The 279,828-nt window shown below is 47.3% G+C and overlaps 2 protein-coding genes and 2 pseudogenes across 9 annotated transcripts; 2 read left to right on the forward strand and 2 right to left on the reverse strand.

Moving 5' to 3' along the window:
- Window positions 1-50,288: 50,288 nt before the first annotated feature.
- On the reverse strand, window positions 50,289-98,473 carry MDH2 (malate dehydrogenase 2). Its single transcript, XM_063953965.1, has 9 exons — window positions 98,308-98,473; window positions 81,068-81,236; window positions 66,103-66,186; window positions 64,168-64,277; window positions 63,766-63,891; window positions 57,360-57,437; window positions 54,166-54,265; window positions 51,578-51,729; window positions 50,289-50,686 (listed from the first exon to the last, which is right to left on the reverse strand). The coding sequence occupies exons 1-9, from the start codon at window positions 98,371-98,373 to the stop codon at window positions 50,555-50,557; spliced, it is 1,017 nt and encodes a 338-aa protein (XP_063810035.1). The 5' UTR covers window positions 98,374-98,473; the 3' UTR covers window positions 50,289-50,554.
- Window positions 98,474-98,546: 73 nt separating this feature from the next.
- On the forward strand, window positions 98,547-235,306 carry STYXL1 (serine/threonine/tyrosine interacting like 1). 8 transcript variants are annotated; one of them, XM_063953970.1, is made up of 9 exons: window positions 98,547-98,730; window positions 112,577-112,683; window positions 174,764-174,825; window positions 198,550-198,649; window positions 199,032-199,165; window positions 209,798-209,943; window positions 213,511-213,605; window positions 223,626-223,738; window positions 234,692-235,306. In XM_063953970.1, the coding sequence occupies exons 2-9, from the start codon at window positions 112,581-112,583 to the stop codon at window positions 234,821-234,823; spliced, it is 885 nt and encodes a 294-aa protein (XP_063810040.1). In that variant the 5' UTR covers window positions 98,547-98,730; window positions 112,577-112,580; the 3' UTR covers window positions 234,824-235,306. The 8 variants fall into 8 exon arrangements, with proteins under 8 accessions (XP_063810040.1, XP_063810041.1, XP_063810037.1 ...); XM_063953971.1 differs by having other exon boundaries at window positions 98,547-98,693; XM_063953967.1 differs by lacking the exon at window positions 98,547-98,730 and adding an exon at window positions 98,743-98,888.
- A 15,869-nt stretch (window positions 235,307-251,175) lies between these two features.
- On the forward strand, window positions 251,176-251,294 carry LOC135052966 (5S ribosomal RNA; annotated as a pseudogene).
- A 15,225-nt stretch (window positions 251,295-266,519) lies between these two features.
- Window positions 266,520-266,637, reverse strand: LOC135051447 (5S ribosomal RNA; annotated as a pseudogene).
- Window positions 266,638-279,828: the final 13,191 nt, after the last annotated feature.

Here is a 279,828-nt window from a genome sequence, read left to right on the forward strand (position 1 = left end):
GCAGTAGCTTTCCCGGAGACTCGCACAGCAGTCACTATTGTTAGCCCCGGTGTCCCAATATGCCGCATTACAATGAAGTAGACACACTAAATAAACTACAGCTCCCAGCAGCCCTTAGCGCCGGAGCATTCCGGCGCTGAAGGCTGCTGGGAGCTGTAGTTTATTGAGTGCATCTTCTTGCCTGTAATGCGGCGCGTTGGGCTCCGACATCAATTGAATATACCCCCTAGCCTTTCTTCAGTCTTTTGCTGCAGTTACAGCTGTGACTTTATGATAATGCTGCTACACAGCATTTCCCTGGGGTACATCCATACATCTGAATGTGCAATGTCTGAGACGCGAACTTTCAGTGACTACAGACACTGCAATCATGCTTTGTGCGTCTTAAGATGCCACCATCAGCCATACCATTGAAACTTGCACCAGAACTATGCTAGATACAGACTATCAAGTATGCCAGCAATTCAGCATCTCTGTATACAACCACTTTCAACAGCACACCCCTATCACTCCAATACTACGTTACATCTGTCCCTGACTAGCCAATCCGCTGTAAACGCTGAGGAACACCCAATATATTTGGAATACACTTCTTCATGCATGCGACTCTGTATGAACACTGAACACTGTCGGGACGCATGCATGGTAGAACTCAGACACGTGCAGACATAAATCATTCTACAAGATGGAAAAAAAAAAAAAAAAACAGACATTGGGCCCCACAGAAAAAAAATTATTTTAATACCTACCGGTAAATCCTTTTCTCTTAGTCCATAGAGGATGCTGGGGTCACTTCAAGAACCATGCGGTATAGACGGGATCCGCAGGAGACATGGGCACTTTAAGACTTTCAAAGGGGTGTGAACTGGCTCCTCCCTCTATGCCCCTCCTCCAGACTCCAGTTATAGGAACTGTGCCCAGGGAGACAGACATTTCGAGGAAAAGGATTTATTGTTAAACTAAGGTGAGATACATACCAGCTCAAACCTCAAGCACGCCGTACAACATGGCATTTAACACAACGCAAGTCAACGGCATGAACAACATCAGCAACAGGCTGACTATAAACGTAACACAACATGTGTGTAACCACAACTAATTACTGCAGATACAGTACGCACTAGAACGGGCGCCCAGAATCCTCTACGGACTAAGAGAAAAGGATTTACCGGTAGGTATTAAAATCCTATTTTCTCATACGCCCTAGAGGATGCTGGGGTCACTTCAAGAACCATGGGGTTATACCAAAGCTCTAGAACGAGCGGAAGAGTGCGGATGACTCTGCAGCACCGATTGACCAAACATGAGGTCCTCATCAGCCAGGGTATCAAACTTGTAGAACTTCGCAAAGGTGTTTGAACCCGACCAAGTAGCCGCTCGGCAAAGCTGTAATACCGAGACCCCTCGGCCAGCCGCCCAGGACGAGCCCACCTTTCTGGTAGAATGGGCCTACACCGATTTCGGTAACGGCAATCCAGGCGAAGAATGAGCCTGCTGAATCGTATGACAGATCCAGCGCGCAATAGTTTGCTTGGAAGCAGGAGCCCCAATTTTGTTGTGAGCATACAGGACAAACAGAGCCACTGTTTTCCTAAACTGAGCCGTTCTGGCCACATACATTTTCAAAGCTCTGACAACGTCGAGAAACTTAGATTCCAGCAAGGCATCAGTAGCCACTGGAACCACAATAGGTTGGTTAAAGTGGAACGACGAAACCACTTTCGGCAGAAATTGCTGACGAGTCCTCAACTCTGCTCTATCTTCATGGAAGATCAAATAAGGGCTCTTGTGAGACAAGGCCGCCAATTCAGACACCCGTCTGGCGGATGCCAAGGCCAACAGCATGACCACTTTCCAAGTGAGGAATTTCAACTCCACCTTTTGTAAAGGTTCAAACCAATAAGATTGAAGGAATTGCAACACCACGTTAAGATCCCACGGTGCCACAAAGGGCATAAAGGGAGGTTGGATGTGCAACACGCCTTTCACAAAAGTCTGAACTTCTGGAAGGGAGGCCAATTGTTTCTGGAATAAAACCGATAAGGCTGAAATTTGTACTTTAATAGAGCCCAACTTTAGGCCTGCATCCACACCGGCTTGAATACCCTTTCAGGCTAAGATCCTGCGTTCAACCTCCAATCCGTCAAACGAAGTCGCGGTAAGTCTTGGAACATGCACGGCCCCTGCTGTAACAAATCCTCTCGTAGAGGAAGAGGCCAGGGATCTCCTATGGAGTAATTCCTGAAGATCTGGATACCAAGCCCTCCTTGGCCAGTCTGGAACAATGAGGATTGCTTGAACCTTTGTTCTTCTTATGATCTTTATCACTTTTGGAACGGGTGGAAGCGGAGGAAACACGTACACCGACTGAAACACCCACGGTGTCACTAGGGCGTCCACTGCTATTGCTTGAGGGTCTCTCGACCTGGAACAATATCTCTGAAGTTTCTTGTTGAGGCGAGACGCCATCATGTCTATTTGAGGAATTCCCCAAAGACTTGTCACTTCTGCAAAGACCTCTTGATGAAGACCCCACTCTCCTGGATGGAGATCGTGTCTGCTGAGGAAGTCTGCTTCCCAGTTGTCCACTCCTGGAATGAAGCGCGCTTGTATGCCTTTCCGCCCAGCGGAGAACCTTTGTGGCCTCTGCCATTGCCGCTCTGCTCTTTGTTCCGCCCTGGCGGTTTATGTACGCTACCGCTGTTATGTTGTCAGACTGAATCAAGACAGGCCGATTGCGAAGATATTCCGCTTGCAGAAGGCCGTTGTAAATGGCCCTTAGCTCCAGAACGTTTATGTGTAGACAAATTTCCTGGCTTGACCATCTTCCCTGGAAGCTTTCCCCCTGTGTGACTGCTCCCCAGCCTCGGAGACTCGCATCCGTGGTCACTAAGATCCAGTCCTGGATCCCGAACCTGCCTCCCTCTAGGAGGTGAGAGCTGTGCAGGCACCACAGGAGTGAGATTCTGGTCTCGGAAGACAGGATTATCCTTCGGTGCATGTGCAGATGGGACCTGGACCGCTTGTCCAACAGTTCCCACTGAAACACTCTGGCATGGAATCTGCCAAACTGAATGGCCTCGTAGGCCGCCACCATCTTTCCCAGCAACAGAGTGCATTGATGGGTCGATACTTTTGCTGATTTCAGAATTTGTTTGACCAGGTTCTGAATTTCCAGAGCCTTTTCCACTGGAAGAAAAACTCTCTGTAATTCTGTGTCCAGAATAATTCCCAAAAACGACAGCCGTCTCGTCGGAACCAACTGTGATTTTGGCAAGTTTAGGAGCCAACCATTTTGCTGCAGAATTGTCAGGGAGAGCGTAATGTTCTGCAGTAATTGGTCCCTGGATCTCGCCTTAATCAGGAGATTGTCCAAGTACGGGATAATTGTGACTCCTTGCTTGCGCAGGAGAACCATCATTTCGGCCATTACTTTGGTGAAAATCTTCGGAGCCGTGGACAGACCGAACGGCAATGTCTGAAATTGGTAATGACAATCCTGAACTGCAAACCTCAGGTAAGCCTGATGTGGAGGATAAATGGGAACATGTAAGTAGCCATCCTTTATGTCTACCGACACCATAATATCCCCCTCCTCCAGACTGGAGATCACTGCCCGGAGAGATTCCATCTTGAATTTTAATTTTCTTAGGTAGAAATTTAGGGATTTGAGGTTCAGGATTGGTCTGACTGAGCCGCCTGGCTTCGGGACCATGAACAGGCTCAAATAAGAGCCTTCTCCCTGTTGCGACGGGGGAACCCTGACAATGACTTGATTGTGACACAATTTTTGTACTGCGGCGCATACCACCTCCCTGTCCGGAAGAGAAGCTGGTAAGGCCGATTTGAAAAATCGGTGAGGGGGAACGTCTTGAAACTCCAGTTTGTACCCCTGGGACACTATTTCTAAAACCCATGGGTCCAGGGCCAAACGAGCCCAGAACTGACTGAAAAGCTTGAGACATGCCCCCACCGGTGCGGACTCCCGCAGAGGAGCCCCAGCGTCATGCGGTGGATTTGGCAGAAGCCGGGGAGGACTTCTGCTCCTGGGAACCGGCCACGGCCGGTGATCGTTTACCTTCTCCCTTTCCTCTAGTAGAAGGAAGACCCTCGGCCTTTTCTGTATGTATGTTTTATTTCTCATAGTGGTGTGCTTTCTTTTGTGGTGCAGGCACATAAGGTAAAAATGAAGACTTACCCGCGGTAGCCGTAAATACCAAATCAGCAAGGCTGTCACCAAACAATACACCACCTTTATACGGAAGAGACTCTATAGCTTTCTTAGAGTCAGCATCAGCATCCCATTGATGAATCCACAATGCTCTCCTAGCTGAGACTGCCATGGCATTGGCCCTTGATCCCAAGAGGCCAATATCCCTCGCAGCTTCCTTTAGGTAGACTGCAGCGTCCCTGATATAACCTAGTGTCAAAAGAATGCTATCCCTATCCAGGGTATCTATTTCAGATGACAAGTTATCTGCCCATTTTTCGATAGCGCTACTCACCCACGCAGATGCAATGGCTGGTCTGAGTAGCGTACCCGTGGTGACATAAATGGATTTCAATGTATTTTCCTGCCTACAATCCGCAGGATCCTTTAGGACTGCCGTGTCAGGGGACAGAAGAGCCACCTTTTCGGGCAGCCGTGATAGAGCTTTGTCCACAATGGGGGGTGACTCCCATTTTTCCCTATCCCAAGACGGAAACGGATATGCCACTGGAATCCTTTTGGAAATCTGAAACTTTTTGTCAGGATTTTCCCAAACGTTTTCACAAAGCGTGTTCAGTTCATGAGAGGAAGGAAACGTTACCTCAGGTTTCTTTCCTTTATACATACAGACCCTAGAATCAGGAACAGTAGGGTCCTCAGTGATATGTAATACGTCTTTTATTGCCACAATCATGTACTGAATGCTCTTAGCCAGTTTGGGATCTAATCTGGCATCACAACACTTGAGTCAGTGTCCGTGTCGGTATCCGTGTCTGGCAGCTCGGTAAATGAACGTTTTTGTGACCCCGAGGGGGTCTGGACTTGTAACAACACATCCTCTACGGATTTCTTCCAAGGTTGGTTCTGAGACTCAGATTTATCCAATCTCTTATTTATCAGAGCCACATTAGCATTCAGAGCATTCAAAACATTCACCCAGTCAGGTGTCGGCGGTGCCGACAGGGTCACTCCCACAGCCGTTTGTGTCCCTGACATAGTCTCCTCCTGGGAAGAGCCCTCCACCTCAGACATGTCGACACACGTGCACCCAACACACGCAGACATACTGGCCTAAATGGGTACAGACCCACAGTAAAGCCTGTCAGAGGGACACAGAGGGATTTATTGACAGCCCACACCCCAGCGCCTAACCCGGTCTGAAACACCACAAAAATGCCCCAGACCTGCAGCGCTTTTATAATTGATCAACAATGCACCAAAATAGCTGTACCCCCCCCTCCCCCCCCTTTCACCCTGATACTCATGCAGCAGTGTGAGGAAGGACCAGCGTCTCTGCAGCCTTGTGAAGAGAAATGGCGCCGGGCTGTGTGCTGTGAGGGCTAAGCTCCGCCCCCGTAATGGCGCACTTCAGACTCACTCTTTTTTAAATAATTTTTATACTGGCGGGGGTCCGGACAGTGTCGTGGCCCTATGTCCACTCTTGCCAGTCATTATGGAGGTCAGATATGCTGCCCAGGGCGCCCGCGCCCTGCAGTGCCGCTGTGTGTGGGAGCATGGCGCGCAGTGCGATACCTCAAAGCCGTCACTGAAGTCTTCTTTTTCTTCTTCTACTCACCTGTCTTCTGAATTCTGGCTCTGCAAGGGGGGTGACGGCCGGCTCTGGGAATGAGGCCCTAGGCGTACCTTGTGATCAAACCCTCAGGAGCTAATGGCGTCCTGTAGCCAAAGAAGCAGAGCCTTGAAACTCACAGAAGCAGGTCGGACTTCTCTAACCTAAGTCCCATGAAGCAGGGAGACTGTTGCCAGCAGTACTCCCTGAAAATAAAAAACCTAACATGGTTCTTGAAGTGACCCCAGCATCCTCTAGGACGTATGAGAAATAAAACATACATTAATTGGCCCAGCACCCCACAAAAGACTGACCTGTCTACAGTTCTTGCTGATAGGCTTGGCTCTGCCCTCTGAGAGCAATGTGTAGTTGGCGGTTTAGCTAATGGCACAAGAGGTGTAATTTATCAAAATCACTGCAGTGCCCAGGCCAGCAACAGTTCCAGCCAGTGGTGGCTCCAACTCCCATTTAGTAGGGGGGCTGCCTCTACACCCATGCCCAGAGGAGAGAGGAGACAGCCGGCCCCCAAACCTGGCACTGTGCAATGGATCCGGCTGGTGCCGGGGCAAGCACTTTCGCAAACCCCCGGCTTCTATAAACCACATCAGCTGCAACCCATAGAAGCCGGATTGGGCTGCGCAAAAGGCAGAGTGGCTTCCAACAGGAAGGCAGCTATCTGCTAATCGCAGCCCAGTCCGCCAGTCCCGGAGGGAGAAAACACCTCCCAATGGAACTGCCTTGTGTGTCTGTGACTGACAATCAGAACTTCCAATAGGAAGTCACCGTCAGTTACAGTGAAGCCAGTGCAGTCTGGCAGCTTACTTGGACCAGGATCAGACCCTCTGACCCTGAATGTTACCTCATCCCCTCACTAGTCATCCGCAATGTCAAAGTCAGAAAAATATCTCTATGCACACTACCATATTTGCACCTCACACAGGTCCGTGCTGCGCATGCGTACGCTCTCCCGTACGTGCGCATACTCACAGTCGCGGGCACCCGCAGGCGCACGGTATGCGTATTTACGGTAGAGTTTATGTGATCGTAGCGTGCGACTCAATCATTACATATTTTCACTATATAATGTATTTTGTAGATCATGGTCCCTTTGATAGATTCTGAAAGTTTGGTTAATATAGAATGTTCATGAACAGAGAAATCCCTCTTTGTTTGATACGAAGGGTCAGAAAGGAGTAATACAGTGGTGTTTAGTATCCATCGGAAGAATATTTAATTAGAAATATTCCGGTGTTGGTTTGAAGCAGATCAATCGCTCGTGCGAATAGTTATGGACATAAGAAGTTTATGAACATTTACTTTATTTGCACTTTATTACCCATGCGGCGGGAAACCCAGTTTCCCTCCCACCTGAGCTGTTGGAAATAGTCACAGCCCACCTGTATGAATCAACCTATGACCTTTTGTTATAATGCGAGGAGGAATTCCTGTGTCCAATGAACAATGAGATTGTAGGGACCATTGAATTGCATTGTGTGTGGGGCATAAATAGAAAGGCCGATCACATCCAGCTCTCACTCTTCAACGGTTATCATTGCTGAAAATCGGGAGCTGGATGTCCAGAGGCGCATGCGATCGTTTCCTTTGTGCGTAAGTTTTTCTCCGTAATCATACTGTTTCTCTCTTGTTATTATGGGCCATATCTTTCTCTCTCTTCTCTTTCTCTCATTTTTCTCTTAAACTTAATTGTATTGTATTTACTGTGTAGTTACCTGGTTAGTTAGTCTATGTTATATTGTAGTGTATGATTTGTATTTGTATTAATTCTTTTGCAAGTATATCATTCAAAATATATATATATTAGGCGTTGGACCCTAAGCCCAGGTATCTGTGTATTTCTTATAGAGTTAAGTATTCTCAGAGCGTCGGTGACGCTCAAACTGCTTTTAAGCTAGTAAGGTTATACTGTGTTGCATCTACACCATATCACTACACAAAGGGTTTACTGCATAATACACTGTTTATGGTTTAGATATAAAGGTTTTACATTGTGAGCGTATGCGCCGCTGGTGATCTCTTCGTGGTCTCGAGCGGTCGCATCGCTATAGCGAATCATTACGGTAGTCGGCAGCCAATAGCGTGCCTGCCAGTGATATCTCTTGGCCGTGAGCGAACGTAACGCTTGAGCGTCTCGACCACGGCTAAGCCATTGTTACGCAACGTGCGTACCCTTACGGTACTTCATACTTAGTTAGCGTACAGTGTTCTTAGACCTCATAAAGGGTATTATATAAGATAAATAATCTGCTTTAACAATTGCGGGCTCGTCCTGTCCTTCACATATCTGCACTAGGTAATTACAGCAGACATTATCCAGCAGCAAAGGGCGGGAGATCATATTCCTCGTAGTGCTGTTTGGATAAGCGTCTGCTTCTCTTAGTAAAGGGTGCTGAAGGAATCCAGGAACCGGAGGTAAGAACAACACGCTAGTCTCTTTTAAAACTGTTTATTTTTCTGTCTTGCGTACACACGCACGCATATCTGCATTTCTTTTCATTCGTGTATTTTCGTATGTCACTCTCCTGTTTGCTATTATATAGTTGATAAACGTGCTAAGAGAGATTTGCCGCTATTTCAAAGTGTAAAAGTAAAGGTAATATAGTTAAAGTATAGACAAACACACAGCTCTGCCTGAGAGACAAGGCGAAGTCAGTGTGGTGCGCGGTAGATGATCAAGGATCATCTACATTGATAAACATAAAAAATTGTGTTACGGTGGATCTTTATTTTGCGTACACGTGTCTCTAACAAGGACTGAGATTTGTGCACGCAAACCAAAGGCCGACGCACGCAGCGTATATTACGCAACGGAGCGTACGGGTACGCCCATGTAACTCAAATCACAAGTTTTTTTTTCTCTCCTCTCAACGCGATAAGTAGCGCCACGCGGTAAATAACGCCAGGCGATAAATCGCACAAATTTATTTTAAATTCGAAATTTAAATTAATAGATCCTTCTCCTAATTTGTAACACATCTGATCTAAAGAGAAATTTCTGCGCAGAAATAGAAATAGAAACAAAAGTGTACATGTGGTGAGTGAGTGTGTTGTATACAATTTTACAGGTTGAACCACAAGAAAAGTCGAGTTCTCGTGAGGTACATGCGTGTAATTGACGTACATGGTGGCTAGGGAGGCATCCCTGGTTAAACATAAAATTTGAGCATTAGAGTGTAGCAGACCAGGAGGTCATACTGTAACAGACCAGGAGGTCATAGCAGACCAGCAGGTTCAGGTACAGCAGACAAGGAAGTCCGCTATACAGTCCACAGGCACAACACCAAGAAAGGGTTGGTGCAACACCCATATAGGCCATACAAGCTCTTGCTGAAGGAATTCGCAGCCGCAATTTTCGATTCCACTGGTCGCTCCGTACATAAGATTAGTTGCTTATGTGCTGAACGATTGTACCGCACGTAATTGTGTACATTAGTAAACCTGACCGGTACTATTTGTGTACGAAGGTCATAAACGCTATTTGTACATTCTAACGTGATTTGTGTAATTTTTTTTATTTTAAGGGAAGTTCGCTGCTCACTCAGGAACTATCCAACAACCAATAGTTACTGGAAAGAGTAAGTGTTCTTCGGATCACCCTCACAGGTTCCAGTAAATAGAGGTTCAGGTCGCAGGGGCCCTGGGTCGAGTACGCCAGCACCATATCGGTGTGATCAGGTCGTATTGGTCGGCGTGGGCGAGTGAGTGGGGTACTCGGTAAACCGCCACCGTCAGCCTATTTTGGACATTTGGTTTGCGTAAGGGTTGGCTGAATAAAGCAACACCTTCGAACTATGGGGGCCACTTGTTCAGGTAGGGGGCGATCAACCTCGGTTCGGGTTGATTCAGTGAACCGACCAATTGGGTTGGCAAGGTACGTGATGTGTGAAAAATACGGTTCACACACAGAGGTTTTATGTGATGAATGGGAGAGAATGACGGTACATGACGGGGAGAAATTCCCAAGAGTAGGTAGCTTCAGCACAGAAGTGTTAACGAATTTAAGGAGAAGGATATGTCTCATTAAATCAGCAAAGAGACGAATCAAGCATTATGATTATTTGCAGTTGTGGCAACAGGAGGGTGACATACAGAGAGGATTGGCTCAGGCGGCGGGATCTGGCTCAATCAGAAAACTGATAGCCACGGCCCCACCGCCACCATATATATCGGGAGAGAAATTGGTTGCGGAGAATGACGCACTAAGGTGTAACACACAAACACTTAGCAACTGTGTAAATGTTAAAGATAATGTTAACCAATTAACCAATGCAAGTATTAACCCGTGCAAGTTGTACCCTGTTTTGAACTTTCCTCAGGAGTGTGATCAAGAAGACGAATCGGCAACAATTTCAGCGCTCTCTCTAGCAGCCACCATAGCAGAGACCACAGTAGGCACAGCTCCACCCACGAGATTAGTAACAAGGGCCCCTAGCGGAGGGATAGGTGAGGTCGTATCTACAGGTAAGTACGGCACCATACACTATGCTGAAGCCATTTCACCACAGGCTGTAGAACCCACACAGAGTGATGTTGTTAGAGTTAATCCTGTTAGGGTAATAGCTGTTCCAAATGGGAAAACTGACACATCAGGAGTCACCCCTGTGAGGAACATTGCCATGTATAGCCCATTTTCCAGAATGGAATTAAGGACCATAGTGTCTGAATTCCCTGACCCTAGAAAAGACTTAGTTGCCAGCCAAAAATACATCAGAGACCTAGGTAACACTGTAGAGCCCAACAACAAAGACTGGCAGATATTGCTGAGAGCATGTTTACCCTCCAATGTCGACGCAGCTCAATTTTTAGCTGACTGTGGATTAGATCAGGATGTACCTCTTACAGATGTGTACAACAAAGACAATGTAAAAAGAATAAGCTTACAGTTAAAGGAGTATTTCCCAGCCGTAGTTAAATGGAACAAAATATTCTCCATTAAACAGAAGGAGTCAGAAACAGCTGCAGAGTATTTTCACAGAGCATTATCAGAAATGGCAAAATACACAGGCATAGAGGACATTAAAACAAACATAAACCATCGAGAAGTAGCAGTATCGGTACTGATGGATGGTTTAAAAGAATCATTAAAGACTAGGGTACAGACCACACAACCATGTTGGCGAGGTCTGTCTGTGGCTACCTTGAGAGAGGCTGCTATTGATCACGATAGGAACATCACCAGACACAGGGAACAACAAAGTGATAAGTTAATGGCAGTAAGTATACAGGCCCTGACCACAAAACAGCCTGTGTTAACATCACCAAACCCTGTGGGTAAGTCAAATGTGGTAACATGTTATTTTTGTCACAGACAGGGACACTTTGCACGAGACTGTAGATCGATAAATGTACAAAAACCTTATCAACCCCCTAGACAACGACACGACACACGACATTGGGAGCAGGGTCCGCAGAAACGGAGTTATGAGCCACATGCAGGGGAAACAAAAAGATACCCCCCAAACAGAGATTGGCAAACCTCTGGTAGTTCCCAGCTAACTCCCTCACAAGTAGTTGCTGCCAGCGGGATTCAGGGAGGTCACCATACCCAATAGGGGTGTGGCCATACCTGTAATCTGCAGCCAGTAAAATTGATTGCAAGCCTTGGAAGTGAACCAGAAATTGCAATCAATGTAGCTGGTAAATCATTAAACTTTCATGTAGACACAGGGGCGGCCAAATCAGTGATAAATTCGACAGTGGGCATGAGAACCACTGGTAAGACAATTCCAGCCATAGGGGTAACGGGAGTAGTCCAGCACTACCCTGTTAGCAAACCAGCCGAGATTACAGTAGGGCCGTTACATACCAAGTATTCCTTTTTGCTGGCTGCATCGGCACCGACCAATCTCCTGGGAAGAGACTTACTGTGTAAAATGGGGTGCGTCATTTATTGTACTCCTGAAGGTGTATTCTTGGACATACCTGAGAATCACGCTCAGGAAGTACGAGACATGTTAGACTCCCCGTCAAAATTAATGTCACATACCATTATGACAAATAGGACTCCCTCCCAAGTAGAAGAAATGACATCTCAGATACCAGAGTCACTTTGGACAAAAGATGGACAGGACACTGGATTAATGTCAAACGTAGCTCCAGTAGTTGTACAAGTAAAAGATGGTAGGATAGCTCCAAAAATCCCACAGTACCCTCTGAAGCCAGAGGTGGAGTTAGGAGTTTATCCCGTAATAGAGCGCTTGCTACAACAGGGCATTCTGGTAAGAACGTCCAGCACTGCCAATAGTCCCATCTTCCCTGTTAAAAAGAGTGGGGGGAGGGGTTACCGGCTAGTGCAGGATCTAAGGGGGATTAACAAAATAGTTGAGAGTCAGTTCCCCGTAGTGCCAAATCCAGCTGTCATCCTAATGCAAATCCCTCCCACTGCGAAATTTTTCACTGTTATTGACCTCTGCTCCGCTTTCTTTTCGGTACCTCTGCACCATGACAGTCAATATTTGTTTGCATTCACATACAGAGGAGTTCAATACACATGGACTCGATTACCACAAGGATTCATAGATAGTCCAAGTATATTTTCTCAGGCTTTGCATGATTGTTTACAGTCTTTCCAACCAGTGAGTGGATCAGTATTAATACAGTACGTGGATGATCTACTACTGTGTTCTGATTCATTGGAAGCATCCCTGAAGGATACGAAACAGCTTCTGTTTCATCTTTCAGACACAGGACACAAGGTTTCCAAAGACAAGTTGCAATTATGCCAAACTAAGGTAAAATATTTGGGACACTGTTTAACACAAGGACTGAGACACCTGACCGCTGATAGAATTCAAGCAATTAGAGACATGACTGCCACAAACCCAGCAACAGATCAGAACATTTTTAGGAATGTGTGGGTATTGCCGTAACTGGATCCCAGGGTTTTCCATCCTAGCGTTACCCTTGCAGGAAATGGTCTCCTCAAACAAACCTGATCGGATTTCGCATACAGACGAGTCTGAGACAGCATTTGAGAGACTTAAACAGTGCCTAACGCAGGCACCAGCATTAGGTATGCCGGACTATGGGAAACCCTTTGAACTATACGGAACAGAAAGTGCTGGTTGCGCGGCAGGCGTACTAACCCAAAAGCACGGTGATGCCAGCAGGCCGGTAGCATACTACAGCGCTCAGCTAGATACGGTAGCGCGATCCCTCCCCACATGCTTGCGAAGCGTTGCTGCGATAGCATTGCTAGTAACGAAAAGCGAAGACGTCGTGCTAGGTCACAACCTCACAATTCATACACCACATGCAGTGTCAGCTTTGTTAAATTCTGCCCAAACCAGACATGTCTCATCAGCGCGGTTTACAAGATGGGAATTGGCACTAATGGCCCCCGTAAACATCACCATAAGGAGATGCAGTGCATTAAATCCTGCAACATATCTCCCAGGTGTGCCTGGACAGGCACAAAGGGTGGAGGATGAGAGTGGTGGGGAAGGAGGATTTAATACAAAGGAAGACACTCATGATTGTATGGAATATTTGACCCAAAATTTTACCGCAAGGCCTGACATCAGTGACAACCCACTGGAAGATGCAGAACTTACGTTCTACACGGACGGTACTTGTCATAGACAGTCAGACTCGGGAGACTTGTGTACTGGGTACGCAGTCGTAGATGACCAAGGCACCATAGAAGCGGAACCGCTAGGCCCACCTCACTCAGCCCAGGTTGCTGAACTGGTCGCCCTAACCAGAGCATGTGAATTGGCTAAGGGCAAATCAGCCAATATCTACACCGATTCTAGATACGCATTCGGGGTAGTCCATGATTTCTGAGCCCTATGGCGCCTCAGAAATTTCATGACGGCAGCTGGTACACCGGTAGCGCATGCAACTCATATAAAAAGGCTTCTAACAGCGATACAGGAACCCGACAGAGTGGCTGTTATCAAATGTAAAGCACACACATATAGCCAAGACCCAGTATCGCTTGGTAACAGCCGAGCAGACGAAGCTGCTAAATTAGCAGCTGCTACCCCCAGACAGACAGACACCACACAATTGATGGTATTTAATACCATCAACACACAGAAGTTGTGTGAAATGCAAAATTTGTGTTCCACACAGGAAAAGGCAGTCTGGAAGGCAAAGGGATATGGCCAGGAGTCCTCAGGACTCTGGACGGATGGACATGGTAAACCAGTGGCCCCCAGAGCATATCTTCCATGTTTGGCTGAAGCAGCTCACGGGCTGACTCATCTAGGCAAGGAGGGGATGTGCAAGTTGGTAAGAGCATATTGGTGCGCCCCAGGATTCTCCTCTCATGCGAGTAAAAGAGCCATGTCATGCCTTACCTGTTTGAGAAAGAATATTGGAAAGGCAATACCTACAGAACCATCCCATATCCCACCTGCCGGCGGCCCTTTCCAGGTAATACAGATTGACTTCATTCAATTACCCCCTTGTCGAAATTTGAAATATGTACTTGTTTGTATAGATGTTTTCTCAAATTGGGTCGAAGCATTTCCGGCGGCCACAAATACCGCTATGTTTACTGCTAAGAAAATTGTGCAGGAATTTGTATGTAGATATGGTATCCCTAGAATTATCGAAAGTGATAGGGGTACCCATTTTACAGGAGATGTCTTTCAAGGAATGTGTAAATTGATGGGAATTGATAGCAAGCTGCACACTCCATACCGTCCACAGGCGAGTGCGAAAGTGGAAAGAGTGAACAGCACTATTAAAAATAAACTGAGTAAAGTGATGGCAGAGACAGGATTGACATGGCCAGAAGCTTTACCCATTGTACTGTACAGCATCAGAACCACTCCCAGGTCCCCTCTTAATCTGTCTCCCTTTGAAATCTTGTTTGGTCGACAACCGCATGTTATGATTAACCCTCAGGATGATTTGAAGTGTAACAATGAAGTGACTGTAAAATACTTGATTAACATGAGTAAACAGTTAAGGAATCAAAATGATAATCTGAAGTTAGTGATTCCTGATTTACCAGATAGTAATTGTCATGACATTGAACCTGGGGATTATGTAATGATACGGAATTTTCTACGCTCAGGTTGCCTTATTGACAGATGGGAAGGACCATACCAGGTCTTATTGACTAGCACTACAGCATTGAAGGTTGCTGAGAGAGAGACTTGGGTTCATTCGTCCCACTGTAAGAAGGTCGTTGATCCAGAGAAATCCTGTGATAAGGAACAGACGGTAGAGGTTGTATCACTAGAGTGTCTGTTCCAGGAGGACTAAGGCGGCACCTGAGCATCGAGAACCACAAGATCAAAAGCAGTTGTCGATCCCCTGTTCCCTTTTATTGTTTTTCTCCACTTCCCATCCCCTCTCCCTCAAATTATTTTTCCCCCCTTCTCATTCTTCTTCGTCTCCTCCTAAGATGGACTTGCCTCAAGAGACTGTGATCTGGATTTTCCTGTTGACCATGATGTTGACCAGAGCAGTCTGTTCCGGCGAGAGTACCATGGAGGTCGAGAGAGGTTCTGGAATGGGTTCTGATGACAGAAATGGAGGCGTAGTTTTCCGAGAACAACATAATCAACAAGCAAAGGCGAGTATCAGAAAACGATCCGATAGCATTGACCATAGAAGGAATTGTGAAGGATTGTTAGCTGAAGAAAACTGTATCTGTCGGCTTTGTAACAATGTCATTGAGGATGGGTGCATAAAGAAATGCCAATCCAGTTTTAATATCCATATGGACCGGCATCCATTGAGTGACTATCACTCCTTAGTGGGTAGTGTGTTAAATAAAACAGATTGTTGGGTATGCTCTCAAGTACCTCAAGGTCATAGCAAATCAGGGCTAGTACCATTTCCTTTAACGATAGGGGAGGTACTTGAGTTAAGTGGTGGGAGACCGGTGGACAGAAGGTTTAATATCTCCAGTCCTCCTAGTTTGAAGCTCCACCAATACCATGTGGATAGGTCCCTATTATGTTTCAACATCTCCAATCCCCGAAAGCCGGGAAATTGGGAAGTGTCATGGAGTAACCAAACCATGACCTTTTCGCATAGAGCAGATAGAATGCCTACAGATACAGAGCTTGTACGCCACATAGCCAGTAGAGGAAAATCTTTCCGGTATAGGTATACCTTAGGAAATAGGATTACTAGAGTTGGAGAGGTATCACCAGGATACTGTGCACATATCGTACAACCTGATACGTGTACTAAGCAGATGGAAGAATTAGGGTTAGGAGATTTCACATGGAAGGTGTGTAATATGGTTATGTCCTACTCCGTCCCATATGTTCTCCCCGATGATGCATATTTCATATGCGGGAGAAAGGCGTACAAGTGGCTTGCCCCAAACTCTGAAGGATTGTGTTATATTGGAAAAGTACTGCCTGAAGTAATGACTGTATCACATGACAAAATGAAAGACATACACCGTGGTGCCCAAGCTCCTTATACTCACACCCATTACGAGCACGTTGTTAAAAGGCACCTGATAGAGAAGACAGAGCATCCGGCCTCTGATCTGATAAGTGAATCCACCGGGATTCAATTCTTAATCGCGTTAGATTTCACCCGCACCGCTAGAGGAGTGCTGAATTATAAATACATATCGGCGCTCGCAAATTTGTTAGATAATATCACTGAAATGTATGATGACACATTTAGGTATACTGGAAGGGAACTTCAAGCTTACAAAACAGAACTGGTACAGCATAGAATGGTTCTCAATTACCTCACAGCAGTGACAGGCGGATATTGTGTCACACTGGCAACACAATACGGCGTGAAATGTTGCACATATATTACGAATAGCACCGAGGACCCGGTCGAGGTCATAGACCAAAAGATGGACGATATTCTCCAATTGAAGTGGGAATTTCGCAGGAGACACAATCTCACTCTTGCTGCTGTAGGTAATGAGCTGACTGGTTGGGTGTCATGGTTGAACCCGCGAAATTGGTTCTCTGGTTTAGGAGACTGGGCTCAAGGAGTCATAATGGATGTTGGGAAGTTTCTCCTATGTATCTTAGGTGTTATCATAACGATTGGTTTGATATTTAGATGCGGTCAGGCTTTAATGAAGTGCAAACATCGTACAAGGGTAATGAGTTTGAGGAGTGAGGAAACTGTAATTCCAATGGACTTGATTTATGACCCAAATGTAGAAACAATGATGTGATGAAAATGCGATTTCTACGGTCCGTTTCTTTCACCTGTTTTTCCGTTTCCTCCAAGGTAAAAAGACCCACTTGGACGAGGAATTTGATGAGCCGATATACAGACAACAGAGAGATTAAAGAAGAAGTTTTGACAACCTGATACACAGATTTTTGATGAACTATGCCATGGATCCCCAGTTTCCCTAGAAATTTTAAAATTACGCTAGCCCAACACTTTTGTAAATCTATGGACATTGACAGCTTTGCTCGCACCTTATGAGCAAAAGCACAAAGAAGACTGCATTCAACAGACACCAAACAAGACCTCAATCGACGAATGTACATTTACCTGACATAGAATACCACCGCATTTACCGTAATTATGTCTTTTCTTCATTTCTACAACCCTCAGGTAATGACACACATAGTCGATAGGGAATACAGGCACAGATATCAGCAATCACATATCTTCCCCATTCATGTATCATCAACTACAATGTGCTCCCCCATTTTGTTACAACCAAAGCCGAAAAGAGCTCGGTAAAGTTTGACAGCCCATCCACAGACCCGTACCACGGGATAAGAAGGAATTCAAATGTATACTTCGCAATACCTCGAAGCTTGATTTAAAACACGTACGGCACGATGATACATGACCCCCAAGCACGGATTCATACACACATGCTTCTGCTATCTCACTAGGTCATACCCTTTCCTACCTTCTCCTCTCCTCCCTTACCCAACCATGTAAATGTATTAACCCCTAACATATATTTTTCTCTTTTTGAAATGTTTTCAGGAAGTGGCAGTTATTGTTGACTGCCAAAGGGTGGACTGTCAAAGTCAGAAAAATATCTCTATGCACACTACCATATTTGCACCTCACACAGGTCCGTGCTGCGCATGCGTACGCTCTCCCGTACGTGCGCATACTCACAGTCGCGGGCACCCGCAGGCACACGGTATGCGTATTTACGGTAGAGTTTATGTGATCGTAGCGTGCGACTCAATCATTACATATTTTCACTATATAATGTATTTTGTAGATCATGGTCCCTTTGATAGATTCTGAAAGTTTGGTTAATATAGAATGTTCATGAACAGAGAAATCCCTCTTTGTTTGATACGAAGGGTCAGAAAGGAGTAATACAGTGGTGTTTAGTATCCATCGGAAGAATATTTAATTAGAAATATTACGGTGTTGGTTTGAAGCAGATCAATCGCTCGTGCGAATAGTTATGGACATAAGAAGTTTATGAACATTTACTTTATTTGCACTTTATTACCCATGCGGCGGGAAACCCAGTTTCCCTCCCACCTGAGCTGTTGGAAATAGTCACAGCCCACCTGTATGAATCAACCTATGACCTTTTGTTATAATGCGAGGAGGAATTCCTGTGTCCAATGAACAATGAGATTGTAGGGACCATTGAATTGCATTGTGTGTGGGGCATAAATAGAAAGGCCGATCACATCCTGCTCTCACTCTTCAACGGTTATCATTGCTGAAAATCGGGAGCTGGATGTCCAGAGGCGCATGCGATCGTTTCCTTTGTGCGTAAGTTTTTCTCCGTAATCATACTGTTTCTCTCTTGTTATTATGGGCCATATCTTTCTCTCTCTTCTCTTTCTCTCATTTTTCTCTTAAACTTATTTGTATTGTATTTACTGTGTAGTTACCTGGTTAGTTAGTCTATGTTATATTGTAGTGTATGATTTGTATTTGTATTAATTCTTTTGCAAGTATATCATTCAAAATATATATATATTAGGCGTTGGACCCTAAGCCCAGGTATCTGTGTATTTCTTATAGAGTTAAGTATTCTCAGAGCGTCGGTGACGCTCAAACTGCTTTTAAGCTAGTAAGGTTATACTGTGTTGCATTTACACCATATCACTACACAAAGGGTTTACTGCATAATACACTGTTTATGGTTTAGATATAAAGGTTTTACATTGTGAGCGTATGCGCCGCTGGTGATCTCTTCGTGGTCTCGAGCGGTCGCATCGCTATAGCGAATCATTACGGTAGTCGGCAGCCAATAGCGTGCCTGCCAGTGATATCTCTTGGCCGTGAGCGAACGTAACGCTTGAGCGTCTCGACCACGGCTAAGCGATTGTTACGCAACGTGCGTACCCTTACGGTACTTCATACTTAGTTAGCGTACAGTGTTCTTAGACCTCATAAAGGGTATTATATAAGATAAATAATCTGCTTTAACAGCAAATTGGACTACTGTAATCTCCCATCTGGCCTTCCTGACATTCGCCTCTCTCCACTCCAATCTATCCTCAATGCTGCTACCTTGTCAACCTCTTACAAGCCCTTCCCTGGCTCCTCTTCAAAGTCCAATTTTTTTTTATTTTTTTTTAAATATGTTTATTAGTTTTTCCACATAGAGACATAAAGAGAGAAAAAGGCAGAGAAACAATGCAGTACAAAGTGCATGTAAAATGCTTATACTTATGGATTACATATTAGGCAACAAAGGTATGGCATAGTATCAAACATCACCACTACCACTGGCGCTGTGTGTAGGAGCGAGCAGTGCAGAGGACCATATCAAAGCATCAGCAGTGATGAATATGAACAGCAATTTAGGCCTATAATATATTATGAAAGAAAAACTGCACACTATCACATATGTAACAAAACCAAAATCAACTAGACAATCATAGAGAAAAAGAAAGAAGAAAGAAAGACAACAAAGACATGGATAAGAAGTGTGAGGGGGGAGGGGGGTTGCAGATGCCTAAAGAATATTCATCATACATGATAAGGCACATTCCTAGGGACTGTGGGGATCAAATCGCTCAGTATCAAGGTATGGAAGCGAGCATCACCCCGGTGCCGAAGGTGGATCATCACCAATAGGGATACCTAGTCTGCGGTAAGAATCCCAACTAAGGGAATCAAACAATTTCAGTATATGAGTTCGTTGTGGGGGTAGAAGAGAGTCAATGTATAGTCCCCATTTCTTATAAAAGCGCAAAGCGTTACGGTCAAGGTCTGGGAGAGTGGATTGGCGTTCAAAGTATAGTGTATTAGTAAGTAAAGACTTGAGGTTACCTAGGGAGGGAGAGGTTCGATATATCCAATGATTCAGAATTAACTTTTTCCCCAGGGTCAATAGTACATATAGAAACGGAATGCAGTATGTCTGGGATGGATGTAAATGCCAGGTTTGTAGTATTAAGGCCGAGGAGTGCCGCTGGATCCATAGGGAGAGAGATCCGGAAAGTGGATTTTATATACCACACTACTTTATTCCAGAATCGTTTAATTTTCGGACAATGCCAAAAGTTATGCATAAAGAGAGCATTTGGTGCTTTACATTTGGGGCAACGACCAGAGTCTGTAGAGACCATATATTTGCGTTGTCCCGGGGCAATATATGCCCGATGTAAAAATTTAAAGTGGATTTCCTGAAGCTGGGCAGAATGCAGTGCTTTCAGTATAGCGGGAAGGGGGGAGAGGAAGCACTCCACCGATGGGTCCCAGGACCACTCACTCGACCATTTTGACAACATGGGGGGCCAGAAAACCTCCGGCCTGCCGGGCAACAAGTCCCGGTATAACCAGCATATCTTGTATGAAAAGGTAGGTAACGTGACCAGCAGGGCGGACAGAGGATCCTTTCTCCGCTCGTGCACAGGAGGGATGGGGAGAGTTTGTACAAAATGGCGTACTTGTAGGAACATGAAGAAATCAGATGAGGGCACACCGTGTCTCTCGGCTAAATCCGTGAATGACAGTACATGGCCACCCGGGTCAAACACATCACGAATGAGGGCTATGCCCCTAGATTTCCATGTGAGGAATTTGGTATTATCAAGGGGAGGAGTGAAGCAGGGGTTTCCGCACAATGGGATAAAAGGAGAGTATTCTGGGTTGCGATGTAGGGCCTTGTTAATGGCCCACCAGGAGCGATAGGCGTCCCAGAAAATATTAGGGCGTACCATTGGTGGGAGCAAAGCTTTCGGGGTATGTAGCAAAGCCCTTAGGTCGTAAGGGTGTACAAGGCCCTGTTCCATGTCATAATTAACATATGAGGAGGTGCCCCTTAACCAATCCGAGATATACCTAAAGTTTGCAGCCTGGAAGAAAGCCAAGAGGTCTGGGACAGCCAAGCCACCCTGGGCGCGGGGGAGTTTAAGTTTAGGTAAAGAAATCCGAGACCTCTTGCGGTTCCACAGGAATTTGGAGAACATTCTATTACATTCTTTTAAGTCTTTAGTAGGGGGCTGGATAGGAATCATCTGGAGTAGATAAGAGATCTTGGGGAATACAATACTCTTCAAAATAGCTACTCTTCCTAGTAGGGACACAGGAAGAGATGACCAAGTGGATAGCAATTGGGAAACTTTGTTAAAAACAGCGGTATAGTTGACTGAGTATAGGTCTAAGATATTCACAGGGATATATATACCCAAATATTTAAGGCCTAAGGTGTTTCTCTTAAATTGAGTGAGAACTGGCACCGGGGGGCGCTGACAGGCAATCGAGTTGAGTGGGAAGAGTTCAGACTTAGAGGCATTAACACGATATCCCGCAAAGGCACCAAACTCAGAAATAGCCAGCATGATCGGCGGGACAGAGGTCTCAGGTCGTGAAATAAAGAGGAGCATGTCATCTGCAAACAAACTCACACGGAGCTCATGGTCATGAACCAATACTCCGGAGTATTCTGGGAGATGACGCAGTTTAATAGCCAGGGGCTCTATGGCGATAGCAAATAAAAGTGGGGAAAGGGGGCAGCCCTGCCTTGTGCCTCGGTGAAGAGGAATAGGAGCCGACAAGTAGCCATTACACATGATGCGAGATGAGGAGGGGGAATACAAATTACGTATCATGTTGATCAGGTCCAGCGGAAACCCAAACTTATCCAGCGTCGTGTATAAGTGATCCCAACTGACAAGATCAAACGCTTTCTCCGCGTCCAGGGAGAGGATGTATTGGGGGTCAGGGTCTCCGCTGGAGTGTAACCAGGTGGCCGCGGCAAGAACTTTACGGATATTGTTAGTGGAGTGTCGGCCTGAGATGAAACCAGTTTGGTCAGGGTGGATAATGGAGGGGAGTAATCCCTTTAACCTATCTGCAATAATTTTCGTAAATAGTTTATAGTCAACGTTGAGCAAGGAGATGGGGCGGTATGAACCGGGGAGATGGGGATCCCTTCCAGGTTTGGGAAGGAGACGTATCAGGGCTTCGTTAAAGTACAGAGGGAGGGAATGGGAAGATAAAATGTTATTAAATACCATGGTCAGAGGATCCAGCAATTTAAGTTTGAGCATTTTGTAGAATTCCCCAGAGAAACCATCGGGTCCAGGTGCTTTCATGGGCTTAAGATGTTTAATTGCCGCTTCCACCTCCTGGGTAGTAATCGGCAAGCAAAGATCCCCCTTCACCGATGCTGATATTTGAGGCAAGGAAACAGAGTCCCAGAAAGAAGTTTTAGCTGCTAGATCGAGGGGAGGGGGGGAGTAAATGTCAGTATAAAATTCTGAGAGGATCTGCGCCATGTCCACAGATCTGGTAGCCAACGAGCCATCGTCTCGTTTCAATGTCTGGATCACCGAGGACGGCACTGAACCCCGCAGAAGATTTGAAAGGAGACGGCCCGTTTTATTGCCGTACCTATGAAAGCGGTGATTTCTGCTAAATGTATGGCGGTCGCCCATTAATGCCAGTACAGCACCAAACTGAGACTTGCAATCTAAATATACCTTCTTTGAGGCAGGAGACGGGCACTGTTTGAAGTGTTGGTAGGCATCAGTTAGGCAGCGTTGGGAGGTTTTAAACTCAGAAAGAAATTGTTTCTTTCTTGTGGAAGTATATTCCACAAGCCTACCGCGTATAACCGCCTTTGAGGTCTGCCAGAACAATAAGGGATCAGTTTCAGCAATACTTGCATTATCCAGTCTGAACTCCTCCCAAAATGCCTCCAACCTGTTCCGAAATTGTAGGGAAGAGGTAAAGGAAGTGGGGAAACGCCAGCATTTAAAGGAGCCATAGTCTAATGAGGTGGTAAGGGAAACCAAACTAGGGCGTGATCAGAAAGAGAAATTGTTTCCATCTGTGCTTCAGTATTTTGGGGAATCAGGGAATCTGAGAGCAATAAAAAGTCTATTCTGGACAGTGTGCCGTGAGCAGCCGAGAGACACGAGTACTCCCTGTCAGTGGGATGAAGAAATCTCCAAGCATCAGTCAGATGCAGTTGTTGTGCAAAAAAGGTGACACCTAAGGTAGGAGGGGAGCGTGCACGAGCGGAGGAGTTCGAATCCATATAAGCGGAGGCCACAATATTGAAGTCTCCGCCCACAATCATTGGACAGGGCATAAACGGGCACAGTGTTGTTATGAGACTCTTAAAAAAATCTTTTGAATATGAGTTTGGAGCATACACAGAACATAAAACATATTTGGTATTATGAAGTAAAATTTCAAGTATTAGGAATCTACCAGCAGGATCGCACAGGGAAGTAATGACTTCAATATGCAAGCTACGTTTAGCGAGGATCAACACACCCCTAGCCTTAGAAGAATAGGGAGCGTCTGAGAGTACCTGCCAGCCCAAAACACCCAATTTTTGGGCCTCTGGGGTGAGAAGGTGCGTCTCCTGTATAAACACCAAATCCATATGTAATCTATTCAAATAGAGCAGGATCTTCTTCCTCTTGATAGGGGAATGGATACCCCCAACATTCCATGTGCCCACCTTAATAGAAGACATGGGGCTTTAAGTAATAAGTAATCATACAGGAAGACATCTTACAAACCCATAAGCAGTGTAGGGTGGGAAAAGACACAAGAGGAAGGAGGGGAGGGGGAAGACACAAGGATAGTAAAGACATAGAGATGAGAAGAAAATATTAGACCCACCGGGGGGTCCCACAGCAATATTCGTGTAACAACTTCACGGTATTATAATTAAAGTAATAACCAAGGGCAGCAAGGAGGGCAGTGCTCCTAGCCAGCAACCACTATAATGAGCAGCATAGGGGATGGGGGGGGGGGGGGGGGGGGGGAGGGAGGATGGTAAGGGGAGGGGGGTGTAAGGGAGGGGGAGATAGGGAGTGGAAGGGGGGAGGGGGGGAGAGGGGTAAGGGATATGAGTGAGCGGTCAGAATGACATCAGCCTACCCCTAAATGGATGGGCAAAACAGGCATCCAAGCATATAAAACTATTTAAAACTGGAAACAGGCATATAGGTATACATTGCTTAGAGGAAACTTATGTCACTTTAAGATTATATATACATCACCCAGAAGACCACTGAGGGATTAGCGAGAAGGTCCAAATAAGACTAACAGGGGAACTTATAGTCCACGGGGTGGGGATGAGAAATAAATGTATGTCGAGGGTGACTAAGTCCAGGCAACAATGATGCAGGATAGTTACAGGGCAGTGTCTGTAGAAGACGGCTATTTCGGCACTTGGTCGGAGGCTTCGGTCTCCGAAAGATAAGCGGCAGTGTGAGAGGTGCGGCTGCGGGGTGCGTGGGGTGCCTGCTGCCGTGCAGGTGTAGACTCTGTACTCACCAGGCGCCGCTCTCTCTCACCTTCAGGTACCGGAACCTCCAACGGACCTGGAAATCTTCAGTCGGATCCGGACACGGCGATTCCCTCTCGGAGCTGACCGACGAGCGAGCTGAGGAGAGAAAGGTTTACCTTAAGGGGGGTATCGACCCTTCTTCCACTGGAACAGGGGATACCCCAGGGGTGACCGCGACCTTCACCGGTTGGGTGAAAGGTCATCACTGGCACAAAGCCTCAGCCACCCAGCTTTCACACACTCGCGCTCTCGCACGTAGTGTGATGAAAGGGATTCTCACGTCCGTGAGCAATCCTGACTCCGGCGCTCGGGGACAGACAAGGGACAAACGTACACGGATGCTACTCACCGTCACAAGTCTTGCACTCCGATCTTCTCCACTTACAGGTCCCTGTAAGGAGGCAAAGAGAAACAGCCGTGCAGGGCCTAACTCTAACCTAGTGTGCGTCCGCTACACTAGCTACATAAACAGAGCCCTCAAACTAGCTCGTGTGGGTGGTGCGACACAACTATGCACAACTTAAACAACACATACACTTTGCCCTGCACGGTAACAACATACATCACACTATCGGAATACAAGATCAAACGGTGCTGTCCCTTTTTAATCCCTACCTGCCGCTGGAAGGGGGTGGGCACCGCACGGCCTACCCACCTCCTGTGCCTTCCCTCATGTGGGCCTCAGCTCTGCCTTCCTAAATACCTCGGGGTGGCCTGGGCCTAGTGCCCAGGGCCACCTGTACTCACCTCGGGGCTCTGATTCACTGGGCCTAGCGCCCCCTAGCTGCACACAGGCCGGAGGCCTGATTTCACCCACGGGCCTAATGCCCGCCTAACTTGTTGCCCGTTGGGTGACCTGGGCCTTGTGCCCAGGGTCACCTTATATGTACCTACTTGGCCAAAATACACTAGGGCCTAATGCCCTCTATCTGTCCCACAGGCCTATTGCCTGATTTGCCCCCGGGCCTAGTGCCCGCCTAACTGCGCACAGGGATAGGGTGGCTTGGGCCTAATGCCCAAACCACCTAATCAAATATTGGCCCCCAAACCTCCTATCTGCGCAACAGGCCTAGTGCCTGAATTGTGCCCTCGGGCCTAATGCCCGTCCCTGGTGGTCGAGGGAGGAAGAGGGGAGGGGGTGAAGTTGCCTCATGAGGCCTCACCTGCTCCAGGGATCTTCGATGCCCTCTTCGGCCGCTGGCCCGTCCTGGCCAGCGGCGCCGCCGTCGCCTCGCCGCGTCCAGCCGCCGCTGGACATCCTCCTGCCGCCGGACGTCTTCAGGCCTCTTCCGCGGCCACCCGAACTCCGACCGCGACGACTTCTTCTGGCTCCTCTGCGGGGCGTCTTCTTTCTTCTTCTCCCGCCCGTCTTCTTTCTTCGCGCTCTTCTGCGCGCGCGGTCTCTTCGGCTCCCGCCCGGCGTCTGACGTCAGACGCCGGGGGCGGGGCCTATGACGCGGCGAGCGCCGATTGGCTCGCCGCGTCCCTCTCTGATTGGCTGCCGCTCCGGGAGCCGCGATTGGCTCCCGGAGGGCGCCAAGATTCAAAAGCCTCTGGTCCGGTGCAGGGAAAAGGGTAATCCCTGCACCGGACACCCGCCGCCACGCACCCAGCGCTGGGGACAGACAAGCTGCCCCAGCTAGGGACACCACCACAGATGTGCCCACAGGGCACATCTCTACAGCAGCATCCTCCGGGGTGTGGAAGTCCTTAAAAGACGTGCCATCGAAAATCCTCAGGCGTGCAGGGTAGAGTAGAGCAAACTTTCGGCCCTCTTGGGCTAATTTTGAGCATGTGGGAGAGAACGCCTTTCGTAGCCTGGTAAGCTCCGGGGAGAAGTCCTGGAAGATTAATAATTTGGCATCTTCCCAAACAAGGTCTCTTATACGGCGGGAAGCAGACCACAGGGCCTCTTTATGGAGGTAGTTAAGGCACCGAAATAGCACAGCACGTGGTCGGTTGGATGCAGCGGAGCGACCGAGGCCTGTTCTGTGTGCACGTTCTACCACGAGATCCGAGCAAATATCTTGAATTCCAAGGAGATCGGGAAGTGTGTGTCGAAGGAAGTGATAAAGAGCTTGGCCCTTAATCGTCTCTGGGAGCCCAATGAGCCTGAGATTGTTTCTGCGCGATCTATTTTCTAGATCGTCGATCTTAGACCATACCATGTTTTCTGATTTCTGCAGTTTAGCGGAGATGTCGGAGAGTTCAGCGATTTGCTGAAAGTTTTCACCAGCAGTATGTTCCACTTGTAAAACACGCTTGGATAGTTGTTTATACTGGCTTTTAATATCCAGGACAGCTTGCTGTAGTGCAGCAGCATGCAGCTGTGCTTGTTCTTGAAATAATGGCTGGACGGTCTCTTTCACCGCTCTAACAATGTCCTCATAGGACAAGGAATGCCCCGGGGTAGAGGAGGGCAGTAACGAGCCTAGGGCAGCGGATCCAGCAAGGGATGGAGAGACGCTGGGCACAGGGGCCAAGGGAGGAGCTGAGGTAACCGCCGTTCGAGCTCCGGCCTCCAGAGAAGCCGCGGCGGCCATCTAGGAAGCCGAGCCACGGCTTTCAGATTTGGCCCGTGGAGGCTTTCCCTGCATCGTGGGAGCTAAGAATCGGTCCATAGAGGGGGGCCGGATGTATGGGGAGCGGGCCGGTGTGAGTGACCGCACAATGGACGCCCAAAGCGGGCGATATGTTAGAGGTCAGTGGCTGCAGGCACCGGAGCTTCTAAGCAGCGTGTCACTCCATGCGGTGCCGGAACCGGAAGAGCTCCAGAGTCCAATTTAAGCTTCTCACACTCACTTACAAAGCACTCAATCTTTCATCTCCCATTTACAACTCTCACCTTTTCTCCTTTACACTCCCTCCCGCTTCACAAATGCATGTTGCCTCTCCTGCCTGATTACCTCATCCCACTCGCTCCAAGATTTGCACTTGTTGCTCCCTATCTCCGGAATTCTCTACAAAACTTCAAACGGGCTCTCAATATCCATCACTTCAACAAACCCAACCGTCTCTCATCCTAACCCTCTGTTCCATACTCACAGTCTACCTCATCTGTCACTCCTCATTAGAAGGTAAGCTCTCACAGGCAGGGTTCTTTCACCTTATGTGCTTTTCCTTTTCGTCAACACACCCAACCCTCAGTTTCCACCACCCTAATGCTTATTTCAATGTCAGGTCACAGATGCAGCAGTGGTTATAATCCATGTACATGTCCTGCATTGTCTTGGACGGTGGGCGCTGTTTTGTTTTAATCATTTGTTCATGTACTTTGGTAGGAGCTGCAGTACCTTTGTGGCACCATAAAAATAAATAACCCATTTTGAGTCGTCATGGGAGACACTGCATAAACAATGCTGGCCAGTGTCAGAGATTTTACACAGGTATGGTACACATTGGTGGACAGTGAAAAATACATTGCTGCACACTTTATAATAGGATTTTAATTACCTACCGGTAAATTCTTTTCTCATAGTCCATAAGCGACATTGGGGGAGACTTAGTACTATGGGGTATAGACGGGGTCCAAAGGAGCCAGTACACTTTACATTTCTTCACTAGGTGTTCTGGCTCCTCCCCTCTTTGCCCTCAGGAGAGGATGCATATTTCTACGGCTCCAGAGAATTTTCTTCAGTGCCCGAAGGAGAAAGGACATACTTGAGAGAAGGAACATAACAATAAGTGGTGAGATTTACACACCACAAACACAAAACAACCAACAACGGCTGGAAACAACAAACAGCAACAACTGAAAAGGTAACCACACAAGAGAACCTGCAGAAAAGTCAACGTACTGAGGGGGGCACCCAATATCCCTTATGGACTAAGAGAAAAGGATTTACCAGTAAATAATTAAAATACTATTTTCTCTAACATCCATAAGGGATATTGGAGAGACTTCGTATGATGGAGGAGTCCCAAAGCTTCCAGAATGGGCGGGAATATGCAGAGACGGGCCAGGGTTTCAAACTTGTAGAATTTCACAAAAAAGTGTTCTTCCCTGACCAGGTAGCAGTTCGGCATAGTTGCAAGGCCGAGACTCCATGGGTAGCCACGCAGGAAGAGCCCACCGATCTTGTAGAGTGGGCCTTCAGAGACTTAGGAACAAGACTGCCAACACGTAGGCCTGTTGGATAGTAAGTCTAAGCCAACGAGCAATGGACTGCGTCGAAGCAGGACAACCCTTTTTCTGCGCATCATAGAGCACGAACAAGGAATCAGTCTTTCTGATCCGAGCCGTTCGCTTGCCATAGATCCTCAAGGCTCGCACAGCATCCAATACCTCCGGAGGAGCAGAGAGGCCAGAACTTGCCGGAACCACAATAGGTTGATTCAAGTGGAAAGCATAGACTGTAGAAATTCCAATACTACATTCAAATCCCAGGGGGCAGTGGGCGGCACAAAAGGAGGTTGAATGTGAAGTACTCCTTGCAAGGTGGTCTGCACATCTGGCAATACTGCCAATTTCTTCTGGAAGAAAACTGAGAGGGACGAAATCTGGACCTTAATGGAACCCAAGCATAAGCCCTTATCCACTCCAGTGTGCAGGAAACGGAGGAAACGTCCCAAGTGGAACACCGCAGGCGGACACAAATGTTCCTCGAAAGAGACATATCTCCTCCAGATATGATGATAGTGTTTTGACGTCACAGGTTTCCTGGCCTGAACCATGGTAGCAATTACTCTTTTGGAAAGGCCCTTGTGAGCTAGAATGTTCCACTCAACCTCCATGCCGTCAAAGTCGACGTAAGTCCAGGTAGATGGACAGTCCTTGTTGAAGACGATCTCTTCTTAGTGGTAGAGGCCAAGGGTCTTCGGCGGACATGTCCAGATCCGTGTACCACGCCCTCCGAGGCCAATCCGGGGCAATCAGAATTGCCTGGGCTCCCTGATTTGCTCGAGCACCCTTGAGAGCAACAGAATCGGAGGAGACAGGTAGGCCAGCCCGTAACGCCAAAGCGATGTCAGTGCATCCACTGCCCTCGCTTGAGGGTCCCTGGTTCGTGAGCAATACCAGTGAAGCTTCTTGTTGAGTCGAGAAGCCATCATGTCTTTTTGTGGGCAGCCCCACCGGTCGATGATCTGCTGAAACACCTGATGGTGGAGCCCCCACTCCCCCAGGTGGAGATCGTGACAACTCAGGAAGTCTGCTTCCCAGTTGTCCACTCCCAGAATGAAGATTGCTGACATTGCTCTTGCATTTCTTTCTGCCCAGGAGTATCTTTGACACCTCTCGCATGCAGGCTGTGCTTTTTGTCCCTCCTTGCCGACTGATGTACGCCACTACTGTGGCGTTAGCCGACTGTACTTAGATTGCGTGATCCTTGTGTAGAGGAGAGGCCTGAAGCAGAGTATTGTAGATCGCCCGGAATGTTGATCGGAAGGAGGGTTTCGTGGGCTGACCACCTGCCCTGGAACTGAGCCCCTTGAATGACAGCTTCCCATCCTCTCAGACTCGCATCCGTCGTGGAGGATCCAATCCTGAATTCCAAAACTCCGTCAGTCCAGGAGATTAGAGGACTGCAGCACCACAGGAGGGAAATCCTGGCCTGAGGTGACGGCCATATTATCCGGTGCATCTGTAGATGTGATCCGGCCTACTTGCTCAGGAGATCCAATTGAAATGTTCTGGCATGGAACCTCCCATATTGGATCACCTCCTATGAGGCAACCATCTTCCCCAACAATCTTATGCAAAGATGGCTAGATACTGGAGCAGGTCGGAGTACCATGCGGTCCATCTCCTGAAGTGTTCTCGCCTTGTCCTCCAGGAGGAACACCTTCTGGGCCACAGTATCCAGTAACATCCCCAGGAACAGGAGCCGCAGAGTTGGCTCCAGGTGGGACTTCGGTAAATTGAGAATCCACCCATGGTGTGACAGAAGTTGGATAGTGCTGTTGATATGGACCAATAAAAGCTCCCTGGATCTTGCTTTTATCAGGATATCGTCTAGGTAAAGGACAACATTGACCCCCTGGACCCAGACCTGGAACATCACCTCCGCCATTACCTTTGTGAATACTATCAGAGCTGTGGACAGGCTGAAGGGTAGTGCCTGAAACTGGTAGTGATCGTCCAGTAGGGCAAACCGCAGATAAGCCTGAAGAGGTGGCCAAATTGGAATATGAAGGTAGGCATCCTTGATATCCAGGGAAACCATGAATTCCTGTTCTTCCAGGTCAGCAATCACTGCTCTTAAGGATTCCATCTTGAACTTGAAAGCCCTGAGACAAGGGTTCAAGGACTTCAGATTCAAAATGGGCCTTACCAAACCGTCCGGCTTCGGTACCACAAACAGGTTGGAGTAATAACCCTTTCCCCGTTGTTGTATTGGTACTGGAATAATGACGTGGGACTGGACCAACTTTTGGATGGCCTGTTGCAACGTAACTTACATATCCTCCAAAGGTGGCAAGCTTAATATGAAAAATCGATGGGGAGGAGCACAGTCAAACTCCAGCTTGTAGCCCTGAGAAATTAAGTCCCTAACCCAGGTATCCTGGCAGGAGCTTTCCCAGATGCAGCCGAACTCCCAAATCGAGATCCGTTCAGGGTGAGTGGGCACAGTCATGCTGAGAACTTAGTGGAAGCAGAACTGGTGCTCTGTTCCTGAAAACCGGTGTTCGCAGGTCTTCTTGTCTTACCTCTAGTGCCTCTAGCTACATTGGAGGCACCTCTGGTCCTAGATCAAAATCTGTTAGACCGAAAGGACTGAGCAGACTGCCCCAGGTCGGAACGCCTGTGAGAATCGTGGATTTCCCTGCAGTAACATTAGAAATCCACATATCCAACTCAAACCCAAAGAGCCATTCCCCAGAAAAGGGGAGAGCTTCCACACTGTTTGATCTCTGCATCCGCTATCCATTGATGCAGCAAGGCCCTGCGCACCGACCCTGCCATGGCAGAGGTCCTAGCATTAATATTGCCCATCTCCTTGAGAGAGTCACACAGGACACGTGCAGTGTCCTGAATGTGCTTCAGGAGAGTCACCATAGTGACCAGAGGCATATCCCTGTAGAGGCACTCCTGAATTTGAGAAGCCTACGTGTGAATGGCATGGGTCATCCAGCAACCCGCTAGGACCGGCCTTTGCTAAACACCTGCTGCTGTGTAGATAGACTTTAGTGTAGTCTATTTTTCTGTCCCTAGGGTCCTTTATGGTAAAGGATCCCGGGACAGGCAGCACCGCCAGTTGAGAGACTGTTACGTCAACCCCCAGGGGTTCTTCCCAGGATTTCCTACCTTCAGGAGCAATATTTGACAATTTTTTTTTTGTCTGGATTTTTCCAGGCTAACTTAAACAGGTCATCTAACTCTGTAGAATCAGGGAAAGCGACATTAGGCTTGTTCTGTGGAAATAAAACATGCTGTGACGCATCCTCTAGAGCAGGGCTGGCCAAACCGGTCCTCGAGATCTACCAACAGTTCATGTTTTCCAGGCCTCCTGGAGATCTGTAGAATTGTCAGTTAGGAATGAATGCAGCACATCTTAATTAGTAATGACTACACCTGTGCACCAGCTAGGTGGTCTGGAAAATGTGTACTGTTGGTAGATCTCGAGGACTGGTTTGGCCAGCCCTGCTCTAGAGGGAGTTTTAACACGTCCCGTATAGCCAGAATGAGGGGTTCAATAGTCTGAGCAGAAGTGGAATCCCCACTAATGGGATCCAAATCTTCCCCATCCTCCTGTACATACTCATCTGAATCAGAGAGTACAGCAGGTAAACCACGCTTTTGTGGTCCCGAGTGAGAGAGGGGGGCTGTGTAACATCTGCCCTGGCAGCTAAGTCTGCAACAGCCTGTTGTAGTAGCAGAGTTTTTTTGAACATTTGCAGTGAGTTGTGAGGACATATCAGACATCATATTTTTTAATAAGGGCCTAGCCAGGAAGGCTCTTGCCGCCCCCCCCCCCCCCCCCCCCCCATCCCCCTCACTGTGTTGTGCAGATTGCCTGCCTTGTTCACATGAAACAGAATCAGATAAGGGAGAGAATCTGGTGTGTCAAACACTGCATAGTTTGTTTACACCCATGTTCACAGTAAATCACAATGACATACACAGACAGTAATACTTATCAAGCCTGCCCTTACTGTATGTGAGAGGGAGATAGAGAGAGACCAGCACACATCCCCAGTGAGACTGTCTGTCAGCTTAGTATATCACAGTGAAAACCTATGATTACTGTATAGGACATAGATTGTGTACAATAGCAGCTCTCCCCCTTTGCTACACCCTGTACCAGTTTTCCAGCGTGTCTTGAGTGTCAGAAGGAGCTGTGTGAGCCTGCTGCTGCAGTAAGCAGAGGAAGGTGCCAAAAGGAATTGGAAATGTTGTCACACTAAGCGATAGGCTTGGTAAGCAATATCACCTAGTGCTTTACCTCATGGTCCGATATCACACAGGGAAGTCATGCCGCAGCTGGGCAGAGCATGCAGCTTTGGACGATGAGTCCAAATTGAACTGCATGCACGGCCGAGACAGAGGGTCGTTAATACTAGTCTTCAGCTGCATACACTGGGCAATATAGTGAACTATTCCTAAGTATGTACGCACCTTTAGCCTTTGAGGTATTCTTTGCTAGAGTTGTTTATAGGTTAAAAAAAAAAAAACACACAAACAAAACAAACATGCCTACAGCTCATAGCTTTGCATTTTGACATTTGTTTAAACGTTATTAGAAGTTTCTAAAAGTTTAAGGGGTATATTCAATTAAAGTCGGATCCATTCCGACATGTATTTGTCGGAATGGATCCGACAACCCCTATTGAATCCCCATCTTAATTCGACTTTTTCAAATCGAATTAAGATGGGACGCAGAGGAGGAGAAGGGGGGCGAGCCGAGGGAGGACAGCCGGAGGGCATACAGGAGACATCAGCGCTACCGTAGCGCTGCAGCAGGATGGCACTCAACCGCCCGACCTCACTGCAGCTTCCACCCAGCTCCAACAGCGTGCTGGAGCCGGGTGGAAGCTGCCGTGAGGTCGGGGGGTGAGTGACATCCAGCTGCAGCGCTGATCGTAGTGCTGATCTCCTGTATGGCCGCCGGCTGTCCCCCACCCCACCACCACCTCGCCTCTTCCGGGGCCATCTCATTCCAACATCATTTTGATGTTGGATTGAGATAGTCGAAAAGGGGGCCAAAACCTGTCGGATTTGGCCCCGTTTTCGACATCAACACGTGGATCGTCAGCTATTCCGCCGATCCACGTGCTTTTCGACAAGTCGAATGCCTCGACTTGTCGAAAAGCTCTGAATAGGTCGAATCAGGATTCGACCTTAAAAAGTCGAAAACTGCCGTCTTTGACAGACGGCAGTTTTTTCGACTGCAATTGAATATACCCCTAAAAGGCAACATTTGTTTTATGTTGAGAGGCTTTTTAAAACTTACAAAAAATATTTTTATTTCGATATAAACTTTTTGATATTTAGGTTCCATCCAACTAAAAGTTGCAAGTAAAAATAAACCAGTTCCCAATGATGGGGTCCATCCCACAGTGCTAGCTCCTCTTACCAGAAGTAGCTCAATAGACAAATACTATGTAAAGCAGACCTAGGCAAAGTACGGCCCGCAGGCAACATGCGGCCCTTTGGCAATCCCTGTCCGGCCCCTCTCCACCCACAGGCTCCCTGCACCATGAATGCTCGGATCCAGCAGGACGCGCTGTGAATCACAGTCCTGTGTGTGCCTCAGCCAATACTGAAATGCTATTGGCTGAGGCGCACACAGGATGAGTGACTCACAGCGCATCCTGCAGGACACATTCATTCCCCATTGCCCACCTCCCCTGTCAGTCACCACCAGCATGTTCCCAAGGCGACTCCTGATACGTCCGCCGTCCTTCCTTGCCTGACAGCACACCACTCAGTCAGCACCACAAGTACTGCTTGTGGAACTTGAAGTCCCAGGTTCGATTGTCTCTTAATTTTCTTGTATAAATACCCAGCGCTGGATCTGGTGCACTTAAGACCTTCTTAATTAGGTTGGCGTCTTCCCCTTATTCCCGTATCCGTCAGGTAATGTATGCAACTCAATTAAAAAGAAGGGGTGTGCACCACAGTGCATAAAACCCCTAATTTATTAGGACAACCCCATACAATTAAGTATAGAATCACGTACGAACAGTAGCGGTATAAACCACCGCAAGTAACATCAGCATCATTGGTTCGGCCCTCCAACACAGTTGCGATTTTTCATGTGGCACTCTATAGAAATTAATTGCCCACCCATGATCTAAAGAGACAACTTTAAAAAGGAACCCACCATCGCTACTATAGTTTTTCAGTACAGTACTTACTAAGCAGTTGTGTACTCTTATTAGCAGGAGTTTCTACCAATTTTTTGACCATATTGGTAAAGTGATTCTCCAGAATGTGTATAACACTTCTTGTACTTTCACAATGTGTAATAACAAAAAAACAGCCAAAAGACTACAGTATAAATTGGATTTATAGAAAATGATAAAATAGGATTTTAATACCTACCGGTAAATCCTTTTCTCGTAATCCGTAGAGGATGCTGGGGTCACCATAGAACCATGGGGTATAGACTGGATCCACAGGAGACATGGGCACTTTAAGACTTTCAAAGGGTGTGAACTGGCTGCTCCCTCTATACCCCTCCTCCAGACTCCAGTTACAGGAACAGTGCCCAGGGAGACGGACATTTCGAGGAAAGGACTTGTTAAACTAAGGTGAGATTCATACCAGCTCACACCACAAGCATGCCGCACCACGTGGCATTCAACAGAACACAAGGCAACGGCATGAACAATATCAGCAACAGGCTGATCATAACGTAATACAACGTGTGTGTAACTACAACAACTGCAGATACAGTACGCACTGGGACGGGCACCCAGCATCCTCTACGGACTAAGAGAAAAGGATTTACCGGTAGGTATTAAAATCCTATTTTCTCATACGTCCTAGAGGATGCTGGGGTCACCATAGAACCATGGGGTTATACCAAAGCTCTAGAACGGGCGGGAGAGTGCGGATGACTCTGCAGCACCGATTGACCAAACTTGAGGTCATCATCAGCCAGGGTACCAAATTTGTAAAAAAAAAAAACTTTGCAAAAGTGTTTGAACCTGACCAAGTAGCAGCTCGGCATAGTTGCAATGCAGAGACCCCCCGGGCAGCCTCCCAGGACGAGCCCACCTTTCTAGTAGAATGGGCCTTCACCGATTCCAGCAACGGCAATCCAACTGTGGAATGAGCATGCTGAATCGTATTACAGATCCAGCGTGCAATGGTCTGCTTGCAAGCAGGACACCCAATCTTGTTGGGAGCATACAGGACAAACAGAGCGTCTGTTTTCCTAACCTTAGCCGTTCTGGCGACATAAATTTTCAAATCTCTGACCACGTCCAGAGACTTCAACTCGAGCAAGGCGTCAGTCGCCACTGGCACCACAATAGGTTGGTTCATGTGGAAAGATGAAACCACCTTCGGCAGAAATTGCTGACGAGTCCACAATTTCACTCTATCTTCATGGAAGATCAAATAAGGGCTCTTGTGAGACAAAGCCGCTAACTTGACACCAGCTTTGCGGATGCCAAAGCCAACAGCATGACCACTTTCCAAGTGAGGAACTTCAACTCCACCTTCTGTAAAGGTTCAAACCAATATGATTGAAGGAACTGCAACACCACGTTAAGATCCCATGGTGCCACAGGGGGCACAAATGGGGGTTGGATGTGCATCACACCTTTCACGAAAGTCTGAACTTCTGGAAAGGAGGCCAATTGTTTTTGAAAGAAAACTGATAAGGCTGAAATCTGTACTTTAATTGAGCCCAACTTTAGGCCCGCATCCACACCAGCCTGTAGAAAATGGAGAAAACACCCTAGCTAAAATTCTTCCGTAGGAGCCTTCTTGGATTCGCAGAAGACACACATGTTCTCCAAATACGGTGGTAATATTTCGATGTTACTCCTTTCCTGGCCTGAAGAAGTGTGGGAATGACTTCACTGGGAATACCCTTTCGAGCTAGGATTTGGCGTTCAACCGCCATGCCGTCAAACGTAGCCGCTGTAAGTCTTAATACACACACAACCCCTGTTGTAACAGGTCCTCGCGTAGAGGAAGAGGCCAGGGATCTCCTATGAGTAATTCCTGAAGATCTGGATACCAAGCCCTCCTTGGCCAGTCTGGGACAATGAGGATCGCTTGAATCTTTGTTCTTCTTATGATCTTTAGAACTTTTGGAATGAGAGGGAGTGGAGGAAATACATACACCGACTGAAACACCCATGGTGTCACCATAGCATCCACTGCTATTGCTTGAGAATCCCTCGACCTGGAATAATATCTCGGAAGCTTCTTGTTTAGCAGAGAGGCCATCATGTCTATTTAAGGAATTCCCCAATGACTTGTCACTTCTGTGAAGACTTCTTAATGGAGGCCCCACTCTCCTGGATGGAGATCGTGTCTGCTGAGGAAGTCTGCTTCCCAGTTGTCCACTCCTGGAATGAAGATCGCTGACAGAGCGCTTGTATGCTTTTCCGCCCAGTGGAGAACCTTTGTGGCTTCTGCCATTGCCGCTCTTTTTGTTCCGCCCTGGCGGTTTATGTGCGCTACTGCAGTAATATTGTCCAACTGGATCAGTACGGGCTGACTGCGAAGAAGATGTTCCGCTTGTACAAGGCCGTTGTAAATCACCCTTAACTCCAGAACGTTTATGTGGAGACAAGTTTCCTGGCTTGACCATCTTCCTTGGAAGTTTTCCCCCTGTGTGACTGCTCCCCAGCCTCGGAAACTTGCATCCGTGGTCACTAGGATCCAGTCCTGGATCCCGAACCTGCGTCCCTCTAGGAGGTGAGAATTGTGTAGCCACCACAGGAGTGATATTCTGGTCTTGGAGGACAGGATTATCCTTCGGTGCATCTGCAGGTGGGAACCGGACCACTTGTCCAGCAAGTCCCACTAAAACACTCTGGCATGAAATCTGCCAAACTGAATGGCCTCGTAGGTCGCAACCATCTTCCCCAGCAACCGAGTGCATTGATGGATTGACACTCTTGCTGGTTTCAGAATTTGTTTGACCAGACTCTGAAGTTCCAGAGCCTTTTCCACTGGAAGAAAAACTCTGTAGTTCTGTGTCCAGCATCATTCCCAAAAACGACAACCGCATCGTCGGAATCAACTGTGATTTTGTCAAGTTTAGGAGCCAACCATGTTGCTGAAGAACTGTCAGGGAGAGTGCAACGTTTTGCACCAACTGGTCCCTGGATCTCCCCTTTATCAGGAGATCGTCCAAGTACGGGATAATCGCAACTCCTTGCTTGCGAAGGAGAACCATCATCTCCGCCATCACTTTGGTGAAAATCCTTGGAGCAGTGGACAGACCAAAACGGCAACGTCTGAAATTGGTAATGACAATCCTGAATTGCGAATCTCAGGTAAGCCTGATGTGGAGGGTAAATGGCAACATGCAAGTAGGCATCGTTTATGTCCACCAACACCATAAAATCCCCTTCCTCCAGACTGGAGATCACTGCTCAGAGAGACTCCATCTTGAATTTGAATTTCTTTAGGTAGAAGTTCAGGGATTTCAGGTTTAGAATTGGTCTGACCGTGCCGTCCGGCTTCGGGACCACAAACAGGCTCGAATAAAAGCCTTCTCCCTGTTGTGACTGGGGAACCCCGATGATGACCTGATATTGACACAACTTTTGTATTGCGTCGCAAACTACCGCCCTGTCCGGAAGAGAAGTTGGTAAGGCCGATTTGAAAAAATGGCGAGGGGGAACGTCTTGAAACTCCAGTTTGTACCCATGGGATACTATTTGTAAAACCCATGGGTCCAGGTCCGAACGAACCCAGAACTGACTGAAGAGTTTGAGACGTGCCCCCACCGGTGCGGACTCCCGCAGAGGAGCCCCAGCATCATGCGCTAGATTTGGCAGAAGTCAGGGAGGACTTCTGCTCCTGGGAACCCGCCACGGCTGGTGATCTTTTACCCTTTCCCTTTCCTCTAGTGGCAAGGAAGGAAGAACCTCGCTCTTTTCTGTATTTATTGGGCCGAAAGGACTGCATTTGATAGTGGTGTGTTTTCTTTTGTTGTGAAGGAACGTAAGGCAAAAAATAAGATTTTACTCACCGGTAAATATATTTCTCGTAGTCCGTAGTGGATGCTGGGGACTCCATAAGGACCATGGGGAATAGACGGGCTCCGCAGGAGACTGGGCACTCTAAGAAAGATTTAGTACTACTGGTGTGCACTGGCTCCTCCCTCTATGCCCCTCCTCCAGACCTCAGTTAAGGAAACTGTGCCCGGAAGAGCTGACATTACAAGGAAAAGATTTTGGAATCCAGGGTAAGACTCATACCAGCCACACCAATCACACCGTATAACTTGTGATAACATACCCAGTCAACAGTATGAACAACAGAGCATCAGACAAACCTGATGCAACCATAACATAACCCTTATTTAAGCATTAACTATATACAAGTATTGCAGAAGAAGTCCGCACTTGGGACGGGCGCCCAGCATCCACTACGGACTACGAGAAACAGATTTACCGGTGAGTAAAATCTTATTTTCTCTAACGTCCTAGTGGATGCTGGGGACTCCGTAAGGACCATGGGGATTATACCAAAGCTCCCAAACGGGCGGGAGAGTACGGATGACTCTGCAGCACCGAATGAGCAAACACAAGGTCCTCCTCAGCCAGGGTATCAAACTTGTAGAACTTTGCAAAAGTGTTTGAACCCGACCAAGTAGCTGCTCGGCAAAGCTGTAATGCCGAGACCCCTCGGGCAGCTGCCCAAGAAGAGCCCACCTTCCTTGTGGAATGGGCTTTTACAGATTTTGGAGGCGGCAAGCCAGCCGCAGAATGAGCCTGCTGAATCGTGTTACAGATCCAGCGAGCAATAGTTTGCTTTGAAGCAGGAGCAAGACAAAACAAAATTTATCCTGCACCAGACTAAATATAATTAATTAATTCAATAACAGAAACCAACTAAACAAAAAAAACCATTAAACCCGCATCAGCGGCTATTTTAACGTTGGAGGTGCTCCTAGGAATATGTACCAGATACATGTTAATTCAGTGGGAGTGGAAGAACCCACATCTCACCAAAAGAAAAGAAATTCCTTTGTTTGGAGCACTCTTTTAAACATTCAATGTGAATTGAAATGAGAAATTGAATAAATTAATACTTAACTTTTATTATTCCTTACTTAACTAAAATTTAAGAGGGATTGGTATATGTATCTCAAATTATTGTATCCCTATATAAACAGTGGTAGAATATAAAATAGGAGCAAAAACAATGGTAGAATATATATTGATGTGATTGCTCAAATAGTAAAATAACAGTGATAGTAATCTATCCGACCATTCAGACAGACAGCAGTGGTGATATTTGTATACTCTTGTAAAGTCAGAGGATTCATGACCATTGAGATATCACCAATAAGTTCAGACTAATAATGTGCGTCTGAGTTTCATCAAGCGGTGTAGCTATTTCTATATGAATTCATTAGATCAGCTAATCCCCCGACCTCAATCAAAATTGTACACAAGGACTGATCCTTTATCATGTAGCAAAAAAATATATATTATCCATATCTAGTGTTTTAACATATGTTGTATCACAATTGTATGGAGCAGATATAAATGCATAAATAGCCACCTTGTATTGGGGCTAACTTCCAATCACTAAGTCACACAATCATATGAGTCAATAGACATACAGTAACATTCAAAATCGACAGAGTATGCATTGCAAATCCTGTAATTTGTTCAAAAATTAATCCAAGATCTGGAAGTACATTGCTACATAAACAGTAGATGTGTTGTGTACCAAATGTGGAGGGGAGGGGGGAGAGAGAGAGACAAAAGGATAGACACTCTAGTCAAATAATCCCATCTGCTGTCCAACCTCATCCAAGAGCGGAGGAAAGATGAGAGTAGGACCGTCAACTGTGCCGTAGAAATAAGAAAACAGGCACTCTGGCTAAAAGCCCCGTCGTGGTGTTAGGTAGGCCCTGATGCTAATAAGCCTTGCAGGGTCTAAATGCGCCACTTGAGCCCGAGCCAGGGGCCGAAATATACTCTCAACAAAGATTTATGACTAATAAAATCAATACATCTGTTTTATATCAAAGTTTAGGATATAGAAATCCTATTTGGTATCTCTAATATAAATATAGGCACCTTGGTTGCACCTTGCCAATTGCCATATTTTTCAGAAACGATGTGTACCTATGAAGAAGAATTATTCTGGTAGAGATATACCTATATATAGACCAAAAAAGGATAGTAGGCACTCCTAGTTCACTATTCCCATCTGCTGTCTGGCCTCATCAATTAGAGCGGAGGACAGATGAGAGTGGGATCGTGGGCTGTGCCAAGAATTGAGAGAGAAGCGGAGGGTACCTTGAAAACCCGTAGGTGGTGTTAGGCGGGCCCTGATGCTAATGAGCCTTGCAGGGTCCGGATGCGCCACCAGGTATCAACTGTCCGTCCGTGAAAAAAAGGCAGGGAGAGAGGACAGGGGTTGTAAAGAGTGCCAGATCGTTGTCTCAAGTGTGACTCACTATACCTCACCGCCGGCAGGAGCACCCAGCTTGTTGGATGCATACAGGATAAACAGTGAATCAGGCTTTCTGACTCCAGCCGATCTGGCTACATAAATCTTCAAAGCCCTGACTACATCTAGTAACTTGGAATCCTCCAAGTCACGAGTAGCCGCAGGCACCACCATAGGTTGGTTCACAGGAAAAGGTGACACCACCTTTGGCAGAAATTGCGGACGAGTCCGTAATTCTGCCCTGTCCATATGGAAAACCAGATAGGGGCTTTTGCATGACAAAGCCGCCAATTTTTGACCACTTTCCACGTGAGATATTTTAACTCCACGGTCTTAAGCGGCTCAAACCAGTGAGATTTCAGGAAACTCAACACCACGTTAAGATCCCAAGGTGCCACTGGTGGCACAAAAAAGGGGGCTGAATATGCAGCACTCCCTTTACGAACGTCTGAACTTCAGGTAGAGAAGCTAGTTTTTGTATGAAAGAAATGGATCGGGCCGAAATCTGGACCTTAATGGACCCCAATTCTAGGCCCAAAGTCACTCCCGACTGTAGGAAGTGAAGGAAACGGCCCAGCTGGACTTCCTCTGTAGAGGCATTCCTAGCCTCACACCCAGCAACATATTTTCGCCATATACGGTGATAATGTTTAGCCGTCACGTCCTTCCTAGCCCTTATCAGCATAGGAATAACCTCATCCGGCATCCCTCTTTTCTACTAGGATCCGGCGTCCAACCGCCATGCCGTCAAACGCAGCTGCGGTAAGTCTTGGAACATACAAGGTCCCTGCTGCAACAGATCCTTCCCTAGAGGCAGAGGCTATGGGTCCTCTGTGAGCATTACTTGCAGCTCTGTATACCAAGTCCTTCTTGGCCAATCCGGAACAATGAGTATTGTTCTCACTCCTCTTTTCCTTATGATTCTCAGCACCTTGGGTAAGAGAGGAAAAGGAGGAAACCCATAAACCGACTGGAACATCCACGGTGTCACCAGTGCGTCTACAGCTATCGCCCGAGAGTCTCTTGACCTGGCGCAATACCTCTGTAGCTTTTTGTTGAGGCGGGATGCCATCATGTCCACCTGTGGCAGTTCCCACCGACCTACAATCTGCACGAAGACTTCTTGATGAAGTCCCCACTCTCCCGGGTGGAGGTCGTGCCTGCTGAGGAAGTCTGCTTCCCAGTTGTCCACTCCCGGAATGAACACTGCTGACAGTGCGCTTACGTGATTCTCCGCCCAGTGAAGAATTCTGGTGGCTTCTACCATCGCCACCCTGCTCCTTGTGCCGCCTTGGCGGTTTACATGAGCCACTGCGGTGATATTGTCTGACTGAATCATAACCGGTTGGTCGCGGAGCAGGGTCTCCGCTTGACGTAGGGCGTTGTATATGGCCCTTAGTTCCAGGACATTGATGTGAAGGCAAGTCTCCTGCCTTGACCACAGCCCTTGGAAATTTCTTCCCTGTGTGACTGCCCCCCACCCTCGGAGGCTTGCATCCGTGGTCACCAGGACCCAGTCCTGAATGCCGAATCTGCGACCTTCGAGAAGGTGAGCACTCTGCAGCCACCACAGGAGAGACACCCTGGCTCTGGGGGATAGGGTCATTAACCGATGCATCTGAAGATATGTGATCCGGACCACTTGTCCAGTAAGTCCCATTGGAAAATCCTTGTATGGAACCTGCCGAAGGGAATGGCCTCGTATGATGCCACCCTCCTTCCCAGGACTCGAGTGCAGTGATGCACTGACACCTGTTTTGGTTCTAATAGATTCCTGACCAGTGTCACGAGCTCCTGAGCTCTCTCTATCGGGAGATAAACCCTTTTCTGGTCTGTGTCTAGGATCATGCCTAGGAGAGGCAGATGAGCTGTAAGAACCAACTGCGACTTTGGAATATATAGAATCCAGCTGTGTTGCCGTTACACTTCCAGAGAAAGTGATACGCTGTTCAGCAACTGCTCTCTTGATCTCGCTTTTATGAGGAGATCGTCCAAGTACGTGATAATAGTGACACCTTGCTTCCGCAGGAGCACCATCATTTCCGCCATTACCTTGGTGAATATTCTCAAGGCCGTGGAGAGACCAAACGGCAACGTCTGAAATTGGTAATGACAATCCCGTACCGCAATTCTGAGGTACGCCTGATGAGGTGGATAAATGGGGATATGAAGGTATGCATCCTTTATGTCCCGAGTCACCATAAAATCTCCCCCTTTCAGGCTTGCAATAACCGCTCTTAGCGATTCCATCTTGAACTTGAACCTTCTCAGGTATATGTTCAGGGATTTTAAATTCAATATGGGTCCGACCGAACCGTCTGGTTTCGGGACTACAACATGGTCGAATAATAACCCCCTCCTTGTTGAAGGAGGGGAACCTTGACCACCACCTGTTGAAGATACAATTTGTGAATTGCAGTTAACACTGTTTCCCTCTCGTGGGGGGAAGCCGGCAGGGCCGTCGGTGAGGGGGCATCTTCTCAAAGTCCAGCTTGTATCCCTGAGACACAATATCTATTGCCCAGGGATCTAACAGGGAGTGAACCCACTTGTAGCTGAACTTACGAAGGCGTGCCCCCACCGGGCCTAGCTACGCCTGTGGAGCCCCAGCGACACGCGGTGGATTTTTGTAGAGGCCGGGGAGGACTTCTGTTCCTGGGAACTAGCTGTGTTGTGCAGCTTCTTTCCTCTGCCCCCGCCTCTGGCAAGACTGTGTTATGTAGGGCTTACAACCCGGTGTTTTAGGGAACGGATGGCAAATCATCGACTATCCATTAGAACAGCCATCCAAACGGGCATCACCGATAAGCCGGTTGCTCGACATTACCTCCAGAGAGGTCATCAGGTGGCAAACCTGAAATGCAGGTTGATTGATTGGGTCCCACCACTACCGAATGGGGGTGACCGCACTTTAGCCCTACGTAAAAGAGAAAGTTTTTGGATTTCACACCTCAATACTGTCTCACCGAAAGGCCTCAACGAGCACTCTGCTATGAATGTTTTCCTATAAATTGCTCCCCTATGAGCTATTTACTCAATGAATCTTAGGCTTGGTATTCTGTGATTACATTGAATTAGATTTACCATGATAGTAGTTGTGTGCGACACAGCATGGACTTCCATTGGATAACACATGCGATTGTAGATCGCATGTGATACCAATGATATTACGTTATGGTTTATTTAGTTATTTGACTTTACGTAAATTTTGTATTAATTTTTATTAGTTATTTTTCAATTATGTTTTGTGGAGGTTTAGGTTCTCCGTCCTGTGTCGCAACAACTTATATATATATATATATATATCTTTTTTTATGATGAGTATTCAGTGAGTTTTTGCCTGTATACTATGACCACCACGTTCCATTTACAGCATTTATTTAGAACTGTGTCTCTGAACATACTGACTGGGTGTGACTATACCGGCACAATTTGGCAAATGGATTGGCTTTTATGAATTCAATGGTTTTCTATCACCGTGAGCAGATACGGATATGCATGGTTATATATCTTTTAGACAACTCCCTGGAATACAATAATCCCTTGACAACTAAGGTACTATCTGGTGATTTATTCCCCCGGGTACTGGACTATAGTGGATATTCCTTTTATTATCTAGTTTGCTGTGGTGTACCAGAGGATGTATTTTTTGGTATATAAGCGGCAGCGCACAGCTCCTGAGCAGCGGAGCGGAGTTTGTCTGTGTATAGAGTATGAGTCCTTTTTGTCCCAGAGCGGCCTCCGTAGAATACGAGACTGTTGAACATGGCACTTCCGGGCTCCGGGCCGTGGAACGCATTGCGTTCCAAGCGCGGCGCGATCAGCGGTTTGACCTGTCCGAGCTGTGTTAAACAGCACGGAAAGTCCCTGTAGTTGCCCAGTAAGTATCCCTAGCTGTGGAGAAATTTGTACATTTAGGACGTTTACCCTGAAGTGGGAAAACGTGAAGGGGTACCTGCAGTGGTCTGCTCCGCTACTTCCTGTGTAGGGGTATATAAGGCCAGTCCATTTGCTGGTAAGAGGTGTGGCTGTATAGGGTGTCAGGATTTCTTTCACCATAGGTGAGTGCTGAACTATGTATGAAGTAGCGGTCAGTAGGTCTATGTATATTGGTAGCCATTAGAGGAAGTATGAATTGTTGGTATTATCTTTACAGTGATTTCCAAGGTTGTCTGAGTTGCTCCATGATTGTGAGTTTAAGTAATCATACCTGTAAGTATGACAGTCTATGTTGTTTCACTCTTGGCTCCTGGTATATGTGGATCTTTCATTTTAGCAGTGTATGTGGCTATGCACACACAGTTAAAAAAAAAATAAAATTTTTTTTTATATATATATATAAAAAACTCATCTTTGCAGAATCCCATTTGAATTAAGCCTGACTAACCGTACAGCATATTTACTGTCTGAACATGGCATATTGATTTTCTGAGTAAGTGTATGATGTTACTGACATCCCCATACATAACAGCTGCTGCACATTTTTGAGATATCTATACCTCACATTGGCGTTAATTGACTAGTATTTGGTGCTGGTATTCACACCTGGTAAATATGGACAGAGGCATGGTGTTGTCTTTTGAACCACACTTGGTGCTAAGAGTCTTTTGCATTTAAATGCTTCCTGGCCGTGGTAGTCCATTCACGTTTTTTGTGTTTGTTCCTTTTATGTATGTAGTTATTTTATTTCATCTTTTGTTCTTTTGTAGTAATCAATATATGATGCTTTCAAAATATTGTGTATAAATGGAAGCCTGTCTTGATAAAGATCCTAGAATGAGGATCGAAACGTCGACCTAAAGAGCCAAATATCGACTGAAATAAAGCTGTTGTGAACAAAATTAAGTTGCAGACTGCTTGAACTCGACGAGTGCACCTCCACACTGTTGGACTCTTGTTTAAATATTGTGGGTCCATCCTTATAGGGAGATCCCCACTAGGGAGCACCTCATTGCTGTCTATTTTTCTGATGTGAGTGCAGGAACATACATGCTATATGTATGTATGTATGTATGTATGTATGTATATATATATCTATATGCATACTAGGGTCTCAATCTCTGCTGATAAGGTACCTGTCCACGCTGTCAGAGCGCTATAAACCCATGCCGACACAATCGCCAGTCTGAGTAGTGTACTAGAATGTGCACGCTATCTGCAGGATCCCGGAGAATAGCTAGTGCTACCTTCTGTACAAACGTGACACCCTTGGGGAAGATTCCCATCACATCCTGGCCCTAGTGGGGAAAGGATACTGCCTGAGAATTTTTTTTGTGGGAAGCTGCAGTCTCTTCTCTGGAGATTCCCGCTCTTTTTCCTCATGAGAGGAGGGAAATTTACCTCAGCTTTCTTCCCCTTAACATGTGTACCCTTGTGTCAGGGACAAATGAGTCATCAGTGATATGCAAATCATCTTTTATTACAATAATCATATATTGAATACCTTTCAGCCGTTTTGGCTGTAACTTTGCATTATCGTAGTCGACACTGGAGTCAGACTCTGTGTCGATATCAGTGTTTATTATTTTGGATAGTGAGCATTGTGAGACTCTGAAGGTCTCTGTGACATAGGGACAGACATGGGTAGATTTCCTGTCTGTTCTCTAATCTTTTGTGCAATAAATTCACCTCAGCACTTACACATATCCAAACAGGTGTCGGCGTTGTCGACAGAGACACCCCCTCACACACATTTGCTCCATCTCCTCCTTAGGTGAGCCTTTTACCTCAGACATGTCAACACACACGTACCGACACACCACACACACAGGGGATGCTCTATTTGAAGACAGTTCCCCCACAAGGCCCTTTGGAGAGACAGAGAGAGTATGCCAGCACACCCCCCCAGCGCTATATGACCCAGGAATCACACAGTAACTTAGTGTTAACCCAGTAGCTGCTGTATATATTGTTTTTACGCCAAATTTATGTGCCCCCCCCCTCTCTATCGTGCTTTTGCAGGGGAGAGCCTGGGGAGCTTCCTCTCAGCGGAGCTGTGGAGAGAAAATGGCACTGTGAGTGCTGAGGAAGAAGGCCCCGCCCCCTCAGCGGCAGGCTTCTGTCCCGCGATTTTGTGTAAAAATAATGGCGGGGGCTCATGCATATAACAGTGTCCAACTGTATATATGCTGCTTTTGCCAGAAGGTACTTAATTGCTGCCCAGGACGCCTCCCCCTGCGCCCTGCACCCTACAGTGACCGGAGTGTGTGGGTTAGTGTGGGCGCAATGGCGCACAGCTGCAGTGCTGTGCGCTACCTCATATGAAGACAGGAGTCTTCTGCCGCCGATTTTGACGTCTTCTTGCTTCAACCCGCCGGCTTCAGACTTCTGGCTCTGCGAGTGGGACAGCGGCGCGGCTCCGGGAACGGACGACAAGGTCAGGTCCTGTGTTCGATGGTGTAATGGTGTCCAGCAGCCTAAGAAGCGCAACCTAGCCGCAGTTAGTAGGTTTGCTTCTCTCCCCTCAGTCCCACGTAGCAGAGAGTCTGTTGCCAGCAGAAGCTCTCCGAAAATAAAAAACCTAACTAAAATACAGCTCTGGCCGGGCACAGATTCTAACTGAGGTCTGGAGGAGGGGCATAGAGGGAGGAGCCAGTGCACACCAGTAGTACTAAATCTTTCTTAGAGTGCCCAGTCTCCTGCGGAGGCCGGCTATTCCCCATGGTCCTTACGGAGTCCCCAGCATCCACTAGGACGTTAGAGAAAGGATAACTTACCCGCGGTAGCCGTAGATACCAAATCTGCGAGGCGTCACCAAACAAGACACCACCTTTATATGGTAGAGACTCCATATTCTTCTTGGAGTCAGCATCCGCATTCCATTGATGAATCCACAATGCTCGCCTAGCTGAGACCGCCATGGCATTGGCCTTTGATCCCAAAAGACCAATCTCTCACAGCTTCATTTAGGTAAGCTGCAGCGTCCTTGATGTAACCCAGAGTCAAGAGGATGCTATCCCTATCTAGGGCATCTATATCAGATGACAAGTTATCCGCCCACCTTTCGATGGCACTACTCACCCATGCAGATGCAACGACCAGTCTGAGTAGCGTACCTGTGGTCGCATAATTGGATTTTAACGTATTTTCCTGTTTACGATCCGCAGGGTCCTGACGGACTGCCGTGTCAGGTGACGGGAGAGCCACCTTTGACAAACCTTTTTTGTCTACAATGGGGGGCGATTCCCACTTTTCCCTATCCCCAGAGGGAAACGGATAAGCCACTGGAATCCTTTTGGGAATTTGAAACTTTCTATCAGGGCTTTCCCAGTCTTTTTCAACTAGGCTGTTCATTTCATGAGAGGGAGGAAATGTTATCTCAGGTTTCTTTCCCCTATACATACAGACCCTTTTATCAGGGACAGCCAGGTCCTCAGTGATATGTAATACCTCTTTAACCACCACAATCATGTACTGAATGCTCTTTGCCAATTTTGGATCTAATCTGGAATCGCTATAGTCGACACTGGAATCAGAGTCCGTGTCGGTATCAGTGTCTGCCAACTGGGCCAGCGTACGTTTTTGTGACCCGGAGGGAACCTGAACTTGTAATAACATATCCTCCACAGATTTCTTCCATGCCTGGGTCTGAGACTCAGACTTATCCAACCTCTTACTAATAAGAGCCACATTAACATTTAAGGCATTCAACACATTTACCCAATCAGGCGTCGGTGGTGCAGACATGGTCACCTCTGCAGCAGTTTGTGTCCCTAATACAGCCTCCCCCTGGGAAGAGCCTTCAGCCTCAGACATGTCGACACACGTGCCCCAATCACCCACAGACACACCGGGTATATAGGGGACAGACCCACAGTAAAGTCTGTTAGAGAGACACAGAGGGGATTTGCCAGCTCACAACCCAGCGCCAAATCAACAGGTCTGAAACCACTAAGAAATTGCCTCAGACCTGTAGCGCTTTAACTATCAAGTATATTGCACCAATTTATACTGTGCCCCCCCCTCCCCCTGCACCTTGATACTTGTCAGCAGTGTGAGGAGGACCAGCGTCTCTGCAGCCTGCGGAGCGGAAATGGCATTGTAAGGAGGAAGCTCCGCCCCCTTAATGGCACGCTTCTGTCCCGCTTTTTTAATAATTATACTGGCGGGGGTTAGGACAGTGCCTTGGCACTAGTGTCCCCTCTTGCCAGTGGTAGATTGAGGATTTTTATAGCTACCCAGGGCGCCAGATTCCCTTCACCCCGCGCCCTGAACCCTGTAGTGCTGTGTGTGGGAGCCTGGCGCGCAGCGTCCGTTCGCTGCGTGGTACCTCAGAAAATGCCGTCACTGAAGAAATAGTCTTTTCTTTGGTTACTCACCTGTCTTCTGGCTCTGAAAGGGGGTGACGGAGCATCTAGGCGTACCCAGCGATCAGCACCCTCAGGAGCTAATGGTGTCCTGTAGCCAGAAGTAGAGCCATTGAACTCACTAGAAGTTGGTCATACTTCTCTCCCCTAAGTCCCACGAAGCAGGGAGACTTGCCAGCAGCCTCCCTGAACATAAAAAACCTAACAAGTCTTTTTCAGAGCAACTCAGTAGAGCTCCCCTGTAGTGCGTCCAGTCTCACTGGGCACAATTCTAAAACTGGAGTCTGGAGGAGGGGCATAGAGGGAAGAGCCAGTTCACACCCTTTGAAAGTCTTAAAGTGACCATGTCTCCTGCGGATCCCGGCTATACCCCATGGTTCTATAGTGACCCCAGCATCCTCTAGGACGTATGAGAAATAGGCATTTTAAGATGGGATGCTTTCTGAGGAAGCCGCTGCACTGATATATAGGTTTTAATGAGTTTTGACACCTGTATAGCAAACCATTGGTACCGGAGATTTGTGTTATCCGTTCGGAATCTGAAAGCACTATACCCACCGTGTGCTCCAAAAAAAGCTGCATCAGACAGCACCAGCCGTCAAGAGATCGGCCATCCCTGGGTACTAATATATGTGTTGCAAGAAGCTAATTTATTCACTAGAAACAACATAATACTACCTGGCCAGGAAGGGACTCTTATAGCAGGTAAAAAATACTGCTTATGTTTTACTAACAGAATAGCTACAGATGAAATACTTTATTCGCTTTAGCCTCTGCTTAGGAGTATGCAACGAGCAAGATCCTGCAGTCCGCCCCATGCAGGCCAAGTCGCAGCGTATTACTAAGCAAATATATCCAAGCTCCCTGCAGCTGCTGGTAGACCATACATAATCACAGCCTACATCCACACTATACATGCTCACTCAGGATACATATACAATGAGATAGAATCACTGGAAAGAAACTATTAGGAGACATTACAAAGAAAAATATGATTTTTAATCTTTTAATTAAATTTCAACAGTATTTGATCTTTCCACTGTTAAAAGCATTTAATACAAGGGCAGTCTCAAGTTCCCATAATATATGCTGTGAGGAAGTCCATACTGCATTGACAGGGTGAGCCCATGAGGCTGCCGGCTTCATTATACTAAAGACCTCTTAACAGCATATTATGTAGGGTCCATCTCTAAGGTGTCATCTTGCTTTAATAAATTAAGGAAGCCAACTGCCCATACAATATTTACTTAAAGTTCTTTGCAAAGTCCTCTCCCTTTTTAATAGAGGCCTTCAGCTCACCCATAGCCTCAGCTACTAATTTCTCTTCAAAGGGAGACAGCTTCCCCAATCCCAGGTTCTTCTCAATGCCATTTTTCTGTTAAAGAAGAGAGACAACGGATTAAATTGCACAACAAATAGCATCTTCTACTTTAGCCAGCACATGAAAACAGGGTTTACAAAGCTAAGCGCCCATTACTCTATAGCATTACAGTAAAAAAAAATAAAAAAAAAAAATCTATAATAAATGAATGGCTTAGATAGAATGGCTATTAAATATGTAGAAATATGTTGCTCTTTAAGCAATGCAGTTAAGGGAAGACTTGTCTTCATATCAAACTAGTACACAGTGGAAGTGTTTTGGGTTTTTTTGAGAATCAAAATGGTGTACTGCAGGGGTGGCTAAACAGTCGATCGCACATGCGACCAGCCGATCGCGATCCGCCGCCCATCCACACGAGGCGAGGAGAGTGCAGCGTGCATCTCTCCTGCCTGCCGCTCAGTCTGGTCTCAGGCAGTGACGGCGGAGTGTATAGCTCAAATCAGGTGCCGGTTCGTTAGCCAATCAGAGATCGCGGAACGGCGCCTGATTTGAGATATACATGCTGCCGTCACCGCCGGAGACCAGACACAGGCAGGCAGGAGAGGCGCGCACTGCGCTCTCCACACAGCAACAAAACTGTGAGCAGCACTATGGAGGCATATCGGTATCTGACACTGTGGGGGCATACCTGGCACTGTGGGGGCATATGTGTTTGAGGTTTTTACCTGTGGGGGCCAATGTGCGAGTCAGTCATTACACTGTGCAGCAAGGCTATGTCCCTTTTTTGTTATACCACGCCCACTTTTGTTATGCCATGCCCCTTTTTTTGGACGCGCGTGCTATTATCCCACCTAGGTAGATCACAAAAGCTTTTCAGCTTTCAAAGTAGATCACAGACTCCAAAAGTCTGGCCACCCCTGATGTACTGGTTTATGTTTTACATACCCCAAGCAGCAGAGGAGTAGAGAAGTATGGGCTCTCCGTTTCTTCAGACCTGACAAATGCACATTCAATAACACCCTCCTTCCCATTCATAGCATCCAGCAGAGAGAAGACAAAGCGTGCTCCTGCATAGGCCATGGACAGTGTTGCAGACCCTAGAATGAGACAATTGATATGGAAACATTACACCTGCCACCTTCATCGGAAGAGAAAAACTACATGTTTATCAGTAAAGTATCCGATGGAGAAGTCTCGCAAGGTCAAATAATGACATATTTGTAACTTAAAAATGTATCCTATGATCTCATTTAACCAAACTTAGTATGGACCAAATGTAAAATCAGTCCCAATTTCACAGAAGTAACCAGCTGGTTAACCTTTGAAATCATTAAAGCTTTAAATCCTGCTGCAAGACTACACAAAAAGTGCACTTTAGCCAAATTCAAACTGATCACATTAGGTTGTAATAGTGATTTGCAATGATGCCATATGTAGTGTATTTAAAGAAACATATTCAGGAATGTAGGAAAATAAATAATCCCAGCACAATTTATACAACTTGCTGTGAAAGGAGGCATTTAGGACTGTCAAGTATAGACCAGTGACGTGCGGTGGGGTGAAGCAGGTGAGGCTAAGCCTTTCCTGTCATACTAATGTTTGTGCTAGAGTTTTGACTGTATAAAGTATATAAAAAATACAAAGAATTTGTTTGAAATATCTTCTTTGCATTATTCTAGCCATTTTTATAGCCAAAACTCTGGAGTAAAAAGTCTTTGGCAGGTGAGGTAGTGCCTCACCTGTCTATCTTTTCCGCACATCACCAAATTTCCAGGAGTTTAAACTACTGCACATGTGTATAATGCCCAGATGTACTCTTTGGCTCATATATTATGTGTAAATATGGCTCTGGTGCTAGACAGTGCCTCCTGAGCCATTAAGCTCACCGCACGTCCCTGGTATAGACCAAAGATAGCTTATGTAGCTAGGAGTATGCAGGAGCGTATGGCAATATATGGCACAGCAAGTGCCAGATTAAGGTCCTCATGGGCATGGAGCTGAGACTTCTGCAGGGCCTATGATGTGCCACTACAGGGGGTGTACCAGCATGGCAGGTGTGTGGATACTGATGTGGGGGTGTTATCAGTGCCGTAAAAATATTTTGTGAATGATTCTGGCAGATAGAAGGAGGAGGTTGGGGAACAGATGGGATGGGGAGAAAGATGAGATAATGTGACACAGAGGAAAACAGAAAGTGACAAGGGGCAGAGGCATACATGCGGGGTGAAGAAGGGGCAGAGACATGTGGGAAGTGGAGGAAGGGCAGAGATATGGGGTGCAACGTGGGAGGCAGAGGCACATATACTAAATTACGTAGTGTATAGACAGACGAGGAGACAGGGTAGCGTCTAGTCTCCCTTCTTAGAGAGGACCTTTCCCATAATGCACTGGATCCACATCAACTAAAGGGAGCAGAGCGACGCAGGGCAAAGGCGAGGTGCAAGGTGGTAGGGAGGGAATAGAGAGACGCAGGGTGGTAGGGAGGGGAGAATCGCTGGGCGGTAGGATAGGAACAGAGATACAATCTTTTTCTTGGGCTGTGTGTCTGACAAAAGTCCCCAGTGAGGAAGCTGAGGGAGAAAAGGAGGAAAAGTAGTGGAGGGGGTGGACTGCCCTGCCTAGATATAGCAGTGTGCTGGGCTTGCTCCTGTGGGAACCCTTAAACTATGGGGAGCCTAGTGGTTGTGACCAGAGGTGTAAGTGACACCCTGACCCCTAAATATCACTGGAGGGGGGAAGGGGGTGTTACTATGTGTACCGATAGCTGCGCTCTCTCCTGGATCCCAGCACAGCGGCGCACACTCACCTGTGAAATCGGTTCAGATAGGGAACACACTGCATTACATTCCCAACCTCAGGGCCGGCAGCCCAGACGGTGGTGGGGAGGCACGTATACAGCGTCATGAGCGCCGAGTCGGTGCTGGGTTTCAGTATGTGGCGCGGGAAGGGCTATGAAAGCCTTCTGCTGCACTGCCCTCATGAACATCTGGCGCCGCGGCTGAGGTGTGAAGGTTGCCGATGCAGACAGACTAACAGGACCTAGGGCGCTGCAGTAAAAAGCTTTTTTTCTATCTACAACAGGGGTGGGGAACCTTCGGCACTCCAGCCGTTGAACTACACATACCAGCATTACTTGCTATTTTGCAATGCTAAAACTATTGCAGGGCAAGCTGGGATGTATAGTTCAACAGCTGGAGGGCCGAAGGTTCCCCATCCCTGATCTACAGCACAGAGACTTGTTGCAGAAGCTGTGGGACTATTTTTCAGTGTGGGCCTGGAGCTGCAGCTCCATTGTGGCGCTTGGGCACCCTAACCACGGACTTTGCACACATTTCTGTCCCCATAGTAGCAGCCACGGGTGGGGGCATTGAACTGCCCCATAGAAGTACTATAATAATCTCATGTACCCATATATCTAAAGTGTTTAGCTATCAATTTAGGACCTCCTGGAGCCAAGAAATACCATTGAGAGGCCACAGCTCCATCACTGATGCACCCCATACAGACGTTTGACACATTGAGAATTTACAAACCTGATCCTGCTTTGGCTTTGACAACTTCTGTTCCTGCTTCCTGGATGCGGCCGGTGAGGGCTTCCAACTGGTCTTGGGGAAACTCTACCTTGGGGGTACTCTGGAAAAATAGATTTTTATTTATTTATTTTAAATCAATCATCTATATGGGAAGCCCATAAGTGTGTTATTAGGGGGAAATGCATTCATTTGTGGACCAAACTCAAATGACTTCAGGAGTCAGGGAAGTGGGTGCTTCTTGATAAGATTTAAACATTCTAAACATGCCATATAAGGTCTGACCTCCACCACTCTCTCGGAACTAAAAGATGAAAGGAAATAACTGAAATTGTTCCTAGACAAAAGCAAACTGGTATTCCAAAAATGTAGGCCCTCCAGCTGTTGAACTACACATACCAGCAAGCCCTGCGACAGTTTTGCTATTTGGCCATGCTGAAACTGTTGCAGGGCATGCTGGGATCTGTAGTTCAACAGCTGGAGGGCTGCAGGTTCCCCGCCCTTGGTATAGATTATATAATTCTGGTGATACGTACACCCCCCCACTGATCAACACCTCAGGGAACGCCGCATAGAGGAATACTTAGCAATAGCAACAGAGTCCAAGTTGGAGGAGAAGTGGAGGACATTCTTGGACTGCCTGTTTACCCTGGCCAAGTTGGAAAAAGCAATTACCCAAAAGGTCAAGGCCTGGTCCAGATAGTTTTACCATTGTCATAATACAAAATATTCAATTTATCCCAATTACTCTTGCGCTCCCTTAACCAGAGCCGACACATACAAATTAAGGCCCATATTACAGTAAACCCTAAAGAAGGTAAAGATACAACCCATTGTGCCAGTTACCGCCCTATATCCTTGTTGACTATAGACGCTAAACTTCTTGCAAAAATGATCACTAAATAGTCTTCAAACATCCCTCCCGGAAAGATTTCTTCAGACCAGGTTGGTTTTAACCGCATTCGAGTCTTCGGACAACACTACTAAGATTATCCATCTCATTCATAGTGCCACACCAGCTCCCACAGGCAGACTATACATTTGCCTATGGATGCTGAAATAGCGTTAGACTTTATAAAGTAGACATTTGGAACTCCTAGGTTTATGCACATGCTCTTTCCTGGAATGCTGTCCTTTACCACAATCTGTTCAAATTAAAATATATAGAACTCTTTCAAATTTAATGATCTCAACTGGCACTAAGCAGGGATGCCCTCTGTCTATCCGAGAGAGTGGCCTCTAAAGGCCCATACACACTGGCCCATATATCGGTCGTTCTATTGAACAGCCGATATATTGCGGGTCCGTCAGCCAATGTGTACGGGCGATATGTCTGTACTCCATCGTTCAGACATATTGCGTCGGCCCTGCAGCACAGTCGACAGACAATATATCTACGGATATATTGGCGCATCGCTGTGTGTATGGTTGATCAGCCGACCGCCCGTACACATGCAGCAGCAGCTAGCGGTGATTGACAGCTGAACTGGGCATGCGTGTGTGTGTGTACACGCCAGCTCAGATCATGAAGTCAGTCCCCAACGGATCGGGCATTGTGTATGCACAGCACACTGCCCGATCCGTCCATAGATATATCTGCCGATCAATTGATCGGCAGATATATCTATCAGTGTGTACCCACCATTAGAGTACTTCCCATTTGTCTGGCAACCTTCCAGGATTATATATCTTTCTTACATGTTACAACTCAAACTGGTTTTAACTGAACTTTCATTTAACGATGAGCAAGATCAAACCCAACTTTTAGAATTGGAATAACTTGAAGGTCTCTTGGTTGGATGCATTATTATAAAAATGAATACCCTCTCCAAGATGCTTTATTTACTTCAGACGCTACCTATTCACATTCTGACCAATTTTTTTTTGTGACTTACATGATACAGTAAGACTGAGGCACGGCTGCCGGTGCAGATTCCAATAATGAAAAGATTCCCAAACTCTGCCCTTACAGCTCAGGCTTTAAGGATATCCATGTATAAATGGTCTTAGAATAAATATCCTTAAAACCTGGATTGTAACAGCGGAGGAGGCTTTCAACTCCCTAACTTCATCCTACATCATGCATCCCTCCTTACGAGATAGGTTATCTGGATTCTAAGGAACACTGGTGCTACAAGCAGACACTTAGCGGAATGTTTTTTCTAGCCGGTTTATTGCCACCATCCCTAACTTGGTTTGAAACACTCTTCAAGTCCTTTTCATTACCCAAACATATCCTCTCTTGACTCTATAAGTTGATTGTGGAGCACCTGTATGCTTTGCTTCCTATATCCATAGATTTGGTATAGGAACAAAGATATCACAATCTTGGCCAAACTATGGAAATGCATATCACTTCTCTTACATGCCTCCACAGAGTGTGGATCATATAGGCCCATTATAAATATCTGCCATGATACTTATTGGAGATGTGGCCAATTACCAGACTCCCCTGTGCATGCATAATATATTATATTTTATATATATATATATATATATATATATATATATATATATATATATATATATATATATATATATATATATAGACAACTGTACTGTAAAAAGACGGTTTAGTTAGAGAAGTGGCTGGGGAGGAGGTGCCTTCTAGCCCTTTTGAATGTTTGACTGTGTACTTGGCATGTATTCAATTTTGTAATCTCAATTTTACATGGCTGCCAATCCTCTACAAAACCGTTGAGTGGGCCATATGCAGAAACACTAAATAAAAAGCTAACATTCTCACTCAATTAATTGAATTCTCATATTTTTTTAAAAAAAAATACCCAACTAAAAGTGCAAATCAGAATCAATCCTGAGACTGCCGTCTATAAATGCACTACACGATTAGAACTGAAGTGCCCCATGATCAAATAGCAGTTCCTACTGAACAGTTTCAACTTATTTAAGAAGCATAATTTGAGCGTAATCTGACTTTATAGCTTGGTGGTTTCATTTATCCTTACCCTAGCATAGGGAGACCACAAAATACACACCCAGCTTGTCTATCTTCGCTATGTAACAACCACCAACAATTGATCTGTAAGTACATCACTATAGCCAACTGGAGAATTGCTAATTATAAGCATTTAAAGCAGCACCTCATGAGCCAGGGCATTAACTGTGCAAATGGTCTAAGAAGTTAGACAGTAGCAAATATTACAGTTATATTAGCAAAATGGAACAAAAAGCAGTACCTGAGAAATCAGTGGTATGATTGTTTTTCCAGCATGTCCACCAACCACAGGTATATTCACACGAGCTGGATCAAGATGCTGAAAAAAAATAAGATATTACTCACCGGTAAATCTATTTCTCGTAGTCCGTAGTGGATGCTGAGAACTCCGAAAGGACCATGGGGAATAGCGGCTCCGCAGGAGACTGGGCACAACTAAAGAAAGCTTTTAGGTCACCTGGTGTGCACTGGCTCCTCCCACTATGACCCTCCTCCAAGCCTCAGTTAGGACACTGTGCCCGGACGAGCTGACATAATAAGGAAGGATTTTGAATCCCGGGTAAGACTCTTACCAGCCACACAAATCACACCGTATAACTCGTGATACTATACCCAGTTTAACAGTATGAAAACAACTGAGCCTCTCAGATGGCTCAATAACCCTTTAGTTAACAATAACTATGTACAAGTATTGCAGACAATCCGCACTTGGGATGGGCGCCCAGCATCCACTACGGACTACGAGAAATAGATTTACCGGTGAGTAAAATCTTATTTTCTCTGACGTCCTAGTGGATGCTGGGAACTCCGAAAGGACCATGGGGATTATACCAAAGCTCCCAAATGGGCGGGAGAGTGCGGATGACTCTGCAGCACCGAATGAGAGAACTCAAGGTCCTCCTCAGCCAGGGTATCAAATTTGTAGAATTTTGCAAACGTGTTTGCCCCTGACCAAGTAGCAGCTCGGCAAAGTTGTAAAGCAGAGACCCCTCGGGCAGCCGCCCAAGATGAGCCCACCTTCCTTGTGGAATGGGCTTTTACTGATTTAGGATGCGGCAGTCCAGCCGCAGAATGCGCCAGCTGAATTGTGCTACAAATCCAGCGAGCAATAGTCTGCTTAGAAGCAGGAGCACCCAGTTTGTTGGGTGCATACAGGATAAATAGCGAGTCAGTTTTCCTGACTCTAGCCGTCCTGGAAACATACATTTTCAAGGCCCTGACTACGTCCAGTAACTTGGAATCCTCCAAGTCCCTAGTAGCCGCAGGCACCACAATAGGTTGGTTCAAGTGAAAAGCTGATACCACCTTAGGGAGAAACTGGGGACGAGTCCTCAATTCCGCCCTATCCATATGGAAAATCAGATAAGGGCTTTTACATGACAAAGCTGCCAATTCTGACACACGCCTGGCTGAAGCCAAGGCCAATAACATGACCACTTTCCACGTGAGATATTTTAGATCCACGGTTTTAAGTGGCTCAAACCAATGTGATTTTAAGAAACTCAACACCACGTTGAGATCCCAAGGTGCCACTGGAGGCACAAACGGGGGCTGAATATGCAGCACTCCTTTCACAAACGTCTGAACTTCAGGTAGTGAAGCTAGTTCTTTCTGGAAGAAAATAGACAGAGCCGAGATCTGTACCTTAATGGAGCCTAATTTCAGGCCCATAGTCACTCCTGCTTGTAGGAAATGCAGAAATCAACCTAGTTGAAATTCCTCTGTTGGGGCCTTTTTGGCCTCACACCAAGCAACATATTTCCGCCATATGCGGTGATAATGCTTTGCAGTTACATCTTTCCTGGCTTTAATCAGCGTAGGAATGACTTCCTCCGGAATGCCCTTTTCCTTCAGGATCCGGCGTTCAACCGCCATGCCGTCAAACGCAGCCGCGTTAAGTCTTGGAACAGACAGGGCCCCTGCTGCAGCAGGTCCTATCTGAGCGGCAGAGGCCATGGGTCCTCTGAGATCATCTCTTGAAGTTCCGGGTACCACGCTAGTCTTGGCCAATCCGGAACCACGAGTATTGTTCTTACTCCTCGTTTTCTTATTATTCTCAGTACCCTTGGTATGAGAGGCAGAGGAGGGAACACAAACTGACTGGTACACCTACGGTGTCACTAGAGCGTCCACAGCTATCGCCTGAGGGTCCCTTGACCTGGCGCAATATCTCTCTAGTTTTTTGTTTAGGCGGGACGCCATCATGTCCACCTGTGGCCGTTCCCATCGATTTACAATCAGCGTGAAGACTTCTGGATGAAGTCCCCACTCTCCCGGGTGGAGGTCGTGCCTGCTGAGAAAGTCTGCTTCCCAGTTGTCCACTCCCGGAATGAACACTGCTGACAGTGCTAGTACGTGATTTTCCGCCCATCGGAGAATCCTTGTGGCTTCTGCCATTGCCATCCTGCTTCTTGTGCCGCCCTGTCTATTTACATGGGCGACTGCCGTGATGTTGTCTGACTGGATCAGTACCGGCTGGTGTAGAAACAGGGATTTTGCCTGACTTAGGGCATTGTAAATGGCCCTTAGTTCCAGAATATTTATGTGTAGGGAAGTCTCCTGACTCGACCATAGTCCTTGGAAGTTTATTCCCTGTGTGACTGCCCCCCAGCCTCGAAGGCTGGCATCCGTGGTCACCAGGACCCAGTCCTGTATGCCAAATCTGCGGCCCTCTAGAAGATGAGCACTCTGCAGCCACCACAGCAGAGACACCCTGGTTCTTGGAGACAGGGTTATTAGGCGATGCATCTGAAGATGCGATCCGGACCATTGGTCCAACAGGTCCCACTGAAAGATTCTGGCATGGAACCTGCCGAAAGGAATTGCTTCGTAAGAAGCCACCATCTTTCCCAGGACCCGCGTGCAGTGATGCACCGATACCTGTTTTGGTTTCAGGAGGTCTCTGACTAGAGATGACAGCTCCTTGGCTTTCTCCTCCGGGAGAAACACTTTTTTCTGGACAGTATCCAGAATCATACCCAGGAACAGTAGACGTGTCGTCGGAACCAGCTGTGATTTTGGAATATTCAGAATCCAACCGTGCTGGTGTAGCACCTCCTGAGATAGTGCTACTCCCACCAACAACTGCTCCTTGGCCCTCGCCTTTATTAGGAGATCGTCCAAGTACGGGATAATTAAAACTCCCTTTCTTCGAAGGAGTATCATCATTTCCGCCATTACCTTGGTAAACACCCTCGGTGCCGTGGAGAGTCCAAACGGCAGCGTCTGGAATTGGTAATGGAAATCCTGTACCACAAATCTGAGGTACTCCTGGTGAGGATAGTAAATGGGGACATGCAGGTAAGCATCCTTGATGTCCAGGGATACCATGTAATCCCCCTCGTCCAGGCTTGCAATAACCGCCCTGAGCGATTCCATCTTGAACTTGAATCTTTTTATGTATGTGTTCAAGGATTTCAAATTTAAAATGGGTCTCACCGAACCGTCCGGTTTCGGTACCAAACAGTGTGGAATAGTAACCCCGTCCTTGATGAAGTAGGGGCACCTTGATTATCACCTGCTGGGAATACAGCTTGTGAATTTCCGCTAGCACAGCCTCCCTGTCTGAAGGAGTAATCGGCAAGGCAGATTTTAGGAACCGGTGGGGTGGAGACGCCTCGAATTCCAGTTTGTACCCTTGAGATACTATTTGCAGGATCCAGGGATCCACCTGTGAGCGAGCCCACTGATCGCTGAAATTTTTGAGGCGGCCCCCCACCGTACCTGGCTCCGCCTGTGGAGCCCCACCGTCATGCGGCGGACTTGGAAGAAGCGGGGGGAGGACTTTTGCTCCTGGGAACCTGCTGTTTGTTGCAGCCTTTTTCCCCTACCTCTGCCTCTGGAGAGAAAGGACCCGCCTTTTCCACGCCTGTTTTTCTGAGTCCAAAAGGACTGTACCTGATAAAACGGCGCCTTTTTAGGCTGTGAGGGAACATGGGGTAAAAATGCTGACTTCCCAGCAGTTGCTGTGGAAACTAGGTCCGAGAGACCATCCCCAAATAACTCCTCACCCTTATAAGGCAAAACTTCCATGTGCCTTTTTGAATCTGCATCCCCTGTCCACTGGCGAGTCCATAAGCCTCTCCTAGCAGAAATGGACAATGCACTTATTTTAGATGCCAGCCGGCAGATCTCCCTCTGTGCATCTCTCATGTATAAGACAGAGTCTTTTATATGCTCTATGGTTAGCAGAATAGTGTCCCTGTCTAGGGTGTCAATATTTTCTGACAGGGAATCTGACCACGCAGCGGCAGCACTGCACATCCATGCTGACGCAATAGCTGGTCTAAGTATAATGCCTGAGTGTGTATATACAGACTTCAGGATCGCCCCCTGCTTTCTATCAGCAGGTTCCTTGAGGGCGGCCGTATCCGGAGACGGTAGTGCCACCTTTTTAGACAAACGTGTGAGCGCTTTATCCACCCTAGGGGGTGTCTCCCAACGTGACCTATCCTCTGGCGGGAAAGGGAACGCCATTAGTAACTTCTTAGAGATTACCAATCTTTTATCAGGGAAAGCCCACGCTTCTTCACACACTTCATTTAATTCTTCTGATGGGGGAAAAACTACGGGTAGTTTTTTCTCCCCAAACATAATACCCTTTTTAGTGGTACCTGGGTTTATATCAGAAATTTGTAACACCTCTTTCATTGCTTCAATCATGCAACGAATGGCCTTAGTGGACATTAGACTAGACTCATCGTCTTCGCCACTGGTGTCAGTATCCGTGTCGACATCCGCGTCTGCCATCTGAGGTAGCGGGCGTTTTAGAGCCCCCGATGGCCTTTGAGACGCCTGGACAGGCACGAGCTGAGAAGCCGGCTGTCCCGCATTTGGCATGTCGTCAAATTTTTTGTGTAAGGAGTCGACACGTGCACGCAATTCCTTCCATAAGTCCATCCACTCAGGTGTCTGCCCCGCAGGGGGTGACATCCCTTCTATAGGCATCTGCTCCACCTCCACATTATCCTCATCAAACATGTCGACACAGCCGTACCGACACACCGCGCACACACACAGGGAATGCTCTAACAGAGGACAGGACCCACAAAAGCCCTTTGGGGAGACAGAGTGAGAGTATGCCAGCACACACCAGAGCGCTATATAATGCAGGGACTAACTGAGTTATGTCCCCTATAGCTGCTGTTATATATACTGCGCCTAAATTTAGTGCCCCCCCTCTTTTTTACCCTTTTCTGTAGTGTAGACTGCAGGGGAGAGCCAGGGAGCTTCCTTCCAGCGGATCTGTGAAGGAGAAATGGCGCCAGTGTGCTGAAGGAGATAGCTCCGCCCCTTTTTCGCGGACTTTTCTCCCGCTTTTTTATGGATTCTGGCAGGGGTAATTATCACATATATAGCCTCTGGGGCTATATATTGTGGTATTTTTGCCAGCCAAGGTGTTTTTATTGCTGCTCAGGGCGCCCCCCCCCTAGCGCCCTGCACCCTCAGTGACCGGAGTGTGAAGTGTGTATGAGGAGCAATGGCGCACAGCTGCAGTGCTGTGCGCTACCTTGGTGAAGACTGATGTCTTCTGCCGCCGATTTTCCGGACCTCTTCTTGCTTCTGGCTCTGTAAGGGGGACGGCGGCGCGGCTCCGGGACCGAACACCAAGGCCAGTTCCATGCGGTCGATCCCTCTGGAGCTAATGGTGTCCAGTAGCCTAAGAAGCCCAAGCTAGCTGCAAGCAGGTAGGTTCGCTTCTTCTCCCCCTTAGTCCCTCGCTGCAGTGAGCCTGTTGCCAGCAGGTCTCACTGTAAAATAAAAAACCTAATTATATACTTTCTTTTTAGAAGCTCAGGAGAGCCCCTAGTGTGCATCCAACCTCGGCCGGGCACAAAATCTAACTGAGGCTTGGAGGAGGGTCATAGTGGGAGGAGCCAGTGCACACCAGGTGACCTAAAAGCTTTCTTTAGTTGTGCCCAGTCTCCTGCGGAGCCGCTATTCCCCATGGTCCTTTCGGAGTTCCCAGCATCCACTAGGACGTCAGCGAAAAACACAATCTTACGTTCGTGTATGTAAAGCAAGGTATTTGTATACCCCAACCTACTGCTGTTACAAGATTTACACAAAAATATACAGCAGTGGTGACTCGTACAGGATCAGTATGAAATGCCGGCGGACAAGATCCCAGCTATCATGATCCCGACAGTGGGATCCCATCCGCTGTAATTGCTGGCAGTGGGGCGGGCACTACAAAGCCCCATGCGGGCTCGCTGCGCTCACCACGCTGGCTTGCTGCACTCGTCACGCTGGCTTGCTGCACTCGTCACAGGTTCTATTCTCCCTCTATGGGTGTTGTGGACACCCAGAGGGCAAATAGACTGTGGCGCCGGAATTTCACCGCTAGTCGGGATCCCGACTATTGGTATTTTAACCGCTTCCCATAAATACACGAGAGTTCATACACCAGGCAACTTTACACAGCACAGACTTCTACAACAGGTCATAAAACTACTATATTGCAAATGTATTAGGCCACAGTAGAGGACTGTTACATCCTTAAAACTATTTAAACATTTTATTACACAAACATAAAGGACTTATGCAAGCACACCTGTTGATATGCACAAAGAAAAAAATAGCAGTGACTTTGTTTAATGCACCGTGTGCCTCTGTTTTTAATACAGCGAGTAAATCCCTTTACGTACCTTCAGTTCTGCTACAAAAGTGTTGGCTCTTACAATGTCAAGTGTAGTTACACCAAATATGCGGTTGGGATTGTAAACACCATGTTTCTTAAAAACTTCAGATGTGATCGGGATAGTAGAGTTCACCTGTTTAAAGATGCAACATACAATTTATAAATGTGACCGGAGCGTGCATCTAGGCAAAGGTTTACTACTATACCTACAATAAAGGACAAATGGATGTGCTGATCATAGCAAGCAGATTCTACCTATCATTCTATAGAATGTACCACATACACAATATGTAGAATCTTAGTGGTTGCTCTGGCCAACCACCCCCTTATCCTCTTTAATAGACTTTATAAATCTCCCCCATAATCATACACCAACACACTCTTCTACAAACAGCAACTTTGAACTCACTGGATTTGCAATGATGCAGATCATGGCTTCTGGACAAGTTTTTGCACAAGCATCAGTCAGGGTAGCAACGATGGACGCATTTGTGTTAAACAGATCATCACGGGTCATTCCTGAAATAGATAGGGAGGCAGAAATAACCAACTCTGCATTTCATTTTTTTTTTTTTATAAATGACTTAAGACATGCCGTACGAAAGATATAAAAAAGGGGGGGGGGGGGGGGGGAAGGGGGCTGAATTTAAATTTTTTTTTTGGTTGAGGTTAAGTAACGGACAATTTTCAATTGTTCTGCAGATGGGCGTAAGTGCCGCAGGTACCCATAGAAACATAAAATTTGACAGCAGTTAAGAACCACTTGGCCCATCTAGTCTGCCCCTTTTTATTTTTACCATATTTTTATCTCAAACCTTATTTGATCCTTATTTCTTTGTAAGGATATCCTTATGTCTATCCCATGCATGTTTAAATTTCTCTACCGTCTTAGCCTCTACCGCCTCTGATGGGAGGCTATTCCACTACCCTTTCTGTGAAGTCATTTTTCCTCATATTTCTCCTGAACCTCCCCCCCCCCACCCCCTCCAGTCTCAGTGCATGTCTTCATGTCCTATTGCTTCTCCTCATTTGGAGAATGTTTCCCTCCTGGACTTTGTTAAAACCCTGAAAGTTTCTATCATGTCCCCCCTTTCCCTTCTCTGCTCCAAACTATACATAGAGATTTTTTTAGTCTTTCTGGGTATGTTTTGTGATGTAGGCCATGCACCATTTTAGTTGCCCTTCTTTGTACAGTCTCTAATGTATTAATATCCTTTTGAAGACGTGGTCTCCAGAATTGAACGCAGTATTCTAGATGAGGCCGTACCAATGACCTATACAGTGGCATTATTACTTCTTTCTTTCTGCTGCCGATTCCTCTCCCAATGCAGCCAAGCATCTGACTAGCCTTCCTCATTGCTTTATTACATTGCTTCCCTGCCTTTAAGTCACCTGAAATAGTGACTCCTAGATCCCGTTCCTCCTCAGTAGTTTCCAGTATAGTGCCATTAATACTATATTTAGCCTTTGGATTTTTGAGACCCAAGTGCATGAGTTTGCATTTTTGGGCATTAAACTGTAATTGCCACACTCTTGACTCTAGTCTACCTTCTTCCGCAGTCATTTGTTTTACCCCACCTGGTGTGTCTACCTTGTTGCATACCTTTGTGTCATCTGCAAAAAGGCATACTTTCCCTTTAATGCCATTTGCAATGTCACCAATAAAGATATTAAAAATGCACTGGTCCAAGTACAGATCCCTGGGGTACTCCACTGGTAACATTTCCCTCCTGTGAATGCACTCCATTTACAACAACTGTTTTCTATCCTGCAACCAAGATCTTATCCATTCAATAATCCTAGTATCCAATCCCAAGCTTCCAAGTTTATTTATCAGTCTGCGATGTGGAATAGCGTCAAAAGCCTTACTAAAGTCTAGATAAGCTATATCCACGGCTCCACTTTTATCCATCACTTATCACACAGTCAAAAAAAGTCAAAAAGATTTGTTTGACATGATCTCCCCCCCAGTGTATCCATGCTGTTTGGGATCCTGTAAATTGCTGGATTTCAGATAATCTACAACTCTTTCTTTTAAGAGCATTTCCATCAATTTCCCTACTACTGATGTAAGACTCACTGGTCTGTAGTTGTTTGCCCTTATTTATTGCACTTGCCATGCCATTATGCACTGAATTTAGACATGTAAAGCCATGCAAGGTACTGAGCATGCTGCCAAAATGGCAGTCTGGTCTAGTTTCTTCTCGCCACCTCAGGAAGGCGTTAGCAGAAGTAATGGGCACCTGCGGCATTCACACCCATCGGCAAACAATTAAATTGTTCCTGTCACTTTAGGCGGAACCCAAGAACAACTGAATTCACCCTAGAGTTAAATATCACATACCAGGTTTTCTAGGAACACCAGCTGGGATGACTACTACATCAGCATCTTTCAAGCATTCTGGTAGTTGCTCTGCTCCAATGTATCCTATTAGAGGAAAAAAATTTTTTTTAAAGAAAGCAAATATGAGTAGTAAAAATACAGACATCCAAGAATTATTTTGCAGATGGAATCCTTCTACACAGCTAGGAATAATTTGTTTGTAACCCCAAGAGTTACTGGTCCTGCGTAACTATCTTTTCCAATACCTGCAGTTGAGGCATGCCTGCAAAGCTCAATTCCCTAATAATACTCCTATTAAACAATCGTTAAAATCACTGGGTGACTCGCGTCTCTCAAGATTTATTCTAACCTGCTTACTGCCCACTATAGTGATGATCTGCCACGCCTTCGGCCTCAATGGGAAACGGACTTGGGTACTTTGTCTCAGGAAACCTGGGACGCTGCCTTAACTAGTCCCCATATATCGTCCACCAGGTTTCAGCAACTCCAACTATTTATCCGTCAGAGTGTACCCGACGCCTGAACGCTTGCTCTCGACGCCTGACTCAATGTCCTAAATGCAACTCATTGGAAGGTATGTTTTTGGCATTTATTATGGGCATGCACAGTAGTTAGTTCATTCTGATCTGAAACCCTGCGGATTATTGCCTCCACTGGAATTCCCCGAGATGCGTGTACCCAGTCAGTGGGCTTGCTAGCTGCATTTGATGATGACATTGTGGATAAATACACTCAGAAATATTGTTAACCTGTGTATGTTGGTAAAAGTTTGCCTGGTCAGATCATAGTTGGCTACGAATGGCCCTAGGATTGCAGAATGGATTTAGTTAACGAAGTAGTTAAACATGAAAAAAGGATTTTTTTTATTACCTACCGTAAATCATTTTCTCGCAGTCCGTAAAGGATGCTGGGGTCCACATTAGTACCATGGGGTATAGATGGGTCCACTAGGAGCCATTGGCACTTTAAGAGTTTAATAGTGTGGGCTGGCTCCTCCCTCTATGCCGCTCCTACCAGACTCCGTTCAGAAACTGTGCACAAGGAGACCAACATCTTCGAGAGAAGGATTATACACAGAGTGGCCAGATTCACACCAGCTCACACACACACAAGGCAAACCAAGCTAACTAGCTTGAACCATCAGCAATGGCTGAACAATATTACATACCAAGTAACGAAACAGTACTTACCAAAGAACTAAGCAGTACTGAACTAAGTAACCACTGCAGGCTCACGAAGCGCTGGGCTGCGCCCAGCATCCTCTACGTTCTACGAGAAAATAAGATTTTAAACCTACCGGCAAATCTATTTCTCCTAGTCCGTAGAGGATGCTGGGGACTCCGTAAGGACCATGGGGTATAGACGGGCTCCGCAGGAGATAGGGCACCTAAAAGAACTTTGACTATGGGTGTGCACTGGCTCCTCCCTCTATGCCCCTCCTCCAGACCTCAGTTAGAGAACTGTGCCCAGAGGAGATGGACACTACAAGGCAGGATTTGGAAATCCAAGGGCAAGATTCATACCAGCCCACACCAATCATACCATGTAACCTGGATCATACATAACCAGTTAACCGTATGAACAAAATACAGCAACGGTCCAAGACCGATTCCAACTGTAACATAACCCTTATGTAATCAACAACTATATACAAGTCTTACAGAGTTTCCGCACTGGGACGGGCGCCCAGCATCCTCTTCGGACTAGGAGAAATAGATTTACCGGTAGGTTTAAAATCTTATTTTCTCTTACGTCCTAGAGGATGCTGGAGACTCCGTAAGGACCATGGGGTTTATACCAAAGCATCCAATCGGGCGGGAGAGTGCGTATGACTCATCAGCCAGGGTATCAAACTTGTAGAATTTAGCAAAAGTGTTTGACCCCGACCAAGTCGCCGCTCGGCAAAGTTGTAATGCCGAGACGCCTCGGGCAGCCGCCCAAGAAGAGCCCACCTTCCTAGTGGAATGGGCCTTAACAGAATTTGGTACCGGCAATCCAGCCGTAGAGTGAGCCTGCTGATTCGTATTACAGATCCAGCGATCAATAGTCTGCTTCGAAGCAGGTGCGCCAATCTTATTGGCCGCATACAGGACAAACAGGGCCTCTGTTTTCCTAATTCTAGCCGTCCTGGCTACATAAATCTTTAAGGCCCTGACTACGTCCAGGGATCTGGAATCCTCCAGGTCACTTGTAGCCACAGGCACCACAATAGGTTGATTCACATGGAATGAAGAAACCACCTTAGGCAAAAATTGCGGACATGTCCTCAATTCAGCTCGATCCACATGAAAAATCAAGTAGGGGCTTTTGTGTGACAAAGCCGCCAATTCTGATACTCGCCTTGCCAATGCCAAGGCCAACAACATGACCACCTTCCAAGTAAGAAATTTCAACTCAACCTTGTTAAGCGGTTCAAACCAGTGTGATTTTAGGAACCGCAACACCACGTTGAGGTCCCATGGTGCCACTGGAGGCACAAAAGGGGGCTGGATGTGCAGCACTCCCTTTACAAACGTCTGGACTTCTGGAAGAGAAGCCAATTCCTTCTGAAAGAAAATCGAGAGGGCCGAAATCTGCACCTTAACAGAGCCTAATTTCAGGCCCATATCTACTCCTGTTTGTAGGAAGTGGAGAAAACGACCCAGATGAAAATCTTCCGTAGGTGCATTCTTGGTCTCACACCAAGACACATACTTTCGTCAGATACGGTGATAATGCTTAACAGTCACCTCCTTCCTAGCCTTTATTAAAGTAGGGATGACCTCTTCCGGAATTCCCTTTTTTGCTAGGATTCGGCGTTCAACCACCATGCCGTCAAACGTAACCGCGGTAAGTCTTGAAATACACAGGGCCCCTGTTGCAACAGGTCTTCCCTCAGAGGAAGAGGCCAGGGATCTCATGTGAGCATCTCTTGTAGATCTGAGTACCAGGCCCTTCGAGGCCAGTCTGGTACAACGTGTATAGTCTGTACTCTTCTTCGTCTTATGATCCTCAACACTTTTGTGATGAGAGGAAGAGGAGGAAACACGTAGACCAATTTGAACACCCACGGTGTTATCAGAGCGTCTACTGCTACTGCCTGAGTGTCCCGAGACCTGGCACAATACCTCCGAAGTTTTTTGTTGAGGCGTGACGCCATCATGTCTATTTGAGGAGTTCCCCAAAGACGTATTAAGTCTGCAAAGACTTCTTGATGAAGTCCCGACTCTCCTGGATGGAGATCGTGTCTGCTGAGGAAGTCTGCTTCCCAGTTGTCCACTCCCGGAATGAAGATAGCCGACAGAGCGCTCACGTGATTTTCCGCCAAGCGAAGAATCCTGGTGGCTTCCGCCATCGCGACTCTGCTTCTTGTCCCGCCTTGGCAGTTCACATGAGCCACTGCTGTGACATTGTCTGACAGAATCAGAACCGGTAGGTTTCGAAGAAGACTCTCCGCTTGTCGAAGGCCGTTGTATATGGCCCCGAGTTCCAACACATTGATGTGTAGACATGACTCCTGGTCTGACCAAAGTCCCTGAAAATGTCTTCCTTGTGCGACTGCTCCCCATCCTCGGAGGCTCGCGTCCGTGGTAACCAGGATCCAATCCTGAATTCCGAATCTGCGACCCTCCAGTAGGTGAGCACTTTGCAACCACCACAGGAGAGACACCCTGGCCCCTGGGGACAGAGCAATTTTTCGATGTAAGTGTAGATGGGACCCGGACCACTTGTCCAGAAGGTCCCACTGAAAAGTACTTGCATGGAACCTTCCGAATGGAATGGCCTCGTAGGCCGCCACCATCTTTCCCAGAACTCGAGTGCACTGGTGAACAGACACCCTTTTCGGTTTCAGCAGGTCTCTGACCATGTTCTGGATGTCCTGGGCTTTCTCCATTGGAAGGAAGACCTTCATTTGTTCCGTATCCAGTATCATACCTAGGAACGGTAGTCGAGTTGTCGGAATCAACTGCAACTTCGGTAGATTTAGAATCCAACCGTGTTGCTGGAGCACTTTCAGAGAGAGCGCCACACTGCTCAGCAATTTCTCCCATGATCTCGCTTTTAATCAGGAGATCGTCCAAGTATGGGATAATTGTGACTCCATGCTTGCGCAGGACCACCATCATTTCCGCCATTAAATTGGTGAAAATCCTCGGGGGCCTTGGAAAGTCCAAACGGCAACGTCTGAAATTGGTAATGACAATCCTGTACAGCGAATCTCAGGAATTCTTGATGTAGGGGGGGGGGGGGGTAGATATATGGGGACATGAAGGTACGCATCCTTTATGTCCAGAGACACCATAAACTCCCCCTCCTCCATATTGGCTATTATCGCTCTGAGCGATTCCATTTTGAATTTGAATCTTTTTATGTACAGGTTTAGGGATTTCAGATTCAAGATAGGTCTGACCGAACCGTCCGGTTTCGGGACCACAAAGAGGGTTGAGTAGTAACCTCTTCCCTGCTGGTTCATGGGAACCCTGATTATCACTTGCTGTATACACAGCATTTGAATTGCAGCTAACACTACATCCCGTTCCGACGTGGAAACTGGTAGGGCCGACTTGAAAAATCGGCGCGGGGGCACCTCTTCGAATTCCAGTTTGTAACCCTAGGAAACTATTTCTAACACCCAGGGATTCAGGTCTGAGATGACCCAGACCTGGCTGAAAAGTCGAAGACGTGCGCCCACCGGTGCGGACTCCCTCAGGGGAGTCCCGGCGTCATGCTGTGGGTTTTGGAGTAGCCGGGAAGGACTTTTGTTCCTGGGCGCCTGCCGAAGCAGGTGCTTTTTTGCCTCTGCCCTTACCTCTGGCAAGGAAGGAGGATCCCCGACCTCTTCTGGACTTGTGCGACCGAAAGGACTGCATCTGATAGGGTGGCATTTTCTTTTGCTGTTGGAGAATATATGGTAAAAAATTTGATTTACCTGCTGTAGCTGTGGAAACCAGGTCCGTCAGCCCATCCCCAAACAATACATCACCCTTATAGGGTAGTACTACCATATGCTTTTTTGAATCCGCATCACCCGTCCATTGGCGAGTCCATAAGGATCGTCTCGCTGAGATCGACATGGCATTGGCCCTAGAAGCCAGCAATCTAATGTCTCTTTGAGCATCCCTCATAAATAAGACTGCGTCTTTTATATGGGCTAGAGTTAAGAATATAGTATCCTTATCCATATTTTCAAAATTATCTGTCAGCTCATCTGCCCAAGCTGCAACTGCGCTACACACCCATGCCAACGCAATAGTCGGTCGTAGTACAGCACCCGTATGAGAATAAATACACTTTAAGGTAGTTTCTTGCCTGCGATCTGCAGGGTCCTTAAGGGCAGCTGTGTCAGGAGACGGTAGCGCCACCTTCTTGGACAAGCGCGTCAGTGCCTTGTCCACAGTGGGAGGTGATTCCCAAATCTCCCTGTCCTGTTTAGGGAAGGGGTATGCCATATAAATTCTTTTGGGGATCTGCGGCCTCTTCTCCGGAGCCTCCCAAGCTTTTATAAAGAATTCATTTAATTCATGAGATGTGGGAAAATTAATAATCTGTTTCTTTTCCTTTAACATGTGTACCCTTGTGTCGGGGACCGAGGGTTCATCCTCAATATGCAAGACATCCCTAATAGCCACAATCATACACTGAATGGTTTTAGTCACCCTAGGGTGCAATTTACTTCGTCATAGTCGACACTGGAATCAGAATCCGTGTCGGTAGTGGTGTCTTGTGTTAAGGGACGTTTTTGAGACCCCGAAGGGCCCTGTGAATCGGTCCAATCCGAGGACTGACCCCCTGATGTTCCCCTTAATTCAGCCTTATCAAGCCTTTCATGTAAAGATGTCACACTTGCATTTAACCTATGCCACATGCTCATCCAATCCCGAGTCGGCACCAGCGACGGGGACACACCACTCATTTGCTCCACCTCCTCCTTGGAGAAGCCTTCCGCTTCAGACATGTCAACACACACTTACCGACACCCACATACACAGGGGGTTACCTATAATGGGACAAAACCCCAACCAGGCCCTTAGGGGAGACAGAGAGAGAGAGAATGCCAGCACACACCCAGCGCCCAAACACTGGAATATATGACCAGATAGCGCTTTTATATATTTATAATGTTAATCTCCACTCACTGCGTCGCCAATGTGCCCCCCTCCTCTTTTTTTTTTTTTTCCCCCCAGCCTGTGAAGCTCAGCAGGGGAGAGAACAGGGAGCCAGCGTTTTCTCATGCAGCCTCTGGAGAAAATGGCGCTGGTTAGTGCCGAGGATTAAGCCCCGCCCACCCGACGGCGGGCTTCGGTCCCCTCATGATATTGTAAGAAAATGGCAGGGGTCCGTGGATTTACTGTCCCACAGCCTAATCCAACATATTTATGCCCAAATTGAGGTTTATTGCTGCCCAGGGCGCCCCCCCTGCGCCCTGCACCCTACAGTGCCTCTTGTGTGTGTGTGCCTGGGAGCAATGGCGCGCAGCTTACCTCATGAAGATCTGAGGTCTTCTGACGCCTGAAGTCTTTTCCTCAATACTCACCCGGCTTCTATCTTCGGCATCTGTGAGGAGGACGGGGCGCGGCTCCGGGACGAACCCCAGGTGAGACCTGTGTTCCGACTCCCTCTGGAGCTAATGGTGTCCAGTAGCCTAGAAGCAGTGCCCAACCTTACAAGCCAGCTCTGCTTCTCTCTCCTCAGTCCCACGATGCAGGGAGCCTGTTGCCAACAGGACTCCCTGAAAATAAAAAACCTAACAAAATTCTTTAAAACCGCAAACTCTTGAGAGCTCACTGCTTTGTACCTTTTCTCCTCTGGGCACAGAATCTGAGGGCTGGAGGAGTGGCATAGAGGGAGGAGCCAGTGCACACATAGTCAAAGTTCTTTTAGGTGCCCTATCTCCTGCGGAGCCCGTCTATACCCCATGGTCCTTACGGAGTCCCCAGCATCCTCTAGGACGCAAGAGAAAAGGATTTACCGGTAGGTAATTAAAGTACTATTTTCTCTTACGTCCTAGAGGATGCTGGGGTCTACATTAGTACCATGGGGATGTACCAAAGCTCCCTGAACGGGAGAGAGAGCGCTGAGGCTCCTGCAGTAGTGATTGACCAAACTTCAGGTCCTCAGAGGCCAAAATATATCGAACTTGTAGAACTTTGTGAACGTGTTCGACCCAGACCAAGTAGCCGCTCGGCATAGTTGTAAAGCAGAGACACCCTGGGCAGCCGCCCAGGAAGAACCCACCTTACGAGTAGAGTGGGCCTTAACAGACGTAGGACACGACAGGCCTGCCATAGAATACGCATGCTGGATAGTGAACCTGATCCAGCGAGAGATCGTCTGCTTAGAAGCAGGACACCCAATTTTCTTGGAATCATACAGGACAAACAGAGTACGATTTTCAGAGCCCTTACAACATCCAAGGACTTTGATGAAATTGAGGAGTCAGTAGCAACTGGCACCACAATAGGCTGGTTGATATGAAATACCGACACAACCTTCGGAAGGAACTGCGGACGTGTCCTGAGCTCAGCTCTATCTTTATGGACGATCAAGTATGGGCTTTTACATGACAAAGCCCCCAACTCCGACACACGACTAGCAGAAGCCAAGGCCAACAAAGTGACAGCCTTCCACGTGAGAAACTTGACCTCCACCTCCTGTAAAGGCTCAAACCAGTCAGACTGGTGGAACTGCAACACCACGTTAAGATCCCAGGGCACCGTAGGCGGCACAAAGGGAGGCTGGATGTGCAGAACTCCCTTCAAAAAGGTCTGAACCTCAGGGAGGGCAGCCAACTGTTTCTGGAAGAAAATGGATAGGGCAGAAATCTGGACCTTTACGGAACCTAATCTCAGGCCCATATCCACACCTGCTTGGAGGAAGAGGAGAAACCGTCCAAGTTTAAACTTCACCGTAGGATTCTTGGATTCACACCAAGACACATTTTTACCAAATGCGATGGTAATGTTTAGACGTTACTCCTTTCCTAGCCTGTATCAGGGTAGGAATGACTTTGTTCGGAATGCCCTTCCGAGCTAGTATCTGGCGTTCAACTTCCATGCCGTCAAACGTAGCCACGGTAAGTCTTGATAAGCGAACGGCCCCCGCTGTAGCAAGTCCTCCCGAAGAGGCCTCGGCTCTTCTAGCAGTAGATCCAGAAGCTCCGCGTACCAAGCCCTTCTTGGCCAGTCCGCAGCAATGAGGATTGCCTGAACTTTTGTTCTCCTTATTACTTTTAGAACTCTTGAAATGAGTGGAAGTGGAGGAAACACGTACACCGACTGGTACACCCACGGAGTCACTAGGACGTCCACCGCCACAGCTTGTGGGTCCCTCGACCAGGAACAATACAGCCGAAGCTTCTTGTTGAGGCGAGAGGCCATCATGTCTATTTGAAGTACACCCCAAAGATCTGTTACCTCCATGAACACCTCCGGATGGAGTCTCCACTCACCTGGATAGAGATCGTGTCTGCTGAGGAAGTCCGCTTCCCAGTTGTCTACTCCCAGAATGAAGATTGCCGACAGCGCCAACGCGTGTTTTTCTGCGCAGAGTATGTTTCTTGTTACCTCTGACATTGCAGCTCTGCTCTTCGTTCCGCCCTGTCGGTTTATGCAAGCCACTGTCGTTACATTGTCAGACTACACTTGAATGGCCCGATTTCTCAGAAGATGGGCCGCTTGGAGAAGACCGTTGTAGACAGCTCTTAGTTCCAGAATGTTTATCGGCAGGCCAGTTTCCAGACTTGACCACCTTCCTTGGAAGGTTTCCCCTTGATTGACTGCGCCCCCCGCCCCGGAGACTTGCATCCGTGGTTAGAAGGTTCCAGTCCTGAATCCCGACCTGCGGCCCTCCAGAAGGTGAGGCAATTGCAGCCAGAGGAGTGAGATCCTTGCCTTTGGCGACAGACGTAGTCTTTGGTGCATGTGTAGAGGAGATCCCGACCATTTGTCCAGGAGATCCAGTTGGAAGGACAGAGCATGAAATCTCCCGTACTGCAGAGCCACGTAAGAGGCCACCATCTTTCCCAGAAGGCGAATGCACTGATGAACTGACACCTGGACTGGCTTCAGGACATCACGGACCATTGTTTGTATCACCAACGCTTTTTCCTCTGGAAGAAACACCTTCTGCACTTCTGTGTCGAGGATCATTCCCAGAAACGACAACCTCCTGGTAGGTTCCAAATGTGATTTTGGATAATTCAGTATCCAACCATATTCCCTGAGAAGCTGGGTTGTGAGAGCTATGGACTAACAGCTCCTCCGTGGACGATGTCTTTATCAGCAGATCATCCAGATATGGAATTATGTTCACCCCGTCTGCGGAGTACAACCATCATTTCCGCCATCACCTTGGTGAATACCCTCGGTGCTGTGGAGACACCAAATGGCAGGGCCTGGAATTGAAAATGACAGTTTACCAGTGCAATTCGGAGGTAATCTTGATGCGGCGGCCAAATCAGAATGTGGAGGCACGCATCCTTGATATCCAGGGATACCAGGAATTTCTCCTCCTCCAGACCTGAGATCACCGCTCTTAGAGACTCCATTTTGAACTTGAACTCCCTCAGAAAGGAGTTTAGTGATCTTAAGTTCAGAATGGGCCTGACCGAACCATCCGGTTTCGGTACCACGAAAATGTTCGAATAGTAACCCTTGTTTTGCATCTGGGGAGGAACTGGTACAATAACCTGTGCCTCCAACAATTTCTGGATGGCTCCCTGTAGGGCAGCCCTGTCTGCCGGCAAGCCTGATTTGAAGAACCAGTGAGGAGGGAAATCTTGAAACTCCAGCCGGTACCCCAGGGACACAATATCTTGAACCCAGGCCGAACGACACCCAGACATGACTGAAATGTCTGAGTCTAGCCCCCACCGGCCCTACCTCCAGGCCGCGCGGTCCACAGTCATGCTGAGGACTTTGGCATACCTGAAGCAGGCTTCTGTTCCTGGGAGCCTGCAGCAATAGGTTTCTTGGATTTTGGTCGACCTCCTCTAAAGAAGGTGTTGGGACTGTTTGGCCTTTCTTGTTTTGGCAACCCGAAAGGACTGTGATGTAGCCGAAGAAAAAGGTTTCTTTGTAGCAGGCGCAGCCGAGGGGAGAAAAGGTGACTTACCCGCTGTAGCCATGGAGATCCACCCATCCAACGCTTCTCCAAAGAGCCTGACCTGGGTAGGGTAGGGTCTTCACACCTCTCCAGGATTCCGCGTCGGCAGACCACTGGCGCAGCCACAGGCCTCGGCAAGCTGAGAGACATGGAAGATATTCCTGCAGCCATTGAACCAAGGTCTTTCATGGATTCCACCATAAATCCTGCAGAATCCTGAATGTTACGTAAAAACAATTCAACGTCACTTTTATCCATTGTATCCAAATCCTCAAGTAATGTGCCCGACCACTTCACTATAGCTTTGGAAATACATGCACAGTAGGACGCAATGCAATAGTAGGACGTAGTATAGCCCCTGAAGCCGTGTATATGGATTTGAGCGTAGTCTCAATTTTGCGATCAGCCGGCTCCTTTAAGGCGGTAGATCCTGGGACAGGTAAAACCACCTTTTTCGAGAGGCTGGATACAGACGCGTCCACTATGGGTGGGTTCTCCCATTTCTTTCTATCCTCCTCAGGGAAAGCAACCAGAATCCTTCTAGGGATCTGGAATTTTCTCTCTGGGTTTTCCCATGTATTTTCAAAAATAGTATTAAATTCTTTGGACGCAGGGAAGGTCAGTGAGGCTTTCTTATTATCAGTGAAGTAAGCCTCCTCAACCTGCTCAGGTGTTTTATCAGCAACATTCAACACATCCCTTATAGCCTATATCATCGATTGCACCCCTTTAGCAAGAGATGCGGCCCCCCTGAGCACATCCGCATCACCATCTGCCGTGTCAGAATCGGTATCCATGTCATCTTGCATAATCTGGGCAAGAGCACGTTTGTGGGAACCTACAGAGGGGAGCCCTGAGGTAACAGAACCAGACAAAACTGCCATAGAGGTGTGTAAAACCTGAGTTGCAGATTCATTTTGTGCAACCATAGTAGAAATCTGAGAAATCATAGATTTGACAGAGGATAACCATTCAGGCTCCCTTGCTGGTATCTGTGCTAAAACAGTGCAATCCTGATTACATGGAATTAAATCATCCTGAGAGGACATATCCTCTGCAGCATATGACACAGAATCCCTGGACATAGCTAAAAGGAGAGCCCAAACACACACAGGGGAGGACAGAGTTTCACCCCCAAGAATGGCAAGAGAGACACAGAGATTGAAGCCAACCCACACACAGCGCTTTCAAGGTATAGGGAGACCCCAACCAGCGCTGACTGTGCACCGTAATAGGTTACACAGTCTTTACACAGCCCCCCATCCCCCTTCTACAACCCCCTGGTACAGTGAGAGATAGCTGGAGTTGTTTCAGAGGGACTGCACTTCACCGACAGCGTTTCAGCAGGCAGGAAAATGGGTCCGCTCTGAGAAGCTCCGCCCCCATAATGGAGCTGTCTTCCCACTCTTCAGAAGATTATACTGGCCTGAGGATTCATGCTGGCAGCGATCCTGGGACCTCGACAGGCTTTAGAGGTCAGTGTAGGATGTAGGCGCTGGCTCAGGGCATCCCTCACAGCGCTGCACTATGTACAGCTGAGCCCCAGAGTGCAGTTAGTACTGCGCTCCATACACTGTTGCCGCCATCTTCATACCAGCTCCACGCTTGCTAGGAGGGCCGGTGATTCACTCGCCACTGATCTTCTGCTTCTGTTAGGAGGTGGCGGCATGCTGCTGGGTTGAGCGATCCCCTGTGGCGGCGGGGAACTTTCTATCCCCTCAGGAGCTCAGTGTCCTGTCGGGGGAGATAGTGGCTCAGAGCGCCACCCCCCCCCCCCCCCCCCCCTTAGTCCCACGATGCAGGGAGGCTGTTGCCAGCAGCCTCCTTGTAAAAATAATAAACTCTAAAACAAACTTTTACTAAAGAAGCTCTGTAGAGCTCCCCTAGCTGTGACTGGCTCCTCCGGGCACATTTTCTAAACTGAGTCTGGTAGGAGGGGCAGAGCTGGAGGAGCCAGCCCACACTCTGAAACTCTTAAGTGCCATTGGCGCCTTGTGGACCCATCTATACCCCATGGTACTAATGTGGACCCCAGCATCCTCTAGGACGTAACAGAAATTTGTGTATATTTCTAGGCAGACTGAGACTAATTACAAAATTTGTGATAGATGGTTGGATTCGCCGTTTACGCAGAACTAGAAATTCCTGATTTAGTTTACTACGGATATAGATGTGATAGAGTATTAGGGGCCCTACACACTGGCTGACCCGCCGCCGAGCTGCCCGACGGCGGATATGGCCGACCCGGCGGCGGGGGGGCAGTGAAGTTTCTTCACTCCCGTCACGCGGCTCCATTGAAGTGCAGGCAAATATGGACGAGATAGTCCATATTGGCCTGCATGCACAGCCGACGGGGGACCAGCGATGAACGAGCGCGGGGCCGCGCATCGTTCATCGCTGGAGCCTCCACACTGAAAGATATGAACGAGTTCTCGTTCATTTATGAACGAGATCGTTCATATCTTTCAAAAAAATCGGCATGTGTGTAGGGCCTATAACAGTGCTTTAGGTCTGTTGTGAAGGCCCTATCAGATGCTTAAGTACGGATTCTTAACGGTCGTGCCCACAAGATGACAATTACACTATATACGGTTTACTTTTAAGATCTTTATTGTAATAACATGTACATTCCAATTAACACTTGTGGTGTTCTTTTATTGTAAAATGGGTGTTACAGTAAATATATTTCTAATGCACAAAATCAATTAAAAAAAAAAAAACCTGAATTTAAAAAAAAAACAAAACAAAAAAAAAAAAACACACACACACCCAACAGTTACATTTACATTACTGGTTGGAATCACCAGGATTTGTTTTTATTTTTTTTAGGACCAACACTGGTCAATACCCAGCGCAAGTGTAGTCACATGAAAAACATACTATTTTCACAGCTCAGGGCATAAGCTACCATTATTGATTCCTTTGGAGTAAAGATAATTTGAGCCAGTGGCTGCTAGTCAAACGCACTTCATTAACAAAGAATCAAAAAAAACACTACCTTCTCTAGAAAAGTGGAACATTTGGCTTTCCAATTGGTGGCAAGTTTTACCACACTTAGAACGCTCCAAGTTTAACATCCGGAGCTATTAAATTATTTAGCCTTTTTCCAGTGCAGTAAGACCTCTAGTAATTTATGGTAACACACTGACACAGCAGAAAATGTGTAAAGAGGTGATTTTACTCACAGCTCGAGGTCAAGAGGAAAGTGTACCCTCTGGCAATTAACTTGCAGGGTTTTGGACGCTAACTGAACTGGTTAATGCCAGCAATTAGCCGCTAATAGGATATGCCCCTCAAACCAGAAGCGTAATAAGACCATTACCAAATAGAAGGCCATCATATTACCAAAAAAGATTTATAATTAAATGTATAATTAAATCTTTTAAGTAATTTACTGATCTTCACAGAAAGTGTGTGTAGCCCTGATCTCAAAATACAAGGAGTAAATAATTTGGTTTGCAAATGGTCAACGGAACAGAGTACAAGCCTTCTAAATAAAGTCCAGACATGAACACTTTGACCTTACCAAACATGGTATTGTGCATTTAAAAAAAAAAAATGAAAGGAAACAAGACCATGTAAAACATTAGGCAATATGAAACCAACTTAGATTTTGCTTACAACATACAGCATAACCACAAGCATCATACATTCCGGCAAAGTCGTGGTGGGGGTGGTGTGTGTGGGGTTTTCAGCCACAAGACCTGTACTCCTCAAAATCAGTCTATAAACTCCTCACAATAACAAAGTATTTAAGAGGAACACTCCAGGCAATCAACAACATATGCTTGTCAGAAAACTGATCAAGCAATATGATACATAGCTCAGAACACCAGCAAATCTTAAAGGGCCCTACACACTGCGCGATGCGCCACCGAGCTGCCCGACGGCCAACCCAGCAAGGGGGGGGGGGGGGGGGCAGTGACGTTTCTTCACTCCCTCAGTCACCCGGCTCCACAGCAGTGCAGGCACAAGCGACGGGGCACCAGCGATGACCAAGTGCGGGGCCGCCCATCGTTCATCACTGGTGCCTCCACACTGAAAGATATGAACGGTATCTCGTTCATTAATGAACGAGATCGTTCATGTCTTTCACTGATGTCGCCAGTGTGTAGGGCCTTTAAGACAGAACCCCTGAAAAAGAAATTCATGGATTTGGAATATACACGCTAAAGTTCAACCTTATTACGATGCTATGGGAGGACCTTAAGAGAACTACGGATAAACAAAGGTCCTTAAACGTTAATGAACAGAAGAAATGTTTTAAGAAGTAGATTAAAATCTGAGATGTTTTAAAAGTTACATAAGTACTTATTAGATATGGCACCTTCAAAGTAAAAACAAATGGGTTTGAACACAAGGCCTGGTTGGTCACATTCTATGAATGAGGGTTTGATAACCGTTGAAAATGCCTCATTATTAAAAAAAATAAAAAGAGGGAGCATATGACAAATACCCAAAGCAAAATGCCGGGTCTTTTCACAGTAAATCCCATTATTAATCTGTATATGAACTTAAAGACCACATATCTCCTGCGCAGCGGAGATAAATATTTTATGGACTGATACTATATTCATGAGATTATAGCCTTACAATTCACTAGACACCAACACCTTTTGGCTATTAGCCATGCCTTATGAATGTGGCTACAGAAGTACTTCACCGACTTCTAATTAGCAAATATGCAGCTTTATCAAACAAAATCTGTAAACGGACAGGTGCCATTTTTGTGTGTACTTTTCCCATAGTCATGAGAAATCAACCAGTTAATTCACTGGGAATAAGAATATCGTGACAAGATGCTGGTCATGCCTTATGTATGTTGGTAATCTCAACTGTGCAGATGTTTTTGTTAGTGCCATTCAATTCTGAAGTATTTTACCTGTCACGTGGGCTCTGGTTTCAATGTGGCTCAAATCTGCAGCTACACCCGGTGTGTGGGCAATATCATAAAGAGTAAGCTTTCTGATTAAAGGACTGTTCTTCAGTAAGAGGGAGAGAGGCTGTCCGATCCCCCCAGAAGCTCCAAGCACTGCCACCCTGGCATTGTTCTGAGGAAACAAGAACACTTCATGAAAAAGGATTGGACATTTGAAACAGACATATGGGGCCCATTCATCAGCAGTTATCAGGGCAATTCCCTTTCTACCAATGCCTGGGTCAGGGGGATCGTGAAAATCAAACATGTCGAAAATCCTCGATTCACGGATTACAACCCAAAAATGACTGCAATCAGCGAGTCTGGGAATTTTTTTACATGCAGTATTTTGCAAATTCCCCCAAAGATCGGCAATTACACATTGCGACAAGACACTGCTGTTGTAAATGAGTATTTGCAGAGACTACAAAATCATTCATCCCTAAACTACATTGGACTAAATATGCCAAAAATAATAGATTAACAAGTCTATTAGCAAATATACGTTGTATATTGTGGAACAGAACAAAAGGTCCCAAGTCTAAAATGATGGTAGTGCAGATGGTGTTAATGGTTAGAATTACTGCCTCACAGAACTGATGTCTAAAGCTGTGTACACAGTAGAAGATATGTCGCCCAATCGGATCGGCTAGTGTACCCACGGTATGTAAGCTCCCGCGGGTCGAAAGGGGATGTTGCTAGCAATTACATACAGGATGCAGCATCTCGCATGTCGCCGCCCCCCCCCCCCCCCTTCCCTCTCGGACACTGCATCGGCATTTGCTGCATGCCAGGTCCCAACAGCAGCAATGTCTGGTACACAATGCTAAGCGTGCACTCAGCATTAGATTCAGATCCAACCATGGTCCCAACTGAGCCGCTTTGGAAATTATCCCCATGGGTTTCTTCACACTCCAAAAATATGCTATGAGGTCAATTAGCTCCCAGCAAAAATTAGAATGTGTAACTCCACTGGGGCATATACGCATGTGAATGGGGAAATATTCTCTGTAAAGACCTGAATAAAACACGGATGAATTATAACTCAGATTGAGAATGATAAACATTCCTTATTAGCACTCATAAAACAGTTACAATATATATCATCTAGTTCTGTATTTAGTAACAAGGTTCATAAAGAAAAAAAGTAATTTTATGGTCACGTACCATAGAAGTTCGTGACAAAGAATTTTTTTTTACATTAATTGATCATATGGTGTAGATATCAATTGTATAACAGCACACCTTGCTAATCAAACAGCAAATAAGCGGTGTATAGCTATATTAGATACCATTAATGCAGCATATTATCTCAAACAAACACTATCAAAACGTGGGAACAGTCACAGCTGAGCTGTCAGATTCCTACTTTTTGTTAATTGTCATAAAGGCATTGATTAACAAATCAGAGAGAGTGTCCAGACACTGAATTATGAATAAAATACAGTAACAAACAAATAAGTAAGCACTAACAAAGGGGAACCCGCTAATGAGAAACCTTTTACTACTCTATTCAATAGATCACAGGTTCTCAAACTCGGTCCTCAGGACCCCACACAGTGCATGTTTTGCAGGTCTCCTCACAGAATTGCAAGTGAAATAATTAACTCCACCTGCGGACCTTTTAAAATGTGTCAGTGAGTAATTAATACACCTGTGTGAGGTTCTGAGTTCTGAGTTTGAGAACCACTACAATAGATAGTACTTCCCTGTTTTGAACTGCTACTCCCAAAGGGGTCGATTCAATTCGGCAACTTATGAATAGCGCCGGGAATGAGCTCCCGACGCTATTCAAATCAGCTAAAGTGAAGTCGGCGAAAGCCCGTTCTCGCCGACTTAACAGGTAGTTTTGTCAGGAGAATGGGCATTCTCCGACTTAACTACCCGCGGCGATGCTGATTCCCGACAGAATCAGCTACGCGCCGGCCTCGCGGCAGTACTTTTGTCAGTTTTCTTCTCTCACCCCCCGGGGATGAGAGAAGAATTCCCGACAATTGCAGGTAACTAGCAGCTGAATTGAATAACGTCGGGAGCTAATTCCCGGCGCTATTCATAAGTTGCCGAATTGAATCGACCCCAAATATTGAGATGTTGGACCTCAAATTAAAGCCTCAAGAGAAAATACATATAGGTAGTGCTGTACATACACAGGTGAAAAATATCAAAATTTGCAATATAAAATACAACATACATTAAATCCCTTTAAATTCCACATCTGTGTAATATCGTGCAATTATTTAAAATGTACAGGCAGGTCCTATTTTTCAAAATACTAGTTTTAGATAAAAAGAAAGCCACTAATTCTGTCCAAAATAAGCAGCTGGTTTGTTAGTCTGGTCCAGTGGTTCTCAACCGCAGTCCTTAAATACCCCCCAACAGTTCATATTTTCCAGGTCTCCTCACAGGATTGCAAGTGAAATAATTTGCACCACCTGTCTTTTAAAGTGTGTCAGTGAGTAATGAATACACCTGTTCAGCTGCTAGGTGACCTGGAAAACATGAACTGTTGGGGGTACTTGAGGACAGAGGTTGGAAACCACTGGTCTAGTCTCTCAAATGATCCTCTACTGAAGACAACTACAGTATGTTGAAAAGTCCAAGCACTTCAATAAAGTTATATCAAATGGCAAGCAGTGTGTTACTAAGGGGTCTATTCATGAAGCAAAGAAAAGCCCTATTTTGCGAAAAACGGGGCTTTTCTCCGTTTCCCGCAATTCACAGAGGGGGTTACCATGGAGAAAGTTATTACTTCTCCTGCGGTAGCCCTGCTCTGTGCTTAAATCGCAGTACCATACACTTGTATGGTAACTGCAATTCATGTAGAATCGGAAAGCACTGCTTTCCGCTTCTCTCTCCTGTGCAGCTTCGTCATGTAAGGATGGCATAGTCCACTCCACCCTGACGAATATTGGCCGGAGCATTCACGTTACCCCTGCTCCTGTCCACCTCCGTTCCATAAACCCCGCCCCTTTTACCCAGGTTGCAATGCTTGTGGCTTGTTAATCTTCTACTCACCTGACGGCCAGCTCGGACTGCGGGTTCAAAGATGTGCACTGCGCATGCGCAGACTAAACACCTTCCAGCAAGCCGCGATAGGAGCAATGAAAAAGACATCGTGAGAGGATGAGTTACCGCATCGCATCGGGAACCCAGCAAAAGGATGGTGAATTGCGGTAAGTATATGAAAAAAAGCCGCCCATAAGAATGCGATGTTTGGTGATAACTAAAACCAAAGGATCGCATTCTTACATGAATAGACCCCTTATGGGCCCTACACATTTAAAGATCTGCCGCCGAGCTGCCCGACAGCGGATACGGCGGCGGGGGGCAGTGAAGTTTCTTCACTCCCCCCGTCACACGGCTCCATGGAACTGCAGGCAAATATGGACGAGATCGCCCATATTGGCCTGCATGCACAGCCGACGGGGCACCAGCGATAAACAAGCGTGGGGCCGCGCATCGTTCATCGCTGGTGCCGCTACACTCAAAGATATGAACGGTATCTCGTTCATTAATGAACGAGATCGTTCATATCTGACGATTATCGGCCAGTGTGTAGGGACTATAAGTCTTGTAATTAGTGGAGAACATCGGCTAGTGAGCACATAACCAGCTTGTAATGATCGATTCCAAGCGGCAAAAGTTAGTGCTCCTTAAACACTCACATCTGGGTATCTCCCGCCTGCAGCAATTTAGTGCTGAAACACTACCCGGCTTTTGCCGGCCGGGAAAAAGCCGGCCGGCTTTTTCCCGTGCCGGCATTGTAGTTAACAGTGTGAGGGCTAGGGTCCCTTCACACTGCCCGGCCCGGCTGCCGGGTCTCACCACTGGAAGGTCCGGCGGCCGGGCGGCTGCCGGGCCGTCTTTGGAGCCAGTAAACCATGTGTGTGAAGGGGAGCTTTCACACACACAACGGTTTCTATCTGAAGCCGTGTCTGATGCTGCGCATGCGCGCAGCATCACACACGGCTCAAAGCCGTCCTGTGTGAGCGACTCTGCCGGTTTCTCCCGGATGGCAAAAAGCCGGACAGAGATTGTCCGGCTTTTTGCCATCCGGGAAAAACTGGAGTGTGTGTTACAGCCCTAACAGTTCACTTTTATATGAAAATTTGAAGTGCTGCGTTACACAAGTGCTCCCAATATATTACCGAGTTTCTGTGATCGGCAAGGGGTGGTTTCCAGCAATATGTACATGTCAACGCCACTCAGTATGGGTCCCTGTCTTGCAGCAACTAGTACAGCAAGACTGGGACCCACACTGAGTGGCGTTGACATTTGCATATTGCGGGCAGCCACCCCTTGCCGAACACAGAAACAGTAATATACTATGAGCTCCTGTGTAACACAGCACTTCAACTTTCCATATGAGAAAGTGCATTAAAATACTGTACCAGAGGCTTATGTTGGACTGAATTAGTGGCTTTTTAATCTGAAATACAGAATGTGCCCATAAAGTTCCTAAGTTTATATAATATATACAGCAAATGTGCATTTTAAAAAGGAGATATATATACATATATTACACACACATTTTGATATAGTTCACTTGTGTATGTACAGCGCTCCCTATATGTATTACTTTTCTTGAGGCATTCATTTGAGGTCCAACCACTCAACATTTGGGAGTAGCAGTCCAGAAATAGGGAAATATTATTTACTCCTTTATTCAATAGACAATAGTAAGATTTTACTCACCGGTAAATCTATTTCTCGTAGTCCGTAGTGGATGCTGGGGACTCCGTAAGGACCATGGGGAATAGACGGGCTCCGCAGGAGACTGGGCACTCTATAAGAAAGATTTGGTACGATCTGGTGTGCACTGGCTCCTCCCTCTATGCCCCTCCTCCAGACCTCAGTTAGGATACTGTGCCCGGAAGAGCTGACACAATAAGGAAAGATTTTTTGAATCCCGGGTAAGACTCATACCAGCCACACCAATCACACCGTATAACTCGTGATACTATACCCAGTTAACAGTATGAAATATAACTGAGCCTCTCAACAGATGGCTCAATAATAACCCTTTAGTTAGGCAATAACTATATACAAGTATTGCAGACAATCCGCACTTGGGATGGGCGCCCAGCATCCACTACGGACTACGAGAAATAGATTTACCGGTGAGTAAAATCTTATTTTCTCTAACGTCCTAGTGGATGCTGGGGACTCCGTAAGGACCATGGGGATTATACCAAAGCTCCCAAACGGGCGGGAGAGTGCGGATGACTCTGCAGCACCGAATGAGAGAACTCAAGGTCCTCCTCAGCCAGGGTATCAAATTTGTAGAATTTTGCAAATGTGTTTGCCCCTGACCAAGTAGCAGCTCGGCAAAGTTGTAAAGCCGAGACCCCTCGGGCAGCCGCCCAAGATGAGCCCACCTTCCGCGTGGAATGGGCTTTTACAGATTTAGGCTGCGGTAAGCCTACCGCAGAATGCGCCAGCTGAATAGTGCTACAAATCCAGCGCGCAATATACTGCTTAGAAGCAGGAGCACCTATCTTGTTGGGTGCGTACAGGATAAAAAGCGAGTCAGTCTTTCTAACTCCAGCCGTCCTGGAAACAAAGTTTCAGGGCCCTGACTACATCCAGTAACTTGGAATCCTCCAAGTCCCCAGTAGCCGCAGGCACAACAATAGGTTGGTTCAAGTGAAAAGCAGACACCACCTTAGGGAGAAACTGGGGACGAGTCCTCAATTCTGCCCTATCCATATGAAAAATCAGATAAGGGCTTTTACAAGACAAAGCCGCCAATTCTGACACACTTTGGGGAGACAGAGGGAGAGTATGCCAGCACACAACAGAGCGCTATATATATATATATATATATATATATATATATATATATATATACACACACATACACAGGGATAACCTTATATAAGTGTTTTTCCCCTTATAGCTGCTGTATTGTTATACTGTGCCTAATTAGTGACCCCCTCTCTTTTTTAACCCCTTTCTGTAGTGTAGTAACTGCAGGGGAGAGCCAGGGAGCTTCCCTCCAACGGAGCTGTGAGAGAAAATGGCGCCAGTGTGCTGAGGAGATAGGCTCCGCCCCCTTCTCGGCGGCCTTTTCTCCCGTTTTTCTGTGGAATCTGGCAGGGGTTAAAATTCATCCATATAGCCCTGGGGGCTATATGTGATGCATTTTCGCCAGCCAAGGTGTTTTTATTGCTGCTCAGGGCGCCCCCCCCTAGCGCCCTGCACCCTCAGTGACCGAAGTGCGAAGTGTGCTGAGGAGCAATGGCGCACAGCTGCAGTGCTGTGCGCTACCTTGGTGAAGACAGGATGTCTTCTGCCGCCGATTTTCCGGACCTCTTCTTGCTTCTGGCTCTGTAAGGGGGCCGGCGGCGCGGCTCTGGGACCGAGCTCCGAGGCTGGGCCTGTGTTCGGTCCCTCTGGAGCTAATGGTGTCCAGTAGCCTAAGAAGCCCAATCCACTCTGCACGCAGGTGAGTTCGCTTCTTCTCCCCTTAGTCCCTCGATGCAGTGAGCCTGTTGCCAGCAGGTCTCACTGAAAATAAAAAACCTAAAACTAAACTTTTCACTAAGCAGCTCAGGAGAGCCACCTAGTGTGCACCCTTCTCGGCCGGGCACAAAAATCTAACTGAGGCTTGGAGGAGGGTCATAGGGGGAGGGGCCAGTGCACACCAGGTAGTCCTAAAGCTTTACTTTTGTGCCCAGTCTCCTGCGGAGCCGCTATTCCCCATGGTCCTTACGGAGTTCCCAGCATCCACTAGGACGTCAGAGAAATGGACAGTGCACTTATTTTAGATGCCAGCCGGCAGATCTCCCTCTGTGCATCTCTCATGTATAAGACAGAGTCTTTAATATGCTCTATGGTTAGCAGAATAGTGTCCCTGTCTAGGATGTCAATATTTTCTGACAGGGAATCTGACCACGCAGCGGCAGCACTGCACATCCATGCTGACGCAATAGCAGGTCTAAGTATAATGCCTGAGTGTATATACAGACTTCAGGATAGCCTCCTGCTTTCTATCAGCAGGCTCCTTGAGGGCGGCCGTATCCGGAGACGGTAGTGCCACCTTTTTAGACAAACGTGTGAGCGCTTTATCCACCCTAGGTGGTGTTTCCCAACGTGACCTATCCTCTGGCGGGAAAGGGAACGCCATAAGTAACTTCTTAGAGATTACCAATCTTATCAGGGAAAGCCCACGCTTCTTCACACACTTCATTTAATTCTTCTGATGGGGGAAAGACTACGGGTAGTTTTTTCTCCCCAAACAGAATACCCTTTTTAGTGGTACCTGGGTTTATATCAGAAATGTGTAACACCTCTTTCATTGCTTCAATCATGCAACAAATGGCCTTAGTGGACATTAGACTAGACTCATCGTCATCGACACTGGTGTCAGTATCCGTGTCGACATCCGCGTCTGCCATCTGAGGTAGCGGGCGTTTTAGAGCCCCCAATGGCCTTTGAGACGCCTGGACAGGCACGAGCTGAGAAGCCGGCTGTCCCGCATTTGGCATGTCGTCAAATTTTTTGTGTAAGGAGTCGACGCGTGCACGCAATTCCTTCCATAAGTCCATCCACTCAGGTGTCTGACCCGCAGGGGGTGACATCCCTTCTATATGCAACTGCTCCGCCTCCACCTCATTATCCTCATCAAACACGTCGACACAGCCGTACCGACACACCGCACACACACAGGGAATGCTCTAACAGAGGACAGGACCCACAAAAGCCCTTTGGGGAGACAGAGTGAGAGTATGCCAGCACACACCAGAGCGCTATATAATGCAGGGACTAACTGAATTATGTCCCCTATAGCTGCTGTTATATATACTGCGCCTAAATTTAGTGCCCCCCCCCTCTCTTTTTTACCCTTTTCTGCAGTGTAGACTGCAGGGGAGAGCCAGGGAGCTTCCTTCCAGCGGAGCTGTGAGGGAGAAATGGCGCCAGTGTGCTAAAGGAGATAGCTCCGCCCCTTTTTCGCGGACTATTCTCCCGCTTTTTTCTGGATTCTGGCAGGGGTAATTATCACATATATAGCCTCTGGGGTTATATATTGTGGTATTTTTGCCAGCCAAGGTCTTTTTATTGCTGCTCAGGGCGCCCCCCCCTAGCGCCCTGCACCCTCAGTGACCGGAGTGTGAAGTGTGTATGAGGAGCAATGGCGCTACCTTGGTGAAAACTGATGTCTTCTGCCGCCGATTTTCCGGACCTCTTCTTGCTTCTGGCTCTGTAAGGGGGACGGCGGCGCGACCGAACACCAAGGCCAGTTCCATGCGGTCGGTCCCTCTGGAGCCAATGGTATCCAGTAGCCTAAGAAGCCCAAGCTAGCTGCAAGCAGGTAGGTTCGCTTCTTCTCCCCTTAGTCCCTCGCTGCAGTGAGCCTGTTGCCAGCAGGTCTCACTGTAAAATAAAAAACCTAAATATATACTTTCTTTCTAGAAGCTCAGGAGAGCCCCTAGTGTGCATCCAACCTCGGCCGGGCACAAAATCTAACTGAGGCTTGGAGGAGGGTCATGGTGGGAGGAGCCAGTGCACACCAGGTGACCTTCAGCTTTCTTTAATTGTGCCCAGTCTCCTGCGGAGCCGCTATTCCCCTGGTCCTTACGGAGTTCCCAGCATCCACTAGGACGTCAGAGAAACTATAGGTAGTTTTTTCTCCCCAAACATAATACCCTTCTTTGAGGTACCCGGGTTTATATCAGTAAGGTGTAATACCTCTTTCATTGCCTCAATCATGCCACAAATGGCCCTAGTGGATATTAAATTTGACTCATCGTCGTCGACACTTGCATCAGTATCCGTGTCGACATCTGTGTCTGCCATCTGAGGTAGTGGTCGTTTCAGGGCCCCTGACGGCCTTTGAATCGTCTGGGCAGGCACGAGCTGAGAAGCCGGCTGTCCCGCATTTGGCATGTCGTCAAATTTTTTATGTAAGGAGTCGACACTTGCACGTAATTCCTTCCATAAATCCATCCACTCAGGTGTCTGCCCCGCAGGGGGTGACATCACATTAATAGGCATCTGCTCCGCCTCCACATAAGTCTCCTCATCAAACATGTCGACACAGCCGTACCGACACACCGCGCACACACAGGGAATGCTCTTACAAGGAGACAGGACCCCACAAAAGCCCTTTGGGGAGACAGAGAAAGTATGCCAGCACACACCAGAGCGCTATAATAATACAGGGACTAACTGAATTATGACCCTTTATAGCTGCTTATTATATTAAACTGCGCCCAAATTTAGTGCCCCCCTCTCTTTTTTACCCTTTCCGTAGTGTAGACTGCAGGGGAGAGTCAGGGAGCTTCCTTCCAGCGGAACTGTGAGGGAATAATGGCGCCAGTGTGCTGAGGGAGAAGGTTCCGCCTCTTTTTCGGCTGCCTTTCTCCCGCTTTTTTCTGTAATTCTGGCAGGGGTAATTACCACATATATAGCCTCTGGGACTATATATTGTGGTTATTTTTGCCAGCCAAGGTGATATTATTGCTGCTCAGGGCGCCCCCCCCCCCAGCGCCCTGCACCCTCAGTGACCGGAGTGTGAAGTGTGTATGAGGAGCAATGGCGCACAGCTGCAGTGCTGTGCGCTACCTTGGTGAAGACTGATGTCTTCTGCCGCCGATTTTCCGGACCATCTTCATGCTTCTGGCTCTGTAAGGGGGACGGCGGCGCGGCTCCGGGAACGAACACCAAGGATGAGTCCTGCGGTCGATCCCTCTGGAGCTAATGGTGTCCAGTAGCCTAAGAAGCCCAAGCTAGCTGCAAGCAGGTAGGTTCGCTTCTTCTCCCCTTAGTCCCACGATGCAGTGAGCCTGTTGCCAGCAGGTCTCACTGTAAAATAAAAACCCTAATTTTAAACTTTCTTTCTAGCAGCTCAGGAGAGCTCCTAGTGTGCAACCAGCTCGGGCCGGGCACAGAAATCTAACTGAGGTCTGGAGGAGGGGCATAGAGGGAGGAGCCAGTGCACACCAGATAGTACCAAATCTTTCTTATAGAGTGCCCAGTCTCCTGCGGAGCCCGTCTATTCCCCATGGTCCTTACGGAGTCCCCAGCATCCACTAGGACGTTAGAGAAAAGAATTTACTCACCGGTAATTCTATTTCTCGTAGTCCGTAGTGGATGCTGGGGACTCCGTAAGGACCATGGGGAATAGACGGGCTCCGCAGGAGACTGGGCACTCTATAAGAAAGATTAGGTACTATCTGGTGTGCACTGGCTCCTCCCTCTATGCCCCTCCTCCAGACCTCAGTTAGGGAAACTGTGCCCGGAAGAGCTGACACTACAAGGAAAGGATTTGGAATCCAGGGTAAGACTCATACCAATCACACCGTATAACTTGTGATAACCATACCCAGTTAACAGTATGAACAACAACTGAGCCTCAATCAACGGATGGCTCATAACAATAACCCTTTAGTAAGCAATAACTATATACACGTATTGCAGAAGAAGTCCGCACTTGGGACGGGCGCCCAGCATCCACTACGGACTACGAGAAATAGAATTACCGGTGAGTAAATTCTTATTTTCTCTGACGTCCTAGTAGATGCTGGGGACTCCGTAAGGACCATGGGGATTATACCAAAGCTCCCAAACGGGCGGGAGAGTGCGGACGACTCTGCAGCACCGAATGAGCAAACTCAAGGTCCTCCTCAGCCAGGGTATCAAACTTGTAGAACTTAGCAAATGTGTTTGAACCCGACCAAGTAGCAGCTCGGCAAAGCTGTAAAGCCGAGACCCCTCGGGCAGCCGCCCAAGAAGAGCCCACCTTCCTTGTGGAATGGGCTTTTACTGATTTTGGATGCGGCAATCCAGCCGCAGAGTGAGCCAGCTGAATCGTGCTACAGATCCAGCGAGCAATAGTCTGCTTCGAAGCAGGAGCGCCAACCTTATTGGCTGCATACAGAATAAACAGCGAGTCAGACTTTCTGACTCCCGCCGTTCTGGAAACATACATTTTCAAAGCCCGGACTACGTCCAGCAACTTGGAATCCTCCAAGTCCCTAGTAGCCGCAGGCACCACAATAGTTTGGTTCAAATGAAACGATTATACCACCTTAGGGAGAAATTGGGGACGAGTCCTCAATTCTGCCCTCTCCATATGGAAGATCAGATAGGGGATTTTACATGACAAAGCCACCAAATCTGACACACGCCTAGCCGAAGCTAAGGCCAATAGCATGACCACTTTCCACGTGAGATATTTTAGCTCCACGGTCTTAAGTGGATCAAACCAGTGGGATTTCAGGAAATCCAACACAACGTTAAGATCCCAAGGTGCCACTGGTGGCACAAAAGGAGGCTGAATATGCAGCACTCCCTTCACAAACGTCTGAACCTCAGGCAGTGAAGCCAGTTCTTTTTGAAAGAAAATGGATAGGGCCGAGATCTGAACCTTTATGGACCCTAATTTGAGGCCCATAGTCACACCTGACTGTAGGAAATGCAGAAAACGACCCAACTGGAAGTCCTCTGTAGGGGCCTTCCTGGCCTCACACCAAGCAACATATTTCCACCATATGCGGTGATCATGCTTTGCTGTCACATCCTTCCTAGCTCTTATCAGAGTAGGAATGACTTCATCCGGTATACCCTTTTCCGCTAGGATCCGGCGTTCAACCGCCATGCCGTCAAACGCAGCCGCGGTAAGTCTTGGAACAGACAGGGCCCCTGCTGCAACAGGTCCTGTCTGAGATGCAGAGGCCATGGGTCCTCTGTGACCATCTCTTGAAGTTCTGGGTACCAAGTCCTTCTTGGCCAATCCGGAACAATGAGTATCGTTCTCACTCCTCTTTTTCTTACTATTCTCAGTACCTTGTGTATGAGAGGAAGAGGAGGAAACACATATACCGACTGGAACACCCACGGAGTTACCAGTGCGTCCACAGCTATCGCCTGAGGGTCCCTTGACCTGGCGCAATATTTTTTTAGCTTTTTGTTTAGGCGGGACGCCATCATGTCCACCTGTGGCCGTTCCCACCGATTTGCAATTTGCTCGAAGACTTCTTGATGAAGTCCCCACTCTCCCGGGTGGAGGTCGTACCTGCTGAGGAAGTCTGCTTCCCAGTTGTCCACTCCCGGAATGAACACTGCTGACAGTGCTTGTACGTGATTCTCCGCCCAACGAAGAATCCTTGTGGCTTCCGCCATCGCCACCCTGCTTCTTGTGCCGCCCTGTCGGTTTACATGGGCGACTGCTGTGATGTTGTCTGATTGAATCAGCACTGGTTGGTCTCGAAGCAGGGGCTCCGCTTGACTCAGGGCGTTGTATATGGCCCTTAATTCCAGTATGTTAATGTGCAGACGAGTCTCCTGACTTGACCACAGCCCCTGGAAGTTTCTTCCCTGAGTGACTGCCCCCCATCCGCGGAGGCTTGCATCCGTGGTCACCAGGACCCAGTCCTGTATGCCGAACCTGCGGCCCTCGAGAAGATGAGCACTCTGCAGCCACCACAGAAGAGACACCCTGGCCCTCGGGGACAGGGCGATCAGCCGATGCATCTGAAGATGCGATCCGGACTACTTGTCCAACAGATCCCACTGAAAGATCCTGGCATGGAACCTGCCGAAAGGAATGGCTTAGTATGACGCTACCATCTTTCCCAGGACTCGCGTGCAGTGATGCACCGACACCTGCTTTGGTTTCAGGAGATCCCTGACCATGGTCACTAACTCCTGAGCCTTCTCCTCCGGGAGAAATACCTTCTTCTGTTCTGTGTCCAGAATCATGCCCAGGAAGGGCAGATGCGTCGTAGGAATCAGCTGCGACTTTGGAATATTCAGAATCCAGCCGTGCCGTAGCAACACTTCCTGAGAGTGCGCTACACTGACCAACAACTGCTCTCTGGACCTCGCCTTTATGAGGAGATCGTCCAAGTATGGGATAACTAACTCCTTGCTTCCGGAGGAGTACCATCATCTCCGCCATTACCTTGGTCAAGACTCTCGGTGCCGTGGATAGACCAAACGGCAACGTCTGGAATTGGTAATGACAGTCCTGTACCACAAACCTGAGGTACTCCTGGTGAGGCGGATAAATGGGGACATGCAAGTACGCATCCTTGATGTCCAGAGATACCATAAAATCCCCCTCTTCCATGCTGGCAATGACCGCTCTGAGCGACTCCATTTTGAACTTGAACTTTTTCATGTAAATGTTCAAGGATTTTAAATTTAGAATGGGTCTTACCGAACCGTCCGGTTTCGGTACCACAAACAGTGTGGAATAGTAACCCCTTCCCTGCTGAAGGGGGGGTACCATTATTATCACTTGCTGGAGGTAGCGCTTGTGAATAGCCGTCAGGACTATCTCCCTCCCCGTGGGAGAAGCTGGCAAGGCGGATTTTAGGTAACGGTGAGGGGGCGTCACTTCGAATTCCATCTTGTATCCCTGAGATACAATTTGTATAGCCCAAGGATCCACTTGTGAGCGAACCCACTGGTTGCAGAAAATTCGGAGACGCGCCCCCACCGCTCCTGGCTCCGCCTGTGGAGCCCCAGCGTCATGCGGTGGACTTAGTGGAAGCAGGGGAGGACTTTTGTTCCTGAGAACTGGCTGCATGGTGCAGCTTCTTTCCTCTACTCCTGCCTCTGGCAAGAAAGGATGCACCTCTGACTCTCTTGCTTTTTTGAGAACGAAAGGACTGCATTTGGTAATACAGTGCTTTCTTAGGCTGTGAGGAAACCTGTGGCAAGAAAGTCGACTTTCCAGCTGTCGCTGTGGATACGAGGTCCGAGAGACCGTCCCTAAACAATTCCTCACCCTTATAAGGCAAAACCTCCATGTGTTTTTTTAGAGTCAGCATCCCCTGTCCATTGCAGAGTCCATAAGACCCTCCTGGCAGAAATGGACATTGCATTTTTCGAGAGCCCAGCAGGCAAATATCCCTCTGGGCATCCCGCATATATAAGACGACATCTTTAATATGGCTAAGTGTTAGCAATACGGTATCCCTGTCCAGGGTATCCAACCCCTCTGACAGAGTATCTGTCCATGCTGCAACAGCACTGCACATCCAAGCTGAAGCAATAGCCGGTCTCAGTAGAGTACCAGAGTATGTATACACAGACATCAAGATACCTTCCTGCTTCCTATCCGCAGGTTCCTTTAGGGCGGCCGTATCCTGAGACGGCAGGGCCACTCTTTTAGATAAGCGCGTCAGGGCCTTGTCAACCCTAGGGGAGGATTCCCAGCGTAACCTATCCGTTGGCGGGAAAGGGTACGCCATTAGTATTCTCTTGGGAATCACCACTTTCTTATCAGGGGAAGACCACGCTTCTTCACATAACTCATTTAATTCATGTGACGGGGGAAAAGTCACTGGCTGCTTTTTCTCCCCAAACATATTTACCCTCTTGTCAGGGACAGGGTCAGCCTCTGAAATGTGTAATACATTTTTCATTGCAATAATCATGTGTCGGATGGCCTTAGTCATTTTGGGCTGTAATAGTGCCTCATCCTCGTCGACGCTGGAGTCGGACTCCGTGTCGACATCTGTGTCAACCAACTGAGATAGTGGGCGTTTTTGAGACGCTGACGGCCTCTGAGGCGCCTGGGCAGGCCCGGGTTGAGAGCCCGGCTGTCCCCCGGCAGCAACATAATCAAATCTCTTATGTAATGAGTTTACATTGTCATTTAAGACCTTCCACATATCCATCCAATCAGGTGTCGGCACAGACACCACATTTATCTGCACTTGCTCCGCCTCCACGTAACCCTCCTCATCAAACATGTCGACACAGCCGTACCGGCACACAGCACACACACAGGGAATGCTCTGACTGAGGACAGGACCACACAAGGTCTATGGGGAGACAGAGAGAGTATGCCAGCACACACCACAGCGCTATATACACAGGGATACACACTACCAGAAGTGAATTTTTCCCAATAGCTGCTGTATCAATACACATTTTGCCTAAATTTATGTGCCCCCCTTCTCTTTTTACCCTCTTAGTGCCAGGAGACTGCAGGGGAGAGCCTGGGGAGCGTCCTTCCAGCGGAGCTGTGAAGAGAAATGGCGCTGGTGTGCTGAGGAAGAAGGCCCCGCCCCCTCAGCGGCGGGCTTCTGTCCCACTGTTTCTGACTAAAAAATGGCGGGGGTTTTACACATATACAGTCACAGACTGTATTATGTGTCTTTTTTATGCCAAAGGTATTCTTATTGCTGCCCAGGGCGCCCCCCCCCCCCCAGCACCCTACAGTGACCGGAGTGTGTGGTGTGCAGTGGGAGCAATGGCGCACAGCTGCGGTGCTGTGCGCTACCTTAATGAAGACAGGAGTCTTCAGCCGCCGATTTCATCACCAACTTCTGATCTTCTGGCTCTGCGAGGGGGACGGCGGCGCGGCTCCAGGAACGGACGACCGAGGACCTTTGCCTGTGTTCGAACCCTCTGGAGCTAATGGTGTCCAGTAGCCTAAGAAGCGCAACCTAGCTGTGAACAGGTACGTTTGCTTCTCTCCCCTCGGTCCCACGTAGCAGTGAGTCTGTTGCCAGCAGATCTCACTGAAAATAAAAAAACCTAACATTACTTTCTTTACTAGCAGGCTCAGGAGAGCCCACTAGGTGCATCCAGCTCTGGCCGGGCACAGATTCTAACTGAGGTCTGGAGGAGGGGCATAGAGGGAGGAGCCAGTGCAACCAGATAGTACCTAATCTTTCTTTTAGAGTGCCCAGTCTCCTGCGGAGCCAGTCTATTCCCCATGGTCCTTACGGAGTCCCCAGCATCCACTAGGACGTCAGAGAAAAAAGGTTTCCCATTAGCGCCTTCCCCTTTGTGTTAGTGCTTACTTGTTTGTTACGGTCCTCCCCATTTTAATTCATAATTCAGTGTGGCTGGACACATTTGTTAATCAATGCCTTCATGGCAATTCATAAGTAGAAGAAATCTGACACCTCAGCTGTGACTGCTTTCCCCACGTTTTGATACACTGTCTGAGATAATCTGCTACATTAATGCTATCTAATATAGCTATACACAGCTTTACTTGCTCTTTAATAGCAAGGTGTGCTCTCAGTTACACAACTGATACAGTATCTATATGACATGAAATAATTTATCACAAACTTCTATGGGACGGGACCATATTACTATTTTTTTCTTTGCGAACCTTGTTACTAAGTACAGACTAGACGATACATACTGTAACTGTTTAATGCAGGGTAATAAGGAATCTGTTTGTCTTTCATTCTCCATAGATACTACTAAAAGTAATCTTAGCAGTACTAATCGAGTGGCCCCACAATTTTTTTTTGTCTTTTATTATGTTCCGCCTAAACTGTAGGGGAGCATCACCACATACATATCTTTGAATTATTGTGTGGGAATGCATTACCCAATGAAAGTAAGTGTAGTTGATATTATACTATTTTGAACCTGTGTAAGGTACTACACCCTTACTGTCATTTAATAACTAATAAGAGGCAGGGGTATGAAAGTGTCAGTGGTACTTACATTAGTCTCCACACCAATGCAAGAATGCACAGATATAAGGGGTGCTCAAGCCCCCACAGCACTGGCGTCTAGGATTACACTAACTGTATGCCATGACCTTTCATGTCACCAGAAGACATTACAATCACCTTGGCCCACTCTATGCACTTGGATCAGTTTCTCTCACTACAGAACACAGAGGGTAATAATGAATGGGGCAATTGAGCATAATGTCTCATTACAAGTGCATAGCTGCACACAGGCACAGCTGACGCGCCCTTCTGTCACTTACCTGACGTGAATACTAAGGATTGTTACAAGCCCCTTAGTGAGGACATCTCTGAAACAAAATGTTCGCACATTTACAAACGATTACATTTATAGACGGGCAGGAGGTGTGTGCCAGGAGGTGGGGTCACGTCAGGTGCCGCACACACACATATTGGCAGCATCTAGTTATCCTTCGTACCCACACACACATTACCCTTGGCCTAATGAGCATGCCAGTCCCCCCAATATAATAGTTATCGTAAGGCGCGCCAGCCAGCAAACAGAGAGGACCTCGTGCCGCATAAGCCGGCCATGCTTTCCTTCCCTGCCATGTAAGGGGCCTATTTACACAACGCTATACTACCGACAGCTTCTTCCACCCCGTGCTACACCGCACTGCCCCTGCAATGAAAGGAAACCACAAGCCGCCAGGGAGTATCTGCACCCTGCCAGTAACGTCGCCCCAATCTCTCCCCCGCACCGGTAGCGCACTGTCCTCTGTATAACGCGCTACGGAGTGTTACCTGAGTGCCGGTGGAGAGACCCCGGGTGAGGCCACGGGCGGCAGGTCTGGCAATTCGGGAGAACATGACAGAGACAGGCGGGGGGACCAGCAGCTTCCAGTGACTCCAACGACCTCCAGCAGCAGCGGCGGCAGAGAGCAGACAGAGAGAGGGGGCGGAGCTATCTTACAGCGCCTGACGTAGGGACGCCACACGTGACAGGAGGAGGCGAAAGGCAGTGGAACGCGCATGCGCATTGGATCGCGCTCGCGTAATCTGTTTCCCGGTCTTATCTACACATATTGTAGTAATTGAACGATAATTTAATGAACACGTAGCTGTGTTTCTAAATTGCCTTTATCCTGTCGTAGAAAGCCCTGTTAAAAGATGGCCGCCTGATCACAGCCGTGGGTAATCACGTGTCCGGAAGCTGCTGCTAGCTAAGTAATGTGTCTATATAGGAGCGCGCTATGCGTGTAGTTAGGTCCGGAACAGTAGTGTATATGATGTGCCCCAGCCAACATGGCGGGACAGTGCGACTGTGTTACTATATGTCCTCATAGTTACCGCCAGGGTGTTCATAGCAACGTGCACAGAAGCTGGTGAGCACTGCAGAGCTGATATAGACTGTATAGCCGGGTTCCGTAGAACGCAGTATACGGGATACGTTAAATAACTGATCTAGCCAGAAACAATTGTACCCTAGCTTCTCACCGTACTGTAAGTACGTACCTACAGCAGAGAGCTGCATCTTTACACATGAAATTGCATTATTTGTTCTTTAAACGAAGATCTTTCAAAATGAACAGCGTTATATATGTACAGCAGTTGTGGAATACCATAATGAGATATTAACCTAAAATGCTTAATGTACCAATAAAATGAAACTAGAATACGAGTCACGCACTGTAATAGAACTATAATAAATATATATATATATATATATATATATATATATATATACCTCCAAACTGTCTCCTTTGTCAGGAGTCTCATTCCCACTTAAGGTGCATACACACTTGCCAATAAAATGAACAACGCCATTCATTTTCACCCTTCCTGAGCGAAGTTGTTCGCTTTCTCGGTAAGTGTGTATGCCGGCGATGATGACCGATACGCGGCCCCGCAGATCGTTAATGACCCTCAGTGTCGGTGGTGCATGCATGCTCAATCCGGACTGTCGCCCAGGAGCTGCCTGCATGGCCCGGTCGCTGTGACGTCACTGAGTGATATGAACGGTCATATCGCTCAGTGTGTACGGCCGGCCACCCTGCCCGGAAGGGGAAACACCAGACAACGTCGCTCATAGAGCCCATTAGCTAACATATTTGCTGCTGCGATCAGGTCTGAATTAGACCCAATGTCCCTTACACATATGTCGCACATTATTAATCCCCTTATAGTTATACACATAATGACACACATAGTGCCCCTTATACATTTGCCGCACATTTTTAATGCATTTATACACATGACACGCATAATGCTGAACACTATTGCACAACCAACCCACTCACACAACTGCTAACACTGTGGCCTCTGCTTGGATACAGATGTGTCCTCATAAATCTTGCCTACACCATGCAGAAGGAGATGCCTGGTGTGAGTCAGCTAGCAGCTCTGCTAATGTCCAGTGCCTATTTTTGTTGAAAATGCATCTTATTTGCATTGCTATGTGGCTAGGATGCACAAGCAGCTTCTGCTGATTAACTTGATATGCGGCATATCTAAATACTGTGTGCGACTGTGGCTGTATTTGCATACGAAATGCTAAACACAGAATATAGGCATGCCGCATATTATTTTAATCAGCAAAAGCTACTTGTGCTCCTGGCATACCAAATGCTATAGACATTTGCGAGGTTTGCCTATGCCTAGGGCCGGCTCTGGTTGCTCCAATCGGGTGAGAATGCCACGGACACCCATATTTCTGCTCGCACCCTCCTGAGGTGGTGAGCAGAAATCGTCGAAAAGTCTGTGTTTTGGGAGTCTGAATGGTAGTTTTGCCAATCTAACCAGGAGTTTAGATGATTTTAGACGATTTACACAGCTAAACCAGATGCTTTTGGGCACGACAATCATTATTACTAATGGGTGCCCATTAGTAAAGTCATGATAAAAACAAATAAATTCCCCTGCCTTCTGAACTTTCCCTGTTTTGAGTCTGAAGTATGAATACAAAAATAATACATGGCTCAAAACAGTGTCTTGTTTATTTTATGTATTTTCATATTATGTGGTCTTTACAGCTGTATGTAATAGATTATGTTCTGTGCTCTGTTTTTTTTCTATCAGTATCTGCCAAAATGCGTTTGTATGTGTATCTTAAACACAAACACATGTCCATATGAATTGTATCCAGATTTGAAGTGTGCACTTTCAAATGTAGGTAGATACTGTACTTAGATACATTTCATATTTGGGCGCTGAGTGGTATAAATCTCAACAATATCTAGGCTTGCCATAATATCCCTTTAAACTGGGACGTTTATGAATTACACAGGTTCTATGGCTGACTGACTTCAAGCCTGCAGTTCACCTGAGTAAAAAAAAAAGTTTTTATTGTAACACCATTAGAAAACTACAATTGCAGTATACATGGGTTCAGGGCCAGTTCTAGACCTTGTGGTGCTCAGTACGAACATTTCCTTTGGTGCCTCACCCATTCAAAACAGGTAAAGTGCGCACCAAAAATATAGGAGTGTTGCTTTATGGGGAAGGGGCGTGGCCACAGAATACTACTAATTCAAATTACGGTGCGAAATAGTGTCTGTCGATCACATTACACCACACAGTAATACCCCTTATACACACCAGGTAGAGCTCCCTACACGTTACGCCATGTAGAGCCCCTTACACACGTTACACCAGGTAGAGCTCCTTACACACGTTATGCCAGGTAGAGCCCCTTATACACATTGTGCCAGACAGAGCCCCTTTTACATATGTTACACCAGGCAGAGCCCCTTACACATGTTACACCAGGCAGAGCCCCTTACACATGTTACACCAGGTAGAGCCCCTTACACACATTACGCCATGTAGAGCCTGATATGCACATTACACCATGTAGTTCCTTATACACATTGCGCCAGGTAGAGCTCCTTATACAAATTACACCAGTTATAGCCTCTTATACACATTGCGCCAGGTAGCCTATTATATACATTGCACCAGGTAAAGCCTCTTATACACATTGCACCAGATAGCCCCTTATACACATTGTACCAGGTAGAGCCTCTTATTCACATTGCATCAGGTAGCCCCTTATACACATTGCACCAGGTAGAGCCTCTTATACATATTGCACCAAGTAAAGCCTCTTGTACACATTGCACCAGGTAGAGCCCCTTACACATGTTACGCAGGGCCGTCTTTTCATATGGGGTCCATGGGCTTTTTTGCCCAAGGGCCCCAGGAGTATAAGGGCCCTAGGCTGATAGCTGAGGGTCCCCTCTTTCCATGGGTACCAGATTTTTGAAAATCAGCCCTGGGGAACCGGAGGTATCTGACTTCAAAGCAGTGGTTCCCATCCGAGCCTGTTAATTTCTCCTCCCAGCCCGATATTTTGGGTTCTGTCTGACTTAAGAGTTGTTCTGAGGATATATTCCAAAAGCTGGGACTCCCCCTTTTGGTGGACATTGACAGCTTGTCTCTACTATGCCCAGAACCAGAGAGATCAGCCTTCAAGCAGCTGGTCCCTGCTCCAGTCCCACACGCTTAATATGCAGTTTTATATTTTTGTTGGTGGATTGCTCTGGCTCCTGAACTCTGATCCCCAGGTCCCCAGTACCGCCTGAAAGGTTTTGTTATCCCATTGAAAGCTAAGCAATCTATTTTTAAGAACTTAAGATATATGCAATCAAGCAAGCTGCCCTCCCACCCAAAAATTATGAATGTTAAGCCCACTCCACTATCCACCCCTCCCCTACGAATTAAACACCCATTACCACCCTGGAAGTCATGTACCGTGGCCCCTTCATTCAGCCCAATGCCCCCTTCTACCGTTTAGTGTTCTCCTTCCTGTCCCATCTGTGCAGTAAAGGAGTAATTAGCAGTAATTACTGCTCCAGTTCCTGCATGCTGAGTGGAAAATAGAACACCCCCTATCGCCCGCAGGACATCAAAGCTGCCACTGATATCACCTCTTACCCCTACCGCTGGAGGATGAGTAGGGACCCCAGTGCATTGCTTTGCCCAGGGGCCTACACTCCTGTTAAGTTGGCCCTAATGTTAGGCCATGGAGAGCCTTTTATACACATTGCGCCAGGTGGTATCCGTTCAGATGGTCGACAATGTTAAGGTCGACACTAATTAGGTCGACCACTATTGGTCGACATTGACATGGTTGACATGGACGAATGGTCGACACATGAAAAGGTCGACATGAGTTTAGAAAAAAAACTTTTTTGAAACTTTTTCATACTTTACGATCCACCTGGACTACGATTGGGAACGGTAACCTGCCCGAAGCATGAAGAGTGAAGCGGTGCACTAATTGGGGTTCCCCGTCACTTTATGCAGAAAACAACACTTTTTTTTTAAAACCATGTCAACCTTTTCATGTGTCGACCTTTCATGTGTCGACCATGTCAATGTCGACCAATAGTGGTCCACCTAATGAGTGTCGACCTTAACATTGTTGACCATTCATACCAGAACCGCGCCAGGTAGCCCCTTATACACATTTCCCCAGGTGGAGACTATGGGGGTAATTCAGACCTGATCACAGCAGCATATTTGTTACCTAATGAGCAAAACCATGTGCAGTGCAGGTGGGGCAGATGTAACATGTGCAGAGAGAGTTAGATTTGGGTGAGGTGTGTTCAAACTTAAATCTAAATTGCAGTGTAAATATAAAGCAGCCAATATTTACCCTGTACATAAACAATATAACCCACCCAAATCTAACTCTCTCTGCAAATGTTATATCTGGCCCACCTGCAGTGCACATGGTTTTGCCCATTAGCTAACAAATTGCTGCTGCGATCAGGTCTGAATCACCCCCAATTATACACATTGCACCAGGTAGCCCCTTATACACATTGCACCAGGTAGCCCCTTATATACAGTGCACCAGGCAGAGCCTCTTATACACATTGCGCCAGGTAGCCCCTTACACAAACTGCACCAGGTAGAGCCCCTCTAGAGAGAGAGAGTGAGTGAGTGAGTGTGTGTATGTATGTATATGTGTGCGTGTTTGTGTTCCGCTGCCTGTGTCCCCGTCACACCAGTAGGGCTCCCGGCTCTCTTAACGCACTTCCGGTCAGCTTCAAATCAGTAGCGGGGGGACGGGCAGTGGGAGGCAGCCAGCAGGGTAGAGGGCAGGAAGAAGCGGCCAGCCCACCATGGTGCGGGTGGCGGGTGAGCTCATGCAATTCACGGCACTGGTGGGGTAACTGCGGGCGCGCCTTCAGGCCTCAGCGCCCCAGGCGTCCGCACTGCTGGCCTGCACATAAAACTGCCACTGCATGGGTGGTCCACTGTCCAACATGTTAGCATCTCTAAAATTACATTAATATAAATTGTAAATATGTATGTTTAACATTGACAGTCATCAAAGTATTCTCAATTGAGCGTTACATTTTTTTTCTATAATTTTAAGAAACCAACATTTCACCTGATTTAAAAGAATATTATGGTAAACCTAACAATATCCCAACAAAAAATCAATGAATAAGAGCACTACACGTCCCATAGACAGATAGGCAAGATTGTATCAATGATGGAAAACGGCTGTGGAATGGAAATCCAACTAGAATTGAGATATCAACCTAGGTGGAAATAAACCTTTATGCGTCTATCTTTTCCTCATTACATTTGAATGGGGTATGCTATCCTCCTATTTATTTGGTGGAGGGGAAATACACAAACTGAGGCTAAAGAAACCTTTATGAACACAGGGCCTAATTCAGACCGTTTTCGTACAGCCTGCGATCAGGTCTGAACTGTGCATGCGTATGCACCGCAATGCGCAGGCGCGTCGGTTTGCAGCATCGGGGATCGGCAGGCAGTGACGGGATGGTGCGAGAAAAGCTATCGCACGGACGATCGCAAGGTGACTGACAGGGAGAGGCCGTTTGTGGGTGGCAACTGACCGTGTTTAAGTGTCCAGAGAAACGCAGGAGGGACCAGGCATTTGAAGGTAGGGTTTCTGACGTCAGCTCCGGCCCCGATCATCACACTGGAAGAGTAAGTCCTGGTCTGAGCAGAGACTGCACAAACTTCTGTTTGTGCAGCTCTCCTGCACATGCGATCGCACCCCTGCACAGCGATTTCCCCCTCTCCCTGTAGGCAGCGACTACCTGATTGCAGGGATGCAAAAAACGCACCCTATCGATCAGGTCTGAATTAGGCCCACAGAGGGGGTAATTCCAGGGTTGCCTACCCTCCCGCATTCAGCGGGAGGCTCCCGTTTTTAACATGAGCCTCCCGCTGCCCCGCAAAAGCTCCCGGTCCTCCCGGTTTTTCATTCTACTCGCTAAAAGTGCGTAATACGCATGCGCGAGTGTAAGTCATTATTTAAATGCCGGCCGCCGATACCTGCAACTACGCGGTGGGTCTCATTTAAATAACATGACGACCACATCAGGCCCCGCCTCCCATCATTCTGGACTTACACGTGCAGTCCGCATTCTCCTGACCGTCCATCGCGTCCAGCCACTGCGGAGTTATGGACTGCTGTGGCCAGGAAGTCCCCTGCTCTAGCGCTGTGCCTGTACTTCAAGCTCCAGTATACACTGAGAGGAGGCGGGCTGAGCTGACACCAGCAGCAACTGGTCATGGGGTGAGAGAGCTGAGGCAGGGTTACGTCAGGTGGATCGGGCACAGCAGCGATGGAGCCCAGCCGTGACCGGGGGAGGAGCAGAGAAAGCCTCACAGAAAAAAAGGTTAGAGGTGTGTGTGTTGGTCCGGGTGTGCACACACAGGAGTGGAGGCATGGGTAACTAAGTGCAAGGACTTGGGCTGGGGAGTCAGGACCCAGCAGAGCTGTGGACCCTTTGCCCCCCCCCCCTGCCTTACTTCATGCTGCTGCTCAGCTGCTGTCTCTCACTTCAAACTCCTGCAACTACCAGTCCTCTATGTTTTCATTTGCCCACTTGAAGCCCCGCCTACCCTCACTGCACAGCTGTCAGTCTGCAATGTGAGTCTGGAGCTCACTGAATAACACTTGTAAGTTGTAATGCTGGCCTGGCTTGAGGAGGGGAGCTCATGGCATGTTCTGTGGTGCCCCCTCTCTGAGAGGTGCTTTCCCTCCTCCTATTGCTGCTACTTTCTGCTGGCAGTTTCTTTACTTTTTTTCTTAGTTCTAAAAAAACAGATTGTAGGCAGAATCCCCATATGCACAGCAGCACAAGTCACCTGGAAACTGCCCTGGTTCTTGATCTGTGCAGCAGCTGTCTCCATTCCTGGGTGCCCCTCTCTGTGAGCCTGTGTCCCCACTCCATGACAGCAGCACACACAGTCACAGGCAATGCTCGAAGTGGGCTGGTATACACCAGTATGGCATACCGGCACTTCGAGCACTGACCGCTGAAGAACCCTGCCGCCACTATCATTTCAAATTTAGCGCTATTCAATAGCCAATTGGCACTCTCAAATCAGCAGCCATTAGGGAGCGGACGCTCCTGATTGGCTGCCAGTCCACATCAGATTTGGAATGATAGGCGGACTGGACGCAGGGGGAGGCACCAGAGTTGCCCTGAAGGCCATTGCCACCACTGATGACGACCACAGCCTCCTCCTCACCGCCGCTGCAGCTGACCACAGCCTCCTCAGTACTGCAGATGCCAATCACAGCCTCCTCCTCCTCCACAGCAGCAGCACTGCCCATTAGGTAATCTTAATCTGCTGCCTTTCTCTCTCCCTATTGTATATCCTTCCCGTCCCTCTCTCTGTCTCTGTCCCTGCTGTCACTTTCCCTCTCACTCTGTCACTCTCACTGTTCCTGCTGTCACTTTACCTATCCCTGTCCCTCTGTCATCTCTCTGTCCCTATGTCCCTGTTGTCACTCTCCCTGTCCCTGTATTTTGTCTCATTCCGTGTGGTGTAATGTAAATTTTGGCTCATTCCGTGTGACGTAGTGTGAATTTTGGCTCATACTGTGTGGCGTAATGTGAATTTTGGCTCAGTCCATGTGGTGTAATGTGAATTTTGGCTCATACTGTGTGGCATAATGTGAAAGGGACACCAGTACTAGATAGTATAAAGGGACCTACTATTATGGGTATACGGCGTGGTACACTTAAGGACATACCCCCTTTTGAGAGACCACACCTCCTTTTCCAAAGCAGCCTTCACTTTTCCACACCCAGACTTAAAAATTTCCACTTCCACCACTGGTCACAGGAGAATAGGCAGCATGAGAGGCAGAAGAATTATCTTTGAAACGTTTAGTGCTACAGGAAGAAAAGTAAATGTGCGGCTCTGGACCTCTTGGTAAGAAATACATTGTTAAAATAAAATAAATGCTACATTTGTATACAGTGTGTGGGGTCATAAACAAAAAGGATTGCCCTGGGAAGGTCCACCTCCAAATCAGGCCCAGAGTGTTCCGGGGCTCAACCACATCCATTTGTCTGATGTCTGAATCTCATGTCTGGAGATACACTCACACACAAACCCCCTCAGGCAGCATGCTGCACTTTGGGGTTCATTCCGACCCGCAATGCGCACGTGCATCGTTGCCGTCGCCGGGCAGCTGCTAGAACATAGAAGAAAGCTAGCGCGATCGCAAGAAGATTGACAGGGAGGAGGCGTTCCGGGGCGTCTACTCACCATTTACCGGGCGCGGTGAGGCGAACGCAGGCGGATCCAGGCATTTGGAGGGTGGATGTCTGACGTCAGTCCCGTGACCTTCGTCGCTGGATCCGTCACACAGGGTAAGTAACTCTTACCCTGGTCTTGTTCTACACAAAACTTTTTTAGCATAGCAGGGCTGCACAAGCGATCGCATCCCTGCTATGCAGAAATACACTCCCCCATAGGCGGCGTCTAGTTGATCGCACAAGCAGCAAAAAGTTGCTACGTGCGATCAACTCGGAAATGACCCCATTAGTACTTTAGATTTCACCTGCTACTGCAGGACACACCCCTTAGTGGCACTAGATACGCCCATAGGTGGAGCTAGATACGCCCTTTGGGCGGAGCATAACACACCCTCTCATCGGTGCGGCGCATTCTACTACCAGCTAAAATCTCCCTCAAACTAGTTTTCAAAAGTAGGCAAGTATGGGTAATTCAGACCTCATCGTAGCAGCAAATTTGTTAGCAGTTGGGCAAAACCATGGCCCTCATTCCGAGTTGTTCGCTCGGTATTTTTCATCGCATCGCAGTGAAAATCCGCTTAGTACGCATGCGCAATGTTCGCACTGCGACTGCGCCAAGTAACTTTACTATGAAGAAAGTATTTTTACTCACGGCTTTTTCTTCGCTCCGGCGATCGTAATGTGATTGACAGGAAATGGGTGTTACTGGGCGGAAACACGGCGTTTCAGGGGCGTGTGGCTGAAAACGCTACCGTTTCCGGAAAAAACGCAGGAGTGGCCGGAGAAACGGTGGGAGTGCCTGGGCGAACGCTGGGTGTGTTTGTGACGTCAACCAGGAACGACAAGCACTGAAATGATCGCACAGGCAGAGGAAGTCTGGAGCTACTCTGAAACTGCTAAGTAGTTAGTAATCGCATTATTGCGCATACATCGGTCGCAATTTTAAGAAGCTAAGATTCACTCCCAGTAGGCGGCGGCTTAGCGTGTGTAACTCTGCTAAATTCGCCTTGCGACCGATCAACTCGGAATGAGGGCCCATGTGCACTGCAGTGGGGACAGATATAACATGTGCAGAGAGAGTTAGATTTGGGTGGGGTGTGTTCAAACTGAAATCTAAATTGCAGAGTAAAAATAAAGCAGCCAGTATTATACCCTGCACAGAAACTAAATAACCCACCCAAATCTAACTCTCTCTGCAAATGTTTTATCTGCCCCCCTACAGTGCACATGGTTTTGCCCAATTGCTAACAAACTTGCTGCTGCGATCAACTCAGAATTACCCCCCATGTGCACTGCAGGGGAGGCAGATATAACATTTGCAGAGAGAGTAATGGGCCCTACAGGCATGCCGATCCGGCACCGAGGTGCCCGACGGCCGATACGGGCGACGCGGGGGGGGGGGCAGTGACGGGGGGAGTGAAGTTTCTTCACTCCCCCCGACACGCGGCTCCATTGAAGTGCAGGCAAATATGGACGAGATCGTCCATATTGGCCTGCATGCACAGCCGACGGGGGACCAGCGATGAACGAGCGCGGGGCCGCGCATCGTTCATCGCTGGACCCTCCACACTGAAAGATATGAACGAGTTCTCGTTCATTTATGAACGAGATCGTTCATATCTTTCAAACAAATCGGCATGTGTGTAGGGCCCATTAGATTTGGGGGGGTTATATTGTTTCTGTGCAGGGTAAATACTGGCTGCTTTATCTTTACACTGCAATTTAGATTTCAGTTTGAACACACCCCTCCCAAATCTAACTTTTTTTCTGCACATGTTATATCTGCCCCCCCTGCAGTGCACATAGGGGATAATTCAGACCTGATCGCTCGCTAGCTGTTTCTTGCAGTCCTACGTTCGCTTATTCGCCGCCCACCGGGGAGTGTATTTTAGCTGTGCAAGTGTGCGATTGCATGTGCAGCCGAGCGGTACAAAAAAACTTTGTGCAGTTTCTGGGGTATATGCAATTGCGGTCGAATTCCCGAAATTGTCGAATTTCGGGTCATTTTCGCCAAAAAAAAAAATTTGTCAATGCAATTCAATGCTTTCCGTCAAAAAAACGGACTTTCAAAATTCGACTTTTTGCAAATTCGACTTTTCTGCAATGATACAAGTGCTGCAATTCGACAAAAGCATATTCAATTCAAGTTTGGAAATTCGACAGCAGTGCTTTTAGACAGTAAATTCGTCATTTTCAATCCGCCACACTTTGGAGGGTGAAAACAATAAAAAAAAATGTAAACATGTTTTTTTTTGTGGTTTTTTTTTTGGGAATAGCATATCTATTCATATTAGAAGGGATTAGGTACTTTTTTCTTTTTTTTTGGAGGCACAAGTATTATTTATATATTTTTAAAAATATTATTTTTTTTGTTTTTTTTATTGCTGGAACGGTAAAATAAAAAATAAAAAATGGCGTGGGGTCCCCCCTCCAAAGCATAACCAGCCTCGGACTCTTCGAGCTGGTCCTGGTTCTAAAAATGCGGGGGGAAATTGGGCAGGGATCCCCCATATTTTTAAAACCAGCACCGGGCTCTGCGCCTGGTGCTGGTGCAAAAAATACGGGGGGACAAAACGAGCAGGGGTCCCCCGTATTTTTCACACCAGTATCGGGCTCCACTAGCTGGACAGATAATGCCACAGCCGGGGGTCACTTTTATACAGTGCCCTGCGGCCGTGGCATTAAATATCCAACTAGTCACCCCTGGCCGGGGTACCCTGGGGGAGTGGGGACCCCCCAGCCACCCAAGGGCCAGGGGTGAAGCCCGAGGCTGTCCCCCCCCATCCAAGGGCTGCGGATGGGAGGCTGATAGCCTTGAGTAAAATGACAGAATATTGTTTTTTCCAGAAGAACTACAAGTCCCAGCAAGCCTCCCCCACAAGCTGGTACTTGGAGAACCACAAGTACCAGCATGCGGGAGAAAAACGGGCCCGCTGGTACCTGTAGTTCTACTGGAAAAAAAATACCCAAATAAAAACAGTACACAGACACCGTGACAGTAAAACTTTATTACACACTGCCGACACGCACATACTTACCTATGTTCACACGCCGACATTGGTCCTCCTCTCCATGTAGAATCCACGGATACCTGAAAAGAAAAGATCAATGTACTCACCTCAGCCATGGTCCAGAGATAAATCCACGGACTTGGCAAAAAAAGAAAACGAACACCCGGACCACCGGACTGAAAGGGGTCCCATGCTGACACATGAGACCCCTTTCCACGAATGAGACCTGTCAGTGACAGCTGTCACACAAAGGTCTCTAAAGCCAATCAGGAAGCGCAACTTCGTTGCGCTCACCTGATTGGCTGTGCGCTGTCTGATCTCAGACAGCACATCGCACAGCTCCGTCCATTATATTCAATGGTGGGAACTTAGCGGCTAGCGGTGAGGTCACCCGCCGGTCAGCGGCTGACCGCGGGTAACCCCACCGCTGACGGCAAAGTTCCCACCATTGAAACTAATGGAGCGGCTTTGCGATGCGCTGTCTGACAGCTCAGACAGCACACAGCCAATCAGGTGAGCGCCACGGAAGTAGCGCTTCCTGATTGGCTGAAGGGACTTCAGTGACAGGAGTCACGTGTTCGTGGAAAGGGGTCTCATGTGAAAGCATGGGACCCCTTTCAGTCCGGCATGGAACGGGTGTTCGTTTTTTTTTTTTTAACAAGTTCGTGGATTATCTCTGGACGTGGATGTACCTCTGGACGCTGGAAGGTGAGTATAATTGTTTTCACAGGTACCCTCGGATCGTCGGAGACCGTGGCAGTCGGCGTGTCAACATAGGTAAGTATGTGTGTGTCGGCAGTGTGTAATAAAGTTTTACTTGTCACGGTGTGTGTCCTGTTTTTATTTGGGTATTTTTTTTTCAGTAGAACTACAGGTACCAGCGGGCCCGGTTTTCTCCCGCATGCTGGTACTTGTGGTTCGCCAAGTACCAGCTTGTGGGGGAGGCTTGCTGGGACTTGTAGTACTGCTGGAAAAAACTATATTCTTGTCATTTTACTCAAGGCTATCAGCCTCCCATCCGCAGCCTTTGGATGGGGGGGACAGCCTCGGGCTTCACCCCTGGCCCTTGGGTGGCTGGGGGGGGGGGACCCCTTGATTGAAGGGGTCCCCACTCCCCCAGGGTAACCCGGCCAGGGGTGACTAGTTGGATATTTAATGCCACGGCCGCAGGGCACTGTGTAAAAGTGACCCCCGGCTGTGGCATTATCTGTCCAGCTAGTGGAGCCCGATGCTGGTGTGAAAAATACGGGGGACCCCTACTCGTTTTGTCCCCCGTATTTTTTGCACCAGCACCAGGCGCAGAGCCCGGTGCTGGTTTTAAAAATACGGGGGATCCCTGCCCAATTTTTCCCCCGCATTTTTGGAACCAGGACCAGCTCGAAGAGCCCGAGGCTGGTTATGCTTTGGAAAGGGGACCCCACGCCATTTTTTTTTCGTGGTTTTCCCGTTTTTTCCCGTTTTTTTAAATCGCGGCAAAATCCGGCAAATCGTCCGTTTTTCGCCCGCGGGACTGTCGTATCCGTTTTTCATTGAATATGGTGAATTCCGGCAGCCACCTGCCGGAATTCACCTGTCGAATTGTGTCGAATTTAAAAACGGCGATAATTTGCCGCGATTCGCCGTGAATTGCATATACCCCTCTGAGTTGCCGCTGCGATCACTTCAGCCTGTCCGGGGCCGGAATTGACGTCAGAGACCCGCCCTGCAAACACTTGGACACGCCTGCGTTTTTCCAACCACTCCCTGAAAACGGTCAGTTAACACCCACAAACACCTTTTTCCTGTCAGTCTCCTTGCGATCGGCTATGCAAATGGATTCTTTGTAAAACCCATCACACAGCAACCTCGCTTTGTACCCATGCGACGCGCCTGCGCATTGTGGTGCATACGCATGCGCAGTTTTGACCTGATCGCAGCGCTGTGAAAAACGTTACAAGCGATCAGGTCTGAATTACTCCCATGGTTTTGCCCAAGTGCTAACAAATTTGCTGTTATGATCAAGTCTGAATTACCCTCAGAGATCGGTGTTTAATTGTGAGTGTGGTATGCTACCACATTTCCACCTAAGTTGATGTTCCTGTCCACAGTTGTTTTTCGCCACTGATACAATCTTTCCTGTCTGTCTAAGAATATTTCTGACAATACTACACATTTTTTTTTAATTATTCTTTATGAAATGGAATAAACAATGAAGCAGATATCTTTACATTACGGAAGGACAACACAAGGACCCATCTCGACTAAAGTTACATACTGTATAGGGCTCTTATTGATTTTTTGGCGGTATATTGTTGAACTTTATACTACTCAGTGCCCATATATGAGCTATTTTCCATAGTATATGTACTTACTGTATGAAGCTTTGTTGGGTGTGGTGACACCCATCATCAGAAAATAGACACTAATATAGGCTGCTTTGCACACATTTTGGGACATCACCTATTTCTATACTTAAATACATTTATTTAGGTGTGTACTACAGCGTTATCTTATAATTCTTTTTTGTTATAGCAATATGGGTGAGTTGGTGCTGTGGACAGCAACAGAATTATACAATATCTTGAACCAATCAACAAAGTTCTCTAGGCTTGCGGAACCAAATTATTTATGTCTTTTGGGTAAGTATTGGATATGTTCATCATGTTTAAGGATACCCTTTAAGTCTTGTGCTTTTCATGAATATGTTCAGTCTTTTTTTGTGAAAATATAAATTTCATTCATCCTTCCTCAACCAGGAAATTTTGCTAAGGCTGTGTAACGAGCAACCATGTGCAGAACGGGTCTGATTCAGCGTTGCATGCAAGCATGCTCCATAGATGTGCGATTTTTAGAAAATGTGCATACGTCAGAGCCAGCGTACACAACTTTGAGCACTGAGGGCTAATTAAACGTTATATCTCAACCATATCTCCACTCAGAGGCGGAACTACCGCCAGTGCAACCAGTGCGTTGCACTGGGGCCCGCCACTGTCCAGGGGCCCAAAGCATGTAATGAGTCAAACTGACTCATTACATGCCGCTGTGTGCTGCGGGCAACCGCTGCCCGCAGCACACAGCCGCTCGCAGGACACAGGAGTCGGAGAGGAGCGCAGCGGTCATGGGGGTAAGGAGAAGGAGGGAGGTGGAGGAGGAAGCCGCAGCAGCGCTTTGTTACTGGTTGAGGCGCTGCTGCTGCTGTCCCTCTGCTTCACTATAGGCTGTCTTCCGAGAACAGCCTATAGTGAAGCAGAGGGACAGCAGCAGCAGCAGCGCCTCCACAAATAACACAGCGCTGCTGCGGCTCCCTCCTCCTCTCCTGCCCGGGATCTCTGCCAGAAGCTGCACCGAGAAGCCTGAGCCAGCGGAGAGGGTAAGTATAATTCTTTCTTTCTTTCTTTCTTTCTTTCTTTCTTTCTTTCTTTCTTTCTTTCTTTCTTTCCATGTGCAAAAAGGGGGACTGTCTGCCGCAATGTCTAAAAAGGGGGAATCTGCCTGCCGCAATGTGTAAAAAGGGGGAATCTGCCTGCCGCAATGTGTAAAAAGGGGGAATCTGCCTGCCGTAATGTGTAAAAAGGGGGAATCTTTGCCGCAATGTGTAAAAAGGGGGAATCTGCCTGCCGCAATGTGTAAAAAGGGGGAATCTGCCTGACGTAATGTGTAAAAAGGGGGAATCTGTCTGTCGTGATGTGTAAAAAGGGGACGCTGTCTGCCGCAATGTGTAAAAAGGGCACGCTATCTGCCGTTATGTGTAAAAAGTGTACAGTGTCTGCCGATATGTGTAACAAGGGCACGCTGTCTGCCGTTATGTGTAAAAAGTGTACGCTGTCTGCCGCTATGTGTAACAAGGGCACGCTGTCTGCCGTTATGTGTAAAAAGTGTACGCTGTCTACCGCTATGTGTAACAAGGGCACGCTGTCTGCCGTTATGTGTAAAAAGGGCACGCTGTCTGCCGTTGTGTGTAAAAAGTGTACGCTGTCTGCCGCTATGTGTAACAAGGGCACGCTGTCTGCCGTTATGTGTAAAAAGGGGACGCTGTCTGCCGTTATGTGTAAAAAGTGCACGCTGTCTGCCGCTATGTGTAAAAAGGGGGACGCTGTCTGCCGTTATGTGTAAAAAGGGGGACGCTGTCTGCCGTAATGTGTAAAAAGGGGACTCTGTCTGCTTAATGTGTAAAAAGAGGAATCTGTCCGCCGTAAGGGGTAAAAGGGTCTCTACCTGGTGTAGTGGTGCTACTGTGCGACGTAATTTGAATAATGGAGACTACTGTGCACCGTTTTATGAATTGGTGTTATTTTGTGGCCACACCCCTTCCCCACGAAGCCATGCCACTATGTATTTTTGCGCACGCCTACAGCGCGCACTGCTCCTGTTTTGCATGCAGGGGTGGGGCTCCGATGCCGTTTCTTGCACACAGTGCTAAAATGTCTAGTTACGGCACTGTTGCTAGGTATCCATTTCTCTGGCCCTGAGCAGGTCCCCCTCACCAGATCCTCTCCAGGGGTGAGGGGGTGGACTTGGATGGGGGGGGGGGGGCAAAGCATTTTGTCGCACCTGGGCCCACTGCTCGCTAGTTCCGCCACTGTATCCACTTGTGGCTGGGTGGGTGTTACTTGGCAGCAAGGTGGCATTTGCACGTAGGATAAGTGTGCCGTGGGCATGTTGTAGAATTGCGGACTATGCAGTGGTGGGTGTACACCGAGATCTGGCCAATTTCAGATGGCTCTCTTGCACCAAGAACAGGGCTGCTGCAAATGCACGCTTATGGTGATGACTGCTATTTCTCTGACGTCCTAGTGGATGCTGGGACTCCGTCAGGACCATGGGGAATAGCGGCTCCGCAGGAGACAGGGCACAAAATTTAAAAGTTTGACCACTAGGTGGTGTGTACTGGCTCCTCCCCCTATGACCCTCCTCCAAGCCTCAGTTAGGTTTTTGTGCCCGTCCGAGCAGGGTGCAATCTAGGTGGCTCTCATAAAGAGCTGCTTAGAGTAAAAGTTTTGATAGGTTTCTTATTTTCAGTGAGTCCTGCTGGCAACAGGCTCACTGCAACGAGGGACCTAGGGGAGAAGGAGTGAACTCACCTGCGTGCAGGATGGATTTGCTTCTTAGGCTACTGGACACTAGCTCCAGAGGGACGATCACAGGTACAGCCTGGATGGGTCACCGGAGCCGCGCCGCCGACCCCCTTGCAGATGCCGAAGTAAGAAGAGGTCCAGAAACCGGCGGCTGAAGGCTTTTCAGTCTTCATGAGGTAGCGCACAGCACTGCAGCTGTGCGCCATTGCGCTCAGGCACACTTCACACCAGCGGTCACTGAGGGTGCAGGGCGCTGGGGGGGGCGCCCTGGGCAGCAATGAGATTACCTTTCTGGCTAAAAAGAATACATCACATATAGTCCCTGAGGCTATATGGATGTATTTCACCCCTGCCAGGTCTCAGAAAAACCGGGAGAAGAGCCCGCCGGAAAAGGGGGCGGGGCCTATCTCCTCAGCACACAGCGCCATTTTCCTACACAGCTCCGCTGCTAGGAAGGCTCCCAGGCTCTCCCCTGCACTGCACTACAGAAACAGGGTAAAAAACAGAGAGGGGGGGCATTTTTTGGCGATATTATATATATTTAAGCAGCTATAAGGAAACAACACTTATATAAGGTTGTTCCTATATAATTATAGCGCTTTGGTGTGTGCTGGCAAACTCTCCCTCTGTCTCCCCAAAGGGCTAGTGGGGTCCTGTCTTCTATCAGAGCATTCCCTGTGTGTCTGCTGTGTGTCGGTACGTGTGTGTCGACATGTATGAGGACGATGTTGGTGTGGAGGCGGAGCAATTGCCGGTAATGGTGATGTCACCCCCTAGGGAGTCGACACCGGAATGGATGGCTTTGTTTATGGAATTACGTGATAATGTCAGCACGCTGCAAAAGTCGGTTGACGACATGAGACGGCCGACAAACCAATTAGCACCTGTACAGGCGTCTCAAACACCGTCAGGGGCTGTAAAACGCCCTTTGCCTCAGTCGGTCGACACAGACCCAGACACGGACACCGAATCTAGTGTCGACGGTGAAGAAACGAACGTATTTTCCAGTAGGGCCACACGTTATATGATCACGGCAATGAAGGAGGCTTTGCATATCTCTGATACTGCAAGTACCACAAAAAGGGGTATTATGTGGGGTCTGAAAAAACTACCTGTAGTTTTTCCTGAATCAGAGGAATTGAATGACGTGTGTGATGAAGCGTGGGTTACCCCTGATAAAAAACTGCTAATTTCAAAGAAGTTATTGGCATTATACCCTTTCCCGCCAGAGGTTAGGGCGCGCTGGGAAACACCCCCTAGGGTGGACAAGGCGCTCACACGTTTATCCAAACAAGTGGCGTTACCGTCTCCTGATACGGCCGCCCTCAAGGATCCAGCTGATAGGAGGCTGGAAAATACTCTAAAAAGTATATACACACATACTGGTGTTATACTGCGACCAGCAATCGCCTCAGCCTGGATGTGCAGTGCTGGGGTGGCTTGGTCGGAGTCCCTGACTGAAAATATTGATACCCTGGATAGGGACAGTATTTTATTGACTATAGAGCAATTAAAGGATGCATTCCTTTATATGCGAGATGCACAGAGAGATATCTGCACTCTGGCATCAAGAGTAAGTGCGATGTCCTTATCTGCCAGAAGAAGTCTATGGACACGACAGTGGTCAGGCGATGCGGATTCCAAACGGCATATGGAAGTATTACCGTATAAAGGGGAGGAATTATTTGGGGTCGGTCTATCGGATTTGGTAGCCACGGCAACAGCCGGGAAGTCCACCTTTTTACCTCAAGTCCCCTCCCAACAGAAAAAGACGCAGTCTTTTCAGCCGCAGTCCTTTCGTTCCTATAAGAACAAGCGAGCAAAAGGACATTCATATTTGCCCCGAGGCAAAGGAAAGGGTAAGAGACTGCACCAAGCAGCCCCTTCCCAGGAGCAGAAGTCCTCCCCGGCTTCTGCAAAGGCCTCAGCATGACGCTGGGACCTTACAAGCGGACTCAGGGGCGGTGGGGGGTCGCCTCAAGAATTTCAGCGCACAGTGGGCTCACTCGCAGGTGGACCCCTGGATCCTGCAGGTAGTATCTCAGGGTTACAGGTTGGAATTCGAGAAGTCTCCCCCTCGCCGGTTCCTAAAGTCTGCTTTGCCAACGTCTCCCTCCGACAGGGCGACGGTATTGGAAGCCATTCACAAGCTGTATTCTCAGCAGGTGATAGTCAAGGTACCCCTTCTACAACAGGGAAAGGGGTATTACTCCACACTATTTGTGGTACCGAAGCCGGACGGCTCGGTAAGACCTATTTTAAGTCTGAAATCTCTGAACCTGTACATACAAAAATTCAAGTTCAAGATGGAGTCACTCAGAGCAGTGATAGCGAATCTGGAAGAAGGGGATTTTATGGTGTCCTTGGACATCAAGGATGCTTACCTTCATGTCCCAATTTGCCCTTCACACCAAGGGTTCCTCAGGTTCGTGGTACAAAACTGTCATTATCAGTTTCAGACGCTGCCGTTTGGATTGTCCACGGCACCCAGGGTCTTTACCAAGGTGATGGCCGAAATGATGATCCTTCTTCGAAGAGAAGGCGTATTAATTATCCCTTACTTGGACGATCTCCTGATAAGGGCAAGATCCAGAGAACAGCTGGAGGTCGGAGTAGCACTAACTCAAGTAGTGCTCCAACAGCACTGGTGGATTCTGAATTTTCCAAAATCCCAACTGATCCCGACGACACGTCTGCTGTTCCTAGGGATGATTCTGGACACTGTTCAGAAAAAGGTATTTCTTCCAGAGGAGAAAGCCAGGGAGTTATCCGAACTAGTCAGGAACCTCCTAAAACCAGGGACAGTGTCTGTGCATCAATGCACAAGAGTCCTGGGAAAAATGGTGGCTTCTTACGAAGCGATTCCATTCGGCAGATTCCATGCACGAATTTTTCAGTGGGATCTGCTAGACAAATGGTCCGGATCGCATCTGCAGATGCATCAGCGGATAAAATTGTCGACAAGGACAAGGGTCTCTCTGCTATGGTGGTTGCAGAGTGCTCATCTGTTGGAGGGCCGCAGATTCGGCATACAGAACTGGGTCCTAGTGACCACGGATGCCAGCCTGAGAGGCTGGGGAGCGGTCACACAAGGAAGAAACTTCCAGGGCGTGTGGTCAAGCCTGGAAACGTCTCTTCACATAAATATACTGGAACTAAGAGCAATCTACAATGCTCTAAGCCTGGCAAAACCTCTGCTTCAGGGTCAGCCGGTGTTGATCCAGTCGGACAACATCACGGCAGTCGCCCACGTAAACAGACAGGGCGGCACAAGAAGCAGGAGGGCAATGGCAGAAGCTGCAAGGATTCTTCGCTGGGCGGAAAATCATGTGATAGCACTGTCGGCAGTGTTCATTCCGGGAGTGGACCACTGGGAAGCAGACTTCCTCAGCAGACACGATCTTCACCCGGGAGAGTGGGGACTTCATCCAGAAGTCTTCCACATGATTGTGGTCCATTGGGAAAGACCAATGGTGGACATGATGGCGTCCCGCCTCAACAAAAAACTGGACAGGTATTGCGCCAGGTCAAGAGATCCTCAGGCAATAGCTGTGGACGCTCTGGTAACACCATGGGTGTACCAGTCAGTGTATGTGTTCCCTCCTCTGCCTCTCATACCCAAGGTACTGAGAATTATACGGCAAAGGGGAGTAAGAACGATACTAGTGGCTTCGGACTGGCCAAGAAGGACTTGGTACCCGGAACTTCAGGAGATGCTCACGGAAGATCCGTGGCCTCTACCTCTAAGAAGGGATCTGCTTCAGCAGGGACCGTGTCTATTCCAAGACTTACCGCGGCTGCGTTTGACGGCATGGCGGTTGAACGCCGGATCCTAAAGGAAAAAGGCATTCCGGAAGAGGTCATCCCTACCCTGGTCAAAGCCAGGAAGGAGGTGACTGCACAACATTATCACCGCATTTGGAGAAAATATGTTGCATGGTGTGAGGCCAGGAAGGCCCCGACAGAGGAATTTCAACTGGGTCGATTCCTACATTTCCTGCAAACAGGATTATCTATGGGCCTCAAATTAGGGTCCATTAAGGTTCAAATTTCGGCCCTGTCGATTTTCTTCCAGAAAGAATTGGCTTCAGTTCCTGAAGTCTAGACTTTTGTAAAAGGAGTACTACATATACAGCCCCCGGTTGTGCCCCCAGTGGCACCGTGGGATCTCAATGTAGTTTTGGATTTTCTCAAATCCCATTGGTTTGAGCCACTCAAATCGGTAGATTTGAAATATCTTACATGGAAAGTAACCATGCTACTGGCTCTGGCTTCAGCCAGGAGAGTGTCAGAATTGGCGACTTTGTCGTATAAAAGCCCATATCTGATTTTCCATTCGGACAGGGCAGAATTGAGGACGCGTCCTCATTTTCTGCCTAAGGTGGTATCAGCGTTTCACCTGAACCAGCCTATTGTGGTGCCTGCGGCTACTAGCGATTTGGAGGATTCCAAGTTGCTGGACGTTGTCAGAGCATTGAAAATATATATTTCAAGGACGGCTGGAGTCAGAAAATCTGACTCGCTGTTTATACTATATGCACCCAACAAGATGGGTGCTCCTGCTTCTAAGCAGACGATTGCTCGTTGGATTTGTAGCACAATTCAACTGGCACATTCTGTGGCAGGCCTGCCACAGCCTAAATCTGTCAATGCCCACTCCACAAGGAAGGTGGGCTCATCTTGGGCGGCTGCCCGAGGGGTCTCGGCATTACAACTCTGCCGAGCAGCTACGTGGTCAGGGGAGAACACGTTTGTAAAATTCTACAAATTTGATACCCTGGCTAAGGAGGACCTGGAGTTCTCTCATTCGGTGCTGCAGAGTCATCCGCACTCTCCCGCCCGTTTGGGAGCTTTGGTATAATCCCCATGGTCCTGACGGAGTTCCAGCATCCACTAGGACGTCAGAGAAAATAAGATTTTACTTACCGATAAATCTATTTCTCATAGTCCGTAGTGGATGCTGGGCGCCCATCCCAAGTGCGGATTGTCTGCAATACTTGTACATAGTTATTGTTACAAAAAAAAATCGGGTTGTTTATTGTTGTGAGCCATCTTTTCAGAGGCTCCTACGTTATCATACTGTTAACTGGGTTCAGATCACAAGTTGTACGGTGTGATTGGTGTGGCTGGGATGAGTCTTACCCGGGATTCAAAATCCTTCCTTATTGTGTACGCTCGTCCGGGCACAGTATCCTAACTGAGGCTTGGAGGAGGGTCATAGGGGGAGGAGCCAGTACACACCACCTAGTGGTCAAACTTTTAAATTTTGTGCCCTGTCTCCTGCGGAGCCGCTATTCCCCATGGTCCTGACGGAGTCCCAGCATCCACTACGGACTATGAGAAATAGATTTATCGGTAAGTAAAATCTTATTTTTTACACGCAGTTATAAAGGAGTCATGCAGCTGCATAGATGCAGCCAAATCTGAATGCAGGGAGAGATCTGCATCTCTTTTCAAACATGCGATGTGGCTGCTGGTGTGCCCCAGTTGTGTTCGATTCTGCATTATTCCCAATATATTTTTTTCCCAAGTTAATTGATTGTAAATAGTACAAAAACGTCTAAAAATGACAAAACCAAACTTGCTTGTTCATATAATAAACTAGCAAAAGTCACAAATACAACAATGCGATTTACATTAAGAGGCACAAAACTTGGCCCTGAAAATGTAATTGTGAAAGTGACATGTTAAATTAGATGTTACTTGAAAATTTAATATACTGCAAGTGCTATTAGTAGTTATCAAACATGCAGCTTCTAAGTATGCAGGTGCTGAATTGCCCAGGTTCTAAAAGCAAATATTTTTATTTAAATAAAATGACAGTACTCCAGCGGACTCGTCCAGCTGACCCAGTGTACACAGAGCACTGTCATTTTATTGTCTATTTACTTCTTATTCACTGTACATGGTAGGGTAATCAGTGGTATGTAGTTTTGTGTTTTTGATTTCTGCACAAATGTGTTGTTTTTATGCAATAGCTGTACGCTGTCATAGCGGGTATATCACCTGGTGAATTGTGTATTTACTGTTACCATGGTTACCCATCTCCAGAGCCCCAGAGCGCTGGCTAGACGGACCGGAGCCGCGTCACTTCCGGTGGGCAGAGTGACGTCAGGACCGGAAACCCGGGCAGCGTGGCTGGAGGCGGCGGTGTGGACCTCTTCTGACACAGGTATTTAAACTCTGTATTTTGTACTGTATCCTGACGAAGGGGCATTGACCCCGAAACGTTGACACTGCAATAAAAGCACTTGTTCTTCTTTCACCGTATTGACAAGTCTCCCAGTGCCGCCTTTATTTGCTGCTTTGATATTGTGGAGAAGGCACGGGAGCAGTTATTTGAACGCTGGGGAGCGTGAGGAGTGCCGGGTCATATTGCTGTCTATATATATATATATATATATATATATATACCCAGTCTAATTAGGAAGTGATCATTACATCACTTCCTGTTACTAATTGATTGGAAGATATAATGGTGTTAAAATACACCTTGACCATAAGCCACAGACTGGTATAGTGCTAGGGAGGAGGAACGCTAGCAAAATAACATAAAATGAACAATAAAAGTGGCTAAAAACACATTTGATTCATAACAGCCGTGGACTTCCTGTCCGAGTAACGTGTGATGTCACATCCGCCCCACATCCGGTGTCTGCGGTCCTGCTATGTGCATGCGCCCGCTCCGTATAGCGGTATGAGGGTAGCTCCGTGCATCCTAGTGTCATGTATACGGCGGCCATATTTCAGGAGTCTCTGTGCAGCAGACATTAATTGGTGGAAGCGGGGTGTCCCGGCGGCCATTCTGGAAGTAGTATTAGTTCTTTATCACTGCAGCTCGAAGATCCGGTAGTTTGTTTATATAAAATAAAGAAATATAAGTGATAATCAAAGGTTGTACTTGCATTTTTCATATATGAAAAACACTTGAAAACCAAAAAATTAGGAATGAGGGATAATAGTAATAAAAATAATTAAAACAGATATAACCAAACGTTTTTTGGTATACTCGGATATATTAAATTAGCAGTACTGGTAAGTATTTAGACAACGGTGTGGTTTAATAGTTTCAAGTAGACATTTAATGAGAACGGAATATATCATAATAGTAGTGTCCAGACCAGGTAGAATCAATATGTAGTTTTTATCGCAAAGACATATCCTAGTTCCTACTAGGAACTGGAAATATAATATAATATATAATATAATAATATAATAAGAGAAAGAATCTTAAAAAGGGAGTGCAAATATATTGGAAGGAGTCATAAAAAGAGGCATAAAAAAGAGTGTGGACAAATTAGTTGACTCAATTTGATTCAGGAAGTCTCAGAGTGGTCCCCAAAAACTCCTATGGTTACAGCACCCAGTCTTCCATGGCGGACTCCCATCCATGTACTGACTAGGCCCAACCCTGCGTAGCTTCCAAAATCAAACGGTGTTGGGCATTTCCAGGGTGGTATGGCTGTAATGATGGTACAGGATATTATCTGAGAGTATGTAAAAGTATATATAATGTATACGTGTAAAAAATGAACAACATAGCTCCTCTGAGAAAGTAGACCAGCAGATATTATAGTATATAAAAAAAAGAGGGGGAGGGGAGGTGGAATATAAGAAGAGTGAGTCTCAAGGGGGTTCAGTATCAAACAGATTAGTCCCCTTATTCCTCTTAAAGTTACAGCACCCGGTCTTCCATGGTGATCTCCCATCCAGGTACTGACCGTTTGTTTGTGTGCGTGCGTGCGTGTGTGTTTGTTGTGTGTGTGTGTGTGTGTGTGTGTGTGTGTGTGTGTGTGTGTGTGTGTGTGTGTGTGTGTGTGTGTTTAAATTATGTACAGTTAGTCCTTGGCAAAATTATCCAGCAGTGCAATACTCAATTTGTAGTGTACTAGAAAATTATTTGTTAAATTGCTTGTGTATACACAGGGATATAGTAAATTTATAAAGTAAGATTACTGCTATTTAACCCATATTTATTCCTTGTTCAAATTAGAGCTGTGCAAATACTCCCTCATACCCCTTTCAGACTAAGGGACCAATTTTTCTCATTTGTTTATGTACTTTGCTAGGCGCTGTGGAACACTTGTGGCGCCTTATAAATAAAGGAATATAATAATGCATCATTTTGAAAGATAAATGCTTGCAATTGTGTCACTGTGGCACATTTCCCTAATCAGGATGGTGTTACATATGCATTTATCATGACTGGCAGATTGCATTCATTTCTAATCTTGGTGAAGTCACCTATGTTCTTATAAGAAATATGTGACAGGATCTGAAATCAGTACTCCTTTCTGTATAATGAAAAGCACCAGAACTGCTGTGTGAGGAAGTACCTGTATTTGCACAAGCTGTTTGATAATCACCATATATGTTTGCTCTAGAATGTTTTTTGAAACCATTTGAAAGGTACAAAGAATTTTTCTGAAATAAGTGGAATATAATTGCCTGCCATTTAACCTGATTTCGTTATTACATTACCTTTAACATTAATTGAAGCTATATAACCATTAAATAGCAGTAATCTAATTTAAAGAGTTACTATATGGCTGTTTATTCACAAGTAAGCTACAAACTGAGTATAAAAGGCAAATTTTATTGCCGGCGAAGGGTATGAATTGCGGTTGCGTTTAAACACCAGCAACAGCAGCCTGCCTTGCACCCCTCATATGGCCAGCAGAATGCCGGATTCACACAAAAGTGCTCGCTACCCTGTGAGATAGCGAACACTTTTGTGCACGATCCCGCTGCCATAAAGCATGGCTGCTGTGTAGATTTTGGCCAGGCGGATGGATTCGCTTTAAGTGAATTACCCTGCTGAATAATTTTTGCAAGAGACTAATTGTCCATAAGTTATGCCCTCATTCAGTATGGATCGCTCCTGCGATCCTCAGTGCAGTAACCCGATAATTGGGAAACTGCACAGTATTGCGAACACCTCTGCCTAATTGACAGGCAGAAGTGTCCGGGGGAGCTTGCTCAGCTTGTCGTTGCAGATGACCATTACGAGCAGCTTTGCAAATGCAAATGTAATCCATACTGACTGAGGGCCTTAATTACTTATGTGTTTCAGGAGGAGACTGTTTAGGTTATTTTAGGGGAATTCGCTTTTTCTTTGATTCTCTTTATGTATGTTTATACATTTTTAGAATGATCCTTAAAGAGTGCCCCCACAGAGAGGTTTATTTGCTTCTGTCCTGCTCACTTGCAGCCACCCCCTGGCTTGTACAGTTTCCAGTTAAACCAGGGGAGCACCACCAACACATTTTATTATCAAAGAAAAAAATGTTATGGTTATTTTTGCTGAATTATACAGTGTATCCGGAAGGTATTCACAGTGCTTCAATTTTTGCACATTTTGTTATGTTACAGCCTTATTCCAAAATGGAATAAATTCATTTTTTCACTAAAAATTCTACACACGTTAAACTTCAGCTCTGGCTGTTATAAATAGTAACATAGGCCCTCATTCCGAGTTGTTCGCTCGCAAGGCGAATGTAGCAGAGTTACACACGCTAAGCCGCCGCCTACTGGGAGTGAATCTTAGCTTCTTAAAATTGCGACCGACGTACGCGCAATATTGCGATTACAAACGAGTTAGCAGTTTCAGAGTAGCTCCAGACTTACTCTGCCTGTGCGATCATTTCAGTGCTTGTCGTTCCTGGTTGACGTCACAAACACACCCAGCGTTCGCCCAGGCACTCCCACCGTTTCTCCGGCCACTCCTGCGTTTTTTCCGGAAACGGTAGCGTTTTCAGCCACACGCCCCTGAAACGCCGTGTTTCCGCCCAGTAACACCCATTTCCTGTCAATCACATTACGATCGCCGGAGCGAAGAAAAAGCCGTGAGTAAAAATACTTTCATCATAGTAAAGTTACTTGGCGCAGTCGCAGTGCGAACATTGCGCATGCGTACTAAGCGGATTTTCACTGCGATGCGATGAAAAATACCGAGCGAACAACTCGGAATGAGGGCCATAGTAACTAAGGTTGAAAAAAGACAATTGTCCATCGAGTTCAACCTGTTTGTGGTCTCCTATGCAGTTTTATTTTAGGACTAGTTATTTTTATGTTAGGATAGTTATATTAACTATAATGCGTGACTACGCACCATAACCCTGAATATCTTTATCCAATAGGAATTTAACCCATTCTTAAAGGTGTTGAATGAGTCCGCCATTACTACTCTCTCAGGCAGGGAATTCCAAACACATATTGTCCTTACTGTGAAAAAACCTTTTTGCCTCAATGTGCGGAAACTCCTCTCCTCTAACCTGAGCGAGTGACCATGTGTCCTCTGTGCTGATCTTATTGAAAACAGTTCCCTCGCAAGCTCTGTCCCCTCTTAGTCTCCTCTTTTCCATTGTAAACATGCCTAATCTTGCAAGCCTTTCCTCGTATTCCAGTGTCTCCATGCCCTTAATTACCGTATTTTTCGGACCATAAGACGCACCTTTTCTCCCCAAAAATGTGGGGGGAAAAGTATGTGCGTCTTATGGAGCGAATAAGACATGTGGAGCACACAGCAGGAGCGAATAACACATTGTGGAGCATACATACGGGGCATACAGCGCTCCCACTGCACTGGGTGGGAGTGCCAGCGCAGATGGAGTGTGCGGGTAGCGCCGGCGGGTAGCGCTGGGTCCTGGATGATGCTGCTGCGCCGTCATCTCAGAGCCCGGCAGCAGAGCCCGACATCTGAGAGCGCGGCAGCAGAGCGCCCGCATCTCAGAGCCCAGCAGCAGAGCCGGCATCATGTGATTCCCCCGCTGGTATCTTATATGAAGACAGCGAAGAAAGTGATGTCAGTGATTGTGAGCAAATGAGCTTCATAAATTCTGACTCTAGCGATGATGAGTTCTTTGGGTTTCCAGAAAACTAGAGTACTCAAACCTTTAAGTCTCTCCATTTGTTAATGACAGTGATAATGGTTCTTAATGCCAATGTTGAGTGCTGTTCACTTTACATGGTTCAAATGCTATTCTGTTATAGTTTATTAAATATTTTATTACACTATTTGGTTCAGAATATTTTTTTTCCTGTTTTTTTACTCTAAAAACTAGGTGCGTCTTATGGTCAGGTGCGTCTTATGGTCCGAAAAATTCGGTAGTTTGGTCGCCCGCCTCTGAACCTTTTCTAGCTCCAGGATATCCTTTTTGTAATATGGTGCCCACAATTGCACACAGTATTCAAGATGTGGCCTCACTAGTGATTTATATAACGGGAGTATAATACTCTCGTCCCTTGCATCAATTCCCTGTTTTATGCATGCTAATATCTTATTAGCCTTCTTTGCTGCACTCCTACTTTGGGTACTGCTGCTTAATTTGTTTTCTATGTGAACCCCTAAGTCTTTTTTCCAGTACAGAATCCCCTAATATTACCCCATTTAGTATGTAGGTGTTATTTTTGGTCTTGCCACCACAGTGCATTACCTTACACTTGTCTGTGTTGAATCTCATTCTCCATTTTGCTGCCCATGCTTCCAGTTTAATTAAGTCGTTCTGAAGAGACTAAGCATCCCCCTCCGTATTTATAACCTTACACAATTTGGTATCGTTTGCGAAAATTGACTCCATGCTCTCTAGACCTACTGTTAGGTCGTTGATGAAAATGTTGAACAAAAGTGGTCCAAGTACAGACCCTTGTGGCACACCACTTAGCACTTTAGTCCAATTTGAAAATTGAATCAATACACTGACGACTTATGTTTCTTTTTCATCCACTAGGGGTCACTGGAGTACTCTTGGGATATGGACGGTTCCACAGGAACTAGGCACTGAATAATTAAAATTTGAGACTACTCCTCCCCTCCATATCCCAGAGTACCTCAGTGTTTTTTTGGTGCTCACCGAGCAACTAGGCTTGTGGAAGTTGGTCCACAATTATTGATTTTTTTTTTTGTTTGTTTGGAAGCCACATCCCTTCCCCCCTTCCAGAAAGGCGAGGGTCCGGGATAGTGGAAGCTGCTGAAGCAGCGGTGGGTGTCGGGCTTCTCGGAAAGAGCTCCCTCACCACCACGTGCAGGACGCCTGCAGAAAAAAGGGCTGACAGTGCTTACAGAGAAGCCCCGTCATAGCCCTCACCACAGGGTCCAGGTATGTTAATCGGGGCGGTCAGCTCATGCTGCCGCCCCGCTGTGTGGGATTGCTGTGTGTGTGTTTGCCGCCCGCCGCTGCCTTCAGCCGCCCGCCGCCGCTTCCAGCGCCGCTGTGTATGTGCCTCTCCCGCCGCTCTGAGCCACGCCGGCCAATTGATTTTACATAGGCCGCTCCACGGCTCTATGCGGCACGCTCCCCTGCTCCGATGCGCTTCCGGCTCCTTAGGCGCAGTGTCATAGCCCGGTCTCCGTGTACAGGGAGTGGTACACGGAGCACGGGGGGGGGAGGGGGGGAGACACACTTAATATCGATACAGTGGCGTGTATGGTATCAGCCTAGCACAAGGCCAGCAGCGCTGCATAAATAGGCTTTTAAGCCTTTGTTAAACAGGATATATGTGCAGGGTTAATGCATATAAAAGAGTTATAAATCTGCTACATAAATTATGTCTGCACTTTGTGATATACTGTGAGCATGGGGACATATTAACCATGCTTCCTGTTTTTCCTGTTTTTTTTCCAGAATTTCCTGTATTACATCTCTCCACCATTGAAGGCGCAGGGGTGTTAGGGAGAATTTGGGAACAGGCATATTGCTGGCATGCACTGCACTTGGTCAGATATATATATATAGAGACACCTTAGTGCTATTTACTGAGTCGCGCAAGTTGTCTGTCTTTGTATTTTGTATTGTCTGTCTGCATAATGAGTAAAACACCAGCAAAGTCCAAAAAGCAGTTTTACTGCAATGTCTGTAAGGGTGTATTACCGGATGGATTTACCACATGTAAAGTATGTTTTGTAAATTCAGAAACAAATACAATTTCTGCTCCGGTTTCAAGTCCAATTTCAACCCCGGACCCGCCATGGGCTGTATTAGCAGATGTCTTAGCTGGATTGCAATCAGAGTTGGCCGCCTCTCGGCAAGAGCGAGAGGCGGCAAGATCTGAATCTAGGGTGAGACCGCTAGAACTACCGGAGGGGTCTCAGCCTTACCAAAAGTCTAAATCCTCTTTGGCTAAGGGGGATAAGTTTAATTTCTCTTATAAATTACCGGTTTCTGCTATGTTACTGTCTGACGATTCTACGCCAGACCTCACTGTACAAGATGAGGTTGAGGAGGGCGAAGTAGATCAACAGTCAGAGGGTGACGAGTTTGACAGCCCGGGCATTGATAATCTCATCAGAGCGGTGCGTCAGTCTCTGAATTTTACAGAAACTGAGGAGTGTCACAACTGAGGGTTTCGGCTGACAGGAGAAAGCCTCAGTTGTAGGGGCTGAGAGGAACTTAAACCGGGGAGGTTTAATCAGACCCCTGGACATGTAAGTGTTAAAAGGAAACCCGAAGGTGTGACCATGACAACCAGGTAAAAGTCAAAATAAAAGTTTATTAACAGACTCCGTGTAAACAAACAGCATTCAAGGTAAATAATGGCAATGATAAATAATATGATTCCTGGAGCACTCTGACCATGAAATGGTTACACAGGACACTGGTAGGTAAGAACAGCTGTTACAGTCCTTAGATGGAATAACCTTACCAGGCCTGGCTGTAGTAGTGAAGATATCCAAGGAACATGCCAGTAGATGGAACAGATGAAGTTGGTAACTTGAATCAGCTGTTGTAATTGCTGGATGGAACCAGCCAGGTGGTAAGACACGGAGTGGATACGGAATGGAATCAGCCAGATGATAAAGTCACTGAATGAATGCTGGGTGGAACCAGCCAGGTGATGAAACACGGAGTGAATATAGTAAGATGCTAGGGAGCGTGGAAACAGAGGAATTGAAGGATGATTACCGGTGGTAGTGGATACTGCTGGAAGCAGATGAAATAGCTGGAAGCTGGAAACTGGATCAGCCACGGAGGACTGCAGAGTCAGGCTGCACCGCAGGATGGTAGGCAGGTGCGGGTCTCTTTGGTGGATGCTGGAGACAGGAGCTGGAACCTGGAAACACAACCACAGGAGAGAGACTGGAACAAGGTATGACAAACAAAGCACTGACCATTTCCTGGCCCAGGCACAGGATACTTATACCTGCAGCAATGCAGGTATTGGCTGGGCAATTATGCAGATTTCCAGAGGCAGTGGATTGGAGGAACTGAGACATGTGATTAGATCCAACATGGCTGCGCCCATGTTAGAACTTGGAGGGAAAACTGGCTTGGGAAACCATGTGGAAACATAACTGTAATGGCGGCGCCGGCCACAGAGGACAGGAGACGCCAGACTGACAAATGTATGCTGAGACTCGTGGATGACAACGGAGGCCGCGGCAGGCATGGAACACCACACTGACAACCTGCACCTATAACACAGGAGCGGCGGCGAAGGCCGCGGAGATAGGGAGACGCCATGCAGGATTCAAACATGGCGCCGCTGTGACAGCATCTCAGCGTGACAGGAGGAATGTGCAGTATGTGGACACAGATGAGATCCGGCCTTGGAACGCTGAGCGAGCCTCAGGAGACATCTGAAAGGCAGGTAATGGCGTCCAGATACCCGGATCGTGACAAGGAGCCTCTGACAAATGATGAGGTCGTCTTTACTAAACGACAGAGAACTCCAATGTGTTTCCCTGTTTCAGAATCTCTTAATAAAATGTTACTAGAAACAAGGAAGAATCCGGATAAACGGTTTTCTATACCTCACAGATTTAGGTCTATTTATCCGTTTCCAGAGTCTGTGACAGCTACATGGGAGAATCCGCCGTTGGTGGATTCATCTGTATCTAAACTTACAAAGAAATTAACCATACCAGTACCAGCTGCTACTACACTCAAGGACCCTTCGGACCGTAAAATAGAAGCTATGCTAAAGTCCATGTATACAGCAGCAGGAGTGCTGCTTAGACCTGGGTTGAGTGGCATTTGGGTAACTAAGGCGCTAATGGTATGGATAACAGAACTCAGGTCTGCCTTAACTGATGATCACCTTATAGTTCTCGCTGATCAAATCTGGGAAGCTGCTGACTATCTTTGTACAGCTTCTACTGACGTCTGTCAGCTCACTTCTCGCCTTTCATCATCGCTAGTTACAGCACGACGAGCGCTCTGGCTACGTTCTTGGCAAGCGGAGACAGAGGTCAAAAGAGGAATAGAAGCGTTACCTTACAAGGGCGAGAAGTTATTTGGTCCTGAATTGGACAAATGGATTTCTGAGGCCACGGGAGGAAAGTCGGTTTTCTTACCATTACCTCCAACAGTACCTAGAAAGAGGTATTCTGGACCGGCGTTCAAATCCTTTACACCTCAGTCCTTTCGCGGGCGTGGCAGGGGAACGGCCACACCTGGTAGACGAGGTCGGGGACGTAGTTTCCAACGAACCAATACCACTCGTCAAGATACTAAAGTCACCGGCAAGCCAGTGGCATGACGGGCTCCCAGCCCATCTCGGATCTCCTATTGTGGGAGCACGCCTTCAGTCATTCCAGTTGGTGTGGCTTCAGACGTCCACAGATGGGTGGATCCGCAATTTAGTTTTAACAGGTTACAAAATAGAGTTCGACTGTCTCCCGCCAATGCGGTTTTTCAGGACAGGACTGCCTCTGTCGGACGATTCTGCAGACTGCCATTCAGTCTCTGCTGGATGCAGCAGTTTTGATTCCGGTCCCTGTGCACCAACAGGGTCAGGGTTATTATTCCAGTCTGTTTGTGGTACCGAAGCCGGATGGCTCGGTCAGACCAATATTGAACTTAAAGGGCCTCAATCAGTACGTCACTTACTACAGATTCAAGATTGAATCTCTACGGTCAGTAATTGCAGGCCTAGAGCCACAGGAATTTATGATTGCGCTGGATCTCAAGGATGCGTACTTACACATTCCGATTTGGCCTCCTCATCAAAGGTTTTTGCGGTTTGCAATACGACAGAACCATTACCAGTTTCAGGCTCTACCGTTTGGCCTCTCGTCAGCGCCTCGGGTATTCACCAAGGTGATGTCTGTGATGATAGCTCATCTCAGATCCCTAGGAGTGATAATAGTTCCGTACTTGGACGATTTACTCATTAAAGCTGCGTCTCAACAAATCCTCCTTCAACAGGCATTGCTGACATACAATGTACTGGTTCACCACGGTTGGATTGTCAACTTCAAGAAATCACATCTAGTTCCGTCTCAACGACTTCAATTCCTAGGTATGTTTTTCGATACGGTAGATCAAAGAATTTACCTACCCGAACAGAAAGTACAGGTCATTCGTCATCTGGTACAATTAGTGCTCAAGCCACGCAAGGTCTCGGTTCATTTGTGCATTCGCCTCTTAGGCACAATGGTGACGGCTTTCGAAGCGATTCAGTTCGGAAGACTTCACTCACGTCCTTTTCAACTGGATGTGCCCGCACAGTGGTCGGGCTCGCATCTGCAGATTCACCACAGGGTATGGTTGTCTCCAAGGGCCAGAGTGTCTCTACTCTGGTGGCTCAAAGTACAGAATCTAACCGCAGGGAAACGGTTCGGTGCCTGGAATTGGATAATTCTCACGGCGGACGCAAGTCTCAGAGGTTGGGGAGCTGTGGTTCAAAATTGTCAGCTCCAGGGTCTCTGGGCGGATCACGAAAGATTGCTGTCTATAAATGTCCTGGAACTCCGGGCAATTTACAATGCGTTGCGACAAGCAGTGCACATGCTGCAGGCTCAGGCTGTTCAGGTGCAGTCAGACAATGCGACGGCGGTCGCATACATCAACAAACAAGGAGGAACGAGAAGCCGCATGGTAATGCGGGAAGTAGCTCGAATCCTCAATTGGGCCGAATATCACCAGGTGATATTGTCGGCAGTGTTCATTCCGGGAGTGGACAACTGGGAAGCGGATTATCTCAGTCGTCGGGATTTTCATCCAGGAGAATGGGCATTAAATCCAGAAGTGTTTCACATGCTGGTCCAGAAGTGAGGTTACCCGCAGGTGGACCTGATGACATCTCGCCACAATCATCAAACGCCCCAGTATGTGTCCAGAACGAGAGATCCAAAGGCAGTGGCGGTGGATGCTCTCTCAGTCAGGTGGCCATACAGTCTAGTGTATCTGTTTCCACCGTTTCCGCTGCTCCCTCTATTGCTAAAACGGATCAAAAGAGAGTCCGCCACAGTCATACTAGTGGCGCCTCATTGGCTTCGGAGAGCTTGGTTCTCGGATCTCCGCGGACTACTCGCAGACGATCCTTGGCCGCTCCCACTATGTCCGGACCTATTACAACAGGGTCCGTTCCTTTACCCCGATTTAGCGCGGCTGCGTTTGACGGGGTGGCTGTTGAGACCGCCCTCTTAAGAAGAGAGGGCATTCCGGAATCAGTTATTCCAACCATGTTACGAGCTAGGAAGCCGGTTACGGCAGCTCATTATTACAGAATTTGGCGTGCCTATATAGGTTGGTGTGAAGCTCGGAAGTTTCCAACATCATCTTTCAAGTTATCCCGTCTTTTGTTATTTCTACAGATGGGGTTAGATGGAGGTCTGCGTTTATCCACACTAAAAGTGCAAATATCTGCGTTATCAATTTATTTTCAAAGAATATTGGCTCTATTGCCGTCGGTACACACCTTTATGCAGGGTGTCCTCAGAGTACAGCCTCCATTCACTCCACCTACTGCGCCATGGGACTTGAATCTGGTTTTAGATTTCTTACAGTCTTTTCATTTTGAACCCTTACAACAAGTGGATATTAAGTTTCTCACTTGGAACACAATTTTTCTCCTAGCCTTGGCTTCGGCAAGGTGGGTTTCAGATTTGGGTGCCATGTCATGCAAGCCACCGTATTTGGTATTTCATGATTACAGAGCGGAACTTCGGACGAATCCCCCTTTCTTACCGAAAGTAGTGTCATCTTTTCACATCAACCAACCAATAGTAGTTCCTGTGTTAACAGGACATTCTGAAACTCTGGATGTGGTACGCGCATTACGCGTTTATGTATCCCGAACGTCTACAGTTCGTAGGACGGATACGTTGTTTGTTCTCTATGATGCTGCCAAGAGGGGTTGGCCAGCTTCTAAGCAGACCTTATCCAGATGGATAAAACTGACCATACGTCAGGCTTATCTTCAGACTAGGTTACAGCCGCCTACATCAGTAACAGCTCATTCCACACGTTCGGTAGGAACGTCATGGGCAGCTGGTCGTGGAGCTTCTACTACACAGCTTTGCCGTGCGGCTACATGGTCGTCAGTGCACACGTTTGTGCGCTTTTATAAGTTTGATACTTTTGCGGCATCAGCATCTAGCTTTGGCCGTTTAGTGTTACAGGTGCCAAACAGCTCTCCCGCCCACGGGGGAAACTTTATCACGTCCCAAGAGTACTCCAGTGACCCCTAGTGGATGAAAAAGAAAATAGGATTTTAATACTTACCAGGTAAATCCTTTTCTTTGAATCCATAGGGGGCACTGGACGCCCACCCAGAGCAGTTTTTTACCTGGTTGTGGTAGGTGCAGGGAATATTATGGTAACACACTCTTACCGACTGTTTCAAATTAGAAATTCTATCGGGTTGGTGTCAACTGTTAGTTGTCAGTTTTGTTTTGTGTCAACTTTATTGTTGTCCGTTTTGGTTATATGTATTTCTCCATTGTCAACCTCTATAGCTCCGGTTCGGCTCAGTAAAAAAACACTGAGGTACTCTGGATAAGGAGGGGAGGAGTAGTCTCAAATTTTAATTATTCAGTGCCTAGTTCCTGTGGAACCGTCCATATCCCAAGAGTACTCCAGTGCCCCCTATGGATTCAAAGAAAAGGATTTACCTGGTAAGTACCAAAATCCTATTTTCTCTTCTCAAAGGCCAGGTCTCGATATGACTTTCTGTTACAGCAATTATGGACTGGGCTTTGTTCTAGAAACCTATTTATGTGATGATCTGTTAATTCTCTTGGTTTTATCTGTCCTACGGACTGCCTTATTGCTGCTGCTATCGTTGTGGTTGTGTACATCCCTACTTTTGAACTGTGTGTACTTATTGCCCCTTTACCCCCCCCCCCCCCCCCGCTATTTCTTTTCTGTACCCCCCCCCCTCCCCTCCCTTCTGTTTTTAAACCTTTAATAAAAATTGAATCAAGGAAAATTCTACACACAATACCCCATAATGACAACTGTTTCCACTAATCATCCTTGAGATGTTCCTACAGTTTACTTGGAGTCCACCTGTGACGTATATACACCTGTCTATAGAAGGTCCCACACTTGACAGTGTATGTCTGAGCACAAACCAAGCATGAAGTCAAAGGAATTGTCTGTAGACCTCCGAGAGAGGATTGTCTTGAGGCACAAATCTGGGGAAGGGTACAGAAAAATATCTGCTGCTTTGAAGGTCCCAATGAGCACAGTGGCCTCTATCATCCGTAAATGGAAGAAGTTCGGACCCACCAGGACTCTTCCTAGAGCTGTCCGGCCGTCTAAAGTGAGCGATCAGCGGAGAAGGGCCCTAGTCAGGGAGGTGACCAAGAACCCAATGGGCACTCTGTCAGAGCTACAGCATTCCTCTTTGAAGAGAGGAGAACCTTCCAGGACAACCATCTCTGCAGCAATCCACCAATCAGGCCTGTATGGTAGAGTGGCCAGATGGAAGACACTCCTTAGTAAAAACCACATAGCAGCCCACCTGAAGTTTGCCAAAATGCACCTGAAGGACTCTCAGAACATGAGAAACAAAATTCTCTGGTCTGATGAGACAAAGATTGAACTCTTTGGCGTCAATGCCAGGTGTCATGTTTGGAGGAAACTAGGCACCGCTCATCACCAGGCCAATACCATCCCTACAGTGAAGCATGGTGGTGGCAGCATCATGCTGTGGGGATGTTTTTCAGCGGCAGGAACTGGGAGGCTAGTCAGGATAGAGGGAAAGATGAATGCAGCAATGCACAGAGACATCTTGGATGAAAACCTGCTCCAGAGTGCTTTTGACCTCAGACTGGGGCAATGGTTCATCTTTCAGCAGGACAACGACCCTAAGCACACAGCCAAGATATCAAAGGAGTGGCTTCAGAACAACTTTGTAAATGTCCTTGAGTGGCCCAGCCAGAGCCCAGACTTGAATCCGACTGAACACCTCTGGAGAGATCTAAAAATGGCTGTGCACGACGCTTCCCATCCAACCTGATGGAGCTTGCTGTAAAGAGGAGTGGCCGAAACTGCCCAAAGATAGGTGCGCCAAGCTTGTGGCATCATATTCAAAAATACTTGAGGCTGTAATTGCAGCCAAAGGTGCATCAACAAAGTATTGAGCAAAGGCTGTGAATACTTATTATGTACATGCGATTTCTTCGTTTTTTATTTTTAATACAGTTGCATAAATCTCAAAAAACTTTTGTTCACGTTGTCATTATGGGGTATTGTGTGTAGAATTTTGAGGGGGAAAATGAATTTATTCCATTTTGGAATAAGGCTGTAACGTAACAAAATGTGGAAAAGGTGAAGCGCTGTGAATACTTTTCGGATGCACTGTATATAAATTGTTGGGTTACATATACACACATATACATAATTATTATTATTTTTAGTCTAACGGTGTATCATCTATTATTTTTTTCTTTTTGCTGTTTAGAAAGTTCTCAGCTATGGTGCTATGCTTTATCGGAGGCCCAGTTTTAATTTTAATGTAAATATACCTGATTTCTTCAAAACATGAAATGATATATAGTGCAGTATGGGGCTACTGTATCAATGTTAGCAATTTCTTTGCAATTCTTACAGTGGCGCATCACGGCAAAATGTGATGTAATAGCTAATCTCATTGCTAGAATTGTGTCAATAAAGACTTTGGCGGGGATGCAATGAAGTCCGAGTTCAGAGGCCATGCGTGATGCTGGCCAAACTCAGACTTTTTTTTAAAGGGCACTCATGTACAAGGCTAGACCGGGTGGTATTCATGTGACCGCCGGTCAGCTGACCGACAGTCACATGACCTCCTCCATCAGCCCGACGGCTCACTATCCCGATGGTCGGCATGTCGACCAACAGGGGCTATTTCCACTCGTGGGTGTCCACGACACCCATAGAGTGGGACGAGCCCGCAAGGGGTTTGCTGCACTTGCCCCTCCCCGCCGGGATCCCAGCGTCGGTATGCTGCCGGGATCCCGGCGTCGGTAAGCTGACCGCCGGTCTCCTGACCGCCGGTCAGCAGTACTACACCCGGCTAGACCATGCCTTGTACATGATTACCCCTTTAAAAAAAACATCCGTGTTCGGCCTCCATCCCGCGCAGCCTCCAAACTCGGACTTCATTAAATCCCGCCCTTTACCCCTGTGTTTTTGACCTGACTGAGGAAATGTGACTACCTGGCTATGAGGTTGCAAACATGCAAGTAGCAAAGTAGCAATTAGCAGATAGCAGATAGATCCAAAGGATCCTTATCCAAAACAGTTTGACTTATTGTGGCAATAGGCTACAATGGCTAACGCCTTTAACAGACTGCATTAGCTATCAGTACCCAAACTCTGAAAATCTAATCTGTAAGTGTAACTGTAAGTCATACAAATCTGAACCCAGTTTTTTTGTCATGAAGTAATATCAGGACAAAAAGGCCATGGTCACTAATGAAGGATTATCCAGGTTACTGGGAACCACGGATGCTGTTGCTAGAATCTCTATTTTTGTATTATTTCTCATACGTCCTAGAGCAGGCATGTCCAAACTGCGGCCCTCCAGCTGTTGTGAAACTACATATCCCAGCATGCCCTGACACAGTTTTACTGTCAGAGAATGCTAAAGCTGTGTCAGGGCATGCTGGGATGCGTAGTTTCTCAACAGCTGGAGGGCCACAGTTTGGACATGCCTGTCCTAGAGGATGCTGGGGTTCACTTTAGTACCATGGGGTATAGACGGTTCCGCAGGAGCCATGGGCACTTTAAGACTTTTTCAGAGTGTGAACTGGCTCCTCCCTCTATGCCCCTCCCCCAGACCTCAGTTTAGAAAATGTGCCCAAGCAGACTGGTCGCACTCTAGTGGAGCTCTACTGAGTTTCACTAAAAGACTTTTGTTTAGGATTTTTATTTTACAGGGAGACTGCTGGCAACAGTCTTCCTGCTTCGTGGGACTTTGGGAGAAGAAGTAGGAACCAACTTCCTATATAGTTTCATGGCTCTGCTTCTGCTGACAGGACACCATTAGCTCCTGAAGGGTACTGAACACTAGCTGCGGCTATGCGCTCACTCCCACAGCACGCCGTCACCCCCCTAACAGAGCCAGAAGTCAGAAGACTGGTGAGTAGTGCTACCGGAGATCTGCAGAGAGGGACCTCCGGTCATCGTGGCGGCTTAAGGTACCGCGCAGCGAGCGGGAATGCGCGCGCGGGGGGGGGGGGGGGGCGCCCTGGGCAGCATGAACCCTACTCTCACTGGCAAGAGGTAGCATACTATGTTTTACAAGGTCCTACACCCCCGCCTGTATAAAAAATCAGTTGTATTGCCTGAGAGGAAGCGCGCCATTACAGGGGGCGGGGAAGACACGCTGATCCTCCTCTCCACATCTGACCAAGTATAAGGGTGCAAAAAAGGGGGGGGTGTAATATTTAGGTGCTAAGACCTATTATTGGCATTATAAGCGCTTAAAAGTCTCTGTGTACAAAATACATGACACAGGGATTTTTTCTTTTGGTGCTGAGTTGTGGACTGGCAATTCCTTTTCTGTGTCCCTCTGACAGATTTTACTGTGGGTCTGTCTCCAATAAGCCCCGGAGTGTCTGTGGTGTGATTGTGCACGTGTGTGACATGTCTGAGGCAGGGAGCTCTTCCCCTGAGGGAGCCAATTTAGGGACACAGAGTTGTAATGTGGTTGCGCTGCCGTCGCACCACGAGCCTGAATGGGTGAAAGAATTACATGATAGTGTGAATCATATTAGTAAGAGATTGGGTAAGTCTGAGTCTCATGCTGAAAATTGGAGAAAATCCGTGGAAGACGTGATTTTTCATAGTTCTGACTTTTCATCCACAGGGGACCCCTCTGGTTCACATTAAAGGTCGTTTGCGCAAGCAGTACAGACTGATACCGACACGGACTCTAATTCCTGTGTTGACACTAGTGATTCCAGGGGAATAGATCCAAAGTTAGCAAAAAACATTCAATACATGATTGTTGCTATAAGAGAGGTGTTAGAAGTTACGGAGCCTCCTCCTTTACCACAGGAGAAGGCTTACTTTAATAAAGAGAAGAAACCTAATGTAACTTTCCCTCCTTCTCATGAACTGAACAGTCTCTTTGAGGGAGTCTGGACAAACCCTGAAAAGAAATTTCAGATACGGTGGGAGTCATCCCCCCCCCGCCCACCAATTTTAGGCAGTGCCCTGTCACGGTTAACAAAAAAGGTGATTCTCCCTGCACGTGGGACGGCTTCACTAAAAGAGCCAGCAGACCGCAAGTTAGAGACTACGTTGAAATCTATTTATGTGACCGATGGGACACTACTCAGGCCTACCATTGCCTGTGCGTGGGTGAGTAGTGCTATTGAAAAGTGGTCAGAAAACTTGTCATCAGATATTGACACGATAGATAGAGACGAGTTACTCCTAACGTTGGGTCATATCAAGGACGCTGTGGCGTACATGCTGGAAGCCATGAAGGATATTGGTCTCTTGGGATCAAGAGCCGCTACCATGGCGATTTCAGCACGTAGGGCGTTGTGGATTTGCCAATGAAATGCTGACACAGATTCCAAAAGAAATACGGAGGCTCTCCCGTATAACGGCGAGGCCTTGTTTGGAGATGGGTTGGATTCCTTAGTTTCTGCGGCTAAGTCGACATTTTTGCCCAATGCTCCTGCACCGGCAAAAAAGACATCACTCTCAGATGCAGTCCTTTCGGCCCAATAAATATAAAAAGGGTAATGGTTCCCCTTTCTTCGCAGGTAAAGGAAGGGGAAAAGATAAAAAGTCCACAGCGTCTCCAGGATCACAGGAGCAGAAATCAACCTCTGCTTCTGCCAAATCTTCAGCATGACGCTGGGGCTCCCTTGCGGGAGTCCGCTCAGGTGGGGGCACGTCTGAAGCTCTTCAGTCAGATTTGGGTTCAGTCTGGCCTGGACCCGTGGGTCTTGCAAATAGTGTCCCACGGGTACAAGCTGGAGTTTCAAGATGTTCCCCATGCCGATTTTTCAAATCGGCCTTACCAGCTTCTGTTACAGACAGGGAAGTGGTATCAACAGCAATACGGAAATTGTGTCAGGATCAAGTGATTGTCCTGGTTCCCTTGTCGCAACAAGGGGAAGGGTTTTATTCAAGCCTTTTCGTAGTTCCGAAGCCGGACGGCTTGGTCAGACCGATTCTAAACCTGAAAACACTGAATCTCTACCTGAAAAGGTTCAAATTCAAGATGGAATCCCTGAGGGCAGTGATTTCCAGTCTGGAGGAGAAGGACTTCATGGTGTCAGTGGACATAAAAGATGCCTACTTACATGTGCCTATCCTCCACATCAAGCTTATCTGAGATTTGCAGTGCAGGATTGTCATTACTAATTTCAAACGTTACCGTTCGGGCTCTCCACGGCACCGAGGGTGTTTACCAAGGTGATGGCGGAGATGATGGTCCTCCTTCAACAGCAAGGAGTCAGCATAATTCCTTACCTGGATGATCTCCCGATAAAGGCGAGGTCCAGGGAAACGTTGGTACAGAGCATCGCACTCTCCATGACAGTACTTCAACGACACGGTTGGATCATAAATTTTCCAAAGTCACAGTTGGAACCGACGACAAGATTTTGGTTTCTGGGGTTGATACTGGATACAGAAGTACATAGGGTATTTCTTCCAGTGGAAAAGGCTCTGGAAATCCAGAGAATGGTCAAACAAATTCTAAAACCAACAAAAGTGTCGATTCATCAATGCATACGGTTGTTGAGGAAGATGGTAGCGGCCTACGAGGCCCTACAGTTCAGCCGATTCCATGCCAGAGTATTCCAGTGGGACCTATTGGACAAGTGGTCCGGATCCCATCTACACATGCACCAGAGGATAATCCTGTCATCAAAAGCCAGAATTTCACTCCTGTGGTGGCTACACAGTTCTCACCTCCTAGAGGGACGCAGGTTTGGGATTCAGGACTGGGTCTTAGTAACCACGGATGCAAGTCTCCGAGGCTGGGGAGCAGTCACAAAGGGGGAAAGCTTCCATGGAAGATGGTCAAGTCAAGAAACCTGTCTTCACATAAACGTTCTGGAGTTGAGAGCCATTTACAACGGCCTTCTACAAGCGGTGCATCTTCTTCAAGATCAACCGATTCAGATCCAGTCAGACAATGTAACAGCAGTAACGTACATAAACCGTCAAGGCGGAACGAAAAGCAGAGCGACAATGGCAGAGATGACAAAGATCCTCCTCTGGGCAGAAAGACATGCAAGAGCTCTGTCGGCAATTTTTTATTCCGGGAGTGGACAACTGGGAAGTGGACTTCCTCAGCAGACACGATCTCCACCCAAGAGAATGGGGCCTCCACCAAGAAGTCTTCGCAGAGGTGACAGGTCATTGGGGAGTTCCTCAAGTAGACATGATGGCATCTCGTCTAAACAAGAAGCTTCAGAGATATTGTTCCAGGTCGAGAGACCCACAATCAATAGCAGTGGATGCACTAGTGACCCAGTGGGTGTTTCGGTCGGTGTATGTGTTCCCTCCACTTCCACTAATTCCAAGAGTTCTCAAGATCATAAGAAGAACAAGGGTTCGAGCGATCCTCATTGTCCCAGACTGGCCAAGGAGGGCTTGGTATCCGGATCTTCAGGAATTACTCATAGAAGATCCTCGGCCTCTTCCTCTTCGCGAGGACCTGCCTCAGCAGGGGCCGTGCGTGTATCAAGACTTACCGCGGCTATGTTTGATGGCATGGCTGTTGAACGCCGGATCCTAGCCCGAAACGGTATTCCCAAAGAAGTCATTCCCACTCTTATTCAGGCCAGGAAAGGAGTAACGTCTAGACATTACCACCGTATTTGGAGAAAATATGTGTCTTGGTGTGAAACCAAGAAGGCTCCAACGAAAGAATTTCAGTTAGGACATTTTCTCCATTTTCTTCAGGTGGGTGTGGATGCTGGCTTACGATTGGGTTCAATCAAGGTTCAAATTTCGGCTTTTTCCGTTTTCTTTCAGAAATAATTGGCCTCCCTTTCGGAAGTTCAGACGTTCATGAAGGGGGTTCTGCACATCCAACCTCCTTTTGTGCCTCCTACGGCACCATGGGATCTTAACGTGGTGTTGCAGTTCCTTCAATCAGATTGGTTTGAACCTCTCCAGGAGGTGGAGTTAAAGTTTCTTATTTGGAAAGTGGTCATGCTGTTGGCCTTGGCATCCGCAAGGAGGGTGTCTGAGTTAGGGGCCTTGTCTCACAAGAGCCCTTACTTGATCTTCTATGAAGATAGGGCTGAACTAAGAACTCGTCAGCAATTTCTTCCAAAGGTGGTTTCTTCTTTCCATGTAAACCAACCTATTGTGGTGCCAGTGCCTACTGACACCTTCGCTGCTTCAAAGTCTCTGGATGTGGTCATAGCTTTGAGGATTTATGTCGCAAGAACAGCCAGGGCCGTCTTTTCGTATGGGCTCAATGGGCTCTTGCCCAAGGGCCCCAGGAGTATAAGGGCCCTAGTCTGATAGCTGAGGGTCCCCTCTTTCCAGGGGTACCAGATTTTTTAAAATGGGCCCTAGGGAACCTGAGATATCCGACTTCAAAGCAGTGGTCCCCATCCAAGCCTGTTAATTGCTCTTCCCAGCCAGATATCTCGGGCTCTGTATAACTTAGAGTTTTTCTGAGGGTACATTTCAAAAGCTGGGGCTCTCCACTTTCGGTGGACACTGGCAGCTTGTCTCTACTATGCCCAGAACCAGAGATATCAGCCTTCAAGCAGCTGGTCCCTGCTCAAGCTCCACACGCCTAATATGCAGTTTTATATATTTGTTGGTGGATTGCCCTGGCTCCTGAACTCTAATATCCAAGTCCGCAGTTCCTCCTGACAGGTGTCCCCAGTACCTCCTGACAGGTGTCCCCAGTACCTCCTGACAGGTGTCCCCAGTACCTCCTGATAGGTGGGACACTCTAATTTTTATCCCATTCAAAGCTAAGAAATCTTTTTCCAGGAACTTGAGATATCTGCAGTCAAGCAAGCTGCCCCCCACCAGAAAATGATGAAAATTAAGCCCACTCCATTATCAACCCCTCCCTTATGTATTAAACACCCCATAGCACCCTGGAAGTTATGTATCGGGGCCCCTTCATTCAGCCCAATGCCCCCTTCTACAGATTAGTGATCTCCCTCCCGCCCCATCTGTGCAGTAAAGGAGTAATTAGCAGAAATTACTGCTCCAGGTCCTACATGCTGAGCAGAAGATAGTACACCCCCTACCGCCTGCGGGACATCAAAACTGCCGCTAATAGCACCCACACCTATGGAGGATGGGTAGGGGCCCCAGTGTATTGTTGTGCCCAGGGGCCCACACTGCTGCTAAGATGGCCCTGAGAACAGCTCGGATACGGGAAACAGAGGCACTGTTTGTCCTGTATGTTCAAAACAAGATTGGGTGGCCTGCTTCTAAGCAGACGATTGCGCGCTGGATCAGAGGTACGATTCAGAACGCTCATTCCACGGCAGGATTGCCGATACCGAATTCGGTGAATGCCCATTCTACAAGAAAGGTGGGCTCATCCTGGGCGGCTGCCAGGGGGGTCTCGGCATTGCAGCTTTGCCGAGCAGCTACTTGGTCAGGGACAAACACGTTTGCTAAGTTTTACAAGTTTGACACCTTGGCCGCTGATGACCTAAAGTTTGGTCAATCTGTGCTGCAGGGTCATCCACACTCTCCCGCCCTTACTAAAGCTTTGGTATAACCCCATGGTACTAAAGTGGACCCCAGCATCCTGTAGGACGTATGAGAAAACAGGATTTTAATACCTACCGGTAAATCCTTTTCTCCTAGTCCGTAGAGGATGCTGGGCACCCAACCCAGTGCGTACTTCCCCTGCAGTAGTTATTTTGTTACTTTTACACAGGTGTGTTAAAATTTGTTTTCAGCACGTTGCTGCAATAGTTCATGCCTGTTGGCATGTGTTGTGTTGAATGCCATGTTGCGCGGCATGGTGGAAGTGTGAGCTGGTATGAATCTCACCATTAACTTAAAAGTAAATCCTTTTCTCGAAATGTCCGTCTCCCTGGGCACAGTTCCTATACTGAGGTCTGGAAGAGGGGCATAGAGGGAGGAGCCAGTTCACACTCTGAAAAAGTCTTAAAGTGCCCATGGCTCCTGCGGAACCATCTATACCCCATGGTACTAAAGTGGACCCCAGCATCCCCTACGGACTAGGAGAAAAGAATTTAGCGGTAGGTATTAAAATGCTGTTTTTTTTTTTAGATCTTTTCCTGCATGTGAAGGATAAGAGGAAAGGGAGATATGGCACAGGCTAGCTGAAACTTCCATGGGTTTAACAATGGGTTCAACAATGGGTTTAACAATGCATAGACGTTTTCTGTCCCTGGAACTTTGTGTCGACAGAAGAATAGTTTGGATACCGTGGCATTCTGGATTGTTGTCATAATATCACTTGAGGAAGCCCATTAAGTTCCCTCAGTAATTGGAAAACTTCCTGATATAGAGACCATTCCCTTGGAACCATTTGCTAGTATTAGTCATGTTGGATCTGAGAGTAACATTCCCTGTGTCTTTAATCTTCAGTTTCTCTAACGTCCTAGTGGATGCTGGGGACTCCGTCAGGACCATGGGGAATAGCGGCTCTGCAGGAGACAGGGCACAAAAAGTAAGCTTTTAGGATCACATGGTGTGTACTGGCCCCTCCCCCTATGACCCTCCTCCAAGCCTCAGTTAGGTTTTTGTGCCCGTCCGAGCAGGGTGCAATCTAGGTGGCTCTCATAAAGAGCTGCTTAGAAAAAGTTTTTTAGGTTTCTTATTTTCTCTGACGTCCTAGTGGATGCTGGGACTCCGTAAGGACCATGGGGATATAGCGGCTCCGCAGGAGACAGGGCACAAAACAAAAGCTTAAGGATCAGGTGGTGTGCACTGGCTCCTCCCCCCACGACCCCCCTCCAAGCCTCAGTTAGATTTTTGTGCCCGGCCGAGAAGGGTGCAATCTAGGTGGCTCTCCTGAGCTGCTTAGAATAAAAGTTTAGTTAGGTTTTTTTATTTTCAGTGAGTCCTGCTGGCAACAGGCTCACTGCATCGTGGGACTAAGGGGAGAAGAAACGGACTCACCTGAGTGCAGAGTGGATCGGGTTTCTTAGGCTACTGGACACTAGCTCCAGAGGGACGATCACAGGTTCAGCCTGGATGGGTCACCGGAGCCGCGCCGCCGTCCCCCTTACAGAGCCAGAAGAGACGAAGAGGTACGGTGAAATCGGCGGCAGAAGACATCCTGTCTTCAGACTAAGGTAGCGCACAGCACCGCAGCTGTGCGCCATTGCTCTCAGCACACTTCACACTCCGGTCACTGAGGGTGCAGGGCGCTGGGGGGGGAGCGCCCTGAGACGCAATATAACAGAATACCTTAGGTGGCAAAACAGAATACATCACATATAGCTCCTGGGCTATATGGATGTATTTTAATCCCCTGCCATTTTACACAAAAAAGCGGGAGATAAGGACGTCGTGAAGGGGCGGAGCCTATCTCCTCAGCACACAAGCGCCATTTTCCCTCACAGCTCCGCTGGAAGGACGGCTCCCTGACTCTCCCCTGCAGTCCTGCTTCAGAATCAGGGTAAAAAAGAGAAGGGGGGGCATTGTTGGCAGCAAATAACAATAATTAACAGCAGCTATAAGGGAATAACACTTATTTTAAGGTTATCCCTGTATATATATATATAGCGCTGGGTGTGTGCTGGCAGACTCTCCCTCTGTCTCTCCAAAGGGCTAAGTGGGGTCCTGTCCTCTATCAGAGCATTCCCGGTGTGTGTGTGCTGTGTGTCGGTACGCGTGTGTCGACATGTATGAGGAGGAAAATTATGTGGAGGCGGAGCAGTTGCCTGCGTTGGTGATGTCACCCCCTAGGGAGTCGACACCTGACTGGATGATTGTATTTAAACAATTAAGTGATAATGTCAGCAATTTGCAAAAAACTGTTGACGACATGAGACAGCCGGCAAATCAGTTAGTGCCTGTCCAGGCGTCTCAGACACCGTCAGGGGCGCTAAAACGCCCGTTACCTCAGTGGGTCGACACAGACCCTGACACAGATACTGAGTCTAGTGTCGACGGTGACGAGACAAACGTAATGTCCAGTAGGGCCACACGTTACATGATCACGGCAATGAAAGAGGCATTGAACCTTTCTGACACTACAAGTACCACAAAGAAGGGTATTATGTGGGGTGAGAAAAAACTACCAATATTTTTTCCTGAGTCAGAGGAAATAAATGAGGTGTGTGAAAAAGCGTGGGTTTCTCCCGATAAAAAACAGCTAATTTCTAAAAAATTATTAGCATTATATCCTTTCCCGCCAGAGGTTAGGGCGCGTTGGGAAACACCCCCTAGGGTAGATAAGGCGCTCACACGTTTATCTAAACAAGTAGCGTTACCGTCTCCTGATACGGCTACCCTCAAAGAACCAGCTGATAGAAGGCTGGAAAATATCCTAAAAAGTATATACACACATACTGGTGTTATACTGCGACCAGCAATCGCCTCAGCCTGGATGTGCAGTGCTGGAGTCGCATGGTCGGATTCCCTGACTGAGAATATTGATACCCTGGATAGGGACAATATTTTGTTAACTATAGAACATTTAAAGGATGCATTATTATATATGCGTGATGCACAGAGGGATATTTGCACCCTGGCATCAAGAGTAAGTGCTATGTCCATCTCTGCCAGAAGAGCGTTGTGGACGCGACAGTGGTCAGGGGATGCGGATTCCAAACGGCACATGGAAGTATTGCCGTATAAAGGGGAGGAGTTATTTGGGGCTGGTCTATCGGACCTGGTGGCCACGGCAACGGCTGGAAAATCCACCTTTTTACCCCAGGTCACTCCACATCAGCAGAAAAAGACACCGTCTTTTCAATCTCAGTCCTTTCGTTCCCATAAGTACAAGCGAGCAAAAGGCCACTCCTTTCTGCCCCGGGGCAGAGGAAGAGGAAAAAGACTGCACCATGCAGCCGCTTCCCAAGAGCAGAAGCCCTCCCCTGCTTCTGCCAAGTCTTCAGCATGACGCTGGGGCTTTACAAGCAGACTCAGATATGGTGGGGGCCCGTCTCAAAAATTTCAACGCGCAGTGGGCTCACTCGCAAGTGGATCCCTGGATTCTACAGGTAGTATCGCAGGGGTACAAACTGGAATTCGAGGCGTTTCCCCCTCATCGTTTCCTGAAGTCTGCTTTACCAAAGTCTCCCTCCGACAGGGAGGCAGTTCTAGAAGCCATTCACAAGCTGTATTCCCAGCAAGTGATAATCAAGGTACCCCTCCTGCAACAAGGAAAGGGGTATTATTCCACGCTGTTTGTGGTACCGAAGCCGGACGGCTCGGTGAGACCAATTTTAAATCTGAAATCCTTGAACACTTACATAAAAAGGTTCAAATTCAAGATGGAGTCACTCAGAGCAGTGATAGCGAACCTGGAAGAAGGGGACTATATGGTGTCTCTGGACATCAAAGATGCTTATCTCCACGTCCCGATATACCCTTCTCACCAAGGGTACCTCAGGTTTGTAGTACAAAACTGTCATTATCAGTTTCAGACGCTGCCGTTTGGATTGTCCACGGCACCTCGGGTCTTTACCAAGGTAATGGCCGAAATGATGATTCTTCTACGAAGAAAAGGCATTTCAATTATCCCTTACTTGGACGATCTCCTGATAAGGGCAAGATCCAGGGAACAGTTAGAAGTCGGAGTAGCACTATCTCAGGTAGTGTTACGTCAGCACGGGTGGATTCTAAATATTCCAAAATCGCAGCTGATTCCAACGACACGTCTACTGTTCCTAGGAATGATTCTGGACACAGTCCAGAAGAAGGTGTTTCTCCGGGAGGAGAAGGCCAGGGAGTTATCCGAGCTAGTCAGGAACCTCCTAAAACCAGGACAGGTCTCAGTGCATCAGTGCACGAGGGTCCTGGGGAAAATGGTGGCTTCTTACGAAGCGATTCCATTCGGAAGATTCCATGCAAGAACATTTCAGTGGGATCTACTGGACAAATGGTCCGGATCGCATCTGCAGATGCATCAGCGGATAACCCTGTCGCCAAGGACAAGGGTGTCTCTCCTGTGGTGGCTGCAGAGTGCTCATCTACTAGAGGGCCGCAGATTTGGCATTCAGGATTGGATCCTGGTAACCACGGATGCCAGCCTGAGAGGCTGGGGAGCAGTCACACAGGGAGGGAATTTCCAGGGCCTGTGGTCAAGCTTGGAAACGTCTCTTCATATAAACATTCTGGAACTAAGGGCCATTTACAATGCCCTAAGTCAAGCAAAACCTCTGCTTCAGGGTCAGGCGGTGTTGATCCAATCGGACAACATCACGTCAGTCGCCCACGTAAACAGACAGGGCGGCACGAGAAGCAGGAGGGCAATGGCAGAAGCTGCAAGGATTCTTCGCTGGGCGGAAAATCATGTGATAGCACTGTCAGCAGTATTCATTCCGGGAGTGGACAACTGGGAAGCAGACTTCCTCAGCAGACACGACCTTCACCCGGGAGAGTGGGGACTTCACCCAGAAGTCTTCCACCTGATTGTAAACCGTTGGGAAAAACCAAAGGTGGACATGATGGCGTCACGTCTAAACAAAAAACTGGACAGATATTGCGCCAGGTCAAGGGACCCTCAGGCAATAGCAGTGGACGCTCTGGTAACGCCGTGGGTGTACCAGTCAGTGTATGTGTTCCCTCCTCTGCCTCTCATACCAAAAGTACTGAGAATCATAAGAAGGAGAGGAGTAAGAACTATACTCGTGGTTCCGGATTGGCCAAGACGGACTTGGTACCCGGAACTTCAAGAGATGCTCACGGACGAACCGTGGCCTCTACCTCTAAGAAAGGACCTGCTACTGCAGGGGCCTTGTCTGTTCCAAGACTTACCGCGGCTGCGTTTGACGGCATGGCGGTTGAACGCCGGATCCTGAGGGAAAAAGGCATTCCAGAAGAAGTCATCCCTACTCTGGTCAAAGCCAGGAAGGACGTAACCGCAAAACATTATCACCGCATTTGGCGTAAATATGTTGCGTGGTGTGAGGCCAAGAAGGCCCCTACAGAGGAATTTCAACTGGGTCGTTTCCTTCATTTCCTGCAAACAGGACTGTCTATGGGCCTAAAATTAGGGTCCATTAAGGTTCAAATTTCGGCCCTGTCGATTTTCTTCCAGAAAGAACTGGCTTCAGTACCTGAAGTTCAGACATTTGTAAAAGGGGTGCTGCACATACAGCCTCCTTTTGTGCCTCCAGTGGCACCTTGGGATCTCAATGTGGTGTTGAGTTTTCTAAAGTCACATTGGTTTGAACCACTTTCCACTGTGGACTTAAAATATCTCACATGGAAGGTGTCGATGCTGTTAGCCTTGGCTTCAGCCAGGCGTGTGTCAGAATTGGCGGCTTTATCATATAAAAGCCCTTACTTGATATTTCATTCTGACAGGGCGGAATTGAGGACTCGTCCTCAATTTCTACCTAAGGTGGTTTCTGCATTTCACATGAACCAACCTATTGTGGTACCTGCGGCTACCAGGGACTTAGAGGACTCTAAGTTGCTTGACGTTGTCAGGGCCTTGAAAATATATGTTTCCAGGACGGCTGGAGTCAGAAAATCTGACTCGCTGTTTATCCTGTATGCACCCAACAAGCTGGGTGCTCCTGCTTCTAAGCAGACGATTGCTCGTTGGATTTGTAGTACAATTCAGCTTGCACATTCTGTGGCAGGATTGCCACAGCCAAAATCAGTAAAAGCCCATTCCACAAGGAAGGTGGGCTCATCTTGGGCGGCTGCCCGAGGGGTCTCGGCTTTACAACTTTGCCGAGCAGCTACTTGGTCAGGGGCAAACACGTTTGCTAAATTCTACAAATTTGATACCCTGGCTGAGGAGGACCTGGAGTTCTCTCATTCGGTGCTGCAGAGTCATCCGCACTCTCCCGCCCGTTTGGGAGCTTTGGTATAATCCCCATGGTCCTTACGGAGTCCCAGCATCCACTAGGACGTCAGAGAAAATAAGATTTTACTTACCGATAAATCTATTTCTCGTAGTCCGTAGTGGATGCTGGGCGCCCATCCCTAGTGCGGATTGTCTGCAATACTTGTATATAGTTATTGTTACAAAAATTCGGGTTATTATTGTTGTGAGCCATCTTTTCAGAGGCTCCTTTGCGTTTATCATACTGTTAACTGGGTTCAGATCACAAGTTGTACGGTGTGATTGGTGTGGCTGGTATGAGTCTTACCCGGGATTCAATATCCTTCCTTATTATGTACGCTCGTCCGGGCACAGTATCCTAACTGAGGCTTGGAGGGGGGTCGTGGGGGGAGGAGCCAGTGCACACCACCTGATCCTTAAGCTTTTGTTTTGTGCCCTGTCTCCTGCGGAGCCGCTATATCCCCATGGTCCTTACGGAGTCCCAGCATCCACTACGGACTACGAGAAATAGATTTATCGGTAAGTAAAATCTTATTTTCAGTGAGTCCTGCTGGCAACAGGCTCACTGCTACGAGGGACTTAGGGGAGAGAAGTGAACTCACCTGCGTGCAGGATGGATTTGCTTCTTAGGCTACTGGACACCATTAGCTCCAGAGGGATCGAACACAGGCCCAGCCATGGAGTCCGGTCCCGGAGCCGTGCCGCCGACCCCCCTTGCAGATGCCGAAGTTGAAGAGGTCCAGAGGTCCGGAAACAGGCGGCAGAAGACTTTCAGTCTTCATAAGGTAGCGCACAGCACTGCAGCTGTGCGCCATTGTTGTCGGCACACTTTACACCAGCGGTCACTGAGGGTGCAGGGCGCTGGGGGGGGCGCCCTGGGCAGCAATGTATAATACCTTTTTCTATGGCTAAAATACATCACATATAGCCCTTGAGGCTATATGGATGTATTTAACCCCTGCCATATATCGCAAACTCCGGGAGAAGAGCCCGCCGTTTTAGGGGGCGGGGCCTATTCTCCTCAGCACACAGCGCCATTTTCCTGCTCAGCTCCGCTGTGAGGAAGGCTCCCAGGACTCTCCCCTGCACTGCACTACAGAAACAGGGTAAAACAGAGAAGGGGGGCATATTTTGGCGATATTTTTATATTTCTCTGACGTCCTAGTGGATGCTGGGGACTCCGTCAGGACCATGGGGATATAGCGGCTCCGCAGGAGACAGGGCACAATAATAAAAGCTTTAGGATCAGGTGGTGTGCACTGGCTCCTCCCCCCATGACCCTCCTCCAAGCCTCAGTTAGATTTTTGTGCCCGACGAGAAGGGTGCAATCTAGGTGGCTCTCCTGAGCTGCTTAGAATAAAAGTTTAAGTTAGGTTTTTTATTTTCAGTGAGTCCTGCTGGCAACAGGCTCACTGCTACGAGGGACTTAGGGGAGAGAAGAAAACTCACCTGCGTGCAGGATGGATTTGCTTCTTAGGCTACTGGACACCATTAGCTCCAGAGGGAGTCGGAACACAGGTCTCACCCTGGGGTTCGTCCCGGAGCCGTGCCGCCGACCCCCCTTGCAGATGCCGAAGTTGAAGAGGTCCAGAGGTCCAGAAACAGGCGGCAGAAGACTTTCAGTCTTCATAAGGTAGCGCACAGCACTGCAGCTGTGCGCCATTGTTGTCAGCACACTTCACCAACAGTCACCAACTGTCACTGAGGGTGCAGGGCGCTGGGGGGGGCGCCCTGGGCAGCAATGTATAATACCTTTTTATGGCTAAAATACATCACATATAGCCCTTGAGGCTATATGGATGTATTTAACCCCTGCCAGATCTCACAAACTCCGGGAGAAGAGCCCGCCGAAAAGGGGGCGGGGCCTATTCTCCTCAGCACACGGCGCCATTTTCCTGCTCAGCTCTGCTGTGAGGAAGGCTCCCAGGCTCTCCCCTGCACTGCACTACAGAAACAGGGTTAAAACAGAGAGGGGGGACTTCCGGTTCCGGCACCGCATGGAGTGACACGCTGCTTAGAAGCTCCGGTGCCCGCGGCCACTGACCTCTAACATATCGCCCATTTTGGGCGTCCATTGAGCGGTCACTCACACCGGCCCGCTCCCCGCACATCCGGCCCCCCTCTATGGACCGATTCCTAGCTCCTACGATGCAGGGAAAGCCTCCACGGGCCAAATCTGAAAGCCGCGGCTCGGCTTCCAAGATGGCCGCCGCAGCTTCTCTGGAGACCGGAGCTCGAACGGCGGGTACCTCAGCTCCTCCCTCGGCCCCTGTGCCCAGCGTCTCTCCATCCCTTGCTGGGTCCGCTGCCCTAGGCACGTTACTGCCCTCCTCTACCCCGGGGCATTCCTTGTCCTATGAGGACATTGTTAGAGCGGTGAAAGAGACCGTCCAGCCGTTATTTCAAGAACAAGCACAGCTGCATGCTGCTGCACTACAGCAAGCTGTCCTGGATATTAAAAGCCAGTATAAACAACTGTCCAAGCGTGTTTTACAAGTGGAACATACTGCTGGTGAAAATTTTCAGCAAATCGCTGAACTCTCCGACATCTCCGCTAAACTGCAGAAATCAGAAAACCTGGTATGGTCTAAGATCGACGATCTAGAAAATAGATCGCGCAGAAACAATCTCAGGCTCATTGGGCTCCCAGAGACGATTAAGGGCCAAGCTCTTTATCACTTCCTTCGACACACACTTCCTGATCTTCTTGGAATTCAAGATATTTGCTCGGATCTCGTGGTAGAACGTGCACACAGAACAGGCCCTGGTCGCTCCGCTGCATCCAACCGACCACGAGCTGTGCTATTTCGGTGTCTCAACTACCTCCATAAAGAGGCCCTGTGGTCTGCTTCCCGCCGTATAAGAGACCTTGTTTGGGAAGATGCCAAATTATTAATTTTCCAGGACTTCTCCCCGGAGCTTACCAGGCTACGAAAGGCGTTCTCCCCCACATGCTCAAAATTAGCCCAAGAGGGCCGAAAGTTTGCTCTACTCTACCCTGCACGCCTGAGGATTTTCGATGGCACGTCTTTTAAGGACTTCCACACCCCGGAGGATGCTGCCGCTTATCTTTCGGAGACCGAAGCCTCCGACCAAGTGCCGAAATAGCCGTCTTTTACAGACACTGCTCTGTAACTATCCTGCTTCATTGTTGCCTGGACTTAGTCACCCTCGACATACATTTATTTCTTATCCCCACCCCGTGGACTATAAGTTCCTCTGTTAGTCTTATTTGGACCTTCTCGCTAATCCCTCAGTGGTCTTCTGGGTGATGTATATATAATCTTAAAGTGACATAAGCTTCCTCTAAGCAATGTATACCTATATGCCTGTTTCTAGTTTTATATAGTTCTATATGCTTGGATGCCTGTTTTGCCCATCCATTTAGGGGTAGGCTGATGTCATCCTGACCGCTCACTCATATCCCCTATCCCTCTCCCCCCCCCCTCCCCCCTTCCACTCCCTATTTCTCCCTCCCCTATACCCCACTCCCCTTACCCTTCTCCCTCTCTCTCTCCCCCCCCCCCCCCCCCCATCCCCTATGCTGCTCATTATAGTGGTCGCTGGCTAGGAGCACTGCCCTCCTTGCTGCCCTTGGTTATTACTTTAATTATAATACCGTGAAGTTGTTTACACGAATATTGTTGTGGGACCCCCCGGTGGGTCTAATATTTTCTTCTCATCTCTATGTCTCTACTATCCTTGTGTCTTCCCCCTCCCCTCCTTCCTCTTGTGTCTTTTCCCACCCTACACTGCTTATGGGTTTGTAAGATGTCTTCCTGTATGATTACTCACTACTCAAAGCCCCATGTCTTCTATTAAGGTGGGCACATGGAATGTTGGGGGTATCCACTCCCCTATCAAGAGGAAGAAGATTCTACTCTATTTAAATAGATTACATATGGATTTGGTGTTTATACAGGAGACGCACCTTCTCACCCCAGAGGCCCAAAAATTGGGTGTTTTGGGCTGGCAGGTACTCTTAGACGCTCCCTATTCTTCTAAGGCTAGGGGTGTATTGATCCTCGCTAAAAGTAGCTTGCATATTGAAGTCATTACTTCCCTGTGCGATCCTGCTGGTAGATTCCTAATACTTGAAATTTTACTTCATAATACCAAGTATGTTTTATGTTCTGTGTATGCTCCAAACTCTTATTCAAAAGGTTTTTTTAAGAGTCTCATAACAACACTGTGCCCGTTTATGCCATGTCCAATGATTGTGGGCGGAGACTTCAATATTGTGGCCTCCGCTTATATGGATTCGAACTCCTCCGCTCGTGCACGCTCCCCTCCTACCCTAGGTGTCACCTTTTTTGCACAACAACTGCATCTGACTGATGCTTGGAGATTTCTTCATCCCACTGACAGGGAGTACTCGTGTCTCTCGGCTGCTCACGGCACACTGTCCAGAATAGACTTCTTATTGCTCTCAGATTCCCTGATTCCCCAAAATGCTGAAGCACAGATGGAAACAATTTCTCTTTCTGATCACGCCCTAGTTTGGGTTTCCCTTACCACCTCATTAGACTATGGCTCCTTTAAATGCTGGCGTTTCCCCACTTCCTTTACCTCTTCCCTACAATTTCGGAACAGGTTGGAGGCATTTTGGGAGGAGTTCAGACTGGATAATGCAGCTATTGCTGAAACCGATCCCTTATTGTTCTGGCAGACCTCAAAGGCGGTTATACGCGGTAGGCTTGTGGAATATACCTCCACAAGAAAGAAACAATTTCTTTCTGAATTTAAAACCTCACAACGCTGCCTAACTGATGCCTACCAACACTTCAAACAGTCCCCGTCTCCTGCCTCAAAGAAGGTATATTTAGATTGCAAGTCTCAGTTTGGTGCTGTACTGGCATTAATGGGCGACCGCCATACATTTAGCAGAAATCACCGTTTTCATAGGTACGGCAATAAAACGGGCCGTCTCCTTTCAAATCTTCTGCGGGGTTCAGTGCCGTCCTCGGTGATCCAGACATTGAAACGAGACGATGGCTCGTTGGCTACCAGATCTGTGGACATGGCGCAGATCCTCTCAGAATTTTATACTGATATTTACTCCCCCCCTCCCCTCGATCAAGCAGCTAAAACTTCTTTCTGGGACTCTGTTTCCTTGCCTCAAATATCAACATCGGTGAAGGGGGATCTTTGCTTGCCGATTACTACCCAGGAGGTGGAAGCGGCAATTAAACATCTTAAGCCCATGAAAGCACCTGGACCCGATGGTTTCTCTGGGGAATTCTACAAAATGCTCATACTTAAATTGCTGGATCCTTTGACCCTGGTATTTAATAGCATTTTATCTTCCCATTCCCTCCCTCTGTACTTTAACGAAGCCCTGATACGTCTCCTTCCCAAACCGGGAAGGGATCCCCATCTCCCCGGTTCATACCGCCCCATCTCCTTGCTCAACGTCGACTATAAACTCTTTACGAAAATTATTGCAGATAGGTTAAAAGGATTACTCCCCTCCATTATCCATCCTGACCAAACTGGTTTCATCTCAGGCCGACACTCCACTAACAATATCCGTAAAGTTCTTGCCGCGGCCACCTGGTTACACTCCAGCGGAGACCCTGACCCTCAATACATCCTCTCCCTGGACGCGGAGAAAGCGTTTGATCTTGTCAGTTGGGATCACCTATACACGACGCTGGATAAGTTTGGGTTTCCGCTGGACCTGATCAACATGATACGTAATTTGTATTCCCCCTCCTCATCTCGCATCATGTGTAATGGCTACCTGTCGGCTCCTATTCCTCTTCACCGAGGCACAAGGCAGGGCTGCCCCCTTTCCCCACTATTATTTGCTATCGCCATAGAGCCCCTGGCTATTAAACTGCGGCATCTCCCAGAATACTCCGGAGTATTGGTTCATGGCCATGAGCTCCGTGTGAGTTTGTTTGCAGATGACATGCTCCTCTTTATTTCACGACCTGAGACCTCTGTCCCGTCGATCATGCTGGCTATTTCTGAGTTTGGTGCTTTTGCGGGATATCGTGTTAATGCCTCTAAGTCTGAACTCTTCCCACTCAACTCGATTGCCTGTCAGCGCCCCCCGGTGCCAGTTCTCACTCAATTTAAGAGAAACACCTTAGGCCTTAAATACTTGGGTATATATATCCCTGTGAATATCTTAGACCTATACTCAGTCAACTATACCGCTGTTTTTAACAAAGTTTCCCAATTGCTATCCACCTGGTCATCTCTTCCTGTGTCCCTACTAGGAAGAGTAGCTATTTTGAAGAGTATTGTATTCCCCAAGATCTCTTATCTACTCCAGATGATTCCTATCCAGCCCCCTACTAAAGACTTAAAAGAATGTGATAGAATGTTCTCCAAATTCCTGTGGAATCACAAGAGGTCTCGGATTTCTTTACCTAAACTTAAACTCCCCCGTGCCCAGGGTGGCTTGGCTGTACCAGACCTCTTGGCTTTCTTCCAGGCCGCGAACTTTAGGTATATCTCGGATTGGCTAAGGGGCACCTCCTCATATGTTAATTATGACATGGAACAGAGCCTTGTACACCCTTACGACTTAAGGGCTTTGCTACATACCCCGAAAGCTTTGCTCCCACCAATGGTACGCCCTAATATTCTTTTCTGGGACGCCTATCGTTCCTGGTGGGCCATTAACAAGGCCCTACATCGCAACCCAGAATACTCTCCTTTCATCCCATTGTGCGGAAACCCCTGCTTCACTCCTCCCCTTGACAATACCAAATTCCTCACATGGAAATCTAGGGGCATAGCCCTCATTCGTGATGTGTTCGACCCGGGTGGCCATGTATTGTCATTCGCGGATCTAGCCGAGAGACACGGTGTGCCCTCATCTGATTTCTTCATGTTCCTACAAGTACGCCATTTTGTACAAACTCTCCCCATCCCTCCTGTGCACGAGCGGAGAAAGGATCCCTTGTCCGCCCTGCTGGTCACGTTACCTACCTTTTCATATAAGATATGCTGGTTATACCGGGACTTGTTGCCCGGCAAGCCGGAGGTATTCTGGCCCCCCATGTTGTCAAAATGGTCGAGTGAGTGGTCCTGGGACCCATCGGTGGAGTGCTTCCTCTCCCCCCTTCCTGCTATACTGAAAGCCCTGCATTCTGCCCAGCTTCAGGAAATCCACTTCAAATTTTTACATCGGGCATATATTGCCCCGGGACAACGCAAATATATGGTCTCTACAGACTCTGGTCGTTGCCCCAAATGCAAAGCACCAAATGCTCTCTTTATGCATAACTTTTGGCATTGTCCGAAAATTAAACGATTCTGGAATAAAGTAGTATGGTATATAAAATCCACCTTCCGGATCTCTCTCCCTATGGACCCAGCGGCACTCCTCGGCCTTAATACTACAACCTGGCGTTTACATCCATCCCAGACATACTGCATTCCGTTTTTATATGTACTATTGACCCTGGGGAAAAAGTTAATTCTGAATCATTGGATATATCGAACCTCCCCCTCCCTAGGTAACCTCAAGTCTTTACTTACTAATACACTATACTTTGAACGCCAATCAACTCTCCCAGACCTTGACCGCAACGCTTTGCGCTTTTATAAGAAATGGGGACTATACATTGACTCTCTTCTACCCCCACAACGAACTCATATACTGAAATTGTTTGATTCCCTTAGTTGGGATTCTTACCGCAGACTAGGTATCCCTATTGGTGATGATCCACCTTCGGCATCAGGGTGATGCTCGCTTTCGTACCTTGATACTGAGCGATTTGATCCCCACAGTCCCTAGGAATGTGCCTTATCATGTACGATGAATATTTGTTAGGCATCTGCAACCCCCCCCCCCCCCCCCCCTCCTCCCTCACACTTCTTATCCATGTCTTTGTTGTCTTTCTTTCTTCTTTCTTTTTCTCTATGATTGTCTAGTTGATTTTGGTTTGGCACATATGTGACAATGTGCAGTTTTTCTTCAATAATATATTATAGGCCTAAAATGCTGTTTATAATCATCACTGCTGATGCTTTGATATGGTCCTCTGCACTGCTCGCTCCTATACACACCACCAGGGGTAGTGGTGATGTTTGATACTATGCCACACCTTTGTTGCCTATTATGTAATCCATAAGTATAAGCATTTTACATGCACTTTGTACTGCATTGTTTCTCTGCCTTTTTCTCTCTTTATGTCTCTATGTGGAAAAACTAATAAACATATTTTCAAAAAAAAAAAAAAAGAGAGGGGGGGCACTTATTTGGCGATATGATTACATATATAAAAATGCTATAAGGAAAAACACTTGTATAAGGGGTTGTCCCTGTATAATTATAGCGTTTTTGGTGTGTGCTGGCAAACTCTCCCTCTGTCTCCCCAAAGGGCTAGTGGGGTCCTGTCCTCTGTCAGAGCATTCCCTGTGTGTGTGCTGTGTGTCGGTACGTGTGTGTCGACATGTAGGAGGACGATGTTGGTGAGGAGGCGGAGCAAATTGCCTGTATTGGTGATGTCACTCTCTAGGGAGTCGACACTGGAATGGATGGCTTATTTAGGAATTACGTGATAATGTCAACACGCTGTAAGGTCGGTTGACGACATGAGACGGTCGGCAAACAAATTAGTACCTGTCCAGGCGTCTCAGACACCGTCAGGGGCTTGTAAAAACGCCCATTTACCTCAGTCGGTCGACACAGACACTGACTCCAGTGTCGACGGTGAAGAAACAAACGTATTTTCCTTTAGGGCCACACGTTTCATGTTAAGGGCAATGAAGGAGGTGTTACATATTTCTGATACTACAAGTACCACAAATAAGGGTATTATGTAGGGTGTGAATAAACTACTTGTAGTTTTTCCTGAATCAGATAAATTAAATGAAGTGTGTGATGATACGTGGGTTTCCTCCGATAGAAAATTATTGGCGGTATACCCTTTCCCGCCAGAAGTTAGGGCGAGTTGGGAAACACACCTTAGGGTGAATAAGGCGCTCACACGCTTATAAAAACAAGTGGCGTTACCGTCTCCAGATACGGCAGCCCTCAAGGAGCCAGCTGATAGGAAGCTGAAAAATATTCTAAAAGTATATACACATATACTGGTGTTATACTACGACCAGCAATCGCCTCAGCCTGGATGTGCAGCGCTGAGGGGGCTTGGTCGGATTTCCTGACTGAAAATATTGATACCCTTGACAGGGACAAGATTTTATTGACTATAGAGCATTTTAAGGATGCATTTCTATATATGCGAGATGCGCAGAGGGATATTTGCATTCTGGCATCAAGAGTAAATGTGATGTCCATATCTGCCAGACGACAGTGGTCAGGTGATGCAGATTCCAGACGGCACATGGAAGTATTGCCGTATAAAGGGGCGGTCCATCGGACCTGGTGGCCATGGCAACAGCTGAAAAATCCACCTTTTGTTACCCCAAGTCACATCTCAGCAGAAAAGGACACAGTCTTTTCAGTCTCAGTCCTTTCGTCCCCATAAGGGCAGGCGGGCAAAAGGGCCAGTCATATCTGCCCAGGGGTAGAGGAAAGGGAAGAAGACTGCAGCAGGCAGCCCATTCCCAGGAACAGAAGCCCTCCACAGCTTCTGCCAAGTCCGCAGCATGACGCTGGGGCCGTACAAGCGGACTCAGGTGCGGTAGGGGGTCATCTCAAGAGTTTCAGCACGCAGTGGGCTCACTCACAAGTGGACTCCTGGATCCTACACGTAGTATCCCAGGTGTACATTGGAAATTCGAGACGTCTCCCCCTCACAAGTTCCTGAAGTCTGCTTTACCAACGTCTCCCTCCGACAGGGAGGCAGTATTGGGAACAATTCACAGGCTGTATTCCCAGCAGGTGATAATCAAAGTACCCCTTCTACAACAAGGGAAGGGGTATTATTCCACACTATATTGTGGTACTGAAGCCAGACGGCTAGGTGAGATCTGAAATATTTGAACACTTACATACAAGCGTTCAAATCAAGATGGAGTCACTCAGAGCAGTGATAGCGAACCAGGAAGAAGGGGACGATATGGTGTCACTGGATATCAGGGACGCTTACCTACATGTCCAAATTTGCCCTTCTCACCAAGGGTACCTCAGGTTCGTGGTACAGAACTGTCACTATCAGTTCAGACGCTGCCGTTTGGATTGTCCACGGCACCCCGGGTCTTTACCAAGGTAATGGCCGAAATGATGATTCTTCTTAAAAGAAATATGGACGCTTTCCTGATAAGGGCAAGGTCCAGAGAACAGTTGGAGGTCGGAGTAGCACTATCTTAAGTAGTTCTACGACAGCACGAGTGGATTCTAAATATTCCAAAATCGCAGTTTTTTCCGACGACACGTCTACTGTTCCTAGGGATGATTCTGGACACAGTCCAGAAAAGGATGTTTTCTCCCGGAGAAGAAAGCCAGGGAGTTATCCGAGCTAGTCAGGAACCTCCTAAAACCAGGAAAAGTATCAGTGCATCATTGCACAAGGATCCTGTGAAAAATGGTGGTTTCTTTCAAAGCGATCCCATTCGGTAGATTTCACGCAAGAACCTTTACGTGGGATCTGCTGGAAAAATGGTCCGGATCGCATCTTCAGATGCATCAGCGGATAACCCTGTCTCCAAGGACAAGGGTGTTTCTTCTGCGGTGGCTGCAGAGTGCTCATCTATGAAAGGGCCGCAGATTCGGCATTCAGGACTGGGTCCTGGTGACCACGGATGCCAGCCTGAGTGGCTGGGGAGCAGTCACACAAGGAAAAAATTTCCAGAGAGTGTGATCGAGTCTGGAGACTTCTCTCCACATAAATATACTGGAGCTAAGGGCAATTTACAATGCTCTAAGCTTAGCAAGACCTCTGCTTCAAGGTCAGCCGGTATTGATCCAGTGGGACAACATCACGGCAGTCGCCCACGTAAACAGACAGGGCGGCACAAGAAGCAGGAGGGAAATGGCAGAAACTGCAAGGATTCTTCGCTGGGCGAAAAATCATGTGATAACACTCTCAGCAGTGTTCATTCCGGGAGTGGAAAACTGGGAAGCAGACTTCCTCAGCAGGCATGACCTCCACCCGGGAGAGTGGGGACTTCATCGGGAAGTCTTCCACATGATTGTAAACCGTTGTGAAAAACCAAAGGTGGACATGATGGCGTCCCGCCTGAACAAAAAACTAGATATTGCGCCAGGTCAAGGGACCCTCAGGCAATAGCGGTGGACGCTCTGGTAACACTGTGGATGTACCAGTCAGAGTATGTGTTCCCTCCTATGCCTCTCATACAAAAAGTACTGAGAATCATAAGAGGGAGATGAGTAAGAATGATACTCGTGGTTCCGGATTGGCCAAGAAGGAATTGGTACCCGAAACTTCAAGAGATGTTCACGGAAGACCCGTGGCCTCTACCTTTAAGAAAGGACCTGCTCCAGCAGGGGCCTTGTCTGTTCCAAGACTTACCGCGGCCGCGTTTGACGGCATGGCGGTTGAACGCCGGATCCTGAAAGGGCATTCCAGATGAAGTCATCCCTACCCTGGTCGAAGACAGGAAGGATGTAACCGCAAAACATTTTCACCGCATTTGGCGAAGATATGTTGCGTGGTGTGAGGCCAAGAAGGCCCCTACAGAGGAATTCCAACTGGGTCGTTTCCTACATTTCCTGAAAACAGGACTGTCTATGGGCCTAAAAATTAGGGTCCATTAAGGTTCAAATTTCGGCCCTGTCGAATTTCTTCCAGAAAGAACTGGCTTTAGTGCCTGACGTTCAGATGTTTGTAAAAGGGGTACTGCATATACAGCCTCCTTTTGTGCCCCAGTGGCACCTTGGGATCTCAATGTTGTTTTGAGTTTCCTAAAGTCACATTGGTTTGAACCACTCACCACTGTGGACTTAAAATATCTCACATGGAAGGTGACGATGCTATTAGCCCTGGCTTCAGCCAGGCGTGTGTCAGAATTGGCGGCTTTATCATATATAAAGCCCTTACTTAAATTTTCATTCTGACAGGGCAGAATTGAGGACTCGTCCTCAATTTCTCCTTAAGGTGTTTTCTGTTTTTCACATGAACCAACCTATTGTGGTACCTGCGGGTACTAGGGACTTGGAGGACTCCAAGTTACTTGACGTTGTCAGGGCCCTGAAAAATATGTTTCCAGGAAGGCTGGAGTCAGAAAATCTGACTCGCTGTTTAGCCTGTATGCACCCAACAAGATGGGTGCTCCTGCTTCTAAGCAGACGATTGCTCGCTGGATTTGTAATACAATTCAGTTTACACATTCTGTGGCAGGCCTGCCACAGCCAAAATCGGTAAAAGCCCATTCCAAAAGGAAGGGGGCTCATCTTGGGCGACTGCCCGAGGGGTCTCGGCTTTACAACTTTGCCGAGCAGTTACTTGGTCAGGGGAAAACACGTTTGCTAAATTCTACAAATTTGATACCCTGGCTGAGGAGGACATGGAGTTCTTTCATTCGGTGCTGCAGGGTCATCCGCACTCTCCCGCCCGTTTGGGAGCTTTGGTATAATCCCCATGGTCCTGACGGAGTCCCCAGCATCCACTAGGACGTCAGAGAAAATAAGATTTTACTTACCGATAAATCTATTTCTCGTAGTCCGTAGTGGATGCTGGGCGCCCATCCCAAGTGCGGATTGTCTGCAATACTTGTACATAGTTATTGTTACAAAAATCGGGTTATTCTTGTTGTGAGCCATCTTTTCAGAGGCTCCTTCGTTGTTATCATACTGTTAACTGGGTTCAGATCACAGGTTGCACGGTGTGATTGGTGTGGCTGGTATGAGTCTTACCCGGGATTCAATATCCTTCCTTATTATGCACGCTCGTCCGGGCACAGTATCCTAACTGAGGCTTGGAGGAGGGTCATGGGGGGAGGAGCCAGTGCACACCACCTGATCCTAAAGCTTTTATTATTGTGCCCTGTCTCCTGCGGAGCCGCTATATCCCCATGGTCCTGACGGAGTCCCCAGCATCCACTACGGACTACGAGAAATAGATTTATCGGTAAGTAAAATCTTATTATTAAGCGCATATAACAGAAACAACACCTTTTAGGGTTGTTTATATACATTTTTATAGCGCTTTGGTGTGTGCTGGCAAACTCTCCCTCTGTCTCCCCAAAGGGCTAGTGGGGTCCTGTCTTCGATAAGAGCATTCCCTGTGTGTCTGCTGTGTGTCGGTACGTGTGTGTCGACATGTATGAGGACGATGTTGGTGTGGAGGCGGAGCAATTGCCGGTAATGGTGATGTCACCCCCTAGGGAGTCGACACCGGAATGGATGGCTTTAATTATGGAATTACGTGATAATGTTAGCACGCTGCAAAAGTCAGTTGACGACATGAGACGGCCGGAAAACCAGTTAGTACCTGTCCAGGCGTCTCAGGCACCGTCAGGGGCTGTAAAACGTCCCTTACCTCAGTCAGTCGACACAGGTACCGACACAGATGAATCTAGTGTCGACGGTGAAGAAAGAAACGTATTTTCCAATAGGGCCACACGTTATATGATCACGGCAATGAAGGAGGCTTTGCATATCTCTGATATTATGTGGGGTGTGAAAAAACTACCTGTAGCTTTTCCAGAATCAGAGGAATTGAATGACGTGTGTGATGAAGCGTGGGTTAACCCCGATAGAAAACTGCTAATTTCAAAGAAGTTATTGGCATTATACCCTTTCCCACCAGAGGTTAGGGCGCGCTGGGAAACACCCCCTAGGGTGGATAAGGCGCTCACACGCTTATCAAAACAAGTGGCGTTACCGTCTCCTGATACGGCCGCCCTCAAGGATCCAGCTGATAGGAGGCTGGAAACTACCCTGAAGAGTATATACACACATACTGGTGTTATACTGCGACCAGCAATAGCCTCAGCCTGGATGTGCAGTGCTGGGGTGGTGTGGTCGGATTCCCTGACTGAAAATATTGATACCCTGGATAGGGACAGTATTTTATTGACTATAGAGCAATTAAAGGATGCTTTTCTTTATATGCGAGATGCTCAGAGGGATATTTGCACTCTGGCATCGAGAGTAAGTGCGATGTCCATATCTGCCAGAAGAAGTTTATGGACGCGACAGTGGTCAGGTGATGCGAATTCCAAACGGCATATGGAAGTATTGCCGTATAAAGGAGAGGAATTATTTGGGGTCGGTCTATCGGATCTGGTGGCCACGGCAACAGCTAGAAAATCCACTTTTTTACCTCAGGTCACCTCCCAACAGAAAAAGACACCGTCTTTTCAGCAGCAGTCCTTTCGTTCCTATAAGAACAAGCGGGCAAAAGGACAGTCATATTTGCCCAGAGGCAAAGGAAGGGGTAAGAGGGTGCAGCAAGCAACTACTTCCCACGAACAGAAGCCCTCCCCGGCTTCTACAAAGCCCTCAGCATGACGCTGGGGCTGTGCAAGCGGACTCAGGGGCGGTGGGGGGTCGACGAAAGATTTTCAGCACACAGTGGGCGCGCTCACAGGTGGACCCTTGGATCCTGCAGGTAGTATCTCAGGGTTACAAGTTGGAATTCGAAAAGTCTCCCCCTCGCCGGTTCCTAAAGTCTGCTTTACCAACGTCTCCCTCAGAAAGGGCGACGGTATTGGAAGCCATTCACAAGCTGTATTCTCAGCAGGTGATAGTCAAGGTACCCCTCCTACAACAGGGAAAGGGGTATTATTCCACACTATTTGTGGTACCGAAGCTGGACGGTTCGGTAAGACCTATTCTAAATCTGAAATCCTTGAACCTGTACATACAGAAATTCAAGTTCAAGATGGAGTCACTCAGAGCAGTGATAGCGAATCTGGAAGAAGGGGACTTCATGGTGTCCCTGGACATAAAAGATGCTTATCTGCATGTCCCAATTTACCCTTCACACCAAGGGTATCTCAGGTTCGTGATACAAAACTGTCATTATCAGTTTCAAACGCTGCCGTTTGGTTTGTCCACGGCACCTCGGGTCTTTACCAAGGTAATGGCCGAAATGATGGTTCTTCTACGAAGAAAAGGCGTATTAATTATCCCTTACTTGGACGATCTCCTGATAAGGGCAAGGTCCAGAGAACAGCTGGAAGTCGGAGTAGCACTAACCCAAGTAGTGCTTCAACAACACGGGTGGATTCTGAATCTTCCAAAATCTCAATTGACCCCGACGACACGTCTGCTGTTCCTGGGAATGATTCTGGACACTGTTCAGAAAAAGGTGTTTCTCCCGGAGGAGAAAGCAAGGGAGTTATCCGAACTTGTCAGGAACCTCCTAAAACCAGGAAATGTGTCAGTACATCAATGCACAAGAGTCCTGGGAAAGATGGTGGCTTCTTACGAAGCAATTCCATTCGGCAGATTCCACGCACGAATATTTCAGTGGGATCTGCTGGACAAATGGTCCGGATCGCATCTGCACATGCATCAGCGGATAACACTGTCACCAAGAACAAGGGTGTCTCTTCTGTGGTGGTTGCAGAGTGCCCATCTGTTAGAGGGCCGCAGATTCGGCATACAGGACTGGGTCCTGGTGACTACGGATGCCAGCCTACGAGGCTGGGGAGCAGTCACACAGGGAAGAAACTTCCAGGGCGTGTGGTCAAACCTGGAGACGTCTCTTCACATAAATATACTGGAGCTAAGAGCGATTTACAATGCTCTAAGCCTGGCAAAACCGCTGCTTCAGGGTCAGCCGGTGTTGATCCAGTCGGACAACATCACGGCAGTCGCCCACGTAAACAGACAGGGCGGCACGAGAAGCAGAAGAGCAATGACAGAAGCTGCAAAGATTCTTCGCTGGGCGGAAAATCATGTCATAGCACTGTCAGCAGTGTTCATTCCGGGAGTGGACAACTGGGAAGCAGACTTCCTCAGCAGACACGACCTCCACCCGGGAGAGTGGGGACTTCATCCAGAAGTCTTCCACATGATTGTGAACCGTTGGGAAAAACCAAAGGTGGACATGATGGCGTCCCGCCTCAACAAGAAACTGGACAGATATTGCGCCAGGTCAAGAGACCCTCAGGCAATAGCTGTGGACGCTCTGGTAACACCGTGGGTGTACCAGTCCGTGTATGTGTTTCCTCCTCTGCCTCTCATACCAAAGGTACTGAGAATTATACGGCTACGGGGAGTAAGAACAATACTCGTGGCTCCGGATTGGCCGAGAAGGACTTGGTACCCGGAACTTCAAGAGATGCTCACGGAAGAGCCGTGGCCTCTACCGTTAAGAAGGGATCTGCTTCAGCAGGGACCTTGTATGTTCCAAGACTTACCGCGACTGCGTTTGACGGCATGGCGGTTGAACGCCGGATTCTAAAAGAAAAGGGCATTCCAGAGGAAGTTATTCCTACCTTGATTAAAGCCAGGAAGGAAGTGACCGCACAACATTATCACCGCATTTGGAGAAAATATGTTGCGTGGTGTGAGGCCAAGAAGGCCCCAACGGAGGAATTTCAATTGGGTCGATTCCTACATTTCCTGCAGGCAGGATTGTCTATGGGCCTCAAATTGGGGTCTATTAAGGTTCAAATTTCGGCCTTATCGATTTTCTTCCAGAAAGAATTGGCTTCAGTGCCTGAAGTACAAACCTTTGTCAAAGGTGTACTACATATACAGCCCCCGATTGTGCCTCCAGTGGCACCGTGGGATCTCAACGTAGTTTTGGATTTTCTCAAATCCCATTGGTTTGAGCCGCTCAAATCGGTAGATTTGAAGTATCTTACATGGAAAGTAACCATGCTACTGGCCCTGGCTTCAGCCAGGAGAGTATCAGAGTTGGCGGCTTTATCGTACAAAAGCCCATATCTGATTTTCCATTCGGACAGGGCAGAACTGCGGACGCGTCCTCAGTTTCTGCCTAAGGTGGTTTCGGCTTTTCACTTGAACCAGCCTATTATGGTGCCTGCGGCTACTAGCGACTTGGAGGACTCCAAGTTGCTGGACGTTGTCAGAGCATTGAAAATATATATTTCAAGGACGGCTGGAGTCAGAAAATCTGACTCGCTGTTTATCCTGTATGCACCCAACAAGATGGGTGCTCCTGCGTCTAAGCAGACGATTGCTCGTTGGATCTGTAGCACAATCCAACTTGCACATTCTGTGGCAGGCCTGCCACAGCCTAAATCTGTAAATGCCCACTCCACAAGGAAGGTGGGCTCATCTTGGGCGGCTGCCCGAGGGGTCTCGGCATTACAACTTTGCCGAGCAGCTACTTGGTCAGGGGAGAACACGTTTGTAAAATTTTACAAATTTGATACTCTGGCTAAGGAGGACCTGGAGTTCTCTCATTCGGTGCTGCAGAGTCATCCGCACTCTCCCGCCCGTTTGGGAGCTTTGGTATAATCCCCATGGTCCTGACGGAGTCCCCAGCATCCACTAGGACGTTAGAGAAAATAAGAATTTACTTACCGATAATTCTATTTCTCATAGTCCGTAGTGGATGCTGGGCGCCCATCCCAAGTGCGGATTGTCTGCAATACTTGTACATAGTTATTGTTACAAAAATCGGGTTATTATTGTTGGGAGCCATCTTTTCAGAGGCTTCTTCGTTGTTATCATACTGTTAACTGGGTTCAAATCACAAGTTGTACGGTGTGATTGGTGTGGCTGGTATGAGTCTTACCCGGGATTCAAGATCCTTCCTTATTGTGTACGCTCGTCCGGGCACAGTACCTAACTGAGGCTTGGAGGAGGGTCATAGGGGGAGGAGCCAGTACACACCATGTGATCCTAAAAGCTTACTTTTTGTGCCCTGTCTCCTGCGGAGCCGCTGTTCCCCATGGTCCTGACGGAGTCCCCAGCATCCACTACGGACTATGAGAAATAGAATTATCGGTAAGTAAATTCTTATTTTTTCCACCAGTTGAGAGACCCCTTGGTAGTTCTTGATAATTTATACTGTGATCCCACAGTGTTAGTAACTGTAGCTGGAGACTGTGCCACCCTATGGTGGTGGAGGAGAACATTTCCAACAGTCGAAGCACTTTCCTTACTGTTATTCGCTGTTGGTTGTGTAATTTATGGCCCAAGGGGGTTATTCAGGTTTATTAGCAAACCAAAAAAGCACACTAATGGGCAAAACCATGTTGCACTGCAGGCGGGGCAGGTGTAACGTGCAGAGAGAGTTAGATTTGGGTCGGTTATATTGTTTCTGTGCAGGGTAAATACTGGCTGCTTTATTTTTACACTGCAATTTAGATTTCAGTTTGAACACACCCCACCCAAATCTAAATCTCTCTGCACATGTTATATCTGCCTCCCCTGCAGTACTATAGTACATGGTCTTGCCCATTAGTGTGCTTTTTTGGTTTGCTAACGAACTGAATTTGGCCCCAAGTACTGTATTTTGAGATACGGTTCCTCTGACAAAGACATTTGTTTTGTATGTTTTTTATTGTATATCCAGGAACTTTATTTGCTTTATAAGGATGAGTTGACTCTTTGTCTTGTTCACAATCTAACCATGTTTGTGCAACAGGTTTATTAGTTGCATTGTCTTGGCACAACCTTCATGAGATATGGTTATTTGATATGGAAGTGTTGACCCTTGATTCAGAACCTGAGAAACTTCCTGTGCTGAATTGCAACATGAAATAGTCATCTTTAAGAACTGTGGATATAAATCACCTTTCCTGATATACATGAGTATACAGTTCACTAATTCTAAGCAAAACTGCTTGGCATTGACAGAATTGTAGAGAATCCTCAGATCCTGAACAGACAAATAAAAACTTTGGCCCTCTGAACTGAAGAAAGTTGGATAATTGCTTGGGCTCTGATTAAGTGGAATTCAGGACTGCAGTGACTGAAATGGGTAGGGGAAAACGTACCTAAAACGTACCTTCTGGCACTACACTAGTGAGACACAATAGATGAGATAGGATTAAAGTTGCTCACATTCCCCCATTCTGGCAACCATACCCTCAGAGAACACCATTGCACTGCAGAAATCAATTTGAAGTCCAGGGATAATTTGAAATAGGTGAGGCCTTTCTTTCAAATGATGTGGTGTTTTCCAACTGTTTGGGCTCATGTCGATATTACTTATAAATGTTGTTTCCTCTGTGTGCACATCCTAGCACGGTTTCTTTAAGGTTAGAGAACACTTGGAGCTGTTCCATATCCACTCTCTGCCTGCCCAGTCCATGGCCCTCATTCCGAGTTGTTCGCTCGCTAGCAGATTTTAGCAGCATTGCACACGCTAGGCTGCCGCCCTCTGGGAGTGTATCTTAGCAAAGCAGAATTGCGAACGAAAGATTAGCAGAATTGCGAATAGAAAATTCTTAGCAGTTTCTGAGTAGCTTGAGACTTACTCCTACACTGCGATCAGCTCAGCCCATTTTGTTCCTGGTTTGATGTCACAAACACACCCTGCGTTCGGCCAGCCACTCCCCCGTTCCTCCAGACACTCCTGCGTTTTATCCTGGCACGCCTGCGTTTTTCCGCACACTCCCAGAAAATGGTCAGTTTCCGCCCAGAAACACCCACTTCCTGTCAATCACACTCCAATCACTTCAACGATGAAAATTCTTCGTTCGTACGTGAGTAAATCTACTAAGTTTTGTGCTAAAATACTTAGCGCATGCGCACTGCGTACCATGCGCATGCGCATTTTTGCCTTAATCGCTCCGTTGCGAAAATCGGCAACGAGCGAACAACTCGGAATGACCCCCCATGTCTGCAGTGCGCACACATACTGTATGCAGAACATTAGTATCTGTTCCAGCACACACTTTCTGAATTTCACAGCCAGATGTGCTCCTAGATGTAGCAGAGTATAGAAATAGAACAGTACAGTACCTGACCTAACTATGCTACAGGCATAAAGAAAACGAGCTGTATTATACTATCATATATATCTTCCTGTCTCTACTTAACTTGGAAGGAAAGCTACCCATTGTAATGACTACCATGGAGGATTGAAGAGGAAAGATGTGTCTGAGTTCCATCCACAAGTAAATAAACATTCTAATGTACGAAAAACATTCTAATGTACAAATGTCGATAGTCAAAATAGATCAGAAAATACACTGTAGAAAAAGTCTTTCTTCTTCGTTCTGTTTTTACTACCAGTGGACATACTCTCATTCCCACTGCCAGTCACTGCCATGATCTTATCTTTCTCTAACGTCCTAAGTGGATGCTGGGGACTCCGTAAGGACCATGGGGAATAGCGGCTCCGCAGGAGACTGGGCACATCTAAAGAAAGCTTTAGGACTAACTGGTGTGCACTGGCTCCTCCCCCTATGACCCTCCTCCAAGCCTCAGTTAGATTTCTGTGCCCGACGAGAAGGGTGCACACTAGGGGCTCTCCTGAGCTTCTTAGTGAAAGTTTTAGTTTAGGTTTGTTATTTTCAGTGAGACCTGCTGGCAACAGGCTCACTGCATCGAGGGACTAAGGAGAGAAGAAGCGAACTCACCTGCGTGCAGAGTGGATTGGGCTTCTTGGCTACTGGACATTAGCTCCAGAGGGACGATCACAGGTTCAGCCTGGATGGGTCCCGGAGCCGCGCCGCCGGCCCCCTTACAGAGCCAGAACATGGTCGGATTCCCTGACTGGAAATATTAGGATAGTATATTATTGCCTATAGAGCATTTAAAAGATGCATTTCTATATATGCATGATGCACAGCGGAATAATTGCCGACTGGCATCAAGTATAAGTGCGTTGTCCAATTCTACCAGTAAAATGGTCAGGTGATGCGGATTCCAAACGGCATTTGGAAGTATTGCCTTTGAAAGGGGACATTTGGGGTCGGTCTTTTAGACCTGGTGGCCACGGCAACAGCTGGGAAATCCACGTTTGTACCCCAGGTCGCCTCTCAAAATAAGACGCCGTATTATCAGGCGCAGTCCTTTGTTGGCAAGCGGACAAAAGGTTCCTCTTTTCTGCTCGTGACAGAGGGAGAGGAAAAAGGCTGCAGAGATCAGCCAGTTCCCAGGAACAGAAACCCTTTCCCGCCTCTGCCAAGCCCTCAGTATGACGCTAGGGCTTTACAAGCTCAGGCACGGTGGGGGCCCGTTCTCAATGAATTTCAGTGCGCAGTGGGCTCACTCGCAAGTAGACCCCTGGATCCTTCAGGTAATATCTCAGGGGTACATATTGGAATTCGAGACGTCTCCCCCTCGCCGTTTCCAAAAGTCGGCTTTACCGACGTCTCCCTCTGACAGGGAGGCAGTTTTGGAAGCCATTCACAAGCTGTATTCCCAGCAGGTGATAATCAAGGTACCCCTCCTGCAACAGGGAACGGGGTATTATTCCACACTATTGTGGTACCGAAGCCAGACGGCTCGGTGAGACCGATTCTAAATCTAAAATCTAAAATCTTTGAACACTTACATACAGAGGTTCAAATTCAAGATTGAGTCACTCAGAGCAGTGATTGCGAACCTGGAAGAAGGGGACTACATGATGTCTCGGGACATCAAGGATGCTTACCTTCATGTCAAAATTTACCCTTCTCACCAAGGGTACCTCAGGTTATGGTACAGAACTGTCACTATCAGTTCAGACGCTGCCGTAGGGATGGTCCACGGCACCCCGGGTCTTTACCAAGGTAATGGCCGAAATGATATCCCTTCGAAGGAAGGAAATTTTAGTTATCCCTTACTTGGACGATTCCCTGATAAGGGTAAGATCCAGGGAACAGTTGGAGGTCGGTGTAGCACTATCTCAGGTAGTGTTGCGGCAGCACGATTGGATTCTCAATATTCCAAAATCGCAGCTGGTTCCGACGACTTGTCTTCTGTTTCCTAGGGATGATCCTGGACACAGTCCAGAAAAAAGGTGTTTCTCCCGGAAGAGAAAACCAGGGAGTTATCCGAGCTAATCAGGAACCTCCTAAAACCGAACCAAGTCTCGGTGCATCAATGCACAAGGGTTCTGGGTAAAAATGGTGGCTTCCTACGAAGCAATCCCATTCGTTAGATTCCACGCAAGAACTTTCCAGTGGAACCTACTGGACAAATGGTCCGGGTCGCATTTTCAGATGCATCAGCGGATAACCCTGTCACCAAGGACAAGGGTATCCATCCTGTGGTGGTTGCAGAGTGCTCATCTTCTAGAGGGCCGCAGATTCGGCATTCAGGACTGGGTCCTGATGACCACGGATGCCAGCCTGCGAGGCTGGGGAGCAGTCACACAGGGAAGGAATATCCAGGGTTTAGGGTCAAGCCTGGATACATCACTTCACATAAATATCCTGAAGCTAAGGGCCATTTACAATGCTCTAAGCTTAGCGAGTCCTCTGCTTCAAGGTCAGCCGGTGTTGATCCAGTCGGACAACATCATGGCAGTCACCCACGTAAACAGACAGGGTGGCACAAGAAGCAGGAGGGCAATGGCAGAAGCGGCAAGGATTCTTCGCTGGGCGGAAAATCATGTGATAGCACTGTCAACAGTATTCATTCCGGGAGTGGACAACTGGGAAGCAGACTTCCTCAGCACGACCTCCACCCGGGAGAGTGGGGACTTCACCCAGAAGTCGTCCACATGATTAAAAAACTCGACAGGTATTGCGCCAGGTCAAGAGACCCTCAGGCAATAGTTGTAGACGCTCTGGTAACACCGTGGGTGTACCAGTCAGTGTATGTGTTCCCTCCTCTGCCTCTCATACTCAAGGTACTGAGATTGATAAGATGGAGAGGAGAAAGCACTATATTCGTGGCTCCGGATTGGCCAAGAAGGACTTGGTAACCGGAACTTCAAGAGAGGCTCACGGAGGATCCGTGGCCTCTACCTCTAAGAAGGGACCTGCTCCAGCAAGGACCCTGTCTGTTCCAAGACTTACCGCGGCTGCGTTTGACGGCATGGCGGTTGAACACCGGATCCTGAAGGAAAAAAAAAAAAGGCATTCCGGATGAAGTCATCCCTATCCTGATCAAAAGCCAGGAAGGATGTAACCGCAAAAACATTATCACCGCAATTGGCGAAAATATGTTGCGTAGTGCGAGGCCAGTAAGGCCCGACGGAGGAAATTCAACTGGGTCGATTCCTACATTCCTGCAAACAGGAGTGTCTATGGGCCTGAAATTGGGGTCCATTAAGGTTCAGATTTCGGCCCTGTCAATTTTCTTCCAAAAAAGAACTAGCTTCAGTCCCTGAAGTTTAGACGTTTGTAAAAGGGGTACTGCATATACAGCCTCCTGTTGTGCCTCCAGTGGCAATTTGGGATCTCAATGTAGTTTGGGTTCCAAAAGTCACATTGGTTTGAACCACTTAAATCTGTGGAGTTAAAATATCTCACATGGAAAGTGGTCATGCTGTTGGCCCTGGCCTGGGCCAGGCGCGTGTCAGAATTGGCGGCTTTATCCTGTAAAAGCCCTTATCTGATTTTCCATTCGGACAGGGCGGAATTGAGGACTCGTCCTCAGTTTCTCCCTAAGGTGGTTCCAGCGTTTTCACCTGAACCAACCTATTGTGGTGCCTGCGGCTACTAGGGACTTGGAGGAATCCAAGTTGCTGGATGTTGTCAGGGCCCTGAAAATATGTTTCCAGGACGGCTGGAGTCAGGAAATCTGACTCGCTGTTTATCCTGTATGCACCCAACATGCTGGGTGCTCCTGCTTCTAAGCAGACTATTGCTCGTTGGATTTGTAGTACAATTCAGCTTGCACATTCTGTGGCAGGCCTGCCACAGCTAAAATCTGTTAAAGCCCGTTCCACAAGGAAAGTGGGCTCATCTTGGGCGGCTGCCCGAGGGGTCTCGGCTTTACAACTTTGCCGAGCAGCTACTTGGTCAGGGGCAAACACGTTTGCTAAATTCTACAAATTTGATACCCTGGCTGAGGAGGACCTGGAGTTCTCTCATTCGGTGCTGCATAGTCATCCGCACTCTCCCGCCCGTTTGGGAGCTTTGGTATAATCCCCATGGTCCTTACGGAGTCCCCAGCATCCACTTAGGACGTTAGAGAAAATAAGAATTTACTTACCGATAATTCTATTTCTCATAGTCCGTAGTGGATGCTGGGCGCCCATCCCAAGTGCGGATTGTCTGCAATACTTGTACATAGTTATTGTTACAAAAATCGGGTTATTATTGTTGGGAGCCATCTTTTCAGAGGCTCCTTCTGTTATCATGCTGTTAACTGGGTTCAGATCACAAGTTGTACGGTGTGATTGGTGTGGCTGGTATGAGTCTTACCCGGGATTCAAAATCCTTCCTTATTGTGTACGCTCGTCCGGGCACAGTATCCTAACTGAGGCTTGGAGGAGGGTCATAGGGGGAGGAGCCAGTGCACACCAGTTAGTCCTAAAGCTTTCTTTAGATGTGCCCAGTCTCCTGCGGAGCCGCTATTCCCCATGGTCCTTACGGAGTCCCCAGCATCCACTACGGACTATGAGAAATAGAATTATCGGTAAGTAAATTCTTATTTTTTCTAGCTCCAATTTTTTCCAGTCTCCAGTTACAACCTCTGTCAACCAAATCTACATGCACTTAACTTCATCATGGTAATATTCAACTTATTCCCTTTTCTTCCGCAAATGACTGTATCATCGTTCTGTCAGACTCACATTTGGACTTCCTCCACCCCCATAACCACAATCTCACCTCAGCCCATGTCCTCACAGGATCCATGCAGGTCTAGTCTGTTTGGTATAAATACTCCCGTACTGCTGAGCTCTGAAGAAAACGTTATATCTTTATAATCAAACTTGCTTTAAGATTATTTCCAGCCAGTGAGACACCCCCATTGCCTCTTTGCCACACTCAGCTCCTTCCTGTGCCCACAAGTTTTCCAGCCACTTCATCACCAAAATTGACACATACATTAACTTTCCTACCGAGCTCAATCTGCTTTACACTCACTTCCTCTCACTGATGTGGACCTTGGCCCTCATTCCGAGTTGTTCGCTCGGTATTTTTCATCGCATCGCAGTGAAAATCCGCTTAGTACGCATGCGCAATGTTCGCACTGCGACTGCGCCAAGTAACTTTACTATGAAGAAAGTAATTTTACTCACGGCTTTTTCTTCGCTCCGGCGATCGTAATGTGATTGACAGGAAATGGGTGTTACTGGGCGGAAACACGGCGTTTCAGGGGCGTGTGGCTGAAAACGCTACCGTTTCCGGAAAAAACGCAGGAGTGGCCGGAGAAACGGTGGGAGTGCCTGGGCGAACGCTGGGTGTGTTTGTGACGTCAACCAGGAACGACAAGCACTGAAATGATCGCACAGGCATAGTAAGTCTAAAGCTACTCTGAAACTGCTAAGTAGTTAGTAATCGCAATATTGCGAATACATCGGTCGCAATTTTAAGAAGCTAAGATTCACTCCCAGTAGGCGGCGGCTTAGCGTGTGTAACTCTGCTAAATTCGCCTTGCGACCGAACAACTCGGAATGAGGGCCCTTGTCTCTTGAAATAGGATCTACACAGCTTGGTCATCTTTGCCCCATCTCTTCTTGCCCCCTTGACCCTGATCAACTTGTCTACTTCTTCCTTTATATGTAGCTGTCTGCACCTAGCCTACCTCTAACTTGTTCCTCTGTAGAACTATACCATTCTAGACTTTGGTTTGTTGTAGCCTCCACATAAGTATTTTGAGTTATCTTTTTTATGCCTTATTCCAATCTAATCATTATGTAATATTACTTTCTTGTAGATGCACGCTCCAAGCGAGAGTATAATGAGAGTCACATTATAACTGCAAGAAGAGCAAAGCAGGTACTATTTTTTATTTTGTTTATTTACATTAATATATATAGCACCACCATATAATAAGTAGCAAATAAACATTGTTGCTGTTGATGTTTGCTGATTTCTTTGCATGAACAGTCTGTTACACATCGGGTTCTGGACTATGGTAAACTGCGATGCATTAGGCCCATGGATGCCTTTGGATGCTATACAGCAGTCCAGTACCCGAACAAATGTACTCAGTAAAGCCACAGTTATTTTCTAAAAAATAGACTTGGGAATTTGTTTAAAGCAAAAAATAACAGCAGTCATGTATAAAACCATAAGGGCCTGATAACAAGATGGATGCAGTCACAACTTTATGCTAATGCCACATCCAATTTCCCACTTGCATCATCTGAGGCAGGTGCATTTCCATCACTGTGCGTATTTAGACGCACCAGCCCTACGTCTTAATACAGCCTCCTGTGTGAGCGGTTGTGTGTCTTTGAACACAGTCTCTTTCAGTGACACTCCCGCGTCTGCTTTGCCACCTCTGTTATCTTCCAGGGACACCCATGGAAATTCTCAGACCGCCGAGACACATACATGTGCAAGTTAAAACATTGGGGGTCATTCCGAGTTGTTCGCTCGTTATTTTTTTCTCGCAACGGAGCGATTAGTCGCTAATGCGCATGCGCAATGTCCGCAGTGCGACTGCGCCAAGTAAATTTGCTATGCAGTTAGGTATTTTACTCACGCCATTACGAGGTTTTTTCTTCGTTCTGGTGATCGTAATGTGATTGACAGGAAGTGGGTGTTTCTGGGCGAAAACTGGCCGTTTTATGGGTGTGTGCGAAAAAACGCTACCGTTTCTGGGAAAAACGCGGGAGTGGCTGGAGAAACGGAGGAGTGTCTGGGCGAACACTGGGTGTTTTTGTGACGTCAAACCAGGAACGACAAGCACTGAACTGATCGCAGTTGCCGAGTAAGTGTGGAGCTACTCAGAAACTGCTAAGAAGTGTCTATTCGCAATTCTGATAATCTTTCGTTCGCAATTTTGATAAGCTAAGATTCACTCCCAGTAGGCGGCGGCTTAGCGTGTGCAAAGCTGCTAAAAGCAGCTTGCGAGCGAACAACTCGGAATGACCCCCATTGTCCGTTTGAGTGCAACATCGACATTGCGTCCTTCTCTGAATCAGGCCCTAGATCTATAGTATTTTGGTTGCATGGTAATGGGCAGAAGGTATGGTCAGCAGTCAGGCCCAGAGTCATTTTGCTAAATCCAAAATTGTATGTCTTATCTTTGAGTCAAGTTAGTAAAGACTTCACTTTCCTGTGGAGGTTTTAGTACTAGTAGGACAAATCTGAACTTTTATTGCAGCTATAGAATCCATTCAGTAGTTAGATCAGGCCTAGAATGTCCAGGTGTTGATTATTAAATATAAGAGACCTGATTATTGAATATAAAAGACCTGTGGAAGAACATAACCCCTCAATTAAAATTAAAACAGCTTTTTTTCATTAAGGATAACCATTATCAAAACCACAACAACAAAAAAGCCCTGTATAGAACTAGAAACAATCTGAAATAATCACTAAAAAGATTTGGCATAAAATAAATAATTTTATTATAAATACATGCATATATGATTGACAGTCAAAGGCGTTCATGGGCGGTCGGTGGCAGCGATGCGGCGTTGCGCGGTCTGTGTGGCGAAAACATGGACGGGTCCAGGCCATTTTCGGGGCAACCGCATGTGACATCAGATGGAGAAAATGCGACAGAGAAAATGGCGACTGCCCAACTGCCTTCACAGACAGGCTGCACAGGCAGGGGGGCTTCCCTCATTTAGCAATGCGATCGCAATTGAATTGCTCAGGCTATGCACTAAAATAGTTCTTTATAAAGAAGAGATATTGGTCATTATTAGGTGCATAGGCAGAAACAGCAGTAACAATTTCAGAGTGTAAGGTGCCAATTACAATTAGATAGGGGAGTCGGCCACCGTTTTAGCATGGGTGAATGGGATTGTACGGCAAATTAAGTTTGCAACACCTCTCTTTTTACAGTTGGCAGAAGCAAAAAAATGTTTGACCAAATTGTTTATCTTGAGGGTGAGAGTCAACCCCAGTGAAATGGGTTTCTGTAGGTTTACTATATCTGCCTTTTCCCTCCTACAGGCCCCCAGAACCACAGTACGTTTTTATATGAGTTAACCTCATTTATGTTAATAGATAAAAGTTTTAAGGCCATAAAAGGGTTTAATTGGAATGCTACAATGGCAGAGGATTATCACCCAAGTAAGGAATGGAGAAAATGGAAAGAAGCCACATGAAGAAGAGGGTGAAGAGGAAGAGAGGAGAGAAGAGTCTTTTAGGGCAAAACCCCTGTAAAGGAGGGCTCTTAAAAAGGACTCCTACAAATTAAACAAAACACAGATATTTTAACAGTATAAGGGTGCATGGGGGTTGTATCTTTAAAGAAACCAATTAGCCTGGCTCTCAGGAGCACGAATTAGTCTGTGGAAAAAATGTGGGAAAATGTATGTCATCCAGAAAGCTCAGAGAATGGATATGGAGCGATGCAACCTGAATAACCCCCTTTGTCCAGAAGGCAGTCAACATCAGAAAAATCTGGGGCCACATGTTGGACAAGATCCACAGCTCGAGAGTGATTTTCTTGATATTCCTGCCTTTCTTTCAGAGATTCAATTACATCATGAAGGCGTGCTAAAGGGCCATATACACGGGAGAGATGTGTGCTGAGTGAACCGCTCAGCACACATCTCTCCCGCCGCTCAGCACAGCGCAATGTGTGCTGAGCGATGCGGGGGAGGACGGGGAGCCGCTCATTTCACCCAGCGGGTGAAATGAGCGACGTGCTAGATTGGCCTGCATGCAGGCTCAATCTAGCACCGGTGATAGCGATGCACGGGGCCGCGCATCGCTATCGCTGAGGGGGCTACACACGAGTGATCTGTTCTTAAAATCTAAGCAATTCGATTTTAAGCATGGATCTCTCCGTGAGTACCCCCTTAAATCTTTATCAAAACGACCCTGGGATTGACAGAAGTCATCAGCTTTTGTTTCCAGGGTTGCATAGAAAAGAACAATATCACCAATATAGAGTCCCTCGGTGCTCTGACAATAAATGACAGAAGTCTCAGTCCGATGTCAATCACAAGTGCGGATTCCTCTGTTCCACTTGTGATTGACATCGGACTGAGACTTGTGTCATTTATTGTCAGAGCGCCGAGGGACTCTATATTGGTGATATTGTTCTTTTCTATGCAATCTTTGGAGTGTAGGTGACACTTTACACCAATTGAATTCCACAGGCTGCTATGTGCGCGGTGACTAAGTTAAAAAAAAACCCTACTCTTTTTGTTTCTAGGGTGTCTATTTGAGAATGTAGGGTGGCAATCTCTTTTTTTAAAGTCTATGACAACTTTAGAAAGTTCCTGATAAAAGGCTGATTGAACATCCTCCAATAGGTTGGTAATAACAGCTTGGATATGAGGATCAATACCCGCTTCTGAAGCGTAGGGTGAAGGTGGGGATGCAGGCTAGGAAGTAGAACCTAATGAGCATTTTGATTTGTTCCCACAGAAATTAGCTAAGACTGATTGCAATTTCTTAGCCTTCTGCGACATTATTGGGGTAGTTAGGACCAACATGCTGCAAGGATAGAAAAAACGGTTCAAGAAAAGCGGACATGGTAAATACCAGGGGACCAGGACGATTGGTGGACTTATTGGAACATGGTGGAGATCTGGTCAAGCAATCGAGAAACCAGCATGAGTTATTAAGAGCACAGTCTTACAGCAAAAGCACACTCAGCAACTAAGTGCTAAAAATATCAGCGAAAATATAAGCAATTGTGGCAGGTGGCCACTAGGTGGCACACTAGTTCAACATTAGAGTTCAGAGTTAAAAAGTTAAAAAGAACTGGTCTTTGTAGAATGTGAAGCTCTCTAATAATAAAAGCAAACATATAGGATGTGTAGGATTTCACTTATAATGGGAGCTGGCTTGTAGGATGAGCAGTCTTTCACTTAAGGAACAAGCTTGTTGAATGTGTAGGCTTTCACTTACTACAGTAGCAGGAAGTGTAGACTATCATTTACAATAGGAGCAAGCTTATAGAACGTGTAAGGTATCACTTAACCATAGGAGTAAGCCTGAAGGATGTGCAGACTGTCGCTTACAATAGGAACAAACCTTTAGGATGTGTAGGGTTCTCACTTACTGTAGACATAAACTTGTAGAATGTGTAGGGTATCACTTACAATAGCATCAAGTTGAAATGGTGTGCAGACTGCCACAATAGGAGCTTCCAGATTTATGAGACTAATGAATCTGTGCAGATCTGAGGCACTGTGGTCTGTGCAGGTCCGAGGCACTGTGGTCACCACCGTGTGATGCAGTCCACGATAGTCACAGGGACTGGGACCAGGGAGCTGCCAACCACCAAAGCAGAGAACCACTGCAGACTCAAAGTGCCGGGAGCCGTGGCTGCCAGGGAGCACTGGAGCTTCTCAGTACCTGGGGTCAGTGGAAGCCACACACCTAAAACTGCAGCCATGCTGGAGCCAGCAGGACCAGAAGAGCGGGAAGCAGAGGTCCTCCTGCAGCTGTCTCCAGAGCAAGTGGGGGATCCACCAAGTAGCCGAAAACGTAAGGAACTGGTGTGGGAGGTGGGTGAGGCCCAAAGAGAAGAGTCAGCCAGACAGGTACGATAGGCGACTGAGGGCATGATTCAGTAAGGATCTTTACTGCATTTACCCCAGTGGTCTACGCATGTGCAGAACAGGTTCTGCAATCTCAATGCAGGAATGCAAACACATCTGCTTGATTGACAGGCAGAGGCATTCACAGAGAGGGGCAGGGATGGCCAGCATATGGAAAAAATGGGGCGTGTCATCCCCGTTTCCAGGAGAGGTGAGGCCATTACAAGATGCAGTTTCCTTGGCCTCGCAAGCTGCCATGCGATATCAAGGCTGAGAAAGTTCAGCCTGCCGTTGCAGATGAACATTGCGATTGACCACAAGTTCTCAATGGGATTAAGGTCTGGGGAGTTTCCTGGACATGGACCCAAAATTTTGATGTTTTGTTCCCCCGAGCCACTTACTGTAGTTATCACTTTTGCCTCATGGCAAGATGCTCCATCATGCTGGAAAAGGCATTGTTCGTCACTAAACTGTTCTTGGTGTTATGAGCCACGGCTGTGGCTCATTCCTGTTTTGCATTTTTGTTCTGTATTTTATGTTATACTTCTGTTTATGTTCCCCGTGGGTGTCATGGGGTGCTCGGAGCTCACCCTTAAGGAGGGGATACTGTTATGAACCACAGGTAGTGGTTCATTACTATTTTATGTTTATAAAGTTGTCTTGCATGCCAGGATTTCCCGTTGCTCTGTTTTAGAATACTCTTGCCTGCTGCCGCTGGTGAGTCTGTGTAATTGCAGCTTGTTCCCATGTGTTCAGCCTCACCTGGCTGCTAATTGCATCTGGTCAGTTTAGAGTCATGCAACAGGGCAGCTGCATGGGATTATTAATTAGGCCTCTGTTATATGCTGGCTGTTTGCAATTCACAGATGCTGGTGATATTCCTTGGTTTGCAGTCTGCTTGAAGTGTGAGCTGGTTCCTGTCAGTCCCTGTGTTGATTCCTGTGTCAGTCCCTGTGTCGATTCCTGTGTCTGATCCCGTGTCCTGCTGTTAGGCGTTCCTGCCCTGAGGTCCAGTGGCTTTGCCTGTCCCTGGTCAAGTCTTCTGGCTTCCTGGTGTCCACCGGTCTGTCGTTTGGGATTCTGCCTGTCCTCCAGTTCTGAGAGTCGGTGTCGGCAGCATTAGAAGTTCCTGTCCGTTTGCCAGTATTCGTACCGGTTCCGTGAGTAGCGGCTTTCCCGCGTCCGTTGGCCTAGGCCGCTGTATTCCATTATTGTTTCTGTCCCTGGTGTTTTGCAGAGGGTTCTGCTTATGCTGTCACCGCCGGTACACAAAGGTATTGTGTCGGCGTGTGATCAGCATTTCCTTTGTTGTTCTTTTCCTTTGGCGGTTTCTCCGCACATACTTTAGGTTTTTAGTTAGCTTGTAGCCCCTGGCCTGTTTGCTTAGTTAGAGGTCCTCTTGTTATCATTCTGCCTCGGATTTCCCTTTGTCTCTCATTAAGACCGAGGGGCACCGGAGTTGGGCAGACATAATCCGCCCTTCAAACGTTGCTGCCAAGGGCTCAAGAAACCATAGTCTCGCAAGGGATTTCCGATAGCACGGGTGAGACAACAGAGTTAGGGCGCCAGGGGCTATTCCCTTTCCATTCCCCTTTCCCAGCGTTACGTCCTGGTGCTCTGGACTCACTTCATGAACATCTCCCTTGTTCTGAGCACCAGGAACCTAACACTTGGATGGTTGGGAGAAGTTGCTCTTGGAGGATGTTTTAGTGCCATACTTTATTCATGGCTGTATTTTTAGGAAAAATTGTGAGTGAGCCCACTCCTTTGGCTGAGAAGCAACCTCACACATGAATGGTCTCAGGATGCTTTACTGTTGGAATGACACAAGACTAATGGAAGCGCTCACCTTTCTTTCTCCAGACAAATGTTTTTCCAGATGCCCCAAACAATCTGAAAGAGGATTCATCAGAGAAAATGACTTTACCCCAATCCTCAGCAGTCCAATGCCTGTACCTTTTGCAGAAAATCAGTCTGTCCCTGATGTTTTTCCTGGAGAGAAGTGGCTTCTTTGGTGCCCTTCTTGACACCAGGCCATGCAACAAAAGTCTTCGCCTCACTGTGCATGCAGTTGCACTCAGACCTGCCTGCTGCCATTCCTGAGCAAGCTATGCACTGGTCGTGCCCTGATCCCGCAGCTGAATCAACTTTAGGAGACGGTCCAGGCGCTTGCTGGATATTCTTGGGCGCCCTGAAGCCTTCTTCACAACTATAGAATCTCTCTCCTTGAAGTTCTTGATGATTCAATAAATGGTTGATTTAGGTGCAACATTACTAGAAGCAATATCCTTGCCTGTGAAGCCCTTTTTGTGCAAAGCAATGATGACTGCACGTGTTTCCTTGCAGGTAACCATGGTTAACAGAGGAAGAACAATAATTTCAAGCACCACCCTCCTTTTAAAGCTTCCAATCTGTTATTCTAACTCAATCAGCATGACAGAGTGATCTCCAGCCTTGTCCTCGTTAACACTCTCACCTGTGTTAACAAGAGAATCATTGACATGATGTCAACTTCTCCTTTTGTGGCAGGGCTGAAATCCAATGGATTTGTTGTTGTTGGGATTAAGTTCATTGTCATGGCAAAGAGGGACTTTGCAATTAATTGTAATTCATCTGATCACTCTTCATGACATTCTGGAGTATGGGCAAATTTCCATCATAAAAACTGAAGCAGCAGACTTTGTGAAAATTAATATTTGTGTAATTCTCAAAACATGGCCATGGCTGTATATGGAGACATTAAACTGTACAGACTTTGACTGCTGTACATTATGGTCTTGAAAAAGGTCCGGTGTGGGACCGAAACGTTGACCGACCATAACTATACCACTGATGTGAGGTTTGATAAAAAGTTTTATTTGCAACTTACTTCAAGTCTGGCGAGTGCTTTCCTTATACTTTGACTATATTATAGAGACCTTGCTGGAGCAAGTGATTCTCTGGAACCATATGCGCCCCAGCTGTTGTGATATATAGTGTGCTGTCGGACCGGCACTCACTCCCTGTTGCAGTTACATAGCTCTGGTGCCCTCTGGAACCTTTGTATATATCTCCATAGAAACAAATAGCGGCACTCAGAGACTTTAAATAGATGAAAGTGTATTCACATCACACTGAATCCAACGTTTCGGGGCTCGTTTGCCCCTTTGTCAAGGTGTATAGCAAACAACAGTGTAAAACAACATACCTTTATAGATGACAAGAAGCCCGCCAGTGCTCACGCTGAGCTGAGGATGCGCCCGCGCTGCCCGCTTCCGGACTCTCACAGATGACGTCACACTGCCAGCCTGGCTGGTTACCGCAACGCTGGTTGTGTTTCAGATGGACCTCCGGAGTTGTCCAGTGCAGGGACTAGACATAAAAACAAACAACACAACCACATAATACAGAGTGCTAATCACAAAGATACGGGTTCCTACCACCTTACAGGGCCGTCCACGTAACTATAGAAAGTATGATCCATTACTGCTACATTATTAGAAACAGCATACTGTATGCTACAGAGGGAGCATAAAAGTAAATATTAACTGTTAATCCAGTGTGTGCTAATTACTACATGTCGTGCCATACAAAGACCTTGCGTGAATCGTGATAAATAAAAATTAAATGTTCAAATGTACCAATAAACGTGCATAAATACCACCTCACTAGTGTGAAATCTGTTGTAGTGTCAGCCAGCGTGTGTACAGTAGGCAAAAGATGAATTTAAATTTAAAGTGATACACAAAGTCAGAGTCCCTGAAACAAATCACAAATCCTGCTAAATGCTGAGTGACCTGAATCAAATCAGTATGGCACGACATGTAGTAATTAGCACACACTGGATTAACAGTTACTATTTACTTTTATGCTCCCTCTGTAGCATACAGTATGCTGTTTTTAATAATGTAGCAGTAATGGATCATACTTTCTATAGTTACGTGGACGGCTCTGTAAGGTGGTAGGAACCTGTATCTCTGTGATGAGCACTCTGTATTATGTGGTTGTGTTGTTTGGTTTTATGTCTAGTCCCTGCACTGGTCAACTCCGGAGGTCCGTCTGAAACACAACCAGCGCAGCGGTAACCGTGGTAACCAGCCGGTGCTGGCAGTGTGACGTCATCTGTGAGAGTCCGGAAGCGGGCAGCACGGTCGCGTCCTCGGCTCAGCGCGGGCACTGGCGGGCTTCTTATCTATAAAGGTATGTTGTTTTACACTGTTGTTTACTATACACCTTGACAAAGGGGCAAACAAGCCCCAAAACGTTGGATTCAGTGTGATGTGAATAAACTTTCATCTATTTAAAGTCTCTGAGTGCTGCTGTTTGTTTCTATGGGGATATATATATATATATATATATATATATATATATATATATATATATATGGCAAACACCACTGACATCACAAAATCTCCTGAACCATAAGGACTAGGAACTTGACATTTGGACAGTACTTGCTTTTGTGACGTGGGCACCCACTAAGAAGGGATTTTTCAAAATTCCATCCACAAAGGGGTTAGAAGGGGTGAGATGATAATTGGGAATTTCCCCTTACAGAGGAGAGTTAAGACAGCTCACCCAGCCGGGGCTATAAAGACTGCATGGTGTCGGCGATACCAAGTCGCGGAGGGGGGAGGACACAATGCTCTTTTCCTGGACTTCCTTGCCAGTGACAGTTGCACAGCAGTCCATTATTCAAATAGGGGAGCCACATCAACTGCTACACCTAAACACTGTTAGACATCACTGGATGTGGCTCCCCTATTTGAATAATGGACTGCTCTGCAACTGCCACTGGCAAGGAAGTCCAGCCTTATGGTTCAAGAGATTTTGCGATGAGACAGTGGTATTTGCCTTTTAAGTACTTAACCAACTTATTTCCAGTCAGGAGAGGATAGTGTCTCAATTATCAGAGGTTAACCTGTTACTTGAACTAAATATTGCCGAACCTCTCAGAGAGCTATAGGAGGAAAGATAGATATGCATTAAAGGAAAACTTGATAGTCAGCAACTGCCTATCTGCTGTGTAAAGGGTACCGACATCTCTCCCAGTGACCTTAAGTGTTGTGTGAAAATCTTTACCTTTTTACCTCAAAGGAGGAGCCCTAAGGAGAGCGAGAAGCTAAGCAAGGAGACCTAGGGCCCTTTGGAGTAGAGTCAGCCTATCCCTGCAAACCTTACATATTTAACATACAGCGGACGGAGCTTGGCCTGTCGTCCCAGCATTTACTGCACTGAGCAGGGCAGCATCAGAGGCGGAACAGGGCAGAGAAGGAGGCGGATTATTTTCCTCAGCGCCAGCCTTTTGACAGCATCAATTCGGGGAAGGCCCGTCCGGAGGTACGGCCTGACAAAGATTGGCAGCGGCGGGCGGAGCATGTCCTGTTGTAAGTCTAATTGCTGATCTTTTGTGATAAACTAACCAGTTAACGTTAGGTATCTCCCGTTGTCCAGAAAATAAGACACAGAGACTACAGATTCCCATGCAGTAAAATCTGTTTATTGTTTTGGTGTGTTCTCGGGGCGGTTTCATGGAGGGGCACAATGATGCTACCAGTTCTCAACAACATCCTACCACATGTGAGCCTATGCAATGTGAACCATGTTCGTCCTGCTCAGTTATATGTGTAGTTTTGTGTTTTAAATGTAATTTTTTTTAAAGCAGTATTAAATGTGCTTAAATACCACCGCTTTTCGGCCCTCATTCCGAGTTGTTCGCTCGCTAGCTGCTTTTAGCAGCATTGCAAACGCTAGTCCGCCACCCTCTGGGAGTGTATTTTAGCTTAGCAGAATAGCGAACGAAAGGTTAGCAGATCTGCTACTAAATAATTCCTTGCAGTTTCTGAGTAGCTCCAGACCTACTCCTAGATTGAGATCACCTCAGTCCGTTTAGTTCCTGGTTTGACGTCACAATCACATCCTGCGTTCGCCCAGCCACTCCCCCGTTTCTCCAGCCACTCCTGCATTTTTACCTGGCACGCCTGTGTTTTTTAGCATACTCCCTGAAAACTGCCAGTTTCCGCCCAGAAACACCCACTTCCTGTCAATCACACTACGATCACTCGAGCGTTGGAAAAACGTTGCTCGAGCTTGTGTAAATCTCCAAAGTTTTGTGTAAAATTACTAAGCGCATGCGCGCTGCGTACCATGCGCATGCGCATTTTCCACCTAATCGCTCCGTTGCGAAATACGGCAACGAGCGAACAACTCGGAATGACCACCTTCATGTCTTTGTGATAATACTTAAAATTCCGTAGCAAAGCACAGGTAATCAGCTAGTATTATATATAATTTCTTCTGTTGCTGTTTTTCTATATTTTAAAGTCATAGCATGCTAGTTTATATTTTGAAAATTACTGTGGAACGAGCATTTTTGCTTTTTCATTTGTGTACAGTTTTCTATGGTGGAATTCACTTGCTGCTAATTGATCCATATATTTAGCACTGAAGTGGCGGGTGCAGCAGTTATTATTGAGAAAAAAAAGCCTGACAGATAAGCTTTTTTGTGAATCCGGCAGCAAAATCACCTAGGTCTGTGAACTTATCACATATTCTAAGGGTGGTATTCAATTCTTTTCACCCCCTCACACACCCGTTCTGTTTCTGCGCAGTTTCATAATTTCAGCTAGATATCCCTGGGGTAGCGAGGCACCCAACTCTTTATGCAGCTAAACCTGATTACTAAGGGCGCGATAATGGGGATCACTTTAGAAAGAAGATTGGGCGTGATATATCATTTAAATGCCACCCTATGTGTTTTCGCCCGAAAATAGATATTTTCTTGGACAAAAAAAAAAAGGGGACTAATTGGATAGCCCCTCCCCCCAGTGAAATACTCCAGTTTTTCACACCTGAATATTGAAACACCTCTATATGTGTGAAAGGATGGACATACTAAGGGTGGAATTCAATTATTTTATCGCTTCCAATTTCCCGTCTAAAGTGACACAAGTTCTGGGGGCGATATTCAATTTTTTTTTCATACGCACATCGCGCCCAAACAGTACGGGTTTAGCCGCATAAAGCAGTTAAACCTAAATAAACTAATGAACACGACGCGAAAAGTGACGTTTGGGTGATAAAACAAGTCACATTTCGCACATTTCAGCTAGCCACCACCAGCCACTACGAGCTGTAATGCCAGCGGCCAATATGTGTGAATGGCAGAATAAAGGGCCTTTATATATGTAACTGCATAGCTACAACTATATGTAAAGACTCATAAAACAGGAATTTGATACCTACCGGTAAATCCTTTTCTCCTAGTCCGTAGAGGATGCTGGGGTCCACTTCATGACCATTGGGTATAGACTGTTCCGCAGGAGCCTTGGGCACTCTTAAGACTTTTCAATGGGTGTGAACTGGCTCCTCCCTCTATGCCCCTTCTCCAGACCTCAGTTATAGGAACTGTGCCCAGGGAGACGGACATTTCGAGGAAAGGATTTACTTTAATACTAGTGGTGAGATACATACCAGATCACACCTCAACCATGCCGCACAACATGGCATTCAACAGAACACACGCCAACAGGCATGAATCGACAGAAAAATGCTGAACTAATGTAACACAACTTGTGTAACTGTAATAACAAAACTGCAGGTAAAGTACGCACTGGGACGGGCGCCCAAAATCTTCTACGGACTAGGAGAAAAGGATTTACCGGTAGGTATCAAAATCCTGTTTTCTCATACATCCTAGAGGATGCTGGGGTCCACTTTATGACCATGGGGTTTATACCAAAGCTCCAGTACGGGCGGGAGAGTGCGGATGACCCTGCAGCACCGATTGACCGAACTTGAGGTCTTCATCGGCCAAGGTGTCAAACTTGTAGAATTTTGCAAATGTGTTTGACCCTGACCAAGTAGCTGCTCGGCAAAGTTGTAATGCCGAGACCCCCCGGGAAGCCGCCCAGGATGAGCCCACCTTCCTAGTGGAATGGGCCTTCACCGACTTTGGCAACGGCAATCCAGCCATAGTATGAGCGTGCTGAATCGTACCTCTGATCCAACGCGCAATAGTCTGCTTGGAAGCAGGACACCCAATCTTGTTGGGAGTATACAGGACAAACAAGGACTATGTTTTCCGTATTGGAGCTGTTCTAGTGACATAAATCTTCAAAGCCCTAACCACATCTAGAGACTTTGACTCAGTGAACGTGTCAGTAGCCACTGGCACCACAATAGGTTGGTTTATGTGGAAAGATGAAACCACCTTTGGAAGAAAATGTTGACGAGTTCTCAACTCTGCTCTATCTTCATGGAAGATCAGCTAAGGGCTCTTGTGGGACAAGGCCCCTAATTCAGACACCCGCCGTGCGAATGCCAATGCCAAAAGCATCACCACTTTTCAAGTGAGAAACTTCAACTCTATCTCTTGTAGAGGCTCAAACCAATCCGATTGAAGGAACCGCAACACTACGTTAAGGTCCCATGGTGCCACTGGAGGCACAAATGGAGGCTGGATGTGCAGAACCCCTTTCACGAAGGTCTGAACCTCTGGAAGAGAGGCCAATTGTTTTTGGAAGAACACTGACAAGGCCGAAATCTGGACCTTGATTGACCCCAATCGAAGGCCCGCCTCCACACCAGCCTGCAGAAAATGGAGAAAACGTCCCAACTGAAACTCTTCCGTAGGAGCCTTCTTGGATTCACACCAAGACACACATTTTCTCTGACGTCCTAAGTGGATGCTGGGGACTCCGTAAGGACCATGGGGAATAGCGGCTCCGCAGGAGACAGGGCACAAAAGTAAAAGCTTTAGGATCAGGTGGTGTGCACTGGCTCCTCCCCCTATGACCCTCCTCCAAGCCTCAGTTAGGTTTTTGTGCCCGGCCGAGAAGGGTGCAATCTAGGTGGCTCTCCTAAAGAGCTGCTTAGAGTAAAAGTTTTGTTAGGTTTTTTATTTTCAGTGAGTCCTGCTGGCAACAGGCTCACTGCAACGAGGGACTTAGGGGAGAAGAAGTGAACTCACCTGCGTGCAGGATGGATTGGCTTCTTAGGCTACTGGACACTAGCTCCAGAGGGACGATCACAGGTACAGCCTGGATGGGTCACCGGAGCCGCGCCGCCGACCCCCTTACAGATGCTGAAGAGAGAAGAGGTCCAGTAATCGGCGGCTGAAGACTTCCCAGTCTTCTTAAGGTAGCGCACAGCACGGCAGCTGTGCGCCATTGCTCTCAGCACACTTCACACCAACGGTCACTGAGGGTGCAGGGCGCTGGGGGGGGCGCCCTGGGCAGCAATAAAAGTACCTATGCTGGCTAAAAATACATCACATATAGCCTCTGGGGCTATATGGATGTATTTAACCCCTGCCAGGTTGTCAGAAAAACGGGAGAAGAAGCCCGCCGAAAAGGGGGCGGGGCCTATTCTCCTCAGCACACAGCGCCATTTTCCTACACAGCTCCGCTGCTAGGAAGGCTCCCAGGCTCTCCCCTGCACTGCACTACAGAAACAGGGTTAAAACTGAGAGGGGGGGCATTTTGTGTGGCGATATTATAATATATTAAGATGCTATAAGGGAAAACACTTATATAAGGTTGTCCCTGTATAATTATAGCGTTTTGGTGTGTGCTGGCAAACTCTCCCTCTGTCTCCCCAAAGGGCTAGTGGGGTCCTGTCCTCTATCAGAGCATTCCCTGTGTGTGTGCTGTGTGTCGGTACGTGTGTGTCGACATGTATGAGGACGATGTTGGTGAGGAGGCGGAGCAATTGCCTGTAATGGTGATGTCACTCTCTAGGGAGTCGACACCGGAATGGATGGCTTATTTAGGGAATTACGTGATAATGTCAACACGCTGCAAGGTCGGTTGACGACATGAGACGGCCGGCAAACCAATTAGTACCTGTCCAGGCGTCTCAAACACCGTCAGGGGCTTTAAAACGCCCATTACCTCAGTCGGTCGACACAGACACGGACACTGACTCCAGTGTCGACGGTGAAGAAACAAACGTATTTTCCATTAGGGCCACACGTTACATGTTAAGGGCAATGAAGGAGGTGTTACATATTTCTGATACTACAAGTACCACAAAAAAGGGTATTATGTGGGGTGTGAAAAAACTACCTGTAGTTTTTCCTGAATCAGATAAATTAAATGAAGTGTGTGATGATGCGTGGGTTTCCCCCGATAAAAAATTATTGGCGTTATACCCTTTCCCGCCAGAAGTTAGGGCGCGTTGGGAAACACCCCCTAGGGTGGATAAGGCGCTCACACGCTTATCAAAACAAGTGGCGTTACCGTCTCCAGATACGGCCGCCCTCAAGGAGCCAGCTGATAGGAGGCTGGAAAATATCCTAAAAAGTATATACACACATACTGGTGTTATACTGCGACCAGCGATCGCCTCAGCCTGGATGTGCAGCGCTGGGGTGGCTTGGTCGGATTCCCTGACTGAAAATATTGATACCCTTGACAGGGACAGTATTTTATTGACTATAGAGCATTTAAAAGATGCATTTCTATATATGCGAGATGCACAGAGGGATATTTGCACTCTGGCATCAAGAGTAAGTGCGATGTCCATGTCTGCCAGAAGATGTTTATGGACACGACAGTGGTCAGGTGATGCAGATTCCAAACGGCACATGGAAGTATTGCCGTATAAAGGGGAGGAGTTATTTGGGGTCGGTCCATCGGACCTGGTGGCCACGGCAACAGCTGGAAAATCCACCGTTTTTACCCCAAGTCACATCTCAGCAGAAAAAGACACCGTCTTTTCAGCCACAGTCCTTTCGTCCCCATAAGGGCAAGCGGGCAAAAGGCCAGTCATATCTGCCCAGGGGTAGAGGAAAGGGAAGAAGACTGCAGCAGGCAGCTCCTTCCCAGGAACAGAAGCCCTCCACCGCTTCTGCCAAGTCCTCAGCATGACGCTGGGGCCGTACAAGCGGACTCAGGTGCGGTGGGGGGTCGTCTCAAGAGTTTCAGCGCGCAGTGGGCTCACTCGCAAGTGGACCCCTGGATCCTACAAGTAGTATCCCAGGGGTACAGATTGGAAGTTCGAGTCGTCTCCCCCTCGCAGGTTCCTGAAGTCTGCTTTACCAACGTCTCCCTCCGACAGGGAGGCAGTATTGGAACCAATTCACAAGCTGTATTCCCAGCAGGTGATAATCAAAGTACCCCTCCTACAACAAGGAAAGGGGTATTATTCCACACTATTTGTGGTACTGAAGCCAGACGGCTCGGTGAGACCTATTCTAAATCTGAAATCTTTGAACACTTACATACAAAGGTTCAAATCAAGATGGAGTCACTCAGAGCAGTGATAGCGAACCAGGAAGAAGGGGACTATATGGTGTCCCTGGACATCAAGGATGCTTACCTCCATGTCCCAATTTGCCCTTCTCACCAAGGGTACCTCAGGTTCGTGGTACAGAACTGTCACTATCAGTTTCAGACGCTGCCGTTTGGATTGTCCACGGCACCCCGGGTCTTTACCAAGGTAATGGCCGAAATGATGATTCTTCTTCAAAGAAAAGGCGTCTTAATTATCCCTTACTTGGACGATCTCCTGATAAGGGCAAGGTCCAGAGAACAGTTGGAGGTCGGAGTAGCACTATCTCAAGTAGTTCTACGACAGCACGGGTGGATTCTAAATATTCCAAAATCGCAGCTGATTCCGACGACACGTCTGCTGTTCCTAGGGATGATTCTGGACACAGTCCAGAAAAAGGTGTTTCTCCCGGAGGAGAAAGCCAGGGAGTTATCCGAGCTAGTTAGGAACCTCCTAGAACCAGGCCAAGTGTCAGTGCATCAATGCACAAGAGTCCTGGGAAAAATGGTGGCTTCTTACGAAGCGATTCCATTCGGCAGATTTCACGCAAGAATTTTTCAGTGGGATCTGCTGGACGAATGGTCCGGATCGCATCTTCAGATGCATCAGCGGATAATCCTGTCTCCAAGGACAAGGGTGTCTCTTCTGTGGTGGCTGCAGAGTGCTCATCTACTAGAGGGCAGCAGATTCGGCATTCAGGACTGGGTCCTGGTGACCACGGATGCCAGCCTGAGAGGCTGGGGAGCAGTCACACAGGGAAGAAATTTCCAAGGAGTGTGGTCAAGTCTGGAGACTTCTCTCCACATAAATATACTGGAGCTAAGGGCAATTTACAATGCTCTGAGCCTAGGAAGACCTCTGCTTCAAAGTCAACCGGTGCGGCACAAGAAGCAGGAGGGCAATGGCAGCAAGGATTCTTCGCTGGGCGAAAAATCATGTGATAACACTGTCAGCGGTGTTCATTCCGGGAGTGGACAACTGGGAAGCAGACTTCCTCAGCAGGCACGACCTCCACCCGGGAGAGTGGGGACTTCATCTGGAAGTCTTCCACATGATTGTGAACCGTTGGGAAAGACCAAAGGTGGACATGATGGCGTCCCGTCTGAACAAAAAACTGGACAGGTATTGCGCCAGGTCAAGAGACCCTCAGGCAATAGCAGGGACGCTCTGGTAACACCGTGGGTGTACCAGTCGGTGTATGTGTTCCCTCCTCTGCCTCTCATACCCAAGGTACTGAGAATTATAAGACGGAGAGGAGTAAGAACTATACTCGTGGCTCCGGATTGGCCAAGAAGGACTTGGTACCCGGAACTTCAAGAGATACTAAGAAGGGACTTGCTTCAGCAAGAATCATGTCTGTTCCTAGTCTTACCGCGGCTGCGTTTGACGGCATGGCGGTTGAACGCCGGATCCTAAGGGAAAAAGGCATTCCGGAAGAGATCATCCCTACCCTGGTCAGAGCCAGGAAGGAGGTGACCGCACAACATTATCACCACATTTGGCAAAAATATGTTGCATGGTGTGAGGCCAGGAAGGCCCCACGGAGGAATTTCAACTCGGTCGATTCCTGCATTTCCTGCAAACAGGAGTGTCTATGGGCCTCAAATTGGGGTCCATTAAGGTTCAAATTTCGGCCCTGTCGATTTTCTTCCAGAAAGAATTGGCTTCAGTTCCTGAAGTCCAGAAGTTTGTCCGGGGAGTACTGCATATACAACCCCCTTTTGTGCCTCCATTGGCACTGTGGGATCTCAACGTAGTTCTGGGATTCCTCAAATCACATTGGTTTAAACCGCTCAAATCTGTGGATTTGAAATATCTCACATGGAAAGTGACCATGCTGTTGGCCCTGGCCTCGGCCAGGCGAGTGTCAGAATTGGCGGCTTTGTCTCACAAAAGCCCATATCTGATTGTCCATTCGGACAGGGCAGAGCTGCGGACTCGTCCCCAGTTTCTCCCTAAGGTGGTGTCAGCGTTTCACCTGAACCAGCTTATTGTGGTACCTGCGGCTACTAGGGACTTGGAGGACTCCAAGTTGCTAGATGTTGTCAGGGCCCTGAAAATATATGTTTCCAGGACGGCTGGAGTCAGGAAAACTGACTTGCTGTTATCCTGTATGCACCCAACAAACTGGGTGCTCTTGCTTCTAAGCAGACGATTGTTAGTTGGATGTGTAGTACAATTCAGCTTGCACATTCTGTGGCAGGCCTGCCACAGCCAAAATATGTAAATGCCCATTCCACAAGGAAGGTGGGCTCATCTTGGGCGGCTGCCCGAGGGGTCTCGGCTTTACAACTTTGCCGAGCTGCTACTTGGTCAGGGGCAAACACGTTTGCAAAATTCTACAAATTTGATACCCTGGCTGAGGAGGACCTGGAGTTCTCTCATTCGGTGCTGCAGAGTCATCCGCACTCTCCCGCCCGTTTGGGAGCTTTGGTATAATCCCCATGGTCCTTACGGAGTCCCCAGCATCCACTTAGGACGTCAGAGAAAATAAGAATTTACTTACCGATAATTCTATTTCTCGTAGTCCGTAGTGGATGCTGGGCGCCCATCCCAAGTGCGGATTGTCTGCAATACTTGTACATAGTTATTGTTAACTAAAACGGGTTATTATTGTTGTGAGCCATCTTTTCAGAGGCTCCGCTGTTATCATGCTGTTAACTGGGTTCAGATCACAGGTTGTACAGTGTGATTGGTGTGGCTGGTATGAGTCTTACCCGGGATTCAAAATCCTTCCTTATTGTGTACGCTCGTCCGGGCACAGTATCCTAACTGAGGCTTGGAGGAGGGTCATAGGGGGAGGAGCCAGTGCACACCACCTGATCCTAAAGCTTTTACTTTTGTGCCCTGTCTCCTGCGGAGCCGCTATTCCCCATGGTCCTTACGGAGTCCCCAGCATCCACTACGGACTACGAGAAATAGAATTATCGGTAAGTAAATTCTTATTTTCTCCAAATACGGTGGTAATGTTTCGACGTTACTCCTTTCCTGGCCTGAATAAGGGTGGGGATGACTTCCTTGGGAATACCCTTTCGGGCTAGGATCCGGCTCTCAAGAGCCATGCCGTCAAACGTAGCCGCGCAAAGTCTTGATACACGCACGGCCCCTGCTGCAGCAGGTCATCGCGAAGAGGAAGAGGCCGAGGATCTTCTATGAGCAACTCCTGAAGATCTGGGTACCAAGCCCTCCTTGGCCAGTCTGGGGCAATGAAGATTGCTCGAACCCTTGTTCTTCTTATGATCCTGAGAACTTTTGGGATCAGCGGAAGTGGAGGGAAGACATACACTGACCGGAATACCCACTGGGTCACTAGCGCATCCACTGCTATTGCCTGAGGGTCTCTCGACCTGGAACAATGTTTCTGAAGCTTCTTGTTGAGACGAGATGCCATCATGTCTACTTGAGGAACTCCCCATAGACTTGTCATCTCTGCGAAGACTTCTTGGTGGAGGCCCCAATCTCCTGGATGGAGATCGTGTCTGCTGAGGAAGTCTGCTTCCCAGTTGTCTACTCCCGGAATAAAAATTGCCGACAGAGCCTTTACATGTCTTTCTGCCCAGAGGAGGATCTTCGTCACCTCTGCCATTGCCGCTCTGCTTTTCATTCCGCCCTCCCTGTTTATGTACGTGACTGCTGTTACATTGTCCGACTGGATCTGCACGGGATGATCTTGAAGAAGATGTACCGCTTGTTGAAGGCCGTTGTAAATGGCTCTCAATTCCAGAACGTTTATGTGAAGGCAGGCTTCCTGACTTGACCATTTTCCTTGGAAGCTTTCCCCCTGAGTGACAGCTCCCTAGCCTCGGAGACCTGCATCCGTGGTTACCAGGACCCAGTCCTGAATCCCGAACCTGAGTCCCTCTAGTAATTGAGAACTGTGTAGCCACCACAGGAGCGAAATCCTGGCTTTTGATGACAGGATTATCTCCAACAATCGAATGCACTGATGGATCGACACACTTGATGGTTTCAATATCTGTTTTACCATTTTCTGGATTTCTTTTCCACCGAAGAAATACTCTCTGAACTTCTGTGTCCAGAATCATCCCGAGAAAAGACAATCTTGTCGTCGGTTCCAACTGTGACTGTGGATAATTTATGATCCAACCTTGTTGTTGGAGTATTGACAGGGAGAGTGTGATGTTTTGTACCAACTGCTCCCTGGATCTCGCCTTTATCAGGAGATCGTCTAGATAAGGAATTATATTGACTCCTTTTTGACGCAGGAGAACCATCATCTCCGCCATCACCTTGGTGAATACCCTCGGCGCCGTGGAGAGACCGAAAGGTAACGTCTGGAATTGGTAATGGCAATCCTGAACCGCGAATCTCAGATAAGCCTGGTGAGGAGGATAAATGGGAACATGCAGGTACGCATCCTTTATGTCTACAGACACCATGTATTCCCCCTCCTCCAGACTGGAAATCACTGCCCTCAGTGATTCTATTTTGAACTTGAATCGTTTCAAGTAGAGATTCAGATTTTTTTTTAGGTTTAGGATCTGTCTGACCGAGCCGTCCGGCTTCGGAACTACAAAAAGGCTTGAATAAAACCCTTCCCCTTGTTGTGACAAAGGTACAAGGACTATAACCTGATCCTGACATAATTTTTGGATTGCCGCTGTTCTCTTTCCGGAAGAGAAGCTGGCAAGGTCAATTTGAAAAATCGGCATGGGGGAACGTCTTGAAATTCCAGCTTGTACCCCTGGGATACTATCTGCAAAACCCAGGGGTCCAGGCCAGATAGAATCTAACCTTGGCTGAACAGTTTGAGACGTGCCCCCACCCGAGCAGCCTCCCGCAAAGGAGCCCCAGCGTCATGCTGAAGATTTGGCAGAAGTAGGGGTAGACTTCTGCTCCTGGGAACCTGGAGCCGCTGTGGACTTCTTTCCCATTCCCCTACCTGCAAAGAAAGGGGAACCTCTAGCCTCCATATTTCTTTTGGAATCCGCATCCGCGTTCCACTGGCGAATCCACAACGCCCGCCGAGCCGATACTGCCATGGTAGTGGCTTGTGAACTGAAGAGTCCAATATCTTTCATCGCTTCTAGCATGTATGCTAGAAGCGATGACTTAAGGAGTATCTCATCTTTATCAATCGTGTCAATTTCTGATGACACGCTTTCTGACCATTTTTCAATAGCGCGACTCACCCACGCACAAGCAATTGTAGACCTGAGCAGCGTACCATTGGCAACATAAATGGATTTCAAAGTAGTCTCCATTTTGCGGTCTGCTGGCTCCTTTAGTGAAGCCGTGCCAGGTGCAGGGAGAATTACCTTTTTTGTCAACCTGGACAGAGCACTGTCTAACACAGGGAGTGATTCCCATTTTTTTCCTGTCCTCCACCGGGAAAGGATAAGCTTTCTGAATTCTCTTGGGAATACGAAATTTCTTTTCGGGATTCACCCACATCCATTCAAAGAGAAATATTAAGCTCGTGGGAAGGCGGGAAAGTGACCTTGCATTTCTTTTCTTTATAGAAATAAGCCTTCTTTTGAGGTACAGAAGTGGCTTCCGTGAATTCCAGAACTTCCCTTATAGCTACAATCATGTATTGTATATTTTTTGCCAATTTATGATCTATTTCTCTGGAGTCACTATCGTCGACACAAGAATCAGTGTCCGTGTCGTTATCAGTATTCACAATATTCGCAAATGGTCTCTTATGTGACCCAGAGGGGTCGCCTGCGGATGGAAGAACAGAGCCATGAAAAATCACATCCTCCACAGATTTTCTCCAGCACTCAGCATGAGATTCAGACTTATCTAATCTCCTATTGATATGATGCATACTATCACGTATTTCTTTCACCCATGCAGGCTTTTGGTGTGCCGGCAGCGCCACTACATTATACTTCTGTGTCCCTAAAATGGTTTCTTCCGAGGAGGAACTCCCTGCCTCTGACATGTCTTACACACGTGTACAACACGCACTCAGACACACTGGGACTTATAGGGGACAGAGCTACAGTAAAATCTGTCAGAGGGACACAGTTTAGGAGTAGCCAGTTCACAACCCCAGCGCCAGTATCTAATGCCTGTGAACACAGAATGCCCACCGACATGCAGCGCTTTTTACACCGTGAAACACACTTGTAAAGCACCAAATTCGCTTGTGTCCCCCCCTGTTTTGCACCCTGATACTTGTAGTCAGAAGTGAAGGAGGATCAGCGATGTCTCTGTAGCCTGAGGAGAGAGAAAATGGCACTGAGCAGTGTGCTGGCTGCCTGAGGAAGAAGCTCCGCCCTTTTTACCTCAGAAACTTTTCATAATATTTATACTGGCGGGGGTAGGGCATCTTATGCCCCCCTTTTGCCAGTTTGTAGAGGTGTTTTTGCTGCCCAGGGCGCCCCCCCCCCCCTGCGCGCGCCCTGCACCGTGCAGACCCTGTGGGCAACAATGGCGCGCTGCGCTCCCGCCAGCCGCGCTGTACCTCAGCCGTCACTTTGCTTGATAGAAGATCTGTCTTCATACACTCACCTGTCTTCTGACTTCTGGCTCTATGAGGGGGGTGACGGCGTGCTGTGGGAGTGAGCATCTAGACACGGCTAGCGTTCATTTCCCTTCAGGAGCTAATGGTGTCCTGTCAGCCAGAAGCAGAGCCATGAAACTCTTCAGGAAGTTGGTTCCTACTTCTGCCCCCTCAGTCCCACGAAGCAGGGAGACTGTTGCCAGCAGTTCTCCCTGAAAATAAAAAACCTAACATAAGTCTTTTCAGAGAAACTCAGTAGAGCTCCTCAGAGTGCATCCAGTCTGCCTGGGCACATTTCTAAAACTGAGGTCTGGAGGAGGGGCATACAGGTAGGAGCCAGTTCACACCCATTGAAAAGTCTTAAGAGTGCCTATGGCTCCTGCGGAACCGTCTATACCCCATGGTCATGAAGTGGACCCCAGCATCCTCTAGGACGTATGAGAATTTTTGGTTATAGTAAATTATTGAGAAGAGGTTGTAGAGTTTTCAATGGTAATGACCAACCTAGAAACAAAACTAAGGGGTATAGGGGGTCATTCCGACCTGACCGTAGCTGTGCTAAATTTAGCACAGCTACGATCACTTAGACATGCGGGGGGACGCCCAGCACAGGGCTAGTCCGCCCCGCATGTCAGGCCAGCACCCCTTCCCCGCACAAGTACAAAAGCATCGCACAGCGGCGATGCTTTTGTAATTGAAGAGTAACTCCCGGCCAGCGCAGCTCCTGTGGATGGCCGGGAGTTACTTGTCGCTGCCCGGGTAGCAGCGGCTGCGTGTGACGTCACACAGCCGCTGCGTTGGCCGGACCACGCCCGCAAAATGGCGGCCAAACGCCACCGTGACGCCCCCGCCCGCCCAGCGACCGCCTCTGCCTGTCAATCAGTCAGAAGCGATCGCTAGGCAATGACAGCCGTCGGCTGTCTTGCATGCACCGGCACACTGTGGCGCCGGTGCATGCGCACTTCTGACCTGATCGCTGCACTGCGATGAACGGCAGCGAGCGATCAGGTCAGAATGACACCCACAGTTACTAAGGTGCGGGTTTTTAGAAATGGAGATGTTGCCCGTAGCAACCAGTCAGAGTCTACTTATTATCTAGCACCTTCTAGAATATATTAGTTAGAATCTGATTCGTTGCTATGGGCTACATCTCCACTTCTAAAAACCTGCACCTTAGTAAATATACCCCTAATTGTCAATTAAAATATTAGCAATGGATTTTATAGTAAATAATCATGTTGTGAAAGGTTATTTGACAGTGTATACTAGTGATGATCTGTTGGGTAATATTGCTCTAATTACCGTCTATAGGATGAAGACATGAATTTCCAGTTACCAGAGTCTGTAGAACTGGACTGCATGATGTACTGTTTGGTGTATGACAGTCGAACTAATTCTTTGGATGATGAAGGCAAGATAATGTTATTCACTACTTACTTTGGGGGTAATTCCAAGTTGATCGCAGCAGGAATTTTTTTAGCAGTTGGGCAAAACCATGTGCACTGCAGGGGAGGCAGATATAACATGTGCAGAGAGAGTTAGATTTGGGTGTGGTGTGTTCAATATGCAATCTAATTTGCAGTGTAAAAATAAAGCAGCCAGTATTTACCCTGCACAGAAATAAAATAACCCACCAAATCTAACTCTCTCTACACATGTTATATCTGCCTCCCCTGCAGTGCACATGGTTTTGCCCAACTGCTAAAAAATTTCCTGCTGCGATCAACTTGGAATTACCCCCTTTGTTCAAACAGCAATGACACAACATGTTTAACCTCTACACCACTTCACAGGCCCAGCAATAAATTGTGCCCGAGTCATGTCACAACTCTGTCGTCACCCAGTGATGGTGCTCAAAGGAGGATATGAGGAATTCTCTGGCTACTACCACTTCCTGAGATCTCAGAAGGTTTTTTGGATGCCTCAGGTAAACTGTAAAGGTACTATATAAAAAATTGTGAGATTACTGCATTTTACAGGTTTCCTGATTTTCATTTAAAAATAAATGGAAGCTTATGCTTATGTTTTGGATAGGGGTTTTAACACCATAATAGTAGTTGTACAGATGTGTCCTCATACATCTAGCCTCAAAGCGAGATGCCTGGCGTGATTGAGCAGCCAGGTCCTGTGCAACTCTGCTAACATCGGGCATCTTTATTTGCTGATAATGCGTCTTAGTCACAATGCAATGCGACTAGGATGCACAAGGAGACTGTTAATTAATTTGCTCTATGGCACTTGAATATTGGGGGTTATTCAGAGATGGATACACATTAAAATCTGCGTCCATCTCCTCACATGCTGGTATCTGCCCAGTATGTGTGTGGTGCCGCCTCACGGTGCGCTGTTAGGCTGTCCGCCATTTTTTTCATCGGAGTGGCTGCCCCGAAAACGCCTCCAGCACCCCCCCGTTTAGCCCGCCACACCCGCGAAATTTCGCGTCACCACCCACCCAACACCCGCCGCTGTCAGTCATGTTGCGGACGCTTCCTTCGAGGCAAATTGCAATGCGGCCGCATCAGTGGCCAACTCTGAATTAGGCCGCTTTGTGTGTGACTGGGTCTGTATGTGGAGCAGAACAGAACTTGTATTGGGAAAAAACTGCGGCTGCTACATTGTAGCACTTTGTGTACAGATTAAGAGACTCAGTCGCACACAATATACAAGTGCCATATCAAATTAATCAGTACAGTTTTCTTGTGTGTACTAGTCACATTGTGTATGATGCATTTTCAGCAAAAAGACACCTGTCACGCGACCTGGCGTGACTGCAGCAAAGATGTATGAGGACATATCTGTAGCTTATTTATTTTTCTCTAATGTCCTAGTGGATGCTGGGGTGACATTAGTACCATGGGGTATAGATCGGGTCCATTGGATCCTGGCACTTTAAGAAATCAATCAGTGTGTGCTGGCTCCTCCCCTCTATGCCCTTCCTGCAGACTCAGTTTTAGAAAAATGTGCCCAAGGAGCCGGGTGCATTCTCTGGAGGTCCAGAGAGTTTTCTTCAGAATTTGTTAGTTTATTATTTTCAGGCAGCACTGGTTGGCAACCAGTCTGCCTGCGTCATGGGACTTAAGGGGGGAGGACCGAACCAACTTAATATAGAGTTAATGGTTCGTATCCCCGCTGAAAGGACACTAAGATCCTGAGGTGCTGTTTCTCACACTCCCAGAGTGTGAGCCCACACCGGCAGCATGCCGCCACCCCTAACAGATACAGAAGACCAGACGCGGTGCAGTGAGTGTTACACCGGGGTCCCGGTTAGCGGGTCTCCGGTGACAATGGCGGCATAAGGGCGCGGCGGTCACCTGGCTCCAAGCTGCGGTGCCCGCTGCGGACCCCAAACTGGCGCAAAGTTAAAGGGGGTTTCTAACCTCCATTTCTCTAACGTCCTAGTGGATGCTGGGAACTCCGTAAGGACCATGGGGAATAGCGGGCTCCGAAGGAGGCTGGGCACTCCAGAAAGATCTTAGACTACCTGGTGTGCACTGGCTCCTCCCACTATGACCCTCCTCCAAGCCTCAGTTAGATTTCGTGCCCGGCCGAGGTTAGATGCACACTAGGGGCTCTCCTGAGCTCTTAGAAAGTTATAGTCTTAGAATTTGTTATTTTCAGTGAGACCTGCTGGCAACAGGCTCACTGCAGCGAGGGACTAAGGGGAGAAGAAGCGAACTCGCCTGCTTGCAGCCGGATTGGGCTTCTTAGGCTACTGGACACCATTAGCTCCAGAGGGATCGACCGCAGGCCCAGCCTTGATGTTCGGTCCCGGAGCCGCGCCGCCGTCCCCCTTACAGAGCCAGAAGCAAGAAGATGGTCCGGAAAATCGGCGGCATGAAGACTCTGTCTTCACCAAGGTAGCGCACAGCACTGCAGCTGTGCGCCATTGCTCCTCTCACACACTTCACACTCCGGTCACTGAGGGTGCAGGGCGCTGGGGGGGGCGCCCTGAGGCAGCAATAAAAACACCTTGGCTGGCTAAAATACCTCAATATATGGCCCCAGGGGCTATATATGAGGTAAATACCCCTGCCAGAATTCCATAAAAAACGGGAGAATAGGCCGCGAAAAAGGGGCGGAGCCTATCTCCTCAGCACACTGGCGCCATTTTTCCCTCACAGCTCGGCTGGAGGGAAGCTCCCTGGCTCTTCCCTGCAATTCTACAGTACAGTAAGAGGGAAAAGAGAGGGGGGGCATTAAAATTGGCACTGTATACAGTATATTATATAAAAGCTATTAGGGACATAACTCAGTTAGTCCCTGTATATATATAGCGCTCTGGTGTGTGCTGGCATACTCTTACTCTGGCCCCCCAAAGGGCTTTTGTGGGTCCTGTCCTCGTTTAGAGCATTCCCTGTGTGTCTGCGTTGTGTCGGTACGGCGGTGTCGACATGTTGAATGAGGAGGCTTATATGGTGACAGAGCAGAGGCCGATATATGTGATGTCGCCCCCTGTGGGGCCGACACCAGAGTGGATGGATAGGTGAAAGGTATTAACCGACAGTGTCAACTCCTTACATAAAAGGGTGGATGACGTAACAGCTGTGGGACAGCCGGCTTCGCAGCCCGCGCCTGCCCAGGCGTCTCAAAGGCCATCAGGGGCTCAAAAACGCCCGCTCTCTCAGATGGCAGACACAGATGTCGACACGGAGTCTGACTCCAGTGTCGACAAGGTGGAGACATATACACAATCCACTAGGAACATCCGTGACGTGATCCCGGCAATAAAAAAATGTGTTATACATTTCTGACTTTAACCCAAGCACCTCTAAAAATGGGTTTTAGGTTTGGGGAGAAAAAACAGGCAGTGTTTTGTTCCCCCATCAGATGAATAAATGAAGTGTGTGAAAGCGTGGGTTCCCCCGTTAAGAAACTGGTAATTTATAAAAAGTTACTGATGGCGTACCCTTTCCCGCCAGGTGGATAAGTTACGCTGGGAGATATCCCCTAGGGTGGATAAGGCGCTCACACGTTTGTCAAAAAAGGTGGCACTGCCGTCTTAGGATACGGCCACTTTAATAGGTACCTGTTGATAAAAAACAGGAGGCTATCCTGAAGTCTGTATTTACACACTCAGGTACTAGACTGAGACCTGCAGATAGTGCTGCTGCAGCGTGGTCGGTGACCCTGTCAAACAGGGATACTAGTTGGCAAACATAAAAACATATTAAAGACGTCGTCTTATATATGGGGGATGCACAGAGGGATATTTTGCCGGCTGGCATCCAAAATAAATGTAATGTCCATTCTGTCCGGAGGGTATTAGATGTCACTGGACAGGTGATGCTGACTTAAAAAGCGCATAGAGAGCCTTATAAGGGTGAGGAATTATTTGGGGATGGTCTCTGGGACCTCGTATCCACAGCAACTGCTGGGAAGAAATAATTTTACCTCAGGTTTCCTCACAGACAAAGGTACAGTCCTTTCGGCTTCAGAAAAGCAAGCGGGTCAAATGGCGCTTCCTTTCTGTACAGAGACAAGGGTAGAGGGAAAAAAGCTGCACCAGTCAGCCTGTTCCCAGAATCAAGATTCTTCCCCCGCCTCCTGTGAGGCCACACCATGACGCGGGTGCTCCACAGGTGTAGCCAGGTACGGTGGGGGGCCGTCTAAAAAATTTCAGCAATTAGTGGGCTCGCTCACAGGTGGATCCCTGTTTCTTTCAAGTAGTATTTCAGGGGTACAAGCTGGAATTCGAGATGTCTCCCCCCAGCCGTTTCCTAAAATATGCCTTGCTGACAACTCCCTCAGGCAGGGAGGCTGTGCTAGAGGCAATTAATAAGCGGTATTCCCAGCAGGTAATACTCAAGGTGCCCCTACTTCAACAAGGACGGGGTTACTATTCCACACGGGTTGGGGTACCGAAACCGCATGGTTCGGTGTGACCCATTTTATATTTAAAATCCTTGAACACAAAAATTCAAGTTCAAGATGGAATCGCTCAGGGCGGTTATTCCAAGCCTGGACGAGGGGGATTACATGGTATCCTGGGACATCAAGGATGCTTACCTGCATGTCCCCATTTACCATCCTCGCCAGGAGTACCTCAGATTTGTGGTACAGGATTACCATTACCAAGTCCAGACACTGCCGTTTGGACTGTACATGGCACCGAGGGTGTTTTATCAAGGTAATGGCCGAAATGTTGATACTCCTTCAAAAAAAGGGAGTTGTAATTATCCCGTACTTGGACAATCTCGTTATAAGGGCGAGGTCCAAGGAGCAGTTGGTAGTCGGGGTAGCACTATTTTGGAAAGTGCTACAACAGCATGGTTGGATTCTAAACAGTCCAAAGTCACAGCTGGTTCCTATGACACGTCTACTGTTCCTGGGGATGGTTCTGGACATAAACCAGAAATAGTGTTTCTCCCGGAGGAGAAAGCCAAGGAGTTGTCATCTCTAGTCAGAGACCTCCTGAAGCCAAAATAGGTAGCGGTGCATCATTGCACGCGAGTCCTGGGAAAAATGGTAGCTTCCTACGAAGCAATCCCATTAGGCAGGTTCCATACAAGAACTTTTCAGAGGGACCTGTTGGACAAGTGGTCCGGATCGCATCTTCCGATGCATAGGCTGATAACCCTGTCTCCAAGGACCAGGGTATCTCTACTGTGGTGGCTGCAGAGTGCCCATCTTCAAGAGGGCCGCAGGTTCGGCATACAGGACTAGGTCCTAGTGACCATGGATTCCAGCCTTTGAGGCTGGGAGGCAGTCACACAGGGAAGAAATTTCCAGGGACTTTGGTCAAGTCAGGTTATTTCCCTACACATAAATATTCTGGACCTGAGGGCCATTTACAATGCCCTGAGGCCGGCAAGGCCTCTGCTTCAAAACCAGCCGGTACTGATCCAATCAGACAACATCACGGCAGTCGCCCATGTAAACCAACAGGGCGGCACAAGAAGCAGGATGGCGATGGCAGAATCCACAAGGATTCTCCGATAGGCGGAAAATCATGTGTTAGCACTGTCAGCAGTGTTCATTCCCGGAGTGGACAAATGGGAAGCAGATCTTCTCAACAGACACGACCTCCACCCGGGAGAATGGGGACTTCCTCCAGAAGTCTTCCAATAGGATTGTACACCATTGGGAAAGGCCACAGGTGGACATGATGGTGTCCCGCCTCAACAAAAAGCTATAAAAGATATTGCACCGGGTCAAGGGACCCTCAGGCGATAGCTATGGACGCTCTGGTAACACCGTGGGTGTACCAGTCGGTTTATGTGTTCTCCCCTCTGCCTCTCATACCAAAGGTACTGAGAATAATAAGAAGGCGAGGAGTAAGAACGATACTCGTGGATGGCCAAGAAGAGCTTGGTACCCAGAACTTCAAGAATTTATATCAGAGGACCCATGGCCTCTGCCACTCAGACAGGACCTGCGGCAGCAGGGGCCCTGTCTGTTCCAAGACTTACCGCGGCTGCGTTTGTCGGCATGGCGGTTGAACGCCGGATCCTGAAGGAAAAGGGCATTCCGGAGGAAGTCATTCCTACGCTTACTAAAGCCAGGAAAGAGGTTACAGCAACTCATTATCACCGCATATGGTGAAAATATGTTGCATGGTGTGAGGCCGAAAGGGCCCCAACAGAGGAATTTCAACTAGGTCGATTTCTGCGTTTCCTGCAAGCAGGAGTGACTATGGGCCTTAAATTGGGTTCCATTAAGGTACAGATCTCGGCTCTGTCGATTTTCTTTCAAAAAGAACTAGCTTCAGTACCTGAAGTTCAGACATTTATAAAAGGAGTGCTGCAGAGTCAGCCCCCGTTTGTGCCTCCTGTGGCACCTTGGGATCTCAACGTGGTGTTGAGTTTCTTAAAATCACATTGGTTTGAACCACTAAAAACCGTGGATCTGAAATATCTCACGTGCAAGGTGGTTATGTTATTGGCCTTGGCTTCTGCCAGGCGAGTATCAAAGTTGGCGGCTTTGTCTTGTAAAAGCCCTTATTTGATTTTCCATATGGATAGGGCAGAATTGAGGACTCGTCCTTAGTTTCTCCCAAAGGTGGTGTCAGCGTTTCACCTGAACCAGCCTATTGTGGTGCCTAGGCTACTAGGGACTTGGAGGACTCCAAGTTGCTAGACGTTGTCAGGGCACTGAAAATATATGTTTCCAGAACGGCTAGAGTCAGAAAATCTGACTCGCTGTTTATCCTATATGCACCTAACAAGCTGGGTGCTCCTGCTTCTAAGCAGACTATTGCTCGTTGGATTTGTAGTACAATTCAGCTTGCACATACTGTGGCAGGCCTGCCACAGCCAAAATCTGTCAATGCCCATTCCACAAGGAAGGTGGGCTCATCTTGGGCGGCTGCCCGAGAGGTCTCGGCTTTACAACTTTGCCGAGCAGCTACTTGGTCAGGGGCAAACACGTTTGCAAAATTCTACAAATTTGATACCCTGGCTGAGGAGGACCTGGAGTTCTCTCATTCAGTGCTGCAGAGTCATCCGCACTCTCCCGCCCGTTTGGGAGCTTTGGTATAATCCCCATGGTCCTTACGGAGTTCCCAGCATCCACTAGGACGTTAGAGAAAATAAGAATTTACTCACCGGTAATTCTGTTTCTCGTAGTCCGTAGTGGATGCTGGGCGCCCATCCCAAGTGCGGTTTATCTGCAATACTTGTACATAGTTATTGTTAACTAAATCGGGTTATTGTTGAGCCATCTGTTGAGAGGCTCTATTGTTTCATACTGTTAACTGTGTTTCATATCACGAGTTGTACGGTGTGATTGGTGTGGCTGGTATGAGTCTTACCCGGGATTCAAAATCCTTCCTTATTGTGTACGCTCGTCCGGGCACAGTACCTAACTGAGGCTTGGAGGAGGGTCACAGTGGGAGGAGCCAGTGCACACCAGGTAGTCTAAGATCTTTCTAGAGTGCCCAGCCTCCTTCGGAGCCCGCTATTCCCCATGGTCCTTACGGAGTTCCCAGCATCCACTACGGACTACGAGAAACAGAATTACCGGTGAGTAAATTCTTATTTTTACAGAGAAATAGCCAGTATAAAATAATAGGGACCGCGTGCCATTGAGGGGGTGGGGCTTTCCGGAGAGTGAGACCTGAGGCTGAAAGGCACCATTTCTTGCTGCTGCTGCTGCTGACTGCCAGGCTGCATGCTAACGCTGCTCCCCCACAGACCCCCACCAGTGGTGCAAGTAGAAAAAATGTCTTATAGGTACTGTGTGCGCGCGCCAAAAAAAAGGAGGTGGCCAAATGCCACATGGGGCATGGCCAATGAAAATGGGGGCGTGATACACATATGGGAGGGCCAGATACAGCCAGATACACATATGCCCCCACAGTGCCAGATACGCCCACACCGTGCCAGATATGCTCCTACAGTGCCAGATACACAAATGCTCCTCGGTGCCAGATGCACAAATGCCCCACGGTGCCAGATGCACAAATGCCCCACGGTGCCAGATGCACAAATGCCCCCAGTAGTGCCATATATGCTCCCACAGTGCCAGATACACATTGCCCCAGAGTGCCAGATACACAATACCCCACAGTGCCAGATACACATATGCCCCCGCAGTGTCAGCTACACATATGCCACCACAGTGCCATATATGCCCCCACAGTGCCAGATATGCCCCCACAGTGCCAGATATGCCCAAACAGTCCAGCTATGCCCCCACTTTGCCAGATACACATGCTCTGACGGTTCCGTGGAACTACCAGTTTGTATACCTGTTTCCTCCAATCCCTCTCATTCCAAGAGTTCTCAAAAGGGAAAGAGTTCAGGCAATTCTAATTACCCCGGATTGGCCTTGAAGGGCCTGGTATGCGGAACTCCTGACCATGTCTCTGGAGGAACCCTGGCCTCTGCAATTACTCAAGGACCTTCTTCAACAAGGACCTTTCGTCTATCCAGACTTACTGCGGCTACGTTTGACAGCTTGGAAGTTGAAAGGGAGATCCTGACTAGAAAATTTTTCTCCCATCCAAGGTTGTTTCCACTATGGTCCAGGCCCATAAGGTGGTCACGTCCAAACATTACCACCGTATCTGGAAGAAATAATGTCTCATGGTGCGAGGGTAGAAAATATCCTCCTGCGGAATTTCAACTTGGACGTTTTCTGCTTTTCCTACAAGTAGGTGTGGATAAGGGCCTACGGTTAGGCTCCATCAAAGTTCAGATTTCGGCTCTATCTATCTTCTTCCAGAAACAACTAGCGGTACTACCAGAAGTACAGACTTTCCTAAAGGGTGTTCTTCACATTCAGCCACCTTTTGTCCCTCCCACGGCTCCGTGGGATCTCAATGTGGTCTTGCCTTTTCTCCAGTCGGACTGGTTTGAACCCTTACACAGGGTAGACTTGAATTACCTAATGTGGAAGACAGTCACGTTGCTGGCTTTAGTCTCTGCAAGACATGTATCAGAATTGGGGGCCTTATCCTGTAAGAGCCCATATTTTAATATTTCACGAGGATAGGGCGGAACTCCGGACTCGCCCGCAGTTTTTGCCGAAAGTGGTGTATACTTTACTCATAAATCAACCGATAGCGGTTTCGGTATTGTCTGACACATCGGTTGCTCCAAAGTCCTTGGATGTTGTGAAGGCTTTGAGGATTTACGTCAAGAGGGCAGCTCGTCACAGGAAGTCTGACTCCCTTTTTGTCCTTTATGATGCTACCAAAATTGGTCGTCCTGCTTCTAAGCAGTCCATTGCTCGTTGGCTCAGGTTGACCATTCAACAAGCCTATTCTTCTATCCAGGCCTTCCGTCTTGGCCTTACAGGTGTGCCGGGCAACTACTTGGCTGGTTCGTAAAATTCTACAGGTTCAACACCTTGGCCAGAGATGACCTTCAGTTTGGTCAGGCGGTTTTACAGGGGTCTCAGCACTCTCCCACCCGTTCTGGGAACTTTGGGACTTCCCCATAGTACTAATGTCACCCCAGTATCCACTAGGACGTTAGAGAAAATAGGAATTTAATACCTACCTGTAATTCCTTTTCTTGTAGTCCGTAGTGCATACTGGGCGCCCGCCTCAGTGCTTTGTGTTCCTGCTTACCTGGTTGTAAGTGTTCTTGGTTGAATCTACTATTGCTGTCCCTGTTGCATGTTTGGTTAGCGTTGCTATCCTTTAGTACAGTTAGCGTTGCTTTCCTCTGTTCTGGTTAGCTCTGCTAATTAGCTGGTTATGATATGTGCAAACTGGAGGGCGGGGGTAGCAAGTCTGCGCTGTATAGGACTGAGACAGCTGGCCGTGTGGAGAGTGCCAGAGCTCCCTAAGGGCTCAGTACAAAAGTGCAAAATGAAAAAGGGGGTGTGCTCTCTCTTCAATGGCGCTGGTCTCTCTTACGGTCACCTATGTATGTGGATAATACCCAGGGGGGGAATGTGATCCTACCGATGCAGGTGGATGAGCCGCAGGTGTCAAATAAAGGCAGGGTACCCCGGGAAATACCCTGCTGGTGGCTCCTCTGATCGAATTTCCTTCCAGGCAATCAGGAAAACAGTCTGCAAAACGTCCAGGGGGTGGTCAGCGCCACAAGGTTTCTCCAACGTGTTTCGGGATATCCTGGTCCCTTCTTGAAGAAGCTCCTCCACCTGCATCGGTAGGATCACATTCCCCCCATGGCCTGTTCCCAGTCCACTTGTTTTTTTATGTATTGCTTGTTTTTAGACATTGCATGTTAGTATTGTATTAAATTCCATTTTATTTACCATACCAGTGTGTTTCAACATACACTTTCACACCTGGGTATTATCCACATACATAGGTGACCGTAAGAGAGACCAGCGCAATTTTAGAGAGAGCACACCCCCTTTTTCATTTTGGTTATGATATGTATTTCAACCTCCAATTATAATTAGTATCTAGGCTTTACAATTTGTTCATCTTTGGCATAAATACAGGGCAGGAATTCACTTGTTATTGGAACGTACCGTCGAATATCTAAACTAATCCCTTACAACATTTAGATTTAACTCCGTCAGCCGGAATTTATTTATTATCTAATATCAGCATTTTTTGCTATTTGATTATATTGTCATTTTTGACTGTTAATCCTTTCATTAACCACTGATTATCTTAATTTTGTGATATTAATAAAAGTTGATTTTATAACTTATCTCGAATATTCTATACATTGTTTAAAGTTAAGAGTGCACCCACAAAAGAGTCTTCTTTTCTCCTTGTTGCTCTATAACTATTAGGGGAAAACACTTAAACTAGTTAGGGTATACATTAGGCAATGTACTGGATGATCTATATCGTCCATATCCCTCAGCGTTTACCCACAGTTGTGCGAACCAGCTGTCATCAGCAGGGTCATCGAAACAGCTGCGCTGTATGTCAGATACAGCATGCCGGTGAAAGCGGCAGGTAATGATATATCATGCGGTCATACACCGGATTGTGCAATTTATATGCCTCCTTGATATAATTAACACATAATTACATAATTTAAGTGAAAATCTTCTTGTTTGCACATTGTGGCCTGTGTTGTATTAAATGCTAATTGAACCTGCCCCTCAGTGTTGCCAGATATTAGGCTTTTGCTGTTGAATTTTGAGCACACCATTCTGAAAGGTATTTCTTCCCTTCCTATAGGAAATAGATGAATTTCAGCCATATCCTATTGAAGTCATACCTGGTTTACTGTATATGGGTGACCAACGACAAGCCAGTGATCACCACATTCAAAAGAATATGAAGATTAAATCTCAAATTAACATTTCTTTAGAACCTATGAACCTGTAAGTAAAATGTCTCTAAGTGATCTGAGTGTATAATTGTTGTGCCATTTGTCAATCTTTGGCTTTGTATTAAAAATGAATTTAATATCACCTAAGTAAATTAATAACATTTCTGTTAAAGTAAGCTGTTAATTAAAGTTCATTATCATGCAAAAGTGGGTGATGATCAGACATTGATGATGAAAGGATCACATCCGCATATTGAACGTGGCAGCGTGAATCAAATGTTTATGAAAGGAAGCTAGTACTCCTAAAACATTGTCACTTGTCATGTCTCCACAACAATTAAAGAAATACACGGTCGACATTTGATGTCTGCAGCGCATAGACCTTGAAGTATGATACAGGTCGTTCGCTGGCTTGCTGGGTATATAAGGTGTGCTATAGGCCGTCTGCACACATATAACTTGTTGCTGTAATGGGTAAAAGGGGTGATTTTATCCGGGTTACAAAAAAGGATGATAATCTGCTTTTAGGCTAAGGGTGGCAGCATTTCTGAAACAGCGCACTTTGTGAACTGTTCGCGTGCTGCTGAGGTGAAGGTGTATCGTGACTGCACAAATGGTACCATTGCGAATAACTGGAGTGAAAACTGCGGAGCACTACGTGTAAGAAGTGAACTTCGGCTAGGAAGGTGCGTGAGGGCCGACCGGCACGATACAGTGGAGCAGCTTACCGGCAAAATGAACCTGGGGGCTACCAGACGTGTATCTAAAATGACAGTTCAGCTAACCCTGCCGCATATGGGGGGCTCCAAAGTAAACGGATAGTCGCAGCACCTATGCAAACGAAGGTGCATCGGTGGAAAATTGTTCTATTTGCACGGCTGTATCAGAATTGTACCTCCGCTGCGTGTAGGGTTGCCTTCTCCGATGAGTCACGTTTTCTGCCTCATTGAACGGATGGACTTGGCGTGTCAGACGAGAAAGATCAGAGAACAAACACCCTGCAACCATTGCTGGAAAAACACATGCTGGTGGTGGCAGCGTTATTTTTTGGGGAATGTTTTCCTGGCATTCTCTGGGCCCACTCATCCATGTGGAAGGCACTCTCAACCAATTTGGTTATGAATCCATCCTTGCAGTTCACTTACACCCATACATGCTGATTGTCTTCGCTGGGGCGGATGGGATCTTCCAGCAAGACAATGTGAAATGTCACATGGCTAGAAATGTCTGACAGTGGTTGTATGAGCACGACCAAGACTTCCAAGTACTTCCCTGGTCCCCTAATTCCCTGTACTTGAACCCAATTCAGCATCTGTGGGACCACCTCAATCGTTGTGTCTGCTCTATGGATCCTCTGCAACGCACCCTCCAGGAGCTGTGGGATGCACGGCAATGAGCATGGCTCCAGATACCTGTGCCAACCTACCAGCACCTTATTGAGTTACTCCTAGCCACTCTAGCTGCTGTCCATGCTGCACACGGCGGTTACTCTGGCTATTATTAACATTATGTAAAGTGCCTCTGCATTAAGTACAAATATGTGTATTTGATAGATTCAGCAGCATGCTAGTAATTTAAAAATAAATATGTCCACTGTTACTGTGTTTTGAGTGTCAGCGTCCGGAGTCTTATCGGTACGCTGGGGCCACGGGGATGGCTTCTCTGGCGGTGTGCGGGCAGCGGCGGAGGTGGGCTGCTGCGCCGGGTCCATGGGCAGCAGTGGCGGTGGTGAGGGGGTCCGCTGGTGGCGGTGGGACGCCGTTATAGCGGGTCGCTCTTGCTGAGCCGTTGCTAGGAGACCAGAGGCAGTGAGCAATGTGGCTTTGCAGAAAGGTCTGCATTACTGGGCGCCGCCATGTTGGAGACCAAGTTTTAAGCATAGTTCCTGTTTCCTGTTTCTTCCAGCCAATCCAGGGGAAGCTCTCCCTATAAAAGGGAGCTGGTTTAGGACAGGGATGCCAGTGCTTCAAGTTACAACCCTGTTGTAGGTGCTTTAGCCTGTGCTCCCAGGATACTTGTCATATTCTGGTTACTCCTGCTCCTGCTTGGTCGGTTCACTGTTGCTGCTGCAGTCCTGCCGTTCCTAACCTGCTACTGCCTGTGGAAGCGCTCCTGGAAAACCCAGTCCAGTAAGACTCTTTGGGCAAAGTCGGCCCCGGGTCTTCTGCCTCGTCTTTCAAGCCACACTCCACAGATCTCCTTCACCAGCCACGTCTTTGTACCACCGACCACAACCTGCAGATTGTTATCTTCAGCCTCATCCTCCAAACCGCAGTCCATAGTCCTTGTCTCCAGCCACGTGTTTTAACCACCATCCACAGTTCCGCAGTTCATTATTCACAACCTTGTCTTTCAAGCCACAACCTGCAGTTCTTTATCCGCAACTACGTTCTTTAACCATCGTGCCCCAGCCACAGTTCTCTACCTCAGCCCTGTACATAATAAATACTATTCATTGACTTTCAACCCCGCCTACGTTCTTCATTGCTCCGTGTCCCATGCGAAGGAACTGTATCCAACCCCCTCATCTTGTTCACCCACAGCCATCTACCTCCTCGGGCAAGTCTCAGCTGCCGGATCCTCAAACTTTGCTAGACGTGACATTGAGGGGCTAATGAATGCAGAATGATCAATTCCTTAAGTTTATCCCAGGAAACTATACAAATTTTATTAAACCCCTTTGCTCAAGGTGTGCTGAAGCTATTTTTTATTTTTTGGCATTTGTCACGTTCCAACATCAGTATCACTGTTTTTTTTTTTTATTGCGGTACCCACACAAATTATACCTTGGAGTTTTTTTTACTTTGTATTTTCAAAAAATACTATTAGTCTGTTTGCTTGTTCTAACATGTCAAACAAAATGTATCCAAAATGGCCAAAAAAGTTTTTTTTTTTTTTATTAAAATTTGTTGGTGTCATTATGTGGATTATAGGGCACAAAGTGCCTTCCTCTTCATACACATACGTATATGCTTTCCATAGCACAGGGTAACATGGCTGGAGGCTACCAGAAAATAAGTTCTAAGAGTCCCAACTTTATTATTGGAAGTCAAGATGGAGGAGTTGTCTCCTATTTTTGGACTCCGATTTTCTGTATTGTAGGGGTTATTGCCTGGTGGTCATACTGATTGCCAGGCAATAATTTCTATGGGATGCATTGAATTAGGGGGACTGCCGTCTTTTAAACAAGGTTAACTCCATCTCTATAAGAGTCTCAGTTGAGGGAATAGAGGAATTTTAAATACCTCTCAATCTTCCTGATGTGCATCACTGAGCTCCAGAACTCTTCACCAGTGGTCAGGAGATGATAATTAGTACAATCTGTTTTTATTAATGAAGAAAAGCAAGCATACAGCTGAGGCCGTCAAGGCTGCAAACAGATACACATAAAGAACATTCAATATTCCATTGAACAGAACTGTACAATCATAAATACAGTTGTCTAGGAGATGATAATTAGCTTTATTTTCTCTGCCCCCTTCCCTGAGGAGGGTGAGTGGGGCTAGTCCTCCACAATGCAGGTGTTAATGTTTTAAAAATCTAAATGTTTGTTTTAAACATGTCTGATTAACTGAGGTTAAAATATTGCACAGCTATATGACATTGCTTTATCTCCCAGGTCTCTCATGGGTGAACATGTGTTACATATGGCAGTACCAGATTCATGTGATTCAGATCTTTTGCAATTCTTTCTAAGTGCTTGCAGGTTTATAGGTAAGTGTTATATTGACTTCAGTCTTCAAACATTGGGGGTGATTCCGAGTTGTTCGCTCGCTAGCTGCTTTTAGCAGCATTGCACACGCTAAGCCGCCGCCTACTGGGAGTGTATCTTAGCATAGCAGAATTGCGAACGAAAGCTTCGCTAATTTTCTCGTAACGATTACCCGCAGTTTCTGAGTAGCTCCAGACTTACTCAGCCATTGCGACCAGCTCAGTCCTTTTTATTCCTGGTTTGACGTCACAAACACACCCAGCGTTTGCCCAGCCACTCCCCCGTTTCTCCAGCCACTCCTGCGTTTTGCAACTCGAACGCCTGCGTTTTTCCGCACACTCCCACAAAACGTCCAGTTTCCGCCCAGAAACACCCACTTCCTGTCAATCACACTACGATCAGCACAGCTATGAAAAAGCTTTGTTATGCCGTGAGTAAAATACCTAACTTTTGTGTAAAATAACTAAGCGCATGCGCTCTGCGAACCTTGCGCATGCGCAGTAAGCGACTAATCGCAGTATAGCGAAAATCGGCAACGAGCGAACAACTCGGAATGACCCCCCTTGTCCTAGTTACGGATATGTATTCAGTATTCAACTTGTTCATTGCAGCAAAGTAAAAAACAAACCGCACAATTCATCACTGACAAATTTAAACCTACAACTAAAAAAAATATTTATTGTACAATAGTTCTAAGACAATGACTTACCTGCAATTTCTTCCTTGCCATAAGACGTAGAACAATAATTTAATGAGCAATAAAATACTATTGCTGCCTAAAGAATACATAATAAATGGCATAATAACTGAGAAAGAATGTTATTTCCCTACTAAATACATATCAGATTTAATCTTTCCTCGGTCAAACATAATCCAAATTGAGGAATATATCTGATGTAAATAATACCTCTAAAATATAATGCTATATAGAGTATTGTAAGACCAATTGAAGATTATATTTTAACCATGCTGGATCCACTCTGTCAGTACTTCCATTGGTTACCTGTATTCTACAGTATTCAATATAAAATGCTTTTACTCACACACAAGGCCATTAACCAAACTACACCAACGTACATCACTTTGCTTATCTCAAAATACCTCCCAACCGACCTCTTCGCTCTTCACAAGATCTGCGTCTCTCATCCACACTCATTATTCGCTCCCATCCATGATTGAAGGACTTTCTTTGGGCTGCACTCACTCTGCCCTACCACGCACAATAAGACTCTCCTCTAGTTTCCATACCTTCAGGTATTTCCAGAAAACTCATCTGTTCAGGCAAGCTTATCAAATTCTGGAACCACTCACATTACCTTCATAAACTTTCCTATCCAATTACATCGCCACTGTACAGTCTACACATATTTTCTCTCTCTTAACTTTTACATCCTCCTGACCCCTTGCCAAGATTGCGGTGTGACCACATCATACAGCCCACTAAGAACCTTTGCAATCTAGTGTGTCCTTGTGTATCAATGCCTATTTCAGTATAGATTGTAAGCTTGCAAGCAGGGCCTTCCTACCTCTATGTCTGTCTGTTATTACACAGTTTTGTTTTATCACTGTTGTTTCCAATTGTAAAGCACAACATGCGCTATATAAGAAACTGTTAGTTAATTAATTAATTAATTAATTAATTAATGGTAGTGCTAGAGAGAATTCTAGAGGGACGGATGCCAAACACTACTAGTCCAATACAAACACAGTCTCTTGGGGGGGGGGGATCTTACTTCAACAGAGTCCCTTCAAAGGCTAATTCAATACATTACTCTTGTGCAAAGCTGCTGATACTTTGAAAAGACTGCAATACTGATTTTATGACAAAGTCTGACTCCATGTCTGCTAGTAATCTCAGAATATAGTAAAAATAGTGCACTCTGTCTTACTAGCTAGATCACAAACAAGAGTAATAGGCCACACAACATTGGATCCTGCAGAAATTGTTATTAATTTCCAGATTACAATTATCTGTATAATCTGTCCAGGCCCTTAGTCCAGTGTGATGCTTTCTATAAACTCTTATTGTTTGCAACCACACCAGTGTGCCCCGATCACTACTGGTCATAGTGATCAGGTAGCCCCATGAGTGCAATGTAAAGAGAGCAGCCACTGCTTCTCTCCTTTCGGCTTCTACCCCTGTGTCCCAATAATGGAAGAATATATCTGTTAATCAATTTTTTTTTTTTTAATTATCAAAATTATTGTAAATGCTAATTTTTTAGATAATCTTGATTATGGTGATCTTGTATTGATCAAAATTATTGATACAGGACATCCCATTAGGGATGATATACTATACAGTATACTAAGGAAGGGCACTGCCCGTTACAAACCACTGATAATCTATGACTGGTGGCAAGTAGTTTTGCCATCACTGGTGGGTACCAATGTCGCTCCATCAATTCCTCCTCCCACTTTTTGTGACATTCACAGCTCAACAGCAGAACAACCAATAATATTATTGCAGACATCATTTGCCAGCCAGCTCTGGAATCGAGGCAACCTACAGTCTTGCAAGGATCCAAAGTCCTTCTCCAAAACCAGGCAGCCATGGGCATCATGCTTTGAGGCCTGCCTCCAACTCTCTCCAATCCTCAAATGGTATTGTCAGTTCCATTTTCCTGCATTGGTTATAAGGCACAATGATCCATATGGCTACATATATTTTTAGATTGACATATTTAAGAATCAATAAATTAGAAATCATTATGTACTACCTCATTTCCTGATAAATCAGTTTGGATTACATGCCCCCTACACAACTGGAGCCCTTTACTTTATCTTTCTCAGATCGTCCAGGGTATGCTCACATTTTTGGGGAGTCACAAGGTAGTGTAGTATGATAAATTGATATTCAGAATGTCAACAGTCACTATGGCGACATGTGCATTAAGTCGACAAGCAATATGTTCATAATGTTGATATTTAACATGTTGACACCAGAATGTCGACATAGGTTTCTTTTGTTTTTGCATATTTTAGCCTAACACTAAAAATAACTCAAAACTGTACTGTTGACATTATGAACATGTTGACATTTTAATCAAGTCAACATTTCTCTGACGTCCTAAGTGGATGCTGGGGACTCCGTAAGGACCAAGGGGGATAGCGGCTCCGCAGGAGACAGGGCACAAAAGTAAAAGCTTTAGGATCAGGTGGTGTGCACTGGCTCCTCCCCCTATGACCCTCCTCCAAGCCTCAGTTAGGTTTTTGTGCCCGGCCGAGAAGGGTGCAATCTAGGTGGCTCTCCTAAAGAGCTGCTTAGAGTAAAAGTTTTGTTAGGTTTTTTATTTTCAGTGAGTCCTGCTGGCAACAGGCTCACTGCAACGAGGGACTTAGGGGAGAAGAAGTGAACTCACCTGCGTGCAGGATGGATTGGCTTCTTAGGCTACTGGACACTAGCTCCAGAGGGACGATCACAGGTACAGCCTGGATGGGTCACCGGAGCCGTGCCGCCGACCCCCTTGCAGATGCTGAAGAGAGAAGAGGTCCAGAAATCGGCGGCTGAAGACTTCCCAGTCTTCTTAAGGTAGCGCACAGCACGGCAGCTGTGCGCCATTGCTCTCAGCACACTTCACACCAACGGTCACTGAGGGTGCAGGGCGCTGGGGGGGGTGCCCTGGGCAGCAATGAAAGTACCTATGCTGGCTAAAAATACATCACATATAGCCTCTGGGGCTATATGGATGTATTTAACCCCTGCCAGGTTGTCAGAAAAACGGGAGAAGAAGCCCGCCGAAAAGGGGGCGGGGCCTATTCTCCTCAGCACACAGCGCCATTTTCCTACACAGCTCCGCTGCTAGGAAGGCTCCCAGGCTCTCCCCTGCACTGCACTACAGAAACAGGGTTAAAACAGAGAGGGGGGGCACTTATTTGGCGATATTATTATATATTAAGATGCTATAAGGGAAAACACTTATATAAGGTTGTCCCTGTATAATTATAGCGTTTTGGTGTGTGCTGGCAAACTCTCCCTCTGTCTCCCCAAAGGGCTAGTGGGGTCCTGTCCTCTATCAGAGCATTCCCTGTGTGTGTGCTGTGTGTCAGTACGTGTGTGTCGACATGTATGAGGACGATGTTGGTGAGGAGGCGGAGCAATTGCCTGTAATGGTGATGTCACTCTCTAGAGAGTCGACACCGGAATGGATGGCTTATTTAGGGAATTACGTGATAATGTCAACACGCTGCAAGGTCGGTTGACGACATGAGACGGCCGGCAAACCAATTAGTACCTGTCCAGGCGTCTCAAACACCGTCAGGGGCTTTAAAACGCCCATTTACCTCAGTCGGTCGACACAGACACGGACACTGACTCCAGTGTCGACGGTGAAGAAACAAACGTATTTTCCATTAGGGCCACACGTTACATGTTAAGGGCAATGAAGGAGGTGTTACATATTTCTGATACTACAAGTACCACAAAAAAGGGTATTATGTGGGGTGTGAAAAAACTACCTGTAGTTTTTCCTGAATCAGATAAATTAAATAAAGTGTGTGATGATGCGTGGGTTCCCCCGATAGAAAATTATTGGCGTTATACCCTTTCCCGCCAGAAGTTAGGGCGCGTTGGGAAACACCCCTTAGGGTGGATAAGGCGCTCACACGCTTATCAAAACAAGTGGCGTTACCGTCTCCAGATACGGCCGCCCTCAAGGAGCCAGCTGATAGGAGGCTGGAAAATATCCTAAAAAGTATATACACACATACTGGTATTATACTGCGACCAGCGATCGCCTCAGCCTGGATGTGCAGCGCTGGGGTGGCTTGGTCGGATTCCCTGACTGAAAATATTGATACCCTTGACAGGGACAGTATTTTATTGACTATAGAGCATTTAAAGGATGCATTTCTATATATGCGAGATGCACAGAGGGATATTTGCACTCTGGCATCAAGAGTAAGTGCGATGTCCATATCTGCCAGAAGATGTTTATGGACACGACAGTGGTCAGGTGATGCAGATTCCAAACGGCACATGGAAGTATTGCCGTATAAAGGGGAGGAGTTATTTGGGGTCGGTCCATCGGACCTGGTGGCCACGGCAACAGCTGGAAAATCCACCTTTTTTACCCCAAGTCACATCTCAGCAGAAAAAGACACCGTCTTTTCAGCCTCAGTCCTTTCGTCCCCATAAGGGCAAGCGGGCAAAAGGCCAGTCATATCTGCCCAGGGGTAGAGGAAAGGGAAGAAGACTGCAGCAGGCAGCCCCTTCCCAGGAACAGAAGCCCTCCACCGCTTCTGCCAAGTCCTCAGCATGACGCTGGGGCCGTACAAGCGGACTCAGGTGCGGTGGGGGGTCGTCTCAAGAGTTTCAGCGCGCAGTGGGCTCACTCGCAAGTGGACCCCTGGATCCTACAAGTAGTATCCCATGGGTACAGATTGGAAATTCGAGACGTCTCCCCCTCGCAGGTTCCTGAAGTCTGCTTTACCAACGTCTCCCTCCGACAGGGAGGCATTATTGGAAACAATTCACAAGCTGTATTCCCAGCAGGTGATAATCAAAGTACCCCTCCTACAACAAGGAAAGGGGTATTATTCCACACTATTCGTGGTACTGAAGCCAGACGGCTCGGTGAGACCTATTCTAAATCTGAAATCTTTGAACACTTACATACAAAGGTTCAAATCAAGATGGAGTCACTCAGAGCAGTGATAGCGAACCAGGAAGAAGGGGACTATATGGTGTCCCTGGACATCAAGGATGCTTACCTACATGTCCCAATTTGCCCTTCTCACCAAGGGTACCTCAGGTTCGTGGTACAGAACTGTCACTATCAGTTTCAGACGCTGCCGTTTGGATTGTCCACGGCACCCCGGGTCTTTACCAAGGTAATGGCCAAAATGATGATTCTTTTTCAAAGAAAAGGCGTCTTAAGTATCCCTTACTTGGACGATCTTCTGATAAGGGCAAGGTCCAGAGAACAGTTGGAGGTCGGAGTAGCACTATCTCAAGTAGTTCTACGACAGCACGGGTGGATTCTAAATATTCCAAAATCGCAGCTGATTCCGACGACACGTCTGCTGTTCCTAGGGATGATTCTGGACAGAGTCCAGAAAAAGGTGTTTCTCCCGGAGGAGAAAGCCAGGGAGTTATCCGAGCTAGTCAGAAACCTCCTAAAACCAGGCCAAGTGTCAGTGCATCATTGCACAAGAGTCCTGGGAAAAATGGTGGCTCTTTACGAAGCGATTCCATTCGGCAGATTTCACGCAAGAATTTTTCAGTGGGATTTGCTGGACGAATGGTCCGGATCGCATCTTCAGATGCATCAGCGGATAATCCTGTCTCCAAGGACAAGGGTGTCTCTTCTGTGGTGGCTGCAGAGTGCTCATCTACTAGAGGGCAGCACATTCGGCATTCAGGACTGGGTTCTGGTGACCACGGATGCCAGCCTGAGAGGCTGGGGAGCAGTCACACAGGGAAGAAATTTCCAAGGAGTGTGGTCAAGTCTGGAGACTTCTCTCCACATAAATATACTGGAGCTAAGGGCAATTTACAATGCTCTGAGCCTAGGAAGACCTCTGCTTCAAAGTCAACCGGTGCTGATCCAGTCGGACAACATCACGGCAGTCGCCCACGTAAACAGACAGGGCGGCACAAGAAGCAGGAGGGCAATGGCAGCAAGGATTCTTCGCTGGGCGAAAAATCATGTGATAACACTGTCAGCGGTGTTCATTCCGGGAGTGGACAACTGGGAAGCAGACTTCCTCAGCAGGAACGACCTCCACCCGGGAGAGTGGGGACTTCATCTGGAAGTCATCCACATGATTGTGAACCGTTGGGAAAGACCAAAGGTGGACATGATGGCGTCCCGTATGAACAAAAAACTGGACAGGTATTGCGCCAGGTCAAGAGACCCTCAGGCAATAGCTGGGACGCTCTGGTAACACAGTGGGTGTACCAGTCGGTGTATGTGTTCCCTCCTCTGCCTCTCATACCCAAGGTACTGAGAATTATAAGACGGAGAGGAGTAAGAACTATACTCGTGGCTCCGGATTGGCCAAGAAGGACTTGGTACCCGGAACTTCAAGAGATACTAAGAAGGGACTTGCTTCAGCAAGGATCATGTCTGTTCCAAGACTTACCGCGGCTGCGTTTGACGGCATGGCGGTTGAACGCCGGATCCTAAGGGAAAAAGGCATTCCGGAAGAGGTCATCCCTACCCTGGTCAGAGCCAGGAAGGAGGTGACCGCACAACATTATCACCGCATTTGGCGAAAATATGTTGCATGGTGTGAGGCCAGGAAGGCCCCCACGGAGGAATTTCAACTCGGTCGATTCCTGCATTTCCTACAAACAGGAGTGTCTATGGGCCTCAAATTGGGGTCCATTAAGGTTCAAATTTCGGCCCTGTCGATTTTCTTCCAGAAAGAATTGGCTTCAGTTCCTGAAGTCCAGAAGTTTGTCAAGGGAGTACTGCATATACAACCCCCTTTTGTGCCTCCAGTGGCACTGTGGGATCTCAACGTAGTTCTGGGATTCCTCAAATCACATTGGTTTAAACCGCTCAAATCTGTGGATTTGAAATATCTCACATGGAAAGTGACCATGCTGTTGGCCCTGGCCTCGGCCAGGCGAGTGTCAGAATTGGCGGCTTTGTCTCACAAAAGCCCATATCTGATTGTCCATTCGGACAGGGCAGAGCTGCGGACTCGTCCCCAGTTTCTCCCTAAGGTGGTGTCAGCGTTTCGCCTGAACCAGCTTGTTGTGGTGCCTGCGGCTACTAGGGACTTGGAGGACTCCAAGTTGCTAGATGTTGTCAGGGCCCTGAAAATATAGATTTCCAGGACGGCTGGAGTCAGGAAAACTGACTTGCTGTTATCCTGTATGCACCCAACAAACTGGGTGCTCTTGCTTCTAAGCAGACGATTGCTAGTTGGATGTGTAGTACAATTCAGCTTGCACATTCTGTGGCAGGCCTGCCACAGCCAAAATATGTAAATGCCCATTCCACAAGGAAGGTGGGCTCATCTTGGGCGGCTGCCCGAGGGGTCTCGGCTTTACAACTTTGCCGAGCTGCTACTTGGTCAGGGGCAAACACGTTTGAAAAATTCTACAAATTTGATACCCTGGCTGAGGAGGACCTGGAGTTCTCTCATTCGGTGCTGCAGAGTCATCCGCACTCTCCCGCCCGTTTGGGAGCTTTGGTATAATCCCCATGGTCCTTACGGAGTCCCCAGCATCCACTTAGGACGTCAGAGAAAATAAGAATTTACTTACCGATAATTCTATTTCTCGTAGTCCGTAGTGGATGCTGGGCGCCCATCCCAAGTGCGGATTGTCTGCAATACTTGTACATAGTTATTGTTACAAAAATCGGGTTATTATTGTTGTGAGCCATCTTTTCAGAGGCTCCGCTGTTATCATGCTGTTAACTGGGTTCAGATCACAGGTTGTACAGTGTGATTGGTGTGGCTGGTATGAGTCTTACCCGGGATTCAAAATCCTTCCTTATTGTGTACGCTCGTCCGGGCACAGTATCCTAACTGAGGCTTGGAGGAGGGTCATAGGGGGAGGAGCCAGTGCACACCACCTGATCCTAAAGCTTTTACTTTTGTGCCCTGTCTCCTGCGGAGCCGCTATCTCCCTTGGTCCTTACGGAGTCCCCAGCATCCACTACGGACTACGAGAAATAGAATTATCGGTAAGTAAATTCTTATTTTTTCTTGTTGACCTTTTGTCTATGACACAGGTTCTCAAACTCGGTCCTCAGGACCCCACACGGTTCATGTTTTGCAGGTCACCTGTGGATTTTTAAAATGTGACAGTTGGTGATACACAGTGCAGCTGCTGGGTGACATGGAAAACGTGAACCGTGTGGGGTCCTGAGGACCGAGTTTGAGAACCACTGGTCTATGACAACATTCAGAACCTGTTAACATTTTAACCGGATATCGTCCCAAAGATTTACAAAAGAGTAGGTTACCATGCGGCTCGCTTTATAATGAAATGATTTGGACAGGGGAGTGATGCCAAAAGCGCCCAGACATGCCCCCTCAGGGATCAGATCTATCTCTCCTCTCGGAGGAAAAGGTTTCAAAGTTGGCAAGTATGCCACGCTGCGTTCTGTCCCCTATTGTACTCTCCCTCTTTCTACCAAAACTAATAGTTGGACTGGCCATTTCCATAGAAAATGTTCCAGTATACATTTGTACATTGTTGCATGCACTTTGACTAAACTGTGAATTTGCTGCCTTTTATCTTTGATTTTTTTTGTAAGATACGCTATTTGTAAACTGTTGATCCTGGAACAAACACTTTAAAATATATATGTAATCTCTTGACTATAGAACTATCATATTTGCCCATTATTGTAATCATTCAAAACACTGACTTTGATGCTTTATAAAACTCAGAGGGGCAGATGTATTAACCTGGAGAAGGCATAAGGAAGTGATAAACCAGTGATAAGTGCAAGGTGATAAACGCACCAGCCAATCAGATCCTATATGTAAATTAACAGTTAGGAGCTGATTGGCTGGTGCGTTTTATCACCTTGCACTTATCGCTGGTTTATCACTTCCTTATGCCGTCTCCAGGCTCAATACATCTGCACCAGAGTATGCTTAGGATTTTCAAATACTCCTTCAGAGTTCCAGGGACATGAGTAGCTATTTTTCTTTCTTTGCTGAGGTCTTTTTATTAAAGATTTTGCAGATGACATGGGAATAGAACATTAAAATGTATAAGAAAGGGACATAGGTCTGAGTTTGATCAATGAAGATGAGTTGTATTGCACACAAATAAAATCATCAATTGACATTAAAAATCAATCAATAATGAAACAATCCAATGACGAACAACACAGCGTGTAAAATGTTGATCACATCCGTGTAGCAGGTTGGGTAGAATGGAGTTGGGGGTCAAAGTGTTACTTTCATTCTTATTGTACATGTATTGGTAGTTACTTCCCATAGTAAACGCAAATTAATTATATTTAACATGCACAGTAATAAATTAATATGTCTGAGCATTACTACTATTCCTGTGTTAAAACTCTGTTTGTTATCTTAAATTACAGATTCTCATATGATGCCAAATTGTGCTGTTCTGGTGTCTTCTGATTTGGGGATCAGCCGCAGTAGTACTGTGGTTATAGCATATATCATCCACTATAGAAAGTGCACCCTCCAGGTAAACAGTAGTTGGCTGTTCCAGCCTGTCCACCTAAACCTTGATTTCAGATTGTTACTGTTTCATTGGAAATTGTAATCACTTTTAGATGTTCCCTCATGTTCCTTTAAATGGTTTTCCACTATTGAGACAAGTTAAAAAAAATTACAATAAGCCTATACCTTCAGATCATGTTAACTTATTTGGTAATACATACTTTCCTGCAACTATTAGGGGTCTATTTATGAAGCAGTGAAAAGAGTGGAGAAGTGAGTCAGTGGAGAAGTTGCCCATGGCAACCAATTAGTGTTGATGAAAAATTTAGAAAGTTCATTCTGTAAAATTATAAATAGCAGTTGATTGGTTGCCATGGGCAACTTCTCCACTAGCTCACTTCTCCGCTCTTTTCACTGCTTCATGAATAGACCCCATAGTGTATAAACTTATTAGGCCTTACTTGTATGTATTTTTCAGCAATATATTTATTTAATCATGTGCAGTTTTTCTTTTTATACTGCTACTGGTTATGAAAGTCCAGACTTTCAGCGAGGACTTTCACCCTGAACTGCTTTTAGAAAGTGAAAAACCACTGGACGTTAATGACTTAAGTCAGTGGTTCCAAACATTTTGGAGTCAAGCCCTAGAGTATCAGAATTTTTTTCACGGCACCCCTAGGCCAAAAGTTTCTTTTTGAGAAATTTAGAAAGAAATATTAAATTAAGTAATTTGTATTTATATGCCATTCCTAGGGTCAGTTGTGTGGTGAGGGACAAGATTTGCTTCTGTTTGTGCACATATTTTATGATTAGCAGCCACCAGCACTGGTTTTGCCTATTACATTGACCATAAATGATTTGAATTGGTCCTGTACCACCAATCCAAGGCACTCCTGCAAGTGTCCCAAGGCACCCCAGGGTGCCATGGCACACAGTTTGAGAACCACTGACTTAAGTCATATCACAATAATGTTTTCTTCATTACATGTTTATGTGATGTCTCAGTGTTACCATAACCCTGAGATGACCTAAGTGTATACTGTCCAACATTTTAAGTAAAATGGGGACAAAATAATCTGCGTCCAGTATCCACCCAAATCATACCCTCATCAGCCCCACAACATCCATGTCATCATACAGCCTTTTTCAGAGACCAAGAACAAGACTTTTGGGAGATGCAAGTACCTACTGTGATAAAAAGTAATCATTTATATACAGGAAAAAATCCTTTTTATTGACTATGAAGTGTATTTGTACTGTAAGTGTTGTATGAGCTGTCAGGTTTTAGATGATGTAATGAATTAATGTAAATCATGTAATATTGTTGTGGGTTTTTTTTAAATGTACTTCTTTATTTCTATACAAATGATGTTCTTAAATTCCCTTCCCGCCAAAGCATTCTCAGGTTTGACATAAATAGAATGAAATTGAGGGAATTCTGGCGCAAAAAATGGTGTGCCCAATCAGATGGGCTAAACCTGCCCAACACAGGTAAAAAGATACACAGATAAATTCAGAATAAGGTAACAGATCAAAGGCAGCCCTAATCAGGAAGCCATCAAGTTTGACATACGTTGTTAGTGTGAGCTCTGCCCTTAGCCAGGTGCATCGTAATGATAAACGCTAGTAGCTGTTTAAGAACTTGTCTCTACCCTGGGGCCTGAGTCAGATGTGGTTGGAGTTGCTATCACTTCCTTGGAAGCAGCAGTGACAGCGCTGTATGGTAATGCAGCAGGAAGTGTCTTTTACAAGCAGACGCCTTCTGCTGCAGTAGTGATCCAACCTGCATCATAGGACACAGCATCAGATCAGTAGACTCAACACCCATGGTGCCACATAGGCACCCCATCGCAGAGGCCAGGAAATCTCTGACCTCTTCCCTCCCCCTAAATGGCGGCAGCGCGCCTCCGTTTTCACAAGATCGCAGGACCCATTCTGCGTGTGCACAAAGTACCGATAAAAGAAATAGCTACGGGATCTGACTAAACCCCCCTTATGAGAGCAGCCTCTTTTGAAAAACTGCATGAGCAGTCCACCGTTATGTTATACGTTGGAGCATGTGTAGCCGCAGAAGATGTTGGTCAGGAATAAATATTTAAATATTTAGTAGCTATCCATCATATATTATATTGTAAAATATGTATGCCTATCTGGAATCACTGGAGCTCTCATGATGTAAGTAAATGTCCATAGCCTATACACTAGATTTTATTTAGAAGACTATCTTAAAACATTCACTGCACTAAAATCAAATTCTACAAATCTGTCTATATGCACCATTCACATAGACCTACAGTAAATTGAGAACTTGAGTCTACATCATGTTTTTTTTTTCTTTGCAAATCGATTTATACTCCTTGTCCAGCAGGGTGCAGCAGCATCATAAGATCCAGCTAACCGTTTTCTCAGACTGTGCATTTTATCTTATAACAGTAATAGATACTTTTCATTTACTGCATTATAAAAGTTAAGTAGAACATTTGTGTACAATAAGTCCTGCACATAGAACATTATTTGTCTACATTTTGCATTAAATACTAGAATTTGCCGTATTACTTGTTTTGATGACATACGTATAGTAAAGCTGCATACACACTTTCCTATCGTCAGCCTGATGTGTGGCATTTACATGTGCCCACCCAGTTGTGATATCAGTCACGGCGGCCTCTGCAAATATATCACCCACTGGAGTGATCACAGACATGTCGGGGGTACAGCTGATATATCAGCAAGTGTGTAGTACCCAGTATCGGTATCATTCATAGATCTCAGTAGGAGAGTGGGGATGTATTCAGCATCCCACCGGTCAGGATGCCGACAGTCATGTGACTGACGCCGGAATCCCGACACCACTCAGGTGACCCCGGCGCCGGAACACAGACAGCCGACGTCCCAAGGGTGAGTATCAGGGTGTGGGCTAGGACCCTGGGGGGGAGGTGGTGGTGGTGGGGGGGGGGGTTAGTCATAGCCACCACACCCCAAGGGTTAGCTGTAGCCAACAACCCTGGAGGGTTAGCCATAGAATCCCATGGGGAGGGTAAATATACTTACCCCATCCGCAGTCGGGACATTCAGTGTTGGGATGCCAGGGTTGGTCATGTGACCGCCTGCATTCTGACCGCCGGTATTAAGTACTGAACCCGGACAGTGGTCACATTATAAAGACAAAAGATTTTTATCCTTTGGTCAAACCTTCTGATATAATAGTAGCAAAAAAACAAGTTTTTAAATGAGAGTAACAATTCCATGAATAAAGTGACACACTACACTCTATAGGCCGGTATATCCAATTGAAGGCAAGATTTTTCCCAAAAAAAGACTAAAGCCCCTATCACGCCAATTTTTCAATTACTGCTGGTATACATGTTCCCAATTCTCGCTGTTTCCAAATGAAAATCTAAGTAAAAAATTTGGAAATCAGCCTGTACCCCAAAATACTACAAATAAATATTCAGTAACAGTATAGATGTCTATTAAAGTCCCAAATAAAATATTTTGAGCTTTTAAAATGCTTCTAATGGCTGATTTCTGCATTAAAAAAGTAAAAAAAATATAAGCAAACTTTTTTGTTTAAATAGTGTAGTTAAATTTGAAGTGCATAAGAATACAAAAAAGTTGAGTGTGGTGTAAAAAAAAGCCACTTTTAAATAAAAAAAAATATATAAATACCTGTAAACTACCACCTGCAATCTTAAAAACCACTGTTTACCCATCCATACAACATTCCCCATATACCTGTCCCATCTCTTTTTACCCATTATTCTGCACCTTGCAGAATTTCACCCCAATAGTGACATGTAATTTTCTCTGACGTCCTAGTGGATGCTGGGGACTCCGTAAGGACCATGGGGAATAGACGTGCTCCACAGGAGACTGGGCACTCTAAAGAAAGATTTAGGACTATCTGGTGTGCACTGGCTCCTCCCCCTATGACCCTCCTCCAAGCCTCAGTTAGATTTCTGTGCCCGGCTGAGCTGGATGCACACTAGGGGCTCTCCTGAGCTCCTAGGAAGAAAGTGTTTGTTAGGTTTTTTATTTTCAGTGAGACCTGCTGGCAACAGGCTCACTGCATCGAGGGACTAAGGGGAGAAGAAGCGAACCTACCTAAATGGTGGTAGCTTGGGCTTCTTAGGCTACTGGACACCATTAGCTCCAGAGGGATCGAACACAGGATCCGACCTCGTCGTCCGTTCCCGGAGCCGCGCCGCCGTCCCCCTTACAGAGCCAGAAGCAAGAAGGTGGTCCGGAAAATCGGCGGCTGAAGACTTCTGTCTTCTCCAAGGTAGCGCACAGCACTGCAGCTGTGCGCCATTGCTCCTCATGCACACCACACACTTCGGTCACTGATGGGTGCAGGGCGCTGGGGGGGGGGGGGGCGCCCTGAGCAGCAATACTGACACCTTGGCTCGCAAACTGGCACCATATATAGCCCCAGAGGCTATATAGGTTCTTTTTAACCCCTGCCAGAATCCATAAAAATGCGTGAGAAAGTCCGCGAAAAAGGGGCGGAGCTATCTCCTTCAGCACACTGGCGCCATTTTTCCCTCACAGCTCCGTTGGAGGGAAGCTCCCTGGCTCTCCCCTGCAGTCAATACTACAGAAAGGGTTAAAAAGAGAGGGGGGGCACAATTTAGGCGCAGTATACAATATAGTATACAGCTATAAGGGAAAACACTCTTATATGTGATATCCCTGTGATATATAGCGCCCTGGTGTGTGCTGGCATACTCTCCCTCTGTCTCCCCAAAAGGCTTTGTGGGGTCCTGTCCTCTGTCAGAGCATTCCCTGTGTGTGTGCTGTGTGTCGGTACGGCTGTGTCGACATGTATGAGGAGGATAATGATGTGGAGGCGGAGCGAATGCCTGTAAATGTGATGTCACCCCCTGCGGGATCGACACCGGTTTGGTTGGACTAATACCCCTTTTACACCTACGAGCACGGGTCGCAGCCGGGAGCCTGACACGGGAGCTGCCCCCTGCTGCGACCCGTGCTCGGTCCCTTTCCCATTAGCAGTCACAACCCGGCATATGCCGGGTTGGTGACGCTTCTAGCTACACGGCAGGGGCGGCGCAGGGAGATCACATGATCTCCCAGCGCCGCCCATCCATACAGTGTAAACGGGAGCCGTGTCGCACCCGTTTACACTACACCCTACCCGGATCATTCCCGTGTCCTACCCAGGTAAATAGCCGGGTAGGATTCACGGGTCACTTGATCCGGGTTTACCCTTTTCCACTTGCCAAAAACACGGGTAAATGCGCGCCCCCGTGCATTTACCCGTGTTTTTTGAGCTAGTGGAAAAGGGGTATTATGGAAGGATTACGTGAAAGTGTCAACTCCTTACACAAAAGGTCGACGACACAGAACAGCCGGCTACTCAGCTTGTGCCTGTTCCAGCGTCTCAAATGTCATGGGGGGCTCTAAAAACGCCCGCTAACTCAGATGGCAGAAACAGATGTCGACACGGATACCGACTCCAGTGTCGACGACGATGAGACTAGTGTACCCTCCAAATAGGTCCACCCGTTACATGATTGAGGCAATGAAAAATGTATTACACATTTATGATAATACCCCAGGTACCACATAAAAGGGTATTATGTTTGGTGAGAGAAAACTACCAGTAGTTTTTCCTGCATCTGAGAAATTAAATGAGGTGTGTGAGGAAGCGTGGTCTTCCCCCGGTAAGAAATTGATAATTTCTAAACGGTAATTGTCAGCGTACCCTTTCCCGCCAGAGGATAGGTCACGTTGGGAAACACCCCATAGGGTAGATACAGCGCTTACACGCTTATCAGAAAAGGTGGCACTACCGTCTCCGGATACGGCCGCCCTGAAGGAACCTGCTGATAAAAAGCAGGGGGTTACCCTGAAAGATATAGTCACACACTCGGGCATTATATTGCGACCAGCCATTGCTTCGGCATGGATGTGCAGTGCTCCCGCTGCGTGGTCAGATTCCCTGTCGGAAAATTACTATGGATAGGGACAATATTTTGCTGACAATAGAGCATATAAAAGACGTGGTCTTATACATGCGTGATGCACAGAGGGATATTTGCCGGCTGGCATCAAAAATAAGCGCTAGGTCCATTGCCGCCAGACGGGGGTTATGGACTCGGCAATGGTCAGGCGATGCCGACTCGAATCGGCACATGGAAGTTTTGCCCTATAAGGGGGTAAAACTGTTTGGGGATGGTCTTTCAGACCTCGTTTCCACAGCTACTGCTGGGAAATCGACTTTTTTGCCACAGGCTACCCCACAACAAAAGAAAGCACCGTATCATCAAGTACAGTCCTTTCGGCCCCAGAAAAGCAAGAGGGCTAGAGGCTCATCCTTTCTGCCGAGAGGCAAATGTAGAGGAAAAAGCTGCAGCACACAGCTAGTTCCCAAGAGCAGAAGTCCTCCCTGCGTCCGGTAAGTCCACAGCATGACGCTGGGGCTGCTCAGGCGGACCCGGGTACGGTGGGGGCCCGTCTCAGAAATTTCAGCGCACAGTGTGCTCTCTCACATGGATCCCTGGGTCCTTCAAGTAGTATCTCAGGGGTACAGGCTGGAGTTCGAGACGTTCTTCCCCCCGCCGTTTCCTAAAATCTGCCTTACCGGCACCTCCCCCTGCCAGGGAGGCGGTATTGGTGGCTATTCAACACTATAATCACAACAAGTGATTGTCAAGGTGCCCCTCCTTCAGCAAGGAAGGGCTTACTATTCCACAATGGTTGTGGTACCGAAACAGAACGGTTCGGTGAGACCCATCTTAAAATTAAAATACTTGAACTTTTATATCAGAAGATTCAAGTTCAAGATGGAATCGCTCAGGGCGGTTATTACGAGCCTGGACGAGGGGGAGTACAGGGTCTCCCTGGACATCAAGGATGCGTACCTGCATGTCCCCATTTACCCTCCTCACCAGGAGTACCTCAGATGTGTGGTACAGGACTGTCACTATCAGTTCCAGACGCTGCCGTTGGAGTTGTCCACGGCACCGAAGGTCTTTACCAAGGTAATGGCCGAAATGATGATACTCCTTCGCAAGAAGGAAGTTTTTATTATCCCGTACTTGGACGATCTCCTGATAAAGGCGAGGTCCAAAGAACAGTTGGTAGTGGGGGTAGCACTCTCTCGGGAAGTGCTACAACAGCACGACTGGATTATCAATATTCCAAAGTCACAGCTGGTCCCGACGACACGTCTTCTGTTCCTGGGAATGATTCTGGACACAGACCAGAAAAGAGTGTCTCTTCCAGTGGAAGCACATGAGTCCTGGAAAAAATGGTAGCTTCGTGCGAAGCATAATTCCATTCGGAAGGTTCCACGTAAGGACGTTCCAGTGGGACCTGTGGGACAAATGGTCCGGGTCCCATCTACAGATACAACAGCGGATAACCCTGTCGCAAAGAAACAGGTTGTCGCTGCTGTGGTGGCTGCAGAGGGCTCATCTACTAGAGGGCCGCAGATTCGGAATACAGGACTGGGTCCTGGTGACAACGGAGGCCAGCCTTCGGGGCTGGGGTGCAGTCACACAGGGAAGAAATTTCCAAGGAGATTTCGCTTCACATAAATATTCTGGAGCTAAGGGCCATTTACAATGCCCTATGCCAAGCAAGGCCCCTGCTTCAGAACCAGCCGGTACTGATCCAATCAGACAATATCACGGCGGTCGCCCATGTAAACAGACAGGGCGGCACAAGAAGCAGGATGGCGATGGCAGAAGCCACAAGGATTCTCCGATGGGCGACCTACACCCGGGAGAATGGGGACTTCTTCCAGAAGTTTTCCAAATGCGGGTAAACCGTTGGGAATGACCACGGGTGGACATTATGGCGTCCCGCCTCAACAAAAAGTTGAAAAGATATTGCGCCAGGTCAAGGGACCCTCAGGCGATCGCTGTGGACGCTCTAGTGACACCGTGGGTGTACCAGTCGGTTTATGTGTTTCCTCCTCTACCTCTCATACCCAAGGTACTGAGAATAATAAGAATGCGAGGAGTGAAAACCATACTCGTGGTTCCGGATTGGCCAAGAAGAGCTTGGTACCCGGAACTTCAAGAGATGCTGGCAGAGGACCCTTGGCCTCTGCCGCTCAGACAAGACCTGCTGCAGCAGGGACCCTGTCTGTTCCAAGACTTACCGCGGCTGCGTTTGACGGCATGGCGGTTGAACACCGGATCCTAAAGGAAAAGGGTATTCCGGAGGAAGTCATCCCTACCCTGATCAAAGCCAGGAAGGATGTCACCGCAAGACATTATTACCGCATTTGGCGGAAATATGTTGCTTGGTGTGAGGCCATGAAGGCCCCGAAGGAGGAATTTCAACTGGGTCGATTCCTACACTTCCTGCAAGCAGGGGTGACGTTGGGCCTCAAATTGGGGTCCATCAAGGTCCAGATTTCGGCTCTGTCGATTTTCTTCCAGAAAGAACTGGCTTCACTGCCTGAAGTTCAGACTTTTGTCAAAGGAGTTCTGCATATTCAGCCTCCTTTTGTGCCCCCAGTGGCACCTTGGGATCTCAATGTGGTTTTGGCATTCCTGAAATCACACTGGTTCGAACCACTTAAGACTGTGGAATTAAAATATCTCACGTGGAAAGTGGTCGTACTGTTGGCCCTGGCTTCGGCCAGGCGGGTTTCAGAATTGGCGGCTTTGTCTTGAAAAAGCCCTTATCTGATTTTCCAGATGGATAGGGCAGAATTGAGGACTCGTCCTCAGTTTCTCCCGAAGGTGGTCTCAGCTTTTCACTTGAACCAACCTATTGTGGTGCCTGCGGCTACTAGGGACTTGGAGGATTCCAAGTTGCTGGACGTAGTCAGGGCCCTGAAAATGTATGTTTCCAGGACGGCTGGAGTCAGAAAAACTGACTCGCTGTTTATCCTGTATGCACCCAACAAGCTGGGTGCTCCTGCTTCTAAGCAGTCTATTGCGCGCTGGATTTGTAGCACTATTCAGATGGCGCATTCTGCGGTAGGATTACCGCAGCCTAAATCAATAAAAGCCCATTCCATAAGGAAGGTGGGCTCATCTTGGGCGGCTGCCCGAGGGGTCTCGGCTTTACAACTTTGCCGAGCAGCTACTTGGTCAGGGGCAAACACGTTTGCTAAATTCTACAAATTTAATTCCCTGGCTGAGGAGGACCTGGAGTTCTCTCATTCGGTGCTGCAGAGTCATCCGCACTCTCCCGCCCGTTTGGGAGCTTTGGTATAATCCCCATGGTCCTTACGGAGTCCCCAGCATCCACTAGGACGTCAGAGAAAATAAGATTTTACTCACCGGTAAATCTATTTCTCGTAGTCCGTAGTGGATGCTGGGCGCCCATCCCAAGTGCGGATTGTCTGCAATACTTGTACATAGTTATTGTTACAAAAATCGGGTTTTGTTGTGAGCCATCTCTTCAGAGGCTCCAATTGTTATCATACTGTTAACCGGGGTTCCTATCATGTGTTATATGGTGTGATTGGTGTGGCTGGTATGAGTCTTACCCGGGATTCAAAATCCTTCCTTATTGTGTCAGCTCTTCCGGGCACAGTTCCTAACTGAGGCTTGGAGGAGGGTCATAGGGGGAGGAGCCAGTGCACACCAGATAGTCCTAAATCTTTCTTTAGAGTGCCCAGTCTCCTGCGGAGCCCGTCTATTCCCCATGGTCCTTACGGAGTCCCCAGCATCCACTACGGACTACGAGAAATAGATTTACCGGTGAGTAAAATCTTATTATTGTCCCAAGTTAGATAATTGCCTAACTAGTCAGTAGGAGGGGGGAGAGGGAGGTATCCAAGGGGTTCAGATCCAGGGGGGTCATTCCGAGTTGATCGCAGCCAGCAACGTGACGCTGCCTATGGGGGAGTGTATTTTAGCATAGCAGGGCTGTGAACGCTTGTGCAGCCCTGCTATGCTAAAAAAAGTTTCACGTAAAACAAGACCAGCCCTAGACCTACTTACTATTTGCGATGTATCCAGCGATGCAGGTCCCGGGATTGATGTCAGACATCCGCCCTCAAAACGCCTGGACACGCCTGCGTTCGCTGGACCACTCCCAGAAAACGGTCAGTTGACGCCCTGACACGCCTTCCTCCTGTCAATCTGCTTGCGGTCGCCGCTGCGACCGCTTTCCTCTTTCCCGGCGTCGTTGCTGTCGCCGGGCAACGATGTGCGTGCGCAATGACCCCCCAAGTCCTGACATTCTTATCTGAAAATAATGATTTTGTAACAAGTTTGCACCCCCCAAGTCCCGACATCCTTATCTGAAAATAACGATTTTGTAAGAAGTTTGCACCCCCCAAGTCCCGACATCCTTATCTGAAAATAATGATTTTGTAAGAAGTTTGCACCCCCCAGGGGTGACCCCCCCAAGTCCCGACATTCTTATCTGAAAATAACGATTTTGTAACAAGTTTGCACCCCCCAAGTCCCGACATCCTTATCTGAAAATAACGTCAGTCCACGACGGATCGGGCAGTGTGTATGCACAGCACACTGCCCGATCCGGCTTTAGATATATCTGCAGATGAATTGATCTGCAGATATATCTTTAGGTGTGTACCCAGTATTAGAGAGGGATTCAATTATTATGTGAGAATTCTGCTCCCGGGCACTTAGCACTATTCAGTAACAATAGTCCCGAGGCTACATTTACCATGGATTTCTGCTCACACCATCTTGAGGTGCAATCAGAAATCTGTTGAGTAGGGCTTCTGGGCTAGTCAAGAGAAGTAATTGAATGGCTCCCAGAGACATAACCTGGGAGTTTAAAGCCAGCATAAAAATGTAGTCATCCCCTTAGTACAGCTTGAGACTCGAGGTTGGAAAACACTGCAATAAGACTTAGAAATCTCAAAAAGTGTTTTATTTTTTAAAGTGCAAACAAATGTTGACAGGGGACAGAAAGGCCGGGCACTACGTCAGTTGCCACCTCTGGCATCACAGTAGCTAGGAACACTTCAAAATATTGTCCACTGATGAGATTATATGTTTCTTTCCTTTTTCAGGAAGCTTGGAATCATGTTCTTAAGTGCAAAACCAACATGAGACCAAACAGAGGTTTTGTGCAGCAACTGTCAGAATGGGAAAAGACAATTATTGGGCAGCAGAATACGGACATATCAGATCCTAAATTTTGATCAACATTGTTTTACTACAAAAAATGTTTACTCATCAGTTACAGATGCTTTAAATAAGCGCACCAGCATTCACAGGATGGAAGATATCTGACAAGATAAACCAACCCACTGCAGTGTTGCTGTACCATGTACCAATTCTGTCATTCGTTATTTAATCTCTGCTACAGCATTGTTATAGTTGCTTTCATAACCCAAAATACAGATTGTAACATCTGTGCTTAGTTGTGTTGTTTTGTTTTATGGGGTATTTTTTGTTTTGAATTTTGATTAAAATAATTTTACTTGGACCATACCTCATCACAGCAGCCTTAAATTAAATACTAAAGTTGAGTTGTTTGTTCAAAAATACTAGTCATAGTATAAATATTCTGAAAACTTCTTCATGGGTGTTGCACCCCATATCCACTGACCAGGCAATGGTAATATTTTCTCCATAATGCATAATTTCCATGCAAACAGCACATTAAATAGATAACATTAAAATATTGTTTGCAGTTTCCTTATTTTTATCAGCTGTTGATTTATTTTAGCATAGCCTTTAGATAGTTTTCCTAAGGGGATGCATTGTGCATTCCAGCGGTTGGGATGCCGGCGGTCATTATGTGACTGACGTTGGAATCCCAACACCACTCAGAACGCTGGCACCTGAAGACCAATACCCGACATCCAAAAGGTGAGTATCGGGATACGGGTTAGGTTTAGGGGAGAGGGATGTAAGGGTTAGTCACCGGGGGGTTGGTTAGCCATAGCAGGTTTGGTTAGGGTAGTGAGGAGGTTTATAAAACCCCATTCGCAGTCGGGATCTTCAGTGTCGGTCATGTGACCGCGGGCATCCCAACCGCCGTTATTAAATACCGAACCCATCCTAAGATATAATGGCATGTGATCAGAGGCAATAGAACTCCTAAATGAGACAATATTCAACAATGCCTTGTGCTAATTAAAAAAATAGGATTTTGGTACTTACCAGGTAAATCCTTTCTTTGAATCCATAGGGGGCACTGGAGTACTCTAGGGATATGGACGGTTCCACAGGAACTAGGCACTGAATAAGTTAAAATTTGAGACTACTTCTCCCCTCCATATCCCAGAGTACCTCAGTGTTTTGTTTTTTTACTGAGCCGAACAGGAGCTATAGAGGTTAATGGAGAATTACATATAACAAACAGACAACAATAAAGTTGACACATAACGTTACTGACAACTATCAGTTGACACCAACCCAATAAACTTGCTAATTTGAACCAGTTGGTGAGAGTGTGTTACCATAAGATCCCTTGAACTTACCACAAGCCAGGAAAACTGCTCTGGGTGGGCGTCCAGTGCCCCCTATGGATTCAAAGAAAAGGATTTACCTGGTAAGTACCAAAATCTTATTTTCTTTTTCATCCACTAGGGGTCACTGGAGTACTCTAGGGACGTACCAAAGTTCCCCCCCTGGGCGGGAGAGCTGTTTGGCACCTGTAACACTAGACGGCCAAAGCTAGATGCTGATGCCGCAAAAGTATCAAACTTGTAAAAGCGCACAAACATGTGCACTGAAGACCATGTAGCCGCCCTGCAAAAGCTGTGTCGTAGAACTCCACGACCAGCTGCCCATGACATTCCCGGAGAACATGTGGAATGAGCTGTTACTGATGTAGGCGGCTGTAACCTAGCATGAAGGTAAGCCTGATGTATGGTCAGTTTTATCCATCTGGATAAGGTCTGCTTAGAAGGTGGCCAACCCATTTTGGCCACATCATAGAGGATAACAACGTATCCGTCTTAGGAACTGTAGACGTTCGGAATACATAAACGCGTAATGCGCGTACCCCAACCAAAATTCCAGAATCTCCTGTTAACACAGGAACTACTATTGGATGATTGATGTGAAAAGAGGACCCTACTTTTGGTAGGAAAGCGGGATTCGTCCAAAGTTCCGCTCTGTCATTATGAAACACTAAATACGGTGGCTTGCATGACAAGGCACCCAAATCTGAAACCCGCCCTGCCGAAGCTAAGGCTAGGAGAGAAATTGTTTCCCAAGTGAGAAACTTAATATCCACTTGTTGTAAGGGTTCGAAATAAAAAGACTATAAGCAATCTAAAACCAGATTCAAGTCCCACGGCGCAGTAAGTGGAGTGAAAAGGAGGCTGTACTTTGAGGACACCCTGCATAAAGGTGTGTACCGACGGCAATAGAGCCAATCTTCTTTGAAAATAAATTGACAACGCAGATATCTGCACCTTTAGTATGGATAAACGCCGACCTCCATCTAACCCCATCTGTAGACATAACAAAAAAGACGGGATAACTTGAAAGATGATGTCGGAAACTTCCGAACTTCGCACCAACCTATATAGGCACGCAAAACTCTGTAATAATGAGCTGCCGTAACTGGCTTACTAGCATGTAACATGGTTGGTATAACCTATTCTGGAATGCCCTCTCTTTTTAAGAGGGCTGTCTCAACAGCCACTCCGTCAACGCAGCCGCGCTAAATCGGAGAAAAAGAACGGACCGTGATGTAACAGGTCCGGATGCAGTGGGAGCGGCCAAGGAACGTCCGCGAGTAGACTGCGAAGATCCGAAACCAAGCTCTCCAAGGCCAATGAGGCGCCACTAGTATGACTGTGACGGACTCTCTTTTGATCCATTTTAGCAACAGAGGGAGCAGCGGAAAACGGTGGAACAGATACACGAGACTGTATGGCCACGTGATTGTGAGAGCATCCACCGCCACTGCCTTTGGATCTCTTGTTCTGGACACGTACTGGGGCATTTGATAATTGTGGCGAGATGCCATCAGGTCCACTTGCGGGTAACCCCACCTCTGGACCAACATGCGAAACACTTCTGGATTTAATGCACATCCTGGATAAAAATCCCGACAGCTGAGATAATCCGCCTCCCAGTTGTCCACTCCCGGAATGAATACTGCCGACAAAATCACCTCGGCACAATTGAGGATTCGAGCTACTTCCCGCATGGCCATGCGGCTTTTCATTCCTCCTTGTTTGTTGATGTATGCGACCGCCGTCGCGTTGTCTGACTGCACCTGAACAGCCTGAGCCTGCAGCATGTGCACTGCTTGTCGTAGCGCATTGTAAATTGCCCGGAGTTCCAGGACATTTATAGACCGCAATCTTTCGTGATCCGCCCAGAGACCCTGGAGCTGAAAATTTTGAACTACAGCTCCCCAACCTCTGAGACTCGCGCCCGCCGTGAGAATTATCCAATTCCAGCCGCCGAACCGTTTCCCTGCGGTTAGATTCTGTACTTTGAGCCACCAGAGTAGAGACACTCTGGCCTTTGGAGACAACCTCACCCTGCGGTGAATCTGCAGAAGCGAGCCCGACCATTGTGCGAGCACATCCAGTTAAAAAGGACGTGAGTGAAGTCTTCCGAACTGAAGCTCTTTGAAAGCCGCCACCATTGTGTCTAATAGGCGAATGCACAAATGAACCGAGACTGTGCGTGGCTTAAGCACTAATTGTACCAGATGACGAATGACCTGTACTTCATTCGGGTAGGTAAATTCCTTGATTTACCGTATCGAGAATCATACCTAGGAATTGAAGTCGATGAGACGGAATCATTCAGGAATTCGCGTAGACAATGGTAGGAAAACAGATTCCCCCCCCCCCCCCCCCCCCCCCCACCTGGTCTGTGATCTATTCTCGTCTGGAACGTTGCCAAAGTGGACGTTGTGCGCCACTAGCGAAGCTGAAACGCAAGAACCAACTGCCAACTTCACAGAAGCTGTAGGCAGCAAGAAGTGTAAGGTGGTCTTTATTTAGGGTAAACCTGAACTGGAGCACCCTGCCACTACAGCCTTGTTACCTCAAACCCTTACCAAAGCAGGGCGAAGCAACAGCCCTACTGCTGTGTAGGGTACACTCCGATAGGTAGTTAAACGCCCAATAATTGCAATTGTCTCTCATTGGAAATTGTTCAGCCTTCGCTGAGAACCTGACGTACTGGCCTGTTGCTATGAGGCCTGGCGGCGAATCGACCGCAACAATCTAGCTGAAACAGTCAATTTTTTCCTCTCAGGCAGTACATGCGCCCGCATTCCCCCCAAAGAGGACCGGTAAGGGTCTGTCTGTGCAGTCGAATTTGTCCGACACACTGTGTGACCGACTCTGCAGCGAAGCTGCTTGTTTGATTATGCATTAGACTTAGTGATCATGTACCCCGACCAGTAAGTACACCACGGAAGTAATCTGTGTATAAACCTGCATTATCGTGCATGTGGTTTCCAGCAATAGTGAATCTTCCTGTAGAGACATGCTGTCAAAAACAATTAATAAATTAATAAATTAAATTCCTAACAACCCCCCGTCCCCAGAGGCTGAGTGTTGTAGGGCAGCAACCTCCTGCAAAGAACCAGGAAGTAATGTTAAAAATGGTGTCCTACCATGTTTTCTTTTTTTTTTTTTATATATATTACACCTGTTAAACCAGGATCTGAACCAGTGTCCATATAATCACAAAGTTCACTGTGGGCGGGAAGCCTAACCACTTGGCTACAGAGCCACCTGTAAAAATAATAAGCAAAGCTGCTGTTTAAACATCAACTCTGGTGATGAAATGGTTGCTGTAGCTATGGAGCCTGCCTTTTACAAAAACTCTCATTTGTGTGCCCCCCCCGTGCTCCGTGTATCGTTCTCTATACACGGAGCCGGGCTATGGTGGAGAGGGAGCCGGAAGCGGCATCGAGGGCCGGGGAGCGCGCTGCATAGAGTCGTGGAGCGGCCTATGCATAAATCAACGTGGCGGGGGACACAGCATAGACAGCGGCGCTGGAAACGGCGGCGGGCGGCTGAAGGCAGCGGCCGGCGGCCACAGACACACACACAGTATCCCACACAGCGAGGCGGCAGCGTGAGCTGACCGCCCCGTTCAACATACCTGAACCCTGTGGTGAGGGCTATGACGGGACTTCTCTGTAAGTTCCGTCCAGCCTTTACTGCAGGTTTTAGTCCTGCACGTGGTAGTGAGGGAGCTCTTTTTAGAGAGGTCCGACACCCACAGCTGCTTCAGCAGCTTCCACTATCCCGGACCCTCGCCTTTCTGGAAGGGGGGAAGGGATGTGGAACATTGAAAAATCAAAAATAAATCCAATAATTGTGGAGACACTCCACAGGCCTAGTTGCTCGGTGAGCACCGAAAAAACACTGAGGTACTCTGGGATATGGAGGGGAGAAGTAGTCTCAAATTTTAACTTATTCAGTGCCTAGTTCCTGTGGAACCGTCCATATCCCTAGAGTACTCCAGTGACCCCTACTGGATGAAAAAGAAAAATATTGACAATGTCTATAATATTTGTCCTATTAAAAACACGTTAAAGGTTAAAGAACACAGTACGCCATTGGCGCAAAAAGTACCGCAAGGGTACTCCCTTAACTATACCTTAAGGAATGTCCTTATACTGTAAACATTTGTGCAGTGACAATGTGTAGATGTAATGCAGTGTAACCTTGTTAGCTTAAAAGCTGTATGTGCGACTATGACGCTCTGAGAAACCTTTATGCATTTATAATAACCAATCAAAGGTTCTAACGCCTTTAGTAAGAATGTTATTACTTGCAAAAAGAGTAATACAGTACAAGTCACACACTACAATATAACACAGACTAACTAACCAGATAACTACACAGGAAATACAATACAATTATGTTTAAGGGAAAATGAGAGAGAAAGAAGAGAAGAGAGAGAGAGAGAGAGAGAGAGAGAGAGATGGCTCACAATAACAAAGACAATATGTTTGCAGAGAAGCTTACACATGTGAGGAACAATCGCTGCGCAGTTAGTCAATGCTGAGAATCTTTGTGGAGAAAATACTTGACCTTACCCATACTGGCTGTCCCTATATACACAACCCTACAATACCGCATGGGACAGAAGCTAGACTCCATTTTGGGAAACCTCCCATGATTCCAAGGACTGCAACACATGGTTGAAAGGGGGATGCTAGCAGCCATTTTAGATTTGCAGGTCCAAACACATGGCACTCTCTGCTACACCACAATCACATAGCAGAAGACACAAGACTCCATTTTATTCCAAAATGTCCAAGCCTCAAAACAATGCATATGTTCTGATTTTACAATTCCAAACCATCTAAATCACCTTTCACAATTTCAAGCAAACACAGTATCTCAATAACCAGAGCATACGAGCTATCACAAGACCAGACCACCAGGTACCCACAAGTATCAGCCTGCCATTGCAACACGCACATATTCAAAGGTAACTGCATGGTGGTATTCATGATTAACAAGATATATTATAACATACCAGCACAATCTATTTTAAATCACCATAGGCAAACAAATACCACAAATGCTATGCTACAGGTTGTCTAATGTCCCAGCTACCATCACAGATTCCCAGATCTATCACACAAACAAGTTACAATATCCTATTTAAACCAGCACCATTGACCTTAAAGCAATCTGTCTATATTTCCTTATCTAGCCATGTGAATTCAATACTTAGCCTTTAGCTTGGAGGTCAGTCCTGGGGATGTAGCCGCCATGCTGCTGGGTGCCAGGTAGCTGTGAGAGTGAGTGAGCCCTGTGATTTCCAGTGGATAATATCATACCTGCATTCCAGCTGTGGGGGTGTGTCAACCACAGGAAGTGTGTCTTTCACAGTATGTGGGCTGTCTTGTATCAGTGGCCTTGGTTATGCAAAATGTTGGGTGATGACTAACACATTCCTGTCTTCTGGAGAGCTATTGTTTGGCGAATACAAAACAAAACCCTGTCTCTGGGTTTTGTTCGATATTCATGATGTCCACTTTCAGTTGAGACAATGACATCTCAGCAATCATTCTTCTGGAGACAAACCCTAACCCATTCGTAAACACAGGTGTTGGCCCTCCTCATTGAGTCTCAAAGCTCAGTGTAATTAAAGGCTATTGTACTCCGTCTGCGGGAAAGATACTGATTTGGAATACAATTAATCTTCAATTACTATTCCTGTGCTTAACTATGCATATGAAGATGTGAAGCCCTCCCAACATGCAAACTATTGTTTGGGGAATCTCTAAGGTCAAAGAGCCATTTGAGACCCACTGATACCTGCTGGACTCAGGGGAATATTAACTTATAAAATACATTATATGGTTAAATTATATAACGATTGAGTCGCACGCTGGGCACACAGAAACTCTACCGTAAATGCGCATACAGTGCGCCTGCGGGTGCACGTAACAGCGGGTATGCGCACGCACAGGAGAGCGCACATATGCGCAGCGCGGACATGTATGAGGTGCAAATATGGCAGTGTGTATAGTGATATTTTTCTGACTTTGACAATATATATAGCATGCTACATATACCATACTCAGATTACACCCTGGGCTACCATTATAAAAGTGTAATTTTAAGAGTTAAGGTAAGGAGAGGTCAACACATTCTTCTTAATAAAAAAAACTGCATTCATAAAAGTGAATTTCACCCTCTGGAAGCTCTTGGAAGATACATCAATGTATTTTTCTAATATAATTACATGTATAAGCTGTAGCAACACCTCACATGCTCATTGTAAGAGGGAGAAACAGAACTATGCAGGATACTGCAGGAATGGTATTTGCTTATAACTAAAGTAGGAATGGCCTTGTGTTAGTCACCACTTCAGAAAAGATATATATTTACTTCACAAGGCATTTTATGGATTTAGTGGGCCTGTGGTCACCTGTATATGTGGCAAGTAGAATGGTGGGGGACATTGTCGAATGTGCTCTCCCACCATTATATCCTTGTCACATATGATCACCCTCAGCTCTCTACCACTGGCACTTTGCACAGATCACCCAAATCATGGAGCAGCAGCATGTAATGCACTGTGGTTGAAGGCATCACTTTGATACCTCCGCCATCAAACAATGCCACAACATGAGAGCTACTGGCAGCGATGGAGAACAACATACCTTAAGATTGTCTATGCAGCCAGAAGAAATTCCTGACTGAGAGACAGTGCCACAAAATCAGGGCTATCCCGCCAGAATCAGGACTGTTGGCAAATGATCCTGCTCTCTTCTACCTGTTCTTGCTGCTCTAACTACCTGATTCTTATTAATTCAGTAGCCTTCACCTGCTGCTACATTATATCCTGTAGTTCTCAAATTAGATTATTAGCTGCCACATGTGATTAAAAAAAACATATTATACTAATAGTTCACATGAAGTGGCTTTATATTGAATGTCTGAGAAAAGGGAAGCCATATACTTCTGCAAAGATCAAGCAAAATTAGAACTTTAAAGTGACATTTGAATGATATAATCTCATATTGTATTATAATATGATTTTTGGTCACTTACTGTTGAATCCTTTTCTCTTAAGCAGGTGGGCGACACTAGACCATGGGATTGCAGGTTGGGGCTGGAAACTGGCACTTAAATTAAACTGTAGCTTTAAAAATAAAGGTCCTCCCCCCTGAATCCTCACAATTCCAGTACTTCTTTAAAAGAGTCCGGAAAGGAGTAGCAGTAACCCAGTGGAACACACCAGCAGGGAAAAGACGGTCAAGAACCAAAAAGTTGCATGACTGAGTGTGATGAAGGAAAAGCAATGTTATCCGGCTTGCTTAAGAGAAAAGGATTAAACGGTAAGTGACCAAAGATCCTATTTTCTCATGCAACAAGGCTGGGCGACACTGAACCATAGGACATTCAACAGCCGCACCAAGGGGAGGGAACGCTCAGGCTGCCTGACTAGAGAACTGTACACCCAAAGTGAGCCGGAGGCAAAACCTGAAATGGTAAAAACAAGCAAGCGTGTGGACAGAGGGCAAGGAAAGACAGACCTATACCGCTGAAGTCCTGTGTCATGCTGCCCAGAAGGTTGCCACCCCCCTAGTAGATGACCAACGTGCCATGGTCTGATTAATAGCCAGCCAACCGCATTAATGCACATTGTAAAGAACAAGCAGAGAACCTGAGCAGTGGACAGGGGAAAACCTATTTAAGGAAATCTATAGAGCTTGGTCTATGGTTAGCAGAGACAGATCATCGCGGTCCCGGAAGGCACTGATGGAGGAAAAACAGGAGAGACCATTTACTGGTTGCAGTGTAAAGCAAAAACAACGTCGGGCTGGAACGGAGGAATTGAGAGTAGAACAGGACCATCAACATGGAATACGAGAAAAGGAGGCTTGCAAGACAAAACCGCCAACTTGAAATTGGCTACAACAAGGGCTGCACAGCAACCTTTCAAAACAAGTCCTACTCCCTGAGCCACCTAAAGAAGACTTTAATTGAGTGATTGCAGGGGGAGGAGCTTAATTTTTAGCGCTACAGTTTAAGTGCCGGCTCAAGCCCCAACCTGCAATCCCATGGCCCTGTGTCACTCAGCTTTGCTGCAAGAGAAAAGAGCATTAGCTAGATAGATAACAAATCTGTATTCTAGCCTCAGAATGTTTTATAAACACTCTGAAGTGCTGCAATTAAGAATACATTAAATAATGTTTATATAACAACAATTTACATATAAAAACAACAAATAATTATAACACATGCAATATAATAAAAATATAAGAAAAATCCACTTTTGGTGCAGGATCCATAGGTGCACCAATTATATAATTTTTTCTAAAGTGCAACAGGAAATGTTTCTTTAATAGCAATAATGCTCCAACATTATTAAATGTGCCACTTCTTAAAACCTGTTGAAGCTAGAGTGCAGGTTTGCTATTTGTCTGGTTTAGAATACATTTTTCCCCTTATTTTCATTTACCTACTGCTGATTGACATCAGAATAATATTATATAATTGTTATTTCAGCTGAATACTATAATATAGGGGTTCTCAAGTTCAGTCAGAGCTGGCCCTAGGCATATTCACCCTAGGCAAATACCTAGGAGCACCACAAGCCTAGGCTAGTGGCGGTTTGGAGCACCAGGACAGCGGCTCTGGCTACCGCATGCAAAGCTTTGTTCCTATCGGGCAACAGACAGCAAGTAAGTGGCTGCCGGAGGGCTGCTGTGCATGCGCAGTCACAGCAGCTCCTCCCATGGGCTTTGGGTTGCTAGTGAGTCACAAGTCACGGCTCCGTCTCCAGCAGGTTGCACTAACTGTTTAAAGCCTGCCAGCCACCAAGCAGGAGCCGGGAAACTGCATGGGCGGGCCCAGCTGCAGATTGTACTTCAGCTTCAGGCCAGTGCTCTTAAGAGTGAGCTTTGCTAAACTGTTTTAGCCTAAGCTATGTGCACATTAGACGACCAGCAAACGATGCAATGTCGTCAATGATTTCCCTTGAACTTTCGGACAAACGATATTGATGGTCATTCCGAGTTGATCGCTAGCTGCCGCTGTTCGCAGCGCAGCGATCAGGCTAAAAATCGGCATTTCTGCGCATGCGTATGCACCGCAATGCTCAGGCGCGTCATACAGGTACAATGAGCATCGTGGGTTTGTACAGAGTCTAACGAACATTCCTGTCACATGGCCGAACGCAGGAAGATTGACATGAAAAGGGTGTTTCTGAGTGTCAACTGACCATTTTCAGGGAGTGCTTAGAAAAACGCAGGCATGGCTGGGCGTTTGTTGGGCGGGTGTGTGTCGTCAAAAGCCGTCCCTCCGTTATTAGAATTAACGCACGCGAAGAGTAACTACAGGGCTGGTCTTGTTTTGTACAAAAAGATTTTGAAGGCGCTCTGCTGCACAAGCGTTCGCACTTCTGCAAAGTGAAAATACACCCAGTGGGTGGTGACAATGCGTTTGCACAGCTGCTAAAAACTGTTAGTGAACGATCAACTCAGAATGACCCCCATAGTGCATACAAACTGTGCAATCTTATCTTAAAAAATATCGTCAGTGGCTACATCCAGGAGTATGCTGTCATTGACAATATCCTCAGATTGAGCTGCATGTAGGGAAGATCTGAAGATGCAATGAAAAAGGCAGCGGGAGCGTGCATTGGGCCTAAGTCAGACCTGATTGCAGCAGCAAATTTGTTAGCTAATAGGCAAAACTATGTGCACTGCAGGTGTGGCAGATATAACATTTGCAGAGAGAGTTAGATTTGGGTGGGTTATAATGTTTCTGTGCAGCTGCTTTATTTTTACACTGCAATTTAGATTTAATTTTTCACACTCCCCACCCAAATCTAACTCTCTCTGCACATGTTATATCTGCCCCCCTTCAGTGCACATAGTTTTGCCCATTAGCTAACAAATTTGCTGCTGCGATCAGGTCTGAATTAGGCCCATAGTGTGTACACACTGGACGATTTGTTCTGATGCATCGGAATCGCCCATATCGTTCAAAAAATCATGTAGTGTCTAGGGGCCTTACGTCATCTCAGCATGTAAGAGAGAGGTGTGAGGGGTAATGGGTATGGTGTAATACTGTATCTATGGCACATACATTCATAGTTCATATATATGTTGTCAGGCTTCGGAGCCTTACCTCCGGCGGGTGCTCCCGTGGGTTACCATCCCGCTGGTTTGCGCGGCTGCGGCGGCAGGGAGCTGCTGGTGACGGGTCCTTCTGGACGGATGAGCGGCTGCCGGGGGCCGAGGGTCTGGAGAGCTGGGCGCTGCGGCGGGGATCGCTGCGGTAAAGTCCTCTAGTGGTGACACAGTATAGTGTGTCAGAGACAGAAGCTGGCTAAAGCTGTGTGCTAACAGCTAAGTATGTCTCCTGTGCTGGGGGCAGCCATGTTGGAGATCAGAGTATTACCAATGAAGTTCCCAATCTGTGTCCAGCCAATCCTGCATGTTCTCCCCTTACAAAAGTGGGCTGGCTCAGAGGGAGATTGCCAGTGCTTCATGTTACCTCCTTCTGACAGGTTCTCCAGCTCTGTGCTCCCAGGTTACTTCTGGTTCCCTGGTCCTGGTTGCTCTCATCCATCGGTTACCTGAACGCTGTAGTCCTGCTGTCTAAGTCCATTGCCACTCGTGGAAGCGCTCTAGAATTCCAAAATAGAATGTTGATGTTGCAGAATTCCACAATAGAATTTGGGGAGTTCTAGAATTCTAAAATAGAATGTTCGGTGTTGCAGAATTCCAAAATAGAATGTTGGTAGTTCTAGAATTCCAAAATAGAATGTTGGTGTTGCAGAATTCCAAAATAGAATGTTGGGAGTTCTAGAATTCCAAAATAGAATGTTGGGAGTTCTAGAATTCCAAAATAGAATGTTGGAAGTTTTAGAATTCCAAAATAGAATGGTGGTGTTGTGGAATTCCAAAATAGAATTTTGGGATTTCTAGAATTCTAAAATAGAATGTTCGGTGTTGCAGAATTCCAAAATAGAATGTTGGTAGTTCTAGAATTACAAAATAGAATATTGGTGTTGCAGAATTCCAAAATAGAATGTTGGGAGTTCTAGAATTCCAAAATTGAATGTTGGGAGTTTTAGAATTCCAAAATAGAATGGTGGTGTTGTGGAATTCCAAAATAGAATGCTGGGTGTTGCAGAATTCCAAAATAGAATGTGGGGAGTTCTAGAATTCTAAAATAGAATGTTGGGTGTTGCAGAATTCCAAAATAGAATGTTGGGAGTTTTAGAATTCCAAAATAGAATGTTGGTGTTGCAGAATTCCAAAATAGAATGTTGGGAGTTCTAGAATTCCAAAATAGAATGTTGGGAGTTCTGGAATTCCAAAATATAATGTTGGTTTTGCGGAATTCTAAAATTGAATGTTGGGAGTTTTAGAATTCCAAAATAGAATGTTGGTGTTGCGGAATTCCAAAATAGAATGTTGGGAGTTCTAGAATTCCAAAATAGAATGTTGGTGTTGCGGAATTCCAAAATAGAATGTTGGGAGTTCTAGAATTGTAAAATAGAATGTTGGGTGTTGCAGAATTCCAAAATAGAATGTTGGGAGTTCTAGAATTCCAAAATAGAATGTTGGTGTTGCATAATTCCAAAATAGAATGTTGGGAGTTCTAGAATTCCAAAATAGAATGTTTGGAGTTCTAGAATTCCAAAATAGAATGTTGATGTTGCAGAATTCCAAAATAGAATGTTGGGAGTTCTAGAATTCCAAAATAAAATATTGGTGTTGCAGAATTCCAAAATAGAATGTTGGGAGTTCTAGAATTCCAAAATAGAATGTTGGTGTTGCAGAATTCCAAAATAGAATGTTGGGAGTTCTAGAATTCCAAAATATAATGTTGGGAGTTTTAGAATTCCAAAATAGAATGGTGGTGTTGTGGAATTCCAAAATAGAATGTTGGTGTTGCAGAATTCCAAAATGGAATGTTGGGAGTTCTTGAATTCCAAAATAGAATGTTGGTAGTTTTAGAATTCCAAAATAGAATGTTGGTGTTGCAGAATTCCAAAATAGAAAGTCCAAGTTCTTCAGCCTCGTCTTTTAATCATAAAACACCGTCTTCAGTTCTTCTTTACCGGAGTTCTTCAGCTTCACTCTTCAACTCATTTAACCATAGACTCTAATTCTTCCAGTTTCTTCAATTGCTCCAATATTCGTGTACAGCCTGATTAGTCATTAAAACTACAGTTATCTTCCTACGAAGTTCTCCTTTTCTTTACGCCCTCCGGCCAACGTTAACACTTAGTTTGGCTTCCACCCCATGAGGAGGAATTACATTCAGCCACCTCGTTTACTCTCCTCACAGGTAGCTGTCCCTTCAGCCAAAACTCGGTTGTCGGAACCCCAACTTACGCCGAGCGTGACATATGTTCTTTTCTTTCTTTGTTTTTACTCATACGTCCTAGAGGATGCTGGGGTCACCATAGAACCATGGGGTATAGATGGGATCCGCAGGAGACATGGGCACTTTAAGACTTTGAAAGGGTGTGAACTGGCTCCTCCCTCTATGACCCTCCTCCAGACTCCAGTTTTAGAATTGTGCCCAGTGAGACTGGACGCACTACAGGGAGCTCTACTGAGTTTCTCTGAAAAAGACTTTTGTTAGATTTTTTATGTTCAGGGAGGCTGCTGGCAACAGTCTCCCTGCTTCGTGGGACTTAGGGGAGAGAAGTATGACCCACTTCCAGTGAGTTCAAGGGCTCTGCTTCTGGCTACAGGACACCATTAGCTCCTGAGGGTGCTGATCGCTGGGTACGCCTAGATGCTCACTCCCGCAGCCGGCCGTCACCCCCTTACAGAGCCAGAAGTCAGAAGACAGGTGAGTAACAGAAGAAAAGAAGACTTCTTCTTCAGTGACGGCATTTTCTGAGGTACCGCGCAGCGGGCAGACGCTGCGCGCCAAGCTCCCACACATAGCCCTACGCGGTGCAGGGCGCGGGGGGGGCGCCCGCGCCCTGGGCAGCTGAAAAACATCCTCATTATTCCACTGGCAAGAGGGGACATTAGTGCCATGGCACTGTCCTAACCCCCGCCAGTATAAATATCAGAAAAAGCGGGACAGAAGCGCGCCATTAAGGGGGCGGGGATTCTTCCTCATTGCTCACGGCACCATTTCCTCTCCGCAAGCTGCAGAGACGCTGGTCCTCCTCACACTGACAAGTACCAGGGGTACAAAACGGGGGGGGGGGGGCATGTAAATTGTTGCAATATATGTGATAGTAAAAGCGCTATAGGTCTGAGGCAATGTCTTGGTGATTTCAGACCCGTTGATTTGGCGCTGGGTCGTGAGCTGGCAAATCCCCTCTGTGTCTCTCTGACAGACTTTACTGTGGGTCTGTCCCCTATATGCCCGGTGTGTCTGTGGGTGTTTGGTGCACGTGTATCGACATGTCTGAGGCTGAAGGCTCTTCCCAGGAGGAGGCTGTATTAGGGACACAAACGGCTGCGGGGGTGACCATGTCGGCACTGCCGACGCCTGATTGGGTAAATGTGTTGAACGCCTTGAATGCTAATGTGGCTCTTATTAGTAAGAGGCTAGATAAGTCTCAGACCCAGGCATGGAAGAAATCTGTGGAAGATGTGTTATTAGTACTAGCAGAGGGAGAGAAAGAAAGCTCTTGTGTGGGCGCACTCTTAAAAATGAAGAAAATATTGTTCAATTAATTGCTGAAAGTTATTAAAATTTATGTTTATTAATCAAGAGTTAAAAACAAAATACCCCTCTACGATCCAAAGAAAAAATGTAAACATAATAAAGACATGAGAAAATGTAAAAATGTTCTGGTCTGTTAATCACATGAGAAGGATTAGAAAGGCTGCAGACACCTAATAGTCTAACACCCGTTTCTCCTGACCAGTACAGATAATCTGTATTAATGAAACCGACCAAGGAGGTCACTAGCTGTAGAAGGTCAAATAATGTGTCTTAGAGAACCACTGAAATCAGGTTGATTCTAAGCAATTTAATATTCACCTATTATTCCATGTTACTCAGAATTGGAGATATCTGTATTGATATAACCTGAACGCAGAAAAAAGAGAAGAAAGTTTTGAAAGAACAAATAGTGGTGATACTGCTGTTGGTGTCCACCCTTCTGAGGAAGGGGAATAGTCCCTACTCTACAACACCAGGTATTCCCAAGGAGTCTCCTCTCAAAGTACTGACCCGGCCCAACGCTGTTTCGCTTCCAAGATCCCGGAAGTGAACAAGCCCAAACGGGCGAAACGCGTTTTCCACGGATTTACAGCATGGAACCTGTCCTTGGAGGATCCCGCATTTTCACCTATTTCCAGATCCTGATATCTTGAGTATCACTTTTCTATCTGCCATTTTTCATCTGCAATTTATGTTTGAATTTTCCATTTTTATAAGTACCCTTTTTTTCATTGGGCACATGTATTGCACATTTAGCAGTTGTAATTTTCTGTGCACATCTTAGTATTATAATCCCACATATCACAGGCTAGCATTATTGGCATATGTGCTCATTTGGCACACTACTCCACACTGCATGCTGCATGTTGGAGATTTTTTTCTTGCATACGATTAATCCTACAGATTGCAGAACAATATCACGGCAATAAGTGCTTCTTTTTGCTTGACACACCATTCACACCGCAAGCCAATTATTTTGGATTTTCTGTGCATAATATAGCCTGATAAACCCCATAGATTACAGACTATACTCATTCTTCATACTATTTCATTTCCTTTGTATACAGTGTGCTATACCTTTTTAGGTTTTTTTCAAAGTAATGATGTGTTGCTTTGTACAAAAATGTACACATATGTGAAGTATATCCCCATGTACTATTTTATCTGACGCTGCATACTCTGTGACGTGGTTTCCCACCAGGGTTAATAACCACCAGTCCAATTTAAAAAGTGACAATATCCCTGTTCTTTTCACCACTTACTATTTTTCCGTAGACTCTCATTCACGATCCAGGGTGCACTTTGCCATTTAGTGACATTTTGCTCACCCCGCCTAACGTGGAAAGTAGATCTACATGGCCTTATCTTTCTAAATCTTTACTCTACCATCTGTATATAGGTGCACTCTCATTGGTAGATAGCCTCTCTACTATCACACCACGCTGCTAATGCCCGATCTCGTCTGATCTTGGAAGCGAAACAGCGTTGGGCCGGGTCAGTACTTTGAGAGGAGACTCCTTGGGAATACCTGGTGTTGTAGAGTAGGGACTATTCCCCTTCCTCAGAAGGGTGGACACCAACAGCAGTATCACCACTATTTGTTCTTTCAAAACTTTCTTCTCTTTTTTCTGCGTTCAGGTTATATCAATACAGATATCTCCAATTCTGAGTAACATGGAATAATAGGTGAATATTAAATTGCTTAGAATCAACCTGATTTCAGTGGTTCTCTAAGACACATTATTTGACCTTCTACAGCTAGTGACCTCCTTGGTCGGTTTCATTAATACAGATTATCTGTACTGGTCAGGAGAAACGGGTGTTAGACTATTAGGTGTCTGCAGTCTTTCTAATCCTTCTCATGTGATTAACAGACCAGAACATTTTTACATTTTCTCATGTCTTTATTATGTTTACATTTTTTCTTTGGATCGTAGAGGGGTATTTTGTTTTTAACTCTTGATTAATAAACATAAATTTTAATAACTTTCAGCAATTAATTGAACAATATTTTCTTCATTTTTAAGAGTGCGCCCACACAAGAGCTTTCTTTCTCTCCCTCTGCCAGTACTTGTACTCTCTAGCTCTGGGCACACCACCAATAGGGACATAATTAGAAAGTTTGCAATTTTCTTTCCAGTAATATAATTGTCCAATTGTTGGTTTCGTATAATCTTTGCAATTTATACATACCGGTGCACGGTCGTTCTTCTTGTCCGAAGATGTGTTATTGCAAAGTCAGGTTCCCTCAGGGTCACAAAAACGTACGTTGGCCCAGTTGGCAGACACTGCTAATGACACGGACTCTGATTCCAGTGTCGACTATAGCGATTCCAGATTAGATCCAAAAATTATCAAAAAGCATTCAGTACATGATTGTGGCGGTTAAAGAGGTATTACATATCACTGAGGACCCGGCTGTCCCTGATAAAAGGGTCTGTATGTATAAGGAAAGGAAACCTGAAATAATGTTTCCTCCCTCTCATGAACTGAACACGCTATTTGAAAAAAAGTCTGGGAAGGTCCTGACAGAAAGTTTCACATTCCCAAAAGAATTACGATAGCTTATCCGTTTCCCTCGGCGGATAGGGAAAAGTGGGAGTCACCTCCCACTGTGGACAAGGCCCTGTCACGTTTGTCTAAAAAGGTGGCTTTCCCGTCACCTGACACGGCAGCCCTTAAGGATCCTGCGGATCGTAAACAAGAAACTACGTTAAAGTCCATTTATGCGACCACAGGTACGCTACTCAGACCTGTCATTGCGTCTGCGTGGGTAAGTAGTGCTATCGAAAAGTGGGAAGACAACTTGTCTTCTGAAATAGATACCCTAGATAGGGATAGCACCCTCTTGACGCTGGGCTATATCAAGGATGCTGCAGCATACCTTAAGGAAGCTGCAAGAGATATTAGTCTTTTGGGATCTCAGCTAGGCGAGCGTTGTGGATTCACCAATGGAATGCTGATACTGATTCCAAGAAAAGTATGGAATCTCTACCATATAAAGGTAAGGCCTTATTTGGCGACGGCCTTGATGATTTGGTATCTACAGCTACCGCGGGTAAGTCATCCTTTTTGCCTTATGTTCCTCCACAACAAAAGAAAACGCACCACTATCAGATGCAGTCCTTTTGGCCCAATAAATACAGAAAGGCCCGAGGTTCTTCCTGCCTTGTTACTAGAGGAAGGGGAAGAGGTAAACGATCACCAGCATTGTCAGGCTCCCAGGAGCAGAAGTCCTCCCAGGCTTCTGCCAATTCCACCGCATGACGTTGGGGCTCCTATGCGGGAGTCCGCATCGGTGGGAGCATGTCTCAAACTCTTCAGTCAGTTTTGGGTTCGTTCGGACCTAGACCCATGGGTTTTACAAATAGTATCCCAAGGGTACAAGCTGGAGTTTCAAGACATTCCCCCTCGCCGTTTTTTTTTAATCGGCCTTACCAGCTTCTCTTCCGGACAGGGAGGTAGTTTGCGACGCAATACAAAAGTTGTGTCAAAATCAAGTTATCGTCAGGGTTCCCCAGTCACAACAGGGAGAAGGTTTTTATTCGAGCCTGTTTGTGGTCCCGAAGCCGGACGGCTCGGTCAGACCAATCCTAAACCTCAAATCCCTAAATTTCTTCCTAAAGAAATTCAAATTTAAGATGGAGTCTCTCCGAGCAGTGATCTCAAGTCTGGAGGAAGGGGATTTTATGGTGTCGGTGGACATAAAGGATGCCTACTTACATGTTCCCATTTATCCTCCACATCAGGCTTACCTGAGGTTTGCAATTCAGGATTGTCATTTCCAATTTCAAACGTTAACGTTTGGTCTGTCCACGGCTCCGAGGATTTTCACCAAAGTGATGGCGGAGATAATGGTTCTCCTTCGCAAGCAAGGAGTCACGATTATCCCGTACTTGGACAATCTCCTGATAAAGGCGAGATCCAGGGACCAGTTGGTGCAAAACGTTGTACTCTCCCTCACAGTTCTTCAGCAACATGGTTGGCTCCTAAACTTTCCAAAATCACAGTTGATTCCGACGACACGGTTGTTGTTTTTGGGAATGATATTGATATTGGACACAGAACTACAGAGAGTCTTTCTTCCAGTGGAAAAGGCTCTGGAACTTCAGAGTCTGGTCAAACAAATTCTGAAACCAGCAAGAGTGTCAATCCATCAATGCATTCGGTTGCTAGGGAAGATAGTTGCGGCCTACGAGGCCATTCAGTTTGGCAGGTTCCATGCCATAGTATTCCAGTGGGACCTGTTGGACAAGTGGTCCGGGTCCTACCTACACATGCCGGAGGATAATTCTGTCTTCCAAGACCAGGGTATCACTCCTGTGGTGGCAGCACAGCTCTCACCTCCTAGAGGGGCGCAGGTTCGGGAAACAGGACTGGTTCCTAGTGACCGTGGATGCAAGCCTCTGAGGCTGGGGGGCAGTCACAATGGGAGAAAACTTCCAAGGAAGATGGTCAAGTCAGGAAACTTGTCTCCACATAAATGTTCTGGAGCTAAGGGCAATTTACAACGGCCTTCTGCAAGCGGAACATCTTCTTCGAAATCTGCCTGTACTGATCCAGTCGGACAATGTAACAGCAGTAGCGTACATAAACCATCAAGGCGAAACGAAAAGCAGAGCAGCAATGGCAGAAGCCACAAGGATTTTCCATTGGGCGGAAAAGCATACAAGCGCTCTGTCAGCAATCTTCATTCCAGGAGTGGACAACTGGGAAGCAGACTTCCTCACAAGACACGATCTCCATCCAGGAGAGTGGGGCCTCCACCAAGAAGACTTCGCAGAGGTGACAGGTCGTTGGGGAGTTCCTCAAGTAGACATGATGGCATCTCGTTTCAACAAGAAGCTTCAGAGATATTGTTCCAGGTCAAGGGACCCTCAAGCAATTGCAGTGGATGCTCTGGTGACACCGTGGGTGTTTCAGTCGGTGTATGTATTCCCTCCACTTCCTCTCATTCCAAAAGTTCTAAAGATCATAAGAAGAACAAGGATCCGGGCGATCCTCATTGTCCCAGACTGGCCAAGGAGGGCTTGGTATCCAGATCTTCAGGAAATATTCATAGGAGATCCCTGGCCTCTTCCTCTGTGCGAGGACCTGTTACAACAGGGGCCGTGCGTGTATCAGAACTTACCGCGGCTACGTTTGACGGCATGGCAGTTGAGCGCAAAATCCCAGCCCGTAAGGGTATTCCCAGGGAAGTCATTCCCACACTTATTCAGGCCAGAAATGGGGTAACGTCTAAACATTACCACCGTATTTGGAGGAAATATGTTTCTTGGTGTGAATCCAAGGGGGCTCCTATGGAAGAGTTTCGGCTAGGACGTTTTCTCCATTTTCTACAAGCAGGTGTGGATGCGGGCCTAAAATTGGGCTCAATTAAGGTACAGATTTCAGCCTTATCGGTTTTCTTTCAGAAACAATTGGCCTCCCTTCCAGAAGTTCAGACTTTCGTGAAAGGCGTGTTGCACATCCAACCTTCATTTGTGCCTCCAGTGGCACCATGGGATCTTAATGTGGTGTTGCAGTTCCTTCAATCACATTGGTTTGAACCTTTACGGAAGGTGGAGTTGAAATTCCTCACTTGGAAAGTGGTCATCCTGTGGGCCTTGGCATCTGCAAGGCGGGTGTCTGAGTTGGCGGCATTGTCTCACACAGGGCCGGTTCTAGGGCTTTTTGCGCCCCGGGCGGGCAATGAAGGCTTGGCTTCATACAGGGGGCATGGTCAGTTACGCCCCCTGTACAGTAGTAGCGCCGCTGAAATTATGTGCGGTGCGCGATGACGTCATCGCGCACCGCACAGTAAAGGTCCTCTCTCCACGAAGGGAATCTAGACGCTACGTGTCTAGTACCCTTCACAGCGGGCAGCGGGGGGCACAGCAGCAGCGGATCTTACCATGGTGCGGCGCCCTCCGGACGGCGACGGCGCCCTCCGGAAGGCGGCGCCTCGGGCAAAAGTCCTGCTTGCCCGTGGCAAGATCCGCTACTGGTCTCACAAGAGCCCTTATTTGATCTTCCATGAAGATAGAGCTGAATTGAGGACATGTCAACAATTTCTACCAAAGGTGGTTTCCTCTTTCCAGACGAACCAACCTATTGTGGTGCCTGTGGCTACTGATGCCTTCGCTGAGTCAAAATCTCTGGATGTGGTCAGAGCTTTGAAGATTTATGTCGCCAGAACGGATCAGATTAGATAAACAGAGGCTCTGTTTGTCCTGTATGCTCCCAACAAGGTTGGGTGTCCTGCTTCCAAGCAGACCATTGCACGCTGGATCTGTAACACGATTCAGCATGCTCATTCCACGGCTGGATTGCCGTTACCGGAATCGGTGAAGGCCCATTCTACTAGAAAGGTGGGCTCTTCCTGGGCGGCTCCCCGGGGGACCTCGGCATTGCAACTTTGCCGAGCAGCTACTTGGTCGGAGTCAAACACATTTGCAAGGTTCTACAAGTTTGATACCTTGGCCGATGAAGACCTTAAGTTCGGTCAATCGGTGCTGCAGAGTCATCCGCACTCTCCCGCCCGTTCTAGAGCTTTGGTATAACCCCATGGTCACTGGCGTGCGCAGCACATTTTATTAGGGGGTGCACCGTCGGAGGGGTGTGTCTAGCACCGCCTTTTGGGCGTGTTTAGTACCATCTATTGATGGTCAACACATATAAAATATCCATCTTTGTACCAATCCTAATAAAGCAGATACATTGTCAGATGTTGTGGTGTGGACCAAACAAACACCCCTGATGGCACTCACTGCAATTACACTGCTCCTCCTCAGCCTGGTCTTGCTGCCCCTCTCTTTCCCCTGCAAGCTCCTAAGAGGAACGCTGGCTGCATGCTACTCCTCATCGGTGGCTGGCGTTGGCATAGCATAGAAGGAGAGAGGTGTGTATGTGGCGGGTGTGACGGGTGGGCATGCGAGCAGCATGAAGTAATCACATCACATCACACTGTTTTTGTACATGGAGGTGGAGCTGGGAATTTGAAAGCCGGTGTCAGTGGCACCCTTGATTAACCCAGGCGTCCAGTCAGTAATGCATTCCTGACAGGGTGCAGCGCAGAGGGGACAGTAATCAGCCTGCTCGGCGATCGCTGCATCAGGCATGTGAGATCGGGGTGCCAGACATTAGGGGGTGCCTGTGCGGATCTCTCGTTCTGGACACGTACTGGGGCGTTTGATAATTGTGGCGAGATGCCATCAGGTCCACTTGCGGGTAACCTTACTTCTGGACCAGCATGTGAAACACTTCTGGATTTAATGCACATCCTGGATAAAAATCCCGGCAGCTGAGATAATCCGCCTCCCAGTTGTCCACTCCCGGAATGAATACTGCCGACAAAATCACCTCGGCCCAATTGAGGACTCGAGCTACTTCCCGCATTGCCATGCGGCTATTCGTTCCTCCTTGTTTGTTGATGTATGCGACCACCGTCGCATTGTCTGACTGCACCTGAACAGCCTGAGCCTGCAGCATGTGCACTGCTTGTCGTAGCGCATTGTAAATTGCCCGGAGTTCCAGGACATTTATAGACAGCAATCTTTCGTGATCCGCCCAGAGACCCTGGAGCTGAAAATTTTGAACTACAGCTCCCCAACCTCTGAGACTCGCGTGAGAATTATCCAATTCCAGCCGCCGAACCGTTTCCCTGCGGTTAGATTCTGTACTTTGAGCCACCAGAGTAGAGACACCCTGGCCCTTGGAGACCACCTCACCCTGCGGTGAATCTGCAGAAGCGAGCCCGACCATTGTTTTTGGCATGCATTGCAGGCAGACACTGTACTCGTTAGGCCACAGCAAACCATTACGAGCACATCCAGTTAAAAAGGACGTGAGTAAAGTCTTCAGAACTTAAGCACTTCGAAAGCCGCCACCATTGTGTCTAATAGGCGAATGTACAAATGAACCGAGACTGTGCGAGGCTTGAGCACTAATTGTACCAGATGACAAATGACCTGTACTTCTGTTCGGGTAGGTAAATTCTTTGATTTACAGTATCGAGAATCATACCTAGGAATTGAAATCGTTGAGACGGAATCATTCAGGAATTCGCGTAGACAATGGTAGGAAATCAGATTTCCCCCCCCACTTGGTCTGCGATCTATTCTCGTTTGGAACGTAGCCAAAGTGGACGTTGTGCGCCACTAGCGAAGCTGAAACGCAAGAACCAACTGCCAACTTCACAGAAGCTGTAGGCAGCAAGAAGTGTAAGGTGGTCTTTATTTAGGGTAAACCTGAACTGGAGCACCCTGCCACTACAGCCTTGTTACCTCAAACCCTTACCAAAGCAGGGTGAAGCAACAGCCCTACTGCTGTGTAGGGTACACTCCGATAGGTAGTTAAACGCCCAATAATTGCAATTGTCTCTCATTGGAAATTGTTCAGCCTTCGCTGAGAACCTGACGTACTGGCCTGTTGCTATGAGGGGTGGCGGCGAATCGACCGCAACAATCTAGCTGAAACAGTCAATTTTTTCCTCTCAGGCAGTACATGCGCCCGCATTCCCCCCAAAGAGGACCGGTAAGGGTCTGTCTGTGCCGTCGAATTTGTCCGACACACTGTGTGACCGACTCTGCAGCGAAGCTGCTTGTTTGATTATGCATTAAACTTAGTGATCATGTACCCCGACCAGTAAGTACACCACGGAAGTAATCTGTGTATAAACCTGCATTATCGTGCATGTGGTTTCCAGCAATAGTGAATCTTCCTGTAGAGACATGCTGTCAAAAACAATTAATAAATTAAATTCCTAACAACCCCCCGCTCCCCCAGAGGCTGAGTGTTGTAGGGCAGCAACCTCCAGCAAAGATCCAGGAAGTAACGTTAAAAATTGTGTCCTACCATGTTTTTTTTTTTTTTTTTTTTATTATATATATTACACCTGTTAAACCAGGATCTGAACCAGTGTCCATGCAATCACAATGTTCACTGTGGGCGGGAAGCCTAACCACTTGGCTACAGAGCCACCTGTAAAAATAATAAGCAAAGCTGCTGTTTAAACATCAACTCTGGTGATGAAATGGTTGCTGTAGTGACTTGCAATCCAGATGGTACCTGAACCCACAATCCCTGGTTTAGGAGGGCAGTGTCCTATCCATTAGGCCACTGGGGATCTGGGGAGGTGAGGCCTGAACTCACGTTTGCAGTGCTCAACAGATACTGTTTAATAAGCACTGTGTGCCGACCAACTGCGCCACTGTAGTCTTGCTTATTGCAAAATAGATTTTTAATGTCAGCATATTATATATATATATATATATATATACACACACACACACACATATACAACAATGTATATTCACACATACTCAGACCTTATAAATATATATATATTTCATATATGCATACATACACACATACACATATATATATTATATACCCATATACATATATCCAGATATATCCTGATTCAGAGGTATAATAATTCTTAGAAGTGTGAAACTAAATGTGACCACTCACAGGCTTAAAAACCTGAGAAGTCTGCTGCTTAACCGCAGCTTAGTTAATGGGTCCCGTATCCAGTGTGGTGTGGCTGTAGATTTAAAAATACCTACAGCACCTTGTATTCCCAGGTGGCTAACCAGGTCCAACACTGCTTAGCTTCTAAGATCAGATGAGATCGGGCGTATCCAATTGTGGTGTGGCTAAGTGAATTAAGCAAAGCTGCTGCAGGTGAGCCTGAACTCACAATGCTTGCAGTGCTCCACAGATACTGTTTTATAATCACCATGTGCTGACCAATTGTATAACACATCTTACTTTACAACAGTGAACAAAGACAGTATTTGGCTGACCACAGCCATGATTCAGATTTGCAGTCTTTGGGATAATATCATTATAAACAGTTATGATAAACAATACAAAATACAACTTGCGCGACTCAGTAAATAGCACTAAGGTGTCTCTATAAATATATATCTGGCCAAGTGCAGTGCACGCCAGCAATATGCCTGATCCCAAATTCCTCTTAACACCCCTGCGCCTTCAATGGAGGAGAGATGTAATATAGGAAATTCTGGAAATACAACAGGAAAAACAACAGGAAGCATGGTTAAATATGTCCTCATGCTCACAGTATCCAATAATTGTGGACAAACTCCCCAGGCCTAGTTGCTCGGTGAGCACCGAAAAAACACTGAGGTACTCTGGGATATGGAGGGGGGAAGTACTCTCAAATTTTAATTTATTCAGTGCCTAGTTCCTGTGGAACCGTCCATATCCCTAGAGTACTCCAGTGACCCCTAGTGGATGAAAAAGAAAATTTGTACTTTAATGGAGCCCAACTTTAGGCCCACATCCATGCTGGCTTGTAGAAAATGGAGAAAACGTCCCAACTGAAATTCTTCTGTAGGAGCCTTCTTGGATTTACACCAAGACACGTATTTTCTCCAAATACGGTGGTATGTTTAGACGTTACACCTTTCCTGGCCTGAATAAGAGTGGGGATGACTTCCTTGGGAATACCCTTTCGGGCTAGGATCCAGCGTTCAACCTCCAAGCCGTCAAACAAAGTCGCGGTAAGTCTTGGAACACGCACGGCCCCTGCTGTAACAGATCCTCTCATAGAGGAAGGGGCCAGGGATCTCCTATGAGTAATTCCTGAAGATCTGGATACCAAGCCCTCCTTGGCCAGTCTGGAACAATGAGGATCGCTTGAACCTTTGTTCTTCTTATGATCTTTAGCACTTTTGGAATGAGTGGAAGTGGAGGAAACACGTACACCGACTGAAACACCCACGGTGTAACCAGGGCGTCCACTGCTATTGCTTGAGGGTCTCTCGACCTGGAACAATATCTCTGAAGTTTCTTGTTGAGGCGCGACGCCATCATGTCTATTTGAGGAATTCCCCAAAGACTTGTCACTTCTGCATAGACCTCTTGATGAAGACCCCACTCTCCTGCATGGAGATCGTGTCTGCTGAGGAAGTCTGCTTCCCAGTTGTCCACTCCTGGAATGAAGATCGCTGACAGAGCACTTGTATGCCTTTCCGCCCAGCGGAGAACGTTTGTGGCCTCTGCCATTGCCGCTCTGCTCTTTGTTCCGCCCTGGCGGTTTATGTACGCTACTGCTGTTATGTTGTCCGACTGAATCAAGACGGGCCGATAGCGAAGAAGATGTTCTGCTTGCAGAAGGCCGTTGTAAATGGCCCTTAGCTCCAGAACGTTTATGTGTAGACAAATTTCCTGGCTTTACCATCTTCCCTGGAAGCTTACCCCCTGTGTGACTGCTTCCCAGCCTCGGAGACTCGCATCTGTGGTCACTAAGATCCAGTCCTGGATCCCGAACCTGCGTCCTTCTAGGAGGTAAGAGCTGTGCAGCCACCACAGGAGTGAGATTCTGGTCTTGGAAGACAGGATTATCCTTCGGTGCATGTGCAGATGGGACCCGGACCACTTGTCCAACAGGTCCCACTGAAAGTCCCACTGAAACATTCTGGCATGGAATCTGCCAAACTGAATGGCCTCGTAGGCCGCCACCATCTTCCCCAGCAACCGAGTGCATTGATGGATTGATACTCTCGCTGGCTTCAGAATTTGTTTGATCAGGTTCTGAATTTCCAGCGCCTTTTCTACTGGAAGAAAAACTCTCTGTAAGTATGTGTCCAGAATCATTCCCAAAAACGACAGCCGTCTCGTCGGAACCAACTGTGATTTTGGCAAGTTCAGGAGCCAACCATGTTGCTGCAGAATTGTCAGGGAGAGCGTAATGTTCTGCAGTAATTGGTACTTGGATCTCGCCTTTATCAGGAGATCGTCCAAGTACGGGATAATTGTGACTCCTTGCTTGCGCAGGAGAACCATCATTTCGGCCATTACTTTGGTGAAAATCCTCGGAGCCGTGGACAGACCAAACGGCAACGTCTGAAATTGGTAATGACAATCCTGAACTGCAAACCTCAGGTAAGCCTGATGTGGAGGATAAATGGGAACATGTAAGTAGGCATCCTTTATGTCCACTGATACCATAAAATCCCCCTCCTCCAGACTGGAGATCACTGCCCGGAGAGATTCCATCTTGAATTTGAATTTTTTTAGGTAGAAATTGAGGGATTTGAGGTTCAGGATTGGTCTGACCGAGCCGTCTGGCTTCGGGACCACGAACAGGCTTGAATAAAAGCCTTCTCCCTGTTGCGACGGGGGGAACCCTGACAATGACTTTATTGTGACACAATTTTTGTATTGCGGCGCATACCACCTCCCTGTCCGGAAGAGAAGCTGGTAAGGCCGATTTGAAAAAACGGTGAGGGGGAATGTCTTGAAACCCCTGGGACACTATTTCTAAAACCCATGGGTCCAGGGCCGAACGACCCCAGAATTGACTGAAGAGTTTGAGACGTGCCCCCACTGGTGCGGACTCCCACAGAGGAGCCCCAGCGTCATGCGATGGACTTGGCAGAAGCCGAGGAGGACTTCTGCTCCTGGGAACCGGCCACGGCCGGTGATCGTTTACCTTTTCCCTTTCCTCTAGTAGCAAGGAAGGAAGACCATCGGCCTTTTCTGTATTTATTGTGCCGAAAGGACTGCATCTGATAGTGGTGTGCTTTCTTTTGTGATGCAGGCACATAAGGTAAAAATGATGACTTACCCGCGGTAGCCGTAGATACCAAATCAGCGAGGCCGTCACTAAACAATACACCACCTTTATACGGTAAAGACTCCATAGCTTTCTTTGAGTCAGCATCAGCATTCCATTGATGAATCCACAATGCTCTCCTAGCTGAGACTGCCATGGCATTGGCCCTTGATCCCAAGAGGCCGATATCCCTCGCAGCTTCCTTTAGGTACACTGCCGCATCCCTGATATAACCTAGTGTCAAAAGAACGCTATCCCTATCCAGGGTATCTAATTTAGATGACAAGTTATCTGCCCATTTTTCGATAGCGCTACTCACCCACGCAGATGCAATGGCTGGCCTGAGTAGCGTACCTGTGGTGATATATATTGATTTCAATGTATTTTCCTGCCTACGATCAGCAGGATCCTTTAGGGCTGCCGTATTAGACAGCCGAGACAGAGCTTTGGCCCTCATTCCGAGTTATTCGCTCGCTAGCTGCTTTTAGCAGCATTGCACACGCTAAGCCGCTGCCCTCTGGGAGTGTTTCTTAGCTTAGCAGAATTGCGAACGAGAGATTAGCAGAATTGCGAATAGAAAATTCTTAGCAGTTTCTGAGTAGCTCCAGACTTACTCAGCCATTGCGATCAGTTCAGTCAGTTTCGTTCCTGGTTTGACGTCACAAACACACCCAGCGTTCGCCCAGACACTCCCCCGTTTCTTCAGACACTCCCGCGTTTTTCCCAGAAACGCCAGCGTTTTTTCGCACACGCCCAGAAAACGGCCACTTTCCGCCCAGAAACACCCACTTCCTGTCAATCACAGTACGATCACCAGAACGATGAAAATTCCTCGTTATGCCGTGAGTAAAATACCTAACTTTTGTGTAAAATAACTGAGCGCATGCGCTCTGCGAACCTTGCGCATGCGCAGTAAGCGACTAATCGCAATATAGCGAAAATCGGCAACGAGCAAACAACTCGGAATGAGGGCCTTTGTCCACAACGGGGGGGTGACTCCCATTTTTCCCTATCCCCAGAGGGAAACGGATACGCCACTGGAATCCTTTTGGGAATCTGAAACTTTTTGTCAGGATTTTCCCAAACCTTTTCACAAAGCGTGTTCAGTTCATGAGAGGGAGGAAACGTTACCTCAGGTTTCTTTCTTTTATACATACAGACCCTAGAATCAGGAACAGTAGGGTCCTCAGTGATATGTAATACGTCTTTTATTGCCACAATCATGTACTGAATGCTCTTTGCCAGTTTTGGATCTAATCTGGCATCACTATAGTCGACACTTGAGGCAGTGTCCGTGTCGGTATCCGTGTCAGCCAGCTGGGCAAATGAACGTTTTTGTGACCCCGAGGGGGTCTGAACTTGAAACAACACATCCTCTATGGATTTCTTCCAAGCCTGGTTCTGAGACTCAGATTTATCCAATCTCTTATTTATTAGAGCCACATTAGCATTCAAAGCACTTAACACATTCACCAAATCAGGTGTCGGCGGTGCCGACAGGGTCACTCCCACAGCCGTTTGTGTCCCTAACATAGTCTCCTCCTGGGAAGAGCACTCTGCCTCAGACATGTCGACACACGTGCATGCAACACACGCAAACACACTGGGCCTATAGGGGACAGACCCACAGTAAAGCCTGTCAGAAAGACACAGAGGGAGTTTTTGCCAGCTCACACCCCAGTGCCCAATCCCGGTCTGAAACACCACAGAAAATGCCCCAAACCTGCAGCGCTTTTATAATATACATATAATGCACCAAAATCACTGTGCCCCCCCCCCCCCCCCCCCCCGTTTTGCACCCAGTTACTTGTACAGCAGTGTGAGGAAGGACCAGCGTCTCTGCAGTCTTGTGAAGAGAAATGGGGCCGGGCTGTGTGGGCTAAGCTCCGCCCCCATAATGGCGTGCTTCAGACCCGCTCTTTTTAAAAAAAATATATATACTGGCGGGGGTCGGACAATACCCTGGCACGTAGTACGCTCTTGCCAGTGGTTATTGAGGCTAGATATGCTGCCCAGGGCGCCCCCCCCCCCCCCCCGCGCCCTGCAGTGCCGCTGTGTAGTGGGAGCATGGCGCGCAGCGCGATCGCTGTGCGGTACCTCAAAGCCGTCACCTGTCTTCTGACTTCTGGCTCTGCAAGGGGGGTGATGGCGGGCTCTGGGAACGAGCATCTAGGCCAGGCATGTCCAAACTGCGGCCCTCCAGCTGTTGAGAAACTACACATCCCAGCATGCCCTGACACAGCATTAGCATTCTCTGACTGCAAAACTGTGTCAGGGCATGCTGGGATATGTAGTTTCAAAACAGCTGGAGGGCCGCAGTTTGGACATGCCTGATCTAGGCGTACCTAGCGATCAGACCCTCAGGAGCTAATGGTGTCCTGTTGCCAAAGAAGCAGTGCCTTTAAACTCACAGAAGTAGGTCTGACTTCTCTCCCCTAAGTCCCACGAAGCAGGGAGACTGTTACCAGCAGTACTCCCTGAAAATAAAAAACCTAACATAAAGTCTTCTCAGAGAAACTCAGTAGAGCTCCTCAGAGTGCATCCAGTCTGCCTGGGCACAATTCTAAACTGGAGTCTGGAGGAGGGGCATAGAGGGAGGAGCCAGTTCACACCCCTTTGAAAGTCTTAAAGTGCCCATGTCTCCTGCGGATCCCGTCTATACCCCATGGTTCTTGAAGTGACCCCAGCATCCGCTAGGATGTACGAGAAAATAGGATTTTAATACCTACCGGTAAATCCTTTTATCTTAGTCCGTAGAGGATGCTGGGCGCCCGTCCCAGTGCGTACAGTATCTGCAGTTATTAGTTGTGGTTGCACACATGTTGTGTTACGTTTATTGTTAGCATGTTGCTGCAATTGTTCATGCCGTTGGCTTGTGTTCTGTTGAATGCCACGTTGTGCGGCATGCTTGAGGTGTGAGCTGGTATGAATCTCACCTTAGTTTAACAATAAATCCTTTCCTTGAAATGTCCGTCTCCCTGGGCACAGTTCATATAACTGGAGTCTGGAGGAGGGGCATAGAGGGAGGAGCCAGTTCACACCTTTTCAAAGTCTTAAAGTGCCCATGTCTCCTGCGGATCCCATCTATACCCCATGGTTCTATGGTGACCCCAGCATCCTCTACGGACTAAGAGAAAAGGATTTACCGGTAGGTATTAAAATCCTATTTTATATGCCGCAAACAAGCAAAACATTAAGACAGTGACTTACAGTTCAATACAATATAGGACAAGTAGAGGGTATAGACGGGATCCGCAGGAGACATGGGCACTTTAAGACTTTGAATGGGTGCGAACTGGCTCCTCCCTCTATGCCCCTTCTCCAGACTCCAGTTATAGGAACTGTGCCCAGGGAGACGGACATTTCGAGGAAAAGGATTTATTGTAAAACTATGGTGAGATACATACCAGCTCACACCACAAACACGCCGTACAACATGGCATTTAACAGAAGACCAGTCAACTGCATGAACAATGTCAGCAACAGGCTGACTATAACAGAAACACAACCTGTATGTAACCATAACCAATAACTAAGAATTAATAACTGCAGATAGAGGCCGCACTGGGACGGGTGCTCAGCATCCTCTACGATCTAAGAAAAGGATTTACTGGTAGGTATTAAAATCCTATTTTCTCATACGTCCTAGAGGATGCTGGGGACACAAAGAGATTTGTATGGTTCCTGTGTAGTGCAGGAGCCAAAAAAAGAAAGAAAGACTACACGTCTTTTCTGGGGCACTCTTTTGTATTAATTAGTGTAATATTATAATATTAAAAATTAACTTTTATTGAGATTCCTCTTAAAATGTAGAGCTTTGAGGCAAACAAATATATATGAGTGAGTAATGCAAAAGATGGAGTTGCTATATCTTGATTAAGGGATAATCCAACCAATTTCATTAAAGTTGACTGTGTAAGAGAATCCAGATCAACAAAGAAAAGAATAGCCTGCTCCGTTTAAGCAAAATATGTATTCACATATGTGTCTCTCTGGTATTGAAGGTGCTATGGTTCTGAAATTGGTATAATAATTTGTTAGATATAATTTCAGAACGAGTTGTGAGTGTAGTCGTGTGTGATCACTCACTTGGGGTACTAAGAGCAGAGAGAAAATTCTCAATGTAGTACCGCTGGGCTCACCATGTAATATTGACTGGTACCTGGGCTCCAGGTCTACTTGCTTGTAGCAGGATAAAAATACCTGCAGTACCAGGTATTCTCTGGTGGTCTCCCAACCAAGTACTGACCTGGCCCACAGTGCTTGGCTTCCAAGATCAGACGCGGTTGGGCATACTCAGTGTGGTATGACCGCAGGTGATTTATCCTGCTTTATGTTGCCCAGAACAAGGTACGGTGTCTGGTCAAATTGTCGGGAACTCTTATAGTCCGGATATTATGGACTCCAAAAAGTTGGGAGTACAGTAAGGTGAGTAAATGGTGTGGGGGAGGACTATTTAAATTGGTCCTAAACCCCGGTTAATTTGTCAGGAACTCTTATAGTCCAGATATCATGGGCTCCAAAAAATTGGGAGTGCAGTAAGGTGAATAAATGGTGTGGGGGAGGACTATTTCGATTAGTCCTAAACCCCAGTTCAATTTGCTGTAGGATGTAATGCTGTCCCAAACGCTTATTAATGCACTGAATAATTTTAGTTCCTGATCAGTCATAAATTCCCATAATAATATGACGAACTAGGTGCAATAACAGGAAATGTGTAACCTTTTCTTAATATTTTTAGCAAAAGATATTTGCGGTTACCGAAATAATAAAGATGTAAAAGTAGGTTATGGCTTCAAAGAGTGTGGTATTCCTACTGTTTGGTGGAGGGGTCAAAATACCCCCCTTGATGCTGGGGACACTTCAAGAACCATGGGGTTTACACCAAAGCTCTAGAACGGGCGGGAGAATGCGGATGACTCTGCAGCACCGATTGACCAAACGTGAGGTCCTCATCAGCCAGGGTATCAAACTTGCAAAATTTCGCAAAAGTGTTTGAACCCGACCAAGTAGCTGCTTGGCAGAGTTGTAATGCCGAGACCCCCCGGGCAGCCACCCAGAATGGGCCGTCACTGATTTAGGTAACGGCAATCCAGCCGTAGAATGAGCCTGCTGAATCGTATGACAGATCCAGCGCGCAATAGTCTGCTTGGAAGCAGGATTTCCAATTTTGTTGGAAGCATACAGAACAAACAAAACTTCTGTTATCCTAAGTGGAGCCGTCCTGGTGACATAAATCTTTAAAGCCCTGACCACACCGAGGGATTTTGACTCAGCAAAGATGTCAGTAGCCACCGGCACCACAATAGGCTGGTTCATGTGGAACGATGAAACCACCTTCGGCAGAAATTGTTGACGAGTCCTCAACTCTGCTCTATCTTCATGGAAGATTAAATAAGGACTCTTGTGAGACAAAGCCGCTAACTCAGACACCCGCCTTGCGGATGCTAAGGCCAATAGCATGACCACTTTCCAAGTGAGAAATTTCAACTCTACCTTCTGTAAAGGTTCAAACCAATGTGACTGAAAGAAATGCAACACCACGTTAAGATCCCATAGTGCCTCTGGGGGCGAAAACGGAGGTTGGATGTGCAAAACTCCTTTCACGAAAGTCTGAACTTCTGGAAAGGATGCCAATTGTTTCTGAAAGAAAACCGATAAGGCCGAAATTTGTACTTTAATCGAGCCTAACTTTTGGCCCGCATCCACACCTGCTTGCAGGAAATGGAGAAAACGCCCTAACTGAAATTCTTCCGTAGGAGCCTTCTTGGATTCACACCAAGACACATATTTTCTCCAAATACGGTGATAATGTTTAGACGTTACTCCTTTTCTAGCCTGAAGAAGTGTGGGAATGACTTCACTGGGAATACCCTTTTGTGCTATGATCCGGCGTTCAACCGCCAAGCCGTCAAACGTAGCCGCTGTAAATCGTGATATATGCATGGCCCCTGCTTTAACAAATCCTCTCGTAGAGGAAGAGGCCAGGGATCTCTTATGAGTAATTCCTGAAGATCTGGATACCAAGCCCTCCTTGGCCAATCCGGAACAATGAGGATCGCTTGAACCTTTGTTCTTCTTATGCTCTTTAGCACCTTTGGAATGAGTGGAAGTGGAGGGAACATGTACACCGACTGAAACACCCACGGTGTCACCAGCGCGTCCACTGCTATTGCTTGTGGATCCCTCGACCTGGAACAATATCTCTGAAGTTTCTTGTTGAGGCAGGACGCCATCATGTCTATTTGAGGAATTCCCCAAAGACTTGTCACTTCTGTGAAAACCTCTTGATGAAGACCCCACTCTCCTGGATGGAGATCGTGTCTGCTGAGGAAGTCTGCTTCCCAGTTGTCCACTCCTGGATTGAAGATTGCTGACAGAGCGCTTGTATATCTCTTCGCCCAGCTGAGAACTTTTGTGGCCTCTGCCATTGCCGCCCTGCTCTTTGTTCCGCCCTGGCGGTTTATGTGTGCTACTGCTGTTATATTGTCCGACTGGATTAGTACGGGCAGGTTTTGAAGGAGACGTTCCACTTGAAGAAGACCGTTGTAAATGGCTCTTAACTCTAGAACGTTTATGTGTAGACAAACTTCCTGGCTTGACCATCTTCCCTGGAAGTTTTCCCCCTGTGTGACTGCTCCCCAGCCCCGGAGACTCGCATCCGTGGTCACTAGGATCCAGTCCTGAATCCCGAACCTGGGTCCCTCTATGAGAGCTGTGCAGCCACCACAGGAGTGAGATTCTGGTCTTGGAGGACAGGATTATTTTCCGTTGCATGTGCAAATGGGATCCGGACCACTTGTCCAACAGGTCCCACTGAAACACTCTGGCATGGAACCTGCCAAATTGAATGGCCTCGTAGGCCGCCACCATCTTTCCCAGCAAACGAGTGCATTGATGGATTGATACACTCACCGGTTTCAGAATCTGTTTGACCAAACTCTGGATTTCCAGTGCCTTTTCTTCTGGAAGAAACACTCTCTGTAATTGTGTATCCAGGATCATTCCCAAGAACGACAGCCGTTTTGTCGGATTCAGCTGTGACTTTGGCAAGTTTAGGATCCAACCATGTTGTTATAGAACTGTCAGGGATAGCGTAATGTCCTGCATCAGCTTGTCTTTGGATCTCGCCTTTATCAGGAGATCGTCCAAGTAAGGGATAATTGTGACTCCTTGCCTGCGAAGGAGAACCATAATTTCCGCCACTACCTTGGTGAAAATCCTCTGAGCCGTGAACAGACCAAACGGCAACGTCTGAAATTGGTAATGACAATCCTGAATAGCAAACCTCAGGTAAGCCTGATGCGGAGGATATATGGGGATGTGTAAGTATGCATCTTTTATGTCGTCCGACACCATAAAATCCCCCTCCTCCAGACTGGAGATCACTGCTCGGAGAGATTCCATCTTGAATTTGAATTTTCTTAGGTAAAGGTTGAGGGACTTTAGGTTCAGAATTGGTCTGACCGAACCGTCCGGCTTCGGGACCACAAACAGGCTGGAATAAAAGCCTTCTCCCTATTGAGACGGGGGAACCCTGATAATGACCTGATTTAGACACAACTTTTGTATTGCATCGCATACAACCCTACTGTCCGGAAAGAAGCTGGTAAGGCCAATTTGAAGAATCGGTGAGGGGGAACGTCTTGAAACTCCAGTTTGTACCCCTGGGACACGATTTCTAAAACCCAAGGGTCCAAGGTCGAACGAGCCCAGATTTGACTGAAGAGCTTGAGACGTGCCCCCACCGGTGCAGACTCCCGCAGAGGAGCCCCAGCGTCATGCGATGGATTTGGCAGAAGCCGGGGAGGACTTCTGCTCCTGGGGACCTGCAACGGCCGGAGGTATTTAACCTTTTCCTCTTCCCCTATTAGCGAGGAAGGAATAACCCCGGCCTTTTTTGTATTTATTTGGCCGAAAGGACTGCATCTGAAATTGGGCTTTCTTTTGCTGTGGAGGAACATAAGGCAAAAATGACGACTTACCCGTGGTAGCCGTAGATACCAACTCAGTGAGACCTTCACCAAACAAGACACTACCTTTATATGGGAGCGACTCCATAGCTTTCTTAGAGTCAGTATCAGCATTCCACTGATGAATCCACAATGCTCTTCTAGCTGAGATTGCCAAGGCATTGGCTTTTGATCCCAAAATGCCAATATCTCTCGCCGCTTCTTTTAGGTATGCCACAGCGTCCCTGATATAACCCAGCGTTAACAGGATGCTATCCCTATCTAGGGTATCTAAATCAAATGACAAGTTATCTGCCCATTTTTCAATAGCACTGCTCACCCACGCCGATGCAATGGTTGGTCTGAGCAGTGTACCTGTGGCGACGTAAATGGATTTTAACGTATGTTCCTGTCTACGATCCGCAGGATCCTTAAGGGCTGCCGTGTCAGGAGACGGTAAAGCCACCTTTTTAGACAACCGTGATAGGGCCTTGTCCACAATGGGGGATGATTCCCACTTTTCTCTATCCCCAGAGGGGAACGGATACGTCACCTGAATCCTTTTGGGAATCAGAAACTTCTTGTCAGGATTTTCCCACATTTTTTCAAAAAAGGTATTCAGTTCATGAGAGGGCGGAAATGTTACCTCAGGTTTCATTCCCTTAAACATACAGACCCTAGTATCAGAAACAGCAGGGTCCTCAGTGATATGTAACACGTCTTTTATTGCCACAATCATGTACTGAATGTTCTTTGCCAATTTTGGGTCTAATCTGGCATTACTATAGTCCAGTGGCGTGCGGTGAGGTCAGAGGCTGGTGAGGCACTACAGCCAGAATGTCCGCAGAATCCTGCCGATGACCCCTACCGCCGCCAAGCCAATGCCCGCTACTGCCACTGAGCCGATGCCTGCTGCCACCGCCAATGGCTTACAAACTCGCCCACCATCAACTGACCCAGCCCTCCGCCACTAATTTGCACCTCAGTCCGATGCCGCCAATGCCTGCTGCCTGCCTGCTCATCATACTTGTGATATATTGTACATTTTTATAGAAAAAAAATAAAAATTAGTGTTTGGGAAGGGAGTGGGAGGAGGACATGAATGCAATTTTGTTGTCCAGGGCTTCCATTAACTTAATGGAGAAGGGTCTGAATGGGTTAAAAAATGTAAAAAAAAAAAAAATGCGTGAGGTCCCCCCTCCTAAGTGTAACCAGCCTCGGGCTCTTTGAGCCGGTCCTGGTTGTTTAAAAACTGGGAAAAAATTGGACAGGGGTTCCCCGTATTTAGACAACCAGCACCGGGCTCTTAGACCGGTCCTGGTTCTAAAAATACGGGGGACAAAAGATGTAGGGGTCCCCCGTATTTTTAAAACCAGCACCGGGCTCCACTAGCCAGGGACATAATGCCACAGCCAGGGGACACATTTAAGTAGGTCCCTGCGGCCGTGGCATTACCCCCCCAACTAGTCACCTCTGGCCGGGGTTCCCTGGAGGAGTGGGGACCCCTTAAATCAAGAGGTCCACCCCCTCCAGGCACCCAAGGGCCAGGGGTGAAGCCCGAGGCTGTCCCCAGCACCCCTGGGCGGTGGGTGCCAGGCTGATAGCCATAAGTGTGTATGAAAAAGAATATTGTTTTTTGTTGTGGAACTACAAGGCCCAGCAAGCCTCCCCCGCTTGCTGGTACTTGGAGAACCTCAAGTGCCAGCATTCGGGGAAATAACGGGCCCGCTGGTACCTGTAGTTCTACAACAAAAAAATACCCAAATAAAAACACAACACACACACCGTGAAAGTAAAAATTTATTAAAACACACTTACACACTCACACATACTTACCTACATCCCACGCCGGTCACGTCCACTTGTCCATGTAGAATCCAATAGGTGGTTCCTGTAAAAATGAGAGAGAGATTACTTACCTACATCCCACGCCGGTCACGTCCACTTGTCCAGTAGAATCCAATAGGGCCGGTACCTGTAAAAATGAAAATTATACTTACAAACGAAGTAATCCACAGGAGGAGAGAGAGAGAGAGAGAGAGAGAAATGAATGAATATTATGCACTCGCTGACGCGGGAAGACGTTAGCACAGACAGAGGAGAGTGCTGCTGCTAACTGGGAGGATGGAGCAGGCTCCCCCAATAGTTGTGAGCCTAGTAGCTGTACCCCTAGTAGCTTTGCCCCCTGTAGCAGTGCCCCGAGTAGTTGTGACCCCTGTAGTTATGCCCCCAGTTGCTGTGCCCCCTGTAGCTTTGCCCCTTGTGGCTGTGCCCCCAGTAGTTGTGACCCCTGTAGCTGTGCCCGTTGTAGCTGTGCCCCTTGTAGCAGTGCCCCTTGTAGCTTTGCCCCCAGTCGCTGTGGCCCCTGTAGCTGTGCCCCCAGTCGCTGTGCCCCTTGTAGCTTTGACCCCAATAGCTGTGCCCCCAGTCGCTGTGCCCCTAGTAGTTGTGACCCCTGTAATTGTGCCCCCAGTTGCTGTGCCCCTTGTAGTTGTGCCCCCCCAGTTGCTGTGCCCCTGTTGCTGTGCCCCCCAGTTGCGGTGCCCCTGTTGCTGTGCCCCCCAGTTGCGGTTTTGCTGTGCCCTCCAGTTGCGGTGCCCCTGTTGCTGTGCCCCCCCAGTTGCGGTGCCCCTGTTGCTGTGCCCCCCAGTTGCGGTGCCCCTGTTGCTGTGCCCCCCAGTTGCGGTCTTGCTGTGCCCCCCAGTTGTGGTGCCCCTGTTGCTGTGCCCCCCAGTTGTGGTGCCCCTGTTGCTGTGCCCCCCAGTTGTGGTGCCCCTGTTGCTGTGCCCCCCAGTTGCGGTTTTGCTGTGCCCCCCAGTTGCGGTGCCCCTGTTGCGGTGCCCCCCAGTTGTGGTGCCCCTGTTGCTGTGCCCCCCAGTTGCGGTTTTGCTGTGCCCCCCAGTTGCGGTGCCCCTGTTGCTGTGCCCCCCAGTTGTGGTGCCCCTGTTGCTGTGTCCCCCAGTTGCGGTTTTGCTGTGCCCCCCAGTTGTGGTGCCCCTGTTGCTGTGCCCCCCAGTTGTGGTGCCCCTGTTGCTGTGCCCCCCAGTTGCGGTGCCCCTGTTGCTGTGCCCCTCAGTTGTGGTGCCCCTATTGCTGTGCCCCCCAGTTGTGGTGCCCCTGTTGCTGTGCCCCCCAGTTGTGGTGCCCCTGTTGCTGTGCCCCCCAGTTGTGGTGCCCCTGTTGCTGTGCCCCCCAGTTGTGGTGCCCCCCAGTTGTGGTGCCCCTGTTGCTGTGACTCCCAGTTGTGGTGCCCCTGTTGCTGTGCCCCCCAGTTGTGGTGCCCCTGTTGCTGTGCCCCCCAGTTGCGGTGCCCCTGTTGCTGTGACTCCCAGTTGTGGTGCCCCTGTTGCTGTGCCCCCCAGTTGTGGTGCGCCTGTTGCTGTGCCCCCCAGTTGTGGTGCCCCTGTTGCTGTGCCCCCCAGTTGCGGTGCCCCTGTTGCTGCCCCCAAACACAAACACATTTAAAAAAAAAAAAAACACACACACACATACATACTTACCGCTCCTGCAGCGCTGTCCTCCGTCCGTCCGCCGCCGGCTCGTCTCTTCTGTACTATGGGAGAGACGTCATGACTCATGACGTCTCTCCCATAGTAGCGGCGCTGGCTGCAGCGGGCGCCCACACAGGCCACGGCGCCTGCTGCAGCCGGGAAGGGGGTGATTGGACAGCGGATCCAGCACTGGATCCGCTGGGCCAATCACATCTGGGGCACTGACAGGGGCGTGCATTCATCGCACGCCCCTGTCATTGCGGCACCAATATAGGTGCCGCTTCCCCATTCATTTTCAATGGGCTTTCACAGCCCATTGCTGCGCCCCGCCCCCTGCCCGCCCCCGCTGCCCGGAGTTTTAATGTTAGCAGCGGGAGGCACCTCTCCAGCTGCCGCCCACCCTCACAAGCAGCCACGGGGGGCAGGGGAATTATTAAAATAATGAAAAAAAAAATAAGAATTTACTTACCGATAATTCTATTTCTCGTAGTCCGTAGTGGAGTGGATGCTGGGGACTCCGTCAGGACCATGGGGAATAGCGGCTCCGCAGGAGACAGGGCACAAAAGTAAAAGCTTTAGGATCAGGTGGTGTGCACTGGCTCCTCCCCCTATGACCCTCCTCCAAGCCTCAGTTAGGATACTGTGCCCGGACGAGCGTACACAATAAGGAAGGATTTTGAATCCCGGGTAAGACTCATACCAGCCACACCAATCACACTGTACAACCTGTGATCTGAACCCAGTTAACAGCATGATAACAGCGGAGCCTCTGAAAAGATGGCTCACAACAATAATAACCCGATTTTTGTAACAATAACTATGTACAAGTATTGCAGACAATCCGCACTTGGGATGGGCGCCCAGCATCCACTACGGACTACGAGAAATAGAATTATCGGTAAGTAAATTCTTATTTTCTCTGACGTCCTAAGTGGATGCTGGGGACTCCGTCAGGACCATGGGGATTATACCAAAGCTCCCAAACGGGCGGGAGAGTGCGGATGACTCTGCAGCACCGAATGAGAGAACTCCAGGTCCTCCTCAGCCAGGGTATCAAATTTGTAGAATTTTTCAAACGTGTTTGCCCCTGACCAAGTATCAGCTCGGCAAAGTTGTAAAGCCGAGACCCCTCGGGCAGCCGCCCAAGATGAGCCCACCTTCCTTGTGGAATGGGCATTTACATATTTTGGCTGTGGCAGGCCTGCCACAGAATGTGCAAGCTGAATTGTACTACACATCCAACTAGCAATCGTCTGCTTAGAAGCAAGAGCACCCAGTTTGTTGGGTGCATACAGGATAACAGCAAGTCAGTTTTCCTGACTCCAGCCGTCCTGGAAACCTATATTTTCAGGGCCCTGACAACATCTAGCAACTTGGAGTCCTCCAAGTCCCTAGTAGCCGCAGGTACCACAATAAGCTGGTTCAGGTGAAACGCTGACACCACCTTAGGGAGAAACTGGGGACGAGTCCGCAGCTCTGCCCTGTCCGAATGGACAATCAGATATGGGCTTTTGTGAGACAAAGCCGCCAATTCTGACACTCGCCTGGCCGAGGCCAGGGCCAACAGCATGGTCACTTTCCATGTGAGATATTTCAAATCCACAGATTTGAGCGGTTTAAACCAATGTGATTTGAGGAATCCCAGAACTACGTTGAGGTCCCACAGTGCCACTGGAGGCACAAAAGGGGGTTGTATGTGCAGTACTCCCTTGACAAACTTCTGGACTTCAGGAACTGAAGCCAATTCTTTCTGGAAGAAAATCGACAGGGCCGAAATTTGAACCTTAATGGACCCCAATTTGAGGCCCATAGACACTCCTGTTTGTAGGAAATGCAGGAATCGACCGAGTTGAAATTCCTCCGTGGGGGCCTTCCTGGCCTCACACCATGCAACATATTTTCGCCAAATGCGGTGATAATGTTGTGCGGTCACCTCCTTCCTGGCTCTGACCAGGGTAGGGATGACCTCTTCCGGAATGCCTTTTTCCCTTAGGATCCGGCGTTCAACCGCCATGCCGTCAAACGCAGCCGCGGTAAGTCTTGCAACAGACATGATCCTTGCTGAAGCAAGTCCCTTCTTAGTATCTCTTGAAGTTCCGGGTACCAAGTCCTTCTTGGCCAATCCGGAGCCACGAGTATAGTTCTTACTCCTCTCCGTCTTATAATTCTCAGTACCTTGGGTATGAGAGGCAGAGGAGGGAACACATACACCGACTGGTACGCCCACGGTGTTACCAGAGCGTCCCAGCTATTGCCTGAGGGTCTCTTGACCTGGCGCAATACCTGTCCAGTTTTTTGTTCAGACGGGACGCCATCATGTCCACCTTTGGTCTTTCCCAACGGTTCACAATCATGTGGAAGACTTCCAGATGAAGTCCCCACTCTCCCGGGTGGAGGTCGTTCCTGCTGAGGAAGTCTGCTTCCCAGTTGTCCACTCCCGGAATGAACACCGCTGACAGTGTTATCACATGATTTTTTGCCCAGCGACGAATCCTTGCTGCCATTGCCCTCCTGCTTCTTGTGCCGCCCTGTCTGTTTACGTGGGCGACTGCCGTGATGTTGTCCGACTGGATCAGCACCGGTTGACTTTGAAGCAGAGGTCTTCCTAGGCTCAGAGCATTGTAAATTGCCCTTAGCTCCAGTATATTTATGTGGAGAGAAGTCTCCAGACTTGACCACACTCCTTGGAAATTTCTTCCCTGTGTGACTGCTCCCCAGCCTCTCAGGCTGGCATCCGTGGTCACCAGAACCCAGTCCTGAATGCCGAATGTGCTGCCCTCTAGTAGATGAGCACTCTGCAGCCACCACAGAAGAGACACCCTTGTCCTTGGAGACAGGATTATCCGCTGATGCATCTGAAGATGCGATCCGGACCATTCGTCCAGCAGATCCCACTGAAAATTTCTTGCGTGAAATCTGCCGAATGGAATCGCTTCGTAAGAAGCCACCATTTTTCCCAGGACTCTTGTGCATTGATGCACTGACACTTGGCCTGGTTTTAGGTTTCTGACTAGCTCGGATAACTCCCTGGCTTTCTTCTCCGGGAGAAACACCTTTTTCTGGACTGTGTCCAGAATCATCCCTAGGAACAGCAGACGTGTCGTCGGAAACAGCTGCGATTTTGGAATATTTAGAATCCACCCGTGCTGTCGTAGAACTACTTGAGATAGTGCTACTCCGACCTCCAACTGTTCTCTGGACCTTGCCCTTATCAGGAGATCGTCCAAGTAAGGGATAATTAAGACGCCTTTTCTTTGAAGAAGAATCATCATTTCGGCCATTACCTTGGTAAAGACCCGGGGTGCCGTGGACAATCCAAACGGCAGCGTCTGAAACTGATAGTGACAGTTCTGTACCACGAACCTGAGGTACCCTTGGTGAGAAGGGCAAATTGGGACATGGAGGTAAGCATCCTTGATGTCTAGGGACACCATATAGTCCCCTTCTTCCTGGTTCGCTATCACTGCTCTGAGTGACTCCATCTTGATTTGAACCTTTGTATGTAAGTGTTCAAAGATTTCAGATTTAGAATAGGTCTCACCGAGCCGTCTGGCTTCAGTACCACAATATAGTGTGGAATAATACCCCTTTCCTTGTTGTAGGAGGGGTACTTTGATTATCACCTGCTGGGAATACAGCTTGTGAATTGTTTCCAATACTGCCTCCCTGTCGGAGGGAGACGTTGGTAAAGCAGACTTCAGGAACCTGCGAGGGGGAGACGTCTCGAATTTCCAATCTGTACCCCTGGGATACTACTTGTAGGATCCAGGGGTCCACTTGCGAGTGAGCCCACTGCGCGCTGAAACTCTTGAGACGACCCCCCACCGCACCTGAGTCCGCTTGTACGGCCCCAGCGTCATGCTGAGGACTTGGCAGAAGCGGTGGAGGGCTTCTGTTCCTGGGAAGGGGCTGCCTGCTGCAGTCTTCTTCCCTTTCCTCTACCCCTGGGCAGATATGACTGGCCTTTTGCCCGCTTGCCCTTATGGGGACGAAAGGACTGAGGCTGAAAAGACGGTGTCTTTTTCTGCTGAGATGTGACTTGGGGTAAAAAAGGTGGATTTTCCAGCTGTTGCCGTGGCCACCAGGTCCGATGGACCGACCCCAAATAACTCCTCCCCTTTATACGGCAATACTTCCATGTGCCGTTTGGAATCTGCATCACCTGACCACTGTCGTGTCCATAAACATCTTCTGGCAGATATGGACATCGCACTTACTCTTGATGCCAGAGTGCAAATATCCCTCTGTGCATCTCGCATATATAGAAATGCATCCTTTAAATGCTCTATAGTCAATAAAATACTGTCCCTGTCAAGGGTATCAATATTTTCAGTCAGGGAATCCGACCAAGCCACCCCAGCGCTGCACATCCAGGCTGAGGCGATCGCTGGTCGCAGTATAACACCAGTATGTGTGTATATACTTTTTAGGATATTTTCCAGCCTCCTATCAGCTGGCTCCTTGAGGGCGGCCGTATCTGGAGACGGTAACGCCACTTGTTTTGATAAGCGTGTGAGCGCCTTATCCACCCTAAGGGGTGTTTCCCAACGCGCCCTAACTTCTGGCGGGAAAGGGTATAACGCCAATAATTTTCTATCGGGGGAAACCCACGCATCATCACACACTTCATTTAATTTATCTGATTCAGGAAAAACTACAGGTAGTTTTTTCACACCCCACATAATACCCTTTTTTGTGGTACTTGTAGTATCAGAAATATGTAACACCTCCTTCATTGCCCTTAACATGTAACGTGTGGCCCTAATGGAAAATACGTTTGTTTCTTCACCGTCGACACTGGAGTCAGTGTCCGTGTCTGTGTCTGTGTCGACCGACTGAGGAAAATGGGCGTTTTAAAGCCCCTGACGGTGTTTGAGACGCCTGGACAGGTACTAATTGGTTTGCCGGCCGTCTCATGTCGTCAACCGACCTTGCAGCGTGTTGACATTATCACGTAATTCCCTAAATAAGCCATCCATTCCGGTGTCGACTCCCTAGAGAGTGACATCACCATTACAGGCAATTGCTCCGCCTCCTCACCAACATCGTCCTCATACATGTCGACACACACGTACCGACACACAGCACACACACAGGGAATGCTCTGATAGAGGACAGGACCCCACTAGCCCTTTGGGGAGACAGAGGGAGAGTTTGCCAGCACACACCAAAACGCTATATTTATACAGGGACAACCTTATATAAGTGTTTTCCCTTATAGCATCTTAATATATAATAATATCGCCAAATAAGTGCCCCCCCTCTCTGTTTTAACCCTGTTTCTGTAGTGCAGTGCAGGGGAGAGCCTGGGAGCCTTCCTAGCAGCGGAGCTGTGTAGGAAAATGGCGCTGTGTGCTGAGGAGAATAGGCCCCGCCCCCTTTTCGGCGGGCTTCTTCTCCCGTTTTTCTGACAACCTGGCAGGGGTTAAATACATCCATATAGCCCCAGAGGCTATATGTGATGTATTTTTAGCCAGCATAGGTACTTTCATTGCTGCCCAGGGCGCCCCCCCCCAGCGCCCTGCACCCTCAGTGACCGTTGGTGTGAAGTGTGCTGAGAGCAATGGCGCACAGCTGCCGTGCTGTGCGTTACCTTAAGAAGACTGGGAAGTCTGCAGCCGCCGATTTCTGGACCTCTTCTCTCTTCAGCATCTGCAAGGGGGTCGGCGGCGCGGCTCCGGTGACCCATCCAGGCTGTACCTGTGATCGTCCCTCTGGAGCTAGTGTCCAGTAGCCTAAGAAGCCAATCCATCCTGCATGCAGGTGAGTTCACTTCTTCTCCCCTAAGTCCCTCGTTGCAGTGAGCCTGTTGCCAGCAGGACTCACTGAAAATAAAAAACCTAACAAAACTTTTACTCTAAGCAGCTCTTTAGGAGAGCCACCTAGATTGCACCCTTCTCGGCCGGGCACAAAAACCTAACTGAGGCTTGGAGGAGGGTCATAGGGGGAGGAGCCAGTGCACACCACCTGATCCTAAAGCTTTTACTTTTGTGCCCTGTCTCCTGCGGAGCCGCTATTCCCCATGGTCCTGACGGAGTCCCCAGCATCCACTTAGGACGTCAGAGA

Source organism: Pseudophryne corroboree, chromosome 2 (assembly GCF_028390025.1).
Source record: "Pseudophryne corroboree isolate aPseCor3 chromosome 2, aPseCor3.hap2, whole genome shotgun sequence".
Lineage (NCBI taxonomy): Eukaryota > Metazoa > Chordata > Amphibia > Anura > Myobatrachidae > Pseudophryne > Pseudophryne corroboree.

What these genes read in the sequence shown, in the direction of transcription:
- MDH2 (XM_063953965.1), bottom strand. Translation starts at nt 98,373, where the DNA reads ATGTTCTCCCGAATTGCCAGACCTGCCGCCCGTGGCCTCACCCGGGGT. An exon ending in TCTGCATCATTGCAAATCCA is followed by an intron (nt 63,892 to 64,167) that starts GTGAGTTCAAAG and finishes ATCTTTAAACAG; the next exon opens with GTGAACTCTACTATCCCGAT. An exon ending in TCATACCACTGATTTCTCAG is followed by an intron (nt 54,266 to 57,359) that starts GTACTGCTTTTT and finishes CTATTTTTCCAG; the next exon opens with AGTACCCCCAAGGTAGAGTT.
- STYXL1 (XM_063953966.1), top strand. Translation starts at nt 106,011, where the DNA reads ATGACGACCACAGCCTCCTCCTCACCGCCGCTGCAGCTGACCACAGCC. An exon ending in AGGTTTTTTGGATGCCTCAG is followed by an intron (nt 199,166 to 209,797) that starts GTAAACTGTAAA and finishes CCCTTCCTATAG; the next exon opens with GAAATAGATGAATTTCAGCC. An exon ending in TCTTTAGAACCTATGAACCT is followed by an intron (nt 209,944 to 213,510) that starts GTAAGTAAAATG and finishes TTTATCTCCCAG; the next exon opens with GTCTCTCATGGGTGAACATG.